The 239,272-nt window shown below is 44.3% G+C and overlaps 5 protein-coding genes and 1 long non-coding RNA gene across 11 annotated transcripts; 3 read left to right on the forward strand and 3 right to left on the reverse strand.

Moving 5' to 3' along the window:
* Positions 1–13,520: 13,520 nt before the first annotated feature.
* On the forward strand, positions 13,521–167,819 carry B9D1 (B9 domain containing 1). Of its 3 annotated transcripts, none has more exons than XR_011314734.1 (8): positions 13,521–13,761; positions 13,954–14,022; positions 21,462–21,573; positions 23,086–23,182; positions 25,191–25,253; positions 43,481–43,548; positions 83,619–83,840; positions 167,718–167,819. XR_011314734.1 is itself a non-coding variant. In XM_069734651.1 (7 exons), exons 1-7 carry the CDS (start codon positions 13,609–13,611, stop codon positions 47,311–47,313), a joined length of 690 nt encoding a protein of 229 aa, XP_069590752.1. In that variant the 5' UTR covers positions 13,525–13,608; the 3' UTR covers positions 47,314–49,602. The 3 variants fall into 3 exon arrangements, 1 of the variants encoding a protein (XP_069590752.1); XR_011314733.1 differs by lacking the exon at positions 167,718–167,819 and adding an exon at positions 129,535–129,663; XM_069734651.1 differs by lacking the exons at positions 83,619–83,840; positions 167,718–167,819 and adding an exon at positions 47,186–49,602 and having other exon boundaries at positions 13,525–13,761.
* On the reverse strand, positions 64,929–70,005 carry LOC138645757 (melanin-concentrating hormone receptor 1-like). Its single transcript, XM_069735277.1, has 2 exons — positions 69,978–70,005; positions 64,929–66,294 (listed from the first exon to the last, which is right to left on the reverse strand). Exons 1-2 carry the CDS (start codon positions 70,003–70,005, stop codon positions 65,255–65,257), a joined length of 1,068 nt encoding a protein of 355 aa, XP_069591378.1. The 3' UTR covers positions 64,929–65,254.
* LOC138645380 (uncharacterized) lies at positions 77,538–84,401 on the reverse strand. Its single transcript, XR_011314735.1, has 3 exons — positions 84,262–84,401; positions 82,628–82,724; positions 77,538–77,704 (listed from the first exon to the last, which is right to left on the reverse strand). It is a non-coding gene; the product is annotated as an uncharacterized lncRNA (long non-coding RNA).
* On the reverse strand, positions 113,575–163,851 carry EPN2 (epsin 2). 3 transcript variants are annotated; one of them, XM_069734650.1, is made up of 11 exons: positions 163,620–163,842; positions 162,488–162,580; positions 148,149–148,960; positions 137,612–137,724; positions 137,414–137,506; positions 136,720–136,882; positions 129,793–129,966; positions 129,551–129,646; positions 122,013–122,231; positions 121,604–121,647; positions 116,494–116,627 (listed from the first exon to the last, which is right to left on the reverse strand). In XM_069734650.1, the coding sequence occupies exons 3-10, from the start codon at positions 148,744–148,746 to the stop codon at positions 121,631–121,633; spliced, it is 1,473 nt and encodes a 490-aa protein (XP_069590751.1). In that variant the 5' UTR covers positions 148,747–148,960; positions 162,488–162,580; positions 163,620–163,842; the 3' UTR covers positions 116,494–116,627; positions 121,604–121,630. The 3 variants fall into 3 exon arrangements, with proteins under 3 accessions (XP_069590750.1, XP_069590749.1, XP_069590751.1); XM_069734649.1 differs by lacking the exon at positions 121,604–121,647 and having other exon boundaries at positions 113,575–116,627; XM_069734648.1 differs by lacking the exons at positions 121,604–121,647; positions 162,488–162,580 and having other exon boundaries at positions 113,575–116,627; positions 163,620–163,851.
* Positions 167,820–176,130: 8,311 nt separating the features above from the next.
* Positions 176,131–176,779, forward strand: LOC138646183 (probable serine/threonine-protein kinase kinX). Its single transcript, XM_069735647.1, has 2 exons — positions 176,131–176,486; positions 176,530–176,779. The coding sequence occupies exons 1-2, from the start codon at positions 176,131–176,133 to the stop codon at positions 176,777–176,779; spliced, it is 606 nt and encodes a 201-aa protein (XP_069591748.1).
* A 21,031-nt stretch (positions 176,780–197,810) lies between these two features.
* GRAP (GRB2 related adaptor protein) lies at positions 197,811–232,933 on the forward strand. Of its 2 annotated transcripts, none has more exons than XM_069734653.1 (6): positions 197,811–197,992; positions 198,235–198,552; positions 201,205–201,302; positions 204,627–204,749; positions 226,495–226,657; positions 232,559–232,933. In XM_069734653.1, exons 2-6 carry the CDS (start codon positions 198,475–198,477, stop codon positions 232,742–232,744), a joined length of 648 nt encoding a protein of 215 aa, XP_069590754.1. In that variant the 5' UTR covers positions 197,811–197,992; positions 198,235–198,474; the 3' UTR covers positions 232,745–232,933. The 2 variants fall into 2 exon arrangements, with proteins under 2 accessions (XP_069590754.1, XP_069590755.1); XM_069734654.1 differs by having other exon boundaries at positions 232,562–232,933.
* Positions 232,934–239,272: the final 6,339 nt, after the last annotated feature.

Raw genomic sequence — 239,272 nt, forward strand, 5'->3', positions numbered from 1 at the left:
CCAAAAAAGAGGGACTGAACTTCCATAGGATTTTTCTCAAACAGTGGCTAAATAAGTGATAACTTATAATTATTGACTACCAATTGATTCCTCACATTTTTAGCAGGTATGTGTATGAGCCGTAACTATCAGTACACAAGGCCTAAACTAAAGTGTCTCTAATCACTTCTATAAGGGTAACAAAAAATCTCATTCCCATAGACAAAGTATGACAAACTATGGTTGTGAAAATCATAAGGTAAGTAAATGAGTTACCTCACTGGTGGCCATGTGAAAAAGCCTCGGCATCCCTCTGCCCCGACGCGTGTTTCGCACTGCTGCTTCTGCGGCTGTGCACAGTGTCCAACCCGCAGCGTTTCCCGACCGTGAAAACATTCCCTAATAAGTCAGCAGCACTGACACACACATGGCCTCTATAACCCCTTAAGTGTGCAATCGTGGAATGCTACTGTTTTTTTTTTTTCTGCTCTTTCATTTTTCCCTCCCCTTCTTTTAAGGCCGGTTTCACACGTCCATTTATTTCCGGTACCGGAGATATCACTGTCCATGTGTGTAATACTAGCGGCACACAGGTGGCCACCTTCTGCCGCATCAGTACCACACAGACAGCCGGCAGTAAGGCTACGTTCACATTTGCGTTGTGCGCCGCTGCGTCGGCGACGCAACGCAAATAAAAACGCACCAAAACGCATGCAAAAACGCTGCGTTTTGCGACGCATGCGTCGGTTTTTGCCGAAATTTCGACGCCAAAAAAATGCAACTTGTTGCGTTTTCTTTGCCCGACGCTTGCGGCAAAAAAAACGCATGCGTCGCACAACGCAGCACAACGCATGTTCATGCGCCCCCATGTTAAATATAGGGGCGCATGACGCATGCGTCGCCGCTGCGTTTCCCGACGCTGCGTCGGGAAACGCTAATGTGAACGTAGACTAGGCGCTGTTCCCCGGTGCCAGGTGCTGCACATGGCTCTCATCACTCTCCCCTGCTCTGCCAGCGATCAGCGCAGAATGATGAGAGTTAGGCTTGGTTCCCATTGCGTTAATGGGAAAGCGCTAACGGACAGCGTTGCACGGCGAAATTAACGCCGTGCAACGCATGCGTTAGCGCGCCCATTCACAGCAATGGGAACGCGCAGCACTAGCGCGTGCCATGTTCGGCACGCGCTAGCGACGCGCCGGTGTTTCCTGGCGCGCCGTGGACGCTGCTTGCAACGTCCGAGGCGCGCCCGCGGTCCGTTCCCCGCTCTCGCAGATCGGGGATCTGCGAGAGCGGGGACGTTACTGCGGCCCCATTAAAAACATTGCGTTAGCGCAACCCGCTAGCGCTAAACGGATTGCACTAACGCAATGTGACCCTAGCCTTAGGCTGGGGTCACACTTGCGAGTTCAATGCCAGAAACTCGCACATCAAGTCCTGGCACTCGGGACCGGAGCGTGCGGCTCCATTCAGAACAATGACAGCAGGTGGGGAGCTTTTTATGTAGTTTTCGATGGAACAAGGTGATAGGTGAGTATAAGGCTATGTGCACACGTTCAGGATTTCTTGCAGAAAATTCCTGAGAATTCCGGACATTTTCTGCAAGAAATCCGCAAGAAAACCGCATGCGTTTTTTTCCGGACACTTCCCAATGCATTTTGGAGTGGGAAATCCGCAAAAAAAACCGGAAAATTAATGAATATGCTGCGTTTTTTGCCACGATGCGTTTTTTTCGCGGAAAAAAACGCATCATGTGCACAAAACATGCGGAATTCATTCTAAATGATGGGATGCTTGTTGTATGCGTTTTTTTTTTGCGGTTTTATAGCGTTTTTATCGGGAAAAACCGCGAAAAAACCGCAACGTGTGCACACAGCCTAACTGTTTTTTTTATTTTATTTATTTTTAAATAAAAAAGTAAAACTGTGTTTTGTTTTATTTCTAATAAAGGACTTTATGGCGTCTGTGTCTTACCATACAACTTACTGTAGCGCTTCTTCCCTGGTGCCGATGCGTATCGTATGGGTAGTACTTGGCATAATTCACTCTGTACAGAAAAATGCAGCATCTCATCATTCATGAACCAAACTAATCAACTTATTATTATAAAGAGATATAGGTACATTTGTGAACGAGGGAAGTGTAACGTTTGTATGCAGGTGAAATGTGGGCCCCCCCCCCCAAAGTCAATGTTACTGGTGGGCCCTTGGCACCACAGTCTCCACGGACCGTGTGTTGTGGACGACAGCACCGATCACACAAACCCATTCAAGTAAATGAGTCTGTATGAGGCCCAGGCTTTATAGTGAGGGGACCGGAGTGGGGGCCTGGTCCCAGGAGCTACAGTCTGAGAACATGGCGATGCTAAAAAGCCTTCACTAGACACCTGTACAGCTGTATAATGGGGCCCAGGCTTTATAGTGAAGGGACCGGAGTGAGGGCCTGATCCCAGGAGCTACAGTCTGAGAACATGGCGATGCTAAAAAGCCTTCACTAGACACCTGTACAGCTGTATAATGGGGCCCAGGCTTTATAGTGAGGGGACCGGAGTGAGGGCCTGATCCCAGGAGCTACAGTCTGAGAACATGGCGATGCTAAAAAGCCTTCACTAGACACCTGTACAGCTGTATAATGGGGCCCAGGCTTTATAGTGAAGGGACCGGAGTGAGGGCCTGATCCCAGGAGCTACAGTCTGAGAACATAGCGATGCTAAAAAGCCTTCACTAGACACCTGTACAGCCGTATAATGGGGCCCAGGCTTTATAGTGAAGGGACCGGAGTGGGGGCCTGATCCCAGGAGCTACAGTCTGAGAACATGGCAATGCTAAAAAGCCTTCACTAGACACCTGTACAGCTGTATAATGAGGCACCAAGCTTTATAGTGAGGGGACCGGAGTGGGGGCCTGATCCCAGGAGCTACAGTCTGAGAACATGGCGATGCTAAAAAGCCTTCACTAGACACCTGTACAGCCGTATAATGGGGCCCAGGCTTTATAGTGAGTTGACCGGAGTGAGGGCCTGATCCCAGGAGCTACAGTCTGAGAACATGGCGATGCTAAAAAGCCTTCACTAGACACCTGTACAGCCGTATAATGGGGCCCAGGATTTATAGTGAAGGGACCGGAGTGAGGGCCTGATCCCAGGAGCTACAGTCTGAGAACATGGTGATGCTAAAAAGCCTTCACTAGACACCTGTACAGCCGTATAATGGGGCCTAGGATTTATAGTGAAGGGACCGGAGTGGGGGCCTGATCCCAGGAGCTACAGTCTGAGAACATGGCGATGCTAAAAAGCCTTCACTAGACACCTGTACAGCCGTATAATGGGGCCCAGGCTTTATAGTGAGGGGACCGGAGTGAGGGCCTGGTCCCAGGAGCTACAGTCTGAGAACATGGCGATGCTAAAAAGCCTTCACTAGACACCTGTACAGCTGTATAATGGGGCCCAGGCTTTATAGTGAAGGGACCGGAGTGAGGGCCTGATCCCAGGAGCTACAGTCTGAGAACATGGCGATGCTAAGGCTATGTGCACACTTTGCAGATTCCACTGCGGATTTTTCCGCAGCGGAATTGCAAAATCCGCAGTGAAAACCCATCGTGGTTTTTACTGCGGATTTATCGCGGTTTTTACTGCGTTTTCTTCTGCGGATTTTCAACTGCAGTTTTCTATTGGAGCAGCTGAAAATCCGCAGAAAAGAAGTGACATGCTGCGGAATGTAATCCGCAGCGTTTCCGCGCGGATTTTTCTGCAGCATGTGCACAGCGTTTTTTGTTTCCCATAGGTTTACATTGAAATGTAAACTCATGGGAAACTGCTGCGGATCCGCAGCGGTCAAATCCGCTGCGGATCCGCAGCAAAATCCGCAAAGTGTGAATATAGCCTAAAAAGCCTTCACTAGACACCTGTACAACCGTATAATGGGGCCCAGGATTTATAGTGAAGGGACCGGAGTGAGGGCCTGATCCCAGGAGCTACAGTCTGAGAACATGGCGATGCTAAAAAGCCTTCACTAGACACCTGTACAGCCGTATAATGGGGCCCAGGCTTTATAGTGAAGGGACCGGAGTGAGGGCCTGATCCCAGGAGCTACAGTCTGAGAACATGGCGATGCTAAAAAGCCTTCACTAGACACCTGTACAGCCGTATAATGGGGCCCAGGCTTTATAGTGAAGGGACCGGAGTGAGGGCCTGATCCCAGGAGCTACAGTCTGAGAACATGGCGATGCTAAAAAGCCTTCACTAGACACCTGTACAGCCGTATAATGGGGCCCAGGCTTTATAGTGAAGGGACCGGAGTGGGGGCCTGGTCCTAGGAGCTACAGTGTGAGAACATGGCGATGCTAAAAAGCCTTCACTAGACACCTGTACAGCCGTATAATGGGGCCCAGGATTTATAGTGAAGGGACCGGAGTGAGGGCCTGATCCCAGGAGCTACAGTCTGAGAACATGGCGATGCTAAAAAGCCTTCACTAGACACCTGTACAGCCGTATAATGGGGCCCAGGCTTTATAGTGAAGGGACCGGAGTGAGGGCCTGATCCCAGGAGCTACAGTCTGAGAACATGGCGATGCTAAAAAGCCTTCACTAGACACCTGTACAGCCGTATAATGGGGCCCAGGCTTTATAGTGAGGGGACCGGAGTGAGGGCCTGATCCTAGGAGCTACAGTCTGAGAACATGGCGATACTAAAAAGCCTTCACTAGACACCTGTACAGCCGTATAATGGGGCCCAGGATTTATAGTGAAGGGACCGGAGTGAGGGCCTGATCCTAGGAGCTACAGTCTGAGAACATGGCGATGCTAAAAAGCCTTCACTAGACACCTGTACAGCCGTATAATGGGGCCCAGGCTTTATAGTGAAGGGACCGGAGTGAGGGCCTGATCCCAGGAGCTACAGTCTGAGAACATGGCGATGCTAAAAAGCCTTCACTAGACACCTGTACAGCCGTATAATGGGGCACAGGATTTATAGTGAAGGGACCGGAGTGGGGGCCTGATCCCAGGAGCTACAGTCTGAGAACATGGCGATGCTAAAAAGCCTTCACTAGACTCCTGTACAGCCGTATAATGGGGCCCAGGATTTATAGTGAAGGGACCGGAGTGAGGGCCTGATCCCAGGAGCTACAGTCTGAGAACATGGCGATGCTAAAAAGCCTTCACTAGACACCTGTACAGCCGTATAATGGGGCCCAGGATTTATAGTGAAGGGACCGGAGTGAGGGCCTGATCCCAGGAGCTACAGTCTGAGAACATGGCGATGCTAAAAAGCCTTCACTAGACACCTGTACAGCCGTATAATGGGGCCCAGGCTTTATAGTGAAGGGACCGGAGTGGGGGCCTGATCCCAGGAGCTACAGTCTGAGAACATGGCGATGCTAAAAAGCCTTCACTAGACACCTGTACAGCCGTATAATGGGGCCCAGGATTTATAGTGAGGGGACCGGAGTGGGGGCCTGATCCCAGGAGCTACAGTCTGAGAACATGGCGATGCTAAAAAGCCTTCACTAGACACCTGTACAGCCGTATAATGGGGCCCAGGATTTATAGTGAAGGGACCGGAGTGAGGGCCTGGTCCCAGGAGCTACAGTCTGAGAACATGGCGATGCTAAAAAGCCTTCACTAGACACCTGTACAGCCGTATAATGGGGCCCAGGCTTTATAGTGAAGGGACCGGAGTGGGGGCCTGATCCTAGGAGCTACAGTGTGAGAACATGGCGATGCTAAAAAGCCTTCACTAGACACCTGTACAGCCGTATAATGGGGCCCAGGCTTTATAGTGAAGGGACCGGAGTGGGGGCCTGATCCCAGGAGCTACAGTCTGAGAACATGGCGATGCTAAAAAGCCTTCACTAGACACCTGTACAGCCGTATAATGGGGCCCAGGCTTTATAGTGAAGGGACCGGAGTGGGGGCCTGATCCTAGGAGCTACAGTGTGAGAACATGGCGATGCTAAAAAGCCTTCACTAGACACCTGTACAGCCGTATAATGGGGCCCAGGCTTTATAGTGAGGGGACCGGAGTGAGGGCCTGATCCCAGGAGCTACAGTCTGAGAACATGGCGATGCTAAAAAGCCTTCACTAGACACCTGTACAGCCGTATAATGGGGCCCAGGCTTTATAGTGAAGGGACCGGAGTGAGGGCCTGGTCCCAGGAGCTACAGTGTGAGAACATGGCGATGCTAAAAAGCCTTCACTAGACACCTGTACAGCCGTATAATGAGGCCCAGGCTTTATAGTGAAGGGACCGGAGTGAGGGCCTGGTCCCAGGAGCTACAGTCTGAGAACATGGCGATGCTAAAAAGCCTTCACTAGACACCTGTACAGCCGTATAATGAGGCCCAGGCTTTATAGTGAGGGGACCGGAGTGAGGGCCTGGTCCCAGGAGCTACAGTCTGAGAACATGGCGATGCTAAAAAGCCTTCACTAGACACCTGTACAGCCGTATAATGGGGCCCAGGCTTTATAGTGAAGGGACCGGAGTGAGGGCCTGATCCCAGGAGCTACAGTCTGAGAACATGGCGATGCTAAAAAGCCTTCACTAGACACCTGTACAGCCGTATAATGGGGCCCAGGATTTATAGTGAAGGGACCGGAGTGAGGGCCTGGTCCCAGGAGCTACAGTGTGAGAACATGGCGATGCTAAAAAGCCTTCACTAGACACCTGTACAGCCGTATAATGAGGCCCAGGCTTTATAGTGAAGGGACCGGAGTGAGGGCCTGGTCCCAGGAGCTACAGTCTGAGAACATGGCGATGCTAAAAAGCCTTCACTAGACACCTGTACAGCCGTATAATGAGGCCCAGGCTTTATAGTGAGGGGACCGGAGTGAGGGCCTGGTCCCAGGAGCTACAGTCTGAGAACATGGCGATGCTAAAAAGCCTTCACTAGACACCTGTACAGCCGTATAATGGGGCCCAGGCTTTATAGTGAAGGGACCGGAGTGAGGGCCTGATCCTAGGAGCTACAGTCTGAGAACATAGCGATGCCAAAAAGCCTTCACTAGACACCTGTACAGCTGTATAATGGGGCCCAGGCTTTATAGTGAAGGGACCGGAGTGAGGGCCTGATCCTAGGAGCTACAGTCTGAGAACATAGCGATGCCAAAAAGCCTTCACTAGACACCTGTACAGCTTTATAATGGGGCCCAGGCTTTATAGTGAGGGGACCGGAGTGAGGGCCTGATCCCAGGAGCTACAGTCTGAGAACATGGCGATGCTAAAAAGCCTTCACTAGACACCTGTACAGCTGTATAATGGGGCCCAGGCTTTATAGTGAGGGGACCGGAGTGAGGGCCTGGTCCCAGGAGCTACAGTCTGAGAACATGGCGATGCTAAAAAGCCTTCACTAGACACCTGTACAGCTTTATAATGGGGCCCAGGCTTTATAGTGAGGGGACCGGAGTGAGGGCCTGATCCCAGGAGCTACAGTCTGAGAACATGGCGATGCTAAAAAGCCTTCACTAGACACCTGTACAGCCGTATAATGGGGCCCAGGCTTTATAGTGAAGGGACCGGAGTGAGGGCCTGGTCCCAGGAGCTACAGTCTGAGAACATGGCAATGCTGAAAAGCCTTCACTAGACACCTGTACAGCCGTATAATGGGGCCCAGGCTTTATAGTGAGGGGACCGGAGTGGGGGCCTGATCCCAGGAGCTACAGTCTGAGAACATGGCGATGCTAAAAAGCCTTCACTAGACACCTGTACAGCCGTATAATGGGGCCCAGGCTTTATAGTGAAGGGACCGGAGTGAGGGCCTGGTCCCAGGAGCTACAGTCTGAGAACATGGCAATGCTGAAAAGCCTTCACTAGACACCTGTACAGCCGTATAATGGGGCCCAGGCTTTATAGTGAGGGGACCGGAGTGGGGGCCTGGTCCCAGGAGCTACAGTCTGAGAACATGGCGATGCTAAAAAGCCTTCACTAGACACCTGTACAGCCGTATAATGGGGCCCAGGCTTTATAGTGAAGGGACCGCAGTGATAAAAGTAGGAAAAGTAGCACTATGTGCAAGAAGAGCCGTTTTCTGAGACAAAAAGAGTCGGCTTCTTTTGGTGAGCGGAGCCCAGCGAGTCGCATCATCACCAAAAAGAGCAGCACTGCCCATCACAATAAATTCTGACTTTTTTTTGGCGGGAAGGGGGAGTCACAGGACGTACTTTCCTGTCAGGGAATCAGCCATTTTCAGAGTAAATCTGCAGGCAGTGAGTGTTCCAGACCTGACTGGAAGTTTGAGGGCAGGTGTGTACGTAGTCTGATTTTTTTTTTGGCGGGAAGGAGGTCACACATAGTAACATAGTTAGTAAGGCCGAAAAAAGACATTTGTCCATCCAGTTCAGCCTATATTCCATCATAATAAATACCCAGATCTACGTCCTTCTACAGAACCTAATAATTGTATGATACAATATTGTTCTGCTCCAGGAAGACATCCAGGCCTCTCTTGAACCCCTCGACTGAGTTCGCCATCACCACCTCCTCAGGCAAGCAATTCCAGATTCTCACTGCCCTAACAGTAAAGAATCCTCTTCTATGTTGGTGGAAAAACCTTCTCTCCTCCAGACGCAAAGAATGCCCCCTTGTGCCCGTCACCTTCCTTGGTATAAACAGATCCTCAGCGAGATATTTGTATTGTCCCCTTATATACTTATACATGGTTATTAGATCGCCCCTCAGTCGTCTTTTTTCTAGACTAAATAATCCTAATTTCGCTAATCTATCTGGGTATTGTAGTTCTCCCATCCCCTTTATTAATTTTGTTGCCCTCCTTTGTACTCTCTCTAGTTCCATTATATCCTTCCTGAGCACCGGTGCCCAAAACTGGACACAGTACTCCATGTGCGGTCTAACTAGGGATTTGTACAGAGGCAGTATAATGCTCTCATCATGTGTATCCAGACCTCTTTTAATGCACCCCATGATCCTGTTTGCCTTGGCAGCTGCTGCCTGGCACTGGCTGCTCCAGGTAAGTTTATCATTAACTAGGATCCCCAAGTCCTTCTCCCTGTCAGATTTACCCAGTGGTTTCCCGTTCAGTGTGTAATGGTGATATTGATTCCCTCTTCCCATGTGTATAACCTTACATTTATCATTGTTAAACCTCATCTGCCACCTTTCAGCCCAAGTTTCCAACTTATCCAGATCCATCTGTAGCAGAATACTATCTTCTCTTGTATTAACTGCTTTACATAGTTTTGTATCATCTGCAAATATCGATATTTTACTGTGTAAACCTTCTACCAGATCATTAATGAATATGTTGAAGAGAACAGGTCCCAATACTGACCCCTGCGGTACCCCACTGGTCACAGCGACCCAGTTAGAGACTATACCATTTATAACCACCCTCTGCTTTCTATCACTAAGCCAGTTACTAACCCATTTACACACATTTTCCCCCAGACCAAGCATTCTCATTTTGTGTACCAACCTCTTGTGCGGCACGGTATCAAACGCTTTGGAAAAATCGAGATATACCACGTCCAATGACTCACCGTGGTCCAGTCTATAGCTTACCTCTTCATAAAAACTGATTAGATTGGTTTGACAGGAGCGATTTCTCATAAACCCATGCTGATATGGAGTTAAACAGTTATTCTCATTGAGATAATCCAGAATAACATCCCTCAGAAACCCTTCAAATATTTTACCAACAATAGAGGTTAGACTTACTGGCCTATAATTTCCAGGTTCACTTTTAGAGCCCTTTTTGAATATTGGCACCACATTTGCTATGCGCCAGTCCTGCGGAACAGACCCTGTCGCTATAGAGTCCCTAAAAATAAGAAATAATGGTTTATCTATTACATTACTTAGTTCTCTTAGTACTCGTGGGTGTATGCCATCCGGACCCGGAGATTTATCTATTTTAATCTTATTTAGCCGGTTTCGCACCTCTTCTTGGGTTAGATTGGTGACCCTTAATATAGGGTTTTCATTGTTTCTTGGGATTTCACCTAGCATTTCATTTTCCACCGTGAATACCGTGGAGAAGAAGGTGTTTAATATGTTAGCTTTTTCCTCGTCATCTACAACCATTCTTTCCTCACTATTTTTTAAGGGGCCTACATTTTCAGTTTTTATTCTTTTACTATTGATATAGTTGAAGAACAGTTTGGGATTAGTTTTACTCTCCTTAGCAATGTGCTTCTCTGTTTCCTTTTTGGCAGCTTTAATTAGTTTTTTAGATAAAGTATTTTTCTCCCTATAGTTTTTTAGAGCTTCAATGGTGCCATCCTGCTTTAGTAGTGCAAATGCTTTCTTTTTACTGTTAATTGCCTGTCTTACTTCTTTGTTTAGCCACATTGGGTTTTTCCTATTTCTAGTCCTTTTATTCCCACAAGGTATAAACCGCTTACACTGCCTATTTAGGATGTTCTTAAACATTTCCCATTTATTATCTGTATTCTCATTTCTGAGGATATTGTCCCAGTCTACCAGATTAAGGGCATCTCTAAGCTGTTCAAACTTTGCCTTCCTAAAGTTCAATGTTTTTGTGACTCCCTGACAAGTCCCCCTAGTGAAAGACAGGTGAAACTGCACAATATTGTGGTCGCTATTTCCTAAATGCCCAACCACCTGCAGATTTGTTATTCTGTCAGGTCTATTAGATAGTATTAGGTCTAAAAGTGCTGCTCCTCTGGTTGGATTCTGCACCAATTGTGAAAGATAATTTTTCTTGGTTATTAGCAGAAACCTGTTGCCTTTATGGGTTTCACAGGTTTCTGTTTCCCAGTTAATATCCGGGTAGTTAAAGTCCCCCATAACCAGGACCTCATTATGGGTTGCAGCTTCATCTATCTGCTTTAGAAGTAGACTTTCCATGCTTTCTGTTATATTTGGGGGTTTGTAACAGACCCCAATGAGAATTTTGTTACCATTTTTCCCTCCATGAATTTCAACCCATATGGACTCGACATCCTCATTCCCTTCGCTAATATCCTCCCTTAAAGTGGACTTTAGACAAGACTTTACATAGAGACAAACCCCTCCTCCTCTCCGATTTTTACGATCCTTTCTAAACAGACTGTAACCCTGTAAGTTAACTGCCCAGTCATAGCTTTCATCTAACCATGTCTCGGTTATTCCCACTATGTCAAAGTTACCTGTAGATATTTCTGCTTCTAGTTCTTCCATCTTGTTTGTCAGGCTTCTGGCGTTTGCGAGCATGCAGTTTAGAGGATTTTGTTTTGTTCCAATCTCCTCACTGTGGATTGTTTTAGAAATGTTCTTACCTCCCTTCTGAGTATGTTTTCCTGGGTCGTCTTTGTTCGAGTCTAATGTTTTTCTTCCCGTCCCCTCTTCTTCTAGTTTAACGCCCTCCTGATGAGTGTAGCGAGTCTTCTGGCAAATGTGTGTTTCCCAGGTTTGTTGAGGTGTAGTCCGTCTCTGGCGAGGAGTCCATCATACCAGTAATTCACACCGTGGTCTAGGAATCCAAATCCTTGTTGTCTGCACCATCGTCTTAGCCAGTTGTTTGCATCAAGGATCCTGTTCCATCTCCTGGTGCCATGCCCGTCTACTGTTAGGATAGAAGAAAAAACTACCTGTGCATCCAGTTCCTTTACTTTCTTCCCCAACTCTTCAAAGTCCTTGCAGATTGTCGGTAGGTCCTTCCTTGCCGTGTCATTGGTGCCAACATGTATCAGAAGAAATGGGTGGACGTCCTTGGAGCTGAAGAGCTTTGGTATCCTATCGGTCACATCCTTGATCATCGCACCTGGAAGGCAGCATACTTCTCTTGCAGTTATGTCCGGTCTGCAGATGGCTGCTTCGGTGCCTCTCAGTAGTGAGTCTCCCACCACCACCACTCTTCGTTGCTTCTTGGCTGTACTTTTTGCTGTCACTTGTTGCTGTGTGCCCTTTTCTTTTTTGCTTGCTGGTATTGCTTCATTCTTAGGTGTGCCATCTTCATCCTCTACAAAGATTTGATATCGGTTCTTCAGTTGTGTGGTTGGTGATTTCTCCATGGTCTTCTTGCTTCTTTTGGTCACATGCTTCCACTCATCTGCTTTTGGAGGTTCTCTGACACTTTTTGCACCTTCTGTGACCAGTAGAGATGCTTCTGTTCTGTCTAGAAAGTCTTCATTCTCTTTGATGAGTTTCAAAGTTGCTATTCTTTCTTCCAGACCCCGCACCTTTTCTTCTAAAAGGGCCACTAGTCTACACTTCTGACAGGTGAAATTGGATTCTTCTTCTGGTCGATCTGTGAACATGTAGCACATGCTGCAGCTCACCATGTAGGTTGTCACATCTGCCATGTTGCTCCTAGATCCTGCTGACTTGCTGTGTGTTTTCCTTCTTGTGTAATCTACTCAGCCAAGCTCTCTTGCAATAATGTCCTACAGGCAAAAATTCGCGCGCCGTAAGGCGCGCGGTTTGGTGATGCTTTCGAAGCAGCTGGTCCCGGCTGTACCCAACGATCTTCTAGCTTAGGGAGACTTCGCTTCTCCCAGAAGGCACCTGGAATATGCAAATTAGCCTCCTGAAGCTTGAATCCCTGGTTTGGTGATGCTTTCGAAGCAGCTGGTCCCGGCTGTACCCAACGATCTTCTAGCTTAGGGAGACTTCGCTTCTCCCAGAAGGCACCTGGAATATGCAAATTAGCCTCCTGAAGCTTGAATCCCTGGTTTGGTGATGCTTTCGAAGCAGCTGGTCCCGGCTGTACCCAACGATCTTCTAGCTTAGGGAGACTTCGCTTCTCCCAGAAGGCACCTGGAATATGCAAATTAGCCTCCTGAAGCTTGAATCCCTGGTTTGGTGATGCTTTCGAAGCAGCTGGTCCCGGCTGTACCCAACGATCTTCTAGCTTAGGGAGACTTCGCTTCTCCCAGAAGGCACCTGGAATATGCAAATTAGCCTCCTGAAGCTTGAATCCCTGGTTTGGTGATGCTTTCGAAGCAGCTGGTCCCGGCTGTACCCAACGATCTTCTAGCTTAGGGAGACTTCGCTTCTCCCAGAAGGCACCTGGAATATGCAAATTAGCCTCCTGAAGCTTGAATCCCTGGTTTGGTGATGCTTTCGAAGCAGCTGGTCCCGGCTGTACCCAACGATCTTCTAGCTTAGGGAGACTTCGCTTCTCCCAGAAGGCACCTGGAATATGCAAATTAGCCTCCTGAAGCTTGAATCCCTGGTTTGGTGATGCTTTCGAAGCAGCTGGTCCCGGCTGTACCCAACGATCTTCTAGCTTAGGGAGACTTCGCTTCTCCCAGAAGGCACCTGGAATATGCAAATTAGCCTCCTGAAGCTTGGATCCCTGGTTTGGTGATGCTTTCGAAGCAGCTGGTCCCGGCTGTACCCAACGATCTTCTAGCTTAGGGAGACTTCGCTTCTCCCAGAAGGCACCTGGAATATGCAAATTAGCCTCCTGAAGCTTGAATCCCTGGTTTGATGACGTACTTTCCTGTCAGGGTATTTTCAGAGCAGAGCTGCAGGCAGTGAGTGTTTCCATCCAGACCTGACTGGTGGACGCGCTGCAGGAAGTCTGATGTTTTTGGCGGGAAGGAGGTCACATGACGTATTTTCCTGTCAGGGCATCAGCTGGTACCAGACCTGCAGGCAGTGAGTGTTCCAGACCTGACTGGTGAACGCGCTGCAGGAAGTTTGCCTCTTCCTCTCGCCGTAGTTACCGGTTACTATGGTCTGCGCGTCCCTTAGCGACGCCCCGCACACAGCAGACTCTCCGCCACAGACCTTTCACCTTTCCGGGGCTGCGGTAACGGTGCTGGAAATGGCTTCTAACCCGAGCGTCTTCCTCCTGAACGTGAACGGACAGATTGAGAGCGGCGAGGTGAGGCCTAGGAGCGGTGCTGAGGCAGGCCGTGGAGTAGCTCGCTGCTAACATGCAGCACACGGCATGCTGGGAGTTGTAGTTCTGCGGCAGCTGGAGGTTATGGAATAGAGCAGGGTCCTGTCACCCCCGTATGTCACTTTTTGCTCCGTTTCCGCCATTTTTAATGTCTTTCGCTTTTTTCCCCAACAGTTCCCGGAGTTTGACGATCTCTACTGCAAGTACTGCTTCGTGTACGGCCACGACTGGGCGCCCACGTCTGTAAGTGTCCACGGATACGGGGTCCCCTCTGTCCGCCGCCATCTTCCCGCAGTGCGCTGCCACCGCCTCATTCTCACGGGCGGCCCTGCGCTGTGGCCCCCAGGACCCCTCTTCACTTTCCATTTCTCTTCTTCATTTTCCAGGAGCGATAACCTGTTATTTTTCATCAATAACACTCGATATGAGCTGTCGTATTTATCGTCAACATTTTGGGGTCCTTACAACTTTAATACGGGGGGCGCTGCGGTTATCTCTGTTATGGGGGGGACGCTGACGGTTATCTCTGTTATGGGGGGGACACTGACGGTTATCTCTGTTATGGGGGGGACGCTGCAGTTATCTCTGTTATGGGGGGGACGCTGCGGTTATCTCTGTTATGGGGGGGACGCTGCGGTTATCTCTGTTATGGGGGGGACGCTGCAGTTATCTCTGTTATGGGGGGGACGCTGCGGTTATCTCTGTTATGGGGGGGACGCTGCGGTTATCTCTGTTATGGGGGGGGACGCTGCGGTTATCTCTGTTATGGGGGGGACGCTGCGGTTATCTCTGTTATGGGGGGAACGCTGCGGTTATCTCTGTTATGGGGGGACGCTGCAGTTATCTCTTATGTGGGGGACGCTGCGGTTATCTCTGTTATGGGGGGGACGCTGCGGTTATCTCTGTTATGGGGGGGACGCTGCGGTTATCTCTGTTATGGGGGGGGACGCTGCGGTTATCTCTGTTATGGGGGGGGACGCTGCGGTTATCTCTGTTATGGGGGGGACGCTGCGGTTATCTCTGTTATGGGGGGGACGCTGCGGTTATCTCTGTTATGGGGGGGACGCTGCGGTTATCTCTGTTATGGGGGGGACGCTGCGGTTATCTCTGTTATGGGGGGGACGCTGCGGTTATCTCTGTTATGGGGGGGACGCTGCGGTTATCTCTGTTATGGGGGGGACGCTGCGGTTATCTCTGTTATGGGGGGGACGCTGCGGTTATCTCTGTTATGGGGGGGACGCTGCGGTTATCTCTGTTATGGGGGGGACGCTGCGGTTATCTCTGTTATGGGGGGGACGCTGCGGTTATCTCTGTTATGGGGGGGACGCTGCGGTTATCTCTGTTATGGGGGGGACGCTGCGGTTATCTCTGTTATGGGGGGGACGCTGCGGTTATCTCTGTTATGGGGGGGACGCTGCGGTTATCTCTGTTATGGGGGGGACGCTGCGGTTATCTCTGTTATGGGGGGGACGCTGCGGTTATCTCTGTTATGGGGGGGACGCTGCGGTTATCTCTGTTATGGGGGGGACGCTGCGGTTATCTCTGTTATGGGGGGGACGCTGCGGTTATCTCTGTTATGGGGGGGACGCTGCGGTTATCTCTGTTATGGGGGGGACGCTGCGGTTATCTCTGTTATGGGGGGGACGCTGCGGTTATCTCTGTTATGGGGGGGACGCTGCGGTTATCTCTGTTATGGGGGGGACGCTGCGGTTATCTCTGTTATGGGGGGGACGCTGCGGTTATCTCTGTTATGGGGGGGACGCTGCGGTTATCTCTGTTATGGGGGGGACGCTGCGGTTATCTCTGTTATGGGGGGGACGCTGCGGTTATCTCTGTTATGGGGGGGACGCTGCGGTTATCTCTGTTATGGGGGGGACGCTGCGGTTATCTCTGTTATGGGGGGGACGCTGCGGTTATCTCTGTTATGGGGGGGACGCTGCGGTTATCTCTGTTATGGGGGGGACGCTGCGGTTATCTCTGTTATGGGGGGGACGCTGCGGTTATCTCTGTTATGGGGGGGACGCTGCGGTTATCTCTGTTATGGGGGGGACGCTGCGGTTATCTCTGTTATGGGGGGGACGCTGCGGTTATCTCTGTTATGGGGGGGACGCTGCGGTTATCTCTGTTATGGGGGGGACGCTGCGGTTATCTCTGTTATGGGGGGGACGCTGCGGTTATCTCTGTTATGGGGGGGACGCTGCGGTTATCTCTGTTATGGGGGGGACGCTGCGGTTATCTCTGTTATGGGGGGGACGCTGCGGTTATCTCTGTTATGGGGGGGACGCTGCGGTTATCTCTGTTATGGGGGGGACGCTGCGGTTATCTCTGTTATGGGGGGGACGCTGCGGTTATCTCTGTTATGGGGGGGACGCTGCGGTTATCTCTGTTATGGGGGGGACGCTGCGGTTATCTCTGTTATGGGGGGGACGCTGCGGTTATCTCTGTTATGGGGGGGACGCTGCGGTTATCTCTGTTATGGGGGGGACGCTGCGGTTATCTCTGTTATGGGGGGGACGCTGCGGTTATCTCTGTTATGGGGGGGACGCTGCGGTTATCTCTGTTATGGGGGGGACGCTGCGGTTATCTCTGTTATGGGGGGGACGCTGCGGTTATCTCTGTTATGGGGGGGACGCTGCGGTTATCTCTGCTATGGGGGGGACGCTGCGGTTATCTCTGCTATGGGGGGGACGCTGCGGTTATCTCTGCTATGGGGGGGACGCTGCGGTTATCTCTGCTATGGGGGGGACGCTGCGGTTATCTCTGCTATGGGGGGGACGCTGCGGTTATCTCTGCTATGGGGGGGACGCTGCGGTTATCTCTGCTATGGGGGGGACGCTGCGGTTATCTCTGTTATGGGGGGGACGCTGCGGTTATCTCTGTTATGGGGGGGACGCTGCGGTTATCTCTGTTATGGGGGGGACGCTGCGGTTATCTCTGTTATGGGGGGGACGCTGCGGTTATCTCTGTTATGGGGGGGACGCTGCGGTTATCTCTGTTATGGGGGGGACGCTGCGGTTATCTCTGTTATGGGGGGGACGCTGCGGTTATCTCTGTTATGGGGGGGACGCTGCGGTTATCTCTGTTATGGGGGGGACGCTGCGGTTATCTCTGTTATGGGGGGGACGCTGCGGTTATCTCTGTTATGGGGGGGACGCTGCGGTTATCTCTGTTATGGGGGGGACGCTGCGGTTATCTCTGTTATGGGGGGGACGCTGCGGTTATCTCTGTTATGGGGGGGACGCTGCGGTTATCTCTGTTATGGGGGGGACGCTGCGGTTATCTCTGTTATGGGGGGGACGCTGCGGTTATCTCTGTTATGGGGGGGACGCTGCGGTTATCTCTGTTATGGGGGGGACGCTGCGGTTATCTCTGTTATGGGGGGGACGCTGCGGTTATCTCTGTTATGGGGGGGACGCTGCGGTTATCTCTGTTATGGGGGGGACGCTGCGGTTATCTCTGTTATGGGGGGGACGCTGCGGTTATCTCTGTTATGGGGGGGACGCTGCGGTTATCTCTGTTATGGGGGGGACGCTGCGGTTATCTCTGTTATGGGGGGGACGCTGCGGTTATCTCTGTTATGGGGGGGACGCTGCGGTTATCTCTGTTATGGGGGGGACGCTGCGGTTATCTCTGTTATGGGGGGGACGCTGCGGTTATCTCTGTTATGGGGGGGACGCTGCGGTTATCTCTGTTATGGGGGGGACGCTGCGGTTATCTCTGTTATGGGGGGGACGCTGCGGTTATCTCTGTTATGGGGGGGGCGCTGCGGTTATCTCTGTTATGGGGGGGACGCTGCGGTTATCTCTGTTATGGGGGGGACGCTGCGGTTATCTCTGTTATGGGGGGGACGCTGCGGTTATCTCTGTTATGGGGGGGACGCTGCGGTTATCTCTGTTATGGGGGGGACGCTGCGGTTATCTCTGTTATGGGGGGGACGCTGCGGTTATCTCTGTTATGGGGGGGACGCTGCGGTTATCTCTGTTATGGGGGGGACGCTGCGGTTATCTCTGTTATGGGGGGGACGCTGCGGTTATCTCTGTTATGGGGGGGACGCTGCGGTTATCTCTGTTATGGGGGGGACGCTGCGGTTATCTCTGTTATGGGGGGGACGCTGCGGTTATCTCTGTTATGGGGGGGACGCTGCGGTTATCTCTGTTATGGGGGGGACGCTGCGGTTATCTCTGTTATGGGGGGGACGCTGCGGTTATCTCTGTTATGGGGGGGACGCTGCGGTTATCTCTGTTATGGGGGGGACGCTGCGGTTATCTCTGTTATGGGGGGGACGCTGCGGTTATCTCTGTTATGGGGGGGACGCTGCGGTTATCTCTGTTATGGGGGGGACGCTGCGGTTATCTCTGTTATGGGGGGGACGCTGCGGTTATCTCTGTTATGGGGGGGACGCTGCGGTTATCTCTGTTATGGGGGGGACGCTGCGGTTATCTCTGTTATGGGGGGGACGCTGCGGTTATCTCTGTTATGGGGGGGACGCTGCGGTTATCTCTGTTATGGGGGGGACGCTGCGGTTATCTCTGTTATGGGGGGGACGCTGCGGTTATCTCTGTTATGGGGGGGACGCTGCGGTTATCTCTGTTATGGGGGGGACGCTGCGGTTATCTCTGTTATGGGGGGGACGCTGCGGTTATCTCTGTTATGGGGGGGACGCTGCGGTTATCTCTGTTATGGGGGGGACGCTGCGGTTATCTCTGTTATGGGGGGGACGCTGCGGTTATCTCTGTTATGGGGGGGACGCTGCGGTTATCTCTGGAATCAGTGACTGGCCGGTATATAGGACTACAGATACTCACTGTGCTGTTTGGTGTGAGTATTGCAGTGATTGCCTCAAAAGGTTGTGCAACAAAATATTTAGGCTATGTGCCCACGCTGCGGTTTTTGCTACGGATCCGCAGCGTTTCCGCAGCTATGGATTCGCAGCAGTTTCCCATGCGTTTACTGTACAATGTAAACCTATGGGAAACGCAATCCGCAGTGCCCATGCTGCAGAAAAAACTGCGCGGAAACGCAGCGGTTTACATTCCGCAGCATTCAATTCTTTGTGCGGAATCCGCAGCAGTTTTACACCTGCCCCATAATAGAAAACCGCAGTGGAAACCGCACAAAATCTGCGGTAAATCCACAGTAAAAAAAGCAGTGCTTTTGCACTGCGGATTTATCAAATCCGCTGCGGAAAAATTCGCAGTGGACCACTTGTACGTGTGCACATACCCTAAGTTAAGAGTACCATCATTTCTGTCCAGGCCGATTTCATGAGTTTTATTTATTTTTTTTTTTTTAATTCTGTGGAAGAATGGCTGAAAAGCAATGTCTGACTGTCATTTGTTCATTTTTATAGATATTTTATTTATTATTACTTTTGTCAGATTCAAGTTATTTCTGTGACCATTGTGAGTTTTTCTGTCATCAAACGAGGGGTACCACAACAATTTTGAACACGTGTGTATCTGGGGGACGCTGTGGTTATCACTGTTATGGGAGGACGCTGCGGGTATCTCAGTGATGGGGGACGCTGTGGTTACCACTGTTATGGGGGATACTGCGGTTATCTCTGTTACGGGGGCACGCTGTAGTTATTACGGTTATGGGCGGACGCTGTCGTTATCTCTTATGGGGGGACGCTGTGGTTACAACTGTTAGGGCTTGTTTTCACTTGCGAGGAACACGTCCGTGTCTCGCATGTGGAAACGAAGCTCTGGTGCCGGCACTGTGGAGCGGAGCGTGCGGCCGCATAGCAACAAATGCGGCCGCACGCTCCACTCTGGAGTGCCGGCACCAGAGCTTCGTTTCCACATGCGAGACACGGACGTGTTCCTCGCAAGTGAAAACAAGCCCTTATGGGGACATGGTGGTTATGTTTGTTATGGGGGGGACGCTTACGGTTATCTGTTATGGGGGGATGCTGCAGTTATCTCTTATGGGGGGACGCCGGGTTATTACTATTATGGGGGACGCTGTGGTTACCTCTGTTATGGATGGATGCTGCGGTTATCTTTGTTATGGGGAGACGCTGCAGTTATTGCTGTTATGGGGGGGGCGCTGCAGTTTTCTATATGAGGGGGATGCTGTGGTTATAACTGTTATGGAGTATGCTGTGGTTACCTCTGTTATGGGGGACGCTGCAGTTTTCTCTATTATGAGGGGGACGCTGTGGTTATAACTGTTATGGAGTACGCTGTGGTTATCTTTGTTATGGGGGGATGCTGCGGTTATCTCTTATGGAGAGACGATGCCGTTATTGCTGTTATGGGGGTGACGCTGCAATTGTTACTGTGGGCGATTCTGTGGTTGTCTGTTGTGGAGGACGCTGCAGTTATCTCTATTATGAGGGAGACGCTGCAGTTATCTCTATTATGAGGGAGACGCTGGGGTTCTCTGTTATGAGGGAGACGCTGCAGTTATCTCTATTATGAGGGAGACGCTGTGGTTCTCTGTTATGAGGGAGACGCTGGGGTTCTCTGTTATGAGGGAGACGCTGTGGTTCTCTGTTATGGGGGTGACGCTGCAATTGTTACTGTGGGAGATTCTGTGGTTGTCTGTTGTGGAGGACGCTGCGGTTCTCTGTTATGAGGGAGACGCTGCGGTTCTCTGTTATGAGGGAGACGCTGCGGTTCTCTGTTATGAGGGAGACGCTGCGGTTCTCTGTTATGAGGGAGACGCTGCGGTTCTCTGTTATGAGGGAGACGCTGCGGTTCTCTGTTATGAGGGAGACGCTGCGGTTCTCTGTTATGAGGGAGACGCTGCGGTTCTCTGTTATGAGGGAGACGCTGCGGTTCTCTGTTATGAGGGAGACGCTGCGGTTCTCTGTTATGAGGGAGACGCTGCGGTTCTCTGTTATGAGGGAGACGCTGCGGTTCTCTGTTATGAGGGAGACGCTGCGGTTCTCTGTTATGAGGGAGACGCTGCGGTTCTCTGTTATGAGGGAGACGCTGCGGTTCTCTGTTATGAGGGAGACGCTGCGGTTCTCTGTTATGAGGGAGACGCTGCGGTTCTCTGTTATGAGGGAGACGCTGCGGTTCTCTGTTATGAGGGAGACGCTGCGGTTCTCTGTTATGAGGGAGACGCTGCGGTTCTCTGTTATGAGGGAGACGCTGCGGTTCTCTGTTATGAGGGAGACGCTGCGGTTCTCTGTTATGAGGGAGACGCTGCGGTTCTCTGTTATGAGGGAGACGCTGCGGTTCTCTGTTATGAGGGAGACGCTGCGGTTCTCTGTTATGAGGGAGACGCTGCGGTTCTCTGTTATGAGGGAGACGCTGCGGTTCTCTGTTATGAGGGAGACGCTGCGGTTATCTCTTATGGAGGGACGATGCGGTTATTGCTGTTATGGGGGTGACGCTGCAGTTTTCTCTATTATGAGGGGGACGCTGTGGTTCTCTGTTATGGGAGGGCGCTGAGGTTATCTCTTATGGAGGGACGATGCCGTTATTGCTGTTATGGGGGTGACGCTGCAATTGTTACTGTTATGGGAGCCGCTGTGGTTCTCTGTTGCGGAGGATGCTGCAGTTATCATTGTTGGGGGGGGATACTGTAGTTTTTCCCATTTGATAAATTATTCTATGTTTTTGAATGTCATTGCGCCATTTTTGCGATGAAGTTCATGGCGTAATGCTCAGTTCTTCCACCAGGTGTCGCTTCATTAACAGTTTTATCTTTTCACCTCTCTTTTTTAGGGGGTAGAAGAAGGGATATCCCAAATTGCTTCTAAAAACCGAGCTGTGACCCAGAGCGTCGTGTGGAACTTCCCTGTAGAAATCACGTTTAAAAGCACCAACCCGTTCGGCTGTAAGTACCTCCATGACACACCAGAGGCGGGAGAATTTACGTTTCTCTCTCTGGTTGTGCCACAATTCTACCACCAGGTGGAGCTCACTCCTCACTCTTCCCATTTATTTCACAGTAAATGCTCATCCTTGCCAGTAATTGTGGAGGACAGGAAGGAAGGCACATTAACCCCTTAATGACAAGGCCTTGTTTGGCTCTAATCGCTTCCACCTTGTACTATAATATTTATATAACGCAGTGTATTTTTAAGGACCTAATAGGTTCTGATACATGGCAGACCTTGGGGTCATTATTTAGTCTCCAGGAATTAGTACATTTCGCTCTCTTCTTTGCACCTCGAGGGTGGGCTTCTAACCTGGCACATAAGTTGGGGAGTGCCTAAATCCCTGCTGGCAGAAAATATAGTGATGCAGACATGGCTCGATGTGTTTTAGGCTAATGTCGGAATTTCTTATTTCCTGAGCGGATTTATCACCTCACCCTGGGCACGGGTGCAGAGCATGCCCACGTCTGTCTTGGGACGCATCGGTCCCTGGCATTCCATGTTATTCCCCTGGATCCATCTGTCGCAGGCTGATAATATATGAAGCCTTCTGGTGGAACTGTATTATTGATCGCACTCGGATAGGTCAGGCGTCTTTCCTATGCATCGGGTCACAGCCTCGATGATCAGTACGAGTCCCTGTTCCTACTTATCTGCACTCGCTACTTCACATTACGCTTTCTTTTCAACGAACAGAGGCACGCTCTCATTAGGACACGTAGACTCCCCCGCTGCTCGAATTTATAGACTACAGATTAAACATGTCGTCTGCATCGCCTTCTCGTCTGCAGACATTAACTCTTAGTAGATGGTTGTTGTTAGTTCATTTTTATTTATTTTTTTTCATCAGTCCTGACCTAGTCATCATGTTCACACAGCTGAAGGCTTGTGACAGTGTACCAGTATAAAGAATGAAGAAAAGCAGCGCCACCTTCCCATCTCCAGTGCTCGGTTCTTTTCACGGCTCACTAACAATATTTATGTCCCATTTCTGGGGGTCTGACTGTTGGGACCCCCGTAGATTCCACTACATTCATTATCTGGGTGCTGTGTTTGCGCTTGCACCAGCGATCATACAGATATCACTTATCCTATGAGTGGGTAATAAATGTATTTTAGTGGGAAAACCCCTTTAAATGCGAAGTACTGAAAAGTAGGACCCCCACCTATCCTGATAATAAAAGTGCTGCAGCATTCTACTCCTTTCATGAAAGTGATACCCAGATCACTGTGGTGGCGCTGTGCAGGGGAAACCTAGAAGGGGACACAGTGCTAAGTCAGCATTGTGCCCCTTCAGGATCAGTGGGGGTCCCACATATCATATGCAAAGAGTTTTTCCATGTCCTAAACACAGGGCAAATGAAGCCCCTGCTCCGTACTGATGGGGGTCACATATGCTCAGAGCCATATTAAATGTTGTTCTTTTAGGACGGTCCCTTATCTTGTACTTTCTGCACGTTGTGTTTCAGGGCCTCAGATTGTGATCAGCGTCTACGGACCGGACGCCTTTGGGAATGACGTAGTGAGGGGCTACGGAGCCGTTCACCTCCCCTTTACCCCTGGCAGGTAAGTGTATCCATGCATCCTGATTGCATTCATCTATAAATATGATTGAAGGGGAATTGCCCTTTGAGAGGCACATTGTCAGGAGGGATAAAAGGATGACATCCGAGTCATTGTCATATCAGATCCCGCTGCAAGACCGCCGATCAATCAGACGGGGACGCAGGAAGACGCGTTAAATGTGGCGGATTTGTTCCCCTCCGTCCTCAGTGATAAACACTTTTTGGATGGGCTCTCGAACAAAACCCTCTACAAACCTGCACCCACGGCTGTCAGGAATGGGCTTGTTTTTCTGTGTTTCTTGTATAAAGATGGCGCCAAGGATAAGCAGCCATAGACATTACAGCCCACATCATAGACGCCTGGCCGACAGCAGCGTATCGGACCATTAAACACCACGTCCTCTTTACCAACAATTATTTTAAATGAGAAATGAAGCAACTTTGCAACAGAATCGTTTTGGTGTCTACAACTCTTATACGGAGCTATGTGTCTCCATGGTAACAGACTGTACACATACCCCGTATAGAATGATACTGCTGGCAGGTTCCCTTTTTTATTTGTCCTTTACATCTAGGGGGAAAAAAATGATAGAAAGGAAAAGACTGTAGACTACACACGGCCTGTCTGTAGTCTGTTACCATGGAGATGCATCGATCTGCATAGGAGCTGTAGAAACGAAATTACAGGTTTTTAGTAAAATCTTCTTGCAAGGTGGCATTATGTTTCATAGTAGGATATTGATCAGGTACAGTATCAACGTCTCATTAGTGATGGTCAATATTTCGCAAGTCTGTGGGCGCGAGAACCATCCTTCATCTTCAGCTATTACGTTCCCTTCATTCACAACGACATCTGCCACCGGAGAAGATGGCAGATCGAAGCTTTCTTGCTGGTGACCTTATGGAAGGAGACGGCACAGAGCGGAAACATCCCATTATACGCGGTTAATGACACTTCCATCCGGAGGCGAAAGCGATTGTTACATTATCCTTAAGATCCACTTGGAGCGTTCATCACAAGTATCCGGAGTCTAGACCGGCGCTATACACGTATTCACACTGCACACCGACTCCGCTCTGTCTCGTCCCTCTGTTATTACTCTTGGACTCGCACAGGTAAAGTCTTTCAATCCCCCGTTGTCCGTGCACAGCATGATTGGACAATTATTGATATAGGGAATGGGATCGCACATATTCTTTCATTTAGTTATTCATTTACAGGAGGAATAACAGAAGGACGCCACAAGATAAAGAAAAGATGATTCAGGGGGGATTTTTTATTTTTTTTAAATAAATGAAATATGAGAATTTAGGGGTATTACTCAGAAATACAAAAAGAGGCAATTATTGTAAAGATCCTGCTTAGCGATGGAGACAAAGGGCATGTAATGCTACATAATTACTCTAAGGAGGTCTGCCTTTCAGGATTCAAGAAAATGAGAGTAGTAGTCCCTATGTTGGAGGACAGGTTGGTTGGAAAAGTCACTGTATGCATACATTACATTACTGACCTGTACTGATCCTATAGTGATCCTGAGTTACCTCCTGTATTATATTCCAGAGCTGCACTCACTATTCTGCTGGTGCAGTCACTGTGTATATACATTACTGATCCTGAGTTACATCCTGTATTATACTCCAGAGCTGCACTCACTATTCTGCTGGTGCAGTCACTGTGTACATACATTACATTACTGACCTGTACTGATCCTGAGTTACCTCCTGTATTATATTCCAGAGCTGCGCTCACTATTCTGCTGGTGCAGTCACTGTGTATATACATTACATTACTGATCCTGAGTTACATCCTGTATTATACTCCAGAGCTGCACTCACTATTCTGCTGGTGCAGTCACTGTGAACATACATTACATTACTGATCCTGAATTACATCATGTATTATACCCCAGAGCTGCACTCACTATTCTGCTGGTGCAGTCACTGTGTACATACATTACATACATCCTGTATTATACTCCAGAGCTGCACTCACTATGTCTCTTCTGCAGACATAAGAAGACTATTCCCATGTTTGTCCCGGAGTCGTCCTCGAAGCTGCAGAAATTCACCAGGTGAGTGCTGTCTCCTTCTCTCACATCAGATGATGTCCGGCTCGGTTGCTCGGCTTCTTTATGATTTATTTGTATTATCGATGTTCCCCCTTTCCCTCCATTTATGTTGGGCTATCGCCCATTTTCCAGCACTAACTCCAAAGTGATCCACGGCCTAAACCCTGGGCAGAGAAGCCGGGTATGTTAGTCACATTTTACTGGGGATCTCTGGATATGAAATCTGGGGTGACGCAAACCATGACCCACTGTTTAGGTATTACATTGCTGTACCCCACAGACAAAGGCTGCATCCTAGTTATACCATACAGATATTGCTGCACCAAAATTATACCCCACAAATAGACTGTACCCCACAAATGCATGCCGTGGGGGGACAGTACCCCAGTACTATTCCCTGCTCCCAGACTGTATCCTGTGGATATAAGCTGCATGATGGTAGAGCTCCAGAAACAGGATTATTGGGTGGTTGTAGCCCCCCAGATATACAGGACTGAGACTGTAATTACATTCTTGTATCACCAGCGTACCACCAGACATTGCAGTGCGAGGGTCTCATTAGTACCTCGCAGACGCCCTGTGTTATTCATCACCCAGCGCTTTTATTTTCTGCCTTTGGGAACATTTCCGTCTTGTTGTTGTTTCTATTATTGATCACTCCATAAATGAAAAGATCTGATAGAAGCTGAATGTAACTACCAGTATCGGCACCAGAGCAGAACAAAGGGGCACAATTGGGGGCTAGACAGCGGCCTGCATCTGTTCCACCATTTGTGACACCACACAACCTTTTACCGAAACCAAGGGAGTCCCCATGATGTTTTTCTACAGCGCTGACTCCTTAGGAACCAAGCTAGGGCTGTGATAAATGATGGAAGGTCCTAGGTACAGGCCAGTAGGAGTCAACATAAAGGTCCTTCCACATCTGAGATACAGACAGAGAGCTGCCGAAGTACCCAAGTAATATCAGAGGTCCTCAGACACTGCGTAGTTCCTCTGTCATGTCACTCATTCCCATGTGTTTGATAGGACCTCCGTGATGTCACTGAAAGTCACTTACTACCTTCATGATGTCACAGGTTCTCAGAGTTTGGATAGCAGCTTAGTGATGTCACTCTTACCCAGATTTTGGAGTGCTGCCACCATGTTGTCACAAGTTCCTTGACGTCTGATAGCACCGCAGTGATGTAACTGGTTTACAGAGGTTACTTAGTAGCCCCATGATGACTCCAGTTCCCAGACATCAAATCCTTGGCACCTCTGTGATGCCACTGGTTCCCATATGTCAGATGGCTCCTCTGTGATGTCGCCGGTTCTTGGGCATCGGACGGCTCCTTTGTGATGTCGCCGGTTCTTGGGCATCGGACGGCTCCTCTGTGATGTCGTTGGTTCTCGGGCATCGGACGGCTCCTCTGTGATGTCGCTGGTTCTCGGGCATCGGACGGCTCCTCTGTGATGTCGCTGGTTCTTGGGCATCGGACGTCTCCTCTGTGATGTCGCCGATTCTCGGGCATCGGACTGCTCCTCTGTGATGTTGCCGGTTCTCGGGCATCGGACTGCTCCTCTGTGATGTCGCTGGTTCTCGTATATCTCAGGGCTTCGTTAGTAACATTACTTTCTCTAGTAACGTTCCACGACGGCATACGGAGGTTGCCTCTTTGCCCTAATGGGGAACAGGAAATGGAGAGGTTAAAAGGCCCTCCCACCTCCCTCTCACCAGTGTCTTTCCTGTTCCCCATGGGACAGGAGAGGTTTACTTCGTATGCAGTGGTGGCCGGTAACTACTGCTATGCAGGCTCTGCCTAAAAATTATAACCGGGCAGCATGGGGTCGTTTCTTACCTCCCCTTCCCGCTTATGCTGCTCCCGTCGCGCCGCGCTGCGGTGTCCTCGGGACCTGGTCCTAGCCTTCCCGCGCCCCCGTGAGGGCAAAGCAGGCTAGTGTTCCTATCCGGAGTCCTCCTGGAGCTCTCCGGTGTCCTCTCCTCCACATGCCGCTGGCAACCCGGAAGTGATCGCGCGCGTCACTTCCGGTCTTCTCTGGGCGCCTAGAGGCACTTCCGCCGGCGGCATCTCGTGCAGGACGGCGTCCTCCACCCTGGGCCATGGAGGGGAGGAGGAATTCCAATCGCTGGGGGCTGGGACATGCCTTAGAGCATAAAACCTGCCAGAAGACGTCGCAGGTAAGACTATCCTATCATGGAGAGCAGTACCTGCCCTGCACTTGCAGAGCCCAGCGCTGCCCCTGCCACAGTAAGTGTTGCAGGGACAAGGGGTCCTTAGATGGTATTTTTGGGATATTACTATTAGCATGACTCTCTCTCCCCTCTCATTGCAGGGAGAAAAGTCTACCCCCAAAACTACTACAAAAAAGAAGTGTGCCATCTGTAACGTTAAGCTGCCACCAACTTGGGAGAAAAAACTCTGCAAGACCTGTACTGACAAGATTGTCAGGGCAGAGCAACCTTCTTTATTAGAAGAAATACGCTCCTTGGTCAAACAAGAGGTGCAATCCTCCCTAGCGGCCTTTACCCTCCCACCCCCACAGCCACCCTCCCCAGCTAAAAAAAAGGAAAATCCAGGAGGAGGATTCTGAATCCGAATCAGACCTCTCCTATGCCTCATCCTCGGGTAGACGGGAGGAACCTACGTCCCCTATAACCTCTGAAGTTCGGAAATACCTTTTCTCTTCAGAATGGGTTGAGGATTTAGTAGCTGCTGTACGCAGTACTATGGGGCTGGAGGAAGAGCCAGAACCACAGTCCATACAGGACCAGATGTTTGGCGGTATATCCAAGGGTAAACGGGTGGGGTTCCCGATCCACTCAAATATATCTGATATGATCGATCAGGAGTGGGAACTTCCTGAAAAACGTCTCAGTACTCCATCTGAGATGAAGCATAGATTCCCCTTAGAAGGAGATCTGACTAAATGGGATGTTCCGAAAGTTGATTCACAGGTGGCAAGAGTGGCTAAAAGAACGGCTCTTCCATTCGAAGACTCGTCTCAATTGAAAGACCCGATGGACAGAAAAATTGAAAGTCTGTTAAAAAAATCGTGGGAAACCTCCTCGGTAGCCCTCAAAGCCAACATTGCTTCAACCTGCGTGGCTAGAGCACTTTTTCGTTGGTTAGGTGAACTAGAATCTCATATATCCCAAGGTACATCTAGGGCTGAATTATTGGAATCACTACCCAGTCTCCTTAGAGCCACGGGTTTCCTAGCAGACTCTTCTATGGAAACCATCAGAATTGCTGCCAGGTCATTAGTACAGACCAATTCGGCTAGAAGGGCGCTTTGGTTAAAAATGTGGTCTGGTGACATCACCTCCAAGGCCAAATTATGCGCCATACCATTTAAAGGTAATTATGTCTTCGGACCTTCCCTGGATGACATCTTGGAGAAGGCAACCGATAAGAAGAAAGCCCTCCCAGAGCAAAAAACTCCCAAAAAGAAGTTTTTTCGTCCCTTTCAGGGCCAAACCTCTCAGAGAGGGAAAGGCAAGTCTGGGAGATGGAGTTACCCGAAGGGAGGCGGGAGAAACATCCTTATCCCTCAGCAACAGCAGCAGCAGTCTCAACAAGAGAAGCGGTGACTTCGACCCGGTGGGGGGGAGACTCTCAGACTTTATTCCCCAGTGGCAAAAAATTACCAATTGCTCCTGGGTCCTCAAGGTCATCGAAGAGGGTCTTCTAATAGAACTCATCTCCTCTCCCCCACGGGGTCTAAAAATCACCTCCCTTCCCTCCATGAAAGACCAGTCCACTCTAGAGTCGGGTCTCAGGACCCTGAAGATGTCAAATGTGATATCACAGGTTCCGGAATCAGAGAGGGATCGGGGACACTACTCTCGTCTATTTCTGGTTCCCAAACCATCGGGCGAGTCCCGTATTATTATAAATCTGAAGGGCCTCAACCGGCATGTCAAATACCGGAAATTCAAGATGGAATCAGTGAAAAATGCGATTCCCTTGATAAGCCCGCACTCCTACATGGCCACTATCGATTTGAAAGATGCTTACTTTCACATCCCCATTCATCAGAGGCATCGCCAATATCTCAAGTTTGCAGTGCAGAAGGGACATATGATAGAACACTATCAGTTCAACGTCCTTCCATTTGGGATCTCCTCTGCTCCAAGAGTTTTTTCCAAAGTAATGGGGGAAGTAGTCTCCTTCATCCGGAGGCAAGGCGTCTGTATAGTGCCATACCTAGACGACCTTTTATTAGTGGCTCCCACCAAACAATTTCTGGAGTCTCATGTATCAAAGACCCTCGATATTCTGACATCTCTGGGATGGGTGCCGAATGTAGAGAAATCTCACCTACGACCCTCCAAATGCAGAAAATTCCTGGGAGTTCTTCTGGACTCTGCAAGACAAATGTCCTTCCTCCCTTTGGAACATCGTCTAACTCTACTATCAAAAGTCAAGATGTTCAGAGACACCAGATCTCCTACAATCAGAGAAGGCATGTCTCTACTAGGATCGATGACAGCTTGCATCCAATCGGTACCCTGGGCCCAAGCCCATTCCAGGATTCTTCAGGCACATATCCTACAGAATTGGAATGGTCAGCCCAGTTCTTTGAACAGGAGACTATACACACCGGGCTGTGTCAAGGCCTCTCTGGCATGGTGGATGACTCCGAAAAATTTACAAAAAGGAGTCAGTTGGTCTCAGATTCCTCTGACTACGGTCACAACAGATGCCAGCAAAAGAGGCTGGGGGGCCATGATAAATCACACACCTCTCCAAGGGCTCTGGGATCAATCGACGAGCAGAAAATCATCCAACTACAGAGAGCTAAAAGCTGTAGAGGAAGCCCTCCTGATGGGGGGTCATCTTATCAAGGGACATCATGTCCGAATATATTCGGACAATGTGACCACGGTGGCTCACATCAGACATCAGGGCAGTTCAAAAAACAACAACCTGAAGAAACTATCTGCCAGAATATGTTCCTGGGCAGAAAGACATCTGTTATCCCTGACAGCAGTTCACCTGAAAGGCTCATCCAACACTCAGGCGGATTATCTAAGCCGTCAGGACATTCACCCTGGGGAATGGGGTTTGAGCAACCAAAGTTTCGAAATGCTGGTGGACAAATGGGGTCTTCCAGAAATCGACCTTTTTGCATCTCGGCAAAATGCGAAAGTCGAAGCATTCTTCTCCCTAAACCCCAGAGACGGCTCCAGAGGAGTGGATGCATTGGCCCAGGAATGGAATTTTCGACTGGCATATGCGTTTCCACCAATTCCGTTATTGGCAAAGGTCTTGCAGAAGATTCGGGAAGAACGTACACCAACTATATTGGTAGCTCCTTTGTGGCCAAAGAGGAGTTGGTACAACCTGATTGTGGAATTACAAGTGGATGGGCCATTCCAGTTTCCGATGGAAGAAAATCTTCTCTCTCAAGGACCAATACATCTCCTAGACGTCCACAAATGGAATCTGGCGGCATGGCTACTGAAGCCCAGGTGTTGAGAGCCAAAGGACTATCAGAAGCAGTGGTTTCCACACTTCAAAAATCAAGGAAACCGGTGACCATTGCTATATATAATAAAATCTGGAAGAAATTCTCATCCTTTTGTCTTCCCGAAGTACCAGATCCTCTTAATCCAAATCTGTCGCAAATTCTAGATTTTTTACAAAAAGGCCTAGAAATAGGCCTCAGGCCGAGTACCCTAAAAGTACAAGTTTCCGCACTCAGTTCAATATTTGACCAGGATCTGGCAAATCATCGCTGGATTAAGAGGTTCATGACATCAGCCTCTAGGATGAATCCTAAAAAACAAATAACAGTACCTTTATGGGACCTGAACCTGGTATTGCAAGGACTTACAGGTGCACCCTTTGAACCATTATCCTCCTGCTCGCAGAAAAATCTGATTTATAAAACAATTTTTCTAGTGGCCATTACCTCAGCAAGGAGGGTAGGAGAATTACAGGCTCTCTCAATGAGAGAACCATACTTGTCTATCCGTGATGACTCTATAATACTGCGCCTTGACCCCTCCTTTCTTCCAAAGGTCGTATCAGATTTCCACCGCTCTCAGGAAATCATTTTACCTTCTTTTTGCCAGAATCCAACAAATCCAAAAGAAGAGAAATTTCATACTCTGGATGTCAGACGCATTGTATTATTTTACCTAGAGCAGACCAGCTCGTACAGAATTGATCAGAATCTGTTTGTCCATCCATCAGGACAAAATAAAGGAAAGAAAGTAGCAAAAAGCACTATTGCCAACTGGATAAAGAAAGCAATAGCAGAAGCATATCTCGCTCAAGATAAAACTCCTCCAGTAGGAATCAAGGCTCATTCGACTAGATCAACCTCAGTCTCTTGGGCAGAAAGAGCAGGTGCATCAACAGAGCAAATCTGCAGGGCAGCCACGTGGTCTTCGTTGCATACTTTCGCCAGACATTACAGACTAGACGTAATGCCCAACAAGGATTTAGTCTTTGGCCGGAAAGTTCTCCAGGCTGTTGTCCCTCCCTAGCGCCAATATTAGTTGGTATTCCTCCGTATGCCGTCGTGGAAGGTTACTAGAGAAAATAGAATTATTCTTACCGTTAATTCGGTTTCTAGGAACCTTCCACGACGGCGCTAGTTCCCTCCCTATATACTCCTGGATTAAAATCTGGGATTTAAGGTAAACCGGTGCTATGGTTTTCAGTTATAAGTCACTGGTGAGAGGGAGGTGGGAGGGCCTTTTAACCTCTCCATTTCCTGTTCCCCATTAGGGCAAAGAGGCAACCTCCGTATGCCGTCGTGGAAGGTTCCTAGAAACCGAATTAACGGTAAGAATAATTCTATTTTCTAATCCCCTTATCGATTGATTGCCTTCTCTATTGTGTTTTCTTTAACACCTTATTGGCATACAGGCTTTAATCTCAGCAGTCCACCTCCTTATTAAAATACTTCATCACTGTTTTAATTCTCGAGCGCTCGGCAGATGAGAATCTTTATTCAGAAGAAAGTCTCAAACGACAAGAAGAATAATAAAACTGCACGGAGCACAGAACCCATGTCTGTATTAGCAGGAGGGAGCGAGAACAGACCTTTGTAGAGAGAGAAAGCAGGACAGAGCATTCATCTCCACCATGCATTGGCTGTATCTCAAGGCGAAAGACACCTTGTGATACTCCTGAATAATACAGACCAGCATGTTTTCCATATTCTACCGCCACTCTGTGCACCAGAGCTGCGAATGCCTGATTTATTATCAAAGGCCTGAGCACGGCACGAGGCACAGAAAATATTGAAATATCTGCAAACTACTGCAAACTTTTGGGGGGATTTCTGTTTCTGCACTCTGGCAACAAAAAATATTAGATATAATATTTGCTTATGCACGCTGTAACTTTAATGTAAATTTCCATCTTCTAGTCAAACTTTATAATTGACGTCCAGAGCTCCAAACCCCCAGTGTAGACATAATAATATAGGTTTCTTGCAGTCACCACTAGAGGGAGCTCATGTCAGACACTTATATATGAACTCTGTGCAATCAGCTCCCTCCAGTGGTGACTGCAGGCAGCAAGAATTGTTTTAATTTTTCACTACATCTACGCTGGGGATTTGGAGCTCTGTGTTAGTAGAAACGAGGTTTGACCTCTATACAGTGATGACGTAGGATTTAAAGAGTTGTCTGGCTGATCAAATTTTAAAAAAAACCTTTGAGGTCCCTTATCATAAATCTTTGCGGAGAAGCCATGTGTGTCTTATGTATTGCGGCATAGGGAACGTTGTGTCACGTTTTACATGTTTTATTAGAAAACTGCACAAGGCAGTGACTTAGCTGCGAGGCGTGATCCTCATGTGCCTCCATGCTTTCTCTTTTTTTTTTTTTTTTTTTTTTTTTTTTGTAAGAGGTATTTCAGCAGTCCCCATAGATTCAAGCAAAAAGTATAATCGCAGCATGTTTCCCTTTAACTGAACGTTGTTCATCCTGGGCTCCCTGGTTCGTGAATGGAAAGCCAATGCTACAGTGAAGAAAGTATAGGCAGAAGCGCTGTAATAGATGGTGACAACTCCTGCGTTTACTGTACGGCCACCACCAGTAGTTGTCAAAGCCACAATGAGATCCGATGGCGGATAACCCTGCTTGTTGATGGTTTCCAGCAATGATTTCTCGGAGGTACACCATCCTCTACAACGGTAGTGGACGAGTCTGTCCCTTTTAGGTGATATAGATTTGCTATCAGGTCGACTCTTCTTCCACCAGATGTACCCCCCCCCCCCCCCCCCCCCGCCTGACGTACATCACAACACCAGCACTGACTGCTTTATTACTGCTCGCTGACATCCCAGGGGGTCTTTTTATATTATGGCAAATGAAATCAGGACGGGAAGACGTTAAGAAGATTATCGGCAGCGTGGAGCGTGCCGAGCAGAGTCGTCTTGTGGTATTTAGGATGTGTGGGAGGACTCGGTAAAGGGCAGGCATGAAATCCCGCAGAGCAAAGCTCCTGATATCAGGGAACGGGAAATCTGACTGCGTACGTGGCTGTGCCTGCGACAGCCTGTTATATAACGCCGGGCCCAGTTATACCCCCATCCAAGCGGTGTAACGAGAAGCCAGATGGGGAGACGCCCATGTTGTAGCTGTTTTTGTTGTGACCCAAAGTCAGATATGCCGGATCACCAGTGAGGCCGAATTAAGAGATAAGGCCCTGAAATATCGAGCGTTTATTCACACAAGACTGCTGTATATTATACCATTTACAGCAATGTGACTCGTGTAGCCCCCCCTGTTACCCAGGTCATGATGACTTTATTTACCGTGTACCCATAACATGTTTTTGCAGAAACTTAAAAAACATTGCATAGGAGCTAAGAAGGCATACAATCCTTGAATATGATTAAGGCTGGCTAATTCAAAATCTAGAAAAGGGAGAAAACATTAACCCTTTCACATCACCAGTAGACTCTTTCTACCCTCCTCCCTGTACTCTTCTTCCTCTGTGTAGACAGTAATTTCCCTGCCTGGACCCTTACTCCCCCTGCCTGCACTCTGCTTCCTTCATCCTGCCTGCACACTTTTTTCCCCAGCTTGGATCTTTTTTTTTATGGACTCTTCTTCTCCCACAATGCCTGGACTCTTCTTCTCCCACCCTTGCCTGGACTCTTCTTCTCCCACCATGCCTGGACTCTTCTTCTCCCACCATGCCTGGACTCTTTTTCTTCCCCCATGCCTGGACTCTTCTTCTTCCCCCATGCCTGGACTCTTCTTCTTCCCCCATGCCTGGACTCTTCTTCTTCCCCCATGCCTGGACTCTTCTTCTTCCCCCATGCCTGGACTCTTCTTCTTCCCCCATGCCTGGACTCTTCTTCTTCCCCCATGCCTGGACTCTTCTTCTTCCCCCATGCCTGGACTCTTCTTCTTCCCCCATGCCTGGACTCTTCTTCTCCCCCCATGCCTGGACTCTTCTTCTTCCCCCATGCCTGGACTCTTCTTCTTCCCCCATGCCTGGACTCTTCTTCTCCCCCCATGCCTGGACTCTTCTTCTCCCCCCATGCCTGGACTCTTCTTCTCCCCCCATGCCTGGACTCTTCTTCTTCCCCCATGCCTGGACTCTTCTTCTCCCACCATGCCTGGACTCTTCTTCTCCCACCATGCCTGGACTCTTCTTCTTCCCCCATGCCTGGACTCTTCTTCTTCCACCATGCCTGGACTCTTCTTCTTCCCCCATGCCTGGTCTCTTCTTCTTCCCCCATGCCTGGACTCTTCTTCTTCCCCCATGCCTGGACTCTTCTTCTTCCCCCATGCCTGGACTCTTCTTCTTCCACCATGCCTGGACTCTTCTTCTTCCACCATGCCTGGACTCTTCTTCTTCCACCATGCCTGGACTCTTCTTCTTCCACCATGCCTGGACTCTTCTTCTCCCACCATGCCTGGACTCTTCTGCTCTCACCCTTGCCTGGACTCGTTAGTCCATGTTCACACATTCAGTATTTGGTCAGTATTTGTAAGCTACAACCAGGAGTGGAACAATCAGAGGAAAAATATAATAGAGACACGTCACCACTTCTGCATTGATCACCCACTCCTGGTTTTAGCTTACAAATACTGATGTAAAATACTGACCAAATACTGAGCGTGTGACTATAGCCTCGGGTGTAGAGAAGCAGATGAGGAGTCGCCCAGCAGACTCTTTTCCTCTGTCCTGCCAGGTCAGGTCTTCCTGTGTCTGGACTCTTCTTCCCAAGCCCCGCTCTTTCAAATCTCACAAGACCGGGCAAGTGGCTGACAGATGCCACATCACTGGTGCCTCTTACCCCCTATGTGGAAATGAGGGGCGCTGGAGAAGTCATTGGTATTAACTCATTCCAAATATCTTCTAATCTGGGCAAAGTTGCCGCCTCTGCTGCCCGCAGTGGGGGAGACACAGCACCTCCATCTGCTTCTCCCTTGTGCCGTATCCAAGGGCACTTATTAGAGATGATATAAAGACAAGGCTAAAAATCTCAGAGGACCGTCCATTGGCCCCTAGAAATGTCTACACAAGATCTCTCAATTACTGCAGGTTTCTGGTGCTTCCGGGAGCTGCCGGCGGAGAGCAATGAGGCAGAAACGAGCAGCTGAGCCGCTGGGTTTATCTCACATTGTCTCGCTTTTTAACAAGCATCTGGTCGACGCTTTCTTGTCTCTGTGAGGAAATTGCTGAGCGCGCCGCACTTTGCAGAGCATTTAGCACCCAGCATGAAAATCATCAGCACAGGAAGCGCACCAAAGAATGCTAGCCAGAAAAGTTGTCATTAGTCTCGTCTTACTTGTCCTCTCATCCGCCAGAAAGCGAGGCCATGAAAAAAAAAATATTTCTCTGTAAAACTTCTCATCTTTTAAGGCTTATATTTGAAGCTCCCAGCAGTGATCGGTAAGACAGATGTCGCTGTTTACCACCAATTATTTCCCACCTTCAGGTCAGGGAAGCAAGGTTGGCACCAGGGGACACTACTGTTGTCCATGTGCTCACCGAGGGTGTCCTCCAGATATCCAGATCCACTTTTGAGCTGCATTTCCCTGCTTATCTTTTCATAAAAAGTAGAGAAAACATTGGCGCTAGTGATCTGGAGTTACTTAATCTGTGCCACGTTCTCGGCTAATGTGGAATGAGAAATTCTGCCTGAATCCAGTACTTTACGGAGGACTGTGAGAGGAGTTGATGGTCTGATGCGTCATTACTACGTCTGTGGAATTTTTAAAAAGCTTTGGATGCGAATGAAGAATAAAACATTTACATAACTGGAAATCAACATCTAGTTTCCCCAACCCCTGCGGTTCCTACCTGATCGAGGGGGTTTTGCCCCTGCTGTATCCATCTGATGAAGGGGTTTCTCCGCTGTTCTTCCCTCTTGTTCTCGGGATACTGATCCTACTATTCCTAATGTGGTTCTGCCCCTGCTGCTCCGACCCAGATTAGTAGACCAGCTGCTGCTGATTCTACCCGATCTAGTGGTTATGCCCCTGCTGTTCCTACTCAATCTAGTGGTTACATGCCTGCACCTCCTGTGTTATGTTCGGGTTCCTCTTCTGCTGCTCCTGCATGAAATAGTGGATCCGCCCCTGCAGTTGCTATCTGATGTAGTGGTTCCACCCCTGCGGTTGCTATCTGATGTAGTGGTTCCTATTTGATCTATTTATTCATATCTGATCTAGTAGTTCCACTCCTGCTGTTCTTAACTAATCTAGTGTTGCCGGCCCTGCTGTTCATACTCGATCTTGTGGTTCCAACCCTGCAGCTCCTACCTGATGTTTGGGTTCTGCTGTTTCTGTACCTTCGTCGTCTTGTGGTTCCTCTTTTGCTGCTCCTACGTGATATAGTGTTTCTGCCCCTGCGGTTGCTATCTGATGTAGTGGTTCGGCCCCTGCGGTTGCTATCTGATGTAGTGGTTCGGCCCCTGCGGTTGCTATCTGATGTAGTGGTTCGGCCCCTGCGGTTGCTATCTGATGTAGTGGTTCGGCCCCTGCGGTTGCTATCTGATGTAGTGGTTCGGCCCCTGCGGTTGCTATCTGATGTAGTGGTTCGGCCCCTGCGGTTGCTATCTGATGTAGTAGTTCCGCCCCTGCGGTTGCTATCTGATGTAGTGGTTCGGCCCCTGCGGTTGCTATCTGATGTAGTGGTTCCGCCCCTGCGGTTGCTATCTGTTGTAGCGGTTCCGCCCCTGCGGTTGCTATCTGATGTAGCGGTTCCGCCCCTGCGGTTGCTATCTGATGTAGTGGTTCCGCCCCTGCAGTTGCTATCTGATGTAGTGGTTCCGCCCCTGCGGTTGCTATCTGATGTAGTGGTTCCGCCCCTTTGGTTGCTGTCTGATGTAGTGGTTCCGCTCCTGCGGTTGCTATCTGTTGTAGCGGTTCCGCCCCTGCGGTTGCTATCTGATGTAGTGGTTCCGCCCCTGCAGTTGCTATCTGATGTAGTGGTTCCGCCCCTGCGGTTGCTATCTGATGTAGTGGTTCCGCCCCTTTGGTTGCTGTCTGATGTAGTGGTTCCGCTCCTGCGGTTGCTATCTGTTGTAGCGGTTCCGCCCCTGCGGTTGCTATCTGATGTAGCGGTTCCGCCCCTGCGGTTGCTATCTGATGTAGTGGTTCCGCCCCTGCAGTTGCTATCTGATGTAGTGGTTCCGCCCCTGCGGTTGCTATCTGATGTAGTGGTTCCGCCCCTTTGGTTGCTGTCTGATGTAGTGGTTCCGCTCCTGCGGTTGCTATCTGTTGTAGCGGTTCCGCCCCTGCGGTTGCTATCTGTTGTAGCGGTTCCGCCCCTGCGGTTGCTATCTGTTGGAGCGGTTCCGCCCCTGCGGTTGCTATCTGACGCAGTGGTGCCGCCCCTGTTGTTCTAACCTGATCCTATTTGATCTATTTATTCATATCTGATCTAGTAGTTCTACTCCTGCTGTTCTTAACTAATCTAGTGTTGCCGGCCCTGCTGTTCATCCTCGATCTTGTGGTTCCATACCTGCAGCTCCTACCTGATGTTTGGGTTCTGCTGTTTGTTCCTTCGTCATCTTGTGGTTCCTCTTTTGCTGCTCCTACCTGATATAGTGGTTCTGCCCATGCTGTTCCTACTCGAACTAGTCATTTCAACCTTGCACTTCCTTTCTGATTCTGATAGGGATTGTGCCCCTCCTGATGCCACCTTTTATCTATTGATTCTGCCCCTGCTGTTTCTTCCTGATCTACTGGTTTTGTTCCCGTTATTCCTACCTGATGTTTTGGATCGGCCCCTGCTGGTCCTTCTTGATGAAGCGGTGCTTCCCCTGCTACTCCTACCCTATCGAGAAGTTCCATCCCTGATGCTCCTATCCTATAGAGGGATTCTGCCTCTGCCATTCCTACCTGAACCAGGGGCCTGGGAGCAACCCATTGGGTAAGATTTAGGTTTGTATGCAATTACAGTCCATTCGTTGACTGCCAGGTTACCAGTCACATCGTTCTGGGGGCACGAGGGGCTTCCTCTCCATCATGTGCGCTCTCGTTATAATGAACAATATCACAGGGAAGCTCTTGTGACATTTCTTCACTCCAGCCGAACAGATTAAATCCCAGCGGGGGAGGCTCCGAGTGCCCAATACTTGAGTTTTCAGAATATTTTTTCCATTTATGCTCCGAGATGAATATGTTACACCCACGAGCATTGAACTGAATTATTATCAGCTTTCTTTTAATATAACGACGGCCTCTATTCCGTCAATTAGGGATGGATATCGTGCGGGCTGGCAAGTTGGGTCTCAGTGTCAGGGTGAGGCATGTAAAGCCATAGGTGCTCTTAGTCATAGCGCCCATGATTTGATCGTTATCTCATTTGAGGTTCCCTTAACTGGCGTCCAATATATGTAATTATGATTGGTGTCAGGACAAGACCATTCTGATATTTAGGTATCTCCCATGGCAGCCAATTACATTCACTAATCACAATTTTCAACTAATACCAGTTTTTCTAGTGCTCCCCCCCAATGAGAAGCAGTGATACAAGTCCCCGGGGTAAGGTCGTGTGACTCTGGATCAGGGACTACATTATTTCTGAGCTGTGATTGTTTTCGTCAGGGGTTGGCACATCACACAATCCGCAATGACAAGGCTCAAATCCACCCATCAAACAAACCGGACCGGGACGCCGCTCGCATTAATAGGTGGGTTATGGGTTTGGCAGATGTAGGCTTCTAAATTAGCCAACAATTTGCTACCAAGAACTCGATGGGATAATGATTTATCGTCCAAGAACTGGAACCACAAAGGGCGAGTGTCATGGATTCCGGCGTGTGACTTCATTACAGACCGGGACCAAGTAATCGAGACACGTAGCGAGTGACTGCAAACACCTATCTCCCAATGTATGCTGAGCCTGTCGTGAGAGAGGAGGCGACTGCATAGTTGGTGATATGTGATACTAGGTAAGTTTCCCCTTGTGTTAAAGCATCCGTCCCAAATGTTCTTAGATTTACCTAGAAGAGTAGATCTGCGTGCTGCCCATTCATTCCCGTTAAAGTATGATTCTATAATAAAACCCAGTGGGACTTATTATGAATCAATAAAGTCCATATCACACCCTTGACCGAAAGCAACAGGACCCATTATAAATCTGAATAGTCGAATTGCTGCCCATGGTAACAGTCCGGAGTCCATGTCTAAACCCAACGGGACCCAGTATAAATCAGTAGAGTCCATAAAAAATTCTTGTGTAATGGCTCCGAGTCCATGACGAAGACCAGTGAATGGTAGTGAATCAGTAGAGTCCAAGTCACACTCTTGGTAACAGCCTCAAAATCAATGGCAAAACCCAACAAATTGGAATAGTCCAATTTCCAACCATGGTAACAGTCCAGAGTCCATAGCAAAAGCCAATGGGACACATCATGAATCAGTGGCAACCATGTGACGGACTTGGTAACAGTTCGGAGATTGACAATACCCAATGGTATTTTCCAGATCTGAGCATGCATGTGTATAGGAGTGTCAGGAGCTAAAGCAATAGGCGAAATTAACCCTTGGGCCAACTATGGTGTGTGGCCAATTGTATGTGACCAACAGTGGCCAGCTGGGACCTTGAATGACCCATTAGCTTCTTGATGGACTTCACCGTCTATTGGTACACCAATCCCCAGTCCGTTTATCGGCCCACAGCAGAGTATTTCACACATACGTTGCCCTGAAATAAATTACCATTACGCAGCCGAAGTATCGTAAGATTTTACAGCAGTTGTCCTTTAGCACAAGCTAACAATCTGTCTACTCATTATATAAACTTAATGAAGCAGTTAGTGGAAAAACGCTGCTATCTGCTTATTACATTCCAGTACAAAAAATACATTTCAGTAATAGACGCTGCGGGAAACGAGGACTAATCAGCAAATGTAATCATCTACCACTAATTCTGAAATATAGTTATCATCAATTACAAAAATTAATCTTCAGAGTTTCTATTTAATCCATTGCAAGAGTGGCCCGTGTCATGTTAAACTAGTGCTATCAGGGTACAATGAATCTTACCTATCCAGTTACACAAAACCTATAGAAAAGCATGGTGGTGCCTGCCCTAATCGAACACAGCAAGGTATAACTGCTTTTAATGTCTAATATGTCCAGGAACTCTCCCAATTCTCCTGCTCTGTAATTTGCCATCCACTCTTTTTTTTTTTTTTTTTTTTTTTTTAAGTATGTGGGTTGCTGGTTGTTGTAATTCTGTCAGCACTATAGGTTCAGGAACTTTATCTTCCTTACTCACAGGATGTATCGGTTCTACCATTCCTTAATGAATTTTTTTGCCCTAAACTGAAAGCCCTATCATTTTATGCCTGTATATGGTTTGATAAATAGGAGAAAAGGAGCAGAGAGACCAAGACCTGACACACTTCCTGTAGAGAGACAAAGACCCGCCTCCACTTCATGTTCAGGAGAAAGGATGTGTCCTCACTTCCTGTAGAAAGATAAAGAGCCACCCTGACTTCCTGTTGAGAAGCAAAGACCTGCCCCCATGTCTTCTAAAGAAACTAAGATCTACCACCACTTCATGTAGGAAGACAAAGACCTACACTTCATGTAGAGACAAAGATCCGCCGCCACTTCCTGTACAGAGATAAAGATCCGCCACCACTTCCTGTACAGAGACAAAGATCCAACCTCATATCACGTAGAGAAACAAATCCCTGACCTCACTTCCTGTAAAAACACAAAAATTCAACATCACTTACTGTAGAGATACCAAGATCCGACCTCACTTCCTGTACAGAGACAAAGATCCCACCACACTTCCGGTTCAGAGACAAAGATCAGACCTTACTTCCTGTACAGAGACAAAGATCCCACCATACTTCCGGTTCAGAGACAAAGATCCGACCTCACTTCCTGTACAGAGACAAAGGTCCGACCTTACTTCCTGTACAGAGACAAAGATCCTCTTGCCCCTCGGTGGCATCACTTTCTCTTGCCCCTCAGCGACGTCCCTTCCTCTTGCCCCTCGGCGGCGTCACTTTCTCTTGCCCCTCGGCGGCGTCACTTTCTCTTGCCCCTCGGCGGCGTCACTTTCTCTTGCCCCTCGGCGGCGTCACTTTCTCTTGCCCCTCGGCGGCGTCACTTTCTCTTGCCCCTCGGCGGCGTCACTTCCTCTTGCCCCTCGGCGGCGTCACTTCCTCTTGCCCCTCGGCGGCGTCACTTTCTCTTGCCCCTCGGCGGCGTCACTTCCTCTTGCCCCTCGGCGGCGTCACTTTCTCTTGCCCCTCGGCGGCGTCACTTCCTCTTGCCCCTCGGCGACGTCCCTTCCTCTTGCCCCTCGGCGACGTCCCTTCCTCTTGCCCCTCGGCGACGTCCCTTCCTCTTGTCCCTCGGCGACGTCCCTTCCTCTTGCCAATCAGCGACGTCTCATTATAAAGGTTTTTCTTCCAATTCACTTTATCTCCTTTGGAAACCATTCTTGTATCTGACCGTCCTGTTACTTTGATAATATATCGGCATTTTGCCGTTTCGGTGAGGTGATGACAGGAGGAGCGTCTCGTGTCTTCTAATTCTCTCTCTCGCCCATCTCGTTATGTTGGTAAGATGAAAATAATCAAAAACAGTTTTTGCAAAAAAAAAAAAAAAAAAAAGTTCACTGCCTGAATTCCCCCATTAAATCTAAGATCACTGTCATTCTGAATATTTAAATACCTGCAAATAGGCTCTGTGATTAAAGGGAGGTTCGCTTTCATGTCGATCATTGGACTTTCTGCAATTGATGCAAATAACCGAACATTCTTCCCGAGAGATAATTCAGCTTCCTATGAAATTGGCCGTAATATGCTTCCCTGACATCGGGATATTATATTATGGGCACCGCTGGTAATGACTATATAGACTAAGGAACTGTCCTCTCTCACCTGTGACGCCCTCCCTTGTCTGCGCTTACAACCCGTCCCCCCCCCCCCCCGGTCATGACAAACTACAAATCCCAAGGGAGTTGTGGTGTGTGTGTGTGTGTATAGGGGGTTGTATATAAAGGAGGGGTTGCATTTTGAAAAAAATGCCTTTCTTGTAAAAGGGGTCTACAGAAAATGAACTGAGCAAGCTTTAGCCCCTCCTCTTCCCCAGGAATAGTCTATAGTGTAATGTGTTCTATTTGCCAGCAGCTCCCCCGGAGGGTAGAAGAGGTACTGCACGGTTCTCATTGAAATCGGTGAACGTTATGTGCAAATAATGTACATGGCAAGTATGCTCTGTCTAGTAGATAAAAGTCCTGAATGAAAGACCTAATAGGGAATTTGAAAAAACAGACAATGAAGAGTTCAATTTTCCTACAGCACCCCCGCAGGGCAAATGAAGTATTACGCTTAAAGCTCACAGATTTCAAATAAAAACTGTGTAATGTATAGACATGTCTTGTCCTCCAGAGGAAGAGATTCTCTCTGGATCCACTTTGGCTGATGGCAGTCATGAACAGAGGACATGAAGAGCTACTTGGAAGCCAAACAACCCCTTTTAAATATTTTGTTTCTTACGGAGCGTGGGTTAGAGTTTATACGGGAGGTTTTATTTTTACTTGTGACCCCAGTAAATCTCTGCAGTCCTCGACGGCCCTCTTGTGTATGGCACACGCCCTCTGTCCATGTCTTTCTGCATTGGTAATCTGGCATCAGTAGGGATGATGCCCATTTCAGGGAGTTGTTCTTCTGAGGCCATAGGTGACAGCCTGTATTTCCCAAATATCGCCCTATTGTACCCTTTGTCTATATTATATGTCCTTGCCTTCCCTCAACAGCTGGCTCACAGGTCATCGGCCGGAATTCACAGACCCAAAAGTCGTGGCTCAAGGTGATGGTAGAGAAGGTAAGGCTTGTTTATACTTGATCCTTTTTAAAGGGGTTTTCTTGACTTTCTGGTCACCGAGAGTCTGACCCCTTGGGCACCTATCGATCCCGGGAACAGGGTTCTGCAATCCCTCGTTAGAAGATAGCGGTGACTGTACTGCAATAACCACATAAAGAAAACATGTCAACGTCACAAGGTCTATGAAACGCGTCAGTCTTGGATTCTGCGCATGGACCTTTCAGGAGTTCTTGGTATTTCCTTTTAATCCTGGGATCAGGTTCTGTTCTAGGAATCACATTGTGGAGGCATGAGTTTGCGGAGTCTGATTATTTCTGAGCGCACAATAGAAATGGCATCTTCTGCCAAGTACATAATTAGCGCTTGTGCAGCAACATACAAATGTTTTATGCTTTCATAGCACGGCGCACACAGTGTTACAGATCGGGAGCCAACTCTGATCCGGATCACTTATTCTCCGCCCTCTAGAAATAGCGGTGTGACGGATACTGGAGGGCTTCTTTAAGTATTTGGTCCAACTGTAGACTGTGATCTTTAATTATGATCCTCACTCCTAAAGGAGATTGTACGAGCAATAAAGCTTAAAACCTACCCACAGAGGTTGGACCCTACCAGTCACGAGAACTTGTCTGTCTATCATACACCTAGATAGAACAAAACATGGGTAATTCTCTCCTTGTGGTCCAGAATGAAGGTCACCTTCATCAGCCATGAAGTGCCCACTGGACATGAGAGCTCCAGCCTGAAAAGCGCTCCTTAATTTGTCCAATCCATTAGTGCCGAGACGGAGCGCCGGGAAAGCTGCATTATAAGTGAATTAAACACGTCTTTAATTAACACAACGTCAAGCTGCTAAGTCATTTACCGCAGCCTCACTCACCCACCACAGATGCTAAACCAACCAGACAGGAACCAACTACGGCCCCCCCAACCCAACGTTAATATGATTGATGCGATAGCGTGCGTCACCGGACCATCCATCTTCATACATCATGGTGAGATGGAAACAGAACCATCACTCCGGTCTATGTCGAGGGCCGGGGACATAGCATATTAATATTCTATTGTAAATATTATTTATTCATATATTAGTGGCAGTATTACGAGAAAAACTAAGTACACCCTCTGAATTGAAATTGTATAACACTATAAGCAGCCACCTCCATATACAATATACAAAAGAAGTTCCACTCTGTCATTCTAAAGCATGTAGACATGGAATATAAGAAATATGAATAACAATACTGCTCTGGATAATAAGAAAAAATTGAGATGCTTGGCACATAATTTGGCCAATTCATGCATGCCCAGCAACCAACGACAAGGTGGTCTCAAACTTCTGGGACCCTACATGTCTAGTGTGATTACCTCTCATAAGACTGAAGACAGAGAGGTATCCACATTTACCAAGGAAATCAGACTTCAGCCTAAGAGAGGTATTCACACTAGACACCTAGGGTCCCAGCAGTTTGAGACCACCTTGTCGTTGGTTGCTGGGCCTGCATGGATTGACCAAATTACTGTATGCGCTAAGCGTCTCAATTTTTTCTTATTATCCAGAGCAGTATTGCTGTTCATATTTCATATATTCCCTGTCTACATGCTTTAGCACGACAGGGTGCAACTTCTTTTGTACATAAATAATCAATTGTTCTCAGTAAGTGTGACCACATCTATATAAAAGCAGAAGTTTTGGCATTTTCCTGGTCTGGAGCATTCAGGAAAGATATCAGCAATCTTAGAGAAGCAATTGACACTGTCCCTCAAGCTAGGAAGGGTTATAAGGCCATTTCTGAACTATTTGGAGGCCATCATTCCACAGTGAGAGATTATTCAGAACGATTATTGTTCTTTCTAGATGTGGATTTCTCAGCAAATCCACTACAAAGTCTCACCAGAGAAATTGCAAAAAAAAGAAGCTAGAGCTCAGACTAAAGGCCTCAGTTAGCGTATTAATTGTTAAAGTTTATGGAAGTACAATTAGAAAAAGACTGAACAAGTTTTGCCTGTTTGGAAGGGTTGTCAAGAGAAAGCTTACTCTTTCTAAAATATAACATGGCTGCACAGTCTGCAAAGTAGTTAAGTTCTTGTACAGAGGAGCAGTATTATAGTAGTTATATTTTTGTACATAGAGGCAGTATTATAGTAGTTATATTCTTGTACATAGTTGCAGTATTATAGTAATTATATTCTTGTACATAGGGGCAGTATTATAGTAGTTATATTCTTGTACATAGGGGCAGTATTATAGTACCGTAGTTATATTCTTGTACATGGGGCAGTATTATAGTAGTTGTATTCTTGTACATAGGAACAGTATTATAGTAGTTATATTCTTGTACATAGGGAGCAGTATTATAGTAGTTATATTCTTGTACATAGGGGGCAGTATTATAGTAGTTATAGTCTTATACATAGGAGCAGTATTATAGTAGTTATATTCTTGTACATAGGGGCAGTATTATAGTAGTTTATATTCTTGTACATAGGGGCAGTATTATAGTAGTTATATTCTTGTACATAGGGGCAGTATTACAGTAGATATATTCTTGTACATAGGGGCAGTATTATAGTAGTTATATTCTTGTACATAGGGGCAGTATTATAGTAGTTATATTCTTGTACATAGGGGCAGTATTACAGTAGATATATTCTTGTACATAGGGGCAGTATTATAGTAGTTATATTCTTGTACATAGGAGCAGTATTATAGTAGTTTATATTCTTGTACATAGGGGCAGTATTATAGTAGTTATATTCTTGTACATAGGGGCAGTATTACAGTAGATATATTCTTGTACATAGGGGCAGTATTATAGTAGTTATATTCTTGTACATAGGGGCAGTATTATAGTAGTTATATCCTTGTACATAGGGGCAGTATTATAGTAGTTATATTCTTGTACATAGGGGCAGTATTATAGTAGTTATATCCTTGTACATAGGGGGCAGTATTATAGTAGTTATATCCTTGTACACTCAGGAATATCCGGGGTATTTCTGTTCTGTGGATCTTACATAAGATATGACATCAGCACCTCCTGGCGCTCCAGGTTGCACATTTCTTCCTTATTTAGTAGTACACAGCGGAGCCCCGATCTGTGTGACATCAGACATACAATATGGCTGAGCTTCTCTATGACTCAGAGCTGAGGACGTTGGAGTCTCGGTCTTGGCTTTCCGTACTGGCAGACGCTTCTTGGTGCTGAGCTGTAAGCTGGCATGATTTACACTTTGCATCACTGCTGGCCATGTACCGTAATCGGGATCTGCTACATAAAAGAATACGGATTACGGGGGATACTTTACATTAGGGAATTGCACATGGAGCAATTCCCTGTAGTTGGCCATAGAGAAGAAGAAACTCTGACAAGACCCCTCACCGTGTCTCTATACATTTTTACACAGGTTGTCCCCTGATTTGGCATAAGAATGTAATCACTGATCTGCTCTGCCCCTTAGTACAATATTGGGCCGAGTGCGATCCAATAAAATAATAAATAGCACTCGGCAATGTTATACGGTAGTGTGACCCGGCCTTACCGTGTCATACTGCAGACCCTCTATTACTATCACTGGTGGTTCAGCGCCCTCCGTCCAGTCTCCGTATTGACCTCTCTCCTTTGTATCTCTGCAGTCACACGGGTCCGTTCACAAGGATTCCTCACCCTATCCTTCAGCGTCGTGACCAAGGACCTGAAGAAACTTGGCTACAGCACCGGTTGTAGCGAGACTCCAACCTCAGCGGTGACTTCTATCCCATAATTCACCCACGCGGCCAAGTCAGAAGCCCAGCCCGCGGCTCCCATCACGAGGGGCATGCTCGGTATTCATTACAGGGCAAAGCCCTTGGATCTGCAGAGGGGCAGGCTATTAATATTTGGGTCTGAAGAGCCTCTCTTCTCATCCACTCGCATTATGGCAGTGCTACATCACAACCTAAAGGGTTTGTCCCACGAACAAAGTACATTTTAATGAAAAGATCTTTGAAAAATAATAAGTTCTCTAATTAGATGTGTTAAAAAAAAAATATATTCCTGTGTTGCGATAATCTTATTAATGTGCCCCTGCTACAAGTGCTTCCCACTAAATTAGAATGTCATTAAAAAGTTAATTTATTTCCGTTCTTCAATACAAAAAGTGAATCTCATATATTATATAGTCATTACACACACACAGAGTGATCTATTTCACATGTTTATTTCTGTTAATGTTGATGATTATGGCTTACAGCTAATGAAAACCCAAAAGTCATTATCTCGGTAAATTACAATACTTTATAACACCAGCTTGAAAAATTATTTTAAAGTCAGAAATATCCTACTGAAATGTATGTTCAGTAAATGCACTCAATACTTGGTCGGGGATCCTTTTGCATCAATTACTGCATCAATGCGGCGTGTCATGGAGGTGATCAGTCTATGATGCTGCTGAGGGGTTATGGAAGCCCAGGTTGCTTTGATAGCAGCCTTCAGCTCGTCTGCATTGTTGGGTCTGGTGTCTCTCAATTCCTCTTGATAATACTCCATAGATTCTCTATGGGGTTAAGGTCAGGTGAGTTTGCTGCCAATCAAGTCAGTGATACTGTTTGTAAACCAGGTATTGGTAATTTTGGCAGTATGTGCTGTACAATGGCTGCATCTTGACAATGCAGGAACATGGTCTAGTCATACCATATCTCCTGGCCAGGGGAGGAAGAATAAGTCATTTTAAAGATGACATAGTGGTGGCCTACAGCTGTTGCTCTCTGTGAGATAAAACATGTATCTGCCTTATTTTTTATCACAGGAGTCAGTGTTTCTGCCACTTCTCCAGTCCTCTGAGCTTGACAAAAATCAATCTAGTGAGGTAGGAGCTCCGCCTGCTGCTGAGCTCATATGTCACTGACTTGATTTATGATGAGCTCATTGGACTGGGGTCGCGACAGAAGCACACACTCCTGTGATAAAACAGGCAGGGAAATGTTTTACCTCACTGTAAGAATTAGCTGCTGTCCTGTCTGTACTCTATTTTGCTTCCTACCTTGCCAGTAGCTGTGGTATGATCAGACCATGTTCCTTCACAGGCAGACACAGCCAGCAGCCACAGCCCTTTTTTTTTTTTTTTTTTTTTTACAGAGACTTTTTTTTAACACTTCCAGTTGGGAAAAATTATTATTATTCCAAGATCTATTGCCTGAAATGTTCTTTGTTCGTGGGACAACCCCTTTAACGAAATTGAATGATGTCATATTGTGAGTTGCAAAATGCTGCAAACATTACATGCAACTTGGAAGAAATGTGAACCTGTGGTCTTGTAAACTTATGGGTCACAAAGTGGGCACCTTCACTTTCCACTACTGGATAGCCTCTCATGAAGAACCCATAAAATAGAAAAAAAAAAAATGGATACTTGCCTCCTGATGCGGCACCCCTCTATGGTCTTGTGACATTAACATTGTCATGTGACCACTGCAGCCGATCAGCCGACACTAATCACTTTCAGCCGTCACATTTCCATCAGAGCTGAAGAATGAAATGAGGATCTAAAGCTGTCAGTCGCAATCTAGAGCGTTTTTGCAGGAGCTGTAGCTGTTGTGCCAACTCCACCTGTGCCATGTGTACCGGGGTGCCAAGTCCTGAGGTGTAATTGGCCGTGTTTTTCCTTTTGTGCAGTGAACGGCTGCAGTAAGTGAATTAATTACCCGCTAATTAATCATAATAATGAAGTCGTCTTTACGTCTAATTCAGAATATCCCACACCAACACTGTTGCCAGCATACAGTTCAGATGTGAGATCGGTGGCATCATTTTCTTGCGAAGACCTTTGGACGTCCCGGCTGTTGCCCGAACAGTGACCCTCAGCAGCTGCCATCTCTCACTTCCTAAACATTTGGTCTTCTGGAGAAGGCACAAGATTTTGCAGGTTAAAACGCAGCCTGGGCTCCTGATAGACCCCACAAACATTGGGTTGCAAGAGGATCCTAAAAAAAAAAAAAACACTAAAGAATCGACCGGTCGACGGCATCAAGAGACTCAATTTTTTTTTGTTTTATTAAATTTTACTTTTCACAAACCAATAGTTTTTGCTGTCTAAGATTAAAAATAGAGCAACTTTTCTAATTGTCTTTAATAAAAACAAATATGTTGTCCTATTTTCTGCCTAGAGTGACTAAGGAAACAAATGTGTCTCCATGGTAACAGACTACAAACATATCCCCAGTGTAGTCTGACCCCCGCAGTCATACAGCCTTTCTACCCAGGTTTGATTGTTGTCTGTTATTTTGTAGACACAAAATGGAAGGACATTTGTTATCAATTCTGTTCTCAACGTTGCTTCAAAAAACATATTGTAAAGCGATAAACCACCTTTGAGAAAGGATACCTCCATGTCATAGGGATACCAGGCATTCTGTGGTGTCCGTAGATTTGCAGTATTCGGATTAGGAGGCTGATGTAGGGGCGCGTGCACTAGTTGGTAATTATTTTTGTAATATTTTGTATTTGTTTTTATTAATCTTCTTGTATATTTTATACATCTTTTCTTTTATATTGGCTGATAAACTGTATTTTTTATGTAATTAAAGATAATTATGTCTGAACAACCTTGTCTACTTCTTTATATCATGTACATGTAACCAGACAGTGATCATCAGTCAGCAGCCACATTGATAGACGCCGGACATTCTCCTACCATTATTTGAAAATGGAAATTACTGAGTAACATAGTAACATAGTTAGTAAGGCCGAAAAAAGACATTTGTCCATCCAGTTCAGCCTATATTCCATCATAATAAATACCTAGATCTACGTCCTTCTACAGAACCTAATAATTGTATGATACAATATTGTTCTGCTCCAGGAAGACATCCAGGCCTCTCTTGAACCCCTCGACTGAGTTCGCCATCACCACCTCCTCAGGCAAGCAATTCCAGATTCTCACTGCCCTAACAGTAAAGAATCCTCTTCTATGTTGGTGGAAAAACCTTCTCTCCTCCAGACGCAAAGAATGCCCTCTTGTGCCCGTCACCTTCCTTGGTATAAACAGATCCTCAGCGAGATATTTGTATTGTCCCCTTATATACTTATACATGGTTATTAGATCGCCCCTCAGTCGTCTTTTTTCTAGACTAAATAATCCTAATTTCTCTAATCTATCTGGGTATTGTAGTTCTCCCATCCCCTTTATTAATTTTGTTGCCCTCCTTTGTACTCTCTCTAGTTCCATTATATCCTTCCTGAGCACCGGTGCCCAAAACTGGACACAGTACTCCATGTGCGGTCTAACTAGGGATTTGTACAGAGGCAGTATAATGCTCTCATCATGTGTATCCAGACCTCTTTTAATGCACCCCATGATCCTGTTTGCCTTGGCAGCTGCTGCCTGGCACTGGCTGCTCCAGGTAAGTTTATCATTAACTAGGATCCCCAAGTCCTTCTCCCTGTCAGATTTACCCAGTGGTTTCCCGTTCAGTGTGTAATGGTGATATTGATTCCCTCTTCCCATGTGTATAACCTTACATTTATCATTGTTAAACCTCATCTGCCACCTTTCAGCCCAAGTTTCCAACTTATCCAGATCCATCTGTAGCAGAATACTATCTTCTCTTGTATTAACTGCTTTACATAGTTTTGTATCATCTGCAAATATCGATATTTTACTGTGTAAACCTTCTACCAGATCATTAATGAATATGTTGAAGAGAACAGGTCCCAATACTGACCCCTGCGGTACCCCACTGGTCACAGCGACCCAGTTAGAGACTATACCATTTATAACCACCCTCTGCTTTCTATCACTAAGCCAGTTACTAACCCATTTACACACATTTTCCCCCAGACCAAGCATTCTCATTTTGTGTACCAACCTTTTGTGCGGCATGGTATCAAACGCTTTGGAAAAATCGAGATATACCACGTCCAATGACTCACCGTGGTCCAGCCTATAGCTTACCTCTTCATAAAAACTGATTAGATTGGTTTGACAGGAGCGATTTCTCATAAACCCATGCTGATATGGAGTTAAACAGTTATTCTCATTGAGATAATCCAGAATAACATCCCTCAGAAACCCTTCAAATATTTTACCAACAATAGAGGTTAGACTTACTGGCCTATAATTTCCAGGTTCACTTTTAGAGCCCTTTTTGAATATTGGCACCACATTTGCTATGCGCCAGTCCTGCGGAACAGACCCTGTCGCTATAGAGTCACTAAAAATAAGAAATAATGGTTTATCTATTACATTACTTAGTTCTCTTAGTACTCGTGGGTGTATGCCATCCGGACCCGGAGATTTATCTATTTTAATCTTATTTAGCCGGTTTTGCACCTCTTCTTGGGTTAGATTGGTGACCCTTAATATAGGGTTTTCATTGTTTCTTGGGATTTCACCTAGCATTTCATTTTCCACCGTGAATACCGTGGAGAAGAAGGTGTTTAATATGTTAGCTTTTTCCTCGTCATCTACAACCATTCTTTCCTCACTATTTTTTAAGGGGCCTACATTTTCAGTTTTTATTCTTTTACTATTGATATAGTTGAAGAACAGTTTGGGATTAGTTTTACTCTCCTTAGCAATGTGCTTCTCTGTTTCCTTTTTGGCAGCTTTAATTAGTTTTTTAGATAAAGTATTTTTCTCCCTATAGTTTTTTAGAGCTTCAATGGTGCCATCCTGCTTTAGTAGTGCAAATGCTTTCTTTTTACTGTTAATTGCCTGTCTTACTTCTTTGTTTAGCCACATTGGGTTTTTCCTATTTCTAGTCCTTTTATTCCCACAAGGTATAAACCGCTTACACTGCCTATTTAGGATGTTCTTAAACATTTCCCATTTATTATCTGTATTCTCATTTCTGAGGATATTGTCCCAGTCTACCAGATTAAGGGCATCTCTAAGCTGTTCAAACTTTGCCTTCCTAAAGTTCAATGTTTTTGTGACTCCCTGACAAGTCCCCCTAGTGAAAGACAGGTGAAACTGCACAATATTGTGCAGTGATTATCACTTGTACAGCAGTTACAATCAAAATGTTCCTACCCCAATTATAAAATTAAATAATTAATAAAATGTACAATCCCTGTCATACCTCAATGCAGACATCAGTGAGCCACTGCCATGCTTCACTGCAGACATCATCGAGCCACCGTTTTGCTTCACTGTACACATCACCAATCCCCTGCCATGCTTCACTGAAGATATCACTGATCCCCACCATGCTTCATTGTAGACGTCACCAAATCCCCACCATGCTTCATTGTAGGCACCACTGAGCCACTGCGTTGCTTCACTGTAAACCTTACCAAGCCCATGCCATGCTTCACTAATAGACGTCACCACCCCTCGCCATGCTTCTCTATAGAAGTCACCAAGCCCTCGTCATGCTTTCCTGTAAACATCTCCAATCCTCCTCCATACTTCACTGGAGGCTGGGTTTTCTTTTCAGCATATGCTTCATTCTTGATCCTCCAGACACACCATTGATCCATGGGCCCAAAAAGTGCTAACTTTTGTTTTATTGCCCCACAGAACAGAATCTCAGAATTTTTGTGATTTGTTTATAAGGTTTTGAGCATATTTCAGTCTACTTTTCTTGTGTATTTAGGTCAGTAGAGGTGACCTCTTAGAATGTAGATATGGATACCTTCCAAGTTTAGTATGCACCTTCCTGTGCAAACTGAAACCTAAATGCTTGTTGCCACCACATCATGTGCCGGACTACTATAGTCACTTGAGGATTTTTGACCACCAGGAATTTTGTGGTAGCCGATAACTGCCTCCTCTTTCTGCCACGTCCAGGCCGTGTGTTTGATTAACTCTGATCTTGTGGTCTCTGCTTCCATCTGTATCTCTAGGAACATTTTATGCCATTGTATCCCTTTTTATTCTTTTCCTTGTTTGGATAAGGGAACGATCCCTATTTTTAACTTTTTGGACCACTTTCTTGACAATCCAAGAATATGAAATGGAGGCCATTGACGAATTGACTAATATTCCTCAGTAATGTTACCAGAAGCTTGTTTCTGGCTATGCACCGTATTTGCAGCAGGTCATAACAGCCAGAGGGGTTATACGAAGTACGCGTGTCCTGAAGGGGTGAATAATTGAGACTTCAGTAATCAGTAAAAGTGGACTTTTTGGTGCATTCGAAGAAACCAACCAACTTGTCATAGTCCTTGGGTTCCGCTATTTACATTGTTCTTGGTTTATTGCAAAGTTGTAAATTTTGTTCATAAACTTGCAATGGGGGGAAGGTGATCACAACTGTATTAACCATTCTCTTGTTCATAAAATTTGTCACCTCCTCCATTAACCGTGACCACCTCACTCCTGATCGCTTGACTTTTTACTGGTGACAACCATCCTCCTGTTCTCCTCGTTTTGGAAAATGTGTACTGCCTTGATTCATTTGCTTCTCTTGTAGAGCGGGTTAGGATCCGACCCTTGATGTTCCTTCTGCGTTTTGGTGTCTTGAGGATCTTCTGTGGCCAACCTTCATGACTGGCCTGGGACCTTCTCATCTCATCCTACAGTAGACCACCGAGATCATCTGCGATCACATGAGGTCCTACGTATTTTCCATCCAATCTCCACAATTTTATTGAATCACTAGGCGCCAATAATATTTTACCTCCCGTCCCTTTTTCGCCAATAATTACATTTATCCTTTTCATTACAAAAAAAAGCTGTTCTCATATTTGCAAAAAAAGAAAGTGTCGGTGTAATTATCATCACCATAAAATCAAAGAAAAAATATCTGAATGCGTGTTCCACTTGAAGATCCAATCTTAATGGGGGAAAAAAAGCGTTCTTATTATTCCAGGGTACAAGATGTTTCGGGACATCCCGGCCTCGATCTCTGTGATTGCAGCTCTTTTGAATTTCTTTTATTCTGCTCATTTCGGGCCGTGCCAGAATGTTTTGTATTGTTTTTGTTTCATCTTTTATGTCTTCTATAAAAGTGTCGAACGATGAAAGAGATTTTTTTTTTTTTTCTGCTCGCGAGCCGCTGAAAGTCGCCAATCATTACAACGCTTAGTACCTGAAAGTTTCTTCTCTGCTCTTATTAAAGTGGATCAAAAATATTATAAGGGGGCTTCTAACCGTTCCAGACCCCTTAGATGATTACCTCATTATAATGTCTTACCATGGTCATAGCTGAACCCACTAAATATTGCCCAAAGTGCCCGTTTTGGACTAAAGAAATAAGACAGCTGGTTTAAAGGGTTATTCCAGCTCATAAAGTGCTGGCATATCACTAGTAGTCTCATAGATCCCAAGGATGAAGAGGCCGTAGCACTACTTAAAGGGGTAGTCCCATTTTTTGACTTTTCTGGCATATCCACACTTGCTGACCAATTTCCATGGAAGTTGATTATGAGCACGGCACATCAGAGGCCAGAAACCGACTTCTATGAGACTTTTTTGACATGTGACTATTCATGGGTCAACTTCTTTTAAGGGGGTTGTCTAACATTGACATAGCCTAAATTGTACAGAATCAAAATATTTGTACGTTATGTAATAGCCGTACTCACCTAGTGTGAATGGGAGAACCCTTTAAGTGCCAGAGAATATAAGCTCCACCTCCATGACCATGTAGAAACAGGAAGAGTCCTCTCAATAATTCAGCTTCTCCCTCCCCACCTCCTTGACTCCTCAGATAAGGAATTATCACCTATTGTAAGTGGCTACAAAACTATAGAGCTTATATGTTTTATATTCCATTGATTTGCACAAAATCAGGTGTCTTTGTTGCTGACAATATTTTTAATCAACATTTATAGAAGGATGTAATGAAACCCATTAAGGCTTTAGGAAAACAACACAGAAAAGTAATTTAGCATAGAGATTAAATCAAACAGGTGGAGAAGTAAGAAGTTTGACAGCAGCAAAATAGTGACAAAAATCAGCACTGAAGAGGATACAAAAATAGAGGTAAGAATATAGAAGAGATGTCTTGATCAACTATAGCATTAAAGAGGACTCAAAAATTTGAGGTAAATACCATTTATAAGTCTCTGAGCTCTCCTGATTTTGCCGCTCTTTTCCATTTTGCTCTGTGTCACTCCATTGCAGAGATATTCACATTTGTCACTTTTGCAGCACACTATGTGAAATCTCTGCTTGCAGTCCAACTGGGCGTTTCTTCAGAGTCTTCTCTGGGGGTGTGTGCTGCCACCCCTCTCTTTTAGACCCTGCCAATCACCGTCCAATAGCTGACCTACTAGTCTATCAGTGTTAGATGCTGCAGAGCTGTGATTGGCAGGGTCTCTGCGATTGGCAGTGAAGGCTTTGAAGAAACGCCTAGTTGGACAACACTGCGTTTCTTCAGAGTCTTCTCTGGGGTTATGCTTTTTAACCCCTCTCTCTTAAACGCTGCCAATCACAGCCCAACAGCTGAACCATCAGTCTTATATTCTGCAGAGCTGTTGGGGAGGGAGAGATGAAGGCACAATTGGACTGCAAGCAGAGATTTCACATACTGCGCTCAAAAGCTGCAAATGTTAATATGTCTGCAATGGATCGACATAGCGCAAAATGGAAAAGAGCCGCAGAATCGGGAGAGGTCAATGATTTTTACAAAGTTACTAAAAAATTTTGAGCAAGTAACCGGTCCTTTTTAAATGGGTTTCCACGAAAAGGAGGAGTAAAATTATTTAACGACACAGCCCAGCTCTTGTGTTTTTGCAGGGTTGTCACAAAAGGTTGAAGGTTATGCTAATTTTACTTAAAATGGTAATTTCTATGATTTTTGGGGGGACTGAGCTTACGAATTAGAATTCAAGGGTATGATATATGATGGCACAAGAGAGGAACTGAGAAGTGGCCACGGGCTTAGATCGGACTGGCTATGGAACTTTAGAAGACGCAGATCCAAAAAGTGAAAGGTCGTAACTTCTATACAGTATTCAAGCAAATATCACAAGAGCGCCCCAAGTGTCCAGACCCGGTATTTTACCAGCATCCAGATACCTCCTAGACTGCATCAACCTACGGCTGAGAACTTTGGTCTAGTACTGACTCACCGGTTCCTCTTCACACTGATTTCTTGGATATGGGGTGTACGGCTCAGTCTTTTTGGATTTACTTTTTGGAATATTTTTTTTTTTTTTTTAACTCCATAGTTTTGTATTCTTACTTTACCCATTTCCTGAACGAGTCTTCATTATACATGTTGACATCGGAGTCTTTTGTTCTCCTTCGTGTAGGAAGGTTTTTCTTCTCTGATGCTTGTCAAACTTTTTGATGCCGACAATCAATTCTCTCGGCTGGTTGCTCTTTTTGTTTTCTATTGTTCTAAATCGTTAGTTTCATTCCATCACCATTAAAGGCAGATGTTTGTTTTTTTTTTCCTTAAAGTATGAAAAAAATAATTTTTGCGATTTCGGTTTCATTAAAAAAATTTGCACCGTTAGGCTTTTACAGATTCTTTTGTTTCCCTGAACATTTAACCTTGATGTGGTCATAAATCGGCTAAGAGGAACTCAGAAAAAGACAGGTCAAAAAAGTTGTAAACCCCCCGTCATTGGGAGCCCACTGACGGATTCTCATCCCCGTCATAGCACGAGCAGAATAGTGAGTGCAGCTCTGGGGTATAATACAGGATGTAACTCAGGATCAGTAATGTAATGTATGTACACAGTGACTGCACCAGCAGAATAGTGAGTGCAGCTCTGGAGTATAATACAGGATGTAACTCAGGATCAGTAATGTATGTTCACAGTGACTGCACCAGCAGAATAGTGAGTGCAGCTCTGGAGTATAATACAGGATGTAACTCAGGATCAGTAATGTAATGTATGTACACAGTGACTGCACCAGCAGAATAGTGAGTGCAGCTCTGGGGTATAATACGGGAGGTAACTCAGGATCAGTAATGTATGTACATAGTGACTGCTCCAGCAGAATAGTGAGTGCAGCTCTGGGGTATAATACAGGATGTAACTCAGGATCAGTAATGTATGTACACAGTGACTGCACCAGCAGAATAGTGAGTGCAGCTCTGGGGTATAATACAGGAGGTAACTCAGGATCAGTAATGTAATGTATGTACACAGTGACTGCACCAGCAGAATAGTGAGTGCAGCTCTGGGGTATAATACAGGAGGTAACTCAGGATATGTAATGTATGTACACAGTGACTGCACCAGCAGAATAGTGAGTGCAGCTCTGGAGTATAATACAGGATGTAACTCAGGATCAGTAATGTAATGTATGTACACAGTGACTGCACCAGCAGAATAGTGAGTGCAGCTCTGGGGTATAATACAGGAGGTAACTCAGGATCAGTAATGTAATGTATGTACACAGTGACTGCACCAGCAGAATAGTGAGTGCAGCTCTGGGGTATAATACAGGAGGTAACTCAGGATCAGTAATGTAATGTATGTACACAGTGACTGCACCAGCAGAATAGTGAGTGCTGCTCTGGAGTATAATATAGATCATGTAATTTAATGTGTCCCACAATGCCCCGTTTTTAGAGACCATTGGTTCTGTGAGTCACAATTCCCTGGTGAAGTTATCTCCTGCCTTTCCCCTGTGACCCTACATCTGCTCTTTGTAGACACTCGCCAGCATTTTTAGATGATTCCTCACAATCAGCATTTGCAGTTTCTTATGAGGTGCTACGTCTGGATTTCCCGGGTTCAGCACTGGACAGCTCCTTGGACGCCTCCATCAAGAAAGGTATTCGGTTTCCACTGTAAACTGAAGGCTGCATGAATGTAAGTAATTACTGTATTTAGGACCCTTTAAGAAAGTCTGATCCATAGATCCCCCAATGGGCCCGTCACAGGAGATGGGGTCGAGTGCCCCCAATCTTCAGCTGAAGGCAGGGAAGTGATCCTCCTGCGTTAATTTCCACTATTGTGCCGCCATGTATATAGCATTTCTCTGCAATTATCCCAATTCATCCTAAAATCACTGGAGTTACAGACAAGTATTGTGCGTGGGAACAAAGGCTGTAATAATCTGTGAATTCAGCTGGAATATTAAGTGACGGCTTTTTGCAAGATCTGAAACTTTGGTTTGCAAACTTTGCATAAAATCTTCAAGAAATAATAGAATAAAATACAACTACGTGTATGATATTATTTATATATATATATATTATGGGGAGTAAGGTGGATATAAGATATAATAATGACATTGTGAGGCTATATGATGGCTCTATAATAATAAAATATGGTATTATGGCGATATATGATGGATATATGAGGACATGTAGTATCTTATCATGGTGCTATATAATGGCTCTATAAGGTGACATTATGGCTCTATATGATGGATATATGTGGATATGTAGTACTGTATCATGGTGCTATATAATGGCTCTATAAGGTGACATTATGGCTCTATATGATGGATATATGAGGATATGTAGTACTGTACCATGGTGCTATATAATGGCTCTATAAGGTGACATTATGGCTCTATATGATGGATATATGTGGATATATAGTACCTTATCATGGTGCTATATAATGGCTCTATAAGGTGACATTATGGCTCTATATGATGGATATATGAGGATATGTAGTACTGTATCATGGTGCTATATAATGGCTCTATAAGGTGACATTATGGCGCTATAGATGGATATATGAGGACATGTAGTATCTTATCATGGTGCTATATAATGGCTCTATAAGGTGACATTATGGCTATATATGAGGATATGTAGTACTGTATCATGGTGCTATATAATGGCTCTATAAGGTGACATTATGGCTCTATATGATGGATATATGAGGACATGTAGTATCTTATCATGGTGCTATATAATGGCTCTATAAGGTGACATTATGGCTCTATATGATGGATATATGAGGATATGTAGTACTGTATCATGGTGCTATATAATGGCTCTATAAGGTGACATTATGGCTCTATATGATGGATATATGTGGATATATAGTACCGTATCATGGTGCTATATAATGGCTCTATAAGGTGACATTATGGCTCTATATGATGGATATATGTGGATATATAGTACCGTATCATGGTGCTATATAATGGCTCTATAAGGTGACATTATGGCTCTATATGATGGATATATGTGGATATATAGTACCTTATCATGGTGCTATATAATGGCTCTATAAGGTGACATTATGGCGCTATAGATGGATATATGAGGACATGTAGTATCTTATCATGGTGCTATATAATGGCTCTATAAGGTGACATTATGGCTCTATATGATGGATATATGAGGATTTATATAGTACCGTGTCATGGTGCTAAATAGTGGCTCTATAAGGTGATAATGTGGCTCTATATTATGGATATATTATTATTATTTATTTATATAGCACCATTGATTCCATGGTGCTGTACATGAGAAGGGGTTACATACAAGTTACAGATATCACATACAGTAAACAAACTAACAATGACAGACTGATACAGAGGGGCGAGGACCCTGCCCTTGCGGGCTTACGTTCTACAGGATATATGAGAATATGTCATAACATTATTGCTCTATATTATGGGTATATGGTGACATTATGGTGCTATTACGGCAGTAATGCTACCAATCTGGTAACTCTGATAACATACTTGAACTATATGGCGGTATTATGTGGCATAGGCGATATGGGGGTTGCATGGTGGCATTAGAGATGGCATTAGACGTCATGGCATTGTGCAGCATTATAAGGCTGTTATATCACTGTATCATGTCTGACAAAGACAAACATGAAAATCACTAAGAGCCGGGAGGTTGAAAAAATGGATGAATGCGCAGAGGGGAAATGTAGAATGCTCATCTTGGGCGACCGCTGCGTCTGTGTCCTCAGTGTTGCCTGTTTCTTGGTGCTTTTTATATAACCTGAAAAGCACATCTGGAAATCCCAGGATGCTGTGCAATCTTTGGGAGACACCTTGCTGATGCAGTATAACTACCTTGGGTCTTGCTGCAGCACTCCGTCCTCTCTACGGTATATGATCTGTGAGATGAAACTGTCTTCCACAACCTCACCTTTGTAGCAGAGCTTGTCTTTTCCTCACCCAGTATTAAACCTCCTACACAGATGTTTCTGTTAATGACTTTGCTTCAACCTACATATGAAAATGATCGTCATTATGACCTGTTATCGATTATTCATAAACCCGACTATAATCCTACAAAACCTAGAAGAATTGATGAAGGAGAAGGGCGGTCACCAAACATTGCTGGGATCTAGATTTCTCTTTTGTTCGTTCACTTTATCAATTGATGAAAATAAATAATTGTGACTTCTATATTTGCCAGCTTCTTTCTCTGCAGCTTGTTTTCCACACCTGCCTAATGCTTTTGCACAGCATTGTGTCTCGGGGAGCGGGCCGGCCACGTGCCGTCATGAATGGAGCGGCGGCTGCATCTGCTGCCTGTCGGGGGGCTTTTATGCATCATAATACAAGAAATACTCTTATGAAATTGCCAGGTAATTACAGAGGCGGCGGCTCTAGAAGCCTCATCTGGACCATAATTATCTTTCCTGTCCGCATGAACTATGTGTAACCCTTTCTAGGTTGGATGGAAATAATCATCTTGCTCATAATGTAGCAGACCCTCCATCATCATCATTATTATGGCCTTCCTGGTTCATGAATACAATGCCAGACCGACAGTGAAGACTGACACGTAGCCATTAGGATGAGATTAGCACAGTAATGGTGTAGGGAAACTACGCACCGTATACAAATATATATATACCGCTATATATTTCACAATACGAGGTCACGCCACGCACAGTTCACCGCGTACTTTTATTTTATTTCCATAAAAAATATGCAGCAGAGCTTCACAGATCATTTCTAAAGACAAAAAAATCCGGAGTCGTACAATAAAAGTCCGCCTCTTCGCCACGCGTTTCACGAGGCCTTTGTTACACGGAGATGTCACAAGTTCTGTAGAAACTGCAATATAATTGCAAAAAAAAAAAAGTCCTTCATATTGACACAATATATAAATGGCGCGCGTCGGGGTATACACGCATCGGGGGGATCAGCTGCAGTGGAGTACGTGAGGCATAAGATTTACATTCGGTGAGCGCTCTAGAGAGAGGGGTCCTTGCCAGGAATGAGGACCAACCCCGTCCTGGAGAGTTCGGACCAGTATGTGGCCGCGCCTAAATGGACAATCGCACAGTGTCATGTGATATCTATAATATGGGCATCATGAAGGTAATAGGTCATCAGAACACTGTCCCTTTAAATTAAAGACCTTTATTAAAGGTGAGCTTATGACTCCCAAAGTGACAATTTGCCCCTTCCTAATGACTCCTTACAACAAGAGCAGTTAAAGAGGTATCCCCTTCTCATAAATTAGCAATTAGGAACACAGATTATAAGCTCATTTTAACTAGGGCACTTAAAGCAGAGCAGAAAAAGGGCAGAGGTGACTATCTGTCTTGCAGTCATCTGATTGGCAGCAGTTTACTGGGTGTATAGTGCAATCTATAGTTGGATATATTATGCGCTACCAGAAACTTCTACTGGAGGATTTTGTAGATATCCACCATAGATGCAGGATACATGATTAAATATATTAGATTGCTTGATGTTAAACTGTTTCCCATTGTTTGTTATGGCAGTTACCACTAGAGGGAGCTCCCTGAATGCAGGTTTATATAGTTCACATTGAGTTCAATGCTAGCTGTTCAAATCTGTATGTGGTGGCTGTATAAATCTGTATGTAGTGAGTTCCCCCTAGTGGTGACTGTATAAATCTGTATATAGTGAGCCCCCTGTAGTGGTAGCTGTATAAATCTGTATGTAGTGCGTTCCATATAGATATAGTGATGGCTGTATAAATCTGTATGTAATGAGCTCCCCCTAGTGGTGGCTGTATAAATCTGTATGTAGTGAGCTCCCTCTAGTGGTGGCTGTATAAATCTGTATGTAGTGAGCTCCCCCCAGTGGTGGCTGTATAAATCTGTATGTAGTGAACTCCCTCTAGTGGTGACTGTATAAATCTGTATATAGTGAGCCCCCTGTAGTGGTAGCTGTATAAATCTGTATGTAGTGAGCTCCTCCTAGTGATGGCTGTATAAATCTGTATGTAGTGAGCTCCCCCTAGTGGTAGCTGTATAAATCTGTATGTAGTGCGTTCCATATAGTGATGGCTGTATAAATCTGTATGTAGTGAGCTCTCCTAGTAGTGGCTGTATAAATCTGTATGTAGTGAGCTCCTCCTAGTGGGGGCTGTATAAATCTGTATGGAGTGAGCTCCCTCTAGTGGTGGCTGTATAAATCTGTATATAGTGAGCTCCCCCTAGTGGTGGCTGTATAAATCTGTATATAGTGAGCCCCCTGTAGTGGTGGCTGTATAAATCTGTATGTAGTGAGCCCCCTGTAGTGGTGGCTGTATAAATCTGTATGTAATGAGCTCCCTTAGTGGTGGCTGTATAAATCTGTATGGAGTGAGCTCCCTCTAGTGGTGGCTGTATAAATCTGTATGCAGTGAGCTCCCCCTAGAGGTGGCTGTATAAATCTGTATGCAGTGCGTTCCATATAGTGATGGCTGTATAAATCTGTATGTAATGAGCTCCCTTAGTGGTGTCTGTATGTAATGAGCTCCCCTAGTGGTGGCTGTATAAATCTGTATGTAGCGAGTTACCCCTAGTGGTGGCTGTATAAATCTGTATGTAGTGAGCTCCCCCTAGTGGTGTTTGTATAAATCTATATGTAATAAGCTCCCTTAGTGGTGACTGTATAAATCTGTATGTAGTGAGCTCCCCCTAGTGGTGGCTGTATAAATCTGTATGTAGTGAGCTCCCTCTAGTGGTGGCTGTATAAATCTGTATGTAGTGAGCTCCCCCTAGTGGTGGCTGTATAAATCTGTATGTAGTGAGCTCCACTAGTGGTGGCTGTATAAATCTGTATGTAGTGAGCTCCTCCTAGTGGTGTTTGTATAAATCTATATGTAATAAGCTCCCTTAGTGGTGGCTGTATAAATCTGTATGTAGTGAGCTCCCCCTAGTGGTGGCTGTATAAATCTGTATGTAGTGAGCTCCCCTAGTGGTGGCTGTATAAATCTGTATGTAGTGAGCTCCCCCTAGTGGTGGCTGTATAAATCTGTATGTAGTGAGCTCCCCCTAGTGGTGGCTGTATAAATCTGTATGTAGTGAGCTCCACTAGTGGTGGCTGTATAAATCTGTATCTAGTGAGCTCCTCCTAGTGGTGTTTGTATAAATCTATATGTAATAAGCTCCCTTAGTGGTGGCTGTATAAATCTGTATGTAGTGAGCTCCCCCTAGTGGTGGCTGTATAAATCTGTATGTAGTGAGCTCCCCTAGTGGTGGCTGTATAAATCTGTATGTAGTGAGCTCCCCCTAGTGGTGGCTGTATAAATCTGTATGTAGTGAGCTCCCCCTAGTGGTGGTGTGTATACATATGTATGTAGTAAACTCCCCTTAACAGTGACTGTATATCCCGGAATGTACTCCAGAGCTGCACTCACTATTCTGCTGGTGCAGTCACTGTGTACATACATTACATTACTGATCCTGAGTTACATCCTGTATTATACTCCAGAGCTGCACTCACTATTCTGCTGGTGCAGTCACTGTGTACATACATTACATTACTGATCCTGAGTTACATCCTGTATTATACTCCCTTAGTGGTGGCTGTATAAATCTGTATGTAGTGAGCTCCCCCTAGTGGTGGCTGTATAAATCTGTATGTAGTGAGCTCCCCTAGTGGTGGCTGTATAAATCTGTATGTAGTGAGCTCCCCTAGTGGTGGCTGTATAAATCTGTATGTAGTGAGCTCCCCCTAGTGGTGGCTGTATAAATCTGTATGTAGTGAGCTCCACTAGTGGTGGCTGTATAAATCTGTATGTAGTGAGCTCCTCCTAGTGGTGTTTGTATAAATCTATATGTAATAAGCTCCCTTAGTGGTGGCTGTATAAATCTGTATGTAGTGAGCTCCCCCTAGTGGTGGCTGTATAAATCTGTATGTAGTGAGCTCCCCTAGTGGTGGCTGTATAAATCTGTATGTAGTGAGCTCCCCCTAGTGGTGGCTGTATAAATCTGTATGTAGTGAGCTCCCCCTAGTGGTGGCTGTATAAATCTGTATGTAGTGAGCTCCACTAGTGGTGGCTGTATAAATCTGTATCTAGTGAGCTCCTCCTAGTGGTGTTTGTATAAATCTATATGTAATAAGCTCCCTTAGTGGTGGCTGTATAAATCTGTATGTAGTGAGCTCCCCCTAGTGGTGGCTGTATAAATCTGTATGTAGTGAGCTCCCCTAGTGGTGGCTGTATAAATCTGTATGTAGTGAGCTCCCCCTAGTGGTGGCTGTATAAATCTGTATGTAGTGAGCTCCCCCTAGTGGTGGTGTGTATACATATGTATGTAGTAAACTCCCCTTAACAGTGACTGTATATCCCGGAATGTAGGGGGCACCCACTAGTGATCACTATATATAATGTAGTGAGCGCCCCCAGCGGTGACTGCAGAATTATATGAACTTTCCTATACAAGCATATTATGTTAATCTTTACAGAAATTTGGCTCTAGATATGGAATAGTGACCACCAGCTCTCAGTGGGGTCCGTTCTGTGTTTCGACTTCTGTCTAGTCTTCTGATCTAACATCCTCCGAGACAACATGAGCAGAAAGCTAGAACGGACTCTAGCAGCACATTCTGGACTCTTAAGAAACCCTTCCAGTTCGTACTTCTACCATAGAAGCAGTTGCCTCCTAAGATGTCGCATTTTGCAGTTTGAGTTTGGTCACGGAATGGAAACTGACAGCGAAATATAATTGTCTATGTTGTTGGAGTACATCATGCTCAAGGAGGTCTCTTGAGTTGGGGCAGAGCATATCCTGACGGAAGGGCTGACCTCGCTGGTGGCATGCCGCTCGCCCCTTCTCTGCTGCTGCCCAGGGCACACCGCCTTAATCAGATGCCTCTTGAAGGTGTCACTTAAGACGATGTAGATAAAGGGGTTTATACAGCTGTTGGCATAGCCAAGGCTGATGGCCACATTGTACGCATAGAGAAATAGGACGGTGGGATCCTCCACCTTGAGGTGCACCAGCTGTAGGATGTAATATGGAGCCCAGCAGACGAAGAAGGCAGAACAGATGGTCACAGACGTTCTTGTGATCTTCTTGGATCGGACTCGGAAATTCCTTTGGGGTAGAGGGACCACCATGCATGAGATATGCTTCTGGATCTTGATGTAGACAACACAAATGACGAGTAAAGGGATGACGAAAGCCAAGAAGAACTGGTAGAGGGTGTACCAATAGATATCAATGGACAAGTTGGGCAGGATGATACCGCAGCCGGCATTGCCATCTGGAAGCTCGATGAGTTGGGTGTACATGAAGACGGGGATGATGGTTATCAGAGAACAGAGACACAACATGAGGATCACCATGGCTGCTGCACAAGTTGTCCTCACATACGAAGAACGGATGGGATGGACGGTGGCAAGGTAGCGGTCAACTGACATGGCGGTGAGGATATAGGTACTGGCAAACTGGCTATTGGCATCCAAAGCGGTGATGATAGTACACATGGTGGCCCCGAAGTGCCACACACCATTGCCCAGTAACTGGTGGATGAGAAAAGGCATCCCAAGTAAGAAGAGGAGATCGGTCACGGACAGGCTCACGATGAAGATGTCAGCGATGTTGTGGTTACCCTTCGGCTTTTTGGTGATTGTGTAGATGACGATACAGTTGCCAATTGTGCCCACCAAACATATGATGCCAAAAATGACGGGAAGGACGATACTGCCGTGGTCCTGTCTTCTGCTGAACACTGTGGAGAAAAAGAGCAAATCTGAGTCAGCGAGGGATCATGATGATCACAAGGTTTACGCGGCCGGTCAGCGGAGTGAGGGAGGGGCTAGAGAAGGATTGACAGTTCTGCTCTTAGTTCATCCTGGAAGGTGGAGGTCCATCGCCTCTCGGGACATATCTAGCCTACTAAATACTTGTAGACCCCGTTCATTCTGGAGGACTTCTCTTTGAAGAATTCAAGAGTTTTATCATACCTCTAGACCTCTAGACGAAAAAGGACTTGCTAAATTGACCTTTTTTGGGGGGCATTTCCATGTTATTCCTCCTGGAAATGTATGACAAAAATTGACAATTTGGTAATTCTATCTCTTTTGCCAAAGAGGTGTGGCCGTACTGTTTCGTCACCAATTCCGCTGTGTTGGAAGGCACCCTATAGTGGTAGCACCTGACTGTAAGATTGTAAATGTCCTTATGTATTTCCAGGAGGAATAACAGAGGGATTTACATATGATCCCGATGCTTTATCCCCCGTTTCTCACTTTTATTGGGATAATTCCAGCCAGTACGTTCCTATAGGAGCGTAGCGGTAACACAACACTACACATCCTGCAGACAGACGGACAAGTTCGCTGGCAATATTTTCCTGTAAATTGCCTAATTACATCCTTGTCGATGTTCACACAATACACCGAGACATCTGCACGAGGCGCGGACTCAGCACTCGCGGGGAATGTGCAGAGATCCAGGGAACCTTTAGTCATTAAGTATTATTAAAGGTCAGACATCATGAGAAAGCGCTCACATCTGTGCGGTCAGGGCAGCCGTCTGCTTACATCGCCTGCACCGGAGATCTGATATAACGGTGTGATGAAAGTATATCCAGCACCATACGGAAGCAATTCCTCTGGATATTGGGGGGAATACGATCTGGATGAAGTTACAGAGCTGCATTAACAATTCTTCAAACTTCAGAGCTGAAATCTTCCATCATTTGCTACACCTAGTGTTATCTGGTTCCTAGTGTTATCTGGGTGGCCTTGCTATATGAGGCATATTCATCTATAGGAGGAAGACATGCAGTGTGCCTGTGTCTGACAGTAAGGCAGAATTAAGAAAAAGGCTCTAAAGTATGATATTCTATGTAACTAGCATCAGTACAGGACAAGTAATGTATGTACACAGTGGCTGTACCAGCAGAATAGTGAGTGCAGCTCTGGAGTATAATACAGGATGTAACTCAGAATTATTAATGTACGTATGTACACAGTGACTGCACCTGCAGAATAGTGAGTGCAGCTCTGGAGTATAATACAGGAGGTAACTCAGGATCAGTAATGTATGTACACATTGACTGCACCTGCAGAATAGTGAGTGCAGCTCTGGGGTATAATACAGGAGGTAACTCAGGATCAGTAATGTAATGTATGTACACAGTGACTGCACCAGCAGAATAGTGAGTGCAGCTCTGGGGTATAATACAGGATGTAACTCCGGATCAGTAATGTAATGTATGTACACAGTGACTGCACCAGCAGAACAGTGAGTGCAGCTCTGGAGTATAATACAGGATATAGCTCAGGATCAGTAATGTAATGTATGTACACAGTGACTGTACCAGCAGAATAGTGAGTGCAGCTCTGGAGTATAATACAGGAGGTAACTCAGGATCAGTAATGTATGTACACATTGACTGCACCAGCAGAATAGTGAGTGCAGCTCTGGAGTATAATACAGGATAAGTAATGTATGTACAGGGTGACTGCACCAGCAGAATAGTGAGTGCAGCTCTGGAGTATAATACAGAATGTATCTTAGGATCAGTAATGTAATGTATGTACACAATGACTACACTAGCAGAATAGTGAGCGCAGCTCTGGGGTATTATACAGGATGTAACTCAGGATCAGTGATGTCCTTTATGTACACAGTGACTACACCAGCAGAATAGTGAGTGCAGCTCTGGGGTATAATACAGGATGTAACTCAGGATCAGTAATGTATGTACACAGTGACTGCACCAGCAGAGTAGTGAGTGCAGCTCTGGAGTATAATACAGGATGTAACTCAGGATCAGTAATGTATGTACACAGTGACTGCACGAGCAGAATAGTGAGTGCAGCTCTGGGGTATAATACAGGATGTAACTCAGGATCAGTAATGTATGTACACAGTGACTACAGTAGCAGAATAGTGAGCGCAGCTCTGGGGTATTATACAGGATGTAACTCAGGATCAGTAATGTCCTTTATGTACACAGTGACTACACCAGCAGAATAGTGAGTGCAGCTCTGGGGTATAATACAGGATGTAACTTAGGATCAGTAATGTAATGTGTGTACACAGTGACTGCACCAGCAGAATAGTGAGTGCAGCTCTGGGGTAAAATACAGAATGTAACTCCGGATCAGTAATGTATTGTATGTACACAGTGACTGCACCAGCAGAATAGTGAGTGCAGCTCTGGAGTATAATACAGGATGTAACTCAGGATCAGTAATGTATGTACACAGTGACTGCAGCAGCAGAATAGTGAGTGCAGCTCTGGGGTATAATACAGGATGTAACTTAGGATCAGTAATGTAATGTGTGTACACAGTGACTGCAGCAGCAGAATAGTGAGTGCAGCTCTGGGGTATAATACAGGATGGAACTCGGGATCAGTAATGTAATGTATGTACACAGTGACTGCACCAGCAGAATAGTGAGTGCAGCTCTGGGGTATAATACAGGATGTAACTCAGGATCAGTAATGTACGTACATAGTGACTGCACCAGCAGAATAGTGAGTGCAGCTCTGGGGTATAATACAGGATGGAACTCGGGATCAGTAATGTAATGTATGTACACAGTAACTGCAGCAGCAGAATAGTGAGTGCAGCTCTGGGGTATAATACAGGATGGAACTTAGGATCAATAATGTAATGTATGTACACAGTGACTGCACCAGCAGAATAGTGAGTGCAGCTCTGGAGTATAATACAGGATGTAACTCCGGATCAGTAATGTAATGTATGTACACAGTGACTGCACCAGCAGAATAGTGAGTGCAGCTCTGGGGTATAATACAGGATGTAACAACAGGATAAATAATGGCAAACTAAAGCGCTTTTCTCCACACGTTAAAGGTTTTATTACAACATAATTGAGTATTTCCTTGCGTTTGGCACTAGACGTGACCTTCAATCTTATTCATTCACATAAAGAATTACATCGTGTCTCTGAGACATTGATCCTATTCTTCGGGGAGATCAATACTTATGTGAGTGTAGACCCTTGTGAGCATGTATTTTACCAATGAGCAGGAAAACACGTAACTATGTTTTGTGTGTCAATGAATAAATCATAGAATTCTAGTCCTTGCACCGTCTCCTTCTGATGAGATAATAAACGTTCCATTCAGCCAGGTTTTCTGTATCTTTTTTCCTGGAAAGCTGGATGTCATCCAGTACTGCTGCCGTCATGAAGGTTGTCACCCAGATAATTTAATACTGAATTACAGAGCTATAGTCACTATTCTGCAGGGTCTTACGAAACTAGACATATTTTTATGTATTCTACATGAGCACAAGAAAGAAAATATTCCCCCTCCCAGTTTAATATAAAAGAAAATCAGCCTGGTTCAAATGATTGAAAAGTTTTCTTTTTTTGGATGAAATTTTGTGAGTTGACACGGTGGTCAAGAAAACCAATATAAGAGTTCACCTGGATCAGAAGGAATTCTAGTTACCATGGTTACATCATACTGGAAATGTGAAATGAACGCACATCAAAAAGCATCTGGACCTGGAGCAAGTATTGGAGGAAGGTTTTCTTATTTTCTGCCCAGTAATGAACGTGACAAATCAGAACAGTAACCGCTTAAAGGGACTGTGTCACCTGAATTTGGAGGGAACAATCTTCAGCCATGGAGGCGGGGTTTTCGGGTGTTTGATTCACCCCTTCCTTACCCGCCGGCTGCATGCTGGCTGCAATATTGGATTGAAGTTCATTCTCTGTCCTCCATAGTACATGTCTGCACAAGGCAATAATTCCATATGGCACCCAGATACAACCCCTTTAAGTGTTTGTGTGACTTATATGTGGGATGAATTATGTAATATATCATGTCATTTTTCTTTTCCACCTTTTGCAATCCTGGCAGCACCAATGAGATCAGTATTCGTGTTTGATAAAGGTTTGGAAAGTCAGGCTGAAATGTGTCAGAGTTCTACTCATGCTACTTTATACATTGACATCATGTAATACTTCAATTCCTCTATAGCGCCACCAGAGGGAAAATGAATACTAGTTTTTAGCTTCAATCGACCGATTGAATGATCTTGGCAGCAGGGCACTGTATTTTGCTAATATTTTGAAACTATCCTGGCAAACTCAGACTTTGTACAAATATTGCCCAAGTTATTCCTTCCTGGATGGGTTTTGGACGTTCCCACAGCAGACCTAGGGTTGGGACTTATCTATTCTTATTTTACCAACCGTTGTTGGCATGCATGCAATCCATTCACATCCCCTTTAATGATGCCAAGTTTTAAAAGTATTTGCCAGCAATTGTGATCATGATGCGGGTTTTTAGGGTAATGGACCTTGTGCTGTAAGGGGGCCTTGATGTGCTCAGTTCTTTCATATATGCCGCATCTTAGGGAATTTGACCCTTTGTGGCCAGAAAATCTAAGTTTCTGTTATAACTATGTGGTCTCAAAATTTGTAACACCAATACTCTATGTAAGTTAGCAAATATCAATCAGAAGGGGCTCATGACGTATGGGTACCGCCATGGGGTATATTTCCACCCTAGTCTGTCAACTATTATAGAGAAGTGTATCTATTTTAATCCTCTTCGACACACACACAAGCACATTTATATCACTGCAGGTTATAATGTAATGAGCAGGGGTTTCTAGCCTTCTTGCTGCTTCTTATGTTGTTGACTGTTTTCCATTGTGGTCTGCGCAGCACCAGTCAGAGTGGATACACGCGTTTTCCTCTGTCCACACAGAGAAAATACCTTCTGCAGCCACGCACGTTTCCCCAGTTGTCATAGCAACTGAGTTAGTGTCAAAATTGTAAAGTTATTGGCTCCACTCCTGTTCATTATTCTGAAAAACTGGACTATATATAGATAGAGATAGATAGAGATAGATATAGATAGAGAGAGATAGATAGATAGATATAGATAGATATATATATATATATATATATATATATATATATATATATATATATATATATAGATAGATATAGATATAGATATAGATATATAGATATAGATATACGAGCAGGGGCGGCTTATTTCGCTTTAATTATTGTATTGTTAACGTTGTTACTTATGTCTGTTGTGTTTGATACTGTTAAACTGTAAAGTGCTGTGGAATATGTTGGCGCTATATAAATAAAGATTATTATATTAATAAAGATTATTATTATTAGAGAGAGAGAGAAATACAGCAGATATTTATCCATCATGCAATACCATCAGGGGGGCATCTGATTGGCTCCAAATTTATTCTGCAGCTGGACAACGACCCCCAACATTCAACCAATGTCATTACGAACAAAATTAGAATATCATCAAAAGGTTAATGTATTGCAGTTCTTCAATACAAAAAGTGAAACTCATATAGTCATTACAAACAGTGATCTATTTCGATTGTTTATTTCTGTTAATGTTGATGATTACGGCTTACAGCCAATGAAAACCCAAAAGTCATTATCTCAGTAAATTAGAATACTTTATAAACAGCATGAAAAATTATTATAAAATCTGAAATGTTGACCTACTGAAATGTATGTTCAGTAAATGCACTCAATATTTGGTCGGGGCTCCTTTTGCATCAATTACTGCATCAATGTGGCGTGGCATGAAAGCGATCAGCCTGTGGCACTGCTGAGGGGTTATGGAAGCCCAGGTTGCTTTGATAGCAGCCTTCAGCTCGTCTGCATTGTTGGGTCTGGGGTCTCATCTTCCTCTTGACAATACTCCATAGATTCTCTATAGGGTTAGGGTCAGGCGAGTTTGCTGCCAATCAAGCACAGTGATACTGTTGTTTTTACACCAGGTATTGGTACTTTTGGCAGTGTGGACAGGGGCCAAGTCCTGCTGGAGAATGACATTTCCATCTCCTAAAAGCTTGTCGGCAGAGGGAAGCATGAAGTGCTCTACAATGTCCTGGTAGACGGCTGCGCTGACCTTGGTCTTGATAAAACACAGTGGACCTACACCAGCAGATGACATGGCTCCCCAAACCATCACTGATTGTAGAATCTTCACACGAGACCTCCAGCATCTTGGATTGTGGCCTCTCCACTCTTCCTCCAGACTCTCGGACCTGGATTTCCAAATGAAATGCAAAATTTACTTTCATCTGAACACAACACCTTGGACCACTGACAACAGTCCAGTTCTTTTTCTCCTTGGCCCAGGTAAGAGGCTTCTGGCGTTGTCTATTGGTCATTAGTGGCCGGACACAAGGAATGTGACACTTGTAGCCCATGTCCTGGATACGTCTGTGTGTGGCGGCTCTTGGAGCAATGACTCTAGCAGCAGTCCTCTCCTTGTGAATCTCCCCCACATTTTTGAATGGCCTTATCCTAACAATCCTTTCCAGGCTGCGGTTATCCCGGTTGCTTGTGCACCTTTTTCTACCACACTTTTTCCTTCCACTTTCCATTAATATTCTTGGATACAGCACTCTGAGAACAGCAGCTTCTTTAGCAATGACCTTTTCTGGCTTCCCCTCCTTGTGGAGTGTCAATGACGCCTTCTGGACATCTGTCAGTCAGCAGTCTTCCCCATGATTGTGGAGCTACTGAAACAGACTAAGGGTCCTTTATAAACACTTAGGAGCCTTTGTAGGTGTGTTTTGTTAATTATTTTAATTTTCTGAGATAATGACTTTTGGGTTTTCATTGGCTGTAAGCTATAATGATCAACATTAACAGAAATAAACACTTGAAATAGATCACTCTGTGTGTAATGACTATAGAATATATGAAATTCACTTTTTGTATCGAAAAACTGAAATTAACTTTTTGATGATATTCTAATTTTGTGAGAAGCATCTGTATATAATTATATATAGGAGATGCCCAGGTTATACCAGCTGTACATATATAATTATATGCAGGAGATGCCAGGTTATACCAGCTGTACATATATAATTATATAGAGGAGATACCCAGGTTATACCAGCTGTACATATATAATTATATGCAGGAGTTGCCCAGGTTATACCAGCTGTACATATATAATTATATGCAGGAGATGCCCAAGTTATACCAGCTGTACATATATAATTATATGCAGGAGATGCCCAAGTTATGCCAGCTGTACATATATAATTATATAGAGGAGATACCCAGGTTATACCAGCTGCACATGTATAATTATATACAGGAGATGCCCAGGTTATACCAGCCGTACATGTATAATTATATACAGGAGATGCCCAGGTTATACCAGCTGTACATGTATAATTATATACAGGAGATGCCCAGGTTATACCAGCTGTACATGTATAATTATATACAGGAGATGCCCAGGTTATACCAGCCGTACATATATAATTATATACAGGAGATGCCCACGTTATAGCATATGTACTTCTATAATTGGTCGTCACACCCATGACAACCATTCAGGGAACCATGCCTTTCTTCCATAGTGGCTGTCTCTGAGGGGCAGGGGCGCTGCGGATGTCCAGGTGTCCGGCATTTTGGCTGCACAGAGATGCTGAGATCTTACAATGTCGCGCAGTAAATCATGTGTCATTATTATTATTAATTCCTCCTAATTACAAGCTGTAGCCCAGATTCCCCATCTCGTCTCCATCTGAGGGATCGGTCATGGCGGTGTCTGATCTTCCACTACTGGCGGGGTTACAGTAGGACATAGCGACCCTCACCCAATCTATGTTTTGATGTTGGCCATTTGCTTTACAAGCCTGTGGGAAAAGCAGTAATAAAGATGTCCGCCATCTTCTCACGTGTCAGTCACTCCATACAGGGCCTGTAAAGGCGCAAAATCCTAAATCTCCGGATTAGCGGTGTACACCGAAATCAGGGGGACCCATCGCCAAACTGAGACTAGGCCGCAGCCTAATGGGGGGAAATAGGAGCGTGTCTCTGACTGACTGTTGTCATGGAGACTGTATATGGATCTGGTCATCATCCTCATCAATATCTATATCCACCTTCTCCCAATTAGCGCCCATTATGTCTGTATATGTGCGGACATTGATGTGGACAGTGTTTGATCCAAGTCTCCATGACAACATTGTACAAAACAAACCTGTCTCGGTAGTGCAGCCTCAGGCTTCGGGCCTGTAACTTCAACCCATCATAGCTCAGCTTAGAAATAAGATAGGAACAACCTTCTTAAACTAAAAAATTTATGTAATGTACGCTAGTAGATCTTTTTGACTATTCTTTCTTAAGAAACAGACACTGGGTGACAAAAAAAATGGCAGCCATTACATCGCTCATCAGGGTCGTCACCGAGTTTCCCATAGATTTCATTCTGTCAGTCTTCACTGTAGATGTAGCTTTATTCATTCAGGGGCTCAGGGTGGGCAGTGTTATCTGCTTTATGAGGTTTTTTTTATCGTAACGGTGACATAAATATTTAGGGAAAACTCAACTTTTAATCCGTTTAATTTTTTGAGGACATTTTACTTTTTTTTTTTCTCTCTTTCATCCAATACCCATTATTTTCCTGTCACAATACACGTCTGAGGGATTATTTTTTTATTTTATTTTATTATTTTTTTTATAGCATTTTGGGGTACATACAACAGTTTGTTCGCCTTTATATCATTTTTTTTTAGGGAGGTGTAGCATTAAAAATGGCAATTATGACATCCCATTTTCTTTCTGTCACGTAGGTTAATTTTATATCTTCGTAGACTGTACTTTTACAGAAGTGCTGATACCAAGCATATTTAATTTTTTTCCGTTATTTATTTTTGAACTGGGAAATAATGTTTTTATATTTATTAAAAATGTTTTTATATTTAAAAAAAGTTTTTATTTTTTTTATTTTTTTATGTTTTACTTGGCTTGAACCTACAATCGTCATATATACTGCAATATATATATATATATATATATATATATATATATATATATATATATATATATACTGCAATATATATATATATACTGCAATATATATATATATATATATATATATATACTGCAATATATATATATATATATACACACATACACACAGTGGGGCAAAAAAGTATTTAGTCAGTCAGCAATAGTGCAAGTTCCACCACTTAAAAAGATGAGAGGCGTCTGTAATTTACATCATAGGTAGACCTCAACTATGGGAGACAAACTGAGAAAAAAAAATCCAGAAAATCACATTGTCTGTTTTTTTAACATTTTATTTGCATATTATGGTGGAAAATAAGTATTTGGTCAGAAACAAAATTTCATCTCAATACTTTGTAATATATCCTTTGTTGGCAATGACAGAGGTCAAACGTTTTCTGTAAGTCTTCACAAGGTTGCCACACACTGTTGTTGGTATGTTGGCGCATTCCTCCATGCAGATCTCCTCTAGAGCAGTGATGTTTTTGGCTTTTCGCTTGGCAACACGGACTTTCAACTCCCTCCAAAGGTTTTCTATAGGGTTGAGATCTGGAGACTGGCTAGGCCACTCCAGGACCTTGAAATGCTTCTTACGAAGCCACTCCTTCGTTGCCATGGCGGTGTGCTTTGGATCATTGTCATGTTGAAAGACCCAGCCACGTTTCATCTTCAATGCCATTGCTGATGGAAGGAGGTTTGCACTCAAAATCTCACGATACATGGCCCCATTCATTCTTTCATGTACCCGGATCAGTCGTCCTGGCCCCTTTGCAGAGAAACAGCCCCAAAGCATGATGTTTCCACCACCATGCTTTATAGTAGGTATGGTGTTTGATGGATGCAACTCAGTATTCTTTTTCCTCCAAACACGACAAGTTGTGTTTCTACCAAACAGTTCCAGTTTGGTTTCATCAGACCATAGGACATTCTCCCAAAACTCCTCTGGATCATCCAAATGCTCTCTAGCAAACTTCAGACGGGCCCGGACATGTACTGGCTTAAGCAGTGGGACACGTCTGGCACTGCAGGATCTGAGTCCATGGTGGCGTAGTGTGTTACTTATGGTAGGCCTTGTTACATTGGTCCCAGCTCTCTGCAGTTCATTCACTAGGTCCCCCCGCGTGGTTCTGGGATTTTTGCTCACCGTTCTTGTGATCATTCTGACCCCACGGGGTGGGATTTTGCGTGGAGCCCCAGATCGAGGGAGATTATCAGTGGTCTTGTATGTCTTCCATTTTCTAATTATTGCTCCCACTGTTGATTTCTTCACTCCAAGCTGGTTGGCTATTGCAGATTCAGTCTTCCCAGCCTGGTGCAGGGCTACAATTTTGTTTCTGGTGTCCTTTGACAGCTCTTTGGTCTTCACCATAGTGGAGTTTGGAGTCAGACTGTTTGAGGGTGTGCACAGGTGTCTTTTTATACTGATAACAAGTTTAAACAGGTGCCATTACTACAGGTAATGAGTGGAGGAAAGAGGAGACTCTTAAAGAAGAAGTTACAGGTCTGTGAGAGCCAGAAATCTTGATTGTTTGTTTCTGACCAAATACTTATTTTCCACCATAATATGCAAATAAAATGTTAAAAAAAACAGACAATGTGATTTTCTGGATTTTTTTTTCTCAGTTTGTCTCCCATAGTTGAGGTCTACCTATGATGTAAATTACAGACGCCTCTCATCTTTTTAAGTGGTGGAACTTGCACTATTGCTGACTGACTAAATACTTTTTTGCCCCACTGTATATATTAAAAACAAAATATGGTTTCCTAAGAGGCCCATGGGAGTACACACATGATGGCAATGGACCAGCATTATAGCGGTTATATGACTATTTTACAGTGTTATTTGGTCACTGTATGTTGGTATTATTTGAGCCCAGTATGGTGGTATTCACATACCTGTGAACCCAGTTAAAAGGGCGTTCTCCCGGACTCCTGGAACTTTTTGCGAATATCTCAGCACAATTTCTTGACTAGTTAACCTGGGGTTAAACGGAGATGCTTTATATCCCAATTAAATCAATCAGTTTTGTCACCCCTCCCCCACTGCACACATTCTACGGATCGAAAGATCATTGAAAGGAAGGGACACGACGACTAATCCGGAAGACATTTTAATTTTAAAGGGAAAAAAAAAAACATTATCCACTTCATTTATTCGAGGTAATAAAGGAGCGATGAGACTCGGTGGAGTGCGGCCTGTATTGTGTCTATGAGAGACGTATCTCGAGCTGTCAGCGCTGAGGGATCAGACGGACGGATTAAGGAGCCGGTGACTCATCCTGCATAGAGACATACGAGGCATTCCGCTCGATTAGGCCACAAGGTTGTCCACACTTACAAAACAAAAACAAGATTCAAGCTTTAAATCTCATTTTCTATACAGGATGAAACACGTCTCGTATCACAACAGAAGAGGAAACGGGTCACAAGCAAACCCACTTCAAAACTTACTGCCCCACCACACAACCAGCACACTCCCCCTCCTGAAATACTTTGTACTGCTGTTTGGCCCTATTCCTCATGGCACCATCAGCACACAAATTCTCTGTGCTGCTGATTGACATTGTTATGACTTCACTTTACCCATTTTTTAGTCCTTCCTGGTCACTGCTGCAACAAAATCAACACACTCTTCTGCTTTGATGATCTGTTCTGCCGAGGGACTCTAATTGTATGACCTTGCCCTTGTTAAAGACAAAACTGTACTCAGAGGTTACTGCCCTCACACAAAATCAACACACTCTGCCTCTAAGTCTGTGCTGCTTGTGAGCTGCAACCCCTTATAAAATCAGCATTCCTTTCTGAAATACTCTGCGCTGCTACTCTAATTCTCAGTAAACTTTGTCACAGGCGAACCCTGTTCTCACAGGTCACTTCCTTCTGCAAGAGCAACTCACTCCTCTTCTAACATACGTAATGCAGTTGAGCAACTTTACTTCTGAAGACACTGCCATTTATCAAGTACAGTCTGTCCTCTCTAATAAAAGTTCACTGTGCTGCACAAAATCAGCACATTCCTGTCCTAAAATACTGTGCTACTGAGTGACTATATTTCTTATCCTGGCACTGCTCATATTACCGCTCCTCACTAATATGAGTTTACAGGTCGCAGCCTCCCACCATTCACTATAGCTGAAGTCACAGCTCACCTCCTGCCTCCCTGCACAATGACATCTGCACAGGTAGTAGAGCATGCCCACAACACTCTGCCGGCACAATTACAGGTAATACATATATATAGATAACACAGGGGCCACATTCACTATAGCTGAAGTCACAGCTCACCTCCCGCGTCCCTGCACAGGTAGAGCATGCCCACAACACTCTGCCAGTACAATTACAGGTAATACGTATGTATGGATAACACGGGACACCATTCATTGTAGCTGAAGTCACAGCTCGCCTCCCGCATCCCTGCACAGGTAGTAGAGCATGCCCACAACACTCTGCCATTCCAATTACGGGAAATACATATATATAGATAACACAGGGGCCACCATTCATTATAGCTGAAGTCACAGCTCGCCTCCTGCCTCCCTGCATAATGACATCTGCACAGGTAGCAGAGCATGCCCACAACACGGCCATTCCAATTACAGGTAATACATATATATAGATAACACAGGGGCCACCATTCACTATAGCTGAAGTCACAGCTCACCTCCCGCATCCCTGCACAGGTAGTAGAGCATGCCCACAACACTCTGCCGGCACAATTACAGGTAATACATATATATAGATAACACAGGGGCCACATTCACTATAGCTGAAGTCACAGCTCACCTCCCGCGTCCCTGCACAGGTAGTAGAGCATGCCCACAACACTCTGCCAGTACAATTACAGGTAATACGTATGTATGGATAACACGGGACACCATTCATTGTAGCTGAAGTCACAGCTCCCCTCCCGCATCCCTGCACAGGTAGTAGAGCATGCCCACAACACTCTGCCAGTACAATTACAGTTAATACATATATATAGATAACACAGGGGCCACATTCACTATAGCTTAAGTCACAGCTCCCCTCCCGCGTCCCTGCACAGGTAGTAGAGCATGCCCACAACACTCTGCCATTCCAATTACAGGTAATACATATATATAGATAACACAGGGGCCACCATTCACTATAGCTGAAGTCACAGCTCACCTCCCGTGTCCCTGCACAGGTAGTAGAGCATGCCCACAACACTCTGTCCGTACAATTACAGGTAATCTGTATATATAGATACAGTGGGAAAAAAAGTATTTAGTCAGCCACCAATTGTGCAAATTCTCCCACTTAAATAGATGAGAGCGGCCTGTAATTGACATCATAGGCAGACCACAACTATGAGAGTCAAAATGAGAAAACAAATCCTGAAAATCACCTTGTCTGATTTGTTAAGATTTATTTTGCAAATTATGGTGGAAAATAAGTAAGTATTTGGTCATTAACAAAAGTTCATCTCAATATTTTGTTATAAATCCTTTGTTGGCAATGACAGAGGTCAAACATTTTCTGTAAGTCTTCACAAGGTTGGCACACACTGTTGTTGGTATGTTGGCCCTTTCCTCCATGCAGATCTCCTCTAGAGCAGTGATGTTTTGGGCCTGTCGCTGGGCATCACGGACTTTCAACTGCCTCCAAAGGTTTTCTATGGGGTTGTGATCTGGAGACTGGCTAGGCCACTCCAGGACCATCATATGCTTCTTACGAAGCTGCTCCTTCATTGCCCTGGCGGTGTGCTTGGGATCATTATCATGCTGAAAGACCCAGCCACGTTTCATCTTCAATGCCCTTGCTGATGGAAGGTGGTTTGTACTCAAAATCTCACTATACATGGATCCATTCATTCTTTCATGTACACGGATCAGTCGTCCTGGTCCCTTCGCAGAGAAACCATGCTTCACAGTAGGTATGGTGTTCTTTGTCTTCAACTCAGCATTCTGTCTCGACCAAACACGACGAGTTTTGTTTCTACCAAACAGTTCTACTCTGGTTTCATCAGACCATACGACATTCTCCCAATACTATTCTGGATAATCCAAACGCTCTCTAGCAAACTTCAGACGGACCCGGACATGTACTGGCTGAAGCAGGGGCACATGTTTGGCACTGCAGGATCTGAGTCCCTGGCGGTGTAGTGTGTTATTGATAGTAGCCTTTGTTACGGTGGTCCCAGCTCTAAGCAGGTCATTCACTAGGTTCCCCCGCGTGGTTCTGGGATTTTTGCTCACTGTTCTTGTGATCATTTTGACCCCACGGGGTGAGATCTTGCGTGGAGCCCCAGATCAAGGGAGATTATTAGTGGTCTTGTATGTCTTCCATTTTCTTATAGCACCTACAGTTGATTTCATCACACCAAGGTGCTTGCCTATTGCAGATTCAGTCTTCCCAGTCTGGTGCAGGGCTACAATTTTGTTTCTGGTGTCCTTGGACAGCTCTTTGGTCTTCATCATAGTGGAGTTTGGAGTCAGACTGTTTGAGGTTGTGGACACGTGTCTTTTATACTGATAACAAGTTCATACATGTGCCATTACTACAGGTAATGAGTGGAGGACAGAGGAGCCTCTTAAAGAAGAAGTTACAGGTCTGTGAGAGCCAGAAATCTTGCATATTTTAGGTGACCAAATATTTATTTTCCAGCATAATTTGCTAAATAAATCTTGCTAAATCAGACAAGGTGATTTTCTGGATTTTTTTTCTCCATTTGACTCTCATAGTTGAGGTCTACCTATGATGTCAATTACAGGCTTCACTCATCTCTTTAAGTAGGAGAACTTGCACAATCGGTGGCTGACTAAATACTGTTTTTCCCCACTGTAAAACATGGCCCACCATTCACTATAGCTGAAGTCACGGTTCACCGCTTTTCCATCCCTGCACAATGACCTCTGCACTGGTCACAGAGCATGCCCACAACACTCTGCCATTATAATAACAGGTAACAGCTATATAAAGATCGCACAGGATCCACCATTTACTATAGGTGGTCACCATTTGTCGCTTCCTCCTTCAGGCATAATGACATGTAACCATGTAACAAAGCATGCCCACTACACCCTCTTTATAATTATAGGTAATACGTATATATAAATAGCACAGTATCCACCATTCAGCATAGGTGATGCCGCAGTCCACCTTCTCCCCATGCCTGCATAACATCTGCACTTGTTGAAGAGCATGCCCACAACATTCTGCTATGACAATGAGGCATCACCTATTTATAGCTAACACAGGATCCACCATTCATAATAGTTCTTGTCACAGTTTACCTCTTCCCCCTCCTCGCTTAATGACCTCTGCACAGGTCACGGAGCATGCCTACAATACTCTCCCATTACAATCAAATGGAACACCTATATACACATAACACAGGGCCCACTTTTCACTATTCATGATGACCATATCTCACCCTCTTTCCTGCACCATGACCTCTGCACAGATCACAGAGCATGCCCACAACACTCTCCCATTAAAAGAACAGGTAACACCTATATATAAATAACACAGGATCCACCATTATTATTAGGTTTCCATCTCCCTACACAATGACCTCTGCCCAGTTCACAGAGCATGCCCACTATAGTCTCCTGAGTGCAGATCTAATACCTATATATACAGTCTGGTTGTCACTTCCCTTCCCCCAGACAATAATGATGATGTTCTCCACATGGAGGACAAGCTCAGTTTAGGTTATCTGCCTTATATCCATTGTACATATGCCCTCCATGCAAAATGCAAATGTTTGCCTGCAGAGAACCCTAATAGATATCTGTCTCGTTAACCCACGTGTTAATATCTGTATGATTTCCAGTACGGCAGCATTTGCAGCTAATTACAGACTTATATCCAGATTTTTCATTTTTGGAAGACTTAGTAGGTGGCATAGAGATAAAGAAATAAGGAAAATGCTGTTGTCTTGTGGGGCTCACTCCTGATCAAGGGTCTTTACTCGCCTTAATTCTGTGCTGATTCATCTGATAATATATTTTTAGAGATCCAGATCTACACCTCCAAATACGATAACATTTTCACTACCTGCAGCCACCACTAGAGGGAGCTCAGGAGCTAACTGAAGACAAATTAATGATTGTGTTCCGTAATAGCTGAGCTCCCTCTAGTGGTGACTGTAGGCAGGAAAAAAAAATGTATGCCGTAACTCTGAGTAGGAGGTTTTGAACAATATGAAGAGGCACTTAGGATCTTCTGGGGGCGCAAATACTTAGAAAATTATGTTATATAGCCTATATAGTCCAGCTGTAAGGAATTACCTGCAGATGGCATTCCAGTGCCAGTCAGATTTGAGTCATTGTAGATGCGCAGGTCAAAGTGGATCCAATTTTCCAGCTCCGCCATCTTTCTGGAGCCCTATAACATAGACGTCCGTATATTAAGCAATGATGGGTAAAGGAAATTATTATAAAGTAGTATACCTTTGGGTGATTATCCGGACCCCTTTCTGATTACTTATAAGTTTCATCACTTTTTAAAAAAAAAAAAAAAAAAAGTATTTTAAAGGGCAACATTATTTTTGTCATCCGTTTTCTTTCTTTCACTGGAGATTATTTCAGTAGATATTGTGCACTATTATTGCAGCATTTTGTGGTTCGCACTGTCTTCTAGTCTGGATACAAATGTCATGTAATTACTACGTTGTGATTGTTTGACCTTATGCCGATGGTTCCGTATAATTACGTAACAGCAGTGACATCTGCTGGTCACACGGCGGTACTACACAATGTGCAACAGATGCCATGCATAGGTTTCCGGAAAGGGTGGAAAGAATTTATACGATCTGTGTGCTTTAATAAAAATGTATTAGAGGGGGAAGATATGTATCGGGAATTCCCATGTGACCTCATAAACATAGTAATTCTGTGTGAGCATGTACTTATATCCGCACCGGATTACAAGCTCTTGAATGGGACTGTAACAGAATTCACCTAAGGGGTTAACTGCCATTCAGAGAACTGCAACATTGTTGCAACTCTGCTCCAATAGTAGAACAGGTGGGCGGGGCCGTGACTACTCTACAGACTGCACAGCTTGTCACGTTTTGGTAAAAGCTCTCATCTTTACCGACTTTTAACAGAGAGAAATCAGAAAAAAATATAATAGGAACCAATTATAATATTACTAGTCGTCATCAGGACAACTGGATTCTAAAATAAAATTTTCACATGGACGAGACTTAAAAAAAAAAAAGTTTATGGATTTTTCATAAAGTGGCTATTTTCCATCTCAACCTTCGTTATTTTATAGATCCGAGCTGCTGAATTCATTTTCTTCGGTCTGATGAGCTGAATATGCAAATTCTGAATGCTAAATACAACTTCAATAGCCCAACATCTGGTGGGGGAAGGACAGCTCCGAGCCCGCCTGATCCGCCATCAAGATCTATTATGGACCATGACTTACGACGGACCACCGATGACCGTCAGATGCTGGCAAACAGCCCCCAATATGTCATCTTCTAGAACCCCGGTGAGTATGACATGAAGGTTAACCATCAAGGTGCTGTTAATTCTTACAGGTGACCCCCTACTGGACCGTTCTAACCCGTCCGATATACATGTAATGGAGGTACTCTCATCCAAACGTCTGTCATTGGGACCTACCTATGTAGCAGAGCTGAGTTTAACGTTTGGCGCAAAATCATGATGAGTGTTCTCGTTGCATTTACATAGGACTGCATGTGAAACTAATATATCATCTGAACTCATCAGAGTTTAATGATCTCTTCAGCTCTGCTACATCAGCATAGGTTGAAAATGTCCATCAGAACAGTTATAATCAATCCATTACTATGAGCGAAGATATACCAAGCACCCCCCCCCCCCCCCATAAATCCAAAAAATAATCCCCCCAGACCCTCCCCCCCCCAGACGTGTCTATCAGAACCTACCTTGTGAGGATGCTGCCGTCTCTGTGAATGAAGCTCGCAGTCCCTCCAATCACTGCACAACTGAGCTACAGTCAGGGTTTTGTGTGATCCTGGGCAGCGTGAAACGCGGGCAGCCAATGGGGGCACGGAGCCCCCCAGCCACCAGCAGACGAAAAGAAAAGCATCAGTGCACGCACTCAATACGATGCCAGCTGACGACGGCACTAGATGCTGCAGAGGATGGTGGCGGCAGATGGATCCCAGGATCACGGAGCGGAAAACTGCCATCCTTCATATGGAGATTCCGTAATAATAATAATAATTAATTATTGGGGGGTGAATGTAAAGGAACGGTCTACAAAAGAAAGACCAATATTGGCTATTATAGTAGTTATATTCCTCTACATAGGGGCAGTATTATAGTAGTTATAATCTTGTACATAGGGGGCAGTATTATAGCAGTTATATTCTTGTAGATAGGAGCAGTATTATAGTAGTTATATTCTTGTACATAGGGAGCAGTATTATAGTAGTTACATTCTTGTACATAGGAGCAGTATTATTGCAGTTATATTCTTGTACATAGGGGCAGTATTATAGTAGTTATATTCTTGTACATAGGAGCAGTATTATAGTAGTTACATTCTTGTACATAGGGGCAGTATTATAGTAGCTATATTCTTGTACATAGGGGCAGTATTATAGTAGTTATATTCTTGTATATAGGAGCAGTATTACAGTAGTTATATTCTTGTACATAGGGGCAGTATTACAGTAGTTATATTCTTGTATATACGGGCAGTATTATAGTAGTTATATTCTTGTACATAGGGGCAGTATTATAGTAGTTATATTCCTACATAGGAGCAGTATTATAGTAGTTATATTCTTGTACATAGGGGCAGTATTATAGTAGTTATATTCTTGTACATAGGGGCAGTATTATAGTAGTTATAGTCTTGTACATAGGAGCAGTATTATAGTAGTTACATTCTTGTACATAGGGGCAGTATTATAGTAGCTATATTCTTGTACATAGGGGCAGTATTATAGTAGTTATATTCTTGTATATAGGAGCAGTATTACAGTAGTTATATTCTTGTACATAGGGGCAGTATTACAGTAGTTATATTCTTGTATATACGGGCAGTATTATAGTAGTTATATTCTTGTACATAGGGGCAGTATTATAGTAGTTATATTCCTACATAGGAGCAGTATTATAGTAGTTATATTCTTGTACATAGGGGCAGTATTATAGTAGTTATATTCTTGTACATAGGAGCAGTATTATAGTAGTTATATTCTTGTACATAGGGGCAGTATTATAGTAGTTATATTCTTGTACATAGGGGCAGTATTATAGTAGTTATATTCTTGTACATAGGGGCAGTATTATAGTAGTTATATTCTTGTATATAGGAGCAGTATTATAGTAGTTATATTCTTGTACATAGGAGCAGTATTATAGTAGTTATATTCTTGTACATAGGAGCAGTATTATAGTAGTTATATTCTTGTACATAGGGGCAGTATTATAGTAGTTATATTCTTGTACATAGGGGCAGTATTATAGTAGTTATATTCTTGTACATAGGGGCAGTATTATAGTAGTTATATTCTTGTACATAGGGGCAGTATTATAGTAGTTATATTCTTGTATATAGGAGCAGTATTATAGTAGTTATATTCTTGTACATAGGAGCAGTATTATAGTAGTTATATTCTTGTACATAGGAGCAGTATTATAGTAGTTATATTCTTGTACATAGGGGCAGTATTATAGTAGTTATATTCTTGTACATAGGGGCAGTATTATAGTAGTTATATTCTTGTACATAGGAGCAGTATTATAGTAGTTATATTCTTGTACATAGGAGCAATATTATAGTAGTTATATTCTTGCACATGAGGCAGTATTATAGTAGTTATATTCTTGTACATAGGAGCAGTATTATAGTAGTTATATTCTTGTACATAGGGGCAGTATTATAGTAGTTATATTCTTGAACATAGGAGCAGTATTATAGTAGTTATATTCTTGTACATAGGGGCAGTATTATAGTAGTTATATTCTTGTATATAGGAGCAGTATTATAGTAGTTATATTCTTGTACATAGGAGCAGTATTATAGTAGTTATATTCTTGAACATAGGAGCAGTATTATAGTAGTTATATTCTTGTACATAGGGGCAGTATTATAGTAGTTATATTTTCTTTTTGACTAGTTTGAGGGTACAGTGTGGAGTTGCTCTCTCCAGGATATTGAGTGGTGATTGTTAGTGTGGGTCTTGCTTATATCCAGTAGTTCTCCATGTTGGACCCCTGTATTCTGGACTGTACATTACACAGACCTACATGTGAACGCCTTTGTGTGTAATCGTTGCACTTTGACTTCCATTTGTGAGTTAAATGTTAATGATTTTGCCCCCCAAAAAAACCTTTTCCTTAACGATAAATAGGGAGGAGAAAGCAAATTATTTTTGAAACATTACATTTTTCCAGATGACCTTTAAGTCCAACCATCACCTGCACATAAAACTACTTTAGTGTCTCTGAGCTCATCCATCACCCGATGGTTAAGGTCATCAGCCGTCTGATCAGTGTATTGGCAGATCCGGGTGCGCGGTGTCGGGAGGCCTATTGGCTGTCACAGAACTTTCCTAGAAACAGATTCATTATAAAGGCGTCCCAGAAAAGCTGTGAGGTTATAATGGCCATTTATTTGGCCACCGATGATGTCACATAGAGACATCACTACATTGATGATGTCACTGCACTGGTTATATAACATTGTGAGATGTGACTGCACTGATGATGTCATTGAGATGTCACTATATTGATGATGTCACTGCACTGATATATTAACCATATCATTAATATGATAACTACTTCTAATGACAGTCACATGCATGATTGGCAGTGACTGAGCATGCATGCATTTTCAATGTGGGTGGTTCTTCTCTGGCAGTAACGTATCTCCTGCTTGAGCAAAGGATCAGGCATATTTAAATAGGACATGCCCAATCCTTCCTTTTCCTGACACCTGACATTGGGAACAGTCTGGTAACCCCGTATACAGGTAAGCGGATTTGGTCGATCACGTTCAGAGTTGTCTCCGTCGTCTGCAAAAGGATATTCTCCGTTACAATGGAGGTGTTTTGTACGACCACGCGACTCTGTACCGGTTGGAGATATTGAGCGCTTGGTCCTGAGACGTCGCAGAGGTATTTTGTATTCTGGAGGATCCTGCCGAGGAAGCAGACGGGTTTTGTGACTGATGTCTGCAGCGCAACAATGACTCAAGCGCAGCGTGAAAAACGCTTATCACATTATTGCAAATTCCTATGGAAAAAGAAGACAAAAAAAGCCGTGAGCGGCGTCCGCTCCTCTCACCCCGGAGCTTAGAAGCTCAATAGACTTCTGCTGCAGTGGACGGGATGACGCGCTCCATGTGTCCCCCCCGTGACTGGCGGCACGCGTCATCATCCCGCTCTGCAAAATACAGGACAATCACTCAGAGCCGCAGAGCCGACAGCCTATATCTATCGTAGGATGAAAAGTTCTGCAACTTTCTAATATATTTTATGTTTCACTTCCTCACCGTTCTCAAAAGCTCTGCTTACTGTCAGTGGATGATGACCCTTACTGCTTCTATCCAGACATAGCAGATTTATGTAAGGCAGATTATTGTCACGCTTTTATATAGATGCTCCCTAAAACAGTGTAGTGTACATATTCAGTTACATTCTGCCTTCTACACCAGTCACACCCAGAGCTGCATGCACAATTCTGCTGGCATGCACTGCTGTAATACACTCGTTCCCGGTGCAGTGCATTATGAGTAGTGCACAGTATCTTTTGTAAGCATTGCAGCCAACACAGACCGGACAAGTAGGGGTCATCGCCTGAGAGCTAACTGCCAGCCAGCAAATTGTTACTGCAGCACTGGATGTGAATGGAGCATGAACGAGGTGTAAGGCCGGTTTCACACATCCTGATATTTCCGGTACCGGACATGACAGTGTCCATGTGTGTAATTCTTGCAGCACACATGTGGCAACCGTTTGTAGCATCAGTACCCCACGGACGGGCGCCAGGGAAGAAGCGCTGCAGTAAGCGCTGTTCCCCGACGCCGGGTGTTGATGACGGCTCTCATCATTCTACCCTGCTCTGCAGGCAGGGGAGAATGATAAGAGTTATATTCAAGTGATAACAATGACAGCAGACGGCGGCGGCTGATGGGACTATTACTCCCATTAGCCTAGACTTGCTTCTGCTAAAAACAGTGACAGCAGGAGCGGCTGATGGGAGTATTCATTAGTCGGCTCTTATGCTGTAAATAAATAATACAAAAAAAAAAAATCTTGTGGGTTCCCCTCTATTTTCTTTAACCAGCCCGGCAAAACTGACAGCTTGGGGCTGCGACCCTCAGCTGTCAGCTTAAGCAAGACTGGTTATCAAGAATAGAGGGGTCAGTGAGAATTTTTCACAGTGATCTGCTGTGAACTCACTGAGCTTGAACTGCGGTGACCTCATCACTGGCTTTTTCCCATGGTGATGAGGTCACCACAGTTCAGCCTGGCTGGGAACGCAGCCTCAGTGACTGGCGGTAACCTGGATGATGTCACCGCTGGTCAATGATGCTGCAAGCCTGGACAGTCGCATCTTGGCAAACCTAGAGTTTCAGGACCCAGAAATGCAGGGCAACCCATGCTGTTTTTTTTATTTATTTATAGCGCAGGCAGCAGCTGATAGGAGTATTCATCAGCCGCCGCTCTGTCACTGTTATTAGTGGCAGCAGGTGCGGGCTGATGGGAGTAATAATCCCATCAGCCGCCGCCTGCTGTCATTGTTATCACTTGAATATAACTCTCATCATTCTTCCCTGCTCGCGCTGATCGACAGTAGAGCAGAGGAGAATGATGAGAGCCATGTTGAGCACCCAGAGCCGGGGAACAGCTCTTACTGTAGCACTTCTTCCCTGGCGCCGGTGTGTGTCACACAGATGACATCCATGTGTGTCATCTGAGTGCACGTGTGCAGGATGTTTTGTGGCCCGTGCTGATGGTAAAAAACCGACATGTCGGTGTGTTTTGTCAATGGACACACGATCCGTGGATCACACGGACATGTGCGCAGACCCATTCACTTGAATGGGTCTACGTGTGTCAATGTCACCACATGTACCGGAGACACGGACGAGGGAAAGAGCCCTAACTCAGCGCAGCGTAAAGCATGCACTATATGTCGGGTGACTATTTAACCACCAGTAGTAGGTTGTACCCCTTATCACCCAGCTTTCCTAGGAACAGATATCACTAGGACATGACTGTACAGAACGAGAAGAATCCTGACAGCTGAGGGCATCTGAAGGGGAAGCAATTTGGGAGCTGGGATGCTGCTGTCGCCCAGCAGAGGGGTAAGCACAGGAGGCAGCAATGACTCATTTTTCTTTGCACTGTGCGGATTGTGACTCATTCTGCCGGAGATGAAAGCTGCGGATCAGAAAAGAACGAGAAACACGTAGAATAGATTCTGACAATAATTTAAACCAAAACCAAGAATAATTGCTGCTGATCCCACTGCGTCTATTATTAATGCGGATATCACCGGAGCCGGGAAATCCTGTATAATATCTGGATGTGTAATGTTAGTGCCGATTATATACACAAGGGTGGCACACTATTACAGGTCAGAACCCCCCCCATTCTGCCGCAGGTCAGGGACCCCCCAACTCCTTGCCTGGCCATGGCCGAGCCAAGCATTCCTGTGCATATATAGGAGACAGGGGAGACAGCTGTCAGACGATCTACCCTCTGGCTGACAGCTGTCCATCATGTATCAGAGGCTTTACCTAGTTGTTGAACTTCATTAATTGAAATCGTGGATATATATAGTGGTCCTTTCTTTAACCTTTTGCTATTACTGTTCATATAAAGTTTTTGTTCTAGGAGGATTTTCTTGACATTTTGTTTTACAGCCAAAAGCCATAGTCTGTAAACAGCTGACAACACAGCAAAGGGATCTCATTATTGAAAGTTATCAGTCAGGAGAAAGGCATTAGAAATACCATAGCACACTTTGAAGACATCATCAAGAAGTGGCTTAAATTTGACACAAGAGTGACATTACACAAAAAAAGTGCCCTTCATTGTGAACACGGAGAACGGTGGAAATCAAGAAAACCAAAAAAAAAGTCCTCCAATAAATTCATATGCTGTATACTACGTCGCTGTGCAATATACTAGGTCACTGGGAAATATACTACGTGGCTGCGCAATATACTACGTGGCTGGGCAATATACTACGTGGCTGGGCAATATACTACGTGGCTGGGCAATATACTACGTGGCTGGGCAATATACTACGTGGCTGGGCAATATACTACGTGACTGGGCAATATACTACGTGACTGGGCAATATACTACATGACTGAGCAATACACTACGTCGCTGGGCAATATACTACGTGGCTTGGCAATATACTACGTGACTGGGCAATAAACTATGTCGCTGGGCAATATACTACGTCGCTGGGCAATATACTGCGTGGCTGGGCAATATACTACGTGACTGGGCAATATACTACATGGCTCTGTGCTGAATACTACGTCGCTGGGCAATATACTACGTGATTGGGCAATATACTACGTGACTGGGCAATATACTATGTGGCTGGGCAATATACTACGTAACTGGGCAATATACTACGTGGCTGGGCAATATACTACGTGGCTGGGCAATATACTACGTGGCTGGGCAATATACTACGTGGCTGGGCAATATACTACGTGGCTGGGCAATATACTACGTGACTGGGCAATATACTACGTGACTGGGCAATATACTACATGACTGAGCAATACACTACGTCGCTGGGCAATATACTACGTGGCTTGGCAATATACTACGTGACTGGGCAATAAACTATGTCGCTGGGCAATATACTACGTCGCTGGGCAATATACTGCGTGGCTGGGCAATATACTACGTGACTGGGCAATATACTACATGGCTCTGTGCTGAATACTACGTCGCTGGGCAATATACTACGTGATTGGGCAATATACTACGTGACTGGGCAATATACTATGTGGCTGGGCAATATACTACGTCACTGGGCAATATACTACGTGGCTTGGCAATATACTACGTGACTGGGCAATAAACTATGTCGCTGGGCAATATACTACGTCGCTGGGCAATATACTGCGTGGCTGGGCAATATACTACGTGACTGGGCAATATACTACATGGCTCTGTGCTGAATACTACGTCGCTGGGCAATATACTACGTGATTGGGCAATATACTACGTGACTGGGCAATATACTATGTGGCTGGACAATATACTACGTGACTGGGCAATATACTACGTGACTGGGCAATATACTACGTGACTGGCCAATATACTATGTGGCTGGACAATATACTACGTGACTGGGCAATATACTACGTGACTGGCCAATATACTATGTTGCTTGGCAATATACTACGTGACTGGGCAATATACTACGTCGCTGGGCAATATACTATGTGGCTGGGCAATATACTACGTGATTGGGCAATATACTACGTGGGTGGGCAATATACTACGTGGCTGGGCAATATACTACGTGACTGGGCAATATACTACGTCGCTGGGCAATATACTACGTGGTTGGGCAATATACTTCGTGGCTGGGCAGTATATTACGTGGCCTGTGCAATATACTACGTGACTGGGCAGTATACTATGTGGCTCTGTGCTGAATACTACGTCGCTGGGCAATATACTACGTGACTGGGCAATATACTACGTTGCTGGGCAATATACTACGTGACTGGGCAATATACTATGTCGCTGGGCAATATACTACGTGGCTTGGCAATATACTACGTGGCTAGGCAATATACTACGTGGCTGGGCAATATACTACGTGGTTGGGCAGTATATTACGTGGGCTGTGCAATATACTACGTGACTGGGCAGTATACTACGTTGCTGGGCAATATACTACGTGACTGGGCAATATACTACGTCGCTGGGCAATATACTACGTGACTGGGCAATATACTACGTGGCTCTGTGCTGAATACTACGTCGCTGGGCAATATACTACGTGACTGGGCAATATACTACGTGGCTGAGCAATATACTACGTCGCTGGGCAATATACTACGTGGCTGAGCAATATACTACGTCGCTGGGCAATATACTATGTCGCTGGGCAATATACTACGTGACTGGGCAATATACTACGTCGCTGGGCAATATACTACATGACTGGGCAATATACTACGTGGCTTGGCAATATACTACGTCGCTTGGCAATATACTACGTGACTGGGCAATATACTACGTGGCTGGGCAATATACTACGTGGCTGGCAATATACTACGTGGCTGGGCAATATACTACGTAGTTGGGCAGTATATTACGTGGGCTGTGCAATATACTATGTGACTGGGCAATATACTACGTGGCTTGACAATATACTACGTGGCTGGGCAGTATACTATATGGTTGGGCAATATACTACGTGGCTGGGCAATATACTACGTGGCTGGGCAATATACTACGTGGGCTCTGCTATATACTATGTGCCTGGACAATATGCTACGTGGCTGGGCAATATACTACGTGACTGGGCAATATACTACGTGGCTGGGCAATATACTACGTGGCTGGGCAATATACTACGTGGGCTGTGCAATATACTATGTGACCGGGCAATATGCTACGTGACTGGGCAATATACTACGTGGCTGGGCAATATACTATGTGGACATGCATATTCTAGAATACCCGATGCGTTAGAATCGGGCCACCATCTAGTAAATCTATAAAAGCACAGTGCTTAAAGCAGATCATGGGCAAAATGCATGTGAATAAGGACCAAACACATCCTGCAGGACTGGGAGAAGTTATTTAGATGGTATAGTGCAAGGCACAGCAAGAGAGATGTTACTTAGGAGCGTTATAAGAGAAAAGAACGATTTCTCTGCACATCATAGCCAAACATAGAGACATATTAAAAAGTACATAAGTATTGGCTGAAAAATACATATAATTACCCAGAGTCCAGACTGCCACAACGTACCCCCTGACGCGCGTTTAGAGAATCTCTTCTTCAGAAGGGGTGACATTGCCACGAGGCCTATAGCACCATTAAAGGAGCTGTAGGTATTTATGGCAAGTATTGGTTGTGCATTGTGTGTGACAACAATCTCCCATATTTTTCATATGTCTGGCCTGTGGGGCAGGTTCGCAACACGGAGGCCTTTTCTTACCAAAAAAAAAAAAACAATCCTAGCCCAGTTATGTTTTGGCAAAACCTACATCAAGTCTGACTAAAAAAATGTGGAAAAATGTGTTATGGTCTGATGAGTCCAAGGTGAACCTTTTTGCCATAGTTCCAAAGGTATGTGCAAAAAAAAATTGCACATCAGCAAAAGAACGCCATATCCACAGTGAAGCACGGTGGAAGAAATCATTTTACTTCGGGGCTGTTTTTCGGCAGCTGGAATTGGGGCTTTAGTCAAGGTGAAGTGGAATAGGAACAGTTCCAATTATCACCAGTCAATTGTGCAACAAAACCTTTAGGCCTCTGAAGGCTAAAATGCTAAAGATGAAGGGGAATTTTACCTTTAAGCATGACAACGACCCTAAGAATATCTCCAGATCAACAAAAGAATGACCTGATGACCAGAAGAAGATCAAAGTGTTGGAATGGCCCAGACCTGAATCCAATTGAAAATCTGTGGGTGACCTGGAGAGGCCAGGAGGACCCAACCACAGTTCCTCCAATCAAGGCCTCCCTATTCCACCACAGATCAGGCCTCCCCACGTTGCCCCCGATCAGATTTCCCCCACACTCCTCTCCCGGACTGGATGTTCCCACTCGGGGTGACTCTGGTAATAGACAATTAGGCAGGGGTGTATGTAGGGGGTTGGTGGAGTGTGCCACATGCTGGATCGCCCACAAGCTTCTCCGCCTTTGCCAGCGTGGAACACATATGGGGCGAAGACTATGAAATTCTTAAGAAAACCAATTTCATTTGGCAGAGGAAGAGGAGAGGGACCGATCAGTCGTCCTGCTGGAAGAGACGGCCTCGTAATAACGTCTGCCAGGAAAACAGAAGGTTCCGATCTGTCACAGCCCAGAGAATCATCATGAGCAGCCGCAATATATTTTTATTGATAGGGCATGTGGGTGACATTAGTGATGAATCCGCCATCAGAGAACGTTCCTCGGCTCTTCTGACCTGAATTCTTACTGACCCTTGTGATCGCCTTGTCTCCCGCAGTCTGAGAAGAAGATTGAAGGAAGAAACTGAGGCCTTTAGATATCAGATGATTGCACTTGTGGCCGTAGCTTCCATTTTTCATATGCCCCATTTTGCTTTAACCTGGGGAAATTCAATGAAGTTGGATGCTGGAGGAAAAATGACTTCCTCTCTTTTTCTCTGATAGGTTCTTGAAGTAGATGTGATACTATCTGGTGTGATGTGGGTCAAAGTCCTCTCCCCATTATCAGTGCCATATGTCCCTACAACAGTGCCACTGTCCACCCCGCCAAATAACACTGCTTTACAGTTAATGAATGCCCCCATAATCAATGCTACTTCCCTTTAAATACTGTAAGAAAGTTCCTCCATGATCAGTGCCTAAAAAAAAACCAATTCAAGAAAGTCAGTCCCCTCATAATTAGTGCTCCTGAAAACTGTCAGCAAGTCATTGCCCATAGTAATCAATGCCAATGTGCCCCTGAAAAGTGTCAGTAAATCAATACCACCGTAATCACTGCAAGTCTGCAAAAGAAACAGTGCCAAAGTCAGTGCCCATTAATCAACCTAAAAAAAAAAGTGCCAAAAAGTCAGGAGCCTCATAATCAGTGCCAGCAGTTGTCAGCAAGTCAGTGTCAGCGCCATGACACCCCCAACAACAGTTTTAGAGTCTCTGTGTCCACGTAATCAATGACAGTACCCAGCCATATTGTTGTAAGCAAGTCAGTGTCCCAAAAATCAGTACCACAACAATATCAGCAAGTCAGTGCCCCCATAATCAGTGCTAGGCTTGTCCCAAAAATGGTGTCAATCGGCTCCCAACCCTTAAATAGTGCCCCCATAGTAGGGCATATAAAATGCTGCCAGTGTCACCACCGCCTTAATAATGCCTGGACGGATGATTGAGTCTTCCCATTGATTAGCAGCTTTGCTCCGGAGCGAACAACTCTCGGCAAGTCTCCACAGCGGCCTCAGGTGCCTACGGTACCTGCCAGGAGATATTGACATGAAGTCCGTGATTGGAGCCGCATGAGGCTGTTGGTGGCAGATTCCCACCATCACCTTTCAGGATTTGCTCGTTAGCCTCCTCTGTTGTCACTCGTGGCACATGGGATGGAATCAATCATCAATGAATTTTTATGACTATTTTTTATGACTATTTTGCTCATTTAAAGGGACATGGCCCCAGACCCTTGTTATGGTTGTACTGTCCGGACCCCTGGGCTGGGGCTATGGAGCCAGCTGCCGATTGGTGGGGCAAGCTGGTGGCAAGTAAGGTCATCATGCAGGGTTGACACCAAAAAATCATGTCAGAGACAAAATCAGAAAGAAAGTGGGTGAATAAAATGCAAGGCGAGATCTGAAAACAGGATAAATCACCAGGAGCAAGAACTAGGGCTGTAGACCAGGTATGATGCCCTTATTGACTGGCAGTAGATGTCCAAGGTTCAGGGGTATAAATAGCTGACAGCCTCGCCCAGGGGGGTCTCAGGAAGGAGTACTGAGAACCAGACAAGTATTTACCAGCACCAAATGTCCCAGGAATAAAACAGGACTGACGTTCTCATGCATTGTCCGCAACAAAGGCGCATCACCGCGCGCTGCCAACGTGTACAAGGGCCTGGAACCTGTAAAGATGTTACACGTGGTTAAACTGTATCTTCGGGGTATATGTCTGCACTGTGTACATGGGGTATGCGTCTGCACTGTATACATTGGGTATATGTCTGCACTGTGTACATGGGGTATGTGTCTGCACTGTGCACATGGGGTATGTGTCTGCACTGTATACATGGGGTATGCGTCTGCACTGTATACATTGGGTATATGTCTGCACTGTGTACATGGGGTATGCGTCTGCACTGTATACATGGGGTATGCGCCTGCACTGTGTACATGGGGTATATGTCTGCACTGTATACATGGGGTATATACACTATACATGGGGTATGCATCTGCACTGTATACATGGGGTATGCGTCTGCACTGTGTACATGGTGTATGCGTCTACACTGTATACATGGGGTATGCGTCTGCACTGTATACATGGGGTATGCGTCTGCACTGTATACATGGGGTATGTGTCTGCACTGTATACATGGGGTATATACACTATACATGGTGTATGCGTCTGCACTGTATACATGGTGTATGCGTCTGCACTGTATACATGGGGTATGCGTCTGCACTGTATACATGGGGTATGCGTCTGCACTGTATACATGGGGTATGCGTCTGCACTGTATACATGGGGTATGCGTCTGCACTGTATACATGGGGTATGCGTCTGCACTGTATACATGGGGTATATGTCTGCACTGTATACATGGGGTATATACACTATACATGGGGTATGTGTCTGCACTGTATACATGGGGTATATGTCTGCACTGTATACATGGGGTATATACACTATACATGGGGTATGTCTGCATTGTATACATGGGGTATATATCTGCACTGTATACATGGGGTATATACACTATACATGGGGTATATATCTGCACTGTATACATGGGGTATATACACTATACATGGGGTATGTGTCTGCATTGTATACATGGGGTATATATCTGCACTGTATACATGGGGTATATACACTATACATGGGGTATGTGTCTGCACTGTATACATGGGGTATATACACTATACATGGGGTATGCGTCTGCACTGTATACATGGGGTATGTGTCTACACTGTATACATGGGGTATGCGTCTGCACTGTATGATGGGGTATGCGTCTGCACTGTATACATGGGATATATACACTATACATGGGGTATGTGTCTGCACTGTGTACATGGGGTATGTGTCTGCACTGTATACATGGGGTATGCGTCTGCACTGTGTACATGGGGTATATACACTATACATGGGGTATGCATCTGCACTGTATACATGGGGTATATACACTATACATGGGGTATGCGTCTGCACTGTATACATGGGGTATATACACTATACATGGGGTATGCATCTGCACTGTACAGTATACATGGGGCATGCGTCTGCACTGTATACATGGGGTATATACACTATACATGGGGTATGCGTCTGCACTGTATACATGGGGTATATACACTATACATGGGGTATGTGTCTGCACTGTATACATGGGGTATGCGTCTGCATGTATACATGGGGTATGCGTCTGCACTGTGTACATGGGGTATGCGTCTGCACTGTATACATGGGATATATACACTATACATGGTGTTACAGAACCACCCCAGCACCAAGAATGTTATGCAGTATATGTATGTATAATAGTTTCCATGTGAAATGCATCAGTCCACAGGCTGCGCCCCTGGACAAGATATTCTCTTTCTGACCTCCCCCCACCTTTGTAATTCCCACAGTAAATAGCGACAGGCTCCGGCCCCCTGCGGCTATTGTAATGTATGTCTGGCCAGCTGTTTTCCTATTGGCCTGTCCTGTGTATCTGTGTTATATATTCTGCGTGCTGAAAATAAAGTGTGTTCTTTTAGACTGGAAATACGTGGGGTAGCAGTCAGCTTTTATATGCTCTCACGTAACCAAGGAATTCCAGCCAGCATCCTTCATTCAGAATCCAGCAAAAGCAGCGTGGACCTCCTGAAACACGGGGTGGTACTGAAAGAGGTACCCCAGCTTGTTACACCCCGTTACACTGGTGGCAGACAGCGGGATGTGATACCCCTTCTACAGGAGGAAAGGAATGAATGGAAGACAACTACCAGAAGTTAAAGAAGACTACATTAAAAGATCTGGTGGAAGCCCGAGGGTTAATCGCCAGCAACAAAACAAAAGCGGATTTGATAGCAGCCATCATGGAACACGACAGTGCAGCGCCCCCCAATGTGAAAGTGGAGGAGACTGAATTCCAGATGGAGGTAAAGAACAGACTGGCGTTCTATGGCTGATGATGGCTGATGTGCGTGCTGATCTGAAGGAAAAGATGGCCGAGCGGACCAGGATGGAGCTGGCCAAGATGGAGATGGCAGAGCAGACCAAAGTGGAGATGGCCAAGATGGAGATGGCAGAGCGGAGAGAGGAGAGTCAGCGAGCAGGGGGAGCTCTGGCCTCCGACCAGGTACCTTCAACAGTAAGCCACAAAAAGATCCAGTATAATGCCTTCCGACAGTTGGAGGAGGCAGAGGAAGACATTGATGGCTTTCTGCATGACTTTGAGCGGCAGTGTGCCCTTCATCAAGTGAAGCCGGAGGAACGGGTTCAGATTCTGGCCAGCAAGCTGACAGGCTGGGCAGCGGACGCCTATCGCACGGTACCTGATGAGGACTGTATGGACTATGAGCGGATCAAAGAAGTGATCTTGGCCCGGTATGCGCTGACACCAGAGGCATACCGCCAAAAGTTCAGCGGACTTATAAAACGAGTAGCCGATACCCATGCTGAATGGGCCTGTAAATTACGGCGGTCACTGCTACAGTGGGTACAAGGGAGCCAAGCAACCACTAAGGAGGACGTCCTCCAGCTCTTCTTGTTAGAACGATTCTTTAATGGACTAAACCCCGAGACACAGGAAAGGCTTCGGGACAGGCGGCCAATGACTCTTGAGGAAGCCGCTCGTCTGGCCGATGAGCATCATGACGCCAGGAGGCCTCAGTTGTCAGGATCAAAGATGTCACTAGGGGTCCGCCCATGGACCTGGAGGGCCCCAAACCACCGAAGATTGTAGCTAGCTAGAAACCCGGCCTACCACAGTTCCCCTGGGGCGCGATGCCACACCTGCCGTCAGTTGGGCCACCTGCAAAGACAATGTCCCAACCGGACTCAGCATACCCAGTGGCCAAAGGCGGGAACAGCTACCTTCCGCCGGGCCGCTGTACACTGCTACGAAGGCGAAGCTGACCCGGCATTGGGGGCTACAACTAACCAAGGGGTGGAAGACATGGAGGAAGTGCGGCATGAAGTAGACCCCGTGCAGGCAGCCCGGGCAGATAATCGACAACAGCATCGACAGGTCGTGTGGGTTAATGGGAAACGCATGCAGGGACTAAGAGATTCCGGAGCAACTTTGACCCTTGTGAAGCCTCATCTCGTCCGGGACCAAGAGAAGACGGACCGGACAGTGGCAGTCCGTGTAGCAGGGGGAGCCATACATCGACTGCCCACTGCCAGGATTCACCTGAACTGGGGAGTTGGGGATGGCCTTGTTGAGGTCGGCTTGATGGAGGATTTGCCTGCAGACGTTTTGCTGGGAAATGACTTAGGGCCCATGTTGTCTGCCTTCTCGGTTGCTCCTCTGGCTGAGACATATCCTGTGACCACCCGGAGACAAGCTCGAGCTGCGGAGGCGGAATAACACTTAGAGGAGGCCCAGGTAAGACACCCCAGCCCTACACGTATTCCCATAACCAGACACATTTCTTGGGCCACCCCAGATGAATTTAAGAGGGAGTTACTTGAGGATCCTTCATTGGAGGGATATTGAGGGAAGGCACAGGAGGGGAGAGGGGTACTGGAAGGGGAACAGTTTATATGGAAGCAGGGACTCCTCTACCGGATCACAGAGCAGCACCACACAGGGACGAGCCTCACTATAAAGCGACAGCTGGTAGTTCCCAAGAAGTATAGGCAGGAGTTACTGCGAATCTCTCATGACATACCCTTGGCCGGGCACTTCGGCGTCAGTCGCACCAGGCATCGCCTGACACAAAACTTCTTTTGGCCGGGGGTAACCTATGATGTTCGTCAATACTGCCAGACCTGTGACAGTTGCCAGCGCATTGGCAAGAGGGGAGATCGATGCAAGGCCAAATTACGCCCCCTCCCCATTGTGGAGGAACCATTTAGCCGAGTAGCGTTCGATCTGATAGGGCCGTTAGCCAAACCCAGTCCGTCAGGGAAAAGGTATATATTGACAGTGGTAGATTATGCCACACGGTATCCAGAGGCGGTTGCATTACCTAACATACTGGCAGAAACGGTGGTGGCTGCCTTGCTCCAGGTTTTCTCACGGGTTGGATTTCCCTGGGAGATTATCTCAGACCAGGGTACCCAGTTTACAGCAGAGGTGACCAACCAACTGTGGAAGCTGTGCGGCGTAAAGTCCATTAGAAGCGCCCCGTACCACCCGCAAACCAATGGGTTGTGTGAACGCTTTAACGGGACATTAAAACAACTCATTGGAACTTTTACCAGGACCTACAGGGACTGGGAGAAATTCTTGCCTCACCTCCTGTTTGCCTATCTAGAGGTGCCCCAAGAATCCACGGGGTTCTCCCCATTCGAACTGGTATACGGGAGACGGGTAAGGGGACCCCTAGACTTAGTGCTAGAACACTGGGAAGGGGAGGGCCTCATAGAAGGGGTACCTATTGTACCCCATGTACTGGAATTCCGGGACCGCCTACAGGAGCTGACCCAGGCTGTACGTGGGAACATGCAGGTGGCCCAGCGTCGCCAGCGCGTATGGTACGATCGGAGGGCCAGAGAGCACACCTTAGAAATAGGGCAGAAGGTCCTGGTGTTAGAGCCCACTAGGCAGAACAAGTTCCAAGCTGCATGGCAGGGGCCCTACCAGGTAGTGAGGAAAATAGCCGACAACACCTATAATGTCGCCGATTGTGACGACCCCAGGGTTATCCGCATGTTCCACGTGAATATGCTGAAGCTCTATCGGGAGCGCCCTGAAGAGGTAGTGGCCATCTGTGCACCTGAAGCAGAGGATTTAGCCGGACTTCCCTTGCCTTATGTCTTAGGGGAGAGGACTCAGTCTAAAACATGGGACCAGGTACACTGGCGTGAAGACTTAGGTCCCCGGGAGAGACAGCGGGCGGAGGAGTTGTTGAGGCAGCGACAGAGGATGTTTTCGGGGAAACCCGGGTACACTCACCTGGCACAACACAAGGTTGAGACCCAGGATCAGACCCCCCTGTGACAACCCCCCTTCCGCGTCCCTGAGTCTGTACGAGAAGGGATGCAACAAGAGATGTTGCGTTTAGGGGTCATTGAAGAGTCATAGTCCCCTGGGCATCCCCCGTAGTGTTAGTGCCCAAGAAGGATGGGACTACACGGTTTTGTGTAGACTATCGTAAGCTCAATAAGAAAACAGTGACGGATGCGTATCCCATGCCGCGTGTGGATGACTTGTTAGACCGGCTGGCAGGGGCAAAGTATTTGACCACCATCGATCTATGCAAAGGCTACTGGCAGATTCCCCTTAGTCCTGATGCTATTCCCAAGTCGGCATTTGTCACCCCGTTTGGCTTATTCCAGTTTCGAGTTATGCCATTCGGGATGAAGACTGCCCCGGCGACCTTCCAGAGGCTGGCTGACCGGCTTCTGGATGGTCTCCAGGACTATGCTTGTGCCTACCTGGATGACATCGCCATTTACAGTGCGACATGGGAAGAGCATCTAAATCACCTAGAGACAGTATTAGACAGGATCCACAAGGCCGGAATCACCCTGAACCCAAACAAGTGTCACGTGGGCAAAGCAGAGGTTCAGTATTTAGGGCATTGGGTGGGAAGTAGGAAACAGAGACCAGAACCAGCCAAGATTGAGGCCATAGCTAAATGGCCCACCCCACGCACTAAAACCCAGGTCATGGCGTTTCTAGGGACAGCGGGGTATTACAGGAAATTCGTTCCCAATTACAGCAGCGTAGCCAAGCCCCTCACTGATCTGACCCGTAAGAACCAACCCTGCCAGGTAACCTGGACCCCAGAGTGTGAGGAAGCCTTCCACCAGCTAAAGGACGCCCTCACCAATACCCCTGTATTGGCCGCACCCGATCCAACTAAACGTTTCCTGGTCCACACAGACGCTTCTATGTTTGGATTGGGGGCAGTACTAAGCCAAGTCGGGCAGGACGGCCAAGAACACCCGGTAGCTTACCTGAGTCGGAAACTACTGCCCCGTGAAGTGAGCTATGCGGCCATCGAGAAGGAGTGCCTGGCAATAGTATGGGCACTCAAAAAGTTACAACCATATTTGTATGGACGAAAGTTTTCCCTCCTAACAGACCATAATCCCCTAGTCTGGCTTAATCGGGTCTCCGGAGACAACGCCACATTACTACGGTGGAGTTTAGCCCTACAACCTCTGGACTTCACCATCCACTACAGACCCGGCAAACAAAACGGTAACGCCGATGGACTAAGTCGACAAACGGAACTCGTACCAACCCCATAAACTTCAGTCATCCCCAAACCGATCCGTTAAGGATCAGACTGTGTGTGCTGATCGCGTCGCTGAAAAGGGGAGCCGTGTTACAGAACCCCCCAGCACCAAGAATGTTATGCAGTATATGTATGTATAATAGTTTCCATGTGAACTGCATCAGTCCACAGGCTGCGCCCCTGGTCAGAGGGGACAAGATATTCTCCTTCTGTCCTCCCCCACCTTTGTAATTCCCACAGTAAATAGCAGCAGGCTCCGGCCCCCTGCGGCTATTGTAATGTATGTCTGGCCAGCTGTTTTCCTATTGGCCTGTCCTGTGTATCTGTGTTATATATTCTGTGTGCTGAAAATAAAGTGTGTTCTTTTAGACTGGAAATACGTGGGGTAGCAGTCAGCTTTTATATGCTCTCACGTAACCAAGGAATTCCAGCCAGCATCCTTCATTCAGAATCCAGCAAAAGCAGCGTGGACCTCCTGAAACACGGGGTGGTACTGAAAGAGGTACCCCAGCTTGTTAGACCCCGTTACACATGGGGTATGCGTCTGCACTGTATACATGGGGTATATACACTTTACATGGGGTATGCGTCTGCACTGGATATATAAGGTATGTAACTGCACTGTATATACAAGGTATGTTGCTGCACTGTACATATGGGGCAATAGCCCTAATGTCTGCTGTACCAGCAGTTGTCACCCATCTTACCCAAGCACAGACACACACCATATCCAGGATGTTCTAGATCCTCCAGGTGGGCTAATTTCGATAATTTATTGCCTCCCGCACCGCAATGGCCGCACCGGACAGCCACATAGTGAACACTAAATTCTGCACCTTGTTGTCAATGTTGTCCAGCACTGCACATTGCACTGCAGAATTATTATTTATTATTATAGCGCCATTTATTCCATGGTGCTTTATATGTGAGGAGGGGTATACATAATAAAAACAGGTACAATAATCTTGAACAATACAAGTCACAACTTGTACAGGAGGAGAGAGGACCCTGCCCGCGAAGGCTCACAGTCTACAATTAATTGTTCTCGTGCCTGGAGTCCACCTGCATTGCCCTGCTGTGCTAGAACATTCGTCAGGTTACTGTGCTGATATCTTATTAATTTATTGTTCTCACCATGGGGGTCAACAGTAAACAATAAAAATTGGGTGAATTTAAAGGGATTGCTCTTCTACCATCTTTGAATCACAGAATTCCCATTACTTCATCGCCATCTAGTGGATCACATGTGAACTTCAAATGGCGTTACAGGTACGGGAGGCAAGAAATTATCGAAATTACCCCACCTGGAGGATCTAGAACATCCTGGATATGGTGTTTCTGTGCTTGGGAAAGATGGGTGACAACTGCTGGTACAGCAGACATTAGGGCTATTGCCCCATATACACAGTGCAGCAACATACCCCACAGATACAAATGTCCATCATTCCCATGGACTCTGTTGCGTCCTTGAAAATTTCCCTTTTTTTCTGCATGTCGGTGTATCACTTTGCCCCTTAGTTCCCCTTTTTTGCCCCTAGTTTGCTGCTGATCTTTTTTCCTTAGGATGTTAAAGGGAAACTGTCAGCAGGATTGTGCTCAGCAAGTGTTAGATTGTCGCCATTATACTGGTTAAAATAATACCTGGGGTGAAGAATTTCGTCTTGTAGTTCTTGTGTAATCAGTGTTAGAAGTTTTCAGTTAATGAGATTCCCGTGCTCTGGGGCGGCCTGTACGCACAGTATTATCGTGGTGCTTTAGGCCAGAGAAACCAAGGAAAGTCCTGCCCCCAGGCACAAGAATTTAACGTTATTTTATCAAGACAAAAATGAGTTGAGGCTAACAGACCCTATTAGACCCTATGGAGCCGTTAAGCCTTCCTGACTGCGGTGGCCCCCCCGCTCAACGTCAGCAGTCCCTGAAAAACTCTAGTGTCCCATATGCTAGGCAATATACAATAAACAAATACAGTGGGGCAAAAAAGTATTTAGTCAGTCAGCAATAGTGCAAGTTCCACCACTTAAAAAGATGAGAGGCGTCTGTAATTTACATCATAGGTAGACCTCAACTATGGGAGACAAACTGAGAAAAAAAAAACCAGAAAATCACATTGTCTGTTTTTTTATCATTTTTTTTTGCATATTATGGTGGAAAATAAGTATTTGGTCAGAAACAAACAATCAAGATTTCTGGCTCTCACAGACCTGTAACTTCTTCTTTAAGAGTCTCCTCTTTCCTCCACTCATTACCTGTAGTAATGGCACCTGTTTAAACTTGTTATCAGTATAAAAAGACACCTGTGCACACCCTCAAACAGTCTGACTCCAAACTCCACTTTGGTGAAGACCAAAGAGCTGTCAAAGGACACCAGAAACAAAATTGTAGCCCTGCACCAGGCTGGGAAGACTGAATCTGCAATAGCCAACCAGCTTGGAGTGAAGAAATCAACAGTGGGAGCAATAATTAGAAAATGGAAGACATACAAGACCACTGATAATCTCCCTCGATCTGGGGCTCCACGCAAAATCCCACCCCGTGGGGTCAGAATGATCACAAGAACGGTGAGCAAAAATCCCAGAACCACGCGGGGGGACCTAGTGAATGAACTGCAGAGAGCTGGGACCAATGTAACAAGGCCTACCATAAGTAACACACTACGCCACCATGGACTCAGATCCAGCAGTGCCAGACGTGTCCCACTGCTTAAGCCAGTACATGTCCGGGCCCGTCTGAAGTTTGCTAGAGAGCATTTGGATGATCCAGAGAAGTTTTGGGAGAATGTCCTATGGTCTGATGAAACCAAACTGGAACTGTTTGGTAGAAACACAACTTGTCGTGTTTGGAGGAAAAAGAATACTGAGTTGCATCCATCAAACACCATACCTACTGTAAAGCATGGTGGTGGAAACATCATGCTTTGGGGCTGTTTCTCTGCAAAGGGGCCAGGACGACTGATCCGGGTACATGAAAGAATTAATGGGGCCATGTATCGTGACATTTTGAGTGCAAACCTCCTTCCATCCGCAAGGGCATTGAAGATGAAACGTGGCTGGGTCTTTCAACATGACAATGATCCAAAGCACACCGCCAGGGCAACGAAGGAGTGGCTTCGTAAGAAGCATTTCAAGGTCCTGGAGTGGCCTAGCCAGTCTCCAGATCTCAACCCTATCGAAAACCTTTGGAGGGAGTTGAAAGTCCGTGTTGCCAAGCGAAAAGCCAAAAACATCACTGCTCTAGAGGAGATCTGCATGGAGGAATGGGCCAACATACCAACAACAGTGTGTGGCAACCTTGTGAAGACTTACAGAAAACGTTTGACCTCTGTCATTGTCAACAAAGGATATATTACAAAGTATTGATGAAATTTTGTTTCTGACCAAATACTTATTTTCCACCATAATATGCAAATAAAATGTTAAAAAAACAGACAATGTGATTTTCTGGATTTTTTTTTCTCAGTTTGTCTCCCATAGTTTCGGTCTACCTATGATGTAAATTACAGACGCCTCTCATCTTTTTAAGTGGTGGAACTTGCACTATTGCTGACTGACTAAATACTTTTTTGCCCCACTGTATATATATATACTCCACATCAATAAAAATCATCCTCAGGGAATGCGGAGATTGTTGTCTCATGCAGTACACAACCAGTACTTTCCAGAAATTCCTGCAGCTCCTTTAATGTTGCTGTCGTCCTCTTGTCAGTTTCAAGGGACAATTTTCTTGTCTTTTAATCAGTTTTTGAGGGACGTCCAGTTCTAGGTAATGTCACTGTTGTGCCAAATTTAAGCCACGTATTGATGACATCTTCTGTTTTCCATGGTAAATCTAATGCCTTGGACACTTTTGTCCCCTCCTGACTGATCACTTTCACCAATGAGATCCCTTTGTTGTCAGCTGTTTATGGACCATGGATTTTACTATACAATGCAACTAAGAAAATGTCAGGAAAATTCTCCTAGTACATTAAAACATTATATGGGATTAATCAGAATAGCTGTAAATGACTGTGGCTGTGTACCGAGTACTATGTAACATGAGGGTAAGTGTGATTGGCTAATTCTGAGGATGATTTATACTGATGTGAAGTGTGTGTGTGTAGGGGTATGCATATATATCACAAATGCAAATGTATGCATATGTATCACAAATATATATATATATAATTTGTTTATTTTATGTTGTATATTGGCTAGCATAGGGGACTCTTCCCACTGTATGGCACTATTTATCTGGGTAGGCACTTTACAAAATATTACTTTGCCCACTGTATAGCACTATTTATCTGGGCACTTAACAGACTATTAATTTTCCTACTGCATGGCACTATTTGGCCACTTTACAGACTATTAATTTGCCCACTATGTGGCACTATTTATCTGGGAACTTTACAGACAATTAATTTGCCCACTGCATGGTACTATTTATCTGGGTGGGTACTTTACAAGCTATTTGCCCAATATATGGCACTATTTATCTGGCCTCTTTACAGACTATTAATTTGACCTACTGTATAGTACTATTTATCTGGGCTCTTGACAGGCTATTAATTTGCCTACTGTATAGTACTATTTATCTGGGCTCTTTACTGATTATTAATTTGCCCACTGCATGGCACTATTTATCTGGCCTCTTTACAGACTATTAATTTGCCTACTGTATAGTACTATTTATCTGGGCTCTTTACAGACTATTAATTTGCCCACTGCATGGCACTATTTATCTGGGCTCTTTATAGACTATTAATTTGCCTACTGTATAGTACTATTTATCTGGGCTCTTTACAGACTATTAATTTGCCTACTGTATAGTACTATTTATCTGGGCTCTTTACTGATTATTAATTTGCCCACTGCATGGCACTATTTATCTGGCCTCTTTACAGACTATTAATTTGCCTACTGTATAGTACTATTTATCTGGGCTCTTTATAGACTATTAATTTGCCCACTGCATGGCACTATTTATCTGGGCTCTTTACAGACTATTAATTTGCCTACTGTATAGTACTATTTATCTGGGCTCTTTACAGACTATTAATTTGCCTACTGTATAGTACTATTTATCTGGGCTCCTTACAGACTATTAATTTGCCTACTGTAAAGTACTATTTATCTGGGCTCTTTACAGACTATTAATTTGCCTACTGTATAGTACTATTTATCTGGGCTCTTTACAGACTATTAATTTGCCCACTGCATGGCACTATTTATCTGGGCTCTTTTAGAGACTATTAATTTGCCTACTGTATAGTACTATTTATCTGGGTACTTTACAGACTATTAATTTGCCCACTGTATAGTACTATTTATCTGGGCTCTTTACAGAATATTAATTTGCCTACTGTATAGTACTATTTATGTGGGCTCTTTACAGAATATTAATTTGCCTACTGTATAGTACTATTTATGTGGGCTCTTTACAGAATATTAATTTGCCTACTGTATAGTACTATTTATGTGGGCTCTTTACAGAATATTAATTTGCCTATTGTATAGTACTATTTATCTGGGCTCTTTACAAACGATTAATTTGCCTACTGTATAGTACTATTTATCTGGGCTCTTTACAAACGATTAATTTGCCCACTGTATGGCACTATTTATCTGAGTGTTATGTGGCATTGTCCAGGCACAGAATGCACTATTGATTTGAGCACTGTATGGCACAACCTGGGTACTCTGTTATTGGTGCTCACCAGTTCTTATACCTTTTGATTGACAGGTCTAACGTGTATCAAAAATACATACAATAAAACAAAATCGCCATGTAGCTGTCATGGAGATGCGTATGTTCTCTGAGTAGGAGACGGCAGTGTCATGTTCTGTACACGTGAATGACGCCACAGATTATGATTAGATTCCCAGAAAGCGCTAATAATCATTAGGGGATTAGGAAAGCGTTGCCCTCATTACTAGAAATCTCCTGTGTAGCTATAACAGTACCATAGCGACTCATAATAGCATCAGTTACACAGTCTAACCACCAGGTGGCGATCAACACTTTCCTCAATTTAGAAAGAAAAAAATGGAAACCCGCCTAAGGGTTAGTTCTATTATATTACCCCAATGTGCACAGCTTCCTGCCTAACCATCATGTCTAAACATACGCTATGTCCGATGTATGGCAGTATTATATTATGGGATAATGGCACTACTATATGGACACTGTATGGCATAATTCTAGACATTGTACGGCACTATTATGTAAAGTTTGTACGTCGTTATTACATATGCACTATATGGCACTATGATATAGGCAATTTATGGCACTATTATGTAAGCAATATGTTATAATATAGACTTTGTATGACACTGCAGGCACTATATGGCACTATGATAAAGGACACCATTATGGAAGCACTGTAATGTTATTATTTTACTGTCGGCACTATATGGAACTATTATATAGGACATTTATGACACTATATGGTAAAATTAAGTAGAAGCTGCAGTATTACGGTAAGTAGGTGGTGTATGGCACCATTATGTCAGCACTATATGGTTCTTATGATGTGAGTACTGGATGGCATTAATACAGTGGGTCCTATATGGCACTGATGTCGGCCATTTTAACTCTAATATGCAGACAGTATATGGCACTATTATGTTGACAGTGTATAGCACCTTTATATATAGACTTTATGGCACCATTATGTAAACGTTGTATGGAATTATTACGTATGCGTTATACAGACAATGATATAAACAATTTATGGCACTATTGTGTAGACACTGTATGGCACCACTACGTAGGCACTATATGGCAGTGTAAAGGACAATTATTCCACATCTGTATAGTAACCGAATGGCATCATTATGTGAGCACTATTTGGAACTTTTATTTAGGACATATATAGCACCATCTGGGTTAATTATTTGGCACTGATGTGTTACTCTAATGTAGGCACTGTATAGCACCATTATGTAGACACCATATGGCACCATAATGTGGACTTTGTATGGCATTATTATCCTATATGGCAGTATTAAGCACTTTCTGGCACAACTATGTGGGTGCTGTATGGCACTATTATGTTTTGCAAAGTCAGCTACTATTGGGGTATTCTATAGGTAAGTGATTGGTAAGACCCAACTAATCGGATCACCATCGAATCCAAGAGCTAAATGGTCCTTGTCTAGAAGGGTGTTACTGTATGGCAGCCATATGTATGCACTGTATGGCAGCCATATGTATGCACTGTATAGCAGTATTATGCGTGCGCTGTATTACATTGCTTTGTGGGCACTGACTGTTAATATTATGCATTTACTATATTACAGTATTTTGTGGCTGTTGTGTGACCACTTTCTATAGACAGGACTCTTTCTACCGCCATACGGTGCTCACTGTGGAGGTGATGTTAATAATTATTGCGTTTTCTGACACTTTCAAGTAATAAAATCAGGAACCTTTAACAATTTGAGGATCAGCGGCGGCGTCAGCGCAGATCTCACGCTCAGTCGATCCTTTACATGAATCATTGGAGGTAATTGCGGTGAACTATACCTCCGACCGGACGCAAATCACTGTCAATTACTCTGCATGATTCTTAATTGCTGCAGCTTGACAATTAATCAATAGGCCCCTGCTAATGACGCTTTAAAGCGTGGGCACGCTGCAAACACAGGAGAGCGGCCACACTTATCCCTCCAAGCGGGAAATTGGGTTCTGGCTCATTAAAACGAAAAACTTCAGAAAATTAAAAATAAATAAATGTAAAAAAAAAAAAACGGTAGATGAACAGGGTCCTAGTGCTATCGGCATCATTCACTTCTGATTTAAACAGCGCAGGATAACTAATTTAAAAGAGTTTTTCCCCCATTGTCATAGATGGACATTGTTGGATAGAGCTTGTAAATACAATCAGGTCTGCAATTTACTGCTTATTAAAATTTTCAGCTGTTCTTGAGATATTAACACTTTTCTTTTGTTCACAGTTCATTGCCTTGGAGACCGACCACCGCTGCTAGACAGCAGAACATCTGCACTGCTTACAAGCTCTTTTTTTATTGAGCTTGTAACCGCTGTTTTTGAAGTTTGCCAGGATCGCTGGACCTCCTAATTCCGGCCAACTTCAGCACACTAATTACAATCTAAACATCAGCGGTGGTCGATTTCCTAGGCAACGAGCTATACCGTAATTAAAAGTGTAAATATCTCAAGAACGGCTGTAAATTTTAATAAGTAGTAAATTGCAAAATTGCTTGTGTTTACATGAACTATCTATGAGGATGGGAATAAATAACCCTTTAATTGACATCTGAGGGTCCACAATGGCTTGTACTCTGGTAGTAGCAAAATTCTGGATTTAGCTTCCATACTGAAAAGAGAAGAAAAAATAATCCACCTTTTAGGATGAAGTGTTTGTAAACTTACCTGACATTTTATGTTATACTGTATGTGCGTATATGTGTATATATATATATATATATATATATATATATATATATATATATATATATATATATATACATACATACATACATACCGGTATATGTGTGTGTGTGTGTGTGTGTATATATACGATGCTCAAAAAAATAAAGGGAACACTAAAATCCCACATCCTAGATATCACTGAATGAAGTATTCCAGTTGTAAATCTTTATTCATTACATCGTGGAATGTGTTGAGGACAATAAAACATAAAAATGATCAATGTTAATCACAACTAATATCCCACGGAGGTCTGGAGTTGGAATGATGCTCAAAATCAAAATGGAAAATTAAGTTACAGGCTGATTCAACTTCAGTGGAAATGCCTCATGACAAGGAAATGATGCTCAGTATTGTGTGTGGTCTCCACGTGCCTGTATGACCTCCCTACAATGCCTGGGCATGCTCCTGATGAGGCAGTGGATGGTCTCCTGAGGGATCTGCTCCCAAACCTGGAATAAAGCATCCGCCAACTCCAGGACAGTCTGTGGTGCAACGTGACGTTGGTGGATGGAGCGAGACATGATATCCCAGATGTGTTCAATCAGATTCAGGTCTGGGGAGCGGGCGGGCCAGTCCATAGCTTCAATGCCTTCATCTTGCAGGAACTGCTGACACACTCCAGCCACATGAGGTCTGGCATTGTCCTGCATTAGGAGGAACCCAGGGCCAACCGCACCAGCATATGGTCTCACAAGGGGTCTGAGGATCTCATCTCGGTACCTAATGGCAGTCAGGCTACTTCTGGCGAGCACATGGGGGGCTGTGTGGGCCTCCAAAGAAATGCCACCCAACAGCATTACTGACCCACTGCAAAACCGGTCATGCTGAAGGATGTTGCAGGCAGCAGATCGCTCTCCACGGCGTCTCCAGACTCTGTCACATGTGCTCAGGGTGAACCTGCTTTCATCTGTGAAGAGCACAGGGTGCCAGTGGCGAGTTTGCCAATCCTGGTGTTCTGTGGCAAATGCCAAGCGTCCTGCACGGTGTTGGGTTGTGAGCACAGGCCCCATCTGTGGACGTCGGGCACTCAGACCATCCTCATGGAGTCGGTTCCTAACCGTTTGTGCAGACACGTGCACATTTGTGGCCTGCTGGAGGTCATTTTGCAGGGCTCTGGCAGTGCTCCTCATGTTCCTCCTTGCACAAAGGCTAAGGTAGCGGTCCTGCTGCTGGGTTGTTGCCCTCCTACGGCCACCTCCACATCTCCTGGTGTACTGGCCTGTCTCCTGATAGCGCCTCCAGCCTCTGGACACTACGCTGACAGACACAGCAAACCTTCATACCACAGCTCGCATTGATGTGCCATCCTGGATGAGCTGCACTACCTGAGCCACTTGTGTGGGTTGTAGAGTCCGTCTCATGCTACCACGAGTGTGAAAGCACAACCAACATTCAAAAGTGACCAAAACATCAGCCAGAAAGCATTGGTACTGACATGTGGTCTGTGGTCCCCACCTGCAGAACCACTCCTTTATTGAGGGGGTCTTGATAATTGCCAATAATTCCCATTTGTTGTTTATTCCATTTGCACAACAGCATGTGAAATTGATTGTCAATCAGTGTTGCTTCCTAAGTGGACAGTTTGATTTCACAGAAGTTTGATTTACTTGGAGTTATATTCTGTTGTTTAAGTGTTCACTTTATTTTCTTGAGCAATGTATATATATATATATATATATATATATATATATGTGTGTGTATGAGTGTATATACTGTATATATGTGTCTGTGTGTGTATATATATATATATATATATATATATATATATATATATATATATATATATATACAGACCAAAAGTTTGGACACACCTTCTCATTTAAAGATTTTTCTGTATTTTCATGACTTTGAAAATTGTACATTCACATTGAAGGCATCAAAACTATGAATTAACACATGTGGAATTATATACTTAAAGGGAACCTGTCACCCCGAAAATCGCGGGTGAGGTAAGCCCACCGGCATCAGGGGCTTATCTACAGCATTCTGTAATGCTGTAGATAAGCCCCCGATGTTACCTGAAAGAGGAGAAAAAGACGTTAGATTATACTCACCCAGGGGCAGTCCCGCTGCTGGTCCGGTCGGATGGGTGTCTCTGGTCCGCTGCGGCGCCTCCCATCTTCATTCCAAGACGTCCTCTTCTGATCTTCAGCCACGGCTCCGGCGCAGGCGTACTTTGTTTGCCCTGTTGAGGGCAGAACAAAGTACTGCAGTGCGCAGGCGCCGGAAAGGTCAGAGAGGCCCGGCGCCTGCGCACTGCAGTACTTTGCTCTGCCCTCAACAGGACAAAGTACGCCTGCGCCGGAGCTGAAGATCAGAAGAGGCCGCGACCAATGAATATCCGTGACAGACAGAAGGACAGACGGATGTGACCCTTAGACAATTATATAGTAGATATATATATATATATATATATATATATATATATATATATATAGATATAGATATATACATGTGCGTGTGTATGTATATATATATTATGACGCTCCATGATAGGTGCTTTAACATTCGGCTTTTATATCAGTGTTCAAAATAAAGTCTCAGAGTTCATCTTGTCGTAAAAATAGGACTTTTAAGTGAAGGGGTAAATACAAAAGAAAAAAATAACTTAGACTTGGCAGAGCCGACCGGTACAAACAGGACACGTGACAGCGAGTCCGCCATAACCTGCTTTACAATGCAACAATACATGAGATTTACACCCCGGCTTCACACGGCGCGGGCACCGCGCACATTTTTTTAAATTATTTTCACTGAAGAAATTAGATTATTTATTTTTATTTAAAAATTGGGGGGAAAAATTGCGCAAGTCGCGCTGTGTGAAGCCGGCTTTATAAAAAATAAAAATACATTGTAACGATAATTAAAATATTTTTTTGATGTATATAGAATAATTTTCGGGTTTTATAAATTCAATGTACAGATCCTGGTGGTATCGAATTTCCCTTTTTTTTTTTTTTTTCTATCCGGCTCGGGCTCCGTGATGACAGTACGTGAGCGGATTAATGCTATCGCCGCGGAGCCCGGGCCGCCAATATAGTGACGTGTAACCACAAGGGGTTAATAACATAAAATGGCCGTAAGGACATTTACAGATCTATTCAACCATTTCTTAGACTGGGAAAACTGTGAGGCAAACAATATGGCTGCCACCATAGTAATCGCCTACGTGGCGGCCATGTTGGGTTTATGGTTTTACAGTTTTCTTCAGCCGTTGTCCCTTCAAGGAGGATGTAAGGGCGGCCATATTGTTTATTAAGGATTGAGACAAGGAATCTCCTCAAGACATGATTCTTTTTTTTTTTTAAGGTTAACAAAAATAAAAAAAATATGAAGTAAATATATATTTTGTTGGCCGCCATTTGGGGTAGCTGTGGGGGGATTTATCTTTACTAGTGCCAAGAAATGAGGCAGTTACCCATAGCAACCAATCAGATTGCAGCTCTCATTTTTCAAAGGCCCTTTGGAGAATGAGACCTGGAAGCTGATTGGCTGCCAAGGGCAACAAATGTTCCTGTCATATTCTTCAGTGCAGGTTAGATAATGAAAGCTGGGAAACGATTGGTCGCTGTGGACATGCGCCATTGAGGCGGATGTTATACAATTGCATTTTATACGTTTTTATTATATAAAACTGGTTTCAGGCTGTCATGATTGAGGGGATGGGGTGCTGTCCGATTTCTTAGTCGCTAGTACGGTCTTAATGGGGTTGTTCATGGGAGGACAATCTGCCTTACCAATGTCCCCATGACAACACTTCCTACCCCAAATAGGTAGGGACACTAAGCTCGGTCTCATAAGCAACTGGATAAAGAACGCATCTTACAGGATGTGGCCTATAGAACAGGAAGTGTTGTCATGGGGGCATATGTGGTATCACAAATACAAAAATATGTTTTTCTTAAAGGAAAAAAAAAATAATTATGAATCTGTGAAATTTACCATTTTTTTTTTAGCTAAAACCATAAAACTGAAATGACTTAAAATCCCTGAAAATCCACATTTATGAAATAAAACAAAAGGTGAAAATGGATGCGATCGGAACTGTGGGGTGGTGGTGACTAACGGTGACCCTAAAATCATAAAGCAAGGAAGGGGAGGACGCTGCAGATGTCACAGGGGCGCTGCATTGTCCATGGCAACAAATCAACTGTGATCACTGGTTGCTATGGGCAACGCCGCCATTTTTGTTTTTCATCCTAGATGTATTTAGGCCCATCTGGTGGCGTTATTATTAGACCCTGATGGACTATGCCAGTGCACGAGCCGGTAGAGACAGAAGACTAAAGCAGCAGGGCTATTATTATTCTAATGACGGCCATCTGGTCAAAATAGTCAATGGACGCAGCCAATCCCTGTAGGAGCCTAAGATGGCCGCCCACTGAAATGATTGTGGCACCTGGTGACTTGATCCCATTAGACATATACTGCTCAGTGCCCTTCAGTGGGGGCGCCTGTTGCCATCTATTCACAGGCCTCGCTGCCACCCAGTGAAGTTACCCATGCTTTTAGGCTACACTTACATGACATTTAAAGGGGAAGTGTCTACAGCCTTTTCATTTTTTTTATGCAAGATCTCTACTTCCTGTCAATATATGGAAACAACAATGCTCCCATTGACTGAAAGAAAGCAGAGATCTTGACACTGGTGAGGAATTGAGAAACAAAATATATTAAAAAGTTCTAGAGTATTTCATTCTACATTGATTAGGCACCATTTTCAAAAAGTCTGACCATCCCCTTTAATTCACATTCCAAGATGGCCACCGTGACTACGCTTGATGTGTTAGTTTAGAGGGGCCGTAGTAGAGGCGCGTTCATACCCACAGGACATCTATTGATGTAACTGTGTAAGTCTTGTTATAGGCACACATTCTGAGTCCCAGTCTCCTTAAAGGGACAAATCCATTTTTTTTGTTCTTTTCCTTTCCAGCGCAGTGTATACCAGTGCGAGTGACGGAGCCTGGGTGGAAAAAATAAGACCACGATCCACTCAGATTAACGTGACAAGCGAAAGAAAGGAAGCTGAAAGCTCCAGTTTTGGTGACCGTGTTAGATCGGATGTGATAGAACGCGTCACTTTAATCATCCTCGGGGTAGAGGCGTGCCCCTCGGGCCCATGCCACCTCCACCCAGCAGGATGGTACTGCCAGGCGTTACTCTCGGGACTCGAAGAAGACGACGACAGTTGAGCGGTGTGTAGTGTTTACTATACATGATAGCCAATATCCTGCTGCCTTCATAGCAAGAAAGGATTGGTGGCGTTCATGGCTTGGGCAGTAGAGGGCGGGATGGCCGAACTGTGGTGGGGCAAGGTGGCTGCCATGTTTATGTTAATCCCATGTCCCGTTGGCGGTACGGCGGGTAACGTGGACATCCCCAGTAATGGCGGTGGTACGGAGACCTCTTGAGCCATGGCTGGCACTGCGGTAAAGGACGAGCTGACTCCCATCATTGGGCTGGAGCGCAGCTGGTTGAGGGTTAGCGCCTGCGGCTGGTTCACCTGGAAAGGGTTGACGACTGGAGTAGATCCTTGCGCAGGAGGAGCTCCTGAAAAAAACAAAAATAATACATACAGTCATGACCAATAGTGTTGGCACCCTTGAAATTGTTTCAGAAAATGAAGTATTTCTCCCAGGAAACTATTGCAATTACATGTTTTGTTATACACGTTTACTTCCTGAATCGGGAACAAGACACACAGAGGTTGGGAAAAGGGTGGGGAATGGTACATAGGGTGACATGGAATTGGACACGGAGAGGCGAGGAATGGGACATGGAGGGACAGGGAATGGGACATGGAGAGGGGAGGAATGAGACATGGAGAGACGGAGGATGGGACATGGAGGGGCGAGGGATGGGACATGAAGGGACGGGTGAATGGGACATGAACGGGTGAGGAATGGGACATGGAGGGGCAAACAATGAGACATGGAGAGGTGGGGGATGGAACATGGAGGGACAGGGAATGGGACATGGAGGGGTGAGTTATGAGACATGGAGAGGCAAGGAATGGGACATGGAGGGGCAAAGAATAGGACAGGGAATGGGACATGGAGAGGGGAGGAATGAGACATGGAGAGGCGGGGGATGGGACATGGAGGGACGGGGATTGGGACATGAAGGGGTGAGGAATGGGACATGGAGGGACAGGGAATGGGACATGGAGAGGCAAGGAATGGGACATGGAGGGACGGGGAATGGGACATGGAGGGACAGGGAATGAGACATGGAGAGGTGAGGAATGGGACATGGAGGGACGGGGAATGGGACATGGAGGGGCGAGGAATGAGACATGGAGAGGTGGGGGATGGGACATGGAGGGGCGAGGGATGGGACATGAAGGGGTGAGGAATGGGACATGGAGGGACAGGGAATGGGACATGGAGGGACAGGGAATGGGACATGGAGAGGTGAGGAATGGGACATGGAGGGACGGGGAATGAGACATGGAGAGGTGAGGAATGGGACATAGAGAGGCGAGGAATGGGACATGGAGGAACGGGGAATGGGACATGAAGGGGTGAGGAATGGGATGGGGAATAAGACATGGAGAGGTGAGGAATGGGACATGGGGGAATGGGACATGAAGGGGTGAGGAATGGGACATGGAGGGACAGGGAATGAGACATGGAGAGGTGAGGAATGAGACATGGAGAGGCGAGGAATGGGACATGGAGAGGCGAGGAATGGGACATGGAGAGGCGAGGAATGGGACATGGAGAGGCGAGGAATGGGACATGGAGAGGCGAGGAATGGGACATGGAGAGGCGAGGAATGGGACATGGAGAGGCGAGGAATGGGACATGGAGAGGCGAGGAATGGGACATGGAGAGGCGAGGAATGGGACATGGAGAGGCGAGGAATGGGACATGGAGAGGCGAGGAATGGGACATGGAGAGGCGAGGAATGGGACATGGAGAGGCGAGGAATGAGACATGGAGAGGCGAGGAATGGGACATGGAGGGACAGGGAATGAGACATGGAGAGGTGAGGAATGGGACATGGAGGGGCGAGGAATGAGACATGGAGAGGCGAGGAATGAGACATGGAGAGGCGAGGAATGGGACATGGAGAGGCGAGGAATGGGACATGGAGGGATGGGGAATGGGACATAGGGAGATGTTATTGGGGTGGGGAATCGGCATGGAGTGTGGAGAGGTGGAAATAGGCATATACATAAATGGCTTCAGGAAATGCTGCTTTTAGAGAAAAAAAAACATTTAAAAACTAGTAAATCTGATTTTATAGTAATGAGTGCAGACACGTAGGCAGTAGATATAATATACATATATCCGGGAGGAGGGCGTCCCACAGTCTGTAATTTAAACTGTAACCGCGCCGCCATAGGTAAGTTCTAATCCTGGGGCCACATGTCACTGGGGCTTATAGTCCCCCAACCTCCGATTTACAGACTTGAAGATGTCCTCACAACTCGGATGGGCCTGAGAAACAAACGTAGGAGCCTTTTGTATCTCAGGAACCGGAACATCACATGAAATGATTAAATTGCTCTAAAACTAGAGAAAGATGCGGGCGCCCTGGGAAGTTCCTGTGGGTCCGTGAGAGGCTGTCCCCATGTCCCGGCTTTGTGAGAGGCCTCTTTATGCTGCTGTGACTGGAGGGAGTGTGGGCGGCTTACAAGGTATTTCAGGAATCCCTAATGTAAACAGGTCATTTCCGATTTCCAGGCAGACAGGAAAAACACAGGAAAGACACTTTCTCCTGTATTAAGAGGTCCTGGCCGGGTGCCAGAGCCAATTACAGTGTCCGGGGAGCCTCCTCCAAGGTCGGTGGGACACACATGGACTTCTCAGGGGGCCGGGGGCTGATCAGGAGCTTCAGGACACTGGATTAACTTATTTGCCATTCTGTAATGCAGCCCTCCGCTGTGATCCAAGGGTTAAATCTCCCTTCTATACCACACGCTTGGTATTTACAAGCTACAGTACAGACCAAAAGTTTGGACACACCTTCTTATTTAAAGATTTTTCTGTATTTTCATGACTATGAAAATTGTACATTCACACTGAAGGCATCAAAACTATGAATTAACACATTTGGAATTATATACTTAACAAAAACGTGTGAAACAACTGAAATTATGTCTTATATTCTAGGTTCTTTAAAATAGCCACCTTTTGCTTTGATGACTGCTTTGCATACTCTTGGCATTCTCTTGATGAGCTTCAAGAGGTAGTCACCGGGAATGGTTTTCACTTCACAGGTGTGCCCTGTCAGGTTTAATAAGTGGGATTTCTTGCTTATAAAAATGGGGTTGGGACCATCAGTTGTGTTGTGCAGAAGTCTGGTGGATACACAGCTGATAGTCCTACTGAATAGACTGTTAGAATTTGTATTATGGCAAGAGAAAAGCAGATAAGTAAAGAAAAAAAAAACGAGTGGTCATCATTACTTTAATAAATGAAGGTCAGTCAGTCTGAAAAATTGGGGAACTTTGAAAGTGTCCCCAAGTGCAGTGGCAAAAACCATCAAGCGCTACGAAGAAACTGGCTCACATGAGGACCGCCCCAGGAAAGGAATACCAAGAGTCACCTCTGCTTCTGAGGATAAGTTTATCCGAGTCACCAGCCTCAGAAATCGCAGGTTACCAGCAGCTCAGATTAGAGACCAGGTCAATGCCACACAGAGTTCTAGCAGCAGACACATCTCTACAACAACTGTAAAGAGGAGACTTTGTGCAGTGGTAAAATAGCTGCTAGGAAACCACTGCTAAGGACAGGCAACAAGCAGAAGAGACTTGTTTGGGCTAAAGAACACAAGGAATGGACATTAGACCAGTGGAAATCTGTGCTTTGGTCTGATGAGTCCAAATTTGAGATCTTTGGTTTCAACCACCGTGTCTTTGTGCGACGCAGAAAAGGTGAACGGATGGACTCTACATGCCTGGTTCACACCGTGAAGCATGGAGGAGGAGGTGTGATGTGTGGGGGGGCTTTGCTGGTGACACTGTTGGGGATTTATTCCAAATTGAAGGCATACTGAACCAGCATGGCTACCACAGCATCTTGCAGTGGCTTGTTATTCCATCCGGTATGAGTTTAGTTGGACCATCATTTATTTTTCAACAGGACAATGACCCCAAACACACCTCCAGGCTGTATAAGGGCTATTTGACCAAGAAGGAGAGTGATGGGGTGCTACGCCAGATGACCTGGCCTCCACAGTCACCAGACCTGAACCCAATCGAGATGGTTTGGGGTGAGCTGGACCTCAGAGTGAAGGCAAAAGGGCCAACAAGTGCTAAGCATCTCTGGGAACTCCTTCAAGATTGTTGGAAGACCATTTCCAGTGACTACCTCTTGAAGCTCATCAAGAGAATGCCAAGAGTGTGCAAAGCAGTCATCAAAACAAAAGGTGGCTACTTTGAAGAACCTAGAATATAAGACATATTTTCAGTTGTTTCACACTTTTTTGTTAAGTATATAATTCCACATGTGTTAATTCATAGTTTTGATGCCTTCAGTGTGAATGTACAATTATCATAGTCATGAAAATACAGAAAAATCTTTAAATGGGAAGATGTCTCCAAACTTTTGGTCTGTACTGTACGTACTTCTGAGACATGAGCCTGGTGTCTATGTTGGTATTTACAGTGCACCTTCTGGAGTCCAAATCTGCATTTCCTAACATATCTTTATAGAGCTCTGAGCTCCTTTTTTTCTGATACAAAGCTCCCACCCCCCCCTGCATAGCACAGAGATACATGATAAAAATTGTAGTACCTGCAGTCGCCACTAGTCGGAGAAAGATCTGGTTGAACTCCGATATAATTTGTCTTCAGAAGGCTCCCACTAGTGGTGGCCACAGGTACCACATTTTTGTCATGTGACTACATCTATGCAGGGCATTTGGAGCTATGTGTCAGAAAAACTGCTGAGGACGTGCGTAAGATGTTATGGCTTTAAGCGATTATTGATCTTGGTGTTGTATTAACCCCTTCACTCCCCAAGCCATAATATGGTGCAAGTGTCAAAAAGCGTGCTCAGAGGTGGCTCCAACATACTCGCGAGTAGACAATGGGTAGCCTTGAGTTGGGCTGCCCGTCGCAGTTATCATGGTATATCAGTGAAGCCCATCCTGTGGGACTTTAAAAAAAAAAATCTATATATAAAAAAAAAAAAATTGCAAAAACATAAAACTTTGAATCACTTCAATTTCCCCAAAGCGAAAAGAAATAAAAAAATATATATAGGAAAATAAAGTTTGATCAATCAAAACACAAAACTTATTTAACCCATACGGTAAACGCTAAGAAAAGAAATCGATAGGCCAGAATTTACATTTTTCGGATGAAACACTTCAAATAAAAAAAAAAAAATGCAACAAAAGCGATTAAAACATCAGCTCGACGAAAAAATGAAAAAAAAAAAAACTTACGGATCTGAGAAATCGGTGACACAAATTTTATAAAAAAATTTTTTTTACAAAGTTCAGAATATTTTTATTAACCACAAATATAAAAGATACCTATACGAGTTTGGTATCGCCGTAATCGTACTGACCTGCAAAATCACGATGTCAGGTCATTATTACCGCATACTGAACGCTGTAAAAACAAAACACACAAAAAAAAGTAGCGGAATTTAGGGATTTTTTTTTTTTTCACCATTTCGCCGCATTAAAAATTAAACGGTAAAATTAACGATGTTGATCAAAACGACGACTCGTTCCGCAGAAAACAAGCCCTCGTATGGCTACGTGGAGGGAAAATTTGAAAAAAATTGTTATGGATCTTGGCGGAACAGGATGGAAAAACAAAAATCTGAAAATAAAAATTGTCCGCGGTGGGGACGGGTTGAAGACTGGAATGATGTCTTTATCGGTGCGCCCAATCTGAGCTGTTCGGCTCTGCTACATCCACCACGCTCCGCACTACATCCCGCACTGTACCTGATGCCACTTGGCTCCTACCTGATGCCAAGAAGGGGTTGAACGTCGGGGCGGGATGAGCAGGCATCGTAACCAGCGTGTCCAGGTTTACTAAGGCAGCGTTGGGTCCCAGGAAGGACTCTGGGGTCTTCCGGGCAATGCTCTGTTTGCCGATGCTGGTGGGAGTGGTGGCCTGTGAATCGAAGAGGTCGGGACTCGTGGTGCCGCTGCGCAGGGATGGGAGAGTTGATATGGAGTCGGCTGGAAGAGATAACACAAGACTGTGCTTAGCACAAGCTCTCGGTGACGGCGCTGCGCCTAGGAGTCATCACTGTCTCAGTAGTGCAGCCTCACGGATCAGGCCTGTAACTTTAATCATTATATCTCGGCTCAGAAAACAGGAGAAACATCGTTTTTTTTTTTCACAATTTCATTGTACATTAAGGGCTTTCTTTTACATAGTAACATAGTAACATAGTTAGTAAGGCCGAAAAAAGACATTTGTCCATCCAGTTCAGCCTATATTCCATCATAATAAATACCCAGATCTACGTCCTTCTACAGAACCTAATAATTGTATGATACAATATTGTTCTGCTCCAGGAAGACATCCAGGCCTCTCTTGAACCCCTCGACTGAGTTCGCCATCACCACCTCCTCAGGCAAGCAATTCCAGATTCTCACTGCCCTAACAGTAAAGAATCCTCTTCTATGTTGGTGGAAAAACCTTCTCTCCTCCAGACGCAAAGAATGCCCCCTTGTGCCCGTCACCTTCCTTGGTATAAACAGATCCTCAGCAAGATATTTGTATTGTCCCCTTATATACTTATACATGGTTATTAGATCGCCCCTCAGTCGTCTTTTTTCTAGACTAAATAATCCTAATTTCGCTAATCTATCTGGGTATTGTAGTTCTCCCATCCCCTTTATTAATTTTGTTGCCCTCCTTTGTACTCTCTCTAGTTCCATTATATCCTTCCTGAGCACCGGTGCCCAAAACTGGACACAGTACTCCATGTGCGGTCTAACTAGGGATTTGTACAGAGGCAGTATAATGCTCTCATCATGTGTATCCAGACCTCTTTTAATGCACCCCATGATCCTGTTTGCCTTGGCAGCTGCTGCCTGGCACTGGCTGCTCCAGGTAAGTTTATCATTAACTAGGATCCCCAAGTCCTTCTCCCTGTCAGATTTACCCAGTGGTTTCCCGTTCAGTGTGTAATGGTGATATTGATTCCCTCTTCCCATGTGTATAACCTTACATTTATCATTGTTAAACCTCATCTGCCACCTTTCAGCCCAAGTTTCCAACTTATCCAGATCCATCTGTAGCAGAATACTATCTTCTCTTGTATTAACTGCTTTACATAACTTTTGGGAGTTATAGTACCGCAAACACTGGGAAAAAAAAATCACCGACCCCCCCATATACAGAACAAGCTGTATGCAGTTGTTCCAAGCTGCGGCACATTACATCAGGAAAGGGTCTTTCTTCAGATGGCGCAGCGGGCCTCTTCCTTCTCCTTCTGCATGTCCCTAAACTACACTGCACATGTGTGACCTCTGACCCTGCGCCCCATCCATTGCTGCTGCACATTATAAGGGGCCGTTCTGCCAGATGTTGGACTCTCCCCGGCACCTGGGATGCATCAGATTTCACCATGCGCTTTCCAAGGAGAGAATTCTTGCACAGTCTCAGACGCCAGAGGAATGTTCTGGATGCGAAACAAGTGGTCATTAACTCTGGAAGAAGAAGGCTGCACTCCCTGATGCATCAGAGTATACAGCTGCTACCGAGCCATGGCACCAGGCAGGGATGGGAGGAGAGGGGTGGGAGACAGAATGACTGCAGGGGGCTGCATAGGACTGAGCTCAGTACACACAGACTCATAGTGCCGCAGGCAGGAAGACCACCATAGTGCCACACTCAGCTTGACCAACCATAGTGCCGCAGGCAGGAAGACCACCATAGTGCCACGCTCAGGAGGACCAACCATAGTGCCGCACACAGGAGGACCGACCATAGTGCCGGACACAAGAGGACCGACCATAGTGCCGCACGCAAGGGGACCTGCCATGGTGCCGCACACAGGAAGACCGGCCATAGTGCCGCACGCAGGAAGACCGACCATAGTGCCGCAGGCAGGAAGACCAACCATAGTGCCACACTCAGGAGGACCAACCATAGTGCAGCACGCAAGGGGACCAGCCATGGTGCCGCACACAGGAGGACCGATCATAGTGCCGCACGCAGGATGACCGACCATAGTGCCACACTCAGGAGGACCAACCATAGTGCAGCACGCAAGGGGACCAGCCATGGTGCCGCACACAGGAGGACCGATCATAGTGCCGCACGCAGGAAGACCGACCATAGTGCCGCAGGCAGGAGGACCAACCATAGTGCCACACTCAGGAGGACCAACCATAGTGCAGCACGCAAGGGGACCAGCCATGGTGCCACACACAGGAGGACCGATCATAGTGCCGCACGCAGGAAGACCGACCATAGTGCCGCAGGCAGGAGGACCAACTATAGTGCCACACTCAGGAGGACCAACCATACTGCAGCACACAGGAAGACCGGCCATAGTGCCGCACGCAGGAAGACCGACCATAGTGCCGCAGGCAGGAAGACCAACCATAGTGCCACACTCAGGAGGACCAACCATAGTGCCGGACACAAGAGGACCGACCATAGTGCCGCACGCAAGGGGACCTGCCATGGTGCCGCACACAGGAAGACCGGCCATAGTGCCGCACGCAGGAAGACCAACCATAGTGCCACACTCAGGAGGACCAACCATAGTGCAGCACGCAAGGGGACCAGCCATAGTGCCGCACACAGTAGGACCGATCATAGTGCCGCACGCAGGAAGACCGACCATAGTGCCGCAGGCAGGAAGACCAACCATAGTGCCACACTCAGGAGGACCAACCATAGTGCAGCACACAAGGGGACCAGCCATGGTGCCGCACACAGTAGGACTGATCATAGTGCCGCACGCAGGAAGACCGACCATAGTGCCGCAGGCAGGAGGACCAACCATAGTGCCACACTCAGGAGGACCAACCATAGTGCAGCACGCAAGGGGACCAGCCATGGTGCCGCACACAAGAGGACCGATCATAATGCCGCACGCAGGAAGACCGACCATAGTGCCGCAGGCAGGAGGACCAACCATAGTGCCACACTCAGGAGGACCAACCATAGTGCAGCACGCAAGGGGACCAGCCATGGTGCCGCACACAGGAGGACCGATCATAGTGCCGCACGCAGGAAGACCGACCATAGTGCCGCAGGCAGGAGGACCAACCATAGTGCCACACTCAGGAGGACCAACCATAGTGCAGCACGCAAGAGGACGATTATAGTGCTGCACACAGGAGGACCGACCATAGTGCCACACGCAGGAAGAGCGACCATAGTGCCACACGCAAGAGGACCAATCATAGTGCCACACACAAGGGGACCAGCCATAGTGCCACACGTAGGAGGACCGACCATAGTGCCGCACGGCAGAAGGACCGACCACAGTGCCGCACGCAGGAGGACTGACCATAGTGCCGCACGTAGGAGGACTGACCATAGTGCCGCACCTAGGAGGACTGGCCATAGTGCTGCATGCACGAGGGCCGACCATAGTGCAGCACGCAAGAGGACTGACCATAGTGCCGCACGCAGGAGGACTGACCATAGTGCCGCGTGTAGGAGGACTGACCATAGTGCCGCACGTAGGAGGACTGACCATAGTGCCGCACCTAGGAGGACCGACCATAGTGCCGCACGGCAGAAGGACCGACCACAGTGCCGCACGCAGGAGGACTGACCATAGTGCCGCACGTAGGAGGACTGACCATAATGCCGCACGTAGGAGGACTGACCATTGTGCCGCACGTAGGAGGACTGACCATAGTGCCGCATGTAGGAGGACTGACCATAGTGCTGCGTGCAGTAGGACCGACAATAGTGCCTCATGCAGCAGGACCAGCCACAGTGCCACACACAGGAGGACTGACCACAGCGCTACACGCAGGAGGACCGACCACAGTGCTGCATGCAGGAGGCCCGACCATAGTGCCACACTCAGAAGGAGACACCACAATGCCGCATGCACGACGTCCGACTATAGTGCCGCCACAGGAGGAAAAAGGACTATAGACAGGGCTTACCATAGTGGTATGCAAAATATTGACTGATTAAAGCTACAGGATATTGATATTAGAAATAGCAGCTAACGCCTCTATACAGTGTTATGCAAAAGTTTGGGCACCCCTGGTCAAAATTACTGTTATTGTGCAAAGTTTAGAAGGTGAAAATGAAATGATCTCTAAAAGGCCTAAAGTTAAAGATGACACACTTCCTTTGTATTTTAGGCAATAAAATAAAAATATACAGTATATTTTCATCTTTTGCATTTTAAAAATTACAAAAATAAAAATGAGCAGATGCAAAAGTTTGTAGCACCCTCTTTTGCAAGTATCACAGTTTGTGAACACTTTTTGTAGCCAGACAAGAGTCTTGCGCTTCTTGTTTGAGGGATTTTCATCCATTCTTCCTTGGAGAATTCCTCCAGTTCTGTGAGATTCCTGAGTCATCTTTTATCCTCTGCTATTTTAAGGTATAACCACAGATTTTCAATGATGTTCAGATTAGGGGACTGTGAGGGCCATTGTAAAACCTTCAGCTTGCGCCTTTTGAGGTTGTGGATTTTCTCATGTGTTTAGGATCATTATCCATTTGTAGAAACCATCTGTTACAACTCTGTTGCGGGGTGTCCCGCGATCAGGGGCTCCTTCCCTGTCCCTAACGCTAAAGGCGACCTAGCTCGCCCTGCATCCTGTTTTGCTTCTGATGGTGAAGATGCCAGGGCACGCACCTTGCCTTACCTCCTGAATCTCAGTCAGTACACTTTCCACACCCAGGAAAGAGTGGAGTAATAGTGTACCGTAATACAGCAACCAAACTAACAAAGTAAGGCTACTTTCACACTAGCGTTTTTTGCAATCCGTCGTTTAGGGCAAAAAACGGATCCTGCAAATGTGCTCGCAGGATGCGTTTTTGCCCATAAACTTGTATTAGCGACGGATTGCCAAACGTCGCGTCCGTTGTGCGACGGATCCGTCGTGTTTTGGCGGACCGTTGTCACAAAAAAAGTTCAATGTAACGGTTTTTTGTCCGTCGCGTCCGCCATTTTCGACCGCACATGCGCAGCAGAAACTCCGCCCCCTCCTCCCCGGACTGCAGAATGGGCAGCAGATGCGTAGAAAAACTGTAGCCGCTGCCCACGTCGTGCAAAAAATTCACAACGTCCGGCGGTACGTCGGCCCGATGCATTGTGACGGACCCGTACCGACAGAAGTGTGAAAGAAGCCTAATACGAACAGGGTTAACTAAAAATACCAAATATACTCACACATAGACAACAGAGGAATGCATCGGGGAGTGGATGATGGGATTGAACCAATGTAGGAGAAGAAAGGGAATTATCACAAACTCAATACCTAGCATCAGTCACAGATAAATCCACCAACAACAACCTCCAGCCATGCAGCATAAGGTAACTCTGACAATGAGTACTAGCCAGGGCCCATCTTTAATATGAGATGGGAGTGGCTAACAGCACACAGCTGAGACTTAATAAGAAGATGATGTGCTTCTAATCAGTGCAGGAGTAGGAGAAATCACACGCTGCGGTCTTCTGGCTCCTGGCGCGGTAACCCTGTGATACCATCCTCTTTTTAACTTCAGCTTTTTTACAGATGGTGCTATGTTTGCATCAAGAATTTGTTGAATTTTCATTGAATCCATTTTTCCCTCTACCCGTGAAATGTTCCCTGTGCCATTGGCTGCAACACACCGCCAAAGCATGATTGATCCACCCCCATGCTTAATGGTTGGCGACATGTTCTTTTCCTGAAATTCTTGGCCCTCTTTTCTCCACACATACCTTTTGATCATTGTGGACAAAGAATTCTATTTTACCCTCATCGCTCCACAGGACTTGTTTCCAAAATGCACCAGGTTAGTTTAGATGTTATTCTGCAATACTTTTGATGCTGAATTTTATGGTGAGGATGCAGGAGAGGTTTTCTTTTGATGACTCTTCCATGAAGGCCATATTTGTGCAGGTGTCTCTGAACAGTAGAACAATGTACCTCAACTTCAGAGTCTGCTAAATCTTTCTGAAGGTCTATTGCAGTCAAGGGGGAGTTCTGATTTGCCTCTCTAGCAGCTTTCACTGAAATTTTGCTTTGTTTTCTAGACCTTATCTTGACCTCCACTGTTCCTGGTAATGGCCATTTCTTAATTACATTTCGAAGTGAGGAAAGGGCAACTTGAAAATGCTTTGCTATCTTCTTATAGCCTTCTCCTGCTTTGAGGGTCTCCATCAATTCATTTTCAGAGGGCTAGGCAGCTGCTTAGAAGAGGAGGCTTTATTTTTATAAAGCTGGAAAATTTCAATTACCTGGCCTTTCCTAAGGATGATAGTGAACAAGCCATAACCCTAACAGGCTAATTATGGTATGAAATCTTGGTCAAAGTTATGAGAACACAAATCTCCAATAGTGCCCAAGCTTTTGCATCTTCTCATTTTCATTTCTGTAATTTTTAAAATGTAAAAAAAAAAATGTAAAAAAAAAATATATATATTTTTTTGCCTAAAATACAAAGGAAACGTGTCATCTTCACTTTCGGCCTTTCAGAGATCATTTCATCATCAATGTGCTTCACCAAGGGTGCCCAAACTTTTACATGCCACTGTATAAAGTACATTAACACAGGGTCCACCATTCACAATAGGTGATATCACAGCTCACCTCCTCCTGTACAATGACAGATAGCACCTCTATATACAGTACATAACACAGGATCCATCATTCACAATAGGTGATATCACAGCTCACCTCCTCCTCCTGTACAATGACTGATAACACCTCTATATACAGTATATAACACAGGATCCACCATTCACAATAGATGATGTCACAGCTCACCTCCTCCTGCTGTACAATGACTGATAACACCTCTATATACAGTAGATAACACAGGATCCACCATTCACAATAGATGATGTCACAGCTCACCTCCTCCTCCTGTACAATGACTGATAACACCTCTATATACAGTAGATAACACAGGATCCATCATTCACAATAGGTGATATCACAGCTCACCTCCTCCTCCTGTACAATGACTGATAACACCTCTATATACAGTAGATAACACAGGATCCACCATTCACAATAGATGATATCACAGCTCACCTCCTCCTCCTGTACAATGACTGATAACACCTCTATATACAGTAGATAACAGGATCCACCATTCACAATAAGTGATGTCACAGCTCACCTCCTCCTCCTGTACAATGACTGATACCACCTCTATATACAGTAGATAACACAGGATCCACCATTCACAATAGGTGATGTCACAGCTCATCTCCTCCTCCTGTACAATGACCCACACCAGCCAATATCTGTCAGCGCTAATCCCACTGCCTATCAAACATTTTTGGGTATCGAACTACAAAACCAGCTCTTTTTTTTTCTTTTTTAGACTACACGGTTCTCACCTGATACTTTGGCGGAGGATCGCAGGTTGTCGAACTCTGAGAAATCGTCTTTTGCCGTCCCATTTAAATTGCTGAAGGGGTCAAAGGAGGAACTTCCTATTGGCAAAAAACAAGGTTAATTTAAAGGGATTAATGGAAAGAAAATAGTGAAACAGTCAAAAGACAGCTTTCAAGACCACTGCTTGCTGTCAGAGAATGGAAATACACCACACAGCCCTTTCAAAGACTTGAGCTTTCTCTACCTGTGCCTTTACTTGTCTTGACCCCTGGAGCAGGTCCCCAAGGGTCCGCTGTGGAATTAGCTGTTCCCGCTGCCTGTGGAGGTGCCCAGGGGTCCTGGCTTTTTGGAAGAGACTTCGTTGTAGGAGCTGAACTTGGTCCCCAAGGATCGCTGTTGGCGGAGGGTTTTGTACCTGCTACATAAATAAGTGTCACAGACAATAAGATAAATATCAGTCATAAAAAAATAAATTTATTAATCTAAAATTGTGACACTACATGTTTCGGTGTTTCCTTTGTCGGGGCAGGAGGGTCCCGATTATTGAAGAATTGTGTTACAGTTTAGTAATAGGATATCTGCTGTCCGGTTACGGGAATATTACTAAACCGTACAATGTGGGCTTTTATTATTTAAGGTAGCTCAGACATATGTTCAGACACTTGTGCCTGTCCTGGACCCAGGCCTCCTCCACATTCCAGCAAGAGATTATTCTTCTGCTACATTGTGACCTTACATGGAGGAATGTGTCAGAATTGCCAAGAAACTTTCCAAATGAATGATGTCATGTCACGCCGACTCCAACACTGAGCTCCTGTGTATGTGCCGAGCACGGGGCCGAAGGGGCAGGTGCAAGGACAAAAAGCAAGCTAACCCATTACCCTGCACCCGCCTTATCTGCCCCAGTAGTAAATATAGTACAGGCACAATAAGGGCAGTATTATAGTAGTTATATTCTTGTATATAGGGGGCAGTATTATAGTAGTTATATTCTTGTACATAGGGGCAGTATTATAGTAGTTACAGTGGGGCAAAAAAGTATTTAGTCAGTCAGCAATAGTGCAAGTTCCACCACTTAAAAAGATGAGAGGCGTCTGTAATTTACATCATAGGTAGACCTCAACTATGGGAGACAAACTGAGAAAAAAAAATCCAGAAAATCACATTGTCTGTTTTTTTAACATTTTATTTGCATATTATGGTGGAAAATAAGTATTTGGTCAGAAACAAAATTTCATCTCAATACTTTGTAATATATCCTTTGTTGGCAATGACAGAGGTCAAACGTTTTCTGTAAGTCTTCACAAGGTTGCCACATACTGTTGTTGGTATGTTGGCCCATTCCTCCATGCAGATCTCCTCTAGAGCAGTGATGTTTTTGGCTTTTCGCTTGGCAACACGGACTTTCAACTCCCTCCAAAGGTTTTCTATAGGGTTGAGATCTGGAGACTGGCTAGGCCACTCCAGGACCTTGAAATGCTTCTTACGAACCCACTCCTTCGTTGCCCTGGCGGTGTGCTTTGGATCATTGTTATGTTGAAAGACCCAGCCACGTTTCATCTTCAATGCCCTTGCTGATGGAAGGAGGTTTGCACTCAAAATCTCACGATACATGGCCCCATTCATTCTTTCATGTACCCGGATCAGTCGTCCTGGCCCCTTTGCAGAGAAACAGCCCCAAAGCATGATGTTTTCACCACCATGCTTTATAGTAGGTATGGTGTTTGATGGATGCAACTCAGTATTCTTTTTCCTCCAAACACGACAAGTTGTGTTTCTACCAAACAGTTCCAGTTTGGTTTCATCAGACCATAGGACATTCTCCCCAAACTCCTCTGGATCATCCAAATGCTCTCTAGCAAACTTCAGACGGGCCCGGACATGTACTGGCTTAAGCAGTGGGACACGTCTGGCACTGCAGGATCTGAGTCCATAGTGGCGTAGTGTGTTACTTATGGTAGGCCTTGTTACATTGGTCCCAGCTCTCTGCAGTTCATTCACTAGGTCCCCCCGCGTGGTTCTGGGATTTTTGCTCACCGTTCTTGTGATCATTCTGACCCCACGGGGTGGGATTTTGCGTGGAGCCCCAGATCGAGGGAGATTATCAGTGGTCTTGTATGTCTTCCATTTTCTAATTATTGCTCCCACTGTTAATTTCTTCACTCCAAGCTGGTTGGCTATTGCAGATTCAGTCTTCCCAGCCTGGTGCAGGGATACAATTTTGTTTCTGGTGTCCTTTGACAGCTCTTTGGTCTTCACCATAGTGGAGTTTGGAGTCAGACTGTTTGAGGGTGTGCACAGGTGTCTTTTTATACTGATAACAAGTTTAAACAGGTCTCATTACTACAGGTAATGAGTGGAGGAAAGAGGAGACTCTTAAAGAAGAAGTTACAGGTCTGTGAGAGCCAGAAATCTTGATTGTTTGTTTCTGACCAAATACTTATTTTCCACCATAATATGCAAATAAATTGTTAAAAAAACAGACAATGTGATTTTCTGGATTTTTTTTTCTCAGTTTGTCTCCCATAGTTGAGGTCTACCTATGATGTAAATTACAGACGCCTCTCATCTTTTTAAGTGGTGGAACTTGCACTATTGCTGACTGACTAAATACTTTTTTGCCCCACTGTATATTCTTGTACATAGGGGCAGTATTATAGTAGTTATATTCTTGTACATAGGGGGCAGTATTATAGTAGTTATATTCTTGTACATAGGGACAGTATTATAGTAGTTATATTCTTGTACATAGGAAGCAGTATTATAGTAGTTATATTCTTGTACATAGGGGGCAGCATTATAGTAGTTATATTCTTGTACATGGGGGCAGTATTATAGTAGTTATATTCTTGTACATAGGGGCAGTATTATAGTAGTTATATTCTTGTACATAGGAAGCAGTATTATAGCAGTTATATTCTTGTACATAGGGAGCAGTATTATAGTAGTTATATTCTTGTACATAGGAGCAGTATTATAGTAGTTATATTCTTGTACATAGGGGCAGTATTATAGTAGTTATATTCTTGTACATAGGGGCAGTATTATAGTAGTTATATTCTTGTACATAGGAGCGGTATTATAGTAGTTATATTCTTGTACATAGGGGCAGTATTATAGTAGTTATATTCTTGTACATAGGAGCAGTATTATAGTAGTTATATTCCTGTACATAGGGGCAGTATTATAGTAGTTATATTCTTGTATATAGGGGCAGTATTATAGTAGTTACATTCTTGTGCATAGGAAGCAGTATTATAGTAGTTATATTCTTGTACATAGGGGGTAGTATTGTAGTAGCTATAGTCTTGTACATAGGAGCAGTACTATAGTAGTTATATTCTTGTATACAGGGGCAGTATTATAGTAGCTATATGGTACATAAGGAGCAGTATTGTAGTAGTTATATTCTTGTACATAGGAGCAGTATTGTAGTAGTTATATTCTTGTACATAGGAGCAGTATTATAGTGGTTATATTCTTGTATATAGGGGCAGTATTATAGTAGTTATATTCTTGTGCATAGGGGCAGTATTATAGTAGTTATATTCTTGTATATAGGGGCAGTATTATAGTAGTTATGTTCTTGTACACAGGGGCAGTATTATAGTAGTTATATTCTTGTACATAGGAGCAGTATTATAGTAGTTATATTCTTGTATATAGGGGCAGTATTATAGTAGTTATATTCTTGTGCATAGGGGCAGTATTATAGTAGTTATATTCTTGTATATAGGGGGCAGTATTGTAGTAGTTATATTCTTGTACATAGGGGGCAGCATTATAGTAGTTATATTCTTGTACATAGGGGGCAGTATTATAGTAGTTATATTCTTGTACATAGGGGGCAGTATTATAGTAGTTATATTCTTGTACATAGGAGCAGTATTATAGTAGTTATATTCTTGTACATAGGAGCAGTATTATAGTAGTTACTAGATTGTGGCCCGATTCTAACGCATCGGGTATTCTAGAATATGCATGTCCTCGTAGTATATGGACAATGATGATTCCAGAATTCGTGGCAGACTGTGCCCGTCGCTGATTGGTCGAGGCAACCTTTATGACATTGTCACCATGGCAACCATTATGACATCATCGTCGTTGTGCCCGTCACTGATTGGTCGAGGCAACCTTTATGACATCATCGTCACCGTGCACATTGCTGATTGGTCGAGGCCTAGCGGCCTCGACCAATCAGAGACGCGGGATGTCTACGTCCTTTATGACATCATCGTCGCTGTGCCCGTCGCTAATTGGAGACGCGGGATTTCCAGGACAGACAGATGGACAAACCCTTAGACAATTATATATATAGACTAGATTGTGTTAGATTGTCTTACCGCTGTCTCTAACATCATGTCCTCCCTCTATCTGAAACTAAACCTGTCAAAAACTGAACTCCTCGTGTTCTCTCCCTCTACTAACCTACCTTTGCCTGACATTGCCATCTCCGTGTGCGGTTCCACCATTACTCCAAAGCAACATGCCCGCTGCCTTGGGGTCATCCTTGATTCTGACCTTTCATTCACCCCCCAGATTCGATCACTGGCTCGCTCTTCTTACCTGCATCTCAAATTTCTAGAATTCGCCCTTTTCTTACTTTCGACTCTGCAAAAACTCTTACTGTTTCACTTATTCATTCTCGTCTGGACTATTGTAACTCTCTACTAATCGGCCTCCCTCTTACCAAACTTTCCCCGCTCCAATCTGTCCTGAATGCTGCTGCCAGGATCATATTCCTCACCAACCGTTACACCGATGCCTCTACCTTGTGCCAGTCATTACACTGGCTACCCATCCACTCCAGAATCCAGTTCAAAACTACTACCCTCATCCACAAAGCACTCCATGGCTCTGCACCACCCTACATCTCCTCTCTGGTCTCAGTCTACCACCCTACCCATGCCCTCCGCTCCGCTAATGACCTCAGGTTAGCATCCTCAATAATCAGAACCTCCCACTCCCGTCTCCAAGACTTTACACGTGCTGCGCCGATTCTTTGGAATGCACTACCTAGGTTAATACGATTAATCCCCAATCCCCACAGTTTTAAGCGTGCCCTAAAAACTCACTTGTTCAGACTGGCCTACCGCCTCAATGCATTAACCTAACAATCCCTGTGTGGCCTATTTATATAAAAAAAATTAAAAAAAACCAGGTTCCTCGCATCATGTTCTCATTCACTTTATACAGTTAATAGCCCTCTGTGTCTGTACTGTTACATACTTAGGCAGGTAACTGGTTCATGCAGCTTTACATGAACACCTGAGCCTTACACTATGGCCGGTCCGAATAACTAAAGCAATTGTTACCATCCACCTCTCGTGTCTCCCCTTTTCCTCATAGTTTGTAGCTTGCGAGCAGGGCCCTCACTCCTCCTGGTATCTGTTTTGAACTGTATTTCTGTTATGCTGTAATGTCTATTGTCTGTACAAGTCCCCTCTATAATTTGTAAAGCGCTGCGGAATATGTTGGCGCTATATAAATAAAAATTATTATTATTATTATTGTGGCCCGATTCTAACGCATCCGGTATTCTAGAATATGCATGTCCCCGTAGTATATGGACAATGATGATTCCAGAATTCGCGGCAGACTGTGCCCGTCGCTGATTGGTCGAGGCAACCTTTATGACATCATCGTCGCCATGCAGTGCCCTGGCGGCCTCGACCAATCAGAGACGCGGGATTTCCAGGACAGACAGACAGACAGACGGAAAAACCCTTAGACAATTATATATATATATATATATATAGATATTCTTGTACATAGGGGCAGTATTATAGTAGTTATATTCTTGTACATAGGGGCAGTATTATAGTAGTTATATTCTTGTACATAGGAGCAGTATTATAGTAGTTATATTCTTGTACATAGGGGCAGTATTATAGTAGTTATATTCTTGTACATAGCGGCAGTATTATAGTAGTTATATTCTTGTACATAGGAGCAGTATTATAGTAGTTATATTCTTGTACATAGGAGCAGTATTATAGTAGTTATATTCTTGTACATAGGGGCAGTATTATAGTAGTTATATTCTTGTACATAGCGGCAGTATTATAGTAGTTATATTCTTGTACATAGGGGCAGTATTATAGTAGTTATATTCTTGTACATAGGTGCAGTATTATAGTAGTTATATTCTTGTACATAGGAGCAGTATTATAGTAGTTATATTCTTGTACATAGGGGCAGTATTATAGTAGTTATATTCTTGTACATAGGAGCAGTATTATAGTAGTTATATTCTTGTACATAGCAGGCAGTATTATAGTAGTTATATTCTTGTACATAGGGGCAGTATTATAGTAGTTATATTCATGTACATAGGGGCAGTATTACTATAGTTATATTCTTGTACATAGGAGCAGTATTATAGTAGTTATATTCTTGTACATAGGGGCAGTATTACAGTAGTTATATTCTTGTACATAGGAGCAGTATTATAGTAGTTATATTCTTGTACATAGGAGCAGTATTATAGTAGTTATATTCTTGTACATAGCAGGCAGTATTATAGTAGTTATATTCTTGTACATAGGGGCAGTATTACTGTAGTTATATTCTTGTACATAGGGGCAGTATTATAATAGTTATATTATTGTACATAGGAGCAGCCCCCTGAAGAAGCGACGTACCCAATCTGTACGTTGGCAGTGTCGGTAAGTACTGCCAATAATACTTACTATCCATGTCCTTACTTTGAGCATTATTATTATTCTTATTATTTGAGCAATATGCCTAAATAGGAACTGTGACTGATTTACCCGATGCACTTGCACTTTATTTGCCTGTTTGCACAATAGATTATTTTTCCTTAAGGATAACATGTTGCTACATGACAACTAATGGCAATTTCATTGCGATAATGTATATCTAGATCACAGGTCCTCTTCCACAGTATTTGGACATATGACTTTTTGTCCTGCTTTGCCTTTGGCCTCTCTTGTTTCTGAACCCTGGGTCATCACTATTGAGACCTATATGTCTCCACTGTATCCTTTCATGTGTCATTTCATATATTTTGGATGTTTTTGTAAAGCTGATGTTAATAAAATATATATTTATATGGCGTAAACTGACTCTCTGCTTCTCCCTGTTTAAAAGGAGCAGTATTATAGTAGTTTTCAGAAAAAAAAATACATTAAAAACAATGAGGACATACCGAAAGACTTCCAGGGATCGATTCCAGCAGAGGGGGTGGCTGATTTCCCCCAGGGGTCTTGCTGTTTACTCGCTGATGCTGCTGCCCAAGGTTCTGACTTTTGCGAGGTTGGGGCACCTGCAGGCAAAGCGTCCATGAGGTCCAACAATGTAGTATGCTGTTGCTGCCAATTTAAAGCAAAATTACTAATTAAAAAAAAACAAAACAACAACAAAGACACGATGCTGATCATTTTCTATGTGCCTTAAAGCCAATTTGTACAGTGGTAGAAAGCGGAGTATCTAACCCCCCATCCCATGGACCATATTGCGCAGGATTTTTGGAAATAACGTGTGTGATACCGGTGACGTGTTGCCAGGCTCGGACTGGCCCACGGTTGAACCGGAGAATCCTCAGGTAGGCCGTACCTGTGAAAGGAGTGCTAATGAGCAGTGCTATCACACTTGATTCACAATTTTCAGAAAAAAACAAGCTAGGTAAATTAATATCGGATAGAAGGAAAAGTAAATTTGCATACTAGGGTTGGGTTATTTTAGCACGTAGCCAGCGGGTTCCAAGAATCAATGGTACTGGTGGGCCTTTGCCAACCCAGTCCGACACTGCGCGCGGCACCTATACATGTACAGCAGACCTGAGCAGTCCACTGCCGAATTCTGAATAACTCAGAGGGGGAGTCGGGTGTTGATCATCTTACCCCTTTCTTTTTCGGGACTTTGATCGTGTCCTTCCTGCTTTCCTCCAATGCCATCTGAAGTCGTAAGTCGTCTCCTCGCCGGATGCGCTCCTCCTTTGTAAATACACAATGCAATTTCATTACCTGGGTATATAAATGCTTTCGAAGCTGGGCCTGCTGGGACATGTGGTGCAAATTAATGTAATGCTAGTGGCTCACCTGTTCGGCCACCTCTCTGCTCATGGCGAGCGCCAGTTGTAATTGCAGCTCCTCCTCTCCGCTCGTTTGGGGCCGAGCCTGTTCTAGCTCTGAAGAGACTCGAGGGGAGGTAGCTGAGAAAAAAAATAAATAATAATTACACTTTTGTCACTTTCCCATAATTTTTATTTTTTTTTCTCTCCATACACACCAAAAGCTAAATTCGCAAGTTAGCTGGTTTCCGCTAACCAGCCTGCAGTGCATCATGGGAGCTCAACGGACAGTCAGCTGTTGGGTCACATGACACGTGACAGAGGGTGGGGCTAAACTGTTATCTGTTTAACTAGCAGAATTGTGAATGCAGCTCTGGATGTGAATGGTGAAAACGAGATGAAATAAGTTTAAAAAAAAAAAAAAAAATCAAAAAGAAATTTAAGATTTTATAGATTTAAGATTTTTGAAATTTAAAGGGTTGATTGGAATTTTTCAAAAGTGGCCAAAGACTAGGGAACAGTATTAGGGTAAATGAAGAAATAGGTATTACGTACCCCTGGAATCGGCCATCATTTCAGCACCGAAGCTTCGGGAGCCCCCAATAAAATGATGATGTCCAGTTTGTCATTTACGCAACCAATCACTGGCCTCAGTGCTCACATGCCATATATACAAACGCTATCAATGGGGCCAGTGATTGGCTGCAGCGGTCATTTGAATAACATACAAGACATCATTACATTCGAGACACTATAGCAGAGTGGGTTAATAAAAAAAAAATCCACATTTATTCATTTCCTTTGCCTGCTTTAACAGACAGGAAATGCTGGATAGCCAATCAGTAGCTGAGGCGGGCCCTAGATCCAGAAAGTGATTGGCTGAGCAGTGACGAGACGAGACCAACACATAGAGACCAGTAGGAACCCAGTAAACGATGGAATGGGACCACCGGGGGGAATTGCTGAATATCGTTTATTTTATTTTTTTACTACTCTGAGCACTTTGTCCATTTTTTCCCCCGATGGACAACCCCTCGAAATCAATATCCTGACTGCGATGTTTGGTTATATGGGCTTGGGGATGGTATTACTGGGTAGATTTGCCCTTCTGGGTTTCGGGAAAGCCGGGTGTTAATCTCAGTAGTTATGACGGAGAGAATTTATAACAAGAGGAGGCATTTTGAAAGGAAATGTAAGATTAAGAATAATCCACCCCCGTCCCCTTCGCTGTTTCACAAAACCGTGGGAATTTCGGTCATGGACATACTGTATTGTGCAACTGCGAACAGATACACAGCTGTCCAGCATAGCATCATAATGGGACTGTATAACCATAAGAATTCCCAAAATATAGCAGCACGAAACCCCAGCGTGATACATCGTAGATCTCCTAATACTAGGAGCCCCCCAGACAGGAAGCAAGGGCCGGGTATGGGATGTACAGGGGTCACGAGGCCTCATTCCCGGAATTCCTGTGACAAGGACATGGAATGCTGGGACAGAGCATCCCGAGAGGGGGAGACTGTGCCTGCCTCACACCAAATGACATCTGGGGCAGAAAATGAGGGACAGAGCTTAATAAAGAAGTCAAAATAGGTCCTGGGGTTAGATACCCTCTTGTTAACCCAAGACAAATGCCATGACAACTTCTAATGATCTTTATGGTCACTAAGAAAACTTGACAGGAGGGATTACTGGGTGGTAGCCTCTGAGGGAGCCATAATGGTGCCATACTGGTGGTCACCCAGATTTCCCAGACACAGAAATGTGAGGTACCCTGACATCTAATCATCCGTGAAATCTCCAATCTCAAGGCAACCATCATAGCCCAATAATAGGATTGATGGGTTGGGGTAATCTCTGTCCTCCCACTTCTCCTCCTGCTCACTCTTTGACCAGTTACTCCTCCTGCTCACTCTTTGACCAGTTACAATCTGGCATCTGACCACATTATTAGACTGAAACTACTCTGAGTAAAGTCACCAATGACCTACCTACCGCCAAAGCGAAGCGACACTACGCTGTCCTCCTCCTCCTGGACCTGTCCTCAGTCTTCCACACAGTGGACCATTCCCTCTTACTACAGACTCTCTCATCTCCTGGCAGCGCAGACTTGGCCCTATCTTGCATCCAAAAATAGAAGGAAAGGTCTCACTCACCGTATCTTTAAAACGTCAACACTTTAATTGAAAAGTTAAAACATCAGGTTGCAAATGTGAACGGAGTACGCGGAGGACAACAGTCGTTGTTATACAAGGACCTATTGAAGACTGGTGTGAAACGACTGTTGTCCTCTGTGTATTCCATTCACCCCTGCAACCTGATGTTTTAACTTTTCAATTAAAGTGTTGACATTTTAAAGAGACGGTGAGTGAGATTTTTCTTTCTATTTTTGGATGTTATGCTACTGGTTTTCCTTGAACACACCCAAAGTCTTTTGAAGGTCAGGTTCGTCTCAGCTCACGATATAGAGGAGTGAACAACAGATGGTGTCGGCACATAACTTCTCCACATGTTGCCTCTATCTCGGATCTTCTCATACCTAACAGACCAGACATTCAGCGTCTCCTACTCACACACCTCCTCCGCATCTCGTCCCCTGCCTGTGTCCCCCAAGGTTCAGTTGTAGGACCCCTGCTCTTCTCCATCTACACCTTCGGTTTGGCCTGGGACAGCTCATAGAGTCCCACTTCTTTCAGTATCACCTCTATGCTGACACAGATCTACCTCTCTGGACCCGATATCACCTCCTTACTAAACAGAATCCCACAATGTCTGTCTATTCCATCCTTCTTCTCTGTTCAATTTCGAAAGCTTAATATGGACAAGTCAGAATTCAACATCTTTTCCCAGCCCTCCCAACGGAACTATCCATCAAAATCAACGGCTGCTCACACTCCCCTTGACTCTGCCCTCTCCTTCCACTCACACATCCAAGCCCTTTCCACTTTCTGCTGACTACAACTCAAAAATATTTCTCGGATCTGCACATACCTTAACCAAGAATCTGCAAAAACGCTAGTGCATGCCCTCATCATCTCCCGCCTTGACTACTGCAACCTCCTGCTTTGTGGCCTCCCTTTAAACACTCTCGCACCCCTTCAATCTATCCTAAACTCTGCTGTCGAACTAATCCACCTGTCCCCCTGCTATTCTCCGGCCTCTCCCCTCTCTCAATCCATTCACTGGCTCACTATTGCCCAGAGACCAGTACAAAACCCTAACCATGGTATACAAAGCTATCCACAACCTGTCTCCTCCATACATCTGTGACCTCGTCTCCCGGTACTTACCTGCACGCAACCTCCGATCCTCACAAGATCTCCTTCTCTACTCCCCTCTTATCTCCTCTTCCCACAATCGTATACAAGATTTCTCCCATGCTTCTCCCATACTCTGGAACTCTCTACCCCAACACACTCTCGCCTTCTGTGGAAACCTTCAAGAAGAACCTGAAGACCCACCTCTTCCGACAAGCCTACAACCTGCAGTAACCCCCGTTACACCATACCACCAACTCATCTACTGTATCCTCGCCCATCCCTTGTATCCAAGGAATAAATGGTGCTATAATAATAATATTGGACCATGAGTAAAATACAAAATCCTGTATCTGGGATTCCCCCGCCCCCAACGATGGGCAGCATGGGACGGTTTTTCCCTCCCGCTCGCCCTTCAGCGTATGAGAAATTACTTCCCAATTCTGCTAATCACTAAAGCAGGATTCCCCACACACCATCTGTTTATCCTCTGCGCCAGAACCGTGGCCACCGGGCGGGCTGGCGGGGAGATGGTGTATGGTGGCACCTGTCACACACTCAATTCTACGCAAATCCTAAGAGGTCGGGATTGTACATAGGATTACTTTACATATTCGCTGCGTGTAGATGCGTGGATTTACCCCCCATATGTTCTTAAAAGGGGAAATCTATATGAAAGCAGCGACAAAACATTAACATGAGCGTCTGTGAATTCAGACCACAGGGGTCAGAGATTACGAGGTGTTAAAAGATGGTTTGGGGTGAATTTTCCCCTTATAAATTCCTCATAATCAATGTATAATCTGTATAATATAAATGGATGTAGCCTACTGTTATATAATTCAGTACCCACCGTGGTGACATAATCCGGTAATATAAAATACAATCGTTCACAATATAATGATAAATAATCTGCCATCATATAACAGAGTGATCAATAATCTGATTGTAAATAATAATCAGATCGCATATAACGTACGGTTAAATAAAATAATGGCAAAATAATCTAATAAAATATAATGGGGGTGATAAACAGGAAATATATAATCTGGAAAATAAAATAAAAAATGCAGTAATGTAATCTGAAGAAGAATTGCCTGTAAATCTAATCTAATCAGGAAGGTAATATGGTGACAGATGACACAGGGGCCTTCTCGCTTTCGATTTTTCCTCCTCGCCTATCATTTCTCTATTTGTTGGACTTGTATCAGGGCTTGTCTTTTTTTTTTTGTTTTTTTTTTGTGGTGCACACTGTAGATTTTATTGATAGCACTTTGGGGACCACTGGAAGAGGTGAAATCATCAATAAATTGTGATTCTGCCATTTTTAATTTTTTTTATGTCACTTTGTGGTTTATAGATGTTTATTATGCACATGGCAATGTTATACCAAAAGTAATAGTTTTATTTTTTTATTTTTTTTAAATTTTCTAAGGTACGGGAAAAAGTGATGTGAACTTTTGTTATTTTTCTTTTAAATATTTTCAATTTTTATTGAGGACTTGGACCTGCGATCACTTGATTGCTTGTAAAATATACTTCAATTCTGTAATAGTGCAATATTGTAAAATGACATATCGCCTTTTGAAGTCCGGCAATACACACAAAAGTTACAGGCCCAAGTTAGTAGGCCCACCGGCTGCCATGATAGTGACATGTTGGGGTGGGCCGTTGGATGTCGGAAGGAACAACTTCCCCCATTTCCAACTGCTTAAATGCTGCTGTCACGATTTGCAGCGGCATCTAAGAAGTTAAAGGGGTATTCCCATCTCCAAAACCCTATCCCAATATGTAGTAGGAGTAATAATAATAATATTAGCAAATACCTGTAGTATAGTTCTACTGATTTGCTATGCCTCTTTCCTCATGTGCAGGCATTGCAGGATTTTAAGTATCCATGGTTACAACCACTAGCAACTAGCTAACTGTCACTATACCAGTGGTCGAAACCATGGATACCTAAGGTCCTGTAATGCCTGCACATGAAGAAAGAGACATAGTGAATCAGAAAAACTATACTACATTTCTAATTGGAGGTATTTGTCAATATTATTATTATTACACCTACTATATATTGGGATAGGATCTTGGAGATGACCCCTTTAAATTTCTGGAATTGGAGATAACTCACAGCGATAGACTTGTGTCTGCTAGGTGTCTACGGTAATACTGGGGTGTCTGCGGTAATACTAGGTGTCTGCGGTAATACTAGGTGTCTGCGGTAATACTGGGGGGTCTGCGGTAATACTGGGGGGTCTGCGGTAATACTGGGGGGTCTGCAGTAATACTAGGTGTCTGCGGTAATACTGGGGTGTCTGCGGTAATACTGGGGTGTCTGCAGTAATACTAGGGTGTCTGCGGTAATACTGGGGTGTCTGCGGTAATACTGGAGTGTCTGCAGTAATACCAGGGTGTCTGCGGTAATACTGGGGTGTCTGCAGTAATACTAGGTGTCTGCGGTAATACTGGGGTGTCTGCGGTAATACTGGGGTGTCTGCAGTAATACTAGGTGTCTGCGGTAATACTGGGGCGTCTGCGGTAACACTGCGGTGTCTGCGGTAATACTGGGGTGTCTGCAGTAATACTGGGGTGTCTGCAGTAATACTAGGTTGTCTGCGGTAATACTGGGGTGTCTGCGGTAATACTGGAGTGTCTGCAGTAATACCGGGGTGTCTGCGGTAATACTGGGGTGTCTGCAGTAATACTGGGGTGTCTGCAGTAATACTGGGATGTCTGCAGTAATACTAGGTGTCTGCGGTAATACTGGGGTGTCTGCGGTAATACTGGGGTGTCTGCGGTAATACTGGGGTGTCTGCGGTAACACTGGGGTGTCTGCGGTAATACTGGGGTGTCTGCAGTAATACTAGGTTGTCTGCGGTAATACTAGGTGTCTGCGGTAATACTGAGGTGTCTGCAGTAATACTGGGGTGTCTGCAGTAACACTGGGGTGTCTGCAGTAATACTAGGTGTCTGCGGTAATACTGAGGTGTCTGCAGTAATACTGGGGTGTCTGCAGTAATACTGGGGTGTCTGCAGTAATACTAGGTGTCTGCGGTAATACTGGGATGTCTGCAGTAATACTATGATGTCTACGGTAATACTGGGGTGTCTGCGGTAATACTACAGTGGAACAGTCTCAGAATATTCTGCCCCCGTAGGTCCGAAATATTACAATAAAACAAGGATTATAGGTAATACGGTATGTAGAGGGCACTGCCACGTTACTCCATGCAAAGCTCTACGCCCCAATCCCTTCCCCAGCCATACAGGTAGTCCCTGACAGAGGCGTCCGATGTACCGTGACCTTGGTAGAAGGGGACGGATGTTTTTGGAATTCCTTTCCATGCACAATTCCTTTTATCTGCCATCAGCAGGACGGATGCTGAATTATCAAACAAAGGATCGAGAACTTTCATTCAACATGGGAGGCCTAAAATGAAATTCCTTTAATCCGGCATTACTTTTTGGGGGGCAGGCCCACACAGGACGATGGATTTTAGGGTTCAGACGTCATGTGCATAAGGTCTTACCAGCAGACATACGCGATGTGCACCCACATCTGGGCAGGGAATTAGTCGTAATACTTTGGATAATTGGGGTTAGATTTGTTAGACATGTCAGGACCAGAGAAAAAAGATTCTCACCAGCCGGGTCCAGCGGCCATGTCAGCAGTCTGTGGCCACCAGACAGGGCCCTGCAGACCTCCTACTCCTACCTGCGGCAATCTGATTATTATGGAAGAGGCGCTGGGGATGCCGCTGCAGGTGGGAGGCTCTGGTCTGGTGGCCACGGACTACCAACATGGCCACTGGACCAGGGTCCTGAGAATCCCGCTGCTCCGCTCTAGTCGGGGGTCTTTCCTGCTGCGTATACCGCAAGCAGACGCTGCAAAGCCAATGTGAATGCGCCCTGACCTAGCAGAATTGTCAGACTGCCGGATGAAAGGGATTTTACGTTGATCTGGATATTGGGGGGTCTTGATTTTCGTATCCAGGGAGGTCACATGGAGCGGCCACATCTTGGTACAGCCAGTCTTGGTACAATCAGCTGTTTATGAGAGCTGGCATCAGCGGGCTTCTTATGAAGAGTGGGTCTGTGTATTGAGGGAGCGTTATGGGAGGTGATGTACCATGCAACTCTGCAACCGCAGCGGACCACCGGCCTTACACAAGAAAGCATGCACTAGTGCGACACACTTACCTGATAGGACATCGCACATAACTGGATGGCGGGGGTGGGTGAGACAACAGAGAGACAATGAGCGAGTGCAGAGACCGTCCGTCCTGTATATTATGTCCTGATATACGGGGAGTGCTGATGTCATCACATGATGCGTCTGTGTCATAGACCAACAATGCAGCGAAACTAGAGCTGCATGGAGACACTCCTCATATAGGAACTCTCAGACGATGCCAACCTATGGCTCCTCAGCTGTTGCCAAACTACAACTCCCAGCATGCCCTGACAGCCTGGCGTGGCTCTGTCCACAGATTCCAGCCCACAAAGCCGCATAAGAATAAGTGCGCTGCAGATTTTCATGCAGATTTTTTTCTGCTATATGTGAATGGGGTTTTAAAAATTACCTGCGGATTTTGCTGCAGAGTTTTCTCCGCGGTATATCTGCTACATCTGAACATGGCCATATTGGTTCACACCTGATATCCCTCCTGCTCTTGCAGGCCACATGTACTTAATTCTGCAGCGTTACGTCCCTTGCTGCATAACTGGGTGAATTTGCCGTTCAGATCTATAGGAAAGCTGGGTGCAATATCTAGGTGACACCCGGCATTTATTGTACAAGAGCAAGTGCAAATCGCAGCAAATTCCTTCTGCCTGAGGCTTAAAAATGAGGGAAATCCCTTGTAGTGCCGACTCTTTGAGGGATAATTAATTTCGACTTTGAATGTTGGCCGGCAGAACGCCATTCTTGATTTCAAAAGAATCCTAAATTGGATTATCCGGGAAAGATAAAGCCGGAGGGTGGAGAGCGGGATTTGTGTATTTTGACACCGTATGTATAGGAATGGCGCATTACACGTACCGACGCCGCGCTGATCAAACCGATTCTCAGTCGTATCAATGGAGACTCCACTTATCCGGATCTTCATGTTACACTGACGTTCACCTCCGGAGCTGAATTCAGAATTCTGCTCAGTCCCGTTACCGGGAAGGAATGCATTGTGGGAAATCAAATCACGCCTGCAAAGTTAGAGCTAAGATCTGAGGTCACATGATGGACCACAACGTGGGATTAAATTGCTGTTTCCAAAGACATCCAGCTGAATTCTGAAAACAGCTCTGGGTGTGAATGGAGAGAATGAGCCAAAATAATTCCCCAAAAAGTAAACTTAAAGGGAACCTGTCACCCCGTTTTTTCAGATTGAGATAAAAATACTGTTAAATAGGGCCTGCGCTGTGCGTTACAATAGTGTATGTAGTGTACCCTGATTCCCCACCTATGCTGCGAAATACATTACCAAAGTCGCCGTTTTCGCCTGTCAATCAGGCTGGTCAGGTCAGGTGGGCGTGGTGACATCGCTGTTTCTTCCCCAGCTTTCCGTTTGTGGCGTAGTGGTGTGCGCATGTCCAAGTGCTGAATCCACTGCGCGCAGTTGAAGAAAAAGCATCTCGGCTTCAGGAAAATGGCCGCCGCGATCTCCATCTGCGCACGCGCGGCATCCCGCGGCCATTTTCCTGAGGCCCCGTGCAGCAGAGCACTCCATCTGCGCATGCGCGGCCTCAGGAAGATGGCCGCCCCCACCGATGACAAGGGTAATAGCGCAGATCGCGCGCTTTTTCTTCACCTGCGCGCAGTGGATTCGGCACTTGGACATGCGCACACCACTACGCCACCAACGGAAAGCTGGGGAAGAAACAGCGATGTCACCGCGCCCACCTGACCTGACCAGCCTGATTGACAGGTGAAAACGGCAACTTTGGTAAAGTATTTCGCAGCATAGGTGGGGAATCAGGGTACACTACATACAATATTGTAACGCACAGCGCAGGCCCTATTTAACAGTATTTTTATCTCAATCTGAAAAAACGGGGTGACAGGTTCCCTTTAAGTTTACTTTTTGGGGAATTATTTTGGCTCATTCTCTCCATTCACACCCAGAGCTGTTTTCAGAATTCAGCTGGATGTCTTTGGAAACAGCAATTTAATCCCACGTTGTGGTCCATCATGTGACCTCAGTCCAAGTGCCGAATCCACTGCGCGCAGGTGAAGAAAAAGCGCGCGATCTGCGCTATTACCCTTGTCATCGGTGGGGGCGGCCATCTTCCTGAGGCCGCGCATGCGCAGATGGAGTGCTCTGCTGCACGGGGCCTCAGGAAAATGGCCGCGGGATGCCGCGCGTGCGCAGATGGAGATCGCGGCGGCCATTTTCCTGAAGCCGAGATGCTTTTTCTTCAACTGCGCGCAGTGGATTCAGCACTTGGACATGCGCACACCACTACGCCACAAACGGAAAGCTGGGGAAGAAACAGCGATGTCACCACGCCCACCTGACCTGACCAGCCTGATTGACAGGCGAAAACGGCGACTTTGGTAATGTATTTCGCAGCATAGGTGGGGAATCAGGGTACACTACATACACTATTGTAACGCACAGCGCAGGCCCTATTTAACAGTATTTTTATCTCAATCTGAAAAAACGGGGTGACAGGTTCCCTTTAAATGACTCTCAGGCCACAAAGGCAACCATCATCACATATACATGGTAGCATATGTTAAGTTCTGCCCGGGAACGACCGAGGCTCAACTAGTAATGCCTAATTGTGGGTGGAGTTTACATAAAATCCGCCCATTTTTGGCCTGGGATGGCGTCAAATTTGCTGGGAATTGGGACATCCCCGGCAAATTCGGGACTATTGACAGCTATGCATAGAGCACTCATTTATCTAAACGCCTATTTCTCCGCATTCCCTGCTGGTTCACTTCTGGGAATTTTAGTCTTTATATTAGGCACTAATGTAAGAAAAGGAAAAAAAATAACTCTCCTGTAATGCAATGCAACACAGAACTATTTTGTAGACTTGGTGGTCACTCTAGGAATGACTAGCCCACCAGGATATATCATCATTGAGGCCTAATAGGTCCTTTGTGGTTCATCTTGTAAGGAAAAGACCTTAGGAACAAATGGGGTTGTCTTCTGTAGGATCTTTGGAGACTATTCTGATGTCAAAAGGGCGCAAGTAGAAGATCACCTTGTATCCTGGTGGGCTAGGTTGACCGTAATCTTAGAATCCAAGAGTGTTATTATCAGCTCAATGAGAGGCACAGAAAGCAATGCAGATACTCACATCCATGGTACGATGCCGGAGAGCCACCAGATTTCCCATAGTCTTGCTCAGAGTAGCTGGTAGACAGGTTGGGCTGGCTAGAGCCGCGACCAAAACTGATCTGATTGTTGCTCCCAACTCCTGTGGCCACCTGAGCCATTCGCTCTTTGGTCTTAAGTGCCTGGGCCCTTTCGCCCTTCAACCTCTCGTCGTCTTTCAAGAGGCTCACCAACTGTTTTGACTTTTCCCTCACGTTAATCCCTTGGTCTTTCCCGTCCCGGTCGATGTACTGGAAATCTTTGAGGGTCTGTATGGCAAATATGTTTTCCTTACACTGGTGGGACACTCTCTCCGATCCGGTCTTGATGAGATAATCCAGAAGGGTCAACGCTTTGTAAACATGTCTCCAGTTCTTTCCATGGTCATTGAGCCTCTTCCAGATCATGCTCATGATTTCTGAAAAAGCCACCACGTTATAGGTCAAGTCTGCAATCTCCGTCATGAGGGAGCTGGAAGGACCCCAAGGATCGTTAGAGGTGGCTTCCCTAACTTTGATCTCCGCCTCTGAATAATTATTGACAATGTTCTTCATCTGTCTCCTTATGGATGAGGTCGTCATTTTTGTGTTGGTTTACAACAAAAAAAAGCACCTTTAAAATAAAATAAAAAATCACAAAAAGTCTGACATACCCAGGGTCCTAAAGTTAAAAACCAAATAGGGAAATCCTCTCAAGGAGAAGTCGTCACTGTTGTTTCCACACATGACAGGAAATGGGGTCCAATTTTGGTTAAAAGCATCTCCTCAGCCAACACGCATCATGCGATCCCAAAACCTATAGATAAAAAAAAAATAATTGTCATATCTGTAAAATTGGGTAAATGTTTTTAAAATAAAGTTCTTAATGGATTTTACAAACCAGATATCCCCCTTATGAAATACCCAACCCCAGAACTATAAAAAAGGAAATACGGTAATTGTCAAATCAGTACAATTGGGTCAAATAAAAAAACACCCAAATATATATATATATATATATATATATATATATAAATATCTCTTATTAAAGGGGATGTCTGGATTCACTCTCTTCAATAAGTAACCAGTGGACAACTCTACAAAGAGTGTCTCTCGCTCTGGCATGGATTTGGCATGTCCGTTAGCTACATAGGCAACTCCACAAAATGCCCTATTTGAGAATTCTGAGATAATAAAGCGTGGGAAGGGTCCCTCCATCTACTATCCTCATCTTTTAACAAGTGGAGAACTCTACAAAGAGTGTCTCTCGCTCTGGAGGATTCGGCATGTCCGTTAGCTACATGGGCAACCCAATAAAATGTCCTATTTGAGAATTCTGAGTTAATAAAGGGTGGGAAGGGTCCCTCCATCTACTATGCTCATCTTTTAACCAGTGGAGAACTTTATAAAGAGTGTCTTTCCCTTTGGAGGTCTTGGCTTGCCTGATAACTTGCTGGAGAGACTTCCCCACCGATCCCTAGAAAGGGGCTCAGTATCTCCGTCATAAGTGGATCTTGTGTGGCACCTACTTTCTCCAGCAGCCCTATTGACAATGAATGGAGCGGAGATCAATCATGCGCACCTTCACCATAAGCCCCTGTTCTCGGGTTCGATGGTGGTCGGATCAGTGGTCAGACCCTCAGTTTTCAGCAAGTTATCCCCATACTATGGATAGGATACAACCCTTTAATTGAGGTTGGTCTACAGTTCAGTATATTCATCTAAAAATCAGTGCAGAACTTTAGAAAGGGGATCTCTCACGCTGGAGGACCCGGCCTGTCCGTGCTTATAACTGCCTGACAGCCCCCGAAACCAGAGAAAATTGGACAAGTTGGAAACATGCCATATGTTTCGGCTATAATTTGCTATTAAAGGCATGGAGCCGTGGAGATAATCGGTGGTCAGACCCCACAACAGGAGTTATTTCACGCCATTTTCCCACGTCAGTCATGTGACCCTGACCGCTAAACTGACAATGTCACTGAGCACCCAGAATGCACTGCTCTCTGACAACAACAACAAGCTGAGAGAATTTAGCTTTGGATGTGAATAGAAAAGAAAAAAAAAAAACTAGAAAAGTTGTAGAAATTTCCCTGCGGAGCCTTCATTCCTTTAGCTCAGAGACTCCTGTGATAATATCTACTGACATGTCTCATGCAGACATTTAAAGGAGCACATACCGACCATCGGCGGATCATTACGTGTACTCCTCTTATACAAAATGGCAATTGTCAGGCCGGGCAGAAGCAATAAAGTTGTTTTTGTTGACGCGCAAATAACAAACGACGGGCCTCACTTCTTTGCTTAAAGCATAAGAGTGGGACAAATGAGAGCAAGCAGTCACTAATTAACAGCCCTGGTATAATTGTGCTTTCGGTCCACAGACCAGGCCTTGTTTTTACACTTCTCGCCCATTTTGCCTCCCTACATCATCCCAAAGTAGCCAGTGAATTCCCACAACTATTTTTAAAGGGAAATTGTCAGCGGATTACAAGTGTCCAGTAATGCTCTTATTTTATTCCCGCTGCTCCCCTAAGTATTGTTTTTGTTTTGTTTTTCTAAATCTGCCATACGGATCCAGAGATACAGGCCTTTTTAGTACTAATTTTTATGGTGTTTTCCAAGGGGGAGTGGCTCACAGGAGTCCTTGGGGGCGTGTCCCCTTGTAAAGACTATAAAAATTTGCACTAAGAAAAAAACTTTAAAAAAATCCTAGCATTCCCAGGGGAGCCGCGGGAATAAAATAAGAACAGAAATTGGCCATTTTTCTCCTTTTGAGAGGTCGCCTTTACAGGGACAGACTGGGTAAAACTGTCCGAGTTCAGGACCCGAGAGGGAGTTTTACGAATGTGGCGAAACCAATTATGTTTACTTTTTTATTTTTTTTGCTGGGTTTATTTTAAGCCTTCATATATTTTTTATTTTGTTAATATTTTGAAAAAAAATTATTTTTTTCCCTCGTTAGAGGATTTGAACCTGCAATAGTTTTGATCGCTTGTTCTAAATGCTGTAATACTGCAGCGTATAGGAAAATGACTATGGCTGGGCTAAATAGGAGCACCAAGATAGAGGCAAGGAGCACCAAGATGGTGACAATGGGGTCCTCCAGCAGGCCCAGGCTGCCTTAGCATTAAATTATCTCCCTGCGATGATTAATCAGCAGCGATCGGAGCTATCTCTATTCGCTGCCGTTAGCTCTTGAGGCTCCTCATCCGACATACTAAGTCAGGAAGGGGTTAACCCCATTAAGTAATCTCAGGCATCTTTTTTTTCGGACCCCTATGTAGCGGCCGATTTGTTTATATCAATGGTCATTGTTCACGAGGGCAAGGAAATCGCAAAACTGGCTTATTTCATAGTCTCAGGATCTTCCATGGGGTTCACAGACAATGCACAGGAAGTAGATAAAAGGGTAACTCCTGACAAAAATGGTGAATAGCGTCATCTATGTCAGCACAAACACCTCACACCAGAGGGAAGCTATGAAGAACCCTCCCCAAATCATAGGAAGAACGGCGTGTTGGGAATTGGAAGGGGTGATTTCTCCGCTTCGGACAAACCCTACTTGTACTAAAGACCCCATTATTATAGGAAGATCACAAGCGATCGCCCTCAGTGATCAGTGGGGATTGGTGCTTGTAAGTGTTCAATTTCCCTACAGCGCCGCCACAGGTGAAATGAAGTATTGCACAAAGTTTGTTGAAATAAATGAGCTGTCAATGCAATGGAGGACAAGACACGTCCTCCAGATCGAAAGACGCCCCTTGTAACGGCCTCAATTAACTCATAATGCCCTAACAGGGTGTAGGTTTTCTGAAATGTTGGGTGATAGTCAATATGGCTTCCATAGAGGTTGTCCTGACGGGGTGATGGAGCGGTGGCCATGGCCATGTTACACCCTGAGGTTCGATGTGATACTACAACCCTCAACATTCACCACCGGCAGTGGCAACAGGTGGCTGTCTACACGTGTCCGGCCTAAAGTTACAGTATTGTTTATTCTATTGCGTTCCCATGTAATCCAGACAGGAAGGGGAACAAGCGAGCATTGTAAAGTATCGAGGACATGCTGAATACAACCTCCAGTGTTCCATCGTGGACACAGAGAATGCTTCATGGGCCTCTGTAAATGGAGACATTCATGGGTTATTCTGCTCTAAAGAAGCGGCCTTGCCTGTCTGTGAAGGCGCGGAAGACCTCCGACTCTCAAAGACCAGATTGATCAAAACTGTCTAACGCTGAAAACGGTTTTATTGCCCATAGCTACCAATCACAGCGCAGCTTTCATTTCTAAAGCTGCTGGGGAAAAATGCAACCTGCGCTGTGATTGGTTGCTGTGGGCATTAAAAACAAGTCTTAGTGTTAGACAGTGTACGGTCCATAGCAACCAATCACAGCGCAGCTTTCATTTCTAAAGCTGCTGGGGAAAAATGAAACCTGCGCTGTGACTGGTTGCTATGGGCATTAAAAAAACAAGTCTTAGTGTTAGACAGTGTACAGTCCATAGCTACCAATCACAGCGCAGCTTTCATTTCTAAAGCTGCTGGGGAAAAATGCAACGTGCGCTGTGATTGGTTGCTATGGGCATTAAAAACAAGTCTTAGTGTTAGACAGTGTACGGTCCATAGCAACCAATCACAGCGCAGCTTTTATTTCTAAAAAAAAAAAAGCTGAATAAAAATAAAAGCTGTGCTGTGATTGGTTGTTATGGGCAAGAAGAGTCTTATTAATAGTCTGTTTGGAAAAATTTTCCTCATTTTATCAAGATTTTTGATAAATAGTGAAGATTGGAGAACCAAAAATAGGGAGTTAACTAGAAGAGGAGCCCCATAAAATAATGAGCTCAATGACATTATGCCCCCATCTCCGAACCAGAGTACCCCAACCCTATGTATAAAGGAAGACCAACATGACCCACTGACAATAGAAGCATACGCTGATCCATATATATGGCCATATAGTGCACAGCACTCACACCCACCCCACGCATGTGCAATATGACCCAAGTCGTCTCTAACACCACAACAGGTTGTAGCTCGCCCAATATCGCGCTGTTTTTGTATGTGTGTACATTTTTTAAGCAGCCCCTTTTAAAGAGAAACTTGCAGTATAGCAAAAAAAAAATAACCCGCACCACACCTCCCCCATGACTATACTGTGGTGTGAAGCTGGGGTGGAGTATGGTGAATATAATTAAATGAAGCAAATACCTCATCTCCCTGATCCGTTCGTTTCACACTAAGCATTTGTGTGGAAGAAACAAGAAAAACATTTTTTTGCTTGGCTTTTTTCCCGGAAACAATTGCTGCAAAAATCAGGTATCGGGTTTTCCATGTTTTATGTAAATCTTTGAGTAGGATCAACCTTCCTAAGCCGTCCATATGGGCATGTAGGTCATAGGAAGCGGAGTACAATGACACCTTGATATCTGAGATCCGATGTCTTATTCTGGAGAAAACCACATTTTTCTTAATATGTAAATGAGCTGTTAAGATCTATGGGTGGGACATAGATCTCCCTGAAAATCTGCCTCCAAAGCTTATTGTAACTGAAAGGAGTGGTAGAGACGTGTAATGACTGACAGTTTGCCCTCCTGATATACATGTCTCACACTGGTAACTCTCCCTCATTTACTGTAAGCTCTGGAGGCAGATTCTGTAGTCCCTCCCAGAGATCTTAACAGTTAATTTACATATTAAGAAAAACATAGATTTCTCGGGATTAAAACATCGGATCGAAGATATCGAGGTATCATTTTATTCAGCTTCCTATGACCTACATGCCCACCCGGACGGTTTAGGAAGGTGGATCCTACCCACAGATTCCCTTTAATTCTATAGCTAACGGTTCTGCAACACCGTTTTTATATAATTTAGACCCAATTCATCATCCATCTTGTACCTTTAAATTAAAAAAAAAAAAAAATAGAGTTTATTTTAGGCATTTTCAGCTCTCGTCCTCTTTTGGAGGTTTGATGTTTTCAGCTAGTTAACCATTTGTGACTTGCTTGCTGTCAGTGAATGAAAGCAATATTATTTGCATCCAGAAACTGAAAATCTGTCCCTTCCAACTTGAGGGCACAGGCTTTGTTACAGAGAGATCTCTGACGGGCTGCGACACTGGGATGATGGGATTCTGAATGTGAGCAAAAAGGTTGCAATTCACTGACAGCAAGCAAATGGTGAAAAATGGACAATGAAGGTTTTTTTAGACGCTCATTATTAAGTTCTCATGGTATAAGTTATATAAAAGCCTATTGATTAATATCACTGTGTCCTCATCCGCATCCCGTTATTTTAGGGCCACTTCCCAGGGTCGGTGCCATCGCTCTGGTGTCTTTATAAGGACAGTCTCTTCGACTTCTGCGTCCTGTTCGGAGAGCGAAGCAAGTCATAGCAGGTTCCAGAGGCTCGCTTGTCAGCAGAGCGACACACATTTACTTGGTTCGCGTCCAAACACATGGAATTTATTCTGACGTAGGGATAATGTCTACAGCAGCCTGGCAGAAAACACAGGATGTTATAGATTTAGGAGAACCAGGAGAGGACACTAAATACACTCTCGTGGCCCTCCACAGCTGCTACAACCCAAAATTTAACATGTCATTGTAACTTGCTAGTAGTTCATTCCGGGAACAGAGACCCCAACAAATTGCTAAAACGTAGGTCTAATAGCTGTGTCGCTGCGATTCTGATTGGATCTCCTTGAAGAGTGGACCAAGGGCTGTGTGCATTCATAGAAGACTTTATATTCATCTGTACACTGCTCACTCTGCTCTCCAAAGGAAACCCATCACAATCAACAGGTTCAGTTCTCCAAATTGCAATATTTTGCGGAAGAATGCAAAAGCCAGATGTTTGCTATCTATCAGACAGTGGTCCATTTTTTGGGACAGCATTTTTCACTCTTGTGATGTTTATTTCTATACTGCCTCCTATGCATAAGAATATAAAAACTATAATACTGCCCTTATGTACAAGAAAATAACTGCTATAATACGGCCCCTATGAACAAGTATATAGCTACTATAATACTGCCCCTATGTGCAAGAATATAACTACTATAATACTGCACCCTATGTACAAAAATATAACTACTAAAATACTGCTCCTATGTACAAGAATATAAGTACTATAATACTGCTCCTATATATAAGAATATAACTACTATAATACTGCCACTATGTAAAAGAATATAACTACTATAATACTGCCCCTATGTACAAGAATATAACTACTATAATACTGCTCCTATGTACAAGAATATAACTACTATAATACTGCCCCTATGTACAGTAATATAAGTACAATAATACTGCCCCTATGTATAAGAATATAACTACTATAATACTCCCCCTATATACAAGAATATAACTACTATAATACTGCCCCTATGTATAAGAATATAACTACTATAATACTGCCCCTATATACAAGAATATAACTACTATAATACTGCTCCTATATATAAGAATATAACTACTATAATACTGCCCCTATATACAAGAATATAACTACTATAATACTGCCCCTATGTATAAGAATATAACTACTATAATACTGCCCCTATGTACAAGAATATAACTACTATAATACTGCCCCTATGTATAAGAATATAACTACTATAATACTGCCCCTATGTACAAGAATATAACTACTATAATACTCCCCCTATATACAAGAATATAACTACTATAATACTGCCCCTATGTACAAGAATATAACTACTATAATACTGCCCCTATGTACAAGAATATAACTACTATAATACTGCCCCTATGTACAGGAATATAACTACTATAATACTCCCCCTATATACAAGAATATAACTACTATAATACTGCCCCTATGTACAAGAATATAACTACTATAATACTGCTCCTATGTACAAGAATATAACTACTATAATACTGCTCCTATGTACAAGAATATAACTACTATAATACTGCCCCTATGTACAGTAATATAACTACTATAATACTGCCCCTATGTATAAGAATATAACTACTATAATACTCCCCCTATATACAAGAATATAACTACTATAATACTGCCCCTATGTATAAGAATATAACTACTATAATACTGCCCCTATATACAAGAATATAACTACTATAATACTGCTCCTATATATAAGAATATAACTACTATAATACTGCTCCTATATACAAGAATATAACTACTATAATACTGCCCCTATGTATAAGAATATAACTACTATAATACTGCCCCTATGTACAAGAATATAACTACTATAATACTCCCCCTATATACAAGAATATAACTACTATAATACTGCCCCTATGTACAAGAATATAACTACTATAATACTGCCCCTATGTACAAGAATATAACTACTATAATACTGCCCCTATGTACAGGAATATAACTACTATAATACTCCCCCTATATACAAGAATATAACTACTATAATACTGCCCCTATGTACAAGAATATAACTACTATAATACTCCCCCTATATACAAGAATATAACTACTATAATACTGCCCCTATGTACAAGAATATAACTACTATAATACTGCCCCTATGTACAAGAATATAACTACTATAATACTGCCCCTATGTACAAGAATATAACTACTATAATACTGCCCCTATGTATAAGAATATAACTACTATAATATTGCCCCTATATACAAGAATATAACTACTATAATACTGCTCCTATATATAAGAATATAACTACTATAATACTGCCCCTATATACAAGAATATAACTACTATAATACTGCCCCTATGTATAAGAATATAACTACTATAATACTGCCCCTATGTACAAGAATATAACTACTATAATACTCCCCCTATATACAAGAATATAACTACTATAATACTGCCCCTATGTACAAGAATATAACTACTATAATACTGCCCCTATGTACAAGAATATAACTACTATAATACTGCCCCTATGTACAAGAATATAACTACTATAATACTGCCCCTATGTACAAGAATATAACTACTATAATACTGCCCCTATGTACAAGAATATAACTACTATAATACTGCCCCCTATATACAAGAATATAACTACTATAATACTGCTCCTATGTACAAGAATATAACTACTATAATACTCCCCCTATATACAAAAATATAACTACTATAATACTGCCCCTGTGTACAAGAATATACTGTAACTACTATAATACTGCCCCTATATACAAGAATATAACTACTATAATACTGCCCCTATATACAAGAATATATCTACTATAATACTGCCCCTATGTATAAGAATATAACTACTATAATACTGCTCCTATGTACAAGAATATAACTACTATAATACTGCCCCTATGTACAAGAATATAACTACTATAATACTCCACCTATATACAAGAATATAACTACTATAATACTGCCCCTGTATACAAGAATATAACTACTATAATACTGCCCCTATATACAAGAATATAACTACTATAATACTGCCCCTATGTACAAGAATATAACTACTATAATACTGCTCCCTATGTACAAGAATATAACTACTATAATACTGCCCCTGTGTACAAGAATATAACTACTATAATACTGCCCCTATGTACAAGAATATAACTACTATAATACTCCCCCTATATACAAGAATATAACTACTATAATACTCCCCCTATATACAAGAATATAACTACTATAATACTGCCCCTATGTACAAGAATATAACTACTATAATACTGCCCCCTATGTACAAGAATATAACTACTATAATACTCCACCTATGTATAAGAATATAACTACTATAATACTGCCCCTATGTATAAGAATATAACTACTATAATACTGCCCCTATGTATAAGGATATAACTACTATAATACTGCCCCTATGTATAAGAATATAACTACTATAATACTGCCCCTATGTACAAGAATATAACTACTATAATACTGCCCCTATGTACAAGAATATAACTACTATAATACTGCCCCTATGTACAAGAATATAACTACTATAATACTGCCCCTATGTACAAGAATATAACTACTATAATACTGCCCCTATGTATAAGAATATAACTACTATAATATTGCCCCTATATATAAGAATATAACTACTATAATACTGCTCCTATATATAAGAATATAACTACTATATTACTGCCCCTATATACAAGAATATAACTACTATAATACTGCCCCTATGTATAAGAATATAACTACTATAATACTGCCCCTATGTACAAGAATATAACTACTATAATACTGCCCCTATGTACAAGAATATAACTACTATAATACTGCCCCTATGTACAAGAATATAACTACTATAATACTGCCCCTATGTACAAGAATATAACTACTATAATACTGCCCCTATGTACAAGAATATAACTACTATAATACTGCCCCCTATATACAAGAATATAACTACTATAATACTGCTCCTATGTACAAGAATATAACTACTATAATACTCCCCCTATATACAAAAATATAACTACTATAATACTGCCCCTGTGTACAAGAATATACTGTAACTACTATAATACTGCCCCTATATACAAGAATATAACTACTATAATACTGCCCCTATATACAAGAATATATCTACTATAATACTGCCCCTATGTATAAGAATATAACTACTATAATACTGCTCCTATGTACAAGAATATAACTACTATAATACTGCCCCTATGTACAAGAATATAACTACTATAATACTCCACCTATATACAAGAATATAACTACTATAATACTGCCCCTGTATACAAGAATATAACTACTATAATACTGCCCCTATATACAAGAATATAACTACTATAATACTGCCCCTATGTACAAGAATATAACTACTATAATACTGCTCCCTATGTACAAGAATATAACTACTATAATACTGCCCCTGTGTACAAGAATATAACTACTATAATACTGCCCCTATGTACAAGAATATAACTACTATAATACTCCCCCTATATACAAGAATATAACTACTATAATACTCCCCCTATATACAAGAATATAACTACTATAATACTGCCCCTATGTACAAGAATATAACTACTATAATACTGCCCCCTATGTACAAGAATATAACTACTATAATACTCCACCTATGTATAAGAATATAACTACTATAATACTGCCCCTATGTATAAGAATATAACTACTATAATACTGCCCCTATGTATAAGGATATAACTACTATAATACTGCCCCTATGTATAAGAATATAACTACTATAATACTGCCCCTATGTACAAGAATATAACTACTATAATACTGCCCCTATGTACAAGAATATAACTACTATAATACTGCCCCTATGTACAAGAATATAACTACTATAATACTGCCCCTATGTACAAGAATATAACTACTATAATACTGCCCCTATGTATAAGAATATAACTACTATAATATTGCCCCTATATATAAGAATATAACTACTATAATACTGCTCCTATATATAAGAATATAACTACTATATTACTGCCCCTATATACAAGAATATAACTACTATAATACTGCCCCTATGTATAAGAATATAACTACTATAATACTGCCCCTATGTACAAGAATATAACTACTATAATACTCCCCCTATATACAAGAATATAACTACTATAATACTCCCCCTATATACAAGAATATAACTACTATAATACTGCCCCTATGTACAAGAATATAACTACTATAATACTGTCCCTATGTACAAGAATATAACTACTATAATACTGCCCCTATGTACAAGAATATAACTACTATAATACTGCCCCATGTACAAGAATATAACTACTATAATACTGCCCCTATGTACAAGAATATAACTACTATAATACTGCCCCCTATATACAAGAATATAACTACTATAATACTGCTCCTATGTACAAGAATATAACTACTATAATACTCCCCCTATATACAAGAATATAACTACTATAATACTGCCCCTGTGTACAAGAATATACTGTAACTACTATAATACTGCCCCTATATACAAGAATATAACTACTATAATACTGCCCCTATATACAAGAATATATCTACTATAATACTGCCCCTATGTATAAGAATATAACTACTATAATACTGCTCCTATGTACAAGAATATAACTACTATAATACTGCCCCTATGTACAAGAATATAACTACTATAATACTCCACCTATATACAAGAATATAACTACTATAATACTGCCCCTGTGTACAAGAATATAACTACTATAATACTGCCCCTATATACAAGAATATAACTACTATAATACTGCCCATATGTACAAGAATATAACTACTATAATACTGCCCCTGTGTACAAGAATATAACTACTATATTACTGCTCCTATGTACAAGAATATAACTACTATAATACTGCCCCCTATGTACAAGAATATAACTACTATAATACTCCACCTATATACAAGAATATAACTACTATAATACTGCCCCTATGTATAAGAATATAACTACTATAATACTGCCCCTATGTATAAGAATATAACTACTATAATACTGCCCCTATGTATAAGAATATAACTACTATAATACTGCCCCTATGTATAAGAATATAACTACTATAATACTGCCCCTATGTACAAGAATATAACTACTATAATACTGCCCCCTATAGATTGGAATGTGTACTATTTACGGTAGATATTAATAGTATATATAAGAATATGTCAGGGATAAGTAAACCTGAATTCTACTTTACACTCAGACACTTTTTATTTTCCTTTCTAGTCGGCACAGTGGGACAAATATTTATAATATTTAGCATGTGATTGTGAGGAGTTGGGGGGTTTTGCTCTTGTTATTCTTAGTTCTGGGAATCTGTTTTTGAAACACTGAACTAGTTGGATCACAAATAAATAAACCAAGTGACAAATGGATGTATATACGTGCGCTCCTCTGTGTACCTTTACCAGACTGTGCAATGTCTTTCCATGTTTTTTCATTAATGAACGTGGTCAGTATATCATCACGGTGCCAGGATTACTTTCCGTGTCGTCTGACAGGTTGCCGGCAGAGTAACTTCAGCGCCTTTTTAAATCCAGACCCGTTATATGTTCTCAATCTCCTAACTAAACTGCACATAAGTAAAAGAAAAAATGTGCTCCTATAGATGGAAAACCCAAGGGATCGGAATTATTTGTATATCTTAACAGCATCTATGGAGGAGCATGAATAGGACTCCAGCAATCTTCTCTATATGTGAAAGTTTTATAGATCCACACATCCAATCTACATACGGTATATTATAGAGCTGAGAAAAAAAGATTCCCTGGACCATGCCACAGCAAACGTCCTTGGCTAGAATCAGAATGTTGACATATTGGGCTTCTTTTGGGTCATTAGGCCAGATCTACGTCCTGCAATTTGTTTTCCTCAACTTTAATATATTAACAAGAATTAGGTGTTGCACGCCTAAATGGTGTGTTCACTTATGACCACTATGTCACATGTAACACCTACCAACAGTAACAGCTGTGCCACTTTCTACATACATTACTGATCCTGAGATACATCTTGTATTAAACTCCAGAGCTGCACTCACTATTCTGCTGGTGCAGTCACTGTGTACATACATTACATTACTGATCCTGAGTTACATCCTGTATTATACCCCAGAGCTGCACTCACTATTCTGCTGGTGCAGTCACTGTGTACATACATTACATTACTGATCCTGAGTTACATCTTGTATTATACTCCAGAGCTGCACTCACTATTCTGCTGGTGCAGTCACGGTGTACATACATTACATTACTGATCCTGAGTTACATCCTGTATTATACTCCAGAGCTGCACTCACTATTCTGCTGGTGCAGTCACGGTGTACATACATTACATTACTGATCCTGAGTTACATCCTGTATTATACTCCAGAGCTGCGCTCACTTTTCTATTAGTGCATCAGCAGTATAGCGAGTGCAGCTCTGGAATATAATACAGGATGTACTCAACTTTTTACAACCGTTTATAAACTATTACCGTAAATATCCCGTCATACGTGGGTGGATTTGCAGATTTGGGAAGGCCGAGTGACAACCCATACAAGGACTGTAAATGAGATGAAAATATTTAATACAAGCAGACTGATAAGAGATATCCTTGTACAGAGGACAATCCTCCTGGGCTTACATCTCCTTGGTGCTTTACTGACACAAGAAACCAAGACGCACAAACATTGTATCTTGGCAGCTTTAAGACCAAAAAAAAACCAAAACCAAACAGCTGAACTCTCACTAGTTCTGCATATGTGCAAATCTATCCACTAGCCATCGAAGCCCTGCCAGAGACAGATATGTGGGGAATACGCCAAGATATATATATTCTGTTGCTATGGCAATAATATAAATATATAATTGTCACCGTAGCAGTTGCCATCACTGGGGACCAACCATCTGCATGAAGTCTGGATGTTCTTTGGGAACTTTTACAACTTTCCTTCAAGTTCTGTGGTACCTGTAATGGATAATATTAATTGTCACCCCTTCCTACCCAACAATCCCTACATCTGCCCAATGTTTAGAAGCTTCACCCTCCACAATCACAATCCAGACTGAGGCGTACTTTAAAAGATACAACACCCCCCCAAAAAATTCCTCTTTTACGCAGACGCCATCCCCTTTTTATGCTATGGATTACAATCTAAAAACTAGAGCAACCATAACAACCGGAAAAAAAAAAAGTTTACAAGTTTGGACTACGAATATGAAGGATATTTGCCTAGGACACAGAGGGTTAATGAGTTCCAAAAGCCATAGTATAGGGTAAAAAAAGAGGGTGAACCATCCCCACCCAATGCAAAGACCCTGCTAACAATACCGCCATCACAGTGTGTCTGATACCAGGGAATAAGTGCCGCCACAAGCTAAACTTCCTGCATGCAACCTCCCCCCAACCCCAGGCTCTGAGACCCTCCAGGGAACAAAAGGGTACAAGCCTGCAATCCCATCCCAAGACTCAAAAGTATTATGGTACCCACCAATAAATGTATATATCTAAAAAGGAGCAGCGGGCTTCACCTGGCGTTGGAGGGGGGCAACTGGTGCCATTTTCTTGGGTAAGGGGCAAGTTGCATAGAATAGGATAGAAGTTGCAGAGGTAACAGTGTATCCAGCACAAACAGTTCACTGTGCCAGGAGGTATTTTAGGGAGGGAAGGATATTTTAACAAGCTCTGAGTTACATGCCAACATACTCTGCCCACTGGAATTCTTCAGATGGAAGGGCATGGTGCAGAGAGGGAAGGCCCTGCATGCAACTTAAGGGAGGAAGGGAGATCAATACAGTGAAGATACAATGTATCACTACAGGAATAATAGTAAATAAACAAGGATGGAGGAGGGGGCAACCTCACACCCTAAAGAAGAGGCCTCTTCCTCCAGACACCTCATGCAACAGGCCCCTGGGCAGCAGCAGGGTGGCAGAGTGGGTGAGGGCCCATGTAAACACCCCCAACCCACACACCCTAAAAAAAGGAAAAGCCCCCCCACACTCACCTCACTGGACTCTCTCCTTCCTATTGGGGTCTTCTCTGTGCCAAGCAGGGTCTCCTGTGACTGTGTACAGAGGGGGCAGGGAGGGTGCTCCTCTCCCCCCACCCCTCCCAGCTCAGGGTGAGACCTCTGAGGGTCACTGGTTAGGAGGGATCGGGTGTCTATTGAGCCCCAGACGGGCGGCAGGGAGATGTGAGAGGAGGCAGCCAGGGAAGGATGAGGGGAGGAGAGAAGGGAGGAGGGCGAGAGAAACAAGAGCCTGCAAGGAAGGGAGGGGGAGAGCAGGGAGGAGGAAGGGAGAGCAAGTGCTCAGGGGGTCCTAATGCCATACACCCCCCTGGGGTGCCAGTCATACTGTACTGTTACCATGTATCAGCTCCCATGGGCTGCTCTGTAGATAAACTGATGCATTGTGTATAGGGAGGCTGCAGAGCATTGCAACTGGCATGGTGGTGTCACCGAGGATTATAAAAGTGGGGCTGTGACACAGCAGAAGGAGAGATATTATGTAAAGGCAATGTAACAGTGCCAGAGGCTTGTAGGGCACCAGTGGCATGCCAGCTGTCCTGGCACTGCCAAGTCTGAAACTGCCCATGCACCCAGAGAATGGACAATTGTTGCATTATGTGACCATTATCATCATCATCATAATGAGCATCTCATGGGACCTTACATCAATGTGTGGTGCACAAAGGGACATTACTGTACGAGGCGGGGGTGGAGTAGTTAGGGGGGTGCCAATGGGGTACCAGCGTACCACTCCGAACTTCCCTAGGGTATTTAGATACATGTCTTGGGTAGAAGACTGAAACTTTTCCCCAAAAGAATAAAACCCAAAACCTCCCGACCGAGATAAATGTTCAATTGGAAGGCGCTCCAGTAAATGCGTGTGCGCCAGCCGCCGACCGCTACGATAATCCCCATCTGCCATCCGATCGCTCACCAAGGTTACTCGCCTTATCAGACGCGTTTTATAGGCCAATACCTTCACTTTATGGGATTATTATTGCAACGGCAAGTATAATAAAGCACGACGTGGGCTGGGTGATAATGTTAGATAGTGGCGCGGAATCGCTGCGGTTTTTTTCAGCACGGTCTCCACCAAAATACACAATAGCAATCTACTCTGATTATTGTATTTTGTTGCATTTTTTAAGGCATTTTCTCCTTTCTTGGTGGAAATATGACATCTTCTTTTAATGCATTTTTAGTGAAGAACTCTAATGTTTATTAACCACACAGCAGCATGCGTCTTCACTGCATCACATCAACTTTGCTTGAACTGTTAAATGAAGCTGATTTTCTGGGGGGAAAAAAATCTGTAGAAATAAAAACCATTGTCTTGCCCTAAGTGGGAACCCTGCCTTAGGCCACATCCACATGTTGTAAGCTCATTGTTTTTTTAGCTGAGATTTTCCAGTAAAAACACAGCAATGTTAGGCCGCCTTCACACGTCCGTATAAAACACGTACGTGAAAAAACGTTATCATAGTCATCAGTGTCTGCCATCGGGGCGTCATTCTTGTGTCCGTCAGTGTTTTTCTGGGATGGATAAAGAAACTAAGCTTCTCCTATACTTTGCAGTGTTAGGCCGGCTTCACACTCAGCGTATGAAAATACGGTCCGTATATTACGGCCGTAATACGCTGAAATGTCCCGAAAATAGTGGTCCGTAGCTCCTCCGTAGGCAGGGTGTGTCAGCGTTTTTTGCGCATGGCATCCTCCGTATGTAATCCGTATGGCATCCGTACTGCGTGGTTTTCTCGCAGGCTTGCAAAACCAACATACCGCTATAGAAATGATCCATGTGTCCCAAAAAGAAAAAAAAAAATATATATATATACTGTCTATATATATATATATATATATATATATATGTCATTAGACATATATATGTATATATATTAATATTTATTCCAGCGCTATACAGCTTGAAAGCCGGTAATTCAATTACCGGCTTTTTCTTTCTCCTTCTTAAAACCCGACATGATTTGAGACATGGTTTACATACAGTAAACCATGTCTTCTCTCCATTTTTTTTGCAGATTCCACACTACTAATGTCAGTAGTGTGTATCTGCAAAATTTGGCCGTTCTAGCTCTTAAAATAAAGGGTTAAATGGCGGAATAAATTGGCGTGGGCTCCCGCGCAATTTTCTCCGCCAGAGTAGTAAAGCCAGTGACTGAGGGCAGATATTAATAGCCTGGAGAGGGTCCATGGTTATTGGCCCCCCCCCTGGCTAAAAATATCTGCCCCCAGCCACCCCAGAAAAGGCACATCTGGAAGATGCGCCTATTCTGGCACTTGGCCACTCTCTTCCCATTCCCGTGTAGCGGTGGGATATGGGGTAATGAAGGGTTAATGCCACCTTGCTATTGTAAGGTGACATTAAGCCTAATTAATAATGGAGAGGCGTCAATTATGACACCTATCCATTATTAATCCAATTGAATGAAAGGGTTAAATAAAACACAAACACATTATTTAAAATTATTTTAATGAAATAAAAACAATGGTTGTTGGAGTATTTTATTCTACGCCAATCCAATCACTGAAGACCCTCGTTCTGTGAAAGAAAAAACATAATAAACCAACAATATACTTACCCTCCGCAGATCTGTAACGTCCAACGATGTAAATCCTTCTGAAGGGGTTAAAACATTTTGCAGCAAGGAGCTTTGCTAATGCAGGCTGCTCCTGCTGCAAAACCCCGGGGAATGAGTCTAAATATAGATCAATGAGCTATATTTAGCTTCATTTGCGGTGAGGCGCCCTCTGCTGGCTGTTTATAGATCGTGGGAACTTGCCTAGAAAGCCTGGGAGCTTACAATAGCAAGGTGGCATTAACCCTTCATTACCCCATATCCCACCGCTACACGGGAATGGGAAGAGAGTGGCCAAGTGCCAGAATAGGCGCATCTTCCAGATCTGCCTTTTCTGGGGTGGCTGGGGGCAGATATTTTTAGCCAGGGGGGGGCCAATAACCATGGACCCTCTCCAGGCTATTAATATCTGCCCTCAGTCACTGGCTTTACTACTCTGGCGGAGAAAATTGAAAGTTGAGCTAAATGGGGAAAAAAAAAACACAACTCTGCCATCGTTTTTTTTTTTTTTTATATATATATATTGCAATCAAACAATCGCAGGTTCCAGTCCTCTAGTGAGACTTGGAAAAAAAAAAGTGAAAAGTAGAAAATAAAAAAATAAAAAATTTTAAGAAAATTCATAAAAATTAGAATAAATAAAATAAAAAAAATAAGCATATTTGGTTCCACGTCCAAAAGTAAAAAACGATGGCAGAGTTGTGGTTTTTTTTTTTTCCCCATTTAGCTCAACTTTAATTATTTTTTCAATTTTTTTCAGAACATTATACGATAAAATGAATGGCGTCATTAAAAAAAAAAATGAAGCCTTTTTATGGCTATGGGGACAGAAAATAGAAAAGTTGTTTCTTTTGGAAGAAAGGGAGGAAAAAACGAAAGCGCAAAAAAAGAAAACATTGGCTGCGGCGGGAATAGATTAATGTTATAAAGATGGACTTCCCCTTTAATTTTTTTTCACCTTTCTTTTCTGTGTGTTGACAAGCGGCAGACAAATGGACTCATCGGACATAAAATCGCGTATAATCCAAGTGATAATGCCAAGTCTGATTATTCGGGGTGGGGGGGGGGGGGAGGGTCTCTAGGGGACCCCCAGACCATCATTAGCCTGTCTTTATTTCCTCACTTCCCAGACTATAGAGAATGACAGTGAGTAGCTGTCGCCAGCATTTTGAACTAATGGAAATATAATAAAATCAGACAGCGGAGGCCGGGGAGGAGATGGAGCTGCCGCGTTGACCTCCTGGTAACTGTGTGCAATGGAGAATTTGATAAAAGGCCTGTGGTTATAAAGTGGTCTGCTTAGGGGGGCACTCAGGGGCTAGCGGATTCGCATCAAACAGCTGTGCCCCTCAGGAAACCGGATATAGGGCCGGTAGCATGGGACAGTGTATTATAACTGCTATGTCAAACTCATGGACTGTATTGGATGGGGAAGGTCAAGGGCACAGAATTTACCGAAAATTATTTGCTATAAATTTGATATCCTTATGTTTTTCAGCAATTTTTGATCCAAATTCAAGACATATTCCCTTCCTAGTGGTCTCCAACGCCCACTCCCCACTGATCGAAAAATCTGCGTCTGAAGCTGAACCTCATCGTATAAGTTGTGCACATTGTGGAGGTATTACTTATATACTACTATTAAGGCACTACTATATTTGCACTGTATGGCACAACTATGTCTTCAATATGAAAATGACTATTGAGAATTTCAGTAGAAATCTGCACCAAATCTGAAACAAAATCCACAACCCATAGCTTCCATGTTTGTACTCCCAAGAATAGGACAGCGCGATTTCTTCTATATACTGTAATATTGTTACACTACATAGAGCAGGTGCCCAAACAAACACAGGTTCAGGTCCCCTATGGGGACTATATATAAAAAAAAATATTAATTTAAAAAGTTTAAAAAATATATATACTTTTCCCGCTCCCAGAAGTACAATGTATGAAAGTGTAAAATTACCGTAATTAAAGGGGTTGTCCATTATTCAGACAGCCCCTTCTCAATTGCTTTATTCCCCATTATAAAAAAAAAAAAGACCCAACAGCCTATACTCATCTCCGGTGCCGGCACCGATCAAGATATTGATCAAAATGGTGCCAATAAAAACTACAGCTTGATACGCATTTTTTTTTTACTGCACAATTAATGCCTTATACACAAAACATAAAAAAAAAAAATGGTGAAATTGTTTTTTTTTTTTTCACCATTTCGCCCACTTTTTTTTGTTTTCATGTACCACACATGGTAAAATGAGTAGCGTCATTTCAAATTACAACGTGATATCGATGGAAAAATAAAAAAGTTAAGGCAATTGGAAGAAAGGGAGGGAAAAAAATGACAGCTCAATAAAAAAAAAAGCTTGGACATGAAGGCATTAAAGGGGTTGTTTCGGTATGTGTTTTCAGGAGTGCATCCACCCCGGCAATCAGGAACCTGGGAGGCAGAGGAGCGGTGTAGATGGCTGTGCCGCCGTCCTGAACTGTGCCGATGCCTCAAGCTGATGCTGCTTATGGAGGAGGACTGACGCAGGTTGGATCCAGCGCTCCATCTTCAGAGAAGCGCTTGCAAGCCCTGAGCTTCTTGTCTAGGAAACTGGCCACTTCTGGTAAACTGCAGAGGTGACCAGTAACCTAGGCAACAAGCAGTGAAATATTAAATTAGTAATACAGTGCAGACATCGCCATGTCTGATAAGTTTTTAATGGCGAGCTGATGATTGCAGCCCTGCCTAAGCCTCTGTGCCCAGCGTTACATTAGTGCGGGAACATGTCCCTGAGAATTGCACACACGTTTGCAAGTATGTGTGATCCAATAGTTTCTGCAAATGTAGGCTGGGGGTGGAGAAGGAAATCCCAGCTCAGTTACCATGGGCATATCTGCAGTCCTCTGACCACAGGCCCCTCTCGCCCTCTGCCAGTTGATTCGGTGACGCATATCATTTACATTTGGGTCTCATGCCATTCGATTAACACATGCCAGGTCTCCTTAGGGTCCGCTTGTGTTTATAAAGCAGCTTCTAGTTCCTTTTTCCACACGATGGGATTTATTTTACCATAATCCCCAGCAAGATAAAATCCAGGTCAGGCCCAGGCTGTAAACCCTGCTAGAAGGAGGGCTTAGCCGAATTTACCCGGAGCCGCAATGTATAGGTGCAGTCAGACGGCCGTATAACACGGACGACAATAGCATCACAAAGCTCAGACTGGCTGGCGGCTCTCCTGACCCAAGTATGTTCTATGCAGCTATCACGCTCGGTTCAGGAGAGCCGCCAGCCAGTCCGAGCATTGCAATGCAATTGTCGTCCATGTTATACGGCCATCTGACTGCGCCCTTAGAAATAGTCTCCAAGAAGGATGGTCGCCTACGATAGGTACAAATTACAGGACCTTATTTCTTATGTTTGTAAAATAACATCACATTAACGACCCATTAACGAGAGAAGATCGTCTACATACCAGCCGATCGGAGCTTGCTTATGGCTCGTTCACACGGGACCCCATAGGAGGGTCCCGTTGGCCTCTGTTGGGAAAGTTGGGTCGGCACACTGAGAAAAAAAGATTTTCAGAATTCCGATCCAACAGCCACAGACTACAAAGGTGAGACCCGAGCCTTGCAGACCTCCACTTTTTATTACGATGATTTTGTGATGGGGAGCAACGCCGACTAATTAAAAGAGGGACTGGAGAAGCCGGCAGGTAGGAGGAGGCTTGTAAGGACCACTGATATGGCCACTAGGTCCTGAAAATAATTTTTATCAATTTTTGTTGGCTTTCTTTTTTTTATAGGTAAAGGAAAGTATCAGTCTGAGGTTAGTTACACGGAGGACCACTGAAAAAAAACATACAAGTTGTACCATGAGACCCTATGGCACCATATGCCCGGCTATGCCTATACCATGGCATATGTTACAGGTATAATGCTGACAATTTGCTCAAGTTTTACTCCATAGTGGCCGACAGTGATTTAGGAGAGGCCGCATGATAGCCCACGTAACCTCGGGAGTTAGCGATGCAAACGTTCTGCCCCATCATACATTATATTCCAAACGTAGAAAAGCTGCTATGACAATTAATCACAGCTCTGGCCTTGGCATCAATGCCCATGTATTCTCTGGCATCTCCATAGTTTTAATTTGTGTTTCACATGCCCAGTAATACCGGCATCATCGGTAAGTAAGAGGTTAATGCATCAGAATATTGGGCAAGCGTCTGGGAATGCAGCCCCCTATAAGCGGGCGGGCATTCATGGCCAATATAGGCATTTTCTCCGCAGACTGTGCACCATTCATGTGCCTAATATCTGTGCCACCCACCTGGGTCTATTCCTCCTTCCCCTTTCATTAATGAATTGTGCATTTACAGAGCGGCCCTTGGCTTCTGACAGATTAACCAGATGCCCAATTAGTGTCTGGCGTAACCAGGAATCATGGGCAGCCCTGGCACCGGTCCCAGTGCCTTGTCCACCGCCTGCTTATCTATAGAGATTCTGTGCAGGAAAATGGAAGGCTGGAAGCCGCAGATGCCTCAGGAAGACCCATTATTTCTCTCCCTTCCTTCCTGACGCCCTCTTCCAAAAAACCCGTGGTCCTGAATGAGTCACCCCCCATCTGTGTTGGCAACTTGCGGAGACTTTTTACTACAGTTCGGCCCATATTGAAACCACCGTGAATGAGTGGGGACCTTCGCGTCCATCCGCTTTCACATGACGCCACCTTCTCCTGATCATGACACCTGAATATGCCAATATCAGAACGGAGAAGGACCCTATGGGTAGAAAATCTACCGCAGTTTCACGACTGTAGCATAGTATCCGATACTATGCTACAGTCATCCTGAATCAAGAGTAGAATGCTAGACATGCAGTAAAGACTGACACCGGAGAGGTCACATACATGTACAGCACTTCCTACCTGCATGTAAGCAAACAAAGAAAAATGGGTATCAGCAGAGGCTTAGCGCTGAAGCTGCTGGGAATCAACAGAAAATTATTATTTAATTTTTTTTTTTTTTACTTGTTTTTAAGTCTGTTTTTACCAATCACCCGCTATTCTGATATAAGAAACAAAAAAAGCACATAGATGAAAATCTGATCTCCAATTTTTTGGGGATCTATTCCCATGAAATTGGTGAGTTTGGTGCACCAAAGTGGGACATGTCTCTGAGGTTTCCATCCAGATTTTCACCAACGTTTGGTCCATGTATCGGCTTTTATCATGTGGCGAAGGTTTCTCAAGCTTCTCGTAGCAAACAGGCCGTGAAAAAACACGCCCATTTTTTATTTTTTTACGAACACTTAGTCCGCATATAAAAGCCTGGACACATGACCACATACCCAACGACTGTAATGTCCGGTCAGTAAAAAAAAACAAATAAACTAAGAAAATAAAAAATGGACATCTGAAAGAGGCGTTATGCGGACCCTCGGGCAGCAAAAACAAAGCGGACATATGAACAGCCCCATAGAATAAAATGTGTCAGTGTAAGTGCGGCAAAAACGGACATGTGAATGAGGTCTTGGACCAGTTTCAGATGAGTCTGTGGAAAAATAGAGAGCGTTCATCCACTTGCTGAGCCGTATGTAAATTTTTCTCATCCTTATCCGTTTTTTACTTCCACTGTTACGAAATAATAAAAGGCCAAATACAAATGGTGTCAGCCTGGCACCAACTATTCTGATCAGAGTTTGCTCTGAGCGTCATCAGTTTTTCTCATACGTGGAGAGAGAACAAAAAAAGTTTCTCCTCCTTTCCAACAGTCTGTGAAGATCAGACTGCACTCAGATGTCATCCGAGTGCAGTCTAATTTATTCACTGACCCTTAGAATTACATTGCCGATTTCAAGATGACCCTTGGCTCAAAATCAGACGTGCCTCCAATATTTTCCAGAACTGTCACACACTGTAACGAGCCATCATCTTGTATATAATCGGGACAGATTTTCAGCGCTTTCTAAAAACACGAGTTCCAATTTGCAGATCTTGAAAATGGTGAAAAATTCAAAGTCTATTAAAAAGTTGCAAAACTTTTCAATCACCAAAACTTTTATTGTTACCCAACCGTAACAGTCGTTGTTTTCCTATTGGCTCGGAAGCGGATCACCCCAATTTACCAGTAAGAATAATAGAGGGACTCAGCGTCCGCCGTCGCCGGCAGGTTTACAGCTGATGACTTGTACAGTGCCGGTGTATATTTAGCAGAGGTGACAGCTGCCGGTGACTGGTCAGGCCATGGCGTGTGTCCTTGCAGCCTGGGATGTGCGCCGACGCTCACCGCTGTCCTTCCTTGGGAACAGTCTGCCATAAAACAGTGCAGAAAATAAAAAAGAAGTCGCCTGATTAAGAGGTCCCTGGTACTGCACTACAGCACCTAGCGGAATAGCAATCGCTCACCATGTCAACCAAGACCCGGCGCAGGAAGCGGTGTGGTGGCATCTGTCAGCGGTGGCCGGGGCGCGTTTCCTCGCAACCTACAATTTGTGTCTCCGCTTGCACATCACTTGTCACTAGTTCTTAACGTCTGTGACCTATAAACATAAGCAAATTATTTTGCAAATTCCAACTGCTGACGTGTTGTAAGGTATGAGAGCAATTCGCTAGAAGATAATCATAAAAAAAAATTACTTGGTTGCACTCACCCTGTTCACTTTCTCCCGCCGTGTCAGTTCTCACTGTAGGGCTTGCATTCTATTCGTGAACCAGTAAACTCGTGGGATGTGCACTATTGCACTGGCAAAAGCGTAGGCCTAGACTCAAATTCTATTCGTGCTGTGATCCCCCTTTTTAGTGCATTATGTTGGAGTAATGATGCACTCTAGATCTGTAATAGAGTGGAGCGCTCTATGAGCCCTGACCTGTAACACTGGCACTATATATGACAGCCTTAATGAAGGGAGCGCCGGAGTAAGATGCGCCTAATTAATTAAAAGGTGTGTGGTCTTAATCAATTTGGCGCATATTTTATATTCCTGTGCGCCCCCAATAGAGAAATGTGTGACGGATTTGTCAAACGCATATAGCCAAGCCAAAGCTCCAACTACTTATCTAAAAGTTGGCAAGGACTAGCTTAATGTTTTTGTGTAACTTTGAGTTGCGCAAATATTTTGTGACATTTCAAGCAATTTTTACGCCAGTATTATGTTGAAAACTGCTTGATGAATCAGCAATGAAAATAAGTAATATAATACTGCTGCTATGTACAAGAATATAACTACCGTACTATAATACTGCTTCTATGTACAAGAATATAACTACTATAATACTGCCCCATGTACAAGAATATAACTACTATAATACTGCCCCATGTACAAGAATATAACTCCTATAATACTGCCCCCTATATACAAGAATATAACTACTATAATACTGCTCCTATGTACAAGAATATAACTACTATAATACTGCCCCTATGTACAGAATATAACTACTATAATACTGCTCCTATGTACAAGAATATAACTACTATAATACTGCTCCTATGTACAAGAATATAACTACTATAATACTTCCCCCCATGTACAAGAATATAACTACTATAATACTGCCCCTATGTACAAGAATATAACTACTATAATACTGCCCCCTATGTACAAGAATATAACTACTATAATACTGCTCCTATGTACAAGAATATAACTACTACAATACTGCCCCCTATGTACAAGATTATAACTACTATAATACTGCTCCTATGTACAAGGATATAACTACTATAATACTGCCCCTATGTACAAGAATATAACTATAATACTGCCCCCTATGTACAAGAATATAACTACTATAATACTGCTCCTATGTACAAGAGTATAACTACTATAATACTGCCCCTATGTACAAGAATATAACTACTATAATACTGCTCCTATGTACAAGATTATAACTACTATAATACTGCTCCTATGTACAAGGATATAACTACTATAATACTGCTCCCTATGTACAAGAATATAACTACTATAATACTGCCCCCTATGTACAAGATTATAACTACTATAATACTGCTCCTATGTACAAGAATATATCTACTATAATACTGCTCCTATGTACAAGAATATAACTACTATAATACTTCCCCCCATGTACAAGAATATAACTACTATAATACTGCCCCTATGTACAAGAATATAACTACTATAATACTGCTCCTATGTACAAGATTATAACTACTATAATACTGCTCCTATGTACAAGAATATAACTACTATAATACTGCTCCTATGTACAAGATTATAACTACTATAATACTGCTCCTATGTACAAGAATATATCTACTCTAATACTTCCCCCTATGTACAAGAATATAACTACTATAATACTGCCCCCATGTACAAGAATATAACTACTATAATACTGCCCCCATGTACAAGAATATATCTAATCTAATATTTCCCCCTATGTATAAGAATATAACTACTATAATACTGCTACTTTCAGACAACGATAAATAGACTATAAATATGATGAAATACTATGAGCTTCTTTGTGACTCGTTTTGCTCTGTTGCGGCGTCCTGTGTACGCAGGTGCATGTAAGTACAGGAGAAGTACCAACAAATAATTGCTAGAGGCTAAACAAAGTAGCAGACAGTTCATTATGCCAGAACTTGTCATCCACCTACGTGCATGGAACAGACTCATTCCCATTTTCTGATGAATGTTATTTGTACTGGAAGTAAGTGGTTACCAAATGGTGATATAATATGGAATCACAGGGGGAATTTGTCAATGACTCAACCTGATATTCTTGGAAGTTCACAAAAACTAGCGATATCACTGACGTGTAAGGCATGAAGTGCCTGGTGTATCAAGGAAGTCATTTTGAAAAAGCAATGGGTCTGCTTCTTGGTTGCAGTTGGATTTGTTTAGGTTTTGCAAATAACTAAATTGGAAAACAGCGTGAGTGTCCTCTAGCAAGGATACATTGGATCGGTAACGTATGTGGGTCTAGACCAGACAGAGGTCATTTCCATGTAAAAGACTACATGACTATTATTGGAAGGTGCCATGATGGAAGTGATCAGCTTGGAAGAGGTAGATTGAGTGCAGAAAAGGTGAAGTTGGAAGATTGGGTAGTGGAAGGAGTCATGTTGAAAATTTGAGAGCTGAAACAAGTCCTGTTGGAAGGTGTGGAAGTGGAAAAGGTTATGTTGGAGAGCATGTATGTGTTAACATTTAAGCACTATTGTGGTAATTATAAGATCTGCAAAGAAGTCACTTTAGAAGATCGAGTGAAAGATGATTTTTGAAAATTTGATGCTGGAAGATCAGGAGCTGATAGAGGTCTTGTTGGCAGATCAAGAGCTGGAGAAGTCATGTTGGCAGTCCAAGAGCTGGAAGAGGTCATGTTGGCAGTCCAAGAGCTGGAAGAGGTCATGTTGGCTGTCCAAGAGCTGGAAGAGGTCATGTTGGCAGTCCAAGAGCTGGAAGAGGTCATGTTGGCTGTCCAAGAGCTGGAAGATGTCGTGTTGGCAGCCCAAGAGCTGGAAGAGGTCATGTTGGCAGATCAGAAGCTAGAAGAGGTCATGTTGGCAGACCAAGAGCTGGAAGAGGTCATGTTGGCAGATCAAGAACTGGAGAGGTCGTGTTGGCAGATCAGAAGCTGGAAGAGGTCATGTTGGCAGATCAGTAGCTGGAGAGGTCGTGTTTGCAGATCAGAAGCTGGAAGGGGTCATGTTGGCAGACCAAGAGCTAGAAGAGGTCATGTTGGCAGACCAAGAGCTGGAAGAGGTCATGTTGGCAGACCAAGAGCTGGAAGAGGTCATGTTGGGAGATCAGGAGTTGGAAGAGGTCATGTTGGCAGATCAGAAGCTAGAAGAGGTCATGTTGGCAGATCAGGAGCTAGAAGAGGTCATGTTGGCAGATCAGTAGCTGGAGAGGTCGTGTTTGCAGATCAGAAGCTGGAAGGGGTCATGTTGGCAGACCAAGAGCGGGAAGAGGTCATGTTGGCAGACCAAGAGCGGGAAGAGGTCATGTTGGCAGACCAAGAGCTGGAAGAGGTCATGTTGGGAGATCAGGAGTTGGAAGAGGTCATGTTGGCAGATCAGAAGCTAGAAGAGGTCATGTTGGCAGATCAGGAGCTAGAAGAGGTCATGTTGGCAGATCAGAAACTGGAAGAGGTCATGTTGGCAGATCAGGAGCTAGAAGAGGTCATGTTGGCAGATCAGGAGCTGGAAGAGGTCATGTTGGCAGACCAGAAACTGGAAGAGGTCATGTTGACAGCCCAAGAGCTGGAAGAGGTCATGTTGGCGGATCAAGAGCTGGAGAGGTCGTGTTGGCAGATCAGAAGCTGGAAGAGGTCATGTTGGCAGATCAGAAGTGGAAGAGGTCATGTTGGCAGACCAAGAGCTGGAAGAAATCATGTTGGCAGACCAAGAGCTGGAAGAGGTCATGCTGGAAGAGATCATGTTGGCAGATCAGGAATTGGAAGAGGTCCTGTTGACAGATCAGAAGCTAGAAGAGGTCATGTTGACAGATCAGGAGCTAGAAGAGGTCATGTTGGCAGATCAGGAGCTGGAAGAGATAATGTTGGCAGACCAGAAACTGCAAGAGGTCATGTAGGAAGACCAGAAACTGGAAATGGTCATGCTTGAAGACTGGGTTGTGGAAGAGATCAAGAAGAAAGATAAGATGGTAGAAGAAATCATGGAAAATCAAGGGCTAGATGGGATAATTAGACATAAATACTTGGGCTCCAACTTCTGGGACACCCACAGTTCATTCGCATTAGTGGACCAAGGCCCGCTGTGAGTATAAAGTGGTAGTCGGCCTGTTCAACCTCTGCTCTCTTCGCTGTGTATAGGGGGGTCGCAGTTGGGATGCTGCATCACACAGAGGACCTGTTTTTACGATTGGTGGGGGTCTCAGCCTCCGAATCCCCTGCTATCACGTTTATCCTCTATATTATGGATAGATGATATTTGTTGCTTATGGGACGAGTCTTTTAAGTAAAACAGACCACGATTAGAGGGTCTTTATGCCGGCGCTGTTCTCCTACATCCGCCATTGTAGACAGTGTCTAGCCCACTTTGCAGGCTTCACCTCTGCGCTTTCAGTAAGTCCCTGTAATCATGTCCTAACAATGTCTGCACTTGGTGCATTACACATGAATGTGACAATGGATGTCAGTGTGATTCCAGCACCCCAGGCATATACAGACTGCGGCTGGCCCAGGGTGTCACTCCGGAGACACACCCAATCCTCCATAGGCCACACTGCTCCAGCACAACAATAGAGGGAGCAGGTGGGCCGCATTCTTGGGCGCTTCCATGTAAACACATTACTCAGAGAAAAAGTCATGCGAGTTAACCCTTTCACAGCCAGCACCAGCCCATTGTCATTAGTTTGGGGGTTACGTTTTATGTGAATATGGTGAGCAGCGTGCTATCTGTGACCCTTAGTGTTCTTTATCACAATCTACCTATATTAATAGTCTCTTGAAAACTTGGTAGTTTGTACTCTGAGTCTGACCACTAAGTCTTATACTGGTCTGATACGTTCTGCTCTATAGAGATGACTTCTCAGCAGTCATCTCACTGCCATGTATGGCGCGATTACAATGAAAGGTAACACCATTATATTACAAAGGATCCACCATTCACAATAGGTGATATCACAGCTCACCTCCTCCTCATGTACAATGACTGATGACACCTCTATATACAGAAGATAACACAGGATCCACCATTCACAATAGGTGATGGTCACAGCTCACTTCCTCCTCCTCCCTGCACTTGTCGCAGAGTATACCCATGGCACTTTCCAATTACATTAACAGGTACACCTATATAAATATAGAAAACACAGAATCCACCATTCACAATGCGTCATGGTTACAGCTCACTTCCTCTTCCTCCCTGCACAGGTCACAGAGCATACCCATGACACTTTCACATTCTATTGACAAATATCTGTATATAGAAGACATAGTATCCACCATTCACAATAGGTTATGGTTACAGCTATCCTCCTCCTCCTCTCTGCACAGGTCACAGAGCATACCCATGACCCTTTCACATTCTATTGACAAATAGCTGTATATAGAAGACATAGGATCCACCAATAGGTTATGGTTACAGCTCTCTTCCTCCTCCTCTCTGCACAGGTCACAGAGCATTCCCATGACACTTTCCCATTACATTAACAGGTACATCTATAAAAATATAGAAAAAAGTGGATCCACTATTCACAATAGGTTGTGGTTACAGCTCACTTCCTCCTCCTCCCTGCATTACATTTACAGGTGACTGCTATGTATGGGCAGCACAGGATCCACTATTGCCACAGCTCACTTTGTCCCCCTTTCCTTGCGCAGGTCACAGAGCATGCCCATGAAACCTTCCCATTACATTAACAGGTAACCCCTATACATTGATATATCACCCCATATCCACCATCCACAATATCTGAGGTCACAGCTTTCGTCCTCCCTCTCCCTGCACAATGACCTCTGCACAGGCCACAGAGCATGCCCACAACACTATCACAGTCTAATGATCAGTAACAGTTATGCATAGATACCACAAAATCCACTATTCACAATAGGTGATTTTCACAGCTCACCTTCTCTCCCTCCCTGCCCAGAACAGATCACACAGCGTGCCCACAACACCCCCTTAGAGTCTATTGATTGCTATGGTCTATCTATATACATGCCCCTTTACCCGCGCATTAGAGTACCCACCAATTCTCGCTGAGAGACCATGAGGCTCCTGAAAATGGAGAGACCTCCCGCGTTCTCGGAAGAGATCCAAAATCCTATCAAAGGTGACAGAAAGTGACCAGCATCATCTGGATCTCGAGATGTGACCTCCTCAGTGTCTGAACACTCGAGGTTCTTGTGCCTGTAGCCCCTGGTGTACTGTGAGGTCTTCTCCTCCTGACCCAACGCATTGATTACTCACATCACTTAGCACAGCCGTAGGTCACCAAGCCTCAGCTGGTCGCCCCCTCCAGGGATCTCCTGGATTATTCACACCCATCATTAGCTGCTAAAATTATTCACTTACTGTCAGTATAGCCCCCTGGGACCCCGGGGCCGGCACATGACATCATGTTTTTAGCAGCACTTAGATCATTTATTATTAGGTTTATTTATCGGACGAGATAATGGAAAAAAAAAACAAGAAATGTTGCCATCAGCGGCTCCTGTGGATATGGCGGTGACATCAGACTGGTCAGCGGTTCTGGTGCTGTCAGTCATCGCTGCCATCGGAAGGATATGTCACAAGGGGCAGGAATTCTGTGGCTTATGGCCCCTTAAAATGTCGCAACTCACATGTTGGGCAATTGGCATCTAAAGCTGATCGTTGAGAAACTTGAAACCCTCCAATATATGTCTGAGTCATAATCACAACCCAGGCCGGTCACACTGCAAGGTTGTGGTATGTTCTGGCGTTATTATCTGTGCTTGGCCGTATTATAGCACTATATTGCAGTATAATGCGTGTGTACTATATTGCGGTATTATTTGGATGCTATATTGCTGTATTGTGTGGACTTTCTAAAGATGTATGTAGGTGCTCTATTGCCGTATTTATGTGGATGTTATATTTCGGTATTATATGGACTTTGTACAGATGTATGTGGAGCGCCCCTATGGGGCCGTGGGGTACTCGGAACCGGGTCCTTCGGTTCACGGGGGGATGTCACGGTGGCTGACCCGGTCCGTGGCCCTGGGACGTCCATGTAAAAGGGAAAGGTCTTTAAAGGGGAAATGTTCGTGACGCCACCTGTGGTATTCGGTCAGGGTGACCGACGCTGCTTTAAGGGGTCCGCTGGGGAGATGTTATGGCAGCTAGATGGTATACCTTCCCACAGGTGAAGTATGTCCCCAGGGCTTCCCGGTGTATAGATGGTGGATGGTGAGAGGCGCAGAGAAGAACGAGGACACAGGGTTGCAGTCTCTTTACCTTTACTCAAGGTTTCAGCATCCACAGTCCAGAGCACCAGATCACAGGGCAGGCAGAGTCCGGCCGGTTTGGAGACAAATCCAGAGTCCCCTTATCCAGGTGGAAATCAGTAGCCTTCCTCTAGCGCTGCAGTGCTGTAGTCCCTTACTGCTAAGCTTCACATAAGGTCCTCACAGATGTTGTAGATGTTATATCTCTCTCTGTCCCCCAGATGGATAGGACAAACCCGTATGACCGGTGGCTTGAGGCGTTTTACAGGGACTCTATCATGCCCCAGCCTCTAAGTGGTGCCACCTTGCCTCCTGGGTATAGGGCGGGCAGGTAACGTGAAATTAGCTGTCCTGCCGGTCTCTGGAGCAAGGCATAAAAGATCGTTGCTCCCTCGGTGTTCTGGCTATCGGGATCCTGCGCCTCAGAAGGAGGCAGCCTGTGTAGGGCTGATCCCCTCCTGATATCCACTCCTTTGCTATGACTTCTTCATCCTCTGTACAATACAGTTCTCCTTCAGTGTCTCTTTCTAGAAGCTGCAGCTCTCAGGGCAGGCGCAGCTCCGTGTCCTTCTGTCTCAGCCTCTGACAGGATCCCACCCCTGCCAGGGACCAACTACCTGAGCGAAGCTCAGCCAGCAACTAATTAACTTCCTCCCCAGGCAACCAGCTTTACCTAAGTGTGAGGAGTGCCCTAATAAATAGGAGCATAGCTCCCCCTGGTGGCCTGGAGTGTGAAATGTGTTGCATGTTTGTGATACCTGGATGCAGATGTCCTTCTTTGCCTCCAAACATAACATCACCCCCCCTAGAGGAGAATGGTATTACTTCAACGACCAGGACCCTGGGGCACTGCATATGTATGTAGGTGCTCTATTGCTGTATTTATGTGGGTAAGGTATTGCGGTATTATGTGGACTTTGTAAAGATGTACTGTATGTATGTGCTCCATTCCAGTATTTATGTGGGTGTTGTATTGCGGTATAATGTGGACTTTGTAAGTACAGATGTATTTATGTAGTTGCTCTATTGCCGTATTTATGTGGATTATGTATTGCAGTATTATGTGGGCTTTGTAAAGATGTATGTATGTGCTCTATTCCAATATGTATGTGGGTGTTGTATTGCGGTATTATGTGGACTTTGTAAGTACAGATGTATGTATGTAGGTGCTCTATAGCCGTATTCATGTGGACTATGTATTGTGGTATTATGTGGACTTTGTTTATATAGATGTATGTAGGTGCTCTATTCCAGTATTTATGTGGGTGTTGTATTGCAGTATTAGGTGGACTTTGTAAGTACAGATGTATTTATGTAGCTGCTCTATTGCCGTATTTATGTGGATTATGTATTGTGGTATTAGGTGGACTTTGTTTATACAGATGTATGTAGGTGCTCTATTCCAGTATTTATATGGGTGTTGTATTGCGGTATTAAGTGGACTTTGTAAGTACAGATATATGTATGTAGCTGCTCTATTGCCGTATTCATGTGGATTATGTATTGTGGCATTATGTGGACTTTGTTTATACAGATGCATGTATGTGCTCTATTCCAGTATTTATGTGGGTGTTGTATTGCAGTATTATGTGGACTTTGTAAGTACAGATGTATTTATGGAGCTGTTCTATTGCTGTATTTATGTGGATTATGTATTGTGGTATTATGTGGACTTTGTAAAGAAGTATGTAGGTGCTCTATTCCAGTATTTATGTGCATGTTGTATTGCGGTATTATGTGGACTTTGTAAGTACAGATGTATGTATTGCCGTATTTATGTGGGTGCTGTATTGCGGTGTTATGCAGTTTCCATATTGAGATGTTATGGTTTCATTCTATTACTGTAGTATTTGGACTGTTTATTACAGTATTATATGATCACTGTCTCTGCATAATGTGGGTACTGTACTGCAGTATTAGGTACGCACTGTATAGTGGTATTATGTGAACTCTGCACTGGAGTATTATGGAAGTGCTATATTCCTGTATTATGTGGGTTCGCTATTATAGTATTATGTGGGTATTGTATCACAGCAGTATGTGGATGCCTTATAGAGATATTAGGTGTGTACTGTATTACAGTACTACTTTCACTGTCTTCCAACATTAAGTGGACATATTAAGTTGCCACTCTGTTCCAGTATGATATAGAGCTATATTATAATAGTGTATAGGCACAGTTTTTGAGTATGTGGACACTGTGTTTTAGTATTTTGTAGACCTTGTAGTATTATATAGCCACTGTATTGCAGTTTTATGTAGGATTTATGTTGCAGTACTATGTGGGCATTGTAGTATAATTTATGCATTCTTTTGCAGTACTATGTGGGCACCGTGGTACAGTACTATGAGTGTACTGTATTGCAGTATCATTTAGGTGTTGTATTATAGAATTATGTTAGCAGTGTGTTGCAGTATTACGTGGTGCTGAATTGCGCTATTTTGGGCACATTACTGTTTGGGTGAAGTATTCCTCATCCTGCCTTTTGTAGCCTCCACAAACCTTGATCCTTGCTTTGGGTCTATGCATTTGGCGTAGAGTGAACATTATATAGACAGACTCCGTATTGTTTGTTTCTGCAGCACAAGAGCATATTTCCAATATGTTATGAATCACATCCATAAAAATAGATATTCAACGAGTCTGGAAAGGATTAGTGCAGATCCCTGGATTTATGTGCCGTCACATGGCTTTAATACCATGGAAAAACCTGAGCGCAAGGCTGGTAAGTAGCTGGCTAAAACCGCTGCTAGGTCTGGGAGCTGCAGATTGACGCATGCCATAAGTAAATATTAATCACACAGCGCTCCCTAGTGGTCACAACTAGGTGCTGCATATATTATAATAATTTTATTTATATAGCGCCAACATAATCCGCAGCACTTGCGGTGACATATATAGACAATAACTCAATGCAAGGTAAGTCAGTTTATACAGCTAAATTTGGAGTGAGGGTCCTGCTCGCAAGCTTACAATTTGCCAGGAAATAGGGGGGACACAATAAAGTGCTTGTAATTTCAGGTCAAGCAATCATAATAAATAGGGCTTTTCATATAAAGCTGCAGGATCCTGTCATCAGCCCGTGTGTTTAAGTGCAATTATCAAGTGCAGTTATCGTGTGCATGGAAGGTGGGAAGACAGATGAATGAGAGGGAGAAGATTCTGAATCATATTCAGAAGGAGGGAACGAGAAGAGTTAGGTTAGTGAAGTGACGTGATAGGTTGGATTAAAGAAATGTGTTTTTAGTGCACAGTTAAAAACACTGGGCGCTAGGTAACAGTCGGATCGTCCGGGGTAGTGCATTCCAGAAAACTGGCGCAGCACGAGAGAAGTCATGGAGACGGAGTTGCAAGGGTTGGATTATGGAGGATGTTAGTCTTAGGTCATTTATAGAACAGAGGGCACGTGCGAGTTGATGGAAGAGATATAGCGTGTTACAGAACTCTGGAGGACTTTGTGGGTGCGAGAGATGAGTTTACATTGTATTCTGTAGCGAATGGGTAACCAGTGTAATGACTGGCACAAGGTGGAGGCATCGGTGAAGCGGCTGGCTGCCGTATTCAGGATGGATTGGAGAGCGGAAAGTTTAGTTAGGGCTCATGCCCACTTGTGATGAAATCGGACGAATGCAATCCGATAAAAATTCGGATTGAATTCGGACCAATGTTATTCTATGGTTGTGTGTTCATCTGCATTTTTTTTTCCAGCTCGGATGGGATCAAGATTGGACTGGAAAAAAGTCGCAGCATGCTGCAATTGTAATCGGAAATCGGATTGCATCCTACAATAGAAGTCAATGGGTGTGAGGAAAAAATCACACAGCACTCAGACCATGCTAGTGACAAATACAATTAGCACAGTGTGTGTGCAGCTTACTGTACATGTGTTTAATTAATAAAAGATTATTTTGGGGGAAACAAATGGCGCCATGTAATTTTCGAACCCAGCAGAGGGAAAGCCAACAGCTGGGGCCAGATGTTTATAGTCTGGTAAGGGAGACATACCCATGAAGCTTCCCAGGCTATAAATATCAGCTCACAGCTGTATAATTAGCCTTTACTGGCTAATAAAATGGGGGAACCCCCCCAAAAAATGATGTGGGGTTCCCCTGTAATTAATAACCAGCAAAGGCTATGCAGACAGCTGCAGGCTGATATTAATAGCCTAGGAAGGGGACATGGATACTGGTCGCACCCAGGCTAAAAACATCAGCTCTCAGCGCCCCAGAAATAGCGCATCTCTAAAAGGTGCCAATTCTGGCACTTAGCCTCACTCTTCCCACTTGCCTTGTAGTGGTGGCAAGTGGGGTTCATATTTGTGGGGTTGATGTTACCTTTGTATAGTCAGGTGACATCAAACCCCGAGATTAGTAATGCAGAGTCGTCAATAAGACGACCCCATTACTAACCCCATCACATTGTATAAACACACAGTCCCCAAGAATAAAGTCCTTTAATTGAAAAAAAATGACACAGACTCCTTTAATAATCTTAATTAAACCATACTTACAACCTCACCTAATTCCTCCATAGCCCTCGTTCTCCTGTAATATACCGAACATAATAAAACAACAATATACCTTACTTGTCCGTCATCGCTCTCACGCTGTAATCCATGTTTGGGGGAGAAATAGTTTTCAACCTGGACGGTGCCAAGATGCGACCACCCAGGCTGAGAACCACTGGGAATGAGCTGCTGGGAGCGGAGCCTCAGTGACATCACCGCTAGTTAAAGATCAAGTGCTTCTAGTTTACTTGCTCAGAGAATGGAAGGAATTTTTATGTTGCAAGATTAGAGCAATAAAGTTCTTTTGCAGTATCACATAAATGTCACTAGATGGCGACAAAAGGCAAACTTTTTCTTGCTAAGTACAACTAGTGATTTAAAGAGTAAATAAACCTTTCATATTAATTACCCTCATAGTTACAAAGAGACCAGTGGTGGTCCAGGTCCTGAATCCCCCCCTCCCCCCTCATCCTGAGATGGACACATCTCAAATTCCTCCTGGAGTACAGATTCAATAGAAAACATAGGATCCGACTCCGTACCCCGGTCTGTGTATGCCGCGTGTTCTCAGAACCTGGACCATCACCGATCTGCGTGTCATTCTAAGAGCTCTGAAACGTGAGAAAATCTTATCAAAGATTAAAGAGTTGATATTTACTTCTAAGATTTCAACCTCCAAGAGGTGGTACCAAAGACCCTGTTATCTTCCTCTATAAATGAGTTATTTGTGTAAGGAAAAAGCTATGATGTCATATGGGTACAGGATATCGTCAGCTTAGTAACGGTACTAAAAATCACTTCTGGGACATTGCAAAATGAATAACTACTACCCCTATGTACAAGAATATAACTACTATAATACTGCCCCTATGTACAAGAATATAACTACTATAATACTGCCCCCTATGTACAAGAATATAACTACTATAATACTGATCCTATGTACAAGAATATAACTACTATAATACTGCCCCCTATGTACAAGAATATAACTATTATAATACTGCCCCTATGTACAAGAATATAACTACTATAATACTGCCCCTATGTACAAGAATATAACTACTATAATACTGCCCCTATGTACAAGAATATAACTACTATAATATTGCTCCTATGTACAAGAATATAACAACTATAATACTGCTTCCTATGTATAAGAATATAACTACTATAATACTGCTCCTATGTACAAGAATATAACTACTGTAATACTGCTCCTATGTACAAGAATATAACTACTATAATACTGCTCCCTATGTACAAGAGTATAACTACTATAATACTGCTCCTATGTACAAGAATATAACTACTATAATACTGCTCCCTATGTACATGAATATAACTACTATAATACTGCTCCCTATGTATAAGAATATAACTACTATAATACTGCTCCCTATGTACAAGAGTATAACTACTATAATACTGCTCCTATGTACAAGAATATAACTACTATAATACTGCTCCCTATGTACATGAATATAACTACTATAACACTGGTCCTATGTACAATAATATAACTACTGTAATACTGCTCCTATGTACAAGAATATAACTACTATAATACTGCTCCTATGTACAAGAGTATAACTGCTATAATACTTCCCCCTATGTACAAGAATATAACTACTATAATACTGCTCCTATGTACAAGAATATAACTACTATAATACTGCTCCCTATGTACAAGAATATAACTACTATAATACTGCTCCTATGTACAAGAATATAACTACTGTAATACTGCTCCTATGTACAAGAATATAACTACTATAATACTGCTCCCTATGTACAAGAATATAACTACTATAACACTGCTCCCTATGTACAAGATTATAACTACTATAATACTGCTCCCTATGTACAAGAATATAACTACTATAATACTGCCCCTATGTACAAGAATATAACTACTATAATACTGCTCCTATGTACAAGAATATAACTACTGTAATACTGCTCCTATGTACAAGAATATAACTACTATAATACTGCTCCCTATGTACAAGAATATAACTACTATAATACTGCTCCCTATGTACAAGAATATAACTACTATAATACTGCTCCCTATGTACAAGAATATAACTACTATAACACTGCTCCCTATGTACAAGAATATAACTACTATAATACTGCTCCCTATGTACAAGAATATAACTACTATAATACTGCCCCTATATACAAGAATATAACTACTATAATACTGCCCCGTGTGCAAGAATATAACTACTATAATACTGCCCCTATGTACAAGAATATAACTACTGTAATACTGCTCCTATGTACAAGAATATAACTACTATAATACTGCTCCCTATGTACAAGAATATAACTACTATAATACTGCTCCCTATGTACAAGAATATAACTACTATAACACTGCTCCCTATGTACAAGAATATAACTACTATAATACTGCTCCTTATGTACAAGAATATATCTACTATAATACTGCCCCTATATACAAGAATATAACTACTATAATACTGCCCCATGTGCAAGAATATAGCTACTATAATACTGCTCCTATGTACAAGAATATAACTACTATAATACTGCTCCCTATGTACAACAATATAACTACTATAATACTGCTCCCTATGTACAAGAATATAACTACTATAATACTGCCCCATGTGCAAGAATATAACTACTATAATACTGTTCCTATGTACAAGGATATAACTACTATAATACTGCCCCTATGTAACCAAGAATATTTATTATTATTATTATTATTATTATTATTTATTTATAGAACACCATTAATTCCATCGTGCTGTACATGAGAAAGGGGTTACATACAGGGTTATGGATATTTTTTTACAGTAAGCAGGTTTACAGTGACAGACTGGTACAGAGGGGAGACCCTGTCCTTGCGGACTCACATTCTATGGGATAGTGGGGAAGAGACAGAAGGTAGGGGCGAGGCGGCGGCTCTGGCGATGGCGAGGTGGCGGCTCTGGCGATGGCGAGGTGGCAGAATGGTTATTGCAGGCTGTAGGCTTTCTTGAAGAGATGGGTTTTCAGGTTCCGTCTGAAGGATCCGAGGGTGGTGGATAATCGGATGTGTTGAGGCATGGAATTCCAGAGGATGGGGGATATTCGGGAAAAATCTTGGAGGCGGTTGTGTAAGGAACAAATAAGTGTGGAGGAGAGTAGGAGGTCTTGGGAGGACCGGAGATTACGTGAGGGAAGATATTGGGAGATTAGTTCAGAGATATAGGGAGGGGACAGGTTGTGGATGGCTTTGTAGATCAGTGTTAGTAGTTTGAACTGGATTCGTTGGGGAATTGGAAGCCAGTGGAGGGATTTGCAGAGGGGAAAAGCAGGGGAGTAGCGAGGAGAGAGATGGATTAGCCGGGCAGCAGAGTTGAGGACAGACTGGAGTGGTGCAAGGGAGTTAGCAGGGAGGCCACAGAGGAGGATGTTGCAGTACTCGAGGCGGGAGATGATGAGGGCATGCACAAGAGTTTTGGTAGATTGTGGGCTGAGGAAGGAACGGATTCTGGCAATATTTTTGAGTTGGAGGCGACAGGAGGTGGCAAGAGTTTGGACGTGCGGTTTGAAGGACAGGGCAGAGTCAAGAGTTACCCCGAGGCAGCGGATTTCAGGTGCGGGAGAGAGCGTGATGCCGTTTACCATAATAGATAGGTTAGGTAGGGGGGATACGTGAGATGGGGGAAAGATGATGAGTTCGGTTTTGTCTACATTGAGTTTTAGGAAGCGAGAGGTGAAGAAGGAGGATATGGCTGAAAGACATTTCGGGATTCTGGACAGCAGAGAGGTGGCATCTGGGCCAGAGAGGTAGATCTGAGTGTCGTCCGCATACCGGTGGTACTGGAAGCCGTGGGACTTTATGAGTTGTCCTTGGCCAAGGGTATAGATGGATAAAAGTAGGGGCCCTAGGACAGAGCCTTGGGGGGGGGGGGGACAGAGAAGGCGGGATGAGGAGGTGGTGTGGGAGTGGGAAACACTAAATGTGCGGTCGGAAAGTTATGAGGCAATCCAGGACAGGGCAAGGTCTTTGACGCCAAGGAAAGAAAGAATCTGTAGCAGTAGGCAGTGATCGACTGTGTCGAAAGCAGAGGACAGGTCAAGAAGGAGGAGGATGGAGTACTGTCTGTTAGCTTTGGCTGTGAGTAGGTCATTAGTAATTTTTGTCAGGGCAGTTTCGGTGGAGTGGTGGTTGGTGGTGGCGGAAGCCAGATTGGAGGTTGTCAAGGAGAGAGATGAGAGGTGGGAGGAAAGTTGAGCATGGACATGCTGCTCAAGGAGTTTTGAAGCAAACGGGAGCAGTGATATGGGGCGGTAGCTGGGCATAGCATTTGGGTCAAGGTTAGTTTTTTTGAAGATGGGTGTGATGGTGGCATGTTTGAAGGCAGAGGGGAAGGTACCAGAAGATAGCGATAGGTTGAAGAGATGGGTTAGGGCTGGAATGAGCATGTTAGTGACGTTGGTGAGCAGGTGGGAGGGGATGGGATCAAGTGCACAGGTGGTGAGGTGCGATTTGGAAAAGAGGCGAGTAAGCTCTCCTTCACTACTATAATACTGCTCCTATGTACAAGAATATAACTACTATAATACTGCCCCTATATACAAGAATATAACTACTATAATACTGCTCCCTATGTACAAGAATATAACTACTATAATACTGCTCCCTATGTTCAAGAATATAACTACTATAATACTGCCCCCATATACAGGAATATAACTACTATAATACTGCCCCTATGTACAAGAATATAACTGCTATAATACTGCCCCTATATACAAGAATATAACTGCTATAATACTGCCCCTATATACAAGAATATAACTTTCTATAATACTCCCCTATATACAAGAATATAACTACCATAATATTGCCCCTATATACAAGAATATAACTGCTATAATACTGCCCCTATATACAAGAATATAACTTTCTATAATACTCCCCTATATACAAGAATATAACTACCATAATATTGCCCCTATGTACAAGAATATAACTACTATAATACTTCCCCCCATGTACAAGAATATAACTACTATAATACTGCTCCTATGTACAAGAATATAACTACTATAATACTGCTCCTATGTACAAGAATATAACTGCTATAATACTGCTCCTATGTACAAGAATATAACTACTATAATACTGCTCCTATGTACGAGAATATAGCTACTATAATACTGCTCCTATACACAAGAATATAACTACTATAATACTGCTCCTATGTATAAGAATATAACTACTATAATACTGCTGCTATGTACAAGAATATAACTACTATAATACTGCCCCTATGTACAAGAATATAACTACTATAATACTGCCCCTATGTACAAGAATATAACTACTATAATACTGCCTCCTAGCTGTGAGGTTGTGTGTTGGTAGCTCTCCTGATGTCTGGAGCAAGCCCAGGGAGGGGCCACCCTGGGCGGGGAAGCTCCCCAGGCAAGGCCCAGGCTTCTCGGCCTACACTGGGACAAGGCTCCCAGACCTCTCTGAATGGGAATGTTAATCCCAAAGCCACTGTGAGACCGGTGAATGCAGCGGCCAAAGCTGCAGCAGTTCTGTGAAGGACGAAAAACCTGCAAGTAAAGTTTTGGGAGGAAAATCTACTCCAAGTCCAGCAAAGAAGCCAGAAGGTAAAGTGTTGGTGAGTGATGTTCCACAGCACAGTATGAAGTCCTGTAACTCCCCGGTCCGTCAGCAGCCCCTGCCTGAGGCACAGGTGAGATCGGTCTCAGCTGTACCAATCACCTCTGCTGCTTCCAGGCAGAGACGGACGTCTTTGGAAAGACAGACTATCCAGGAGAACTTGCAGCAACATGGCAGTGTGGTGCTGTCAGGACGCACCCGGTCACAGTCAGGTGGCAGCGATAAACCTGCTGCGGAGCCGGCATCCAGCCGAGGAGCCACAAAGCCATCTGTGGTGGAACCGCACAAGTCTGTGTTCAAAACCCCTGTACCCGTGGTGAAGGCAAAACCTGTGCAGCCGGCGCGTGCACCCGAGCTGCAGCTAGCGGACGAGATACCAGGACTTGTCAGAAAGCTGGGTGAGTTACAGCAGCAAAAAAAAGCGCTGCAAATGGAAGTCGACTTTATCTATAGTCTAAAGACCACTAATCCTGCCAGTAATGATGTGTATGACCTGAGGCTGAACACACTGGGGGTGCAGCTGGCAAGTGTGGTGCAGGACATTGAGTCTGTGCTGGAGGGCATGGGGCCCCTGGCAGAGACCTACAGGAACCGGGAGCGGTTCGCCTCCTATAAGCAGGACTGTGCTGTAGAGACCAGGACCCCTGATGTTCAGGACGGGACCCCCCAGCAGCGGACACGGCCAGTGTTACAGGCTGCCCGCTTCTGCTTCCAGGAAGGAAAAAAAGTGCAGCAGCAAGCAGCTGAGTGTGAACAGGAGCTTGCACTTCAGACTCCAACAGAGGCACCACAGGTCCCAGAATGCCCCACGCAGGAGCCGGACTGTATTTGTGAGACTGTTTGTGCTGCTGAGGCAGCTGAGTGTGAACAAGATCATACACTTCAGACTCCAGCAGAGGCACCACAGGTCCCAGAATGCCCCATGCAGGAGCAGGACAGTGTTTGTGAGACTGTTTGTGCTGATGAGGCCGAGGCTGAGGCTGAGGCACAGACTGGGGCTGGTGATGTTGTGCCCATGGGGTCGGGGGTTGGAGGGGTTTCACTTTCTGTCATGGACGTGGCACTGTCTGATAATGATGCTGCTAATAATAATATGCATGATATGTGTGACTATCCCCCATTACCATCTAGCCCACAAGGTGTGGCAGCCCCCCCTGCTGCAGACCCTCTCCCTGTCAGTCGGCCCAGTGTGACCCGGCAGGTGCCCCCCAGGAATGCCTGGAGCCACGGCGCCCCATCCTTCACTTCCAGCGCCAGGTATACCGGCCAGACATTTAAGCGCATTAATGTGGTGCGGTTTAAGTACATAGGTGCCAAGGAGGATCTGCCACAGCGCAGGTATGTGGTGAGAGAGCTGCTATGCGGCCAGATGGGGTTTGTGGCAAACGAGATACTGGCGGTGTCCAATCTTCTGGACAGACAGGGCTACGAGGTCAGCTTCAAGCTACAGTGTGACCTGGACAGGTTCTGGGCCAATTACCCCAGGTTCAGAGACGCTGAAGGCTGGAATAAGTTTATATTGGTTCCTATCTCCAGGCCGGACACTGTCACGGTGAATATCACCTTCTGGAATGAGGCCGTTCCCCCACAGGACATCGAGGTGTGGCTCCGGAGACACTGTGACCTCGCCTCTGGACTCTCCAAGGTCAGAGATGAGGATGGTATCTGGACAATGGGGTGGAAAGCTGTGGTGAAACTGCGGCAATTTAATAACATTACTGCCCATTTACCCAACTCCTTCTTCATTGGGAGGGAGAAGGGAAGATGTTATTACCCCGGGCAGCCCAGAAAGTGCTTCAAATGTGGTGAGAAAGGTCATCTGGCCAACGCCTGTACTGTGGTGAAGTGCAGCCTGTGTGGGGATATCGGCCATGTCGCTGTGGATTGCCGGGATGTTAGGTGCAACCTCTGCGGTAAGATGGGCCACCCTCACAGGGACTGTCCAGACGCCTGGCATAATATCTGCAGAGTCTTCCCTGATGAGGCTGTACTGGCAGGGGCAGAGGCTCAGGAGGATGAGGATGTGGTGGCAGGGGCGCATGAGGGGGAGGATTTAATTTCAGGAGAGATGGTGACCAGCCCAGATGCCCAACAGGAGTCCACTCATAAGCAGGGTGCAGAGGGGAACATGGAGGTCGCTCCTCAGGTCCAGCGGCCTCAGGTAGCCCCCCCTTCAGCATCACTGTCTGAATCTGATGACTGGAGCGTTAATCACAATAAAAGGAAGAAAAAGAGCACATCCTCCCGTAAACCTGAGGCAGAATATGACACCGGTCAGAGTGCTACTAAGAAGGTTCAGAATTCTGCAGGAGTGATGCTTGTGTCCAACAAGTATGGAGTTTTATCGGAGTCTAATGATGATGATTATGAGACAGAGTTGAGGAATGTTGATGCAGAGTGTGACAGGGACATAGAGGACCACCCTCCGTCAAAGCGGAAGCCTTTATCTGTGGACCCTCAGGTAGAGTCTGACATGGACACCGGTGGTGGACAGAACATCCCTGACTCATGATGATGGCAGTTACTGTGCTCCTTCTCTATTGTGTTGTGATGGCGGGGTTCTCATTAACACTAACCTCAAGTAATGTCAACAGTATTAAGGCAAGGAGGACGAGACATGTGGTGTATGAACATCTCACACATCTGGACACCGATGTCATTTTCCTGCAGGAGACACAACTGACATCTCTGGGGCTTATGAGAGAGGCTGAGAGGGAATGGCGGTGCGGTACTTCTTTCTAGTCACTGGCTGTGGAGCCTTACGCCGGAGTCGCTGTCCTGTTTAACACCAATGATGTGACTGTGCATAGGATGACGGAGGTGGTCATGGGAAGATGTTTGGTCCTGGAAGTCACTATTCATGGTAGGCGACTCCGGCTTATTAACATCTATGGGCCACAGACAGTGACTGACAGGATCCAGCTGTTTAATAATGTTAAGCCATACCTCTTCACTTCTCTTCCGGTGGTGATGGCAGGGGACTTTAATGCCATACTGACATCAGGTGACAGTTCCTCGGGCAGGACAGTGACCCGGGACGGTAAGGTCCTACATAACATTATAATGCAGGCTGGACTGACTGACGTTTTCGCACAGGGAGGTCGACAGCCAAAATTCACATATTCATGTTCCAACAGGAGCAGTAGGATAGATTTTGCTTTTGTGAGTCCTACTGAGGCTGTTGACACCCTGAGTGAGAAGGTCGTCCCTTACTCTGATCACCTTGCCTTGTGCTTCTGTCTGGGGACCTCTAACCATCCAGACATCGGTAGAGGGCTGTGGAAGCTCAATTCCAGTCTCCTGGATGATGCTTATGTTCAGAGTCGTGTCTACTCCCTTATCCAGCTTCATCTAGATAGGGTTGACTTCTATGACAACATGACCGACTGGTGGGAGGACGTCAAGGAGGATATCAGATCCCTCTTAAAGAGACTGTCAGTTAATAAAGGGAGGAATAAGTACAGCCAGTACCTAAAGCTGCGTAAAGAATTGGAGTCACTATATTCGGTGGGCGGGGATGACAAAGTGAAGATCGACCGACTGAAATCTGAGATAAGGCAGTATCAGTATAGTAGGTATACCTCCCTGGTTCTTGAACGGGATTATGGGTCCTTGGGGGCCCCTGATCCCTTTGAAAATTGCAGGGAGAGGGTAGTCAAAAAAATGGTCACGGGTCTCACTGACTTCCAGGGTGTATTGCAGGATTCACGGGAGGGTATCCTGGAGGTGGTGAGATCTTACTATGCTGACTTGTTTCAGAGGAAAGTTTTGGATAAAGATAAGATGGCTCAATTCTTGGAGGCAACTCCTGCGCCTGATACTAATGATCTGGACTTTTCTCCTTTGACAGCGGAGTTAACGGTGGAGGAAATTAAGGAGGCTATTGATAAATTACATCTGAAGAAGGCACCAGGTCCAGATGGCATAACAGCAGAATTTTATAGGAAATTCAGAGACCTCCTGGCTCCAATCCTCGTGGATGTGTATAGAAGTTGTCTAGAAAATCACCTGATGCCTCCATCCATGAGAGTGTCCTCATTGATTCTGCTGTCTAAAGGTAAAGAGCCGAGCGACATCAAGAACTGGAGGCCGATTGCCTTCTTGAATGTGGACAGGAAGATTCTAGCAAAGATCCTGTTTTCTAGATTAGTCTGTTTGTCCCCAGCACTGTTGGCAGGCTCTCAGTTTGGCACAGTAAAAGGGCGGAACATCTCTGGAGCAGTCATCTCGATACGGGAGATGTTTGAGAGATGTAAAGCTCTGCGGTGTGGGAAATATATTGTTAGTCTGGACCAAGCTAAAGCCTTTGACAGGGTTGATCATGACTATCTGTGGGCCACTTTGTCAAAGTACGGTATTCCGGGACAATTTGTGGATTGGCTGAAGACATTGTACAGAGAGGCGGTGAGCTTTCCTCTGATTAATGGTTGGCAGGGTGACACTTTTGGAGTTGAGGCAGGGGTGAGACAGGGTTGCCCACTGAGTCCCCTCCTGTACGTTTTTGCCCTAGACCCATTTCTGAGGTCACTGCAGGAGTGTGATTTTCAGGGGGTACCGGTCCCCCATTGCCTGCCTCTGAATGTTGTAGCCTATGCGGATGATGTGACGTTGGTGATCTCTAATCCTCGAGAGGTGCAGATGTTATCTGCGTCTATCAGAAGTTACTCAGAGGCCTCCGGGTCTCTAGTCAACCTTGAGAAGAGTCAAGCTCTGTGGACATTAGATACTGATCCCAGCTATGATCTGCGGCAGTTTGCCAAAGCCTCCACCCATATTAAGATCCTCGGGGTTAAATTTGGGAGGGATGATAATGCCACGCTAAATTGGGTGGAGAAATTGGAAGCCGGAAATGCAAAGGTTCAGCGATGGAAGAACTGGAGGCTGACCTACAGAGAAAGGGTCGCAATGTTGAAGACTTATCTGGTCCCTGTTTTCTTGTATGTCTCTGTCATTTTCCCTTTGCCAGAATCTTTCTCAGCGAGGCTCTTCAGCCTGTTCTTCCAGCTCTTGTGGGGGAATAGGTTGAACCTAATAAAGAGGGGAATAACGTACCTACGGCGGAGAGAGGGTGGGCTGGATATGTTGAATCCAAGGGTTTTCTTTGACTCCTTGTTTCTAAAGGTAAATTTTGGGAACATGAACTCAAACAGTAGCTCTCTGTGGGTAAATAGTATCAGGTACTGGATATTGCCTTTTGCAGAATCTTGGGTGCGAGGCGGCAGTCTCAAGAGGAGGAGATGGACAGGTGAACACCTCCCCCAGTATCTGGACTATGGTCTGAAGTGTGTTAGGAGGTGGGGACTAGAGAAGTCTTACATTGAGAGCAGTACGAGAAGAGACCTGTATGCTCATGTATGTAGGACTTTCTTTTACTCTCCACTGGCCCTGAGAGATTGTGTCACCACCACCCTGCAGGAAAGCCTTAGGTTCCTAAACGGGAAAAGACTTCCTCCTAAACTGTTTGACGTCACTTGGCTTTCGCTGCATAGTCGGCTCTTTGTCAGGGGGAGCCTGAAACACTTGAGTGTCGCCGATCGGAATTGTCCCCTTGGTTGTCACAGCAGGAGGAGACTATGGAGCACTTTATATGTGATTGCTGGGGAGGGAGGAAGATCTGGGAGGAAGTGTCAGCTAATCTAAAAATCCCCAGACTGCGGACTCTAAAGTATTCTGACATTATCTATGGTGTCCCCTCCACTGTTAGTAACATCGACAGAGAGACAATGTACATTATTATAAGTGTTATCAAATACTATCATTGGCACATGAGAACCCGGGTGTCACTGCACAATGAGCTGTTCGATCACACCGCTGCGGCTGCTCAGGTTATGTCAGAACTCCGGTGGATAAAATCACTAGAAGTTGGAAGGAGTCAGAGGAATAATAATTTATGGAGGAACGTAAAATTCAGTTAAGAAATATGATTTTTTTTTTTTTCCCTTTGGCTTAATTTTTCTTCTTCCTCCAGGGGTGGACACTTTAATTTATGTATGAATATGATCTGATTATTTAGCACTTGTGTATATATAACCTAAGTGAATTGTGTTTTGTAATTCTGGGTGATTTTTGTTTTTATTTGTATTTATGTTTGGTTTTTATAATAAAAATTGCCCCTATGAACAAGAATATAACTATAATACTGCCCCCATGTACAAGAATATAACTACTATAATACTGCTCCTATGTACAAGAATGTAACTACTATAATACTGCTCTTCTGTACAAGAATATAACTACTATAATACTGCTCCTATGTACAAGAATATAACTACTATAATACTGTCCCTATGTACAAGAATATAACTACTATAATACTGCCTCTATGTGCAAGAATATATCTATTATAATACTGTCCACTATGTACAAGAATATAACTACTATAATACTGCTTCTATGTATACGAATATAACTACTATAATACTGCTCCTATTTACAAGAATATAGCTACTATAATACTGCTCCCATGTACAAGAATATAACTACTATAATACTGCCCCTATGTGCAAGAATATATCTATTATAATACTGCTCCTATGTACAAGAATACAACTACTATAATACTGCTCCTATGTACAAGAGCATAACCACTATAATACTGCTTCTATGTATAAGAATATAACTACTATAATACTGCCCCTATCTACAAGAATATAACTACTATAATACTGCCTCTATGTGCAAGAATATATCTATTATAATACTGCTTCTATGTATAAGAATATAACTACTATAATACTGCCCTCTACGTACAAGAATATAACTACTATAATACTGCTCCTATGTACAAGAATATAACTACTATAATACTGCCCTCTACGTACAAGAATATAACTACTATAATACTGCCCCTATGTACAAGAATATAACTACTTTAATACTGCCCTCTACGTACAAGAATATAACTACTATAATACTGCCCTCTACGTACAAGAATATAACTACTATAATACTGCCCCTATGTACAGGAATATAACTACTATTATACTGCCCTCTACGTACAAGAATATAACTACTATAATACTGCCCTCTACGTACAAGAATATAACTACTATAATACTGCCCCAATGTACAAGAATATAACTACTATAATACTGCCCTCTACGTACAAGAATATAACTACTATAATACTGCCCTCTACGTACAAGAATATAACTACTATAACACTGCTCCTATGTACAGGAATATAACTGCTATAATACTGCCCCTATGTACAAGAATATAACTACTATAATACTGCCTTCTACGTACAAGAATATAACTACTATAATACTGCCACTACTGTAGAAACATAAAACTGCTATAATACTAATTGTAATCATTATTTGTAGGTAATGAATTGATGTTTGCAGTCAGTGATGTACGGTATATACCGTTAGACATAACACTGGGACATTTTGCAGTGACCCCGCAGTGAGGGGACGCACGTTATGGACCCTCAGTGCAGCCTATGCTGGGCTGTCATGAGGCCGGGTGTTTTGTCGGAGTGTTTTACACCAACATCCTGTTTGCCTTTATCTGTAAAAAAAAAAAAAAAGGTTAAGACTTTGTGAGAGCCTCTTCCTTTGCAGACTCAGCAGAGCGGAGATAAAACTGTGGCTGAGGCTTGAGATTTCGCTTTCCCATCAGAGGAGGCCTGAGAGTGGCTGCTTGGTGGGTAGTACTGGAGGTCCGTGCGGTGACTGCCCTCCTGTATGTGGCAGGTGCAGTATTTTTATCCTGACCGTGGTCTTCGGCTTTCATGACCATCCTACAGGTGCTGTACGTGATGCCTGTACACTTTTGGACCAGGTACTCGCCCTCGCCCACAGGGACCGTGTTCTCCAACCCCCTTCTTGACAGACTGCGGATACCTGCTGCCACAAAGTGAAGACTACTCTATGGTGCAATTTCAGCAATTTGGGAGTTGCTGCTCTTACTACTATCATTTTTTCTTTCCTCCTAGGTAGGGGCTGGCACATCACCCGTTATCGGTAGCCCCCTCTGAATTTCCGAGGCCCAACCTTCGGTCTTAGACATGCATGACTTGGTTCCCACTACCAAGAGCTCTGCTTGCTTCCTCACCATTTGAGAGCCCATTGGAGGCTGCCATCCCACCCACGGATTTTCCACCAGTGCAAGTCATCCGCTGCTAGTGGTCACTGAACCCACCGAACGTCAGTCAGAGGTTCACCGACTAGAAGACATGGAGGCTGTGGCCATGTACAACTTTAAGACCACCGAAAGGGACGAGCTGCCATTCAGCAAGGGAGACACTTTGAAGGTAAGGTCATCATATTCATTAGATATATCCAAGATGTAAAGTCCAAGATTAATTTGCAGTTCCCAAATTAAAGGGGCACTCCTTAAGACTCCATATGATTTGTATCGGATGATTGATCAGATCTAAAGATCTAAGCTGTGGCTGCCTAGCTGATGGGAAACCACAACCCCCAGCATGCAAGGGTATGTGTATAACAGTGTAAAAAATTAGTTAGAAAAGGAGAAGCTGTTATATCCCTTTAAAGGGAATATGTATTTCATAGTGATCTTGTAATATGCCTTGGATAAGACTTCCAGTAATCGAAGGCTCTGTGCGGCGTCAAAGGGATTTGGTCTCCCTCTATAGAGCACTCTTATTTTGGAAATTTACAATATATTAAGTGATGTTTTTTGTTAGATTTCCCCTTTAAAGGGGAAATGTCTTCAGGATAAACGTGGCGAGTTTTTGCTCTTGTCTTACTCTCGCTGGTCTCCAGATTATTGCATTTTTTGTTTTTTTCAAATTCAACATACGGTTCCAGAGATATAAGCCTTTTTATTAAGTTGTAATTTTTAGGATATTTATAAAGGGGTGTGGCTCACAGGTTCCTCTGGGGCGTGTCACTGCATAATTACCAAGCAAGTCACGCCCCCTCCGGTAGAGACCATGAAAATGATTACTAAATAAAAACAGCCATATCTCTGAAACCGTATGGCGGAGCTTAATAAAACAAAAAATGCTATAGTCTGGGGCTCAGTGGGAATAAAATTAAAGCAAATACTGGTCACTTTTGATTTGGCCACAGATCTCCTTTAAACACTCACTCCCAGGTCTTTTGAAGGTCTGTGTTACTGCAAAATGAGCCAAACGCTTGGGATCCATCCTTTCTTTTGACTTTTTTGACAATGGAAGTCCGTCAGCCATTTCTCATTAATATTAGGTTGTTGGTGGATCTGAAAAGTGAGACGGTAAATCATGAAATGATGTGGCTGGTACTGGCAGAGGGTGCAGTGGGCAAATCCAGCTGCCTTCATCAGGATGGCCATGATATTAGCTTCAGCGGCATCATCGGTGGTGGGCCGCTAATCTCCACCGTATAAGGGACAGGAGACCACGGACTGCACCTTGTCTCGATCCTACCAAGATGTTACAGAATTATACAAACTTCGAAGCTTTGAAGGTCTGAAGGTGTGGCATCTAACTGGTTACGAGGAGGAGGCCACTTCAAGACGTGGGCCAAAAATATAAAATATCCGCACAAACAGGATGTTTATTTTCCTCCCTGGGTCAGTACACAGAAGCGCTATTCTTAGGTGCTTTCTATTGTGTTTTTACCTGCCCTGTTTAGTCTGGTGGTTGGATCTGAAATGTATAGAGGCACGACATGGGAGCTGGAGACACCCGGAACCCACAACTTAAAGGGACGGTCTAGATTGGGTACTAGAGTGTTAAATAATGGCCCTCGGGGATGGAGATAGATATATACAGAGATAGATGATAGATAGATAATAGATAGATAGATAGATAGATAGATAGATAGATAGATGATAGATAGATAATAGATAAATAATAGATGATAGATAATAGATAGATAGATAGATACATAATAGATAGATGATAGATAGATAATAGATGATAGATAATAGATAGATAGATAGATAGATAATAGATAGATAATAGATGATAGATAATAGATAGATAGTTAATAGATACATAATAGATAGATGATAGATAGATAATAGATAAAAAATAGATAGATAGATAGATAATAGATAAAAGATAGATAGATAGATGATAGATAGATGATAAATAGTAGATAGATAGTTAAGATACAGTAAATAATATATAGATAGATAGATAGATAGATAGATAATAGATAGATGATAGATAGTTAATAGATACATAATAGATAGATAGATGATAGAGAATAGATAGATGATAGATAATAGATAATAAATAGATAGATAATAGATAAATGATAGAAGATAGATAGATGATAGATAGATAGATAATAGATAGATAGATAATAGATAGATAGATGATAGCTAATAGATAGATAATAGCCAGATAGATAGATAGATAGATGGATAATAGATAGATGGATAATAGATAGATGATAGATAGATAGATGGATAATAGATAGATAGATAATAGATAGATAGATAGATAATAGATAGATAGATGGATGATAGATAGATAATAGATAGATAATAGATAGATAGATAGATAGATAGATAGATCACAAAAGCAGGCAGCACTCCATGTTCTTAAAGGCAATATGTAGGTGTTTATTGAGCCCACATCTCCATGCAACGTTTCGGCTACAACTGAGCCTCAGTTGTAGCCGAAACGTTGCATGGAGATGTGGGCTCAATAAACACCTACATATTGCCTTTAAGAACATGGAGTGCTGCCTGCTTTTGTGATCTATCTGGATTTATAACAACCATTGGACGGGTTGTTTGGGCTTTGCACCCGAAGATAAGTATAGGATCTGTGCTGTTCCATTTTTTTCTAGTATAGTAGATAGATAGATAGATAGATAGATAGATAGATAGATAGATAGATAGATAATAGATAGATAGATAATAGACAGATAGATTGATAGAAAGAATAGAAGCTTTATCCTCCGTAGCCTTAATATTTATTACTAGTATTTGTTAACTCTTTCAGATTCTTAATATGGAGGATGACCAGAATTGGTACAAGGGTGAACTTTACGGCTTGGAAGGTTTTGTTCCCAAAAATTATATCAGAGTGAAACCCCATCCGTAAGTAGCGTTTTATCTGATAGTCTGCACCCGTCCACATCCAAACCACCCGCCGCCCCAGCTCGTCCTTTTCTGCAGAATTTCACCGAAGTCACAGATACCATGAATAGGAAACCACAACGACCAGCGCAAAACCTAAAATACATTCTTCACTCTGTGTAGCGAGGACGAGCAGAGCTGCTGTAGGGTCTGTTCATAACTATCAGTTCCTGGACTGCCCGGATGGAGAGAGGTTACTGATCTGCAAATGATGGAGAAATGGAAGCTGGAACAAATCATCTGGATTATTCCGTCTGGAGAAGGAGCAGAAATCCCGGCACTTACAGCCTCAGCTCCAATCAGTGACGTTATCAATGGTCATCTGATGAATGTAAGTGCCGGGATTTCTGCTCCTTCTCCAGACGGAATAATCCAGATGATTTGTTCTGCTTCCATTTCTCCATCATTTGCAGATCAGTGATCTGTCTCCATCCTGGGATTGCCAGAATTCCAGCACTTTTCCTTCTTGGTGTTGAAATTTCCATGTTGAGAAGTGTATATAATTAGAGTATACATATAAGATCCCCAGGTTATACCAGCTGTACATATATAATTATATACAGGAGATGCCCAGGTTATACAGGCTGTACATATATAATTATATACAGGAGATGCCCGGGTTATACCGGCTGTACATATATAATTATATACAGGAGATGCCCAGGTTATATCGGCTGTACATATATAATTATATACAGGAGATGCCCGGGTTATACCAGCTGTACATATATAATTATATACATGAGATGCCCAGGTTATACCAGCTGTACATATATAATTATATAGAGGAGATGCCCAGGTTATACCAGCTGTACATATATAATTATATACAGGAGATGCCCAGGTTATACCAGCTGTACATATATAATTATATATAGGAGATGCCCAGGTTATACCGGCTCTACATATATAATTATATACAGGAGATGCCCGGGTTATACCGGCTGTACATATATAATTATATACAGGAGATGCCCGGGTTATACCAGCTGTACATATATAATTATATACAGGAGATGCCCGGGTTATACCAGCTGTACATATATAATTATATACAGGAGATGCCCGGGTTATACCAGCTGTACATATATAATTATATACAGGAGATGCCCAGGTTATACCAGCTGTACATATATAATTATATACAGGAGATGCCCAGGTTATACCAGCTGTACATATATAATTATATACAGGAGATGCCCAGGTTATACCAGCTGTACATATATAATTATATACAGGAGATGCCCCGGTTATACCAGCTGTACATATATAATTATATACAGGAGATGCCCAGGTTATACCAGCTGTACATATATAATTATATACAGGAGATGCCCAGCTTATACCAGCTGTACATATATAATTATATACAGGAGATGCCCAGGTTATACCAGCTGTACATATATAATTATATACAGGAGATGCCCCGGTTATACCAGCTGTACATATATAATTATATACAGGAGATGCCCAGGTTATACCAGCTGTACATATATAATTATATACAGGAGATGCCCAGCTTATACCAGCTGTACATATATAATTATATACAGGACATGCCCAGGTTATACCGGCTGTACATATATAATTATATACAGGAGAAGCCCAGGTTATACCGGCTGTACATATATAATTATATACAGGAGAAGCCCAGGTTATACCAGCTGTACATATATAATTATATACAGGAGATGCCTAGGTTATACCAGCTGTACATATATAATTATATACAGGAGATGCCCAGGTTATACCAGCTGTACATATATAATTATATACAGGAGATGCCCAGGTTATACCAGCTGTACATATATAATTATATACAGGTGAAGCCCAGGTTATACCGGCTGTACATATATAATTATATACAGGAGAAGCCCAGGTTATACCAGCTGTACATATATAATTATATACAGTTTACATACCCCGGCAGAATTTTTGCTTTCTTTGCCTTTTTTCAGAGAATATGAATGATAACACCAAAACTTTTTCTCCACTCATGGTTAGTGGTTGGGTGAAGCCATTTATTGTCAAACTACTGTGTTTTCTCTTTTTAAATCATAATGACACCCAAAACATCCAAATGACCCTGATCAAAAGTTCACACACCCTGATGATTTTGGCCTGATAACATGCACAGAAGTTGACACAAATGGGTGTGAATGGCTACTAAAGGCAACATCCTCACCTGTGACCTGTTTGCTTGTAATCAGTGTGTGTGCTTAAAAGCAGAGGGAGTTTCTGGGATCCAGACAGACTCTTGCATCTTTCATCCAGCCACTGACGCTTCTGGATTGTGAGTCATGGGGAAAGAAAAAGAATTGTCAATGGATCTACAGGAAAAGGTAGTTGAACTGTATAAAACAGGAAAGGGATACAGAAAGATATCCAAGGAATTGATAATGCCAGTCAGCAGCGTTCACACTGTGATTAACAAATGGAACATTAGGGGGTCTGTAAAAACAAAACCACGGTCAGGTAGACCAACAAAAATGGCGTCCACAACTGCCATGAAAATTGTGCCGGGTGCAAATTAAAACCCACAAATAACATCAGCTGAAATACAGGACTCTGAAAACTAGCGGTGTGGCCGTTTTAGGATACACAATAAGGAGGCACTTGAAAAATGGTCTGCATGGTCGAGTCGCCAGAAGAAAGCCATTACTGTGCAAATGCCACAAAGTATCTCGCTTACAATACACAAAACAGCACAGAGACAAGCCTCAAAACTTCTGGAACAAGGTCATTTGGAGTGATGAGAACAAAATTGAACTTTTTGGCCACAATCATAAACGTTACAATTTGAGAGCGGTCAACAAGGCCTATGATGAAAGGAACACATTCCTACAGTAAAGCATGGAGGTGGATCGCTGATGTTAGAGGGGGCAATACACGGTATTAAGAAATGGGGTATGTGAACTTTTATTAATGGCCATTTGGATGTTTTGGGTTGTCGTTATGATTTAAAAAGAGAAAACACAGTAGTTTTAAAATAAATAGCTTCACCCAACCACTAACCATGAGTGGAGAAAACGTTTTGGTGTTATCATTCATATTCTCTGAAGAGAAGCCAAGAAAGCAAAAATTCTGTCGGGGTATGTAAACTTTTCAGCACAACTGTAGTTATATACAGAATTTGCTTTTGTCTTACATACAGTATATAATTCTATACAGAATATACCCATGTTATACCAGTTGTACATATAATTATATACAGCATATGTCCATGTTATACCAGCCTGCTCCATGTCACTATATACAGGTTATGTCACTATATTCTCCGTACAGGTGGTATAGCGGCCGGATCTCCAGACAAGTGGCTGAAGGAATCCTGCTGAGTCGGAGGTTTATAGGAGCTTTCCTGCTCAGAGACAGTGAGAGCTCCCCGGGGGAATTTTCCATCTCTGTCAAGTAAGTCGGAAATGTTTTTCATTTAGTTTGGGGAAATCTTTACCGTTCTTTATTTATGGTCGCGTTAGACGTTTCCAAGATTCGTTCTCGAGAGTAAAACTGATAGGAAAGTAATCAAGAAAACAATGATAAAGAGCACATCCCCCCCCCCCCCCCCGGGGAAACAAAGGAAACGTTCCAGGCCCGGAGACTCAGCCTCTTGTCCTACTTGTTGTACTATAATCAGCCATTTTTGGTCTTTAGTCGCTCAGTGATCCCTGCTTATAAATAAACACGAGCTCTGATCCGCCTTCTTCTCTAGTTTGCCTGTAGAAGGATCACTGATCACAGCGATCATCTGTGGTGCTATCCAGCCGGAAGTATTTAATTTCCCTTCAGCGCCACCACAGGCGAGATGAAGAATCACACTGATCTCACAGTGTCGGGTCCTCCAGGAGAAGTGATGCTCTTGGAGCTGCACTAATAGATTAGTGTCCTGATTACACCCCCTTCCCAGCATCCGGCATAGTCTGGAAATTTCAGAATTACGGGTTCCTGTCACTAGTGGGCAGAATAGGAACACTGACAATCTCCAGGTGGAGTCCGTGACAGGACCAGTGGAATTCTCTAAGAACGGTTCGAAAGAATGACCGAGGTCATTAATAGCTTGTGGCGGTATTTTTTTTTATATATACTTAGCGGTATTATATTGTGCACAAAAAGCTTTGTGGATCTTATCTGCCTGATAATCCACTATTTCACTTTGCAATGTTCTTAAAGACAACGTTTCATTGTTTAAATCTAGTTTTTATTTTAACTGTATTAAAAAAAAATGTTTGCTTTTTATCTTACACATCACTGTATATGGAGGTGTTATCAGTTATCATACAGGAAGGGGAGGAGGTGCACTGTGACATCACCTATTGTGAATGGTGGATCCTGTGTTATCTACTGTATATAGAGGTGTTATCAGTCATTGTACAGGAGGAGGAGGTGAGCTGTGATATCACCTAATCACCTATTGTGAATAGTGGATCCTGTGTTATCTACTGTATATAGAGGTGTTATCAGACATTGTACAGGAGGAGGAGGTGAGCTGTGACATCACCTATTGTAAATGGTGGATCCTGTGTTATCTACTGTATATAGAGGTGTTATCAGTCATTGTACAGGAGGAGGAGGTGAGCTGTGACATCACCTATTGTGAATGGTGGATCCTGTGTTATCTACTGTATATAGAGGTGTTATCAGTCATTGTACAGGAGGAGGTGAGCTGTGACATCACCTATTGTGAATGGTGGATCCTGTGTTATCTACTGTATATAGAGGTGTTATCAGTCATTGTACAGGAGGAGGAGGTGAGCTGTGATATCACCTAATCACCTATTGTGAATAGTGGATCCTGTGTTATCTACTGTATATAGAGGTGTTATCAGACATTGTACAGGAGGAGGAGGTGAGCTGTGACATCACCTATTGTAAATGGTGGATCCTGTGTTATCTACTGTATATAGAGGTGTTATCAGTCATTATACAGGAGGGGGAGGTGAGCTGTGATATCACCTATTGTGAATGGTGAATCTTGTGTTATCTACTGTATATAGAGGTGTTATCAGTCATTGTACAGGAGGAGGTGAGCTGTGACATCACCTATTGTGAATGGTGGATCCTGTGTTATCTACTATATATAGAGGTGTTATCAGTCATTGTACAGGAGGAGGAGGTGAGCTGTGACATCATCTATTGTGAATGGTGGATCCTGTGTTATCTCCTGTATATAGAGGTGTTATCAGTCATTATACAGGAGGGGGAGGTGAGCTGTGATATCGCCTATTGTGAATGGTGAATCTTGTGTTATCTACTGTATATAGAGGTGTTATCAGTCATTGTACAGGAGGAGGAGGTGAGCTGTGATATCACCTAATCACCTATTGTGAATAGTGGATCCTGTGTTATCTACTGTATATAGAGGTGTTATCAGACATTGTACAGGAGGAGGAGGAGGAGGTGAGCTGTGACATCACACATACCAAAGCTCGCAAAATCAACAGACAACCCTGGCACACCAGCATGACAAAAGAACTGAGGCGAGCTTCCAGAGCTGCTGAACGCAGATGGAAAAGATCCCACTCCATCGAGCACTTCATCGCATTCAAACAGTCCCTCACTGCTTTCAAAACCATGCTCGCCACAGCAAAACAAACCTACTTCTCATCTCTCATATCCTCCCTGTCTCACAACCCCAAACAGTTATTCAACACCTTCAACTCTCTCCTCCGTCCCCCAGCACCTCCTCCCTCCCCACTCATCTCAGCTGAAGACTTCGCCTCATTTTTCAAGCAGAAAATTGAGAACATCAGAGACAATTTTAGTAAACAACCCCCAGAACCCTTCCTCCCAACTACCCAGCCCTCCACCTCCAAAACCAACTTCTCCACCATTACAGAAGACGGACTCTCCACTCTACTCTCAAGATCGCATCTCACCACCTGTGCACTTGACCCACTCCCATCCCACTTCATCCCAAACCTCACCACAGTCTTCATCCCAACCCTAACCCATCTATTCAACCTATCACTAACAACTGGCATTTTCCCCTCAAGCTTTAAACATGCCACAATCACACCTATCCTCAAAAAGCCCTCTCTTGACCCATCCTCTGTATCTAGCTATCGCCCTATATCACTTCTCCCCTTTGCCTCAAAACTACTGGAACAACATGTCCATATTGAACTGTCCTCCCATCTATCTTCCTGCTCCTTCTTCGACCGCTTTCAATCAGGCTTCCAGTCACACCACTCCACTGAAACTGCCCTAACTAAGGTGACCAATGACCTATTAACCGCCAAGAGCAAGCGACACTACTCTGTCCTCCTCCTCCTGGACCTGTCCTCTGCCTTTGACACAGTGGACCATTCCCTGCTGCTGCAGACCCTCTCATCCCTTGGCATCACAGAATTGGCCCTATCCTGGATCTCATCATACCTAACTGACCGTACATTCAGCGTCTCCCACTCACACACCACCTCCTCACCTCGCCCCCTATCTGTCGGAGTCCCGCAAGGTTCAGTTCTAGGACCCCTGCTCTTCTCCATCTACACCTTTGGCCTGGGACAGCTCATAGAATCTCACGGCTTTCAGTATCATCTCTATGCTGACGACACACAGATCTACATCTCTGGACCAGATATCACCTCCCTACTAACCAGAATCCCTCAATGTCTGTCTGCTATTTCATCCTTCTTCTCCACTAGATTTCTAAAACTTAACATGGACAAAACAGAATTCATCGTCTTTCCCCCCATCTCACACGACCTCCCCAATGAACCTATCCATTACAGTAAATGGCTGCCCACTCTCCCCAGTCCCACAAGCTCGCTGTCTTGGGGTAATCCTTGACACTGATCTCTCCTTTAAACCACATATCCAAACCCTTTCCACTTCCTGCCGCCTCCAACTCAAAAATATTTCACGGATCCGCACATTCCTAAACCAAGAATCTGCAAAAACCCTAGTCCATGCCCTCATCATCTCCCGCCTTGACTACTGTAACCTCCTGCTCTGTGGCCTCCCCTCTAACACTCTTGCACCCCTCCAATCTATTCTAAACTCTGCTGCCCGACTAATCCACCTGTCCCCCCGCTATTCCCCGGCCTCTCCCCTCTGTCAATCCCTGCACTGGCTCCCCATCACCCAGAGACTCCAGTACAAAAGCCTAACCATGACATATAAAGCCATCCACAACCTGTCTCCTCCATACATCTGTGACCTCGTCTCCCGGTACTTTCCTGCACGCAACCTCCGATCCTCACAAGATCTCCTTCTCTACTCCCCTCTTATCTCCTCTTCCCACAATCGCATACAAGATTTCTCTCGTGCATCCCCCCTACTCTGGAATTCTCTACCCCAACATATCAGACTCTCGCCTACCATCGAAACCTTCAAAAAGAACCTGAAGACCCACCTCTTCCGACAAGCCTACAACCTGCAGAAACCACCGATCGACCAAACCGCTGCATGGCCAGCTCTACCCTCACCTACTGTATCCTCACCCATCCCTTGTAGATTGTGAGCCCTCGCGGGCAGGGTCCTCTCTCCTCCTGTACCAGTTGTGACTTGTATTTTTCAAGATTATTGTACTTGTTTTATTATGTATACCCCTCCTCACATGTAAAGCGCCATGGAATAAATGGCGCTATAATAATAAATAATAATAATAATATTGTAAATGGTGGATCCTGTGTTATCCACTGTATATAGAGGTGTTATCAGTCATTGTACAGGAGGGGGAGGTGAGCTGTGACATCACCTATTGTGAATGGTGGATCCTGTGTTATCCACTGTATATAGAGGTGTTATCAGTCATTGTACAGGAGGGGGAGGTGAGCTGTGACATCACCTATTGTGAATAGTGGATCCTGTGTTATCTACTGTATATAGAGGTGTTATCAGTCATTGTACAGGAGGAGGAGGTGAGCTGTGACATCACCTATTGTGAATGGTGGATCCTGTGTTATCTACTGTATATAGAGGTGTTATCAGTCATTGTACAGGAGGAGGTGAGCTGTGACATCACCTATTGTGAATGGTGGATCCTGTGTTATCTACTATATATAGAGGTGTTATCAGTCATTATACAGGAGGGGGAGGTGAGCTGTGATATCACCTATTGTGAATGGTGAATCTTGTGTTATCTACTGTATATAGAGGTGTTATCAGTCATTGTACAGGAGGAGGTGAGCTGTGACATCACCTATTGTGAATGGTGGATCCTGTGTTATCTACTATATATAGAGGTGTTATCAGTCATTGTACAGGAGGAGGAGGTGAGCTGTGACATCATCTATTGTGAATGGTGGATCCTGTGTTATCTCCTGTATATAGAGGTGTTATCAGTCATTATACAGGAGGGGGAGGTGAGCTGTGATATCACCTATTGTGAATGGTGAATCTTGTGTTATCTACTGTATATAGAGGTGTTATCAGTCATTGTACAGGAGGAGGAGGTGAGCTGTGATATCACCTAATCACCTATTGTGAATAGTGGATCCTGTGTTATCTACTGTATATAGAGGTGTTATCAGACATTGTACAGGAGGAGGAGGAGGAGGTGAGCTGTGACATCACCTATTGTAAATGGTGGATCCTGTGTTATCCACTGTATATAGAGGTGTTATCAGTCATTGTACAGGAGGGGGAGGTGAGCTGTGACATCACCTATTGTGAATGGTGGATCCTGTGTTATCCACTGTATATAGAGGTGTTATCAGTCATTGTACAGGAGGGGGAGGTGAGCTGTGACATCACCTATTGTGAATAGTGGATCCTGTGTTATCTACTGTATATAGAGGTGTTATCAGTCATTGTACAGGAGGAGGAGGTGAGCTGTGACATCACCTATTGTGAATGGTGGATCCTGTGTTATCTACTGTATATAGAGGTGTTATCAGTCATTGTGATCTTGTCTGTGATGATATTGAGACTGATGAAAAGTCTCCTGCACAGGACAGGAAGTTTGAGTATATTATTGGGCCTAGTGGCTTGTGCGGATATTACTAGATTATTTTAATATAGATAATCATAAGGAAAATATAAAAAAAAGTAAAAATATATGTTTAACATAAAAACCTCATGAAATAGCAGTTCGTTTTCTGATGATATATTCCCCATAAATGGCTAGCCCCCGTTTGGTACATTTCGGTGGTGCTCCTCTGGTTCGCTTTAAGTAGCTTCTGCATTTTTAGTGAGGAGAAAAAATGTTTTGCTCCCCAGTACTGAACGTAGAGAATCCTGCGGAGCACTAGCCCTTATCTGCTGACATGTTGGCTTTGGCTCTGTGAAGCGGTCACCATCGCCAGCCGGGCCGCAGCCATAGAAGGAGAACTCGGTGGAGAAGAGTCATTGCCCAGGAACTCCCCATCTCACATGTAAAGCGCCATGGAATAAATGGCGCTATAATAATAAATATTAATAATAATCTACCAGACAGTGGTGGCGGAGACCACGGTAATGGCCCCTGGTACCTATGTGATGATCCTGTTCTGCCAGCAGGGGGCAGTAACGCCTGAGCTTGTGGTGACTCTTCTTCACTCCTCTTTTTAGAGAAACATATGAGGATTGTTACCACCAGCACTGGCGATGTGACGCCATGCGCACCAGTATGATCTGCCGGCGATGTGACGCCATGCACACCAGTATGATCTGCTGGCGATGTGACGCCATGCGCACCAGTATGATCTGCCGGCGATGTGACGCCATGCGCACCAGTATGATCTGCCGGCGATGTGACGCCATGCACACCAGTATGATCTGCCGGCGATGTGACGCCATGCACACCAGTATGATCTGCTGGCGATGTGACGCCATGCACACCAGTATGATCTGCCGGCGATGTGACGCCATGCGCACCATTATGATCTGCCGGCGATGTGACGCCATGCTCACCATTATGATCTGCCGGCGATGTGACGCCATGCGCACCAGTATGATCTGCCGGCGATGTGACGCCATGCACACCAGTATGATCTGCCGGCGATGTGACGCCATGCACACCAGTATGATCTGCCAGCGATGTGACGTCATGCACACCAGTATGATCTGCCGGCGATGTGACGCCATGCACACCAGTATGATCTGCCGGCGACGTGACGCCATGCGCACCAGTATGATCTGCCGGCGATGTGACGCCATGCACACCAGTATGATCTGCCGGCGACGTGACGCCATGCACACCAGTATGATCTGCCGGTGATGTGACGCCATGCGCACCAGTATGATCTGCCGGCGATGTGACGCCATGCGCACCAGTCTGATCTGGTGCCAGGCTTCGGTGCGTGTCAGGATTAGTCCTGGATCTCATACCGATGTCACTCCACAATCTGATTCATTATAATGAGGATTTTAGCTGTCATTTTCCAGTGAGTCAGTGTCTAAATAGGCAACATATTCATGTCGCATGGAGTAAATGGAGCGGATCACCCCGGCTGCCATGTAATTGGCCATTAATTGCAGTCACGTTAACAAGCGATATCCATATGTAATTAGCAAATGACTGCTCTGCTCCAGCCCAAACAGACCTACGAGCAGCCCTATAAACGGGGAGAGACCTGCCCTCACAAACCAATTGCCCAGTATAACAGTGCCAGCCACAGTGCCCCATAACAATGCCAGCCACAGTGCCCCATAACAATGCCAGCCACAATGCCCCATAATAGTGCCAACCACAGTGCCTTATAACCGTGCCAGCCACAGTTCCCCATAACAATGCCAGCCACAATGCCCCATAATAGTGCCAACCACAGTGCCTTATAACCGTGCCAGCCACAGTGCCAGCCACAGTGCCCCATAACAATGATAGCCACAGTGCCCTATAACAGTGCCAGACACAGTGCCCCATAACCGTGCCAGCCACAGTGCCCCATAACAGTGCCATCCACAGTGCCCCATAACAATGCCAGCCACAGTGCCAGCCACAGTGCCCCATAACAATGCCAGCCACAGTGCCCTATAACAGTGCCAGACACAGTGCCCCATAACCGTGCCAGCCACACTGCCCCATAACAGTGCCAGCCACAGTGCCCCATAACCGTGCCAGCCACAGTGCCCCATAACAGTGCCAGCCACAATGCCCCGTTAGTGTCCATAACAGTGTCAATCACAGTGCCGTCATAGTGCCCCATAACAGTGCCAGCCACAGTTCCCCGTTACAATGTCAGCCACAATGCCCCATGACAGTGCCAGACACAGTCTGCTATACTTTGCAGTCAGTCTGCAGTAAGCTCCTGAGCTCCCCCTAGTGGCGGCTGCTGTAGTTATATATACGAGGTCCACTATACATTGCACTCAGTCTACAGTAAGCTCCTGAGCTCCCCCTAGTGGCGGCTGCTGTAGTTATATATACGAGGTCCACTATACATTGCACTCAGTCTACAGTAAGCTCCTGAGCTCCCCCTAGTGGCGGCTGCTGTAGTTATATATACGAGGTACTGCTATACATTGCACTCAGTCTGCAGTAAGCTCCTGAGCTCCCCCTAGTGGCGGCTGCTGTAGTTATATATACGAGGTCTGCTATACATTGCACTCAGTCTACATTAAGCTCCTGAGCTCCCCCTAGTGGCGGCTGCTGTAGTTATATATACGAGGTCTGCTATACATTGCACTCAGTCTGCAGTAAGCTCCTGAGCTCCCCCTAGTGGCGGCTGCTGTAGTTATATATACGAGGTCCACTATACATTGCACTCAGTCTACAGTAAGCTCCTGAGCTCCCCCTAGTGGCGGCTGCTGTAGTTATATATACGAGGTCTGCTATACATTGCACTCAGTCTACAGTAAGCTCCTGAGCTCCCCCTAGTGGCGGCTGCTGTAGTTATATATACGAGGTACTGCTATACATTGCACTCAGTCTGCAGTAAGCTCCTGAGCTCCCCCTAGTGGCGGCTGCTGTAGTTATATATACGAGGTCTGCTATACATTGCACTCAGTCTACATTAAGCTCCTGAGCTCCCCCTAGTGGCGGCTGCTGTAGTTATATATACGAGGTCTGCTATACATTGCACTCAGTCTGCAGTAAGCTCCTGAGCTCCCCCTAGTGGCGGCTGCTGTAGTTATATATACGAGGTCCACTATACATTGCACTCAGTCTACAGTAAGCTCCTGAGCTCCCCCTAGTGGCGGCTGCTGTAGTTATATATACGAGGTCTGCTATACATTGCACTCAGTCTACATTAAGCTCCTGAGCTCCCCCTAGTGGCGGCTGCTGTAGTTATATATACGAGGTCTGCTATACATTGCACTCAGTCTGCAGTAAGCTCCTGAGCTCCCCCTAGTGGCGGCTGCTGAAGGTATATACACGAGGTACTGCTATACATTGCACTCAGTCTACAGTAAGCTCCTGAGCTCCCCCTAGTGGCGGCTGCTGTAGTTATATACACGAGGTCCACTATACATTGCACTCAGTCTACAGTAAGCTCCTGAGCTCCCCCTAGTGGCGGCTGCTGTAGTTATATATACGAGGTCCGCTATACATTGCACTCAGTCTACAGTAAGCTCCTGAGCTCCCCCTAGTGGCGGCTGCTGTAGGTATAAATACGAGGTCCGCTATACATTGCACTCAGTCTGCAGTAAGCTCCTGAGCTCCCCCTAGTGGCGGCTGCTGAAGGTATATACACGAGGTACTGCTATACATTGCACTCAGTCTACAGTAAGCTCCTGAGCTCCCACTAGTGGCGGCTGCTGTAGTTATATATACGAGGTACTGCTATACATTGCACTCAGTCTACAGTAAGCTCCTGAGCTCCCCCTAGTGGCGGCTGCTGTAGTTATATATACGAGGTACTGCTATACATTGCACTCAGTCTACAGTAAGCTCCTGAGCTCCCCCTAGTGGCGGCTGCTGTAAGTTATATATACGGGGTCCACTATACATTACACTCAGTCTGCAGTAAGCTCCTGAGCTCCCCCTAGTGGCGGCTGCTCTAGGTATATATACGAGGTCTGCTATACATTGCACTCAGTCTGCAGTAAGCTCCTGAGCTCCCCCTAGTGGCGGCTGCTGTAGTTATATATACGGGGTCCACTATACATTGCACTCAGTCTGCAGTAAGCTCCTGAGCTCCCCCTAGTGGCGGCTGCTCTAGGTATATATACGAGGTCTGCTATACATTGCACTCAGTCTGCAGTAAGCTCCTGAGCTCCCCCTAGTGGCGGCTGCTGTAGTTATATATACGAGGTCTGCTATACATTGCACTCAGTCTACAGTAAGCTCCTGAGCTCCCCCTAGTGGCGGCTGCTGTAGTTATATATACGAGGTCTGCTATACATTGCACTCAGTCTGCAGTAAGCTCCTGAGCTCCCCCTAGTGGCGGCTGCTGTAGTTATATATATGAGGTCCGCTATACATTGCACTCAGTCTGCAGTAAGCTCCTGAGCTCCCCCTAGTGGCGGCTGCTGTAGTTATATATACGAGGTCTGCTGTACATTGCACTCAGTCTGCAGTAAGCTCCTGAGCTCCCCCTAGTGGCGGCTGCTGTAGTTATATATACGAGGTCCGCTATACATTGCACTCAGTCTGCAGTAAGCTCCTGAGCTCCCCCTAGTGGCGGCTGCTGTAGTTATATATACGAGGTCTGCTATACATTGCACTCAGTCTACAGTAAGCTCCTGAGCTCCCCCTAGTGGCGGCTGCTGTAGTTATATATATATGAGGTCCGCTATACATTGCACTCAGTCTACAGTAAGCTCCTGAGCTCCCCCTAGTGGCGGCTGCTGTAGTTATATATATATGAGGTCCGCTATACATTGCACTCAGTCTGCAGTAAGCTCCTGAGCTCCCCCTAGTGGCGGCTGCTGTAGTTATATATATGAGGTCCGCTATACATTGCACTCAGTCTGCAGTAAGCTCCTGAGCTCCCCCTAGTGGCGGCTGCTGTAGTTATATATACGAGGTCTGCTGTACATTGCACTCAGTCTGCAGTAAGCTCCTGAGCTCCCCCTAGTGGCGGCTGCTGTAGTTATATATACGAGGTCCGCTATACATTGCACTCAGTCTACAGTAAGCTCCTGAGCTCCCCCTAGTGGCGGCTGCTGTAGTTATATATACGAGGTCTGCTATACATTGCACTCAGTCTACAGTAAGCTCCTGAGCTCCCCCTAGTGGCGGCTGCTGTAGTTATATATACGAGGTCTGCTATACATTGCACTCAGTCTACAGTAAGCTCTTGAGCTCCCCCTAGTGGTGGCTGCTGTAGTTATATATACGAGGTCTGCTATACATTGCACTCAGTCTACAGTAAGCTCTTGAGCTCCCCCTAGTGGCGGCTGCTGTAGTTATATATACGAGGTCTGCTATACATTGCACTCAGTCTACAGTAAGCTCCTGAGCTCCCCCTAGTGGTGGCTGCTGTAGTTATATATACGAGGTCCACTATACATTGCACTCAGTCTACAGTAAGCTCCTGAGCTCCCCCTAGTGGCGGCTGCTGTAGTTATATATATATGAGGTCCGCTATACATTGCACTCAGTCTGCAGTAAGCTCCTGAGCTCCCCCTAGTGGCGGCTGCTGTAGTTATATATACGAGGTCTGCTATACATTGCACTCAGTCTGCAGTAAGTTCCTGAGCTCCCCCTAGTGGCGGCTGCTGTAGTTATATATACGAGGTCCACTATACATTGCACTCAGTCTACAGTAAGCTCCTGAGCTCCCCCTAGTGGTGGCTGCTGTAGTTATATATACGAGGTCCGCTATACATTGCACTCAGTCTGCAGTAAGCTCCTGAGCTCCCCCTAGTGGCGGCTGCTGTAGTTATATATACGAGGTCTGCTATACATTGCACTCAGTCTACAGTAAGCTCTTGAGCTCCCCCTAGTGGCGGCTGCTGTAGTTATATATACGAGGTCTGCTATACATTGCACTCAGTCTGCAGTAAGCTCCTGAGCTCCCCCTAGTGGCGGCTGCAGGCAGACAGATTGTTGTCCTTTCTCTCCATGTCTCTGCAGGGGACTTGGATCTCTGTGTTGGAAAAAAAAAGAACTCGACCCTTCATACAATAGGCTCTAAAGCCGACCGCCTTCGATAATGTCTGGTAAATGTTGGTTTTCCCCAATAGTCATTGTATTGTCTGATCATGTGGAGTTCGCTGGTGTCTAGTCCCAACATGAATGCAAGATCTGAGTCACTGGAGCGGGAAACCAGTATTACCAAACCCCTTATAAATGGACCATCCCATGGTGACCACCCACACACCCGGGGCCCGATGGGTCGGGTTGTGGTGCCTGGCGCGGCTCCAGGTGGGTTAGGACAATAATGTCCCTTGCATATATTAGAGCAGTATTACAGATGGGGTGGAGCGCGGGTATCAGGAGACAGATCTGCGCTCTGGAGCTGCCGCGCTGGGAAAGGACGGATCTTCGTAGGTGTTGTTGTTCTTTATCATGTAAAAATCTCTGAGTTGTTCATTAGCGATACTAAGAATAGAGCGCAGGGCTTGTCCTATGTTTAAAATGCTAATTGCCCTATGATTTAATAACTGATTCCTATCTGGGCAGCAGCAATTAAAGGGAATGCTCACTTAAAGGGGAGTTGCGGGATGGAGAATATTTTAAAAAATTGCATAAACATACATAGCAGTATTACTGTACCCAATCATGGGACATATCAAGCGCTGCCAGTATCACCCAGGAACCCATTTTTATACAAAACTGTTGGTGTAAATAGACCCCTTTCGGGCTGTAGAAGCAGAGGCAATGAGGTAATTAAACAGCAGTACAGAGCAGTGTAGCTGTGAATCCACCTCTCCGGTGAGGTAAAATACTAACTTAGACACTTTATAGTTTTTTATCCTGTATTCATAGATGGATATTATCAGATAGTACAAGTAAAAAACAAGCACATTTGCAATTTAATGTTTATTAAAATTCGCAGCCGTTCTTGAGATATTAACACTTTTCTTTTGTTTACTGCTTGTTGCCTAGGAGACCGACCACCGCCGCTGTGTAGCTTGTAAGCACTGGCTGGGATTAGGAAGTAAAAGCATGCTCCAACGATCCTGGTCAGCTTCAAAATAGGGCTTACAAGCTCAAAAGAAAAGAACATGTTGTGCTTTCTAGCAGCGGCGGTCGGTCTCCAAGGCAATGAGCTGTAAACAAATGAAAAGAAAAATGTTAATATCTCAAGAACGGCTGAAAATTTTAACAAGCAGTAAATTTGCTAAATTGGTCATATTTTCAAGGACTATCTTATAATAGCCATTTATGAAAATGAGAATAACCCCTTTAATTATCCTTTTTTTAATCTAATCGTCATTATTGACAGGGAAACAAAGAGCCTATAAAAGCCAACATTTTTCCCCCATTAAAAATACAGAAATTAAAAAAATACATATATTTGATATTGTTGCGTTCTTAAAAGTCCGATCTATTAAAATAAGTGAACTCGATTAGTAAATGTCAAACAAAATCAAAACACCAGAATTATGTTTTTTCACCCGCTGCAGCAAAATGTAATAAAAAGCAATCAAAACATCGTAACAATAAAAAGGTTAGCTCGGGTGCAAAAAAATAAGCCCTCAAGTAAGCCCCATCGACTAAAAATTAAAAACGTTACGGGTCTCTGAAAATGGCGACACAAGTGATTTTATTTTTTTTTTAGAAATTTTTGATTTTATTTTCACCATTTAAATTAAAAAAAAAAAAACAACAAAAAGCTACAATACATGTTTGGTGTCTGCATAATCATATTGACCTGGGGAATCATATTGTCAGGTCAGTTTTACCGTAAAGTTAATATTGTTAATAAATAAAAAACAATTACCGTACAGAATTGTACTTTTTCCGTTATTTCGCTGCACTTGGAATTTTTTTTTACCGCTTTCCAGTACATCACATGATAAAATGAGCAATGTCATTTAAAAGTACAACTAGCCGTAATACCGGCAATGGGGACGGGACAATAAAAAAGTTATGTCTCTGGGAAGAAAGGGAGGAAAAAGTAAAAGTACAAAAAAAGAAGAATCCCCCCTTCAGGAAGAAGTTTATGGCTGAATGCATTTGGGAAAATCATCAAGATCCGCTGCTGGCAGCTCCTGTGTAATTACCGGCCAATGATGTCCCAGATTTTTGCACAATACCGAATAAATCAAAATGTTTCAAATTTTTTTATACATTTTTTCCATTATTTGCAGATCAATAATATGTCTATCCACCCTGTGATTTCCATAATTCCACAGTTTTTCCTTCTTGGTGTTACAATTTCAATGTTGAGGAGTGTGTATATATATATATATATATATATATATATAATATGTCACCTTTTCAGTAGCGAGCACCCACACTTGTCCCTAGCATGCACACAGTAGTTGTGTGGCCCGGCGGTTGGAGTTGCCACGCGCGATGTCTCGTGACTTTTCCTAAAAACATTTTGATCGATACACAACGATCCTGTATTGTTTTTTTTATCCAATTCCATTCATTCCTCCCTGCAGCGATGTCATTGCCTGTCCTGACGCCACAAGCTGGTTGCTCAATAACAATAATCAATCACAATGTTCCCATCTGTAGACTCTTCGCTCCTCTTAGGAACCTTCACTAGGAGATGTAATTGTAATGTATCACGCTCCACCTGATGTCACCTGCCAAAACACGGCGCTCATATCCTCAGATCGAGAAGGTACAGTAATTAGCTCACCGGAAAGTTTCATAAAACATAAACATACAAAGTGTTATTCCAAGGGAGATGAAGTCAAGCCAAATAATATTAAGTCATCTGCGTAGTCATCTCGGGATACATTGGTGGCCCCTGGAAAACAAACAAACAATCCAAGGAGTCAAATAGGGTTACGGCCAATGGAAGAATTGTAGCGGGGATCGCGGATCGTTGGGGGTTAATGACCAATCTTGTAGAAATCCCTTCTAGATGGCTGGTAAGGTGACAGATTTGATCACGAATTGTCTACCAAACAATCCCATCTTTTTTGGCAGCATTGGTGCTGGATATACATTAGCCCAGCTAAGACCTCACTGCATGGCTCACTGGAGGGTGCTCTGGTAGCTTAGTTTAGTATACATGGACTTCGACAATTCCTCTAGAATATAAAACTTATTAGAGGACAACAATGTCCTACAATAACCAACGATGACCAGAATGTGGCCCATCCAGTGACCAAGGGTGACATGTGGCCCATAAAAATGCAGGACCTAACTTCCATAGGCACCCAAACATGGGAGGAGGTACGTGATCAAGGGTCACACCATCCTTCTCTTCCTTGGAGTTAAAAGATTCCAAACTTTTCTTTCCTACAATGGAGGGGTGCGATGACATGAGTCAGAGGGTCTCATCCCAACTTTTATTTGGGTCTTCTAGCCTGTGGTCCCTGGTGAGAAACCTTATTCTTGTGAAGTTCAACTTCTGTTGACCTTGTGGTGTTTCTTCAGAAGGTCCCATCTTCTCCTTGATTCGTGAAGTTTCTCATTGACCTTATGGTGTTTCTTCAGAAGGTCCCATCTACTCTTTGAGTCGGGAAGTTTCTCATTGACCTTATGGTGTTTCTTCAGAAGGTCCCATCTACTCCTAGAGTCGTGAAGTTTCTCATTGACCTTATGGTGTTTCTTCAGAAGGTCCCATCTACTCTTTGAGTCGTGAAGTTTCTCATTGACCTTATGGTGTTTCTTCAGAAGGTCCCATCTACACCTTGAGTCATGAAACTTCTCATTAATGCGTTTGACTTTTTCCATTGTCTCCATGCATCTTGGTGTTAACAGTCCTCTTAACTTTTTTCCTTACAATTCCTCCCATTATATCACTCTCCTACAATTAGCTCGGTCCTAAAATAATACGTGCCGGAGATGATAAACCTTTAGTCTGAGTAATGATGGGGTGAATAATGGAGAATTCAACCTCTATTGGAGCTACTTGTGGACCTTCATACAAACATGAAAGAAGTTGATGGCTCTGTTAAGTCGATTATTAGAGGCAGTCATATAAGACCTTTTGACAATGTACCAGGGCCTTCATCAGGTAAACTGTAACATGGTACAGGAAAAAAATAAGTTGTACAACTGCCATCAAACTCCATGCCTTTTCAATCCTTCTCAGCACCATTACACAGGACCTCCACCAAATGGGCAAAACACTGGTGTTGGCAACGAGGCGTGCAACGTGACCTTTTCCATTGGTCAAGATGACATCTCCGAGGTGAACGCATATCTAAACATTTGCATCTAATATGTATGCTATACCACGACCAGCTTGGCTTACTACGCTGAGATATCACCCTTTATGCTCATCCTCACTTTCTATTTCCATAAAGTGTGGATTCAATCTTCTTGAGATCTTCCATCTGACCTCTAAACAAATATTCTTGGTTTAGGCAGGGGAACTCTAGTCTCTAATGCTGTCTGTATATCAGGAAGATTGCTGTCACCAAGGTTGGACTGGACCTTCGGTATATCGGAGGAACATGAGGTGGGCTCCTACTCAATAATTATTCCTAAATGTTCAGCAGAAGACAGTCCCACTTGAAGGTGGTCTCAGAACCCATCGCTTTCCCATTAGGGTCTATTGCTTATGGGATTTGCAATTAACCTATCAGATCTTGATATAGTTGTACACAACTTGTATAGATGGCGGGTGGCCTCCTGAACCATGTCCTCAGGCGATCCCATGGTTGGCTTGTTTAATCCCATATTGGGTGGAATTGCTCCTCAGCAGATTACCGCCACCTCCTTATCCAGAGAGGTGAGAAGTTTTAGATTTTTTTGCCCTTGGATGTGACTTGGTGGTGCTCCCTCCTTGGCTTTGATCCATGATGTCGGGGATTAACCACATCAATGGTGACACTAATCTGTGCATTGTGTTTTACATCCTATAAAACATTAATGACGGCTGTCATGTGAGCTCACAGTTTAGACATGCTTTAAAGCTGGAGCAGCTGGTGCCCGAGCCTCATGTGCCTACAGCTTGGCTTTCTCCGCTCCCCCGCTCTATCTTACAGAAAGATTTTGCTCCAAAAAACAAACCTGGATCCAAGAAACTTACGTGAGTCATCATCATCATCCAACCCTATTCCATCATAGACTAGCTCATGGTTTTTATTATCTGTCGCCATTGTTGCTCAACAATCTGCCTCTTCTCTTCATTTTACACCGCTCTCACCACTTATTAATAATGGGTGTGATCACCTTTGCACATAAGGCTTAAGACAAATGTTTCTATGGAAAAGACAATCTAATCCTTGATCGAAGATGGAGCGATTGCCATCTTACAGCGGCTTTCTTCTTCCTGATCAGCAATCACTGCGGGATCACATTACAGCAATATTGTCCTTCCTCTACTTTGGCCTCCCGCAGACCACACACGGCCATGTTTAACCCAGATCTGTCAGGGAGCGGTAAGACATGTGCAGTAATTATAGAAATCACGAGTCAGGAAATTAGAAAAAATTCCCCTTGTGAATGACAGCGGGTGCGGAGCGAGTTGAAACAACGTCCAGGCTGAGCCGAGCTGCAGATTAGTCACCAGGAAGTGTCTGTCCTGAGCTGGCAGACTGCAGACACAGCGCCCTCTACAGGTGCCACCGCCTGGTCACAGTGGGGGCAGCCATGTTGGCTGAGGCAGTGTTTGTATTACCATATAGAACATTTGACCAAGTCCCATAAGGAGACTTAAAAATAAGTGTTTAAACATACTTAATGCATTAAAAATAAAAAATAAAATATAGAATCAATTTAGAAGTTACTTTTCTTTATTCGTCTTGGGGCTAAAAAAATGTTAAAATAATAAAAATATTTAAAGTATTAAAAAAAAAACAACAACCTAGAATCAAATTAGAAATTCCTTTTTTTTTTTTTTTACTCGTCTCGTTGTATCTATCAACTTTTTTCTGCAAAGTTTTTCCGGAGCACGCAATTAAAATATTTAACAAAATAAATATTTGTTTTGTTTTTTTTACCTATTTTTTTCACCTTTAAAACTCACATTTCCCACTAAAACTAAAATGCAAAAAAAATTCCAGTCCTTATGCAAAAATAGAATTAAAAAAAATCGCAGCTTTTTAAAAAGTCACAATTAATTACGGTAACTCCGTTGCAAATAAGTGGGGGGGGGGGGAGGGGGACCTTGCCCTCTGTGACAAACATGGAAAAAAAAGCAAACAAGCGAACATGTATAAAACACTTTGAAAAAAAGGTGCAAATTAAAATTTGGTGCAAAAATTAGACACAAAAAAAGGCGCAAAACAATAACGAAATGGCCTAAAGGTATTAAACAAAATAAAAAAAGATGTTTGATATTTACGCGTCCGTAAAAGTGTGAATATAAAGTAAATTAACCCGTGCGATAAAGAAATTCGGAAGGCCAGAAGCAATAAAAATGGGTCAAAATGAGGGTGAATGATGGAGGGTCTCGGTCTGTATCTGTACAGAGATTTTGGGGATTTATAGTGAAGGGGTGAGAACAACGCCCCCCGCACTTCCACAGACCTTTATCCGCCCATGACGGTGTCTGGAATCACTTCACAGATCAATTATTATCTATCACCTCTAGAAAGTTCTGAGAAACGTTCTCCAGACAAGGAAGTGAAGAGGAGCCGTCGCTTTTCGGCTAATCCGTCCTGTCAGCCGCTCTTCGCCTTTACCTTTATTATGTCACAGTTATATCATCTCGATGTCAGATTAATTTCCATGGTTCCTCTGTTTATTTGTGATTGGGGATATTCGGTGATGAGATTGGGGGGGGGGGAGATTGCAGAATATTGGCCTCTGAAGTAAGATCAGTGCACATAGCAGAGCTCGTCGTGTAGATCAGTGGTTTTCATTCTTTTCGGCCCCGGGGTCCTGAGGTTGTTCTTTTCCAGTTTGCGTGGGCTCCTACCACACTCCGAAAACACACCGAATATCAATTGTGAGCCCCAATGGGGTCAGCGACCATTATGATTCGATGTCACCCTCTGTACAGCATCTTTATGGTCCTTGAGGGTTTTCTATAAACTGTTCCCACAAAGCTGAAGCTACAGTTGTCCACAATGTCTTGTGCTGAGGCCGAGGCCGCCCCCTCATAACAGCCCATAGCATTATCCTCCTCCACCATCTGTACAGGGGGCACAATGCCGTCAGAGGGTAACATCCTCCTGGAATCACCAAACCCAGACTCCAGATACAGAAGTGTGATCCGTCACTGCACAGAACACGTCTCCTCCAGAGTCCAGTGATGGCGGCTTTTCACCACTCCATCCAACGCTCGGCATTGTGCTTGGTGATGTACGGCTGCATACAGCTGCTCGGCCATGAAGCTACCGGTGGGGGACGCAGTGTTTGTGCTGATGTTATACCAGAGGAGGTCTGGACTCTGCAGTTAATGGGATCAGTGCAGTATTGGTGACTTTTCTGCCCTCAGCTTCTCAGCACTCGGCCCCCTGCTCTGTAACTTTATGGGGTCTCCACTGCGTGGCTGAGTTGCTGCAGTTCCTTCCACTTCTCGCTAATATCACTAACAGGTGATGGGGGAAGATTTAGGTGGAAGAAATGTCATGAACGGACTTGCTACCTCGGTGCACCGCTGGCCGTTCTGTGACATGGTAGTAAATGCAGACAGCATGTGGGCTGTGACCAGATATTATACATCAGGGGAGCGAGGAGATGGATGTTATACATCAGGGGAACGAGGAGATGGATGTTATACATCGGGGGAACGAGGGGATGGATGTTATACATCGGGGGAACGAGGGGATGGATGTTATACATTGGAGGAGCGAGGGGCTGGATGTTATACATCGGGGGAGCGTGGAGATGGATGTTATACATCAGGGGAGCGAGGATATGGATGTTATACACCAGGGTAGCGAGGGGATGGATGTTATACATCGGGGGAGCTAGGATATGGATGTTATACATCGGGGGAGCGAGGGGATGGATGTTATACATCGGGGGAGCGAGGGGATGGATGTTATACATCAGGGGAACGAGGAGATGGATGTTATACATCGGGGGAGCGAGGGGCTGGATGTTATACACCAGGGTAGCGAGGGGATGGATGTTATACATCGGGGGAGCGAGGATATGGATGTTATACATCGGGGGAGCGAGGGGATGGATGTTATACATCAGGGGAACGAGGAGATGGATGTTATACATCGGGGGAGCGAGGGGCTGGATGTTATACACCAGGGTAGCGAGGGGATGGATGTTATACATCGGGGGAGCGAGGGGCTGTATGTTATACATCGGGGTAGTGAGGGGATGGATGTTATACATCGGGGGAGCGAGGGGCTGGATGTTATACATCAGGGGAGCGAGGGGTCGGATGTTATACATCAGGGGAGCGAGGGGTCGGATGTTATACATCGGGGGAGCGAGGGGCTGGATGTTATACATCGGGGGAGCGAGGGGTCGGATGTTATACATCGGGGGAGCGAGGGGCTGGATGTTATACATCGGGGGAGCGAGGGGCTGGATGTTATACATCGGGGGAGCGAGGGGCCGGATGTTATACATCGGGGGAGCAAGGGGTCGGATGTTATACACCAGGGGTCGGATGTTATACACCAGGGGAGTGAGGGGCTGGATGTTATACATCGGGGGAGCGAGGGGCTGGATGTTATACATCGGGGGAGCGAGGGGCCGAATGTTATACAATGGGGGGAGCGAGGGGCCGGATGTTATAGACTGGAGGTGTGAGGGGCTGGATGTTATTCATTGGGGGTGAAGGGCTGGGCCAAATGTTATACACTGGGGACGATGGGAATGAATGACCATCCAAAATTCACTGATTAAGTGGGGTCCTATACTTAGCCCATATTACACTATGGAGAAATCTGATTTTTACATAGGACTGCAGCTAGGTAATCCTACTGCATGCTCTTAGAGGGGTGGCACAGCACATGCAGTTGAGAGACGTTGTTGCACTGAACTACGGGACGTTCAGCAGGTATCACGCACACGTCCTAGCGCAATCCTGTAGACTGATGCTCTTTTTCCCAATTTTTGTGTTTTATAAAAAAAAAAAAAAAAAGGAAATACTTGCAGGCAATGGAAGAAGCCATCAGTTTGCATCATTAGCCATTTTGATGGTCACAAAGCCTTGGTGCAGTCCTATGCAGAATCCATTGTGTCCGTCCTCCCCTGCCATAAGCCGATGATCACTTCACAGCTCGGCTTTGTGGCCTCCCAGTTCCATGATCCGTCTATGGAGAACAGTAGCAGAGTTGCACAATCCGCACCCACTCGGATAATCCGCAGGATTTGTATCGCCTTTCACCATCACCAAAAGGTGTCTGTTAATGAGCCCACAACACCCCACGTAAAGCCTTCATTATCGGGTCACTGCCCTGCGCTTCATTATCCCTCATTTTACCTCCCTACAGCTTTATATAATGAGATGAGCCGGAGTCAACGTGACGTCATGTGCAGAAGCGCGAAGAATAATCTGTATCGTCAGAGGTCACCGCCGCCACATTACAAAGATTCACTTACAAAATAGATTTTGTGTCACAGAATTTTATTAATAATTACTATTTTTTTTTTATATTTATATATGTGTAGAATTTATATCGTCTTCTCGTTTTTCTTCCTGGAATTGAAATATTCTCAAAATGATAAAAAACAAACAAATAGATAAATGATGAGTGACGATAAGGCCACAAATAGTATACAGATTGTGGAGGTGACCCGAGGGGTGCAGATGATACAGATACTAACTGGACCCCAAAGGTGAAATATGAATCGCCCAGGCCTAAGTGCAAAATCAGTAATGGGGTCCACAGCTACTGGGGTCTTGCCAATGTATTCCTATGGTGCAACAGCGGTGGCCTCTACAGCATGGTCGCTGTCAGGACATGCTGGTAATTGTAGTTTTGCAATGGCAGGAGCGGCTCCGGTTGCTTACCATGCCTACAATTTGGATCCAGAGCCACTGCCATAAGTACGACCACAAGATGGTTGCCACGCGATAAGAGCGGCTCGATTATTGCTTGTGTTCATTATTACCAGTATAATAATGTCCTTAGTGTTCCAGTAGAACTGGTTTCCAAGATCCTAAACTCCTTATACGAATCTTGAATCGTATCGTGCTTTTGGACAGTCATACCAGGTTGTTGATTTTTTGCAATTATTGGGGAAAATTAGTAGGATCCAAAAATTTATGAAACACTTATTTTGATACTTAATCAACAAAAACGAGAGTCAGGGTGCCATCAGTGGTAGAACAATGAATTCTGTCATTCCGAAATCCACCCCAAGTTGACTCTTTTTTTATGTGTTTGTTTTCTATTTTCTCTCCAGTTACGGGCACCACGTGCAGCACTTCAAGGTATTGAGGGAGCGAAATGGCACATACTACCTGTGGGAGATGAAGTTCAGCTCCCTGAATGAACTGGTGGATTATTACAAATCGAATTCCATCGCCAAAACCCACCAAGTGCTCCTACGAGATGAGGAGGAGAAGGTAGAGATGCTGGGTGGGGGGCTACAATCACAGTATTCTCTGCAGCCATTATTACTAGCCACACAGACATTATCATTATTTCTTTCTGGCCTTGTTACTAAATAGAACTGAAAGTGAAAGCTCCGATATGTAATCAGCCGTCCAACTAGTTTTTGGGTTACAAATAACCAGAAGAATACGAGGTACAACTCGGAGATCACAGGGGAGCCCAGGTTTAGAGTGATGCTTAATATAACATGAATATTAACATCTTACGCTGGACTCACCTCATATTACCCATTAGAACTTTGAGGACCTTAAATGGTCACTTTGAAAAATACAGTAGCTAAAATCCATCGTTGTCAAAACTGGACAGACTACCAGTTCACTGAGGGCTCAGATTACAGAGGAAAGGAGGGAGAAGCACAGTGAGACAGAACATCATAGACACACACAAACCTCTGCAGCAGCTTCTCAGTAAGTGTTTTATCTCACAGGAGAGGTGGATTCACAGCTACACTGCTCTGTACTGCTGTTTAATGACCTCATTGCCTCTGCTTCTGAACTTGAGCTACATAGAAACGGAAGAGCAGGAAAACATCATGTTTATGTGTGGTGTGTATTGGAACCTTTTTAGCAGGTAGTCTCAGTCTCCACCCACTAGCTCAGAGACAAATGGAAAATAGAGATAGAGCCTTAAAAGAGGAAATCTGGTGAAAAATTCAGAATACAAGTTATGTCACAGCCAGTATTATGTGTTATACCTCTGGTACATAGTCACACATGACATACTATTCTAAAAAAGTTACCTGAAAGGAGAGGTACACCTAATATTCCCCAAGTCGCAATCTACATGATAGGCTCTATAGTCTCACTGCCATGCAGGCACAAGCTACTATAAGGCTATGTGCCCACGTTGCGGATTCGTGTGCGGATGTTTCCGCACCGTTTTTGAAAAATCTACAGGTAAAACGCACTGCGTTTTACCTGCGGATTACCCGCAGATTTCCTGCTTTTTTGTGTGGATTTCACCTGCGGATTCCTATTGAGGAAGAGGTGTAAAACGTTGCGGAATCTGCACAAAGAATTGACATGCTGCGGAAAATACAACTCAGCGTTTTCGCGCGGTATTTTCCGCAGCATGGGCACTGCGGATTTGGTTTTCCATAGGCTTACATGGTACTGTAAACCGCATGGAAAACTGCTGTAAATCCTCAGCGGCCAATCTGCAACGAATCCACAGCCAAATCCGCAACGTGTGAACATAACCTAATGAGTTAGGAGACGCTGAAGAGGGTATATGTAAAAAAATGTCTAATCACCGGTGTTATGTTTCAGCCATTAAATCCTTCTTTTAATGATGAATGGAGCAGTGGTAAGATATTTTCTAGGGTGCATGGGAGCATTGGCAGGCCCCTAAATTTCCCGTTAGGCATAAATGTTTTGTCTTTGTTTTCTGAGAAGTCCCAGGATCAGAAATAAGACAAAATAAGGATATGAAAAGATTATGCTGCCCATGTTGTAACCAAAAGAAACAAGAGGCATGGTTGTAGACCCCATTGCAGTGCCTTTTTTTCTAGTTTGTAATCTGCATAAATAAAGGGGTCCAGAAGAATATTGGTTGACATTTCCTTTTTCTATAATTCTATCATACCTTAAGTCTTTCTCATGAAGGCTCTAGGCTCTCACGTTACATGTACATAATGTATTCATCTAAAAACATGTTGTTTTCACCAAAGTGTGCAACGAGTGTACTGGCGTGTGTGTAATATGGGCAGGTCACAATGCCTGGAGCATGTAAATAAGCGTAATGATTACACTGCGATTTTAGTGGTTGAATACCTCCCTGCATTATATAGCTAAGGATTGTCACTTATAAAAGGCAACGCTGCCATCTGATTGGCTGTGGTGTTTTAGCACAATAATGACAATGCTCTGTGGCCAGGGCTTTTATTACACCCTGGAATGTGCTTGTAAATATCACCAAAACAAAAAGGAATGGAGATGAAAACTTTCAACTCCTTCTCCTGTACACAGGGGTGCAGCGTTACATCCCTTTATTGTCCAGAATTATTGTTTGATAGCTCTCTTGTGAGAAAAGCTTCTTTTTCTGACCCCGTAACAACCCTTTCTATTCTTGTACTCTGTCAGTTCAGAGTTGTCATAGGGACACTGGGCTTCATACATGCCATAGATACAGAACAAGTGATCCTGATAAAGTTTATGAGCTTAGCCCACCACCTTACTTTCCCGCATGGTTCTTAGGGCATGCTGGGAATTGTAGTCTCATAACTACCAGGGAACTATGGGTTTGTGGAAGAATTTGTTTGGTTGTGGTAGATGATAATTTTCCCTTATGAGCAACTTTTATCTGACACTTATGTCCAGCATATGGGCTCCCTGTGACTGTGCATGCATTCACTGTATATGCTACGTTGACGTTGAACACCCCCTACCCGAATTCATTTCACGATACCCTAAACTTTTGGAGCCCTTTAAACATATTTTCACATTTATGCATGGAAATATACGTGAAGTTTCACTTCTTGTATCGCACAGCCACCGCCTACTGCCAGTTACGCTCATGGGAACTTACAGGTTGTGGCCACAGGTGGGGGCAGCCAGGCATGATAAGCGTATTAACTCCTATTTCAACACCACCATGTTCTATATGACTCTGACATTGCAGTACAGGGATTAAATTTAGTCTGATGGAAGTCAGATTATCAAATATTCTGGATTATTCAATGGGCAGCTTGTTAAACAGCTCGGAGTTGGGTCCTACAGTGCCTTTTCAACCCTTTCCCACATATCATGCTTCAAACAAAGATACCAAATGTAAATTTTTGGTGAAGATTCAGAATCAACAACAAGTGGAACATAATTGTGAAGTTGAACGAAATATATTGGTTATTTTTAAATTTTTGTGGAAATTCAAAAACTGAAAAGTGGGGCGTGCAATATTATTCGGCCCCTTCACTTTCAGTGCAGCAAACTCACTCCAGAAGTTCATTGTGGATCTCTGAATGATCCAATGTTGTGCTAAATGCCTAATAATGATAAATATAATCCACCTGTGTGTAATCAAGTCTCCGTATAAATGCACCTGCTCTGTGATAGTCTCAGGGTTCTGGCTGAAGCACAGAGAGCATCATGAAGACCAAGGAACACAACAGGCAGGTCCGTGATACTGTTGTGGAGAAGTTCAAAGCCGGATTGGGATACAAAATGATTTCCAAAACTTTAAACATCCCAAGGAGCACTGTGCAAGCGATCATATTGAAACGGAAGGAGTATCATACCACTGCAAATCTACCAAGACCCGGCCGTCCCTCTAAACTTTCATCTCAAACAAGGAGAAGACTGATCAGAGATGCAGCCAAGAGGCCCATGATCCCTCTGGATGAACTGCAGAGATCTACAGCTGAGGTGGGACAGTCTGTCCATAGGACAACAATCAGTCGTACACTGCACAAATCTGGCCTTTATGGAAGAGTGGCAAAAAGAAAGCTATTTCTCAAAGATATCCATAAAAAGTGTCATTTAAAGTTTGCAACAAGCCACCTGGGAGACACCAAACATGTGGAAGGGAAGAAGGTGCTTTGGTCAGATGAAACCAAAATCGAACTTTTTGGCAACAATGCCAAACGATATGTTTGGTGTAAAGGCAACACAGCTCATCACCCTGAACACACCACCCCCACTGTCAAACATAGTGGTGGCAGCATCATGGTTTGGGCCTGCTTTTTTTCAGCATGGACAGGGAAGATGGTTAAAATTGATGAGAAGATGGATGGAGCCAAATACAGGACCGATCTTGAAGAAAACCTGTTGGAGTCTGCAAAAGACCTGAGACTGGGACGGAGATTTGTCTTCCAACAAGACAATGATCCCAAACATAAAGCAAAATCTACAATGGAATGGTTCACAAATAAACGTATCCAGGTGTTAGAATGGCCAAGTCACAGTCCAGACCTCAATCCAATCGAGAATCTGTGGAAAGAGCTGAAAACTGCTGATCACAAACGATCTCCATCAACCTCACTGAGCTCGAGCTGTTTGCCAAGGAAGAATGGGCAAGAATTTCAGTCTCTCGATGTACAAAACTGATAGAGACAAACCCCAAGCGACTTGTAATCGCAGCATAAGGTGGCGCAACAAAGTATTAAGTTAAAGGGGCCGAATAATATTGCACGCCCCACTTTTCAGTTTTTGAATTTCCACAAAAATTTAAAATAACCAATACATTTCGTTCAACTTCACAATTGTGTTCCACTTGTTGTTGATTCTTCACCAAAAATTTATTTGGAATCTTTATGTGTGAAGCATGATATGTGGGAAAAGGTTGAAAAGTTCCAGGGAGCCGAATACTTTCGCAAGGCACTGTATATACGGTAAATAAAACCGGCGCTGGGAGCCTTGCAATTTATGGTCTGTATTTGTGGGTGGTGATGTTATGGTGTACTTTCCCTTTAAATAATAAAACCATGGGTCTTCCTAGTTCATGCAGATTTTACCCCATTTTATTCTGTGCCAACGTGACCAGATACACATGTTTTAGTCAGCTCCTGCTCTATGATTATCGCCTCGTGTCCCCCCCAGGGCCCCGTGTAATAAAAGTGCAGGATTATTAACAACAGGCGTATTAATTAGACCTGGCATCCTCCAGAATCACTTCATACCTGGCAGGACATCAAATGTTTAACATCTGTTTTTCAGCATCAATTAATTTACAATAATGAAGAAAATTGAAGCTCCCTCCCGGGCCACAGGGCTGCAGGCCACACTGGGATTGTGAAAGTTATGAGCCGAGATTGATGGCTATGAAGGACAATGTTTTATCTGATGCAACCTCTTAAGCAATTAAGACCGAGGACTCACCACCACCCGATTTTATATATATATATATATATATATATATATATATACAGTATATATCAAGTCCCCCCATGCAACTCAAGAAAAAAAGTATTAAGATTTTGAAGCAACATTTTATTTTGAGTTTACTTTCTAAAGCTCCTCTACTGTTACAAGTGAGATTTATATATGTTTCCTGCTAGTCCAATAATAACAATGCCTTATACATTGGAATCAGTCTGGTCCCGTTACCTGTCAACTGAACAATATGAGAAATGCCAGATTTTCCAAGATTAAAGTCTTTATTTTGGTAAAAGTTCTGGTAGGACTTCATAAATATAGGGTAAAGGAAAATATATGCCTTTAATTTAATAATGCTGCTAAACTTACATTGTAAGCCTCTTCCAATTTGTGGGGTGATATTTGCTCCCATTATGGTACCCAATTTTGATTTTTACTTCAGGTTTAAACTGTGCTTAAACTCAAAAATGCATGGATCCCAAACTGTTCTTATATCAGAACCCCTATTTTCATTGATGCTGTTATCATCAGTGCAAACTAGTTTAAAAAAAAAAATCCTCTATTGACAGCTTCAGATGGGGTTATGCTTAAGGTGGCTGTCAGCCAAAATATATATTTTATTCTCTTTGGTTCATACTAACCTCTGGCCAAAATAGCACTATGTAACTCTGCAGGAAACTGGATGATGTACATTTTTTGCTGATTCTGTTCAATGTATAGGGAGTGGTTGTAGTCACGTGTTAGATAAAGATAAAGAAGTCTGAGAGCAGCCATAGCCTTAAGCTCCCTGGGAAATAAAACAGTATTTTTGTGCTTTCTTGAGTCACGTGTCTTTCACAAAACAAAAAAAATTTTTAAAATAGAAAAAGCTTCTATATGTAAAAATATAAAGCAAGGCATACAATGTATTAATGTGTCTAAGGTGAACCAAACATCTCACCCATGAATGTCCCCAGTTTTCCCCTAATCTATGCTGTTCATTCCACCAGCTGATTTCCTATGATGGGATCGTAGATGCTAGTTATGTTCTGTCTTCTATCCCAGCAGAGAATGAAGCAGTTTGTTCAGGCTCAGTACAACTTCATCTCGGAGAAATCATCAGAACTGTCTTTTCAACGAGGAGATATCATTGAAGTCATGGACAATTCGGATCCCAATTGGTGGAGTGGAAGGATTTCCGGAAGGACTGGTCTTTTTCCTAGGAACTACGTCAACCAGATCCACCAGTGACCACCATTGGTCAGGATCATACTTCCGGTGGATGAGACTGTACTTTGATAAGAGGCAGCCACTTAGATAAGGTGGAGAACATTACATATGAGCTCAATATATCTTCTCTTCATTCTCGCAAGAGACTTTAAAAAAGAAAGGGGTATTTTACATTTTGAGTGGTGGTTATTAAATCTATTCTAATCATAATGGGTATATTTTTTATAGATTTAGACTTGGTTTCCAATTCATTGTTGACCAGACTAGACCTCCCCATAGTTTCAAGGATTGTCCTTTCTCAAGTTGGGCCACCAAGGTATAGGCTTTTATAGAAGAACTATAGAGAAATCTATAGAGAAAGAATAAAGTGTATCGAGGGTGAACAAATGGACAGATCTCGCCAATCATCAGATTCAATGTGATCTACCTCTCTGTGGCAGTTACTATGCCCCTTCCGAAATATTGTATCTGGTGTGGCCGCTTTACAACCTCTGTGTCACATTTATCATGAATTCTATGGGTTATATTTTTACTTTTACTACCCAACCATAAATGAGGAGCGCCACATTTAGGGCAGGGGTCTGACTGTGAACTGACAGGTTGTGTTAATGCAAACTTGAGTCATTGCCTTCTCCTTGTATATCAGGCATCCATCTTTTCTACCACATGATCCCACGAGTTCCCATAAAGTATCCCACCGTAGACGCGGATACTTCTGGATCATGAAAGGACGGATAGTAGATTTCTATCATCCGCCAGCCCGCAGATGCGTCACTATAGGTAAGAACCCACCAGAAACCCCCCAAGTATATGAAGCCTAAAATTACAATATTGTATCATACGGAAACATTGGGGAGTCATGGCTGGCTGGCACAAGGAAAGTACATTGCTCCATAAAGGTACCCGAGAGAGTGGGTGTCTGCATCTGTGCCGACGAGTTATCGGGAAGGACGGGGTGATGACTTCTGGAATCTCGCCAAACTTCCTCTTTCACTGTCTTCATTCTTTATGCAAACTAACTGCCAAAATTAGAACATTAGAAAAAAAAGGGTCTTGATTTTTTTGAGAAACAGTGCCACCCTTGTTCATGGACTCTATGTGGTAGTGCAGCTCATCCCTACACAATATGAGCTGCAATACCAGACGTGGCACTAGTTCTGGAAAAAAAAAGGCAAACCATTTGTTTTGCAATCCTGGACAATCCTTTCATTGCTATGTGTCGCCTGCTGCCAGTGTCCGGCTGAGAATACCGTCCTGCTCGGTGTCGTACAGTCCAGGTCAATAAGGGCGCCGCTATGGACGTCATACCCGAGATCTCTGCCTTCTGTCATTTCATTAATTATTGAATTTAATTCCTGCAGAAAGTACAATGACTGATAACACCTCTATACACAGTAGATAACACAGGATCCACCATTCACAATAGATGATGTCACAGCTCACCTCCTCCTCCTGTACAATGACTGATAACACCTCTATATACAGTAGATAACACAGGATCCACCATTCACAATAGATGATGTCACAGCTCACCTCCTCCTCCTGTACAATGACTGATAACACCTCTATATACAGTAGATAACACAGGATCCATCATTCACAATAGGTGATGTCACAGCTCACCTCCTCCTCCTGTACAATGTCTGATAACCCCTCTATATACAGTGGATAACACAGGATCCACCATTCACAATAGGTGATGTCACAGCTCACCTCCTCCTCCTGTACAATGACTGATAACACCTCTATATACAGTAGATAACACAGGATCCACCATTCACAATAGGTGATGTCACAGCTCACCTCCTCCTCCTGTACAATGACTGATAACACCTCTATATACAGTAGATAACACAGGATCCACCATTCACAATAGGTGATGTCACAGCTCACCTCCTCCTGTACAATCACTGATACAGTAGATAACACAATGCTCATTCAATGATAGGGTCAGAGTTGGTTCATTGCTGCTACTGTTCATGTAGCTTTCCCGGGGCAGGTGTCTGGACAGTTGGATTTGGGTCCTGCCTTTGCCCCCCGTCTATGTTGACATCTGCTGGCCCAGTGAGGTGATCTACATGAGTTTGGGACCACTCCGATGGGTCACCTTGTTGCTTTTGTTCTCTTTTGATCAGTGTTATCTACATTTACTATTACAGCTTCGTTACTACAGGATATTAGTTCATTTTGTTTTAGGTTTTGCCTGTTACGTGGCCACAGTGTGAACGTGCTCCTACACATTGCACTTATACCAATATATTCTGGCTTATTTCTTTGGTTTTGCTAATGTTCATGTAAAATTTAATGAAATAAGAATTTAGATTCTAAAAATCCTGCGTCAGTGTGAAAACTGGACGATTTCTAATCTTTATTTTTAATACTGATCGTTCCTAAAATGAAACTAAAAAAGACAAATGAGAAATAACACAAAAATACAAAAAAAAACAAACAAAAGAATCAGACAATAGGTCATTTTCTGACGACACCTTCCCTTTAAGCCTCAGTTCACCTTGTTGTGGTTCCCACTAATGGCTGCAGCGGTAGATCCATGACACGACAGATGCTGATAACCGGGGCGATGCTTTCTGTTGTGGCGTCCAACACTTGTAAGATATTCCAGCTCCAGAATATTAATCTACTATATAATTGTCTAAGGCCATGTTCACACGATCCTTTTTTTCATGCGGAATTGCCGCGATTGTCCCGCTGCGGGTCCGCAGCTGTTTTCCATGCAGGGTACATTACATTGTACCCTATGGAAAACAGGAACTGCTGTGCCCACAATGCGGAAAATAAAAAAAAAAGCCGCGCTGAATAGCTGCGGGAAAAAAGAAGTACCATGTCACTTCTTTTTTCGGAGCCGCAGCGGTTCTGCACCCATTGACCTCCATTGTGAGGTCAAACCCGCAGTAAAACCCGCAGATGAAAAAAATATCTGCGGGTTTTACTGCGGTTTGTGGTGCAGAACCGCTGCAGCAGGAAGTGCGGGGAAGCGGGCGGAAGTGCGTGGGCGGAGTGTGGCTGCCCCCCCGTGCTCCGATCCCGCCCCCCCGTGCTCCAATCCCACCGCCCCGTGCTCCGATGCCCCCCCGTGCCCTAATCTCCCCCCCTTATACTTACCCGGTGTCCGGCCGGCCGTCCGTCTTCTCCCTGGGCGCCGCCATCTTGCAAAATGGCGAGCGCATGCGCAGTGCGCCCGCCGAATCTACCGGCCGGTAGATTCGTTCCAAAGTGCATTTTGATCACTGAGATATAATCTATCTCAGTGATCAAAATAAAAAAAAATAGTAAATGACACCCCCCCCCCTTTGTCACCCCCATAGGTAGGGACAATAAAAAAAAATTAAGAATTTTTTTTTTTTTCCACTAAGGTTAGAATAGGGTTAGGGGTAGGGTTAGGGTTAAGGTATTTTCAGCCATTTTAACCCTAAAAAACTTCCTAGAAAACACATAGACTCTGCATAGAAAACTGCATAAAAAAAAGGATCAAAAAAAGGATCAAAAAAGGACAAAAAAAGGACCTGCGTTTTCTGCCAAGAGCTGCAGTTTTTTAAAAAACAGTCCTGAAAAAAAAAGGATGGAAATCAGGAACGTGTGAATATACCCTAAGGGTCACTTCCGTCTGTCTTTCTGCCTGTCTGTCACGGATATTCATTGGTCGCGGCCTCTGTCTGTCATGGAAATCCAAGTCGCTGATTGGTCATGGCTGTTTTGCCGCGACCAATCAGCGACAGGCACAGTCCGGCGGCAAAATGGCCGCTCCTTCCTCCCCGCAGTCGGTCCCCGCTCCGTACTCCCCTCCAGTCAGCGCTCACACAGGGTAATGCCAGCGTTGACCGCGGTGTAACGCACTCGGTTAACGCTGCTATTAACCCTGTGTGACCAACTTTTTACTATTCATGCTGCCTATGCCGCATCAATAGTAAAAAGATCTAATGTTAAAAATAATAAAAAAAAAAAATAGTTACATACTCACCATCCGTCAGCCTCCGGATCAGGAACAGGCCTTTCTCGCTCCTCGCGACGCCCCGGTGACCGCTCCTAGCATTGCGGTCTCGCGAGATGACGTAGTGGTCTTGCGAGACGGCACGTCATCATCATCATCTCACTAGCCCGCAATGCAATCTTCAGACCAGAGCGTGCGAGGAGCGTCGGTAACTGCTTCGATCCGGGGGCCAACGGAGGGTGAGTATATAACTATTTTTTATTTTAATTCTTTTTTTTTAACAGAGATATGGTGCCCACATTGCTATATACTGCGTGGGCTGTGTTATATACTACTACGTGGGCTGTGCTGTATACTACATGGCTGGGCAATATACTGCGTCACTGGGCAATATACTACGTGACTGGGCAATATACTACGTGTCTGTACTGTATACTACGTGGCTCTGTGCTGTATACTACGTGACTGGGCAATATACTACGTGACTGGGCAATATACTACATGGGCTGTGCAATATACTACGTGGCTGGGCAATATACTACGTGGCTGGGCAATATACTACGCGGACATGCATATTCCAGAATACCCGATGCGTTAGAATCGGACCACCATCTAGTATAGTAATAAATTCTCAGACACGAGGGTCTCTGGTCGTCCTGACACTTGGAGAAAGAGGTGAGGAAGAGCACGTTATGTCTCCGTCTCGGCAGCGGGGTCGTGACACTGTGGCAGTCACTCGGCAGCGCTGTGCACCCCCCGTCCTGGGATATTCCCCCATTACATTATTATTACACACTCAGCTCGTTGCTTCATTGTTACAAAGCCTTTAATTGCCAGGGCGGCGATGTCAGAACAACCCCAGAAATATTACATGCAATAGGATAAAACTGCTGACACAGGATCGGCTGCCTCCTCCTGCACTGTATATAGGGAACAAACTGTGTAATACAGAGTCCTGCCTCCTCCTGTGCTGTATATGGGGGGTTACCTGCATAATACAGAGTCCTGCCTCCTCCTGTACTGTATATAGGGGGTTACCTGCATAATACAGAGTCCTGCCTCCTCCTGTACTGTATATAGGGGACAAACTGCGCAATACAGAGTCCTGCCTTCTACATTGTATATAGGGGACAAACTGCGCAATACAGAGTCCTGCCTTCTACATTGTATATAGGGGGGTTACCTGCGTAATACAGAGCCTGCCTCCTCCTGCACTGTATATGGGGGGTTACCTGCGTAATACAGAGCCTGCCTCCTCCTGTACTGTATATGGGGGGTTACCTGTGTAATACAGAGCCTGCCTCCTCCTGTACTGTATATGGGGGGTTACCTGTGTAATACAGAGCCTGCCTCCTCCTGTACTGTATATGGGGGGTTACCTGTGTAATACAGAGCCTGCCTCCTCCTGTACTGTATATGGGGGGTTACCTGTGTAATACAGAGTCCTGCCTCCTCCTGCACTGTATATCGGGGGTTACCTGCGTAATACAGAGCCTGCCTCCTCCTGCACTGTATATGGGGGGTTACCTGCGTAATACAGAGCCTGCCTCCTCCTGTACTGTATATAGGGGACAAACTGCGTAATACAAAGTTCTGCCTCCACCTGCACTGTATATAGGGGACAAACTGCGTAATACAGAGTCCTGCCTTCTACATTGTATATAGGGGGTTACCTGCGTAATATAGAGTCCTGCCTCCTCCTGCACTGTATATGGGGGGTTACCTGCGTAATACAGAGTCCTGCCTCCTCCTGCACTGTATATGGGGGGTTACCTGCGTAATACAGAGTCCTGCCTCCTCCTGCACTGTATATGGGGGGTTACCTGCGTAATATAGAGTCCTGCCTCCTCCTGCACTGTATATCGGGGGTTACCTGCGTAATATAGAGTCCTGCCTCCTCCTGCACTGTATATGGGGGGTTACCTGCGTAATACAGAGTCCTGCCTCCTCCTGCACTGTATATGGGGGGTTACCTGCGTAATACAGAGCCTGCCTCCTCCTGCACTGTATATGGGGGGTTACCTGCGTAATACAGAGTCCTGCCTCCTCCTGTACTGTATATAGGGGACCAACTGCGTAATATAGAGTCCTGCCTCCTCCTGTACTGTATATAGGGGACAAACTGCGTAATACAAAGTTCTGCCTCCACCTGCACTGTATATAGGGGACAAACTGCGTAATACAGAGTCCTGCCTTCTACATTGTATATAGGGGGTTACCTGCGTAATATAGAGTCCTGCCTCCTCCTGCACTGTATATGGGGGGTTACCTGCGTAATACAGAGTCCTGCCTCCTCCTGCACTGTATATGGGGGGTTACCTGCGTAATACAGAGCCTGCCTCCTCCTGCACTGTATATGGGGGGTTACCTGCGTAATACAGAGTCCTGCCTCCTCCTGCACTGTATATCGGGGGTTACCTGCGTAATATAGAGTCCTGCCTCCTCCTGCACTGTATATCGGGGGTTACCTGCGTAATATAGAGTCCTGCCTCCTCCTGCACTGTATATGGGGGGTTACCTGCGTAATACAGAGTCCTGCCTCCACCTGTACTGTATATGGGGGGTTACCTGCGTAATACAGAGTCCTGCCTCCACCTGTACTG

This window comes from Ranitomeya imitator, chromosome 7 (genome assembly GCF_032444005.1).
Source record: "Ranitomeya imitator isolate aRanImi1 chromosome 7, aRanImi1.pri, whole genome shotgun sequence".
NCBI classification, from domain to species: Eukaryota; Metazoa; Chordata; class Amphibia; order Anura; family Dendrobatidae; genus Ranitomeya; species Ranitomeya imitator.

Bases quoted from the DNA above. Each gene is read 5' to 3' on its own strand.
- B9D1 (XM_069734651.1), top strand. From the start codon at position 13,609: ATGGTCTGCGCGTCCCTTAGCGACGCCCCGCACACAGCAGACTCTCCG. The intron at 21,574-23,085 runs GTAAGTACCTCC...GTTGTGTTTCAG, and splicing joins AAGCACCAACCCGTTCGGCT to GGCCTCAGATTGTGATCAGC. The intron at 23,183-25,190 runs GTAAGTGTATCC...TCTCTTCTGCAG, and splicing joins CTCCCCTTTACCCCTGGCAG to ACATAAGAAGACTATTCCCA.
- EPN2 (XM_069734648.1), bottom strand. From the start codon at position 148,746: ATGACGACCTCATCCATAAGGAGACAGATGAAGAACATTGTCAATAAT. The intron at 137,725-148,148 runs GTGAGTATCTGC...TTTTTTTCTCAG, and splicing joins TCCGGCATCGTACCATGGAT to CTACCTCCCCTCGAGTCTCT. The intron at 122,232-129,550 runs GTGAGAACCGTG...TATCTCTTCCAG, and splicing joins ATCCTCCGCCAAAGTATCAG to CCGACTCCATATCAACTCTC.
- LOC138646183 (XM_069735647.1), top strand. From the start codon at position 176,131: ATGTTGGCAGACCAAGAGCGGGAAGAGGTCATGTTGGCAGACCAAGAG. The intron at 176,487-176,529 runs GTCGTGTTGGCA...TCATGTTGGCAG, and splicing joins GCGGATCAAGAGCTGGAGAG to ATCAGAAGTGGAAGAGGTCA.
- LOC138645757 (XM_069735277.1), bottom strand. From the start codon at position 70,005: ATGGTAACTAGAATTCCTTCTGATCCAG. The intron at 66,295-69,977 runs GTGAACTCTTAT...TTTTCTCCACAG, and splicing joins TAGAATTCCTTCTGATCCAG to TGTTCAGCAGAAGACAGGAC.
- GRAP (XM_069734653.1), top strand. From the start codon at position 198,475: ATGGAGGCTGTGGCCATGTACAACTTTAAGACCACCGAAAGGGACGAG. The intron at 198,553-201,204 runs GTAAGGTCATCA...TAACTCTTTCAG, and splicing joins GCAAGGGAGACACTTTGAAG to ATTCTTAATATGGAGGATGA. The intron at 204,750-226,494 runs GTAAGTCGGAAA...TTTTCTCTCCAG, and splicing joins GAATTTTCCATCTCTGTCAA to TTACGGGCACCACGTGCAGC.